The sequence below is a fragment of the Apteryx mantelli genome, chromosome 3, assembly GCF_036417845.1.
Source record: "Apteryx mantelli isolate bAptMan1 chromosome 3, bAptMan1.hap1, whole genome shotgun sequence".
NCBI classification, from domain to species: domain Eukaryota; kingdom Metazoa; phylum Chordata; class Aves; order Apterygiformes; family Apterygidae; genus Apteryx; species Apteryx mantelli.
In genome coordinates, this window is record NC_089980.1 from 29952578 (window position 1) to 30240935 (window position 288358).

A 288358-nucleotide genomic window follows, 5' to 3' on the forward strand; every position below is an offset into this window, starting at 1 on the left:
TGAACTTCAGGAGGTTCCTCTCCGCCCACCTCTCCAGCCTGTCCAGGTCTCTCTGAATGGCAGCACAGCCCTGTGGTGTATCGGCCACTCCTCCCAGTTTTGTATCGTCAGCAAACTTGCTGAGGGTGCACTCTGTCCCTTCATCCAGGTCATTGATGAAGAAGTTGAACAAGACTGGACCCAGGACTGACCCCTGGGGGACACCGCTAGCTACAGGCCTCCAACTAGACTCTGCACCGCTGATCACAACTCTGAGCTCTGCCATTCAGCCAGTTCTCAATCTACCTCACTGTCCACTCATCTAGCCCACGCTTCCTGAGCTTCCCTATGAGGATGCTATGGGAGACAGTGTTGAAAGCCTTGCTGAAGTCAAGGTAGACAACATCCACTGCTCTCCCCTCATCTACCCAGCCAGTCATTCCATCATAGAAGGCTATCAGATTGGTTAAGCATGATTTCCCCTTGGTGAAGCCATGCTGACTACTCCTGATCACCTTCTTGTCCTCCACATGCTTGGAGATGGCCTCCAGGATGAGCTGCTCCATCACCTTTCCAGGGATGGAGGTGAGGCTGACTGGCCTGTAGTTCCCTGGGTCCTCCTTCTTGCCCTTTTTGAAGACTGGGGTGACATTGGCTTTCTTCCAGTCCTCAGGCACCTCTCCTGTTCTCCATGACCTTTCAAAGATGATGGAGAGTGGCTTAGCAATAACGTCTGCCAGCTCCCTCAGCACTCGTGGGTGCATTCCATCAGGTCCCATGGATTTGTGGGTGTCAAGTTTGCTTAAATGATCTCTAACCCACTCCTCCTCCACCAAGGGAAAGTCTTCCTTCATCCAGACTTTGTCTCTTGCCTCCAGGGTCTGGGGTTCCTGAGGGCTGGCCTGAGCAGTAAAGACTGAAGCAAAGAAGGCATTCAGTAACTCAGCCTTCTCTGCATCCTTCGTCACCAGGGCACCCACCCCAGTCAGCAAAGGCCCCACATTTTCCCTAGTCTTCCTCTTGCTACTGATGTATTTGAAGAAGCCCTTCTTGTTGTCCTTGACATCTCTAGCCAGATTGAATTCCAAACGGGCCTTAGCCTTCCTCGTCGCATCCCTGCATACTCTGACAACGTTCCTATATTCCTCCCAAGTGGCCTGTCCCCCTTTCCACTTTCTGTAGACTTCCTTCTTCTGGTTGAGTTTTGCCAGGAGCTCCTTGCTCATCCATGCAGGTCTCCTGCCTCCTTTGCTTGACTTCCTACTCATAGGGATGCACCGCTCTTGAGCCTGGAGGAGGTGATGTTTGAATATTAACCAGCTCTCTTGAACGCCCCTTCCTTCTAGGGCCCTCACCCATGGGATTCCTCCAAGTAGGTCCCTGAAGAGGCCAAAGTTTGCTCTCCTGAAGTTCAGGGTTGTGATCCTACTTAGTGCCCTGCTGCCTCCTCGCAGGATCCTGAACTCCACCATCTCACGGTCACTGCAGCCAAGGCTGCCCCTGACCTTCACATCTTCCACCAGTCCTTCTTTGTTTGTTAGTACGAGGTCCAGCAGCACACCTCTCCTTGTTGGCTCCTCCACCACCTGTGTCAAGAAGTCGTCACCAATGCTCTGCAGGAACCTCCAGGACTGTTTGTGCCTAGCTGTGTTGTCTTTCCAGCAGATATCAGGGTGGTTGAAGTCCCCCATGAGAACCAGGGCCTGTGATCGTGAGGCTACTTCCAGCTGTCTGTAGAAGGCCTCATCGACTTCCTCTTCCTGATCAGATGGCCTGTAGTAAACACCCACAACAGTGTCACCCATGCTAGCCTGCCCTTTGATCCTTACCCATAAGCTCTCGACTCACTCTTCATCCACCCGTAGGCACAGCTCAATACATTCCAGTTGCTCTCTCACATAAAGAGCAACTCCACCACCTCGCTTTCCTGGCCTGTCTTTCCTAAAAAGCACGTAGCCATCCATGACAGCACTCCAGTCATGCGAGCTATCCCACCATGTCTCTGTAATGGCAATGAGATCATGGCCCTGCGACCGCACACACATCTCTAGTTCTTCCTGTTTGTTCCCCATGCTGCGTGCATTGGTGTACAGGCATTTCAGGGAGGTGATTGAGCATGCAGGTTTCCCAGGAGGGGTAAAAGAGGGTCCTCCATACCCACATCCCATGCGCACTTCTCTGGCTGCGTTCACCTGCTGGAGGCATCCTGACTTGAGCAGTCTTTTGCCAACTACCCTGGCACTATAACTCTCCCCTTCCCCTGTCTTTCCTAGTTCCTAGCTCTTCCCAGCTCTGTCCTCAATAGCTCCTGATGCCAGATGTGCTTTCTGGAGCTCTCATTTCCATCAAACTATTCCTTGTAACCTTGACACCGTGCTCCCAAGAGGTTGCAGTAAGTTCAGGACCTTTCATTGTTTAAGTAAAGTTGGGACAATTTTTTCCTCATGTGCTTCACTTTACATTTGTCCACATTTATTCACCCACTTTCCAGATTGTCTGTGCATGTGCTGAACAGCAAAGGGCCTTGGATGGCCCTCAGGGGGGCTTCACCGGTGAACTCCCTTGCTGTGAAAACAGACTATATTTATCTGTCTTTGCTTTCCTATTTTTTAACTAGCTTAAGTAGGTGAGGACTTTCCTTTTATCCCAACACAGCCTCTTTTCATGGAGGCTTTGGTGAGGCACCTTGCTGGCAGCCTTCTGAAAATCAGAGTAGATGACATCAGCCAGATCCCCCTTGTCCATGACCTGCTTGTTAACATCTTCAGAGATCTGTGGAGCCTGACCTCCTGTACAAGCACCCTGCTGCCTCTTCCTCTGTGCGCTTTGTTCATCCATGTTGCCGCTGGTGGCATTCTTATTAAATGTCCTCCCATTGTGGGCGCTGGGCTTGCCTGTCCATGTGTCCTGGCTGCTCCCTGTCAGTGCCTCCTGGCTGGGTTTGCAGGGCGGGTGAGAGGCTGCCCTCCGCAGCAGAGGTTCAGGGCTTTCACCATCGAGGTTCGTGAGGAGGTCCACGAGATCTGGTCACAGTGGTTTCCAAGCACTCATTTCATCTGTTTATGCTACAACCTCTTCTATCTACTCTTTGATTTGAGGCAGATCCTTTGATATGTCGCCTGAAGGGGGGGGGGAAACAAAAAAAGTTCTGGCATCGTAGCCTTGCCAAATTCCTTCTTTGTGAACATGATAGAAAGCTTCATTTAATTTTTCTGCTATGGCGTTATCTTTTTTGATCATTCTTCTAATATGCTGGTTCTTTTTTTGGCCCCATCGGCACTTTAGGAGGCTTCCTGTTTCTGAAGCATTTGAAATAGGTTTGATTGTTAGTCCAGCCTTTTGCGAGTCGCTCCTTTGGCCTGCCTTAGTTGTTATTACATGTAGCCTTCTAGGCTTTGTGATCACTTCTATTTTCCTCATTTGTATACAACTTTAGTTTCTTGAAGGATGACTTACTGATTTTAATGATGTCTTTTACCCTGCTGTTTAGGTATGCTGGCTTTCTTTTGGTCTTTCTGCAGCTCTTAACTCTAAGCATCTAAAATATGTTTGTTTTCATAGTTTCCATAACGCTTGCAACAATTTCACTCTTTTGACTTCCCACTTGGGTGTTTGCTATATATATTCTGTACAGAAAACATCCCTATATATTGCACATAGATACTCTAGAAACATTAAAAACAAGAAGAAAACATGACCTTCTCAAGATTGGGCAATTATAGGTTCAGACATTTCATTCTAGAGTAACGCTAGAAGAATTTAGCCCTCCAGGTGCCTGCGCAACTTTCATTATTGAGACTTCAGAGAGTTTAAAGTGTAAAATGTTACTTCTATCAACTCAGCTTGCAGCCTGTTAAGTTCAAAGGCCTTTTTGTATGCTTGTTCAGGTGTACGGGGATGGCACGTGCCTTTGTGTGGAGTGAGGTTTTCTAGATCAGAACTGCAGAGGTTTTAGGGGGTATCTTTTGGGGAAAAAAATGACTGGTTCATTAAAGCTATGTAACAAAATGAAATGGAGCATGCATTTGAAAGGTGGAAATTTTTAAAGTACTTAGAGTTGGCCTGATGCTACTCTAGCTGGTCCGATAGTCTTCTGTGAGAACAGACTTAGACTGTGCTCTGTGCTGAAAACTGCGCCCTTAACTTGTAAAGCGCTGATCTGAAGGGTGTTGACAATAATGAAAATGCTTCCCCTATTCGAATAGTTATATAGAAATTACAAAAATGTCATATTATCAGAGGATTTGATCCTGGGAATGAGCTGAGATGCAGAGTACTGACTTCCCTTTCTGGACTGCTGGGATTCAGGAGCAGGACATTAAGTTACTTCTGGCTTAAACAAGAACGTGAACAGCAAGAGACGGACATGACACGACTGCATTTACAAACAAAACTAGAAGCTCGTCTATGTCTAGTATTTTGGTCTGCAGAAGCAGACAGTGAGCCCCTGATCTTGGTATCTAGCTACTTTCTGAGACACCAGAGACATTGTCATGTTGGTGTGATACAGCAGTTGCTGTAATATTTGCAGCTTTTTGTACTGAGCAAATACACCCAATTAATGAGAAGCTTTAGAAAGAGAACTAACTCTGAGATCAATCATTTGCTTCAAAAAATTTACTTGTTTTATGTACATAGTCTGAGACTGTGTCAATATGAAATAGAACTGATCTTTTTTTACCCATGCAAAAATGAAAAGGACTGAACTGTTGCATTCTGTCCTTCAAATTTTTTTCTGCAGCTATAATCCAACTCCATTTTATTAAACAGCTCTCTTTCCTCCTAATATACACAGAAATGTTTGCAGTATAAACAACTTAACTAGACATCTGCCTTTACCTAAATATAAAACGCAGTTAACTTTTTGCCCTGTTTCTGTTCACCAGTGCTGATAACTTTTTCTGCTGGCCAGATGAAATAAAATTAGTTTTTATACCAGATGCAGCACAGTTTAGTTTTGTATTACGCAGGTGTTCCCCCAGCTGGGAAGTATGGAAACTTGCCATTTTGCTGAGATGATGGTTAGGTTTAGAAATGTGAGGGCGTTAAAAATAATTCTATGTGTTAACAGTGGGCTTTGTCCCTGGTGGGCTCCATATGCCTAGCATCTGACTAGGGCAGCAGCTGTTCTATATTTTAATAGGAGAGTTGTAAAGTTAGAAACATGTATGATCATTCAAAACATAAGCAACTCTTTGCAGTCATGGAAACAGGATTCAACAATAAACTTGTATTTGTGAGTGTTCCAAACAAAATAATCCCACTGCACTATGTTCAGGTGGTCTAGGAGAAGTGAATGAACTTGGTTTTCTATTTCCTTAAGTTCTGTTTACTCTAAGTTCTTTTTTCCTTTTTTCTGCCTTTTTTTTTTTGTATTTCTGAGAAGGTATTAAACTTTGCATGTGATCTCAATTTAGTTTCTTCTCCAAAAGTGACAACAGAGATTTGTATCAGAATCTCTCCTAAAATGTGTGTTGTTGATATCATTTATATCAGTAAGATACAGTGAAGGTTGAGAGAATGCCTTCCTCTCATCTCACTTCTTTGGCTATTATCATCCTTTTTAACCCAAGCAGCTATTCAAAGTCTTCTAATGTTTTTGGTAGAGCTCCATTTACCTTGCAAAGAATGTATGAAGTCCTGTTTTCCTGAAACCAGGAAGAATCAGATGAACCTGAGAGTTTCATTCCTAACAGAGGGCAGGTTTTTTGGCATGGGAATGCATACGAAAGCTCTCCTTGTTCAGGCTCTGGCTTGTGCTGGAGCTATCTTCTCATTTTGATTATGGACTTCTTTCAGACGTGCATATACTCAGTCAGCTACCACACCCCTATCCAAAACAATACCAACCAGCCCCTGCTTCCCCCACTCAAATTCCTGAACAGCCTTATATTTGTCTTTATTTTGGTCTGTTAGCCTGCCTGTGTTTTGTTTTGGAGGGGCTGCTATTCTTTCAGTTCCCTGCCTCCATAAAAGAAGGCTGTGATTAATGTCTTGGGTGCAGAGTGGTGCCCACGCCCAGCAATTGCATTAGATTTCCACCAACCTGCAACAATATCATGGCAAGTGGCCTAATCTGCACTCATGAGCTGTATGATAACCTCTGTGACTTAGCTAGTTTTGGCCTTAAGGAGTGGTCTTATATATACCTGAATATTGCAAACAGACAGGGGTAGGGGGTGGCTGGCAGTACAATTTGTGCAAAAATAGTGTGTTAAGCCAAGTGTATAAGCACGATGAGATGTGAAGGAACTAGCAAACTGAATATTAGGACATATGTAAGAGCTACAGCTGCCTGTGCTGTTTATGCCATTTGATATATGCAATATGAATCTAAGTGTGGCTAGTTCATATGGTTATTGCAGCACATGCTAACTTCTTCGGATTTGGGGATCTTTGGGGATCCAGCTAACATAAAGCAATTTTGTGTCATTGTCAGATAAGCAGAAAGTTAGATGAAAAATTCAAAATTCAAACATGCAGATACTGGTGGTATTCAAAAGGTATTATGGATACACAGGTGAGAGAAAAGACTGTGTTTGCTGCTGTTTTGTGAAGTTATAAACTCGAGCTGGGTATTGTAGTCTCTGTCCTTCTGGCCAGCGCAAACCTTTGGTTGCACTCTTACCTAAAAGTTCATGTGTTACCCTGCCCAAAGGGTACTTGCTGCTGTAAAACTAGTTAGTTGTAGGATTGCCACAAATATTCCTCTACTTTCCTAATGCCTGAGAGAGTAGAGTGCTGATGATAAAAACTGGTGTAAATAAGGAACCTGTTCGTACTGGGAGACCGTGGCAGGTAGGATTGATGACGGGGGCAGAGACTGACAGCTTAGTATATGTTGGAGTTGATCTGTGGCCATTTATTTCCCAACAGGCACCATACTGGTACTCTGCAAATGCCATGACTGAAGGAGGGCAAAGCCATTTCGGCCATCTGTTGTCTCCTATCAGGATGCGAGGAAAGCCACCCATTTTAACCTCAGGAAGAAGAACAACAACAAAGCCAATGGTTTCTTGGAATGGACTGTGCCAAATTATGCAGTTTAGGAAGTTTAAAGTCAGTGTAAACAAATAGTGATGATGCTGGGGGTAGAAGGGATATTTAGGGGCCAGCACAGTTCATTTTTTGAGGACAGACTGTGGAGAGAGAAGATGTTAGCTGCCGAGTGAAGCAGGAGGGAGAACATGTGCTGCCGACTGCAAGAATGGGGAGGGGCGGCAGGGGGAGAGGGGAGGACCAAGGTGATCGGCTTGGTGCTTGTGTGCGGTAGCGAGTTACCTTGCAGACCGGAAGGATGAGGATCAAGTGGATTCATAGTGATGGTAATGAATGGGGAGGAATCCTTCTGGCAAGAGGAAGGAGGATCCTACCAACCGTACCCAAGGAATGCGTCAAGCTCTGTAAATCGGAGGGCTCAGCAAGCCAGGAGGACTCAGGAGTGCTTCAGCATTTGGGTTTGAGAGGGGTCAGGTCAGGTCATGGGAGGTGAAAGCTCTTCCCAGCATCCTACGGGTTAATGATCGTCAGAGACCCACATTTGCTCAATCGATGGATATGAAAAGTCAAAGGAAGAGAGAGTATGAGCAGAAAATGTTTTTAAGAGCTTGTAATCACCATGGAAAATGCTAATAAGTTCCTCTGTAGAAAGTTACTGGGTTTGTGCTGCTGAACTCCTCTCTCCAGAGAAGGATGGGGATTAGCTGGGGTTTCACCCCAAAGCTCCAGGGCCCTGAACAAACAAAATGCGATACAGGCTGTTCAATGCCTCCACACAGTGCCAGCACTATTTATTTTTTTGGCCTACGCCACAAACGTGTTCTGACCGTTTTGGCAGATGAAGTATTTGCTTAAAGCCACAAATGACTCCCTGAAAGAACGATCATTGGCTAATGGGGTCCTGATCTGCAATTTGTCTGAGCATGGGGGATGTGTCACCCTAAACCAGAGCGACTGTGGCCTGTTCGAAGTTATATCCTGGGTTGAGTTCTGCTGTTTTGCATCGTGGTGACCTGTGGACGCCAAGTACTCTAGTCATGCTCCTTGCTGCTCTTTGGGCTCATCTTTTGAAAGCAATCACTGAGCATGATTAACCTCCTCAATAAATCTGAATCTGTGGGTCTGCGCCACAGGAGGGTTTTTTGTGTATAATGTATATACTATTCACAATTTTTTTTTAATGGAAAATGAATGTTAGAAAGAGGCTCTTTCCTTTAAACTAAGCAACTAACTAGCAACATGTGTGTGTTGGTAAATGTATGTTTCTCCATTTTTATTTATTTATTTTTTAAATCATTGTCAATACAACTCACTGGAGAGCATGCTTATCCTTTTAAAAAAGAATAACAAATTTTAATTATCTGAAGTAATATACGGTATGGATTGAGATATTCTGGGACAGTCTGACTCTACAGAATTCACTGGAGCTTTGCTGACTTCTATAGTAGTTGAGGATTCAGCCTTCTAATACTGCTAATAATAAACTACCTCAAAAAAACCCTAAATACACTGTGATAAGAGATATCTTTCTTTATTAAAAATTTTGTACATCAAAGGATTAACTGTTACATTTTAAACAAGAAATAAAAGATTGTACATATTACAAAAGATGTTATTAGTTCTTGAATTATTATAAATTCTATGAACACTGTACATGACACATCTGAGCTTTAAGAACAGAAATAGGACTGTGTGCCTGAAAATATATGATATAACTTAATAAGCAAATGCACTCAGTTCTTAGTATGCAACATAATATTTCTGGAAAAATAGCATGTTAATTTCTGTTTGAAAATGTTGTACCCCTCTGACCAATAACTACAAACAGGGTTCTTGGAAGAAAGCACTGATATTCATATGCCCAGCATGCTGATTTTCCATTTGGAGTTTCTTTCATTGTTGGGAGAAATTTTCTTACTATGATCTGTTTTTCTTGGAGAAAACACAATGTTATTCCATGGTATGCTTAACATAATCTGCATATAAAAACCCAATGTGAAATATTTCTCACAATGTAAATCTACCCCCAACCCAGATTAGAAAAAACAACTGATAGCACATAAATGTCTAAAGAAATAGGTCTTTATTGACTGTTAACTTTTGTTACAAAGTAGTTAAAAAGAACAAATATACTTTAGTTTATCAGCTAACTGTTACTTTGTATATCATTGATACTATATATTTTTTCCTTTTGAGATTGTCAGTGTAGCTGCATTAGAATTTAAAAAGGAAACAACACAGAAGATCACCTTTTAATTGCATGACCTACCTGGCTAGGAGAAGTGTGTGAAGCTTTACAGGATAGTATGAACATACAGTTCTCATACAAAAGTGTAGTATGTATCTAGTCCAAGTAAGGTAATAAAAAAGATTTAAATCTTTATACAGAAAGTGACAATGCCCACGTTATAATATGGAACACATCTACTAATTTTGAATTTCAGGTGTAATGTGTGGATTACAGATATCAACTTACTAAACAAATCTTTAAAAAAAAAAAGAGCAAAATCTATAAATAAAATAGTAAGTGCTTTCTTTAAGATAATATTCTTTGGCTGCTTTAAGTGCCAGTGAAGGGTTATTGAAAACCATTAAAATGCGTAAGGTCCCACTATTATTGTTAATCTTAACACTGAGCTTGTACGATAATTCAAACTGTTGACTGTTAGCATCTCCAGATCCACAATGTGTTCTCTTGGTCCTGACAGTGATTTCACCAGTACAAGCATAGCACTTACTGCGCTTGTTTGCTGAAAGAAGAAGAAGAATGAAAAATAAAGTTTAATTCAGTGAAATCTAAAATGATTCCCTAGTTGCTTCAAGAGACTGCTTGTGTGTTACTACACTGTAAAAATGCTCTGTCTCCAGCACTCAGAGATAAACAATGCAAGTATTATTTTAACATTTTTAAATGACCATGACTAATCTCACACCTGGCTTTGCTGGAGGGAAAGCTTTACCTGACTAGGGCTCAGAGGAATAACTGCACTGCAAAATCTGTTTCTGGTTACGCTGACTCTCCTAAAGGATGTGAAAAGTGGTAATATATCCAGGATGGTTTTTGTTTTTATTCCCATCTATCAGCTTTTAAAATATATGGGGAATAAGTAAACCAAGAGAAACCTAATGTATTTAGCAGCGGTGACGTAGAGTGTTCAGCAGAGGGAAACTTTAAGTCTGCGTCGTGGCTCATACTGTAGAAGCTTATGGTCCCCCTTGTAAACATTTTGCAACTTGTGTGCCTATTGCGACCCCTTCTCGCACCACTGTGAAGCACCCTTCCTGGGCTTGGGACGTTGGGTCACGTTGCTGGGGGACATCTGCAGGTCATGCCTGTGAAAAATGGCTTGGCATGCTACTCGTTTGCGAAACTGCTTTGTAATTTACAGGTGATACTAGAAGGATAATCTCCATCTCTCCCTTCACCTGTTTTAAATATTTTCTCGTTATGTGAAATGAATAGGCTATACATATGAATCTAAGCCATCTGCTGTATCTGAGCCCTACGCATACCTAGTTCAGGCTTTTATTAGAACAATAGGAATAATTACTAAGTGAGCCCTTGTTTACTGCACTCCTTTGGCAGGAATAAACACAAGCTTCCCTATTTTAAGGCCCAGTGATTTCTTGTTGGGTGGCAACAGAAGATTGGAACAGTAAACCTAATTACAGTATGTAAGAAAGTCAGGTTGAAGACTACATCGGAGTTTAATCCTAACTAGAGTTGGAGTGATCTTGTTCTTAACAGTGGTTGACTTTTTTTTTTAAACAAATAACAGTTGGTATTTTGACAGCTGTCCATAATGTGAGAGTAGTTATGGATTTTTTACATGTGCAATAAATCTAGGGAAGAGCATTGTATCATAAGTTACAGACTCAAATAAGGAGTTCCTTGTTCCCATCTTAGAAAACTTAGCGTAAGTAGGCAACACCATGTATCAATATGCTTGTTTTTGTGATGCACTATCAAAATTGCCCAGCCTTCAGATTTGAAGGAAAAAACAAAGATGAAAACCTTCCAATTAATATCATCTTTCTGACAGAAGTTTTTGTGCTGATTCTCTTTTATTGTGTGTAAAACAATAGATGAAGCAAAAAGGATTTTCCAAGAACTTGCAAATATTACAAAAAAATCAGAAAGCTCTTTCAAAAAATTTTAAGCAGATGATACACACGTGAATGAAAGTGTATCAACTTAAACTGCCTTATACCAACAGGAAATATCACTGTCATAAGTCATTTAAACTTGTATATTTTTCTGAAATAGTTGCAGCGCTGTGTGAAAAGCAAAAGTTTAAATATCCCTCAACACGAAACATTTGTTGCAAGTTGGCCTGAACTTAGCACTCCAGAAATCAGTGCCCCATCCAAACTCTTACTGACTTCTTTTACTTTTTTTATTTTCTCACAAAAGAGAGACATCTGACAGAGATAAAAGTCAAGAGCACAAGGAATCTTTCTATAATCCTCTCCCAAAATACGTAAGGGGCGTTGGTACTGAGAGTGCAAAGCACAGAGGCATCTCATTTGAACCTCTGACATGGCTGGCATGGGCTTGCTAAACCTTCATGATCATTACTAGTGTCGTATTCAGTTGAAAGAAACAGTTTGATTCTCCTTTTATAGAGTTGTCAAGTAGAAGAGAAAAAACTTTTTAACATTTGTAAACCAAGCGCGTTTAGTAAGGAAATATTAAAAAGCTGATAAACTTTGGATGCTCTGACATCACTGTTATCGGAACACATGATGGCTTTGTCAAAAACGGCTAGGCACTATAAGGCCTTTGTAGTACCGGTGGTTCTTATGCCCTGCTCAGGATCTGCCTCCCACCAATACTCACTCTCAGGTAAAATTCTCCATTTTCATTTCCAGACTTGATCCGGAATGTATTAATAGTATTAGGATAAATAGTGGTTGCCTGAATCTGGAAGATATCGGAGGGCACTGTTCTGTCTGAACGGATGCTCATGTATTTGTATACAACAGAGTAAGGCAGCTCTCGGCAAATGGCATTTGATACTGGGCAGACACAGCGGCTGAAAAACAAACAAAAATAGATGAAACCTTTGATGATACTCTCAAACAAATGATACTTGCAATCTGTTGTATTTGAGCATGTTGCCTTTTGAGGATAACCCTAAAAAACTAAGTGGTTTCTCTTACTTCTCAGATGTAAGGACATAGGGTTCTTGACAAGGATTTCTTGGGTAACAACGAAAGCCTCCATGATAATTCCAGCAAATTTCATCCTCTCTGCATTCATTAGTAGTCTCACATTCGTTTATATCTAAGAGGAAGGGAAAGGGGACTGTGTCAATTCCCAACCCAAGGAAAGCAGATGAAATGAAAGTTTGCTACAAAGAAACAGGCACCAGGAATGTCTTAATTAAAACAAACAGAACAAACAAGAAGCCACCTGCTTATCTGTTGAAAGCAAACAGGTTTCAGTCATCTTTGCCTGCTTTTCTGGTGCCTGGATATAAAGGGTTCCTCTATGCAGAAACTGAACACATCTGTTTTCTGAGTGCTAATTAAGTCTGCTGAAGATACTTAGTTGACTGAAGAAACACATTAATGATGCTCGATATAATGCAACTGTAGGAATACTGTAAAGTTTCTAACCAGCAAAGAGATGCCTTGCTGAATCATTTTGTAGCCGAAGGTATCTGGCAGGCAGAGGAAAGATGCCTTGAGAAAGAAATGCAATTTATGTCTTTTGCAGGATCTCATTTTTAATTGCTTGGGCCGCAAGGTCTAGCTAAATTGTTTAGTTAATGGTTACATTTCAACTAATACAAATTAGTCTTCCTTTTTTTTTTTTTTTGCCTGGGAAATAACCTTGAACAGAGATAGGGACTGTCACACTTGTGTTCTATTAATGCTCTATTATCCCTTCAGTGCCAGAACGCAACTATTACCTACCCACATAGTCTCCTGAAACTAACCCAGCCACAGAAAGGGTTTATTCAGTTGTGATCTCTGGGAAGGCACAAACATAGATTTCAGAATGTCAGTCTAACCACCATAAACATTCAGTATCAGCTATTATTCTTGAGAACCTAATGAAAATAATTTGAATTTTCTAGACAAAGCCATTTTTATAAACCATTTGAGTTATTTCCTCATCCCTTCCTGATAATAATTAGTGCATCTATTTATTTCTAAAAATACACCATTAAATCAGGTTCTGTATTACATAAATAATGGTCCTTGTACCTAATACATTGTCCTATAGCGTTTCATAATCAGATGCAAAGAGACATCTAGCCTCAGTGAGAAAAAACACATAGATTTTAAAATTATGATACTGGCATTCTCTGGCACCTAACCAGAACCAAACAACCGAACTGAACACTTATTTTCTAAACACAGTACAAATTTAATATGCTGCTCAACATTCTCACACTTTTTTTCGTGTTATCAGAGAGAACATATGCCTTTCATTTCTGGTGTGGCAGGATTTAGAAAACTCTGTAAAATGAAACAGATGATATAAAGCCATGTTTAGCGTCTATAACAAATGGCCGGACCTTTTTCAGAGATATTTATCTCTGAAACTTAGACTCCCTACCTAGGCATCCAAGACAAGTTTAACTTTATGGTTCCAAAGATTGAATACTTTGTCCTCAGAATCTGAAGGATTTAGAGTTTCAGCTGAAGGATTCAAATAAAAAAGGAATTAATACAAAGTACACAATCAATCATCAAACACATTATCAACATGTCTTTCTGTAGCATAATGATGATGCTGTCATGAAATGTAAACACACAGATGGCAAGCATTCTTAGTCTTGCTTAAAATGTTATTAATGCTGCAATATTTAAACTGTTAAGATGAGGGCACTTACCTTGACATGTTCTGCCTCCTACTACCTGGTATCCTTCAGGGCAGACACATGAGAATTTTCCTGGTTCATTGACACACTGATATTGACATATGTAACTTGAAGTTCTGCATTCATCAGTATCTGCAGAGCAGCAAAATGGCTTCAGGTTATTGTTTTTAGCATCTAGCTTGTTACAGAATGAAATATAATGACTAAATGCTAGTTTTAACAGAAGAAAAATGATTCCAGTCTGAAAGGAACACATTCTCTAAAATCTGAAATGTGCAGCTTAACATTTCAAAGTTTTAAAACATGAGTAGAACTAGCTTTTTTGTTTATTAATAATCTTCAAAAATGAGAACTGCATTTATTTTGAGAAAGCAGAAGTTAAACTTGTAAGACTTCAGAACAGGTTTGTTAAAATAACTGCAGATAGAATCTACATTTTTAGTATTCTGAAATGTGATTCCCTCCAAAAATCACAGATCTGAGATTAACTAGTAAGCCAAAATATTGTCTTTATATTTGTGTGCTAGCCCAATGGAGTAGCTCTTTGGGAAAGAGGATAAGACCTCTCTTTTGTCTTCAAATAATATATGATTCATGTCATTCTCTTTTGCTTTTTGTATCTTTGTGTAACCATCAGTCCTTTGCCAGGGAAGTGTAGCATGAAACTGAATTTAACAAGGTATGTCATTACCCCCAAAATTAAATTAAATGAACAAAAAACTAAGGAGCGACTTGAAAAACAGTATAACATGCTCCTACTCTGAGACTTGAGCCCAGTTCCTGATTTTACAGCAAGAATTTCCTTGGAGGCTGCATACTTATGCTCCCCCTTCTTTTCACTTGCAAGGAGGATTAGCTTAAGAACCTCGGAGAGGAGCATCTGTAATAGCTCTGCTGGCTCGGTTAGGAGTGCAGTGGTAAACCAAAAAGACCTCTTTGGCTCGAAGTCCGGCAGAAAGGATATGGGCTTTAAGGGTGAGATCATCATGTGTCCAAAAGGAGATTAGAGGACCCCTGTAGAGACTCTGGCAGAGGAAATAAAGTGTCGATTGTATAATCATCAGGAGACGTGCTGTTTGTATACACAGGCTTGAAAGCACCTCAAAAGCACAACTGCCATTTCCTTACAATCACAAATTTAAGGTATTATTTTCAGAGGAATCTAGCAACACAGAGAATTGCGCTTGTTTTTGGTTTGCATTCCTTTCCAATTCTTTTCATGGTCATCAGAATGAGACCACACACAACTCAAGTGAGTTTGTGAAGTAAGCATTCAGAAGCCTGGCTCTCCCCAGCTGCGATCTGAACAATAATGTCTGTACTGTTTTGCACTTACCATTAAAGTGAGGATACCCACATCTACACATACCTGAAGGCAGCTGCAACTACTAAGGTGTGTATGTCTGTCAGCAACTACATTTGCAGCATAAGAAATAAGTGTTTTAAGGTTTGTGCTTAGAAATTGCACCTACAAACAGTGTGGCTCCACTTGAATTATACCCCTTAATTCACAGAAAGACTTTTGGGAAAAAAAATAAGAAATGATCATGCTTCCAAAAACAAAAAAACTGTTTACCTTCACAGTTGATTCTGTCACTGCTTAATTCAAATCCCGGATTACACTGACAGATGAAAGAACCAAGTATATTGTAACATTGTTGTGCACATGGATTATTGGCATCACATTCATTTATGTCTGAAAGGAAAAATTACAGATATTTATCTTTTGTAGCTGGTAATTAGGCTGATTAAGTGTCTTAGTTCTTAGTCTGGGTCCATTGTTTAGCAGAAGCTCAGCTGACTATATCAATACAGATCTGCAATCACTGGAACAGTGACAGATCTATGCTTTTCATTCCATGTAGAAAAAGAATATTTTTCCAGGAATGAGAGTTATTCTAATATATAATGAGTTCTTCCAAAAATGTTTAGTGCCGCTATTAAACTCCACATTCCAGTATCTTTTTTTCAGGTATGAAATGCCAAGTCTATAAATAATTGATATAAGGAACACATACTGATAAGACCTCTCAGCATGCAGTAGTTAAGATTTATCTGAACTATTTATTACTCCTAAAATTCATTCTTTTAAATTCCATTACAATTATAACATGAGCCTTTGAGACCAGTGGAGAATTCTGCAATGCTCTAAGGCCTAAACCATTCTGGGGGAAAGTATTTTTCTATGCCAGATTTTTTCCATGATGTGCCCATCTTAAGAACATATGTGAGGACATAGCAATCTGAGAAGAGAAGCAATTTTAATAGAAAGTTTATATAAGCGTAACTACCTCTGGAATCTATAATGCTTATTTTTCATATGCTGTTGACTAACTGTTGCTCGTCTGTCATTTGCTTTGGAGATTTTAGTGTATTTTCCCTTGAATTCCTTCCCTGAATATTTTCTATCCATATTTTTACATGTCTATCAAATATAACCAATAGTAGACAGCTGCATTTTAAATAATTTTTGAATTCATGGCTATTGCAAATGCTTACAAATAATGTCAGCAACACTCAGTCATCTACAGATACAACTAACAAACTGACAACATCTACTAAGATCAGCCATTCACAAACAGTAAAACAATGAGGGGGATGTTAGTTCTCTATACGATGAACCTCCAGTTCTGAACAGGAGGTAACATGCCAGAATTGATTATGAATCTCCTCCCTGCCCCCCCCCCCAATTTTTAATTTGCTTTCAAAAAATATCGACCCACTTTCAATATATGCAAAAGTTGTAATACAAATGTAATCTGTGCAGCTGTAGAGTATCACTTCTGGCAGGTGACTGATGCAAATGTGAAAGTCTGTCCTGAAGTGGCAACCATTCATTTGCAAATTTGCTTGTTGAGATGTATTTTACCTCTCCTTCTGAGAATGTGTTTTGTTACAGTGGGAGGCCAGCAAGGATCAGAGAAGGGATTTCTTGGTAAAGCACCTAGCAAACTCTGAGCTGTCAAACAGATTTATAATTATAACTGAAAGAATACAACTTGTACTTGAGCCATGGAAAGGGTCAAGTCAGTAACAGCTGCATGTCATATGTGCATGTCGAGTCTATGTGCAATTTTTAATCATATCATTTGATGACTAGCAATAAATGGTCCTCAGCGTCACTTCAGAACCATGCAGTGTACCAGTGTACTTGACAAGATGTGGCAATGCTTGGAAGTAATGGTGGCAGCTGGAAGCCCCCATAAATAGTGATTATAGCCATACAGAAGCTCAGTGACTCCTGGCCATTTCTACCACCAATCTCTTGATTTTCATGGCCATTCCCCTTCTTCTCTTCCTAGATGAGATCCCAGTTCTGTTAAATTCAACAGCCAAACTTCTGTTGACTTCCAAGCAGCTGGAATATCAGCTCCAAGAGAGCATGTTTCATGAGAATGAAAGTTTCTCAGAAAATGAAAGTCTGCCTTCCCCTTAATTATTCAGTACTGAGAACAGAGGGGGATTGGCCTACCCTAATGTGTTAACCATTAGGCTACTTACCTTGTTTCTTACTCTTCTTGAATGCCTTCTGCTAGGAATTTTGGAAAAAGGATACTGGGCTAAGTAAAACTTTGTTCAGACTCAATATGCCTATTCTTGTGTCTTGCTTGCCATAGTCAGAGAAAACTGATTTCCTGACTTCCTACTTCTTATTTTTATTCCAAAAATAGCAGGACATGAAATGGAAACATACATTCCGTTCTTTATGAATATTTTAACAATGGTCTTACACGTTTAGTAGTATTACTGAGAAGTTTCTGCAATATGTTAAAATATATGCCTTTTTGAATCCTGGAAAATTATCTTACCAACTTGGCTTAAGAAATAGCATCTTTCTACCAAATATCTATATTTAATATGATTTTTTTCAGTACCTTGAACTTCAGCAGACATAGTCTCTTTTTTACAGTACAGATCTTATGTTCTCAAACTCAGCAGCAGTCTTATAGCTTTACCACGCTTCTGTCAGTGGTTTACTTTTAAAGGCATGAATATGAGTCTTCCATAGTGACCCTCATTTTCATTTTTAACATTATCTCCCAGTGATTCACACTGGAATGCATAGATGTTTTCTTTCATCACTACATTTATCATGTGCTAACAATAATTACACCTAACTGTATAGGAATGGTATTGGCTTCCCCCGGTTTCTACTTCTAAGGCCTTTGTTTTGTATGAACTGGGAATAGTATCATGAAAGCCAACGGTACTCAAAAACAATCCACCATAACCGAAAGAACAATCAAGTCCAAGATTAAATAATGAATATAAATCTGCAGTATTCCAGTTACCAAACTAGATGTTCCTCAGAAACCTGCCATGCCAACAGAGGAGAGTAAGTTTTCAATGAGAGTCTCCAGTATTAGGTCTAATCCTCTTGCACTTCTGAGATCACTTGTAGCAGAGCCTCAAAATACAGCAGCTGGTGTGACTTACTTGCTGGTATGTATTTGCTGTAGTAAGCTGGGATGAAGGCACTTAATTTAGAATGATGGCAATCTAGTCATGTGTCAGTATTTGTCACTACGCCAAGTGAGCTGATGTGTAAGTGCATGCAGAGAAGTTCTTACCTACACAGGTGTGGTTGTTGGATGCTAACTGGAAACCAGCATTGCACTGGCAATAATAGGAACCAGGAGTGTTCACGCATCGATGGTGGCAATACGGAGGCAGGGTGCATTCATCTATGTCTGAGTTATTAAAAAGGAAAAATTAGTTCATATGGAATCATGGAAGTTCATTGCTGCTGTCTGGCATCTAAAGAAACTGTAAAGTTAATTAGGTTTGCTTAAATGGGGGGAAAAAAAGCAGCTTATGTGAGCTAGATTCTGCTAATGGGAACACTGTTGTATCCTTTTTTTTCTTTAAGCAATTTTTGTTAAAGTTTGTCTTATACTGATTGTCTTCTAGCCTCTGAGTTCAATACACATTTCAACCTTATTTTGTATTTAGTTCCACAGTACTCTTGCATATTCTGTACAGGCAAAACCCAGAATGCCTCACTCTGTTTTTCAACCAAGAGTCTTCATGATCAGACATAATGCAGACCAATACAGTGAACGTGGCTCACAGTCCTTCCTTTTTCCAAAAGTGCACACACAGTGCATTTAGCATATGCTAAATCTTTTCAGCTCAATTAGAAAATAGAGTCTGAATTTTCTCTATTGTGAGTACAGGGGAACAGCAAGGATACACGATAAGCAGGTCTAAAAAGGAAATGGACAGTTCTGGTCCCACGGTGATCCTACAGAAACTGGCTGCCTACCCCAAAAGACTGCCCTCACGCCTTCACTGCTCTTTCCTCTGACTTACCTTCCTAGACAGAGCAGCACAACAGTCCCAGCACCTTCTGGCTGTGCTCTCTGGTTCTGAGGACAGCAGTCAGACTGGCTGGAAGTTGGTGCTATCTCAAGCAGTACTAACTTTCCACAGACTCTCCCTGCAGATTAGCCTAAGTTTTGAGGCGGAGCAGGCTGTCTTTCCAAATTTCAGCATTCCTCATGTGCACGGAGCAGGGTTTTCACCTGCAAACCACACAAATGTGCAACAGCCCATTCTTTTACCTCTCCATTTCAGAAGTTTTCCTTGCATTCTGCAGGAGATACTGCCTCTGTTTTTACGTACCTGCAAAACACTTTTTACTATGCCACAATGTTGATCGTGCATGCATATGCAGCAGACGTTAGTTGTGGCCTGCATAAGCTTGGTAAAGAAATCCATGCCGTGTTCTGTACATGTACACAATGTGATATTTCAAAGGCTCAACACTCGGACAAATAAGACCAGTTTTCACTGGAACAAAGAAAGGCACTTCCCATATCCATGCCAGATCTTGAGTTTCCTACCTCCAGCTGTTTCCACCATAGATGTGTTTAAAAAGAGGCCAAGATTTTTTTTTTTTATAATGCAGAAAGTGTTTGTTTTAATATCAAGTGAAAAAAATAATCTTTAGAGGTTAACCCTTTCTCTGTCAACGTTGCAGGCACAGTTCAGGACTTAGCCTTAAAAGGGGTATGTTTTGGATGGTTCTGAATGAAAAGGTCAGACTGGAAAATTCCTGGCTATCTGTACAGTAGCAATTGTTGTCACTGTAACTCTTGCTGCAGAGAGACATTCTGAACTAGAAATGGAATAAATTAGCAGGCCCAGCAGATCTTTTCCATCCTTAATTTTTACAGGACCAAATTCTTACAAACTGCTGTTTAAAGACCTGTTTATACAATACAGGCATATGAGCAATGCTTTGATTTTCAGGAACTACCTTTATGCACATAAGTGCTTCCAGGATCAGACTCTAATTCAATGGGAGTGTTCCCTGAGGGATTAGGCTAAAGCTTTTGTGCACACAGTTCCATGCAGATCTAGGGCTAAGCACAATCTAATCAATACAGCCAAATCTTCTGTTGGAAGTAATGTTGGAAAACGATTCCTTTTATTTGCAGTCCCGTTCAGAAAAGAGTATTTTTGTGATATGCAAACAAGCCAATTTTTACAAAATCTCAAAAAATGAAAAATTAGTGAATTTTTTAGATAAATATCAATTAATTGTTAGAAATAAGTCCTTTTCTCTCTCTGTCTTCAAACCAAGAAAGTCTGAAAAAATTTTGTTCAAATTTGAGAGAAACATTTCCTCCCATATGCAGAATCTCTATCAAGATCTGGCCCCAAGAACATTTTCTGGCTAAGTTGTTATAAAATCCCCAAAGACAGCCTTTATTCTGAAATGCTGACAGTACTAAGTGTAGCGATACACACTGGCCTAAATTATAAGTGTAATATGTAACACAGGTGTTATTCTTGGTTTTGACCTAAATAGGAGAAGGGAAAATCCCTTCCCAGACACCTTCATGTATAGATTTAGATGCACAAGGATATTCACATGTAGCTATGACGGTATTTTGTACTGCCACTTTTATTTTCAGTGTGGTAACATATGTCCTGCAAGACTTTCAGGCAGTACCATGAGTCTTGACTTTAAAAGTGTTACTGCATAGTAGTAATACGTAAAATTCAGATTTTTTTTTTAATATCAACAACCTGTCAAAGCTATTCCTATACCTACATTCCAAACTACTCATCCTACTCCCACACAGAGTACTGAGAAATATCAGACACATCTGTGTTTACACCCATTTGTCAGTTCAGGGCCTGATCCACAGCTCTTGGGAAAGAGATAAGAATTTTTCTGTTGATTGCTATAGCTTTTAGCTCAGAACCCTAAAGAAGAGGTTCAGCCATGCTGAGAAATTTAAGTTATTCTAAATGCGTATTGAAATTGCCCCAGTTTCCTTCCTCTTGTTAGGCAGTGACTGCCTGTAGCCTTGGCAAGGCTTTCTGAAGAGACAAAACAATCTTCTGAGGCCTTCAAATGCAGAATCCCCAACTTGAAGCAAAAGAGGAAACCCCTGAAGTTCTGTTGTTCCTGTTCTGCTGAGGGCAAAAAAATGCTGCTCTTCTCTTAGACCACATAAAACCAGTCCTAGGTCTTATAGAGAGAGGCACACCTGAATGTCACCCCTCGATGTATACATTTGATTCTACTACTTCATAGTTTTCATTATCTCTGCCAAATGTAAGGCTGAAGGCTAGAGTGCCTATAAAAGCAACTCGTCCATTGAAATGATGATTAAAGAGTTGTTAAATAAAAGCTAAAGGAGGACTGAAGGAACAGAATAATGGCACTTTTGTGTAACACACCCAAATGAGGGTGGAATAGGAAAGACATTGTGTTTACACTGCTCATGAATCTAATTTAATCCCAAGCTTGTATAGGTCCTAAGGGTGCTGATAGTTTATATTGGTGTAAAGAATTAAGCACAGCTGTTTATAATTCACAAACATCTTACACCTGCATTCAGAGTTGCCATTTCTTTCATTTTTGTTCATAAACTGGGTACTGAAACAGACTGTGTAAGGGGGCTCTGCAGAGCAGGGATTAGGTCTGTATGTAGGTACAGCTTTGTCCTGCAGATCTGGATTTAAGTCTCACTCAGGTCAGTGGAAAGACATGCTTTAGTTTGCCACTGTATTTAAACTCATGATTATATCTGGAGCATTAGGCAATACCCCAATACAAATAATAAATACAATGGTAACTATTAAAAAAGTTAATCTTGTGAAGCTCAACTCCAAGTGTTGACTAAAAATAGTTGCTAGTTCCATGTTTTAGTGATTAATTATTGTGATAAAGTGATTATTCCATTGCCTTTCAAAATTATATAGTGATTTACACTGTAATATATTACAGTATGATACATAAACACTTTACAATTAGTATAAAATTTGAAACTTTAGATAAAGAAAATGATTTAGTTTAGAGCAAGACTTACCCATGCATTGGTCCCCTCGCTTCTGATAACCTGGAGGACACTGGCAGCTGAAGGACCCTCTTAAATTGACACATACTTGGTCAGCTCTACAATTATGGGTTCCTGTTGCACATTCATCTATATCTTTATAAAAACAGCAAACACAACATTAGTCATGAAGTTTAGTTAAAATACTTAAACTGTTGAAATATGTTTTACCCTTCTTCAGGCTACCTATAAATGAAGGCAGCAAAGTTCAAATATACTCCAAAGATGTAATCACAATATTTATTCCATTTACAGGACATGCAAGGTTGTCAGATTCCTAATAGCTTTTAATTCTGATATGCAGCGTGTGAAAATATTTTCAGATATGATTATTATTTTAAACAAGCAGATACAAATATTTGTTAGATACCATAATTCTGTTGTACTTCTCACTATGGAACTTTTTGTAAACTTCTTGCGACTTTACCACATTTTAACCATTTCATTTTTTTTCCCCATGCTGGTTGTTTGTTGCCTGCTGAATTATTCTGGAAAATTTCAACAAAAGCAATTCAGCATTTTCCAAGAATGAGACAAGTTAGAAATATGTTCTTTTGCTAATGTTAAAAAGATTCTGGTGATCTTCTTTGCAAGGTTCCCGTGCCCCATACTTTGGACAAGGACTTGAAACATAGTATGTGGTGGCCTTTTCATCAGAGATATATCTGTCTCTGGTCATTCCCATGAAAATTTCCTTGATTGAGTCAATCTGTTAAAGTCTTTGGAAACAGTTTACATATGTTCATGTATGGGCAGTATAGTTAAAAATGTAAAGACTAGATCCACACTTTTCTGTGCAATTCAGGCAGCTTTTCATTCATACTGAATGCAGGTTTATACAAGTATAAAAATGACATTTTGATTTTGCCTATTCCTTGTAACTCCTGGAGGTACTTAATTATAATTAAACTGCATGTGCTGACAAATAGGTTGCTTACAATGGAATTACAATTCTCTTTCTCATCTAAACATCCAAAATGTTAGAGAGCTTTTTATTGTAACCTGACACAGTACAGTGAAAGGACTTTGTAATTTTGGCATTCTACACAATTTGGAGACTCTAGGCTGAATAAACAAATTCCTTAAAACTTATGATCTCTAGTTTACAAATCTCAGCTGACCTCTCTATTTGTATAGGCACTTGGGACGTTAGAACATCACCAGTGGCAGATTCTGGGTGGTGCTTTGGAAAAAATGATGGATTCTTTCACATAGCAAATGAAAACAATTTTGACCACAAGATTCAATAAAAAATAAACCATCAACAGTTTGAATTAATTCTCAGTGTTTGCTCTTTCCCCAAATGTCCAAATATTTTACATATATTTCCTCTTTATCTGACAGGAAAAATAAAGTCCTTTTATGTTAACCTTCTCTTTGCATTTCTGCATAGTATCAGTCCTAGAGCTGCTGTGTTGATGCAGAACTTGCTGACCACATTGCTCTGTATTGACAGCTGAAAAGCACATTCTCAGGTGTAAAGATTTTCAGGGACTAGATCTGTCTGCCTCACACCAACCAGACACATCATTAAATGCTAGAGCCAAAGCACTGTGGACTCGATGCAAATCTTTGCAGGGACTTCACTGGGCTTTGCATGTATTTCCAGTCCCTACAAAAGTTGTAGATAAAATTGCCATAACATTCATACGATTATAAATCCTTTTTAAATATACATATTGTTGCAATGTACTGCAATAAAGAAAGCATATTTGGTCTACAGGAACTTCAGATTTGAGGAAACTTAACATGAGTTAGCTTTTAAACCCTTATGTAGCCACTTGCATCCATGACTTGAATTTCATTTAGCTTGTTTCTCTATGGAATAATAAGCTACTTGAGCTAAAATCAAGTAAACTAGACTCGCTTATGAACTCAGGGTCTTTTATTTTCCTGATGGTAAATTTGAAAGAAAAAAAAATATTCAAAAGTACAGTTTGACTGCTAGCCTCCTTTTCACTTGGAAACTCTTGGAGGATTTGACATAATGACCCCAAAGACCTGCGTTCATAATGTCTTTTGAGGCTTGTTTCAAGGAAGCATTTAGAGCTCTTCTAAAGCTAAGCTTACTCAGTTTAGTATCCTGAATTGGGCTGATTCTTAGCTGTGACTCTGTATGTCCTAAGTGTCCTTCAGACAGCATGAGAATACATATCAGCATCTGGCATATTCTCTGTGGATTTGAGATCTTTCTCTGTTAGTGTTGCTATTCTGCAGTGTCATGGTACCTTTTGCTATTTTGGCTGTTTTTCCTGGATGGTTTTTGTTGAGATAGAGTCCCTAGGCAAGTTAGGCAAAAAGATACAAGGAAAGAAGTATTGATGGGAGTCCTTTGAGAACTCCAATCCTCTTTTTGTGGCTTTACTATATCTTCAATAGAAGATGATGTAGTGCCCAAGGTGGGAAGTGAAGGTGATTAGCAGAGGAGCCTCTAATGTTCCCTGAGGACGAGGAGTAGCTGCCATGCTTGGAGCACTTCTGCTCCCATCTATGCACAGAAATCAGTAACGTTAGAGGAAGGCTGATGGTCTGAAGGTCATGTTTCTTAAGTGCTTCAAGGAAAATACTGTGGGAGGAGGACAACAGGCAGCTATGTTAGAAAGGTTTCTGTGCTGGAACATTCAGTTCTGAGATCTCTAGTATTGCAATAATTATAGATCTGTCTGCTGTTGTGACTGATATAAGGGTGAGGAAGTGAGTGGAAGATTTCAACGCTGAAAGCAGTGCCAAATGTGAATTCTATTGGTGTGATACCAGCAGCAGCCCAGCCCTTGTGGAGTAAGGAAGGAAGCACTGGTGAATTTTGCAATGTGATCTTGCTGCACAGAACTCTGCTCTCAGTGACTGAGGCCCAAAGAGAAGTACTAAGCTTTTTGATACCTGACAAATGTGACCTGAATCATCCTCCATTAGGGCAATATTTCTTTTTCTAACTGTCCTGAAAGTTATTGAGGCAACAGAGGAATGGAACTCGTAGGAAAGGAGCAACAAGGATGCTTGAAGTCTGACTTGGGATGAGGCACATCTGCTCCATTTTCCTCAGGTGTGGCAAAGGTAATGTTATGTGGACTTTTACACACACAGGCTTTCTTCCCCATATGAAATAGCATAATGTTAAAATGGCATTGCCAATATTGATCTGGAACTCCCACTTACATGTTTGCTCATGGTTCTTGGATCAATAGACTGACTAACTTCGGTTGTTTAGAGTCTGTCTGAACTGTGATTAGTCTGAAGTTTTCAGATCGTTTTTCCAGTTATGTCCCCACTGTATGAAAATCAGCAACTCTGAGGTCTTCATTCCATTACTCTAAGAACTCGTTTTTTTCCAGTTTAAATCAGGCTTTTTCAATACATTAGGTTCCTAGCTCATGGATCATGACTTGCACAGTGCCCTCTGATTTTTTGACTGATCTGCAAGCTATATCCACTCCTAATTTTACTCAAATTTTACTCAAAAGCAAAAAATACTGGGATGAAACAGCAGTCACACAAAGCATGTGTGTAAAACATACTTTTTCTTAAATCCTACCACTTAATTCAATTTGATCTTTCTCAACAAAATCCCTGGAATTAAATGTGAACAGTAATGAGGGTATTGGGAATCCATACTTTTGGTTTCTGCCTAATGCAGACACCCATGACCAGACTGATCTGACGTCTGTGAAGACATAGCAAGCTGGGGCAAGGCTGTAATAGAAACTCCTACAGGAACATCACAGAGCTCACCAACTTTAATTCTAAGAGCAAGATAGATTTGTTTGACCTTTCCTCTTTAGCATGAATGCTGAATAATGTGTGTACGTGCATGTGTATTTATAATAATTAAAGAAATTAAAACAAGACACTCCACTGCACACACTTGTCTCTCTGGGGAGAGAGTCAGAGAACAAACATGTGACAGATGTTTGTCATGTTGCTTAATGCACTACTGGAAAGCACTCAAGATACCACAGTGATGAGTGCAGTATAAGAAACAGATCTAGAAAGAAAATAATTAGCTTTTACAAGCTCATTCTTGAGCATCTCTCTCCTCCCTCTGCATCCTCTTTTCCAAATTTAGTGTCATCATGACAGAGTTTGTTTCCATGTTTCAGCAGTTGATGCCATAGCTGAAGCTTCTATCTCAGACAAATTTCATGCAAGCTGTACCTGAAAATACCCTCAACTCATTCCTCAGTAACTTCATTGATTAAATTTAATTTCTACGTGTTTTACACAACGTTTGCTCACCCAGGTAGGCTATTTATTTCAAATCATACTGGTAACCCATAATTAAAGTTATCTCCTCTTTTAACATTACCCTTTCTTTATATCTTTATATTTTCTAATCTTAGTTAACTTTTTAAAAGGTCATGCTGTTCACTGCAGACAAACAAAAGCTGTAGGTTTGAATTAAATTGTTAAAGAAATGGTATGGTGTTTGATGATAGATACGTGCAGCCTACAAAACATTTATTAATTTTAAAACTCACTGCATCTCTTTGATCTAAGATGTTGCTCAGAGAAACAAATAACAGACAAGAATTACCCCTGACATCATTTCCTTACCATAAAAGATAATGAAAAATTCCAGATGTAAAAGGCTGATCAATAGCTGAGCCCATAGCAGCAAAGGGCAAGACTGAAAAGCTGAGCCCTCCATTGCTCTCTGACAAACAGTCCCAGAGCAGGCCCCCAGTAGGACCTCTCCACCTGAGTTTACTGGTTGTTGGTCTTCAAGTATAGAAATCTATGGGCCTTTCCTGGAAGCCTTCACAAGAGACAGAGCTGCTGTTACGTGCCTTTGGGTTCTACTACGTGTTTTTGGGTAAACGTCTGTTTTGTGATAGAGAGTTTTAATTCATTCTCTTGTGTGTTAACTCAAGTTCCAAAACAACTCTTAATATTTCCATTAAGCCAGGCCACCTAGCCTGATCCCAGTGGAGTCAATACACTTTCAATTGTGGCTGGAGACATTTTATTCCCAGACACTCTTGGACTTTCTTTGAAATGACTTGGGTCTAACAATCCTTTTGCAGATCTTATCTGAAAACTGAGCTGGGTTAACTTCAATGTATTGATCACTGTAATAATTAAACTCAGATAATTATGTAGTTTTTTAATAGGCTGCTTGAGAGCAAACGGTTATTATGGGATTTGTAGTTATAAATATTTAACGATTTTTTAAACATTTGTATTGGGATTGAGTACTTTAGTTTATATGCTGTTTATAGGTATTATATCCAAAAAACTACCTTTAAAGAAGGTTATAGTTGCAAAGTCAAGTACTCAGAGGACTGGAAATTGCAGAATTCAGTTTCTCTGAACAGGCTTAATTTAGACCCATTATACATAAGCATTATGACACAGTCTTTAATTATATGAATTTCATATTCTGTTTTTCCCGCAGGCTTGTGCTCAGTCAAACCATACTATTCCCAGAATGGGTTAGGTGGTCTCGTTCTCCGTCTCTGTTGAACCCAGAATTTACAATGATTAGTGCTATATAGAAAACTTAAACTGATGTCAATAGAGAAGAGGGGGAGAAACATTACAACTAAGGACAGTGGTGTCTCAATTAAATTACATGTAAGCCACACTGCTCTTTCAGAAATGTTTATGGAAGTCCTCAACTGTGCTATGGTAAGTATGGCCATCAGACCCCAATGACTCATCCTAATATAAATACTGCATTTTGCAATAATGCAATAATCTCCAGCGATCTTTTAAAAAATTCCTTTTAGAAGGTTTTCTTATTGATTACTATCTGTAAGTTAAGAAAATGCTCTGATTTGCATAGGCTACTGTTTAAAGTTTGCAGGGTGCTACAGAAATAACGTGAGAACCACTGAGGGTGGCAGAGCTTGCCCTTGCATTCCTTCAAAATATAAATCAACTTTCATTTCATAGTTTTAATTCCACAAGCCTCACTAATAGCTATACCCAGTGATTCCCTCATTTTCCAAAAATGTACCCACACTCCCTCTTGAAGTGATTTGCACAATTATGTCCTTCCATTGCTGACTTTGGCAGCCTTCTCTGTATTTCAACCACTAGTTGTGTACAAAAATTTTGCTTGACCTGCTTTTAGCAATAGCTTTCTCTAAATCTAGTGTCTGGTTCCTTGTTTTAGAGCTGGTTAGTTTTTCTAGTTCTCTACTGCAACCCACTCTGTCAGGCTCTTATCTACATCCACAAAATTCTTTCCTAGTCTCTTTCTGAGCTACAAACCTGGCTCTGTTCCCTTCATACTGTGACTCATTTTTCCCAAACCCCCTGACTCATGCTGCTTGCTCACTTATGCAACAGTTTAATCTCTGTAATTTTCTTCGTATCATTATGAGAAGTACTCATAAATTCACAAGATGCATTTCACCAGTGCTTCAAAACTTGTAGAAGGAGTTTTAATCCACATCTATCCTCCATGTTCTTTAAGCCACTCAAAAATCTTTTCTCTTCTAGCTCAGAGCTGGAGAACTGTATTCTTAACTAATTCGAGTATATCTTACTCTTGGGACTGATGTGCTAGGCTTCTTGCCGCTCAATGTCTCTCAGCATATTGCAATTTACTACAGCATCTTCGTGCTCTCTTTGTCTGTGTATATATTCATCTATTCGAACCTATCAGGAAATATGTGTGTGGGTCGCTTTCCATATTCTGGTCTGTGTAGCAACCCCATAAACAGAACATTCCACCAGAACAAAAAGGGGGCCCTCAAAATGGCCTTACGGGATCCAAATTCTTGCTTCTGCCAGTGCTGAACAGTGACAACAGACCAGGTTCTGAATGGTTTATGCAAATCTAAACCCAGAAAAATTCCACTGACACCAGTGTTGCACTTGTCATTGACTCCAGTGAAGCCATTCTGGATTTGTATTAAATGTAAATGATAAATGTTTCAGTTAGTTGATTTAAATTCTTCTGGACTTATCTCAGTGTGAGACCAGTAAATGACCCAGCCTATTTTTCTAATAGACACATCTGAACTGAAAGCAGTGCCTCCCATGAAAGCAATGGCATCATGCAAGATTGATATTTGACACACAATGATCTGGTGAGTATTGCAGGTATCACGGACAATTTACTTAACTTCAAGATTCTGTAATACCTTCCACTATCTATCCATAACTGTTCATTAACTCTCCTCTGTCCATTTGCAAGATAACATTTTGTATTAGTATTTCTCAGAAATGACCCGTTCAGGGTAAAAATATCTGAAGAAAGAAATCAGACAAATGCAGTTCTTCCATTAGCATGGCCTGACTTTATTTTACCAAATTAAGTATTCTGTCCCTTATTTATGTTTCTTATATTGTTCTTGCAACTGAAGCCAATCTCACTGCTATGTCGTTTCCTGGATCCTCCCTGATCCTTTCTTACACATAGGAACAACATTAGCAACCTTCCAAATTCCCTGGTTCCCTCCCCAGCCTTAGCAAGCTATCAACAATTTCTGTCAAAGGCTTTTCTATTTCCCTTGCTACTTCCTTCAACATTTGGGATGTTATTCATCTGGGCTGGATGCCCAGACAACTTTTAACTCATTGGCGTTGGGAGCCTGAATTTTGCACTGGTAAATACCAGCAGAAAAACTGTTACATAACATCACATCAGCAGGTACCAAATGACCAATACCTGGAGTTGTTTCTCGCTTCTGCAGTGACAGAACCTGTTAATACTACAGACCTGCACTGTAACATTGCAGTCACTATCTAGTAGTGTCATGAGGTAGTGTCCATAATATTGTATAACACTGTAACAGCCAGTGAACTCCCTTTATTGCTGTTTTTTTCTCTTTCCTTTATAAATTTTCCTTTGGGCCTTTCATGTTAAGTATATTGGACTGAATGCTCTAGTAACAAGTTTTCACAGTTAAGGGAGGAAAACCTGCACAAATGCTTGTTTGCACAGGAAAAACATATGTAAGAGCCAAGATCTACATTTGAGTAAAGAGGTGAGGCAGAATGTTTAAATTAATATGATTTAAATGAAAAATGGCAAGATTTTTTTTGGTATGCCCAAACATTTCCTCTTTCAAATTTGTGAGCACAGCAAAGCGAGCTCCTTGTAGATTTGTCTTTTAGTACTCCTGGGTATCATGGCATAACGGAATAGAAGTAATGCAAAGTATTAATGTAGAAAATGCATAAATAAGCTAAATAATGCCGTGCAACTTCATAGCTTCTTCTGTCCTGTATGTGGCCTACAAGTGTTAGCAGCTACCATGAATTTGGGAAAGTTACCCAACTATGATGACTTCATGAATATGAAGGTATAGGAGAAGTATTCCTTCCTCTATTTATTTACTCAACAGAGTTAACAAAGGATCAAGCTGTAATAATCAAGTCTGGACTGCAGTACTTTGTCACAATTATGTATTGTCTTTGGTATGTCCAAACTGAATTGACTTATCACATAGAATAGCTAAATAAAGGAGTGAGCCATAGCTTTCAGCACTAGAACATCTCCCACATGTTTGTTTGGGAGTGGCAGGCAGCTGAAAAGAAAAAAAATGAATGAAGCTTTGAACTGATGCATTACTTCCTTTCTCCTCTGCTTTGCCTCCATCTGTGATGCTAGCTTCCTTCTTTAAAGAGTATGCCATACAGTTTGTATTTTACACTGGAAAAGGTAAAGTGCTTTTGATTCTGATATTATTTTTATTTGACTTAGAAGAAGACTAAGATATGCCATCTACAACTGAACATGCTTTTTTGCTATCCTGTTTCCTAACACAAGACAATATTTATACTTTTAAAGTTCAGGACAGCACTTCAGGGTGACAAGAGAGGGATGCTTAACCTGAATCAGTGCCCAAACATATATTCTGCTCCTATGCCTTCTGCACAGTAGCTGTCCACGCTGCAAATGCTAAGAGAAGTTGTTAAGAAGCATAATCCTACCTAACAACAACTTACTTTTCTACATTGTGGTCTGTACTTCTCCAGTCTTCTATTAATACAAGCCATGGTTCAACAAAGCATGTCAGAATGTGTTTGACAAGAAGATATACTTGATCACTGGTTCACAACCAGGGTGAATTAGATGAACTCTTCATGAAAAAGTGTTCAAGTAATACAGTAATTAAAATTACTGTTACAATTAAAAGTAATATGGCTAATATGACAACGTTAGTCCAATACAAGGCCATAAAACTATCTCCTAAGGACATTTAACAGTATTTTCTATCTGATGTTACTTCAAGATACATGTTCTTAAAATAAGAACACAGGTGTAATGTCTATGTGTTTATGTGTGTTTAAAACCTCTCAAAGGGAAGAATACTGTTTTTTCCCAATAGAATAACAAAATATTAATGATTAGCTTTCCTGCTTACCAAAAAGACAAATATTCCATGTTTTTGATTAATCTCTATATTCATTTAAAGCTTGTATTTTTGGCTTTCTTATTTCTAATGGGCTCATAAACTGGGCGATATTTACTTTCAAGTTACAATCTAATAATGCGGTGCAATGTATCAGCCAGTCTCAGAGTGCTTCTGAATGTGAGTTGTCATAACGGTAAACTTTCTGATTTATATTGTAATAGCTTATTTTTACTTTCAGTTGAGTATTTCCTGCTGTTGCTTTCTTGTGATTTTGTGCTAGAGGTCTAACAACTTAGGCAGGCATGAACCAAAAGCACAAGCAAGGATCACCCACCCATGATGACCAATACACTTGGACTATACTCAAAAACAACAAGGGTGGATTAAACTATTCCATTATTGCAGATGAAAGAGTTCTCTCCGACATCTGGCATATCATCTTCAAAACTGATATGGAGCATTTCCATAAATTCAGCTTAACATTGTTTTTGTGAGTGTTCCAAAGTATTTTTAACATGAAGAAATAGCATGCAAACTAATTTCCTATTTGAAAAGTAAATGTCTTGTTCTTATTCTCTAATTCACCCAGTTATTAAAAAAAAATTAAAAAGATGTTCTCTTAACTTGAAGCATACTGTTTTGTTTATTTAAGTTAATGGAAAAGCTGGTCAGTGTTTGATGTAAAGCTGCCCCCTTGCTTGAAAGAAACTAAACAACTGGTTATGAATTATGAATATCTCCTAATAGTTTCCAGAATTATCTGAAGGATTTTTTTTTTCTTAATTACATACACTTGAAAGTTCCAAGTTCCCTATTCATTTCCATTTTGTTTATTTCTCTCCTTGGAAACCTCATAAGCATTTTCCTTTAGCTAGGCTTGACTGAACAAAATATTACTGCTACAACCTGTAATATTAGGGAGATAAAGGCCTGAAAGCTTATTGTGGTTTTTAATTAGGAAGTTGAAGAATCACTCATTAAATCTTTGCAAGCTTTTTAACAGCACTTATACTGGCAGTTGCTGTGTCCATGCAAAAGAAAACACAAACGGAAGACAACACAAAAAGTATGCTTCAGAGCACACTTTAAAGTAAAAAAGATCTTTTTTTTATTCTGAGAGAAGAACATAGAGAAAAGAGTTCCTACAAAAATCTTGCCTTTTCTGTGTGTTGGCATTTCTTGAAATACTGTTTTGCAGAGAAACCAACCGTAATTTTTTCAGCATAAGGAACAGTGTGGGGCACATGGCTCAGAGAGCGCTGAGACTGTCCTGCTTGCTGCTGGGTAGCTTACGCCCCTAAAAAGGGATGCTAACGCGACTGTGAGCCCCCTGGTAATACACCTGCCTTAGGTAGCTGCATGCAAGTTTCTCAAGGAGAGAGAGAACAGCAGGTGGGAAATATCTTTCCTAGCAGGGTTTTGCAGCTGGAGGGCTGCTCGGCGGCAATGCGTAGCAGCGCTGGCAGGGGAGCGCCTCTGCAGGCAGGAGGTTTTGGGGGGCAGCACTGCAGGCAGGGGGGCCCTGGCAGGCCGCCAGGGTGGCAGGAGAGGGGCTGTGGGGTGATACGGGGGTTGGGTGCTCCGGGAGGTCGCTACGGACGGCTGGATAGCTCTTCGTTAACTGGTGGAAGGCATAAGGGAATGAATCTCTTTTTGTGGACACCTGAGGCAGGTTTCTGAAAAAGCCCCTAAGGCTAAAACAGAGCAGGAAATTGCCTCCTGTCAGGCAGGAGGTGGCTCTCACCAAAGTTAGTGAAAAACACCACCAGTATTTTACCTGCAAGGCACGATTAAGCTTCTGCGGGAACTAGAGCCCTACTTTTAAGATCTAAAATAAAATTCAGTGTCTACATCAGTTAAGAAGCAGTAGTAGGTATTTCAGGGCTTTTTATATGTTTTTTGTATTAGCCAGTGTCTCTTTCTTACATCCACCAGGCATATTGCAGGTACCTAGAGTGAAATAGCTGTAAACTATGTTAGAAAGATGGATCCTGTATCTTCCTTAATTGCCCATTTTAAAGTTTGAAAATATATTTTTAATTTTACAGGGAGAAATGAATCATCACAAAAATTATTAGTAGCTGACATGAAATATGTAACCAGGTTCCCAGATTACAGTAATGTTTACAATTCTTTTTGAAGTTTCTGATTTGAGACTTTTTTTTTTTCTATGACATGTGTACAATAGATATAATATCTATTATTGTATCAGGGTGTAAAATGGTTTTGCTGGCATTAGGTTACAAGGTACACAGAAAGGAGAATTTGAAGGTAATGTAGAAGGGGCAGAATTTGAGAATACTGCAAAAACAAGTTCGATCGGTGATTGAGTATGAAAAGTACCTAGAGGCAGCCAAATGAAGAAGAATGTTTTAATCTATAAAGAAAATACAGCATTTCAAATATTGTACATTTGAAACTGCTACAAATCCACTCTGACTTGTATTATCATATATTCAAGCACAGGGAGAAATGGTTTGTCTCAAACAACCTGCAGTAGAAATAGACCGCAGAAACTAGGGCTCTTCCTAATCTCATATTGCAGTTAGCAAACAAAGCAGCAAAGACCTGCTAACTTGCTGAGTGAGCTGGCTTGCTGTAGGACACCTATCAAGTATGTGGCAAAGCAATGAACAAACTCCATGTTTCCTAGGTAGTGTTTGGCAAGAAGCTGTTCTCTATCTGAAGGAGTTTTCCGATATGGATAAGAAGCAAAATAAAACAATCTGTTCCTGTGCTGCACTGGGACACCACCAATCTCAAAGGTGTTCACTAAAAACTAGAAAGGCAGACCTCCAATTAACCAATCATCACCCCAAGACCAACATGCTTGTGTATCTAGTATAAAATAGTATATGTAGTTAGTATATTCCATTCAGGTATGGTCAGTTCAAATCTTTATGCATGTTGTTTCAGACAAAGAATCCAAAACTTCATATTCTGCCTCTGAAGTGAGTGCTCTTACTGGCTCTTGGCCATTTGGGTGTATGGCTTTTATTTTTTTCCCCGTAACTCTAGTGAGAAATGCCTTCCCCAACCTGAGAAGCTGTCTGTGGTGAAAAGCTGTTTTGTTGGGAAAAATGTCAGTGGCTCTACTTCTAACTACAAGCCCACAGTGCCTTCTGTAAAGTCATTCTTTCTTGGGTAATTGTATAGACAACTGACAGGTATTCAGATCAACAGCATATGTACTAAAATCAAGCACTGCTACAAAGCAAACATATTTAAAATGTAGTTGGCATTATTCCCACACACTCCTTGTTTTATTAGTTAATGTACCTTTTGTAGTAAAATCTTAATAGTAGCCCTGAAGTCATATATAAGCTATCAAGCCATTTCTAAACATGTATGTTAATTACTCAGGAGGTATATCCAGCAGACCTGGTCAAAAACGGGATCTTTTTCTGCAGAAGTTTTCTGAAAGCACAACAATTCAAAACTGCTATTGTGGTGCCTCTAAGTGGCATTAATTCAATCACTGGTGCTTCCATCTCCCTGACGGGGTGGGCGTCCTCCTCGGACCATTTCTCTTGTGAGGAACCACAGTGTCTCCTTATGGTGAGGGAGGCATGTCCCTGTGTGAGTTGTTGGCAAAGGTACCACACTGGGGCATGTAGTCTGGTGCAAATCTAATCTACCACTATCATGGTAGCTCTGAGAATTGGTAGAGGCAGTTTTTATACACTGAACAAAATTTCATTAACACAGCCAGCAAACAGATGCACTGAGCATAAATTTTGTAACATCTGGCCCTAGTCTGAAATGCAATAGCCTGATTTTTCTATAGTGAAGCACAGCCTGTCAGTGCATATCTGCACTACTAACTTTTTACTAACTTAAGAAACAAAGGACCTGAAGATATAAGGGACTTAAGATAAAAGATAAGGGGCTTAAAATACTAGATATAAGGAACCAATTTGATCAGTAAAATATTAATTTCCTTATGCCTTTGCAGGCTGAACCAAACAGGTACATACACTTAGTAATATTTGTTAAAAGACAGCGTGGCCAGAAGCAATTTAATTAAGAAGCACAGGTCAGAACATCTGAATGTTTCTTCTCTTTTTCTTTTGATATTAGCTTCCTTTGGTGAATGGGCTGTTTTAGGAATTATAACTATAGTTCCCAGGCTGAGAACATTTAAGTTCAAGTTGAGTTCAATAGCAACTATCAGAAGGAGGCTTATCTAAATGATGATATTGTTTTTAGCACTAATCATCCTATCTGTCGGCAGTACCAACAGTCTGCAATCTCCACAACTCCCTACGTAAATAAGCAGATTCCTGATGCCGTTCCAACTTCAGAAATGCCTTTGAAAGCATTATTTAGTTATGAATTTTTCCTACATGATTATGCGATACTTTTAGCATGCTTCTGTATGTACTCACAGACACTTTGTTTTGAAGAAATGTATCCAAAACATATTTACTTCTAAACTATAACTGAAGGGCACTGGCCTGTATTTTACCTTCTCATGGAACCGAAATGGAATGGTTAAAAAAAATTCACTTTCGTGCTTTCTACAACCTACGAGTGATAAAGTAATAAAATCAAATTATGGAAATAATACTTAAAAAAGACATCACTTGATTTGATCCAAAATATTCTCTAGGGATGGGAGGGGAGGAAGAGCTGGGATAGAAAAACATAATGTTCAGGTTGCACAGTTCAAGTAAAGTGAAAGGGATGTGCAGAAGATTCCTGTGGCAATATTAATTTGACTATGCTACAAACAGCCAACATTACATGGTACAGATCTAACAAACCAGCAGAAATGGTATTTAATTTGTCTGTCTGTCTTGCCTTAAGAACCTCACATTCACATTAGCTGGCTCTCAGTTTAAATTCAAGTGGAAAATCCAATTTTCCAAGTAATTTTTAACAAGAATAAGGCTTAAAATCAAGTTTCAAAATGTTTGGTGTGAGAGAGAAGAGGTGTGAGAGACAAAGCCAGGCAGGGTCAAAAGACTATAAAGAGAGGCACAGGCAACAGGGAAAGAGAAATCTATTCTTTGAAGGGTTAAAAAAAAATATATTTTTGAAGGAAGAAAAATGAACATCAGAATTAGAAAGACGGATCATGATATAGGTGTCTAAGTGGAGGCTAAAGAAATGCCTGAGGAAGAGAGAAAGGCATATAAATAAGATCCTTACTAATATAACTACTTTTCAGTTACAGAAATACTGTTTATTAAACACTTTATTAGAATTTAAGACTAGCAGCACGATCTGGTCTGGTCACCAGGGTGTTCTGGATGCTTACTTTTTGCCTGGAAAGCTGCTAAGTAGTTGTCAGAGTTTGTATTTTACTGCCATTTCTCTGATTCAAAGTATATATGAGTTGTCAGAATAATGACTAAATGGTGAGTGCTGAAGTGGCACAATGCATCCTGTGTAGTGCAGGAGAACGTGTCTATGTGACTGGGACACAGCGAGAGCAAGAGGCATGAGCTCAAAGGAGGCTATATGGTGGGCTGTGGGGAAAAGGGAGAGAAAACAATACAGTGAACTGAATGATAGTTGAGGATGTGCAGTCTACTGCAGATTGTAAGTTGGAGTGGTCCTTGAGAAGTATTGTTTTTTTCAGAAAACTGACAAAAAAATCTTAAAACTGACAATTATTTTTGGCCCCAAACTAAGATTTTCTTAGGTTTAGCCACATTTTTTCCATGTTTGGAAACAAAAAAAGACACTGAAAAAATACTTTGTTCTTTCAGTGAACAAATAATAAATAAAAACTAACATTTCCCAAGGAAACTTCTGGTTTTTAAAGAGCGTGCTATTTTTTTCTTCTAAAACTACTTTGCATCAACTCTGTTCTCAGGCTAAAGATCCGACTTCCTAGCTGCCTTTAGACAATCAAATAGAAGTAGCAATCAGGAAAGGTGGAAGGCTTCTCCCCTCCCTGATCTTTGGCTGGGAAATATCATGGGTTTGCCTTGCATATAGACTGCGCTACCATGATCCGGGCATTTTTCACTGGAAGATGAGATTTCTGCAGTGTTTCCTAAAGTAGAATGCTCCTTAAGTCTACTTGCAGGGCTGTCAGGAGGGTGGAATGCAGCAACCTGCTTTTGTTTGCCTGAGCATGTGATTTTATATACCTTGTGATCTTCACAGATTTCTGGCGAAGCTTAAAAGGTTAGTTTGAAAAGGGAGTGGCTATCGTTTGTTTAGAAAATAAATAGAAAAAAGTAGGCCAAATACCAGTAAAGTTCCAGTTTTTAAATATCAAGCTAACACACCACATTGCTGGCCTGAAAAGGTCAGATGAAGTGGGAGAAAAGACGTATTTAGACTGATTGCCAGGCAGGACGTGGGATCTCTCACTGACTTGGCAGTAGATACTTCAGCTCTATTTGCTATTAATGCTGTTTCTAATGCTCCATATTTGCTAAGTTCTTAAGTTTGACAAGATCCATGCTTTATTTTCCAGTATTTACATGGTATTAAGCAAGTGTGTAAATCCACTCGGAGTAACCAGAGCCTACGCAGCCCCTTTTTTTCTGCTTTGTCTTTGGTTAGTAGACAGCATGCTCAGGAAAATGGAAGTTTCAAGGGATTTTCCTTTGGGGGTGTGCTATCAGATAACAGAATTATTTGCAATATGTTTAAACTTGCTAAACAAGGTGGAATAGGGCCCTTTGCCTCTAAATTTGTCAGTAGGAGTGATGGAAGAAATAATTACTTAAACTACAGTAGAGCTGTAATAATTTCTCCCAATGAAATCACAAGATATAATGAAAATGCAAATACTCCTTTGTATGGTCTGATTTTAGGGTACTTGGCTAGTGTAAAGTAGAAAACCTAACACAGCAGCTAAATAATTGCTGCCACATCATCTAAGCACATCATTATCACTGCTGGATGAGATGAAAGGTATTTACAAATGAGAGTCTGCCAGGAGAACAGTCAGTGCAAGCTTGATCCAGTTCCAGATGTAATCAATAGGAGCCTTCAACTAGACTAGAGCTTAAAGGACAAACTAACTTCTTTTCAAAATATAATACACTCTGAATTTTGCAGAATTAAACCTGGAGTTCATCACTAGTTAGTGAGATACACAGAGATTTGGTGCATAACATGAAGTTAGTTGTTTTACTCCACACATTGTTTGAAGGTCTTCAAAATTATACTTTCCACTCTGACAACTCAAGCCCACATTTTTCTTTCTCCCCCTTAAATCTCCCACTTTCGTCCTGTTTTTCTTTCTGTATTCCTTTGGGTTCTACCCTTCTAATTCTTCAAGGCAGAGAATGAGTCTTTGTTTGTGAAGAGCAAAGCAAGTTTATGGCACTCTGTTCATTATATTTATGAATCACATCTAACTGAATTTTTCCCATAGCCCAAAGGTGGCTGTTTGCCCAAAGGCATTGCTCTCAGTGCCTGTATTTTCTATTTATAAGGTGTATTTCAATTTACATCAGAAGCTGAGGGAAAGACTTCTGCTTGATATCATTTCTGCCAAATGAAACCCACAGAAAAGCTGTGGCCAAAGGAACTCTGTACAAAAGTTGTCTGGGCTCTGTAATTTTGTTCACGTGGATGCATGGTAGTATACATTAGTTGCCAATAAAAACAATCTAAAATAGATACAGCACTGTGCAAGTCTCAAGACGATCTTAAAATGTACAGAACTCAGGTAAGTGAGCACTGAAAAACACACTTAGTCAGAACACAGTTCTGTGAGAAAATCAGCTTTTGCAAGATGGTCATGAAAGGACAGGAAGCTCCTCTGACAATCCATTCTGCTCTGTGCAAGATAATGAAATTTCATGAAGAGCAATTTACAACTGAATTAAAGAAAATTGCTGTTTTTGAAACTATTTGTGGTTGTGACAAAGTGTAGTAGGCACTCCCCAGAACATGTTGACATTATATAGGCAGTATAGCTGGTGATAGCTAGGAATTAACCATATAAGTCCTAAAGTGGTACACTAGTATGAGCAATTCCTCAACAACGGCAAGTCTTTCTGACTCTAGGCCACTCTCTGGCATTTAGGAGGGCCAGTAGCATAAGGCCTAGCATGCATGCACAAGGAGATCTACTGTGGGACAATTGTAAATACCGATGCCCATCCAAACTAGATTCTTTGCTTTCAGAGACCTGCAGGAGTAACTAGAAGCCTTCTTTATAGCAAACATGGGGAGGGGAAAGGAGGAAACGGACCCTGACCAACCCACTGGGCAAGCTTTTTAATACTCTGCGGCAAGAGATGTTTCTCTCACTCCTGGCTCCAGGAAGAAAGATGAGTGGGAAGCTTTAGTCATTCTTCCTCAAAAGGTATCAGTGAGGCCCTTTCTTTGCTTCATCTTTTTTCAGAAGGTATTTGGCTTTTTAGTCCACTCCATTCACTCTTTCATAATTGGGGATCATGTACATTTTTTGTTTTCTTGCAAATTAAGTGTATAAGTTAATTGCCAAGGACGTATATAACCTGTCTCAGACAGACCTAATCTAGCCTTTCCATGACCATTGCAGAGGTTAACAAGCCCACAGGGGAACATGAGGGCCTCATATGCTGTTGAATACAGGCTGATATTGGTTGATCAAAATACATTTTGCTTATAACTTCTTGCAGGATAGGAGAAGAGATTTCTCAATTTAAACTTCCATCAAAGCTATTGGAAAAAGCTGTCAATCACTTTCAAGCCTTTCATAGAGGTCTTGCTGCTTCAAATGCCTTCCAGATGGATTTAATTCCAGTGTGATTGATGATTGTCCACTCAACTTTGCAGTTGTGCACTTCAGGGGAAAAGTCCACATCATGTTCATTCATGTCCTGGATGGCAAAAAATGACTAGTGGCTCTTTCTTCGTGAAAGTGATATTTTCCAATAACTGATGAGGCAAGAGATGAGCTGACAGAAGATGAATCTAGAGGAGACTGCTTATATTGAAGTAATTCATGCCAAGAGCAAAGAACAGAATTAAAACATAAAGCAAGGAGATATGTACCTAAATATTAGTGATAAGTTCAATGTATGGTGGAGGAAAAGAGAAGCAAACATCTACAAGCATGTTAGTTTCTGAAAAACAGGAAAATGGGGAGAATTACTTACAATTCTGAAGCTAAAGCATTTAAAAACCCTTATTTTTAGCATTTTCACGAATTCTACTGTGATGCATAGTATTATGATTTTTCTTAATTTGAAAACCTGAACTACTGTTCACAACATTAAGTCCCTTATTCCAGGCTAACCAACTTCAAATTTATTGTCTAAGCTTAAGAGGTCTAACATTGTACTTGTATTTCTCTATGTTGTTAGCATCTAGAAGCCCTGGTCATGAATAAGTATTCCACTGTACTGCTGATATGCAAAATGTGAACCAAAAGACAGTACCACCTTCAAATGATTTACAATTTAAGAGAGGAGAGAGTGGAAGATTACAAAGGACGGCAAGAAGCAGCCTGGTAGGTAAACAATCTTTGTGGCCTGTTAAGTTTTTTAAAAGCTTTTGGAAAAGATGAGTTTTCCAGAGATTGACTATTGAAGGAAGAGAAGGGGATGGTTCTTTACAGACTGTAAATAATGTAGGCTTGAGTCCAGTTTGAAAACTTTTGAATATAGTATCCAACCAATTCCAGTATTTCAGGAAATATTCTAAGTGCCCCCTGCTGATTTAGAAGAAAAGGATAATCGGGAAAGAAAAGTAAATATATTGGACCCAAGGCATAGTCACAGCTGCAATGGTGAAATGTTGAAAAACTCAACTGAAGACACTATTAACAGCTATATCATGACAGGAACTGTGTGTCTCCCTATTCTCATCCTGCCAAAAGACTTTTAATGTGTCTCCCCTGAATTACTAATCCTGCTGGCAGAAATAAAAAGAGGGTTGCAGAGTACCCAAAACTGTGTCATGGAGCAGAGAGAACAGGAAACAGTATTTGGAGGGGTATACAGAGTGTCCCTGGCATGTGTTGGGGATAGCAGATAGAGCACTGCCTGGAAGAGAGATGGACAGCAAGATGTACAGAGGGTCTTTGGGTGGAAGGGTGAGTGGCAGAGATACTATTCTTTGGCTGAAAAAGCTATGAAGCACATGAGCCCTACTTAATTTTCACTTTCAAATTTGAAAGTTTGTGCCAAATGTTGAAGCGTTCAGTCTTCAAACACTGGAAGGTATGGAGGGTTAGAAAGGAAAAAAAAAAAAAGTCTTTGGTCCTGCAAAGACTTATTTTTAGGAAACCTGAGTCTTGGCCAAACTTGACTTCTTTACTTCAGTAAATCACTTCGTGTCCCAGAGAAGACACATGAGGCTTACTGTACTGAACAATTTGTGCAACTCTGCCTGCCTTCTAAGGAGTTTGTGTTCATCATCTTTGAATAAACAGGCCTTGAGCACATGGGTTCAGAGACCTGTGTCACACTCAGGGTGAAACACTGCTACCGAGGAACAGACATGTCAGTAGCTTGTACTGCTAAATATGAAAACAGGGCTGTTGGCAAGTCAGGTAAATCACAACATTCAGATTTGAGGGCTTGAAGTCAGGCACTTCAGTCTGGACTCCTATCTAATTAAAGAGGCCTGATTTCTTAGAGATGCTGAACACCAGTACCACTCCACTCTTGTGGGTGTTCACAGTTACTTTTTTGGCTCCCCATGTTGGTTCTAGGCTGCTAGAGGAGAAATCGTAAGGGCAGTGGTCGTTGCCGCTCACCTTCGTGGCTTGGGGCTGGCGGGCTGACTCCACCAGTGAGAGAATGCCACTCCACTAGCTTCTCCAAGGCATGCGACTTCCCCGAGCGAGGATAGATGAGTGATAAGGAGAAGCAAAGGATATGAGGTGATGAAGAGACTGAGCTGAGTAGGTAGCAGAAAGCATCTGGATATGGACAATAAATTACTTATGTGAAGATTGTGTCTTTTTTTAACAGAAGGCATCGATAGCGGTTAAAGACAGTGGCTCAAGAATTGTTTCTACAACTATAAGAAACTTGAATATTGATTTAGGGGCTGGTTTTAATTAATCACATACTACTGTATCAATAAATATGCAAAACTGCTGGAAGAACAACGACAAGCTTCTAGCAGTTTGTTGAACATCCTCGGTAGCTAGATCTATATCTAAACTTATTTAGGTTATAACATACTATTATTGCTTTTGAAGATTTCATGGACAGGCAAAAAAGTTGATATTAAAGAAAAGACGTACAATGTCTCAGATAAAAGCAAGATAGAATCTTCTGAAATGATTTCAAAGTTTCAAAAACCTCAGAGAAATGAAAACTAAATCATGAAAGCTCTTGTATTCTATTGTTTTCAAAGGGACTGGAAACTGTTCAATGTACTTTAGGATCAAGTCCAAATGATTTTTAAGGAGTTAGGTCTCATTTTCAATGAAAGGAAAACAAAAAGGAAGCAAAGCATAATAGATAAGTAATGGCTGAATAAGTAATAAGAACAAAAATCTTTTCAAAGAAAAGAACAACAATCTGTTAACTACAAAATGTTCAGTGTATAGGTTAAATCTGGATATTTACCTAAACCTCTTGGGCTTGAATTACTCATTTTTTTTTAAAAATCTTTCTTTGTTCAATAATTTATTATTGTTATTTACCTCACAAGACTTCATACCTATTATGTACATGTACTTGCCCAAGGGGTCCAGTAGTTAAGAATAAATCCTCCTGAGCCAAAAAATGAATTGGAGAACTTCAAGAAAAGAACCCTCTGAACACACAGAACAGTTGCCCCACATGAACACTTCTGCCAAAAAACCATTAGTGATTCATGGACAATGTCTATAGCATCATTCTTCATTTCTGCTTCTCATAATGAAGAAAATGCATCTGATTTTCAGATCATAACAATTTTGAAATTCAAATTCTAGAACAGATAAGATTTTACAGAGAGGATACTGAGGAGATGACTATTTTAGTCAGGCCAAGTGTCATACTTCCTAGAGATGTGGCATGCAATATCTAATTAGCAAAAGTGACAGTATTTTTTCCTCTGGCACTGTAAAGTATGTTCACAACCCTACTCAGAGTCACCATAAATCATATACCATAAAGCATATAGTTTCCTAAAGAAGCAGCTTTGTTTCATTAACATTTTGAAACTCAAGTCTCATTATTGCTTATTATATAGTAATTTATCCAGGATCACAATGTGAATTGATGTTTTCAGTTAATTTTTGGCATTTGTTGCCAGTTTAAGTTAAAAAAAGAGGAAGAGACAATAAAGAATTCAGAGGAAATGCAAAAATGACATGAAAAATATTTAAAAGAGAAAGCAATGATGTTAGCTGTGAAATAAACTGGGATGCTCAGCAAAATTCTTCACCCTAAAATTATGTCCCAGAAATCAAATTGCAAGCTGATTAAACAGCAGCATTCCCTCTGATCAAGGCTCTTCTTCTTCCTATACTTTCAAGCATTTCCTACCCACCTGTAAATTGGTCTGCATTTGGTATTGCAGAACTGCTTTGTCAAGTTTTTTAGTGAGGATTTTTCAAGTAAAAGTTCCTAGCAACATGGGGAAGGACTAATTCAGAAAAGCTTTCCTATTCAGGATAGTATTAAGTGATTGTTTAAATTTAAGGATTAGAGGAGGTGTCAGTGAAATTATTGGGACCCAAGTATGTGTTTTAAATTCTGGAATACAATTAAATGTGTAGGATAGGATGCCTCAAAATATAAGCAGCCATTATGTTTATTAAAGTTTATAAAGTTTGGTGTGCAATAATTATCAATAAATCTTTGCATTCATTCGGAGTTTTGCACATTCAGTACAGACACCAACCAGTGAAACTTTATAATTTTTTTTCCTGGTTTGTGAGTAAACATTAATATTCCAATTTTTACAGAGTGAAACTGAAAAAGCTGCAGAGATTCACTTGTAGTAAGAGTTGGGCCATGGGTGGCTGGGAATGACATTCAGCTTCTCACTAAGCTGTTTTCCACTGAAAATATGTTTGTGCTACTCCAGGCTGCCCCAGAATTGTGTTACTTTGCCTTGTGGAAAGCATTTCCTTATCTTCATCCTTTGCAAGAAAACAAACACAGTCTTTCCCACAAATAGAGCACAGTTACAAAAATTTCAGGTTTGAAAATTAGAGTAAGAAATAGTCTTAGTGGTAGGTAAAACCCAAGAAAGTGTATTTTTTTCAATTTTATTGAAGAAAATACAGAGTAAAGAAGGAATGCAAGCCAAACATTTTAAGTACACAGTGTAAGGGCTTCTCAGATGAGCTTATCACTGCATCTGTGTGAAATTTTCTTTTCTCTATCTATCTCCATCAGTAATCTATGGTGAACTGAAACAAAATAGGTTCCAACTCAATATAAGGAAAACCTTTCTCACCATTAAGGTTGTGCAGTCTCCATCCATAGAAGTTTTCAAGACTTGACTGGATAAATCCCTGGTCTGAGGGTCTGAACTCAGAGCTGACCCTGCTTTCAGCAGGCTGGACTAGAGACTTCCTGAGGTCCCTTCCCACCTGAATTAATCTGTGATTCTGTAATATACTCTAAGCTATTAACCATAATGGAAAACTGTATTACCTTTCTTTTCCCCGACTAAATTTAAGATGCAGCTCTCTTACAGATATAGAATGCTGTTTAAGCAGTACTGAAGTCTAGTGAGGTTTTTGATTAAAACGTTTATGAAGGCTGAGTTAGAAATCTTTTTTTTTTTTTTTTTAATGTAAGATAAGCACCAAACTAAATAAATTCAGGACAGCTGTGAGCTGAGAGCAAAAATTTGTAAGGAAGACATTTGGTCATCACTGGGCTAAACTGTGGAATTAGTGCTAAGAATAGTTAACAATGAAACATAAGCATTTAATTTTTCAAATTAAGGACAAATGATAGGCATGGAAAAACCTGCATATTATCATCCAGTTTTAAAGGGCTGTTGTCTATGTAACCCATCCCAATGGGACAGTAATTCTGTCTTGAAGCTGAATTTGTGCGACAAAAACAGTTTCATAACTTTACACCATAAAGCTGGAGTGTGTTTTAGCTGGTGCGTTGTGTGAGCTTCTGCAAAGACAGCCTCTAGCTGATCCAGGCAGAACCCATGGCTGTCCTGCTTGGAACAATACGGCAAAATTCCACATTTTTGTGTCATATTTTTGCCATTTTTCATATTTTTAGACACTGAGGATCGTTCTTTCTGGCTGAACCCCCAGAACTGCCATTCAGTCTGTGAAAATCCCAACCAGCCCCATTGGTCTCTTTAATATTTAGCTTTCAGCCTACTGCTCATAACTGCCATAGGAGTGTGACTCCACCCTGAGGACAAGGCACTGTGAAATGGCTTGTTCGGCCCCGTTTGGTCACAGATGAAGCATGTGTATGGAGCCCAGGAGGCTCACACAGCATCTATGAGCCAGAAGCTGCTGAGGCCCTTTTTGGCTATGGTGGACAGGACAGATATTAGAACAAAGAATCAAATACAAAGAATGATATAAGAAACAGCTACTTTTGTCCTAAATATAACACTAAGCATGGCAATAATCTTGCGTAGAGTATGTGCTTGTTAAGGTATGCAAATGCATGCACCATCAGGATCTTTTCTTGTAAAGCAGGATAGATAGTCCAGAAAAATGGAGCCTAATTAAGGTCCCTGAAAGCTACTGCAGTACAAAATGATGTCACTGAACTTCAGTATTGCATGCTTTTCCTCACAATAACAAACTGTGATTTCTATGACGAAAACATTCTGAAATCAACACCTGACTTATTTGTTTTAAATTGTATTTAATAGCTAATACTCTTTTAGATCAGATTATTAGTACATAAATTTATCAGAATTACAGGTACATTTGTCTGAATTTCCTAATGCTTTCAAATATTCAACAAAATTATACTGGTTTGCTCCCTGTTTAAGAAAAAAAAAGTCTCAACCTTCTGCAGCTCATATGGCAGGAAATGGTTCCATTATGATACTGAAGATCAGATGTCCACCAGATGGATTGAGCAAAACTTTGTGAAGCAGGCTTTATGCCCAGTCCACAGGTAGGAGTCACCAAATGCAGAAATGCAGAAAGATGGGAAATTTAACAGTGGAACGTATTTGCAGTTCTTCTAATCCACTGTGCTTTCCCTAAATTGGGCAGCACTGGAAACCTCAGAGAAGGCTCAGAGAAGGGTAAGAATATTGCCAGTTATATGCAAATTTATCTACCTCCCAACAATTAACCTCATCCTGATATTTGTTAATAATTAAAGATTGCTTTAAACGTATACAACCATTAGATTCTCAGTCCTTTGTTTAAGTAAGTTTGTAAGTTCTTGGCCTCACTCATATCCTATAGCAATAAGTTCTGGAAGCTTTTACTTTTTGGGGGTCCTCCTACCAAACCAACTTTTAGCTTCACAAATGGCATTTTGAATTCTTGTGCTGTAAACTGGGGAACACAATGCTTTTGTCACTTTTCTTATCTCTTTTCTCAGCCTTTAAAACCTCTCCTCATCCCCTAACTGTTGCTTTCTCCTGCTGTTAACTGCTTCTGTTTTGCAATATTCTCCCTGAAATGGGTTGAGCAGTATTGCACACGGCAGCATTCCCTGTGAGCGGTTTGATAGGCAGGGAAATCAAACAAGTGAACTGTTTCTCCACCACGAACAGCCACTAGTATAGCTTAGGCTTCTCTGTTAGCTGGGGAATCCCCCAGGAAGCTTTCACAGGGGTGGAGAGAGCAGAGACAAGATCAAGACAAGTGCTCTAAAACTGCGCTTAGGGGAAGAGGCTGAGCGTGTTCGAGGGTGTTGCTGGGTGGATCTCCTTGGCTAGTATCTGGTTTTGGCTTTATTACATGGCTGTGCTTTCAATTTATTTCAAAGGTGCCTGGAGCCTTATAAATCTGCATACATAGTAAGGAGGAGAATCTCTTAATGGTGCATACTGAAATTTGAGTCTAAATCAAAATGTACTCTCAATTATGATTAAATACATAATGAAGCAACCTTTTCATGTAGCTGTCTTCTAGAAATGGAGTTTTTTGCCTTCTATAGGAGTAGAGAACCACAGTTTCTGACAGAGGAATAGCTTGGAATTAAAACAAAATAAAATTTCCACTCCCCCCATCACCATTTGCACATGCTGAATAACAGACTGAAATTTAGGAATATAGTTTCTGGATTGTTGAAATAATGAAGGTTGGCAGTGTTCAAGATGGAAAAACAGGTGTTTTTTTTCCTGCATCCAACTTTTACAGTACATAAACCATATCAGGAAGATGGTTATAACTCTGTTCCAACTGATGCTCATTTGGGCTGTAACACTCTGCTGCTTCTATATACACCACCAGTCCAAGAGGTACTCACCCAGTACAATATTGCTGACTTGGGCCTGTCATTTTTATCTGCTTGTACAAGGTTCTCTGCACCAGATAAAAGAGAAAGGGATACCGGGCCTACAAGTGCTTGCAGTATCTTTAGTTAGGGTTTTGCGATTACCCTTAACTTCTCGTCTACTCAAGTAATGTACAGGGAGTGAGCTGGAAAGAAAATCTGTCCCAATCATCCAAATTAAGCCACATACAATTGAGGAAAATCAGGACCCAAAGTAAATGCAAGCAGGATGACTTTAGATAAGAATGCTTTTTTTCTTTACCAATGGGAAATGGGAATGACCGTTTTGGATTCTCCACACTTTCCTCATTTACTTTCCAACAGCTTCTGGAAGGAATAAAGTAAGAACTTATCTTCCACAGCCTGTGAAAGAAGATCAGTGGGTGCTCCAAAGCATTGCCAATTTCTGATGTGTCTATGCACTAACTGCAATGGTGTCTATTGAAATATCACTGTTTTTAACTAGTCCTAAGTGTGACAGCCAATACATTGTTTTGTATCATCTATATCATATAAAAACTATGTTGAAAACTTGTTCTTTGTCAGGAAGTCTATTTAGATCAATTTCAGTCTATTTAGACCAAATTCATCTACTGGGAAAGTGTTTTAAGTAAACAAGATATAAAAGTACAAATAAGATCCGGTAATGCAGGTGCTGGCTAAACAAAATGGTTTCAAAATTGTGATGTGTAATTCTATTTCATTATGACATCTGAAAAAGATATCTGTTTCTTAAAATGGTGCTATCTTTATTGACTTAGATGACTTGTTCTCAAATTACCAATATGTATTTATTGCTTCTAAATACATATTTAATTCTAGCTCTTTCCTAATGCATCTCAGACATACTAACTTCTCCATTGGCTATCTAGACAAGAGAAAAAGTGCTTTCTCCATCTTTCTGATCAAGATAGTTTTATGAGCTAAGTCATATGAGCTAAATACTCACTTATGGATCTACTCATTTTACCATGTTTTATTCGTTTTCCTCTACACAAGTCTGTGATTAGATGTTAGTTTATTGGAAACCTCTTTAAAATCACATAGAAAATTATTACCTGTTAAAAGTCCAAACCATTTTCTAGTTCTAACATAAAACTTCTGTCTGAACAGGCAACTGCTACAGTATTTGAAAGGATTGCTTTTTATATCATTAATGCTAAGAAATCTGCAGTAATTGATTGTCCATACTACTCATTGTTTTTCTGGTATCCTGTTATTTTTTCTTCCCATAAGATTTCTTCTATTTTTGATAGATTTCTTCAACTCTTGTGAATTTTAACTAATGAACTTCTAAATCTTCTTTACATAAACACCAGTTTTATATAGCCATATTGCTTATCAAAGTTTTTCTTTTCTGTTAGCGCAAGTTACAGCTGGCAGTGAACTTTATGTATCAATAGTATCAAGGTAGATGAGTTTATCATTTACACAGACAGAAAAGGCCAGCAGTCCTTTTTAAAGATAGTCTTTTTGAAATAAAAGATTCATGGGTGAACAGTCACCAACTACTTTGAAAAGTCAGGCTGAAGATTTTAGTGACAGACAACATACATTCCTGAAGTCATCCAGACTTGTAACTTTGAAATCACCGTACTCTCTATTGCTTTCACTATCTACTGGGACTTGACTGCACACATTATGACCAGTTGCCTGTTAACAGAAATCCCATGCATGCATGCATATAAAAATCCTTGAACAAGTTCTGTTTGTACAAAGAAAACTACACAGAGCAACTGCTCAGACATGGACTAAACACCCTCAAGTGCAATGTCAGATTTGCTTATATCACATCACACAACGTCATGCATTAGAGTAGATATTTACTCCAGACTAAATTCAGCTTACAAAAGAAGGCTCAGCCATGTCTCCTCCACTTCAGAATGGTGTTAAGTAGGCTTAAATGATGCCAAAAGCCTGGGTACGTTTACTTACAGGGCTGAATTTTTTTAATCAGTAGGTAATAAAGATTCAGAACTTCACAAAGTAAACAGGTGTTCCCAGGAGATACACATTTATATACCACATCGTACATCATCCTATTTTAGAATTTTAATTATTTCTATGGGTAGCCATCTACGGTCACCATCACCATCCTTAACCAAACAAGTATCATACTTCCCCCTCCAGAAATACACTGTTTTGATAGTGAAGTGCAATGAAAATAGAAAACGAAAGGAACAATGAAAACAGGAAAGCTGTGTAGAAAAAAACCTTTTAACTGCAGAATGAATTATTAGTCAGAATAGTTAGTTGGCATTTTTCGATTAGGTGAAGTTACTTACTGAGATATTCAGTAATACTGACAGATAAGAGTCTACTGAGTATCTAGTTCTAAAAATGCTTAATTAAAAGACTGGGATACATGATGCCAGAAAAGGTCTAATTAATTTCTATGCCTCAAGAACGTTTTCTAAGCACTGTAATTTACAAAAGCATGTGTAACACATGCTGTTTTCTTAGTATCTTTTTTTCAGCTTCAAAGCTACAGGTTTTACCATATAATTATACATAACAAAAATTAGACATTTCTCCACTATACTTACAACAGAACCAACTTTTAACATGACTTTAGATCAACAAATAAAACAAAAATGTGAATGAACATAAAAGGTATTTTATAATAACTGTATGTGTACTAAACTATTTCATAAATCTGCAATTTGCAAATCCCTCCTGTATTTTAGTGAAGTTAAAATGTAAATGAAAGAAGGTATAAACAGGATTCTTAAGCATTTAACATGTTTTTTCAAGTTAAATTTTGCTGTATTATTGAATTATGGCAAATTGCTTTCTCTCCAAAATAATCGCTTTCTGAGTACTATGGAAATGAAACTTAGCAAGTTACAGATGAAAACAGATATAATCTTTGTGAACTTTCATGCTTTTATCCATGAACCTTACATGGCTGACTATCTATTCCGTATACTCTTGTCACATAACGAGAAAAGAGCTCTTACTAGCCAAATTCAGATCTTTGGACCTTGTGCTTAGAAGCAATTGAACTGTATGAAAGGCACTTGGCAAACTTTCCTTTGACAAAAACCTTCTAGCTGAAAGGATGTTTAAAGTTTCTATGTAGGATTCCAGAAGAAATGTAAATGATAACAGTCCAGAAAAAAACATCTCAAACAACATCACAGAGGGAAAATGAGGATAAATAGTCCTGGAGCGTAATGAAAGGAGATGGCCAAGTTCAACTCGTATGAAAGTGAAACTTCCTACTCAGTAACATGCACAGGACAAAGGGGTTGCCGTGCCATGACAGGCACTGTGTGAAGTGCTATACAAGAACAGTCGACTATACAATGCTTGACGTATAGAATGTTTAAGATGCTATGTAGTAAGGCAAACTCAGAAATGACTGTTTCATCACAGTTACTACAAGACCAAAAAGATCTTGCTAGTATAGTGCTACAGTACTACATTCTCACTGTCCTGGATGGTAGCAAAACAGCATGATAACAACATACTGAATTAGTTCAAATAATAACAGAGACTGGTTCACTTGGCTGTGGTGCAGGAGATATTTTTCCTTAGAAAAGCCTATGCAAAGGAACATATGCCTCTTTAGATGGTATAGTGAAGAATCAAACAGCTCACTTCCTTATTTGTCAGAAGCTTTGTTCTTCCTTTAGGAATATTTTGGCACACACAGAAAGGCAAATACAAACTGTAGCTATCATTTTGCTTTGCCAACATGAAAAAGAAACAAGGAAAATCACTTGGAAAGAGAGTAATATAAGGAAAATAAATAACAGTTTTGAACTGCAGCTCTTGAACTAGTTACCCAGCTTGCTAAATTAGCATTCCATTATTGGAGATCTGCAAGAAGCTTCTTACCTCTGGAATGCATTATCAGTAATGCTGAGAACATGTAGAGATGTTTTATGGTTAGGAAAGGTGACTGGGTAATCAAAACTATTTGGGGTGCTAATATTAAAGCTTCAAAAGCTGGCTATCTTCAGTGCCAGTGGTAAACAGAAAATTAACATGCTGGCAACAAGATGTAGGGAAATAGCTCACTGATAAAATACTCAAGAAGAGAAGATGTATAGCTGCTGATTGATAGACAACTTGGTCAAGGGGAAGTGGTAGCCAAAAAGCAAAATAAGTGATCTGTCAAGCCATTGGAAGGTTTTTCAGTAACTGGTTGTAATGGTAATGGCTCTGCAAGAATGCAACATGAAAGCATTCTCACTGATGCTGAAAAAAATTAAAACACAGATTACATAATATATAATGAAAATGCTGTTATCTGAAACAAGTCTCAGGTTTGAAAATATAGAGAAAAAAAGTGTTAGTTGAGAGAAAATTACCTTGAGCAAACAATTTGGGAAAGGAGGAACACAAAGCCCTTCTCAGCAGGCTAAAGAACTACAGTGCGCTAGTCCAGGATGAAGTAACTGCAGATCTGCTCAAAGCAAACAGAAATTAAGAAAATCACTATACTTCATGGAAGAATAGGAGAAAGAGTCTACCTCAAAGTGGCAATGGTATTACTATAAAATTTTCCAAGAAAGATGACAAAAGCAGCTGCTGGAATGCTCTCACGCTGCTAGGGAAACTGCACCACTGTAACTTTATAGATGACAATTCATTAACAGCAGATTTTGAAATGGTTGGAACAAAAGCCAACCTCTTCTCTCACTGATCATGTTTTATGCTACCCAACATTGTTGAACATAACAGATGGCAGCTATTGTTACTTGTAAGTTTTACTGACTTCTAGGAAACTTTTGACTGAGTGTCTGTGACAAGCACAGGGAATTCCTTGTAGACATATATAAATACTCCATGCATTTTAACAGAGTGCCAAATATACTGTGATACCCAATCAGGATTAGACATAACCATGTTTCTCTCTTTTGCTATCTGGTGTTATTCCTGGTTGCACTATGAAAGAGACCTCCAGCTTAGAGACTGAAATTCTGAAAGAGGATGGGTGTCTGGATTCGATGCCATGCACCTTCTAACTACATTTGCTATACTTTGTCTGCTAAGACATTAGCCTAATTAGAGCTACTAAGCAAATGCGCTTTACAATCAACAAATCAAATCCAAAGGTATAACAGTCAACATGACCCCGTATGATCCCATTTTTCTCAAATAAGAGCCATGAGGACTGCTAACAAGTTTATTTTGTTAAGATAAATTGTAAGTCTAATGACTGCCTGCATAATCACAATCCAGGCAGCTAAGGTAATACAACTTTCTGAAGCTTCCTTGAATCTACAATGTTTAGCATGATTAGCATATGCTATGAATCCTTAGTGGCAATGGCCTGAGCATATTCTCGCAGGAGTCAGGATCATGGAAAAGCAGTAAGTAACTAAAGGAAGTGAAGCAGCTGCTAGTATTTATGCTTGTGATGGATGTTCACAGTAAAATGGTCAGACAGAACAGAGAATATCTATCCAAGGTCTTGACATGACACTCACAGCTGTGCAAATAGCACAGATGGGAAGATGATTTAGAGTAGCCAAATTTTGAAAATGCCCCAAAACAGGCCCTCAAAACAAGATGTTTTCTGGTGACCTCCCTCCCCCCTCCCCAGTTCCCCAAGACAAATTAAAGAGATCCTCCAGCAAGGACTCTTTGCAGTACAAATGCAGCAACTTCACAGATTAACAGCTTGAACAATTGGTTCAGGATGGGCTGATGAAAGATGATCTCTGCATGATGTACCCACACATACACAAATTAATTGGCTTCTACGAACACTTGGTACAAAGAGCCGTGAAAATGTCAGCTTGTATCCTTTTGTGGGTTCCCTTAGAGTGGCAAGATTCTACGGGTTTTCCAAATAATTAGTATTCAAATAGCAAGTGTAACAAGGTCAGTCTCTTCAGAAGACTACTGTAGGTTAAAAAATAAAAGTGTAGCAAATATATATACATATTAACTATGCCTCAATAAGCTGTTTGATGAACTAATGGCAATTAAGAGAGTAATTTACTTTGGGTTGTCTTCCCCAAACAGATAACTAGATCTTACTTTTACTTCCAGAGTCTCTCCCCCAACCCCACCACCAAACTAAAAATGTCTTGCTTTGATTAATACCTCTGAAATTAAACTTGTCAACTCAGGCTCTTTTTAATGTACTTCTAAAAGTACTCATAAAAGTACAAGAAGTGAGAAAACTTGAGATGCTACACTCTTCTAATTACAGGCATGATTTTAAAAAAAGCTCCACAAAATGGTTCTGGGGCTAGCCTAAGAAGCTGTTACACAGCTGTGTTCCTGTTGTGCTGTTCAGGTGATGTATTAAACACAAGTTGTCTGTATTACCAAATAGTGTGGACCAACATGAGCAGATTAGCTGGTGCAGAAGCTCAAGTGTTCCAGTTGCTGCATTTCTGAGTGTCTTTGTACTCTCTAGTCTGCTCCTGAGGCCTGAATGCTCATTAGCGGTTGCAGCATATTAGTGGCACTCCTGCAGCGTGTTTCAGGTTTAGTTTCATCTGAACAGAATCTGTTTCATGTGTGATGTGAATCTAAGCACAGTAAGCAGAGCTCATTAGGCGATGCATTTCAGAAGCGCACTCCGCATCCAAGCGGAAACGTCAACACAGAGTACCCTACTGGAGACACACCCAGGCTCTTAAACCTGAACTGGTTCTGCAAAGAGCCAGACGGAGTGCACCTGCGTTTTTATGATTTTTGCTACCTTTGTATGCTAGCTGCACATCCATGATGTGTATTATACAAAGTGGTTTCTGGGTGGAAAACAAAACATCACCAACTGCTCCCCCTGACCCCTCCACCCTCCAAAACATGGAATCTAGATACACAAGAGTAATTAACTTATTTAACTTCTTGAGGTAAAAGCCTAGATTGAGTGTGGTAAGTTACTTTAAACAGTACCAGATAATTAAACCAAGAAAAACCTCTAACAAATAAGAGATGCCTAAAAACATTTTGCAGGGAAAAATATCCATAGCACCAAGATGAGTTCTGCTCCCCTTTCCTTTCTCCACAAAAGGGAAGAAAAACAAACAAACAAACAACAACCATCCACCAATGCTATGCAGAACTGTCTGGGACATGTATGTCATTCTTTCATCATACAAGAAAGGATTGATATCTCTATTACAATCCCTCTTCCATGTCTTCTACAGTTACAGTGGTACGAAGGGTTACAAGGAGACTGTGTACAGGACTGGAGAAATACAGGAAGCTAAATTAGGGGTTTAGCTGAACAGCAGAAAAGTTTGCTTAGTTTATTTACTTTATTGCTTATTCAACCAGCATGGTAGGAAGGCAAAAATGTTCTTCCCCTTCTCAAGGTTACAGGTTATTTGGTGCCTTTGCTTGGTCTTTTTTTAATTTGTTTAAATGTCATGACATTCTGGGAAAAGCTAGTAGTTGCTTACAGACTAGATCTGACAAAATTGAATTAATTGGGCAGTTTTCCTTTGACTTTGGTAGGAGCAGTTGCAAATCACAGAGTGCCTGAACTACATGGTAGAAACACAATTCAGTCTTCTTGTATGCACTCAATGGAGTGCAGGCATTCATTTTTACTGTGAGGCAAAAAAGTGTCCATCAAAATTAGCTAACTCAACTTGTTTAAAAATATTTCTTACACTTTTTAGCTTTTCCCAATTTGAGAGATACTTTCACATCAACAGGTGAGAACATCTCATCTGAGTGGCCTCCTGAAAAGGCTGGCAGGTGCTATGCACAGGAATCTACTTGGTCACCATTTCAGCAGCACTTTCTGTTAAAGGCAAATGTAAAAGTAACTGAAGCAGGAACCAACTACACAAAAATCAGAAAAAAAAGAAAAATGATAAAGTTAGTCATGACCTTAATTTATCTTAAGTTCTGATTTTAAGTGTTTTAAATCAAAGCACTGAATTTTACTTTGTGCATTTTCTACATAAAAGATCTTTGTCCAGAATACTCTCCCTTCATCTTGTCATCAGTTCTGGGGGTTCCTGGCACCTACCATCCAGAAATAGTACCTTAAGAATTTTCCAGCAAGTTTTTGCTTCCCACAAACTTCTGATAAACACAGTTACACAAAAACCTGTTTCTGATTGATAGTAGTTATAAAAATGACTTTTACGTATGTGATAGGAAACCACAATCATTTTGCTAGAGCTGTCTTCTGCAAGACAGCGGGCTTAGCTATCAGCCCTGCCGTCTGTGTTATTAACGTGTTATGTGGTCTCCATTAAAATAACACCATGCATTGTAGACAAAGCTCTATAAATATCTTAATTTTCACTTGTTTTCTTCAGGTCAGATGTTAAAAAGGTGTTAAATATCTCTTAAGTCAGGCATATAGCAACCCTTTGGTAGCTTATGAAGTGCAGAGAATCACCCACCTCCCTGCATGTTTCTCATTCACATCAATAGAAATAGGATCTGGAAACACTGTATCACGTCTTACCCAAACATTAAGCTCAGCAGATCACTGAAGCCACTTAACGTCAAACATGACTAATGTAATTTGTGCCCACTTACGCCACGTGCAGAAACCAACATGAGTGTGTTTGGCTTATCATACCCTCACTACTCAATGTTTAAGGAGGGAGTGGATGTTTGTATTAAAACAGAAGGCCCCTCATACTCCAGTATGATGTCAGTAATATAGTTCCTCAGAGCATGTTATTGTTTTAAACAGAGGTCTCCACACTTTCACATTGGTTATAAAATACTTAGTGCTGCTGGACTGGAAGGAAAATGTCATACATCTGCAAACAATTAGAAGGAGCTGGACTTCATATTTGATTTACTAAACAATAAAACAAGCTTAAGTGTGACTATATGTGTAAGTTACACTCCCTAGGAGCCTCAAGCAGTTATCACAGCAAAGTCTTTTAACCATAATTAAATAAAACCACAGTGGGACCATTGCTGATCAAGATTATCTTTTATAAGATATTTTCAGCAGTGAAATGCATGAAGATCATGAAGTTGAATGCATACTTTAAGTGCTCCAGAAGTCTTTTATCCCTTCTTTCAAGCACCCTGTCCACTACCCTTTTTCCAGCTGGAATCCATTCAGTGCAACACATTTCAGCTTTTAAACACTAATATTTCCATACTTTCTGCATTTAGAATGAAATTTTGGCACAAGGAAATTAGTAGCAAAACTCTGATTGACTCAGAAACTATGGTGAAATCTTGGGCTTTACTGTGTCTCCTAGTCGAAATTCTGGTACTATAACAACAGTTGGCTGTTGTTGTAATTAACCAAAGATTTGCAAATTGCATACAAATATTCAGCTGCAAGTTTCAGGAAGCTTGGGGGGGGGGGGGAACAGCAGGGGAGGAAGTATCTCTATCAGTCTTCTCAACAAAAACCTAAATCCCCCAACCACTCATCAGCCTTAAAAAGTTAACCCAAACTCACAACCGTTATTCAGAATATGGTAAGGCGTTAGTACTACAAACTGGCAAGTTTTCCTAAGCTTTCACTTATTTGTATATCTGAAAACATTGTAGTAAGAGATGCTCCATTTTTGGAAATCTTCTAGCATTACTTCCAAATATTATAAAATGAAAATATTGTTAGATGCTAAAGTTGAAGCACTTTAATCACAGTTCACCAGTGAAGACGAGTGTCACAGTAATGCAGTATAACGTAACGGGTGGAATGCTAGACTGAACCCAGGAGTCTAGTATTCTGTCCCCGGTTCGGCCACTAATTTGCAAAGTTGAAGCTGGGGAAAATAATTTGCCTCACTCTGCATCGATTTTCTCATGTGAAAGCTTGAGGTTAAGGGGATCAGGGTACTGACCTCCTTTGGTGACTCATTACTTGACATTCTTGAATGAGAGTGACAGAAATGCTGAACATTATTAGATAGGCAAAGTCTCAGAGTTGCATTTCCTGGCTTACAAAAATAACTTATCCAGCCTCCATGATGATTACTGTGCTTCAGAATGACAAGGAATTTACTTACTAGTGATAAATAATGTTCTGTATGCATGAATAGCAGGGAGACTGGAACTACCACTGTGTAATACAGCTTGCCCTGATTATAGCTACTCAAATAGTATATTAATATGATTATACTGTTAAGGGCTGCAAAATGGAAAAGATGAGCAATGGGGTCATATTTTGCCCTCTGATGTTTGCATGGGTATCCTACTAACTTGCTTGGAAGCCAAGTTCATGAACAAGGAGTAGAATACATTTTTATGAAAGAGAAAAACAGTGGACGAAACATTTGTTACTCAGCATGTAAAAGAGTAAACTATTTATAAATGAAACAGTCTTAGTTTACAGTAGTGCTTGCAAGTCTGATTCCTAAATGCATACAATTAACATTGCTAATACCCTGAGAATTTTGGCACTGTGTGGTGTATGTACACTCAAATGAAAGCTTTTCATTGCCATAGTTTTGGTGACTGGCTAAACTAAGACTGGAAGTAAGCTGACAGGGCCTGTGTAGGACTACTTCCATACAGATCAGAAGAGCATGATCTGTAAAGATGTTTGGTTCCTACCACTTGAGAAACATCCCTCATACAAATATGATCTGCATAGGAAAAAACTCCCACTGTTCTAAGTCTAAGTGAAAGTTCATACAGTGGTTATTTTTTGTTCTATTCAGCATTCACTTACTGAAAAAGTGCAGTTTTCAAGTCTTTGGAACTTGTCTATATTGTCCTGCTATGTTGCCTACTTTCTTCAAAGCACTGCCTCTCTTGGACATACTTAATACAGTCCAAAATGCTCAACTGAAATTGCTTGTTCATACTAAGTTTTTCTGAAGATCTACAGACAACTGAATTAATTCTACCTGTTAATCTGAAATAGAAGGAACAGGCGGTAACATGCAAGGAACTGCAAATTCTGTTACCCTGAACAACAACATGCATGTATTTTATACATCTTAGGGAAGTGAGTATTTGTCCAATATAATAGTGCAACAATACATTTCTAATAAATGCAAGAGTTATATGTTGTCATTTTCCAGGCGTGGGTTTGTTATCACATACTCTCCACTTATACTGAAAGTAAAACATACAGCAGCTTGCTTACCTTGGCACACATTGTGATCACTTTGTTCATAACCAGCTGCACACTGTATTTGATGAGTTGGGTTTGGAGGGGCACGGTGAGGATCAGCAGGAGTCCGTCGAATGACATTATTTCGACCACTAGTGGATTCAGCTGCTGCTTCTTCTCGCTCATTTACAATAATTTGGGCTGTTCTAGGTAGACAGAGGTATCCTCCATAGTGGTTAACACATTTCATTCCACCTTTACATGCATCTGGGACTATTTCACATTCATCAATATCTGTGGTTAGCAACAACATAAGTCATGCTTTTAACAGTAGAACCTTCTGCAACAGCCATTAATACAAATAATACAATGACATGCAAGCACACCATTTTATCCAAAACAGGGATGTGTAATGGTAACATTAGAAGAATTCCAATGACAAGTCTTTTTTTGAAAATGATTTACTGTACCTTTGCACCGTTGCCTAATAGGATCCCATTCATAGCCATCTGTGCATTGCTATACAGAAAAGACACAGAGGAAAACAATAAATGACTACTTAAAATGTTATTTTAATCAGGGTTTTATTTTGGAGAGAAAAATAAAGGATGTTTCAATGAACTCAAACTTTGACATTAGAGAAAACGCTGTTTCTATATCTTGGTAAGCTAGAGGTGTGACACTGCTGTGCAGGAAAAATAAAGAGAGTATATATGGATACAGCCTCTGTCTCAGGAAATTCCTAAGCTACAGTTTGTTTAAGTAGGCTTTACTGGGGGTAGGGGACAAGGCAAGAAAAGCATCACTTTTTCCTAGCCTTGTTCCTACACACTTTTTTTTTTAAAAGTATCTGCCATTGATCATTGTCCGAGACAGAATACTGGAATAAATGGACTTTTGGACTGACCCAACTGACCAGTATCAATCTCCTTATGAAAAAAAGTAATTTTTTGTGAATTTTGATCTGGTTCATTGCCACCCAAGAGGTGAACACCTTTCATTCCTGGAACAGGTCTGGCAGAGGGGCCAATGAGCCTCTATCCCCCTCTACTTCTTCCTCTCTCCCATTAGCACTCTAGCAATGGGAGAGATCCTGTGACTGCTGGAAATCCATTCACATGCTTTTTAATCACATGACTCCAGGAACTACAGCCTAGGAAGGACAATTTATATTGCGAGACATACAATAAACTGTTAAAGTTTATAACAGCAGTACTATTCATATAAATAAGACTTCACAAAATTCAAACCAGACTATACTCAGCAACTATTCATATCAATGCAAACTAGCAACTTTAGAAGAATTTTAAAAATTCTGCCCTGCAATTTAGATAGGTATCTTCATATTCCTTCTGCCCAAAAGCATTAATCGCCTAGAACACTATAATTTTCCTCACATGTGACAATTACAGAAACTGATTACCTAAGTGTCACAATGCTACCAAATACAGTAGACATTTAAAATAGCAATGAACTGACAGAGCTGTACTATGTAGGTGCATATGCATGCTATGCTGTTCAGGATATTATTTTAATGGCCCTATAGGAAAAAAAGAATTGAATTAAACTAACCTAATTAGTTGCAGTCAAGCAAACTAAATCTTTTGCAACTCCTCTGCTTCAGAAGTGACAAATTTGCCCTTCTGATGCTGGGATCCACTTGTTCCATGTTCCACTATCCTCAAGTTATTTTGAGAAACTTGTTACTACCAGACACTGACTCAACAGTAGAATAGAAAATATTTTTTCATTTGCAGGTGACACCAGTGATCTGCTAAATGTAGCAGTGAGTTGGAAGTAAAAGCCTTCAATGTTAGCAAGGGGTAAGCGAACAGCTAATTGTATTACAATTCTCAATCTCTAAAGGAATGACTACATGCTGAGTTGACAACACCAAAGTTACTGTAGCTATGAAAACACAAACCCAAACGAAAACAGCAAATTCATGCATTCACTGAATCACCCAATTCCTGTTAATGCACAACAGAAGTTGTATATATTTAAGTCCAACTCTTACTGAAGCTGAAAGGAGTTTTATGATAGAAAAGGATTTGGCCCTAAACAAATACAATGTCCATATGAGAAAAGGTAGCATTCCAAGGGTAAAATTTCCAGAAGTTAAGTTTTATGTTTAAAAGTAATTTTACATAAGTATAATGATCACTTAAGAGCCTAAATGCTAAGACCTATCTGAAAGTGGACAATAGGAACTCAAGTCACCCAGACATGCTAAAAATATAACATTGGTATAAACTAAATAAGCTTATCAGAAAAATGCTACTTAATTTTTTAAAGAGAATATGTAATGAAAGTGGAAAATGATGGGGTCCCTATATTCATCTATATTTCCAAAAGGTATTTAGGTCTTCAGTAATCACTGTTTATATATACAGATTTAAAATCTCACAAGCCTGTAAATATAAGTACACCCAACCTTTAAGTCTATTGCTTCTAAAGCACAGTGTTAAGATATTTTATGATTGACTTCCTGATGCTTGCTTGAGGTTTCTTTGAGCCCTGTCTTCTACGCTAAGGTCCAGTTCTGCAATATTTACTTGCCTGAGCCATCCCGCTGACTTCAGTGGGATTACTCATATAAGACACAATCTCGGTCTTTGGCTGTGGTTCTCTAACTTCTTGCATGTGTGCAGAATTAGTGCAATGCCACACAAGCAGAATGTGTCTGTATGCATATTCAGAGGTACACCCATAATGAAGCAAGTTGCAGGGATTACAACTGTAATCAGATGTGAAAATGCGGGCTTTTCCCCAGCCCAAGTCGATGTAATTGCCACTCCTTCTGTGACATTCATTATGGAAGCCAAAGAGTGAACACTGGCAGGAGAAGAAAAAAAAACAACGGCCTTATAAAAGGCCTTCTAAATCTCTTACCCCATCTCTTGGTTATAAGCAGAATCTATTTCTAGTATTCTAGTAGTTTTTTTCAAGTCATGCAGAGCAATTGCTCAAAAGTAGCTCAGAACTGACATTTGTATGATCACTCCATGACTTAGATGGTTTGTTAAGAATACTGAATTGTGAAGTACTTATATTTTGTTAAAAAACAGCATGAAATATCCAAAAGAAAACACAAAAGAATGTTTGACCTAATTATCTGTCAGGTTGCATATATTTAAAAGGAGGGTTCTAGGAAAATTAAAAAAAAAAAAAAAAAGGACAAAAGATTAACTTTACAATCGTGTCCAGTTCATCAAGCTCATATAGGTAAGCTTTTCAGAACAGGGAGTTAGAGCCGATTTTGTTCAGTCTTGTAAACCTCAACTTTTAAAATAAGGTTTCAGTGTAGAATAAGATTATTTTCTGGTTAACATTTAAAGTCAAACACCTTGGTATTGCATGCTGTATATTGGCAAGAAAGTTGGTTTTTCCTGAGGGTCATTTAGAAAAGAATCCCTGCTAAGCAATAATTATCTCAAGCTCTATTAAACCTTACCGTGTACGTTATGGTTTCCTCAGTTTCCTGCGAATGTACTGTAATAAGAATGAAAGCAGCCAAGAACATAGTTGTCAACATCATGAACCTTGAAAGAAAGAAAAACAAATAAAGCGGGAGTATTTTTAGCGCTTCTTTGCTAGAAAACAGAGCCGCCGCCTCCGGGAACAGGTCTCGCACCCACTGCCGGTGTGAAGCGCCCGCTGAGCTCCTACCTGCGGGAAGAGGCCAGGACGCAGCCCTTGCGGATTGAAGAAGCGGCCGAGGCTTGGCAGCGTTTCCACTCCGCTGTATCTTGTTCAGCTGAAAAAGAAGAAGGAAAAGGAGAAGAAAAAGGCTTCAGAGCGAGGTAAGAGCGCGCAGCACACCAAGCCGAAGGCGCCGCGGCGGGGCAGCTCCGCGGCGCCGCTCACCTCGGCGCGCGGGACAGCACGGCCGCCGCGCCGCTCCCTCGGCCATTGCGGAGGCGCAGCGCGGGGCGCCCCGGCGCGGCGATGCCACCGGCGCCGCCGGACGCCCGCCGTCCCGCCCCGAGCCCCGCCGCGCCCCCCGCAGCCGCCGCGGCGCCCGCCGGGCACCTGCTCGTGCCCCGTCCCCGCGGCGGCGCCGCCGGCCCGGCCCGGCCCGGCCCGCCCTGTCCCCAGCCCCGCGCCGGCCGGCCGCGCCCGCGGGGCGCCCCGCCGGGGCCGGCCGGGCCGCGCCTCCCCGCGCCGGCGGCTCCTACCTGCGGCCGCGGCGCCCGGGGCTCTCCTGGCGGGGCCGCGCCGCGCAGCGCAGCGCAGCACCGACTGGAGCTGCTCCCGGCAGCAGGTCACCGCGGCGGCTCGGCCCCCTCCGCCCCCGCGCCCGCCCGCTGGCTCCGCTGCGGTGCCGGCGCCCGCCCGCCGCCTCGCTCTGCCTCCCCGCTCTGCCTCCCCTCGCGGGCCCTCGGCTGAACAGAAACGGTCCCGGCTGCGCCGGGGCCCCGGGCGCCCCCTACCGGCGCCGCGGCCGCCTGGCCCCTTCCTCGCGGCGGGCGGGGCGCCCGGGCGCGGCCCTCGCCGCTCCCCGCCGCTCCGAGCGCCGCCGCCGCCGCCGCTCCGGGCCCGGGCGAGCAGGTGCGGGGCGCCCCGCCGCCATCTTGGGCGCGCGAGGGCCGGGCCGGCGGCGGGGGGTGGGTGATGGCGGGCGCCGCGGGGAAGCCACCCGACGGTCACCCCGAGAGGGGCAGAGCCGCCCTCGAGGCTCTGCGCTGGTCGCGCCTGGAGGCCTGCTCCCGCCCCGAAGCTGAGGGAGGGATGTCGGAGTCTTCCCCACCGTGTTCCCCGTGGAAGTACTGGAAGTCCACAGGACTGTTGTATTAACGCGCGTGAACCTTCCTGGCCAGGTCCTGTCAGGTGCTTGGCACGGGTGGGTTTCTGCTCTCCATCTCCGGGGGAGCCTGCCCTGGTGCCAGCCGCCATTCGGGCCTTGCTCGGAGCAGAACTGGGGTGCAAGTGAAGATGTAGATACCTTTTCCTTGCTCTTCCTGAGCCCATAACGAAAAAGTTACGAATTTGCTTTATTCCTTTCCTTTCCTTTCCTTTCCTTTCCTTTCCTTTCCTTTCCTTTCCTTTCTTTTCTCTTTTCTTTTCTTTTATTCTGGGAATGGGGTGGCATTTGTTGATTTAGTTTATATGGCTTTGAAAACAGAGCTATGATCCTAGAAGCACTTAGGTTTGATGGTTGTCTCCTTTTGTGATTTTTAAAAATCACAATGCTAATTTTCATGTAATCCAGTTATGCCAGGGGAGTTCATCTTGGCGTGGTAGAATCCACTACCCATATAGGAATAGTTACAGCAATAAGAAGCACCTTTGGATTGGTCTAATGGTAACCAGTGTGAGAAAGTTGTACTGCTGTAATTCTTTCAGGGTAGTTGTGGTATAGCTTCTTTTGTGCAATGAAAACATGTACATAAATTTAAGCAGAAGGCAGGGTGACATCAGTGGTCACTTTTTCGATTTGCAGATAAGTACTTAAAAGATAAATGCACTTACAGTTGTCTTATTAGAGTTTTTGATAAACTTCTTTATGTTGGGCATTGTGCATACTCCTTGGAATTAATTTTTTTAAAAGTGTCTATAAATGTATATTTTTATACATTTAGTATAGTTAGTCAATTAATCATTAGTCAATTTAGTAAATTTAAGCTGAGCTATGATTTTTCAAACAATAATAATGAATATTTATCTGACTGGGCAATCTATGTGAATTTTAAAGTAGTACAGCTAATGTGTTTTTCCGTCCATTCTAAATCCAGTAAATAAAAAATATGAAGTGTCCTTCATACTGGAATGCCTGCCACAATGGCAGTTGCTGTGATCGATAGTAACTATTTGTATGAAAGCAGTTAAAGATTCTAATTAAGATGGGAATGCTGTTGTGGAAAGCAGTTGACAAAGAGGAAATGATTAAAGAGCTGTGGGGGTTCATAATCTAAAGGAGACAAATAGATACAAGGTAAATGAAAAAATCCGTCAGAGTCTGGGAAGATCAGTCTAGGAGCAAAATACAGGAATTCATTTGATTACCAGAGCCTTCAGCTGTAAATACCCATTGCTTCTTTTAGTCCTTCAGTTGTTTAGGATAGGCGTATAATAACTTGTGTGCATATAATACAGCTAAATTATAAAAACACTGAACAAAGTATTTGGTGACCCTGCTTCTCTTCCAGGGAGAGGATGAGATAGCACACATGGGACAAATGAATAACATATAGGGGACAGTCACATTGTACAAATGAATAATTCTCAGATATTTAGTGTTCAGCGGGATAAGATGGACCTTAGTTGTGAATTGCCTTGAGAGTATAGTATGAGTCGGGATATTTGACAGTGCCTACTTTCAAGTTGGATTTTTGCTTCTACTTTGCTTTGGTCATTTGAAATCCTATTCAGGATACTTGTGTTTGGTGAAGAACTGAGGGAGAATCTGTGGAAATGATACAACAAGAATGATGGCAAAGGGAGAGAGACATTAACAGCAGCTATTTAAACAGTTTTGAAGGCTGGGGGAGACAAGTAGAGAAAAGAATAGGCTACAGTATTTAAACTAGGGAAGATATCTCCTTCCAGTATCAAGAAGGAGACTTAGTGAGAAATTTAAAATGTTCCTTCAGACTCCATGCAAGTTCAGTAATCATTACTTGAAGAGCTTCTTCTGCATATAATATGCCATTATTTCTCCACCCACTAGAAAAGTTGATGGATTGAAGGAGGGATCAATAGGTGTTATGGAGATTTAGAAATTTTTGTAGGTGGAATGCTTAAGGTGAGGCGCAAGTAACTGTGCCGAGAATTCTTTCTACATAAAGATAATCTGTGTATTTTTTTAGGCCCCCAATTTTTGTTCCTTGGGTCAAAGTGCTGTGCTGTGGTAGTGCAGCTCTCCCCTATTCTTCTATCTTAGTTGAACCCACGAGGCCCTTAATTTTTTAAGCACTTTTACCTTTTTAATACTGACTGTGAAGGGCCTGGAACCTTTTTCTCCCTCCTAGACAAGCTAATCTCTTTGAGAAATCCTGAAAAATTGTCATACTGAGTTGCAGATCTCTGGCACAGCTGGCCTAGAAAATAACTCTATAATAATCCAGTAAATATGTAAAACATGAGTTCTTTTTTAGATGGTTCTTTAGATGGTTCTTTAGTTCTTTTTTATACATTTACTGAAATATTGTACTCTGCCAAGGATTATATATCCTTTAAATGGAAGTAATAGAATCAGTCTATAATTTTGTAGTTCAGATATTTCCTACTGGAGCAATTGGAAATATGCCTGATGTAGGAATAGCAGGATTTAGACCCTGGGAAATGGTGAGAAATACTTGAGGTATCTGAGTTGCTCAGCGGTAGAAGAACTTATTTTACATATTTAAAATACGTCTGAAGATGTCAGGTAAGAATTGGTCAAATCATCCACTCTTTCTTGCTGACCGTACAATATAGCATAGCTGAGGCCAACCCCTACTAACAGTTGCTCATACCATTTTTCCTATCAGTATTCTGATAGCACTGTATTTCCTGCTCTTAGTGAACCCTTCGTTACGTCTCAGTTTTTGCTTCTTGCAAAAAACACAGTTTTCATACATTCTTTAACTTGCTTGTGTTTGCGACTTAAATGCTCACATTTTTTTCTTCCTGGCAGAACCTGCTGCCACCCTTACTGTCCTCAAAAACCCAAGGATAGGTAGGCTGAAGGAAGACTGTGTGTGGTCAAAATGTCACTGCACTCCGGCTAATTCTGGCTGCTAGAATTGTCCCTGGGGGCAATAGACAGCTGGACATAATTTAGAGCAGGCTGAGATTGATTCTAGTGGCCAGCTTGAAAATAAGGAAAACAAAATTGCAGTTTAATCTCTTCAACTCCCTGATCTGACCCCCTTTTCCTGTTTCAAGCATAGCTCACTAGAAAAGAAAATCAAGCACACAGCAAATTTAAGCAACTTGTATTTGTCAGCTCAGGGAACTATCAATGTCAGTTTAAGATGATTTCTCGTCCTGAGCATGTCATATCAAGTAACACTGGAGTTGTCTAAACTAAGAGCTGGAATGGTGGAGATGTTATTTTCATGTCGGACTCGCAGGAATTTTAGAACATAAATTATTTTGATAACATGGCAAGCTGCCTTTCTGCCACACTGCCTGCAAATGTCAAATTTTTTTCCATGTTTCAGCTTGGAAATGACATGGTGTTAGTGAAGGATAAATTGTGAAGAATTATATGTCTGACTTTATTGCTGATTAAATATGACAGATGTTGATCTTTTAGTTGAGGTAAGATTTTACAAGTTTATTTATCTTCAAGGGAGGTATTGTGAACAGACTGCATAGTATGAGGTGTTACTTTGCTGTAAACTTAATTTGAAAGAAATGTATTAGGAAATTGCTCTCAATATTCATAGAAAGTAATAGTAAGAAGAAAAAATTTGTTGTAACAGTTTCTGATAGTAGATGCTAATATTACAGAAAGTTAGTTAGGACCAAAAGGTTAGTAGCAGAGGACAGAGAACCTATTCTCTCCTCCTCCTTTGGCCTCTCATTAAAATTAAACACATTTTTAGTGTTACTTGTTTGTTCATTTGTATTACATTAGAGTATGTAGGTGAGAGACACAATACAGAGGCATAATCAGAGAAAACTCCTGCCCCACAGTTCTTGCAATTTGGAAAGGAAAAAGGTGTGAGAGCTGGGATAGCAATCAGTAGTTGAAGTAATAGGCCTAGAATTTCAGCCTTTATTTTGCTAATATTATCTACTGTATGGGAGATTTTGCATGTTTTGTTGTGGCTGAGGCCTTTGGATAACCTAGGCTGACTTGTAATTTCATTTCTAAATGTCTAGCGATGCTGTGAGGATATTAAAATACCATATTGTTGCCATTTTTAATTTTAATTTTTGCTAAAGATCAAGCATGCAATTTGCATGCAATTTATCAAGCATGCAATTTGCTTTTCTTCTGTAATTTACAGGAATATGATCATATATTTTGTATGCTTTTGTTAACTGCAGCAGAAATTTGAATGCCCAGAGGATGTGGTATTGTGCTCTCACCAAAGTATCCTTTGACAGCAAAGGAAAATGTGTGTGCGAGATAGCAAGTGAGTGAGAAAGGAATCTCCGCAGAAAGTTGTCCATCCTGTAAACCTTCCTTTTTCTTTGGTCCACTTGTACAGCTATAATGGATTAGCATATTGAGGGGCTTCATGAATGTGAGTAGTTTTCTGATACCACTTAAAACAGCATATGAAACAAGGATGTGCTAGAGTGGGGGAAGAATGAGTCCATTTTACTTTCAACGTCTGATTCAGCACCTCTTGTGTCTTATGTAAGTAGTATTTTCTGTGACTGTAGACCACTGCTGTTGGTGCTCAGATGTGATGTTAATTTCAGGCTTCCCTTTGAAAAATGAGAGACCATCGTTTACAGGTGCATTCTCAACATTTTTAAGGGCATAACTTTGAGGCCTGACTTAACCAAACTTGACTCACAATCCTAGAATGTCTGATTTCATGTATTAATCATGTAGGCAACAACTACCTAATGCGGTAAGAATTTTGGGTATTGCAAACTTGGGCCTTAAATTAAATCACATCACTGTTGCTGTGAAGATTTTATTTTGCTGAGCAATTTTATCAGGACTTTGAATGGTCTTCCTAACCTATTCAGTCATTTTCTTCTGTGTAGCAGCTCTTTCCTATTGCGCTTCCTACCAGTGATTTTTCTTCTCTTGATCTCTTATTCTTTTTCTTATGCTGGGTAAAAGAAACGGCAGACTGGGAAACATGTATCAGTGTAAGTATATGGCTTCTATAGCACTGGAGTCGTCATTACTTCCTTCCTCTTTCTGGAAAACCAGTTTCTGCATACAGAACTTTAAATCTGGTACTGTACTAGGTTTGAAGCAGTTTGGATGAAATAAGAACTATAAAATGTTTTCATAGAACTACAACCCATCTAAGGTACAAACAACATTCTTGATATTCAGAATATTTACTGAAATATGTAGTTTTCTTCTGATTAAACTGTGTCAGTGCAATTCCTTGATCTGGCTAAGAGGCAAAATAGAAATGCCATAATTCAGATCCCAGAATATCTTGGAGACAATTTTCAGCTCTAGCTTTGGCTTCTTGTGAAGCTTTGTGTGAGTCATTTAATTTCTTTCTTGATACACTCTCCATCTGTAAAATGAAGAAAATACATGACACTTGCACAAGGAAGTGGGAGAATACATTCACTTGTGTATCTGAGATTTCCAAAGACAGTTAGCTGAGTTAGATATCCAGATCCCTTTCAAAGTCATTGGAATCTGGATGCTTATCTCTGAGGTTGACTTCAGCTGGCAGGGACAGAGCTGCCCTGGGTGTCTTGTCATTGACTTGGTTGAAAATAGAATCAGGTGGAACTTCATCTACTGAAATGCTCACGTTTCAGAGATAAGAATGAGTGTGGGTGAGTAAAATTTCTCTGTAGCTTCTCATTATTTTCCCTCTGTGTAAGAAATCCATTTCTCCTTGCTCTGAGGAGCAGGTGTCTCTTTTTGCCCTGTTTTTTTTTTTCATTTCTGAGAAAATAAGATATGAGTTGGAATTGGAATAAAATATACAGGTAGGACTAGCATGGCTTTCTAACTGGCAGGTCAGCTATAGCAGACTATTTAAGCTGTTGCTATTCCCTCTTTTTGTTTTGCAGTATTGCTGCATAGCATTTAGCTCCAGACTTTCAGAAGGTATTTTGAGTACTTGGAGTTTTTTGTTCTCAGTCAAGAGCACAGACTGTATTCCTGATTTTCAGTAAGTGCTGAACACCTTCAAGCAGACACCCAATATAATGAGTCCTCTTTGAAAACCTTAACCTAATGCTTTTCTGCAAAACCTTGTGGACCAAGAGCAGGAGTGTGATAGTTTTGTGATCCTTCAGCACAAGAAAAATGAGGTGTGTCAGAAAAGCTGTAGTGGAAAAGGAACTTGGAAAAACAATCTGTGGGGCAAAGCTCTAGCTGCTGACTCTTCTGCCTTTCAGAGTTCATAAACGTTGGGACAGCAGACATTTTAAACACTAATTTGATTTCATAGGCATCTTCTGAATTCTCCATGTTTGGTTTTCTTTCTCTTTAGGGAAAAAGTCAGTAATATCAGCAAAGCAGCAGCATTTCTTATTTATATTGTGTGGGGTGAACTTGGCAAACAACCTGCCCAGTTAACCTGTAATTGTTGTTCAGAGACCCAGCTTTGCTGCTGAATATCTGCATGTTAATAGTAAGGGATGTATGCCAGAGTGTTTTAATTCCTTAGAATATTAAACTAACTTAGTGTTAATCTGTATGCTGTTGTACAGAAAGCAGAAGAAAAATAACAATAGGGATTTTTCTTTTTCTGAGATTCAGTTTATAAAGGGTTATCCTCTCTCCCTTCTTTGCAGATAAATGTGGTTGAAAGGCGTCAAAATTATGGAAAAGGCCAGATGATACAGCTGAAAGCTGACAGAGCAGAGTCCATATCCCTACCTGCTCCCAAAATATGCTCTATAGGAGTCTGACCGTATCAGGGAAGAACTCAGTTCCGGGATTGAGACAGAGTTTCCCAAATCATGAGTGTCCCTCTTAAGTGGCTGCAGAACAAGAGCAGACATTTCCTCTGCGTAATAAACTAACATGTAACTTACAATATATGCTCATTTTAAATGATAGGTACCATGGGAGTTCTTTTATTAATCAGTTCAAGTTCTCTTTCCTTGGAAGCCCAAAGCCACTAGAAATTCATTCCCCCTCATTCACACTTACCATGCTTTAAGGGCTGTTAAAATTTAGAAGACTGTTTGCCCCAAAAGTGATGAAGGCCCCAAATGAACTGACTGATACAAAGAAAAACAACTCCTGCTCTCCACCCCCATCCCAGAGCAGCCCAGTGTAGTTCAGTTACTTACTGATGTCACTCAAAATCCCTCAGAGTTCTGTTTTGCCAACAATAGGCTCAGTGTGTACAGAGTTGTGGGCCTCTTTGGCACCACAGCTGCAGGTCGTAAATACAGTTCTGGAGATTAAGATATTAAATTGTCCCTCTTTGGTGGCTGCAGAACAGCGCCTGAAGTATTGCACCCTGCCTCTGAGGCAGCGTGATAGCTCCCCAGGCTGTCGGGTGACCGCGTGGAGCACACTCAAAGAGCTTCCAACATGTGGATTAGCTCTTCTCAGAAATGACATTTCTGCCATTTCCTGTGTTAGCCAGAGAGCGTTTTGTATGCTGTACTTCCATTTCCTGTAGGAGACTCCCTAAAGTTGGTTAAAGTAGTTTGTTGAGTATGAATTTAGTGTACATAAGGATAGGTATCTGCCTTAAGAAAAGTGCTGGTCATTTTGTGCAGAACAAGTTGCAGTTGGAGCACCAATCTGTGCTCGCATTTTTCTATGGATTTATAAAATAGAGAAGGGGGGCATTTGGAAAAAAACACTTGCATCAGTGCAAAGGATGGGAAATGTATTTTCCTGGGTCCTAGTTAACACCTTGCTAGTACTTACTTTCAGACTCATTATTTATTACATTTTAACTGTTTTTGTGTAGAGAAGTTTTGCTTTCCAGTGCCCTTACTATTGAAAAAATGTGCCTCCCTCACTGTAATGTTTGACAGCATTTTAAAAGTGAACTGTAGTTGCAGAAATTTTTTCACCAGAAGCAATAATTAGAACGTGTCAGAATTTTGGACCTAGGACATTTATGTTCATGTTCATCAATCATTTTTCAAATGTGTATCTCCAAGAGACAGCAGACTTTTACCATATAAATTCAACCTCTGCAAGAGAATGCTAGAGCCAGAAAAGCATAATTGATTGAGCTTGCCTGTGCTTTCTTCAAATGTAAGGATTGCTCTTGGTTCAACATTTTGTCAGCAAATTGTGGCTGAGTAATTAATTGTCTGCCTCAATTACTAAGTATCTGGAATTTATAAATCTGTCAGGAAAGCATTTAATATACAAATCTCTGAATGTTACTAGAGTTCCTTACTGTTATCTCTGTGTAAGCTATGGATGCTAAGAAATGTCATCTTAATGATGAGGGAATTAAACCTGTTAAAGTAGATTGCTTGACTGTAAATTAGCTTGTTTTGGCACTTGGTGCTTTAGGACCAAGGGTCAAATTCTTTCTTACCCTGGAACTGGAAACACACTAACACTCACCTTGCCCAACTGCAGTGGGTTAATTGAGCTGGTCACAATTTTGTGAGCAACTGTGCATAATGACTTTTGGGGACAGGTCTATTAGTTGCTTTTATCCGATAAATTCCTCACTGCTTTAAAGGTAAGGGTCCAAAAACAGTAGAGGGTACTTTGGCTTTAGGAGTATGGCATGCAGTCCATGAAGATTTCCCTATTTTTCCCGTAGATTTCCTCAGTCCCCTTTGTTATGCTGATTCAAAATAAGATTTGCCAAAAGCAAAAAAAATAAAGTGACTACTGAGTTGTGATGTCCTTTAGTGGAATCATTGCTTAAGACTATTTTCAGGAAACTGCAGTAATTGCTAAACTTAGCACTAGTTCAAAATCATCTCTCACCCTTTGTGGAAATAGAATGTAACTGGTGTGTGTATGTATGTGAGTATGTGTGTATATTATGTTCATATTAAAAGATTGGTGAAGGATGAGGATTTCAGACTAACAGGCACAGTACAGGCAGTTGTCATGTAGGTACTCAAGACTACTTTGTCACAGCATCCTAATCTCAGTTACAGGGAACTGTCTAGTTACAAAGAAGGCAGTTTTTCAGGCTTAGTTTAGTCTCTTCATTGAGAAAGTCTGCGAAGATAAGATTTAGTCGTACCTGCTTAAATGGTGGTTTTGTGATGAGAATGCCTATGTTTTATGAGTAGAACTACATGAAAATGAAAAATTTTGTAACAAAAGTTCCTGTAAATGGGAGAAATCTTTCAAATGATTACTTGTAAGGAGAAATCTGTAAAACATGGCATGTGTGCCTGCATGTGTATGTATATGTCATGTAATTCTCTAAAGCTGGATATTACATATCAGCAGTATAAATGGCATGATGCGTATTTGTGTGGTGGCCAGAAAATCACTAGAGATTTTCCTACTTACAGTTCTCGTGAGGTAGCATCAGACATTGATAAAACTGAAAATATAAAGAAAGAAAAATTGATGCAGCTTTCAAGCTTTTAAAAAATATTTTTGGAATTGTGTGGGGCCTCAAAACTTCAAAAGACTGTAAGACAATCTGCAAAGCCTGGTATCATAAAACACTAAATTTATCCTTATGGTCTCAGTTTACGAAAACATGGAAAACCTTCTATTTGGACCTGAATCTTAGTGACAGGAGTGGAATTAAAACTGTTTAAAGTTAGTTGTGTGCTCACAGGGCTTCTCTAAGTAGGAGTGCATGACTAAACAGTGGCCCATGTGGATGGATTGCTAAAAAGTGGCCACTAAACAGTAGTTCATGTTCAAATCAGGGACCTCATCTAAAGCTCATTTCTGCTAATGTGATCATGTTTAGAAATACCTTATGTGTCCTATTGGAACCAGTGATGAGGTACTACTAAACATAGGTAAAATAATAAAATTCTGTCCCTTAGGCAAGCATATGTTCAATGTGTGTCTCGGGATCTTATTAGAGAATGCTACTTGCCTGGCATTTCCAAAGTCTGTGAGACTCCCTCTGCAACATTTGATGAAGAGTTACAGATGTGCCATTCTTGGTTCTTCCATAAGTCTGTTACAGAGAGTTTTCTTTGACTCATGTTTCTTCTTTCACATCCAAAATGCATCCTGTTACAACCTTTTCTTCAGTTCAGTTCACCAGTGTTATTTCATAGTTTATACTCTTTCCACAGACTGAAATTTGGGTCTACCCACAGAAAAAGTATCTGTACAGGAAAAAGCCAGAAGCCTCTTCAGTCTTGCACCATGGTATGCCAGGCTTGTGTTACCTTCCCAAAAGATTGGATGGGAAGTTCCTGTCGCTATATCTCTATTGCACAGGACAGTGGGGCTTCATGTACGTGTACTAACATCCCTAAGATCACGGCCTGTTCTGCCATGGCCACGCACTGGTTTTGAGAAAAACAGTTCCTCAGCATGCTTGGTTATGTGGATGAAAAGAAAAAAAGGCATTGTGGATGTGTCCAGCAATATTATGAAATATGGGATTTTTTTCTCTACCTGTAGTGCTTCCTTCCTTTCTTTGAAGATTCTGTAACACAAAAATCTTCCTTTCTTCTTCAATTACTAGGAAATTTTATAAGAGTATACAATTCTGTTTCTCTAAAGATATGGGGTTGAGTGGTTTTACAACATTCCTTTAGAGCTAATGATGGTTCAAAGTTGTTAGCAGTGACAGAACATTTATTTTAGAACAAGCATATATAAATATTGAATACTTTTATGGAGAAAATCATAGCTTATGGCTGTGGTACAAAGTATTACTTTGGATGGGATTATTCCAGATTCTTGACACACTTCATCCAATTAATTTTCATTTCCAACATAGTTATTGTTATTTAGTAATAATTCTATTAATCAGGAAGTGTATTTGTGATGTAGGCCTGAAGTATAGCAGTTTTGAGATGTTTAAAAGCTCATCCCTGTGGGCTGGGTTTAGATCACTAAAACACACTTTCTTTGTTGTGTAAGTCACGTTTAGCATAGTTAGGCAAAGTGCTAAGGATAGGACCTTCTCTCCACCAGAACAAATATTTACTTGGGGCAAATGAACAATTTCTCAGTTACAGGAGTTTTCTTTAGTGTCCATCTTGTAAAGGTAAATAGGAGCTATTACAATATTTTATTTGGAGTCAGAAGACCTCTCACATCAATGCTACGTTTTCAGAATGATTCCCTGATGTCAGGCAAGGAGTATCATGCAGGGATGGAGGAAAGTGAAATGAATTTATTTGCAATAATCCTTATTAGAGAAAAGCTCTTGACTTTGCCAGGAGGAAGTGAAGATCAAACATATATTTGCTTCACAAAAAAGTAGCTTTGTTTTTTTGCCACCCAGGTGTCTTGAAATCTGAATGAAATCTTCATTCCCAGTTGACAATATGTGACACGGAATATCTTTTGTGACAGAATGTCTGAAGGGCTAATAATCTTGTGAATTTATTATCAGCAATAATAAATTAATTCTGGAACTGTTAGAGATCCTCAGTAATTTTATTAACTTGAATAAAGAGTATTTGAATGGTGTAGATGATTTATGAGATAATACTAAATAGAGTTGTTTGCTCACAGAGTTGTTTCTAGTTCTTAAGGCTATCAGTTGTTTGCTGGTCTGGACCAGTAAAGTGCTAAAAGCTAAATACTGTGAAATGTTAGACTTGATGAAAGATATGAGGAAAGAAACTGTTTCTTTTGCCAACACTGTGGTCAACAGCAGTGCCCTGACCTGATTACTTAAGATGATGTTTTTCCTAAATCTGTCATGAATCAGTAACTATCAAGTTTTGCAATACTCAGTGAGTCTCTGGTGAATAGCAAAAAGATTTGTTATTGTAGGTTGGTATTTTCTAAAAAGAAGTGTTCAGCTTTTGCATCTGCAAGCTCTATACAGTATATTTCTCCTTTTTGCCAGGAGAACTGTAGAAGGCCACAACAAATCTCGTGAAGAGTTTCACAAAGTGTGAGGAAAATTCAGTCTGGCCTAATCTGGATGTGACATGTCTGATGTCTTTTAAAATAAACTTTCATTTCAGTTGTGCTTTTACATTCATCACTGGAAGATATCCAGTTCAAGTATTCACTTGTAGGGCTTGACTTATAGGGCTTCTAATAGGAAGAGGAACTTGTAAAATGTATATTAGCAGAGTGTTCTCATAATATTTTAATAAGGTACTCTGAGAAAAATTTCCCCTTTCAGTTGCACTGAATGCTGTGTACCAGTGTTAGGTGTGCTGTGCAAGGGGTAAGAAGAGGGACTAGGTCCCTGAATGAGGTTGGGAATTCAACCCGTGCTCCCCTTCGGTATGGTGGCATAATATTAACAGCTGGCTTTGGAGCCCAGGTAGTCCTTGCGTTTCATGGCTGAGTTCTCTGAGGAATAAGGGATCAAAATTAGGGGAACTTTTCAATTAAATGGAATGAGAGATGTGGTAACAAAATACATTGTCTTTTAAATCATTAAGAAGAAAGACTTTTCTAGATGGGATAGTAAAACCTCTGTGGGGCTTATCTGAAGGATGCTTTTCATTTATGTCCATGCAGATCCGTGGTCAGAGCCCAGTGGAACCTGACCTTCCTCTGAAGCTGCATGTGAAGTTGCTGTGGAGTCTGCACTACCCCTAAGCTTATAAAAGGTATGCAGCTGAGTACGAGGACAGTGGGACTGCCCTCCCCATGTGGGAGTACTCTTGTGATCTGACTGACAGCAATCATTTGTTGGCTCAGGGTAGGTGAGCCTTAGAGAGGAGAACATACGAAGAGGCAAATGTAAATGCAAATGTTGATTTGAGGGCATAGTCTAACACTGGTGAAGATTTATATGGATGACAGGGATGACTTGATAGCGCAAAAGGGAAAATGGGAACCAGCCAGTTCCTTTCTGGTGAAAATTGCTTAACATAGATCTGTGGTTTTAAGTAAACGTGCACATTAAAAGAATGCTGACCTTTAAAAACATGGTTTTCAATAAATTGCTATTGTTGCTGTTTCAAGCATATGGACTTAAAAGCAGCACAGAATGCTGTAAGCCTAGGAGATAGGGAATGTACTGTGGAAACAAACAGAACCCTGGCAAAATAAAGTGATTTTTCTTGAATGGGGTGCTCTCCATTTAAAGTCAATGCAGCATAGTTCCTTCTGAAGTAAAGGAGTATTCCATACCTCTCAAAAAGAATTGCATGATAACCTGGAGATTTAAACGGAAATCACTGTATTTTGCTTTAAAACAAAAAAGGTTTTTATAAGATTCTTGAACCCAAGTTATATATCATAGATCCAGGATTTAGGAATGTAAGGAAATCAATTCTCCTTTGAGCTAACGAAGAAGATCTGGAAATATAGAGCTGCCCTCTAGTGGCAAAATGGAAGTATGAGGTGTATTTGTCTCTGTTGCTTTACATTGGTTGAAAAGCAGAATGTTTACTGGAATGCAAACAAAAATGTGCAATTTTTTTTAAAGGTATTCTTTAATTACAGTTCAAATATCAGACAAGATGAAATATTAGACTTAGAACACAGGCATAATGTTCTTTGGGTAGACTGTATTTTCACAATTCTCATACCATTTGATATAGAGAAGAGCTCTACAGACTATATCCAGAGCTTGTTCCAAAAATTCTCAATATTTTAAGGAAGTTGGCGTTTGGAGTTTTGTTTCAGCTCATTTTGGGAAGAGGAATCGTCTCTGAAACTGTGTTGTATCTTCAGAGCTGAACTTTCCCTAGTCTGGAATTGTTAAAATTGATGGCTTTGTCCTAGATTGTTCTCTGCTAGGTGGAAAATTTATTTTCTGTATGGCTAGATTAATCCTCTTCACTTCTAGTTTGTGTGGTCTTCTGTTCTAGTTCATGAAGAAGGGAATTGTCACAGATCAAATGAGCCAAGATTATGGATCCTCTGAACAAACTCAGCTTAAAAAGGGAAGACAATGTCTCTGTGGAGAATGCCAGCATATTATAGCGTAATATATGCAATTAAACTAATTTTCCTTTTGTTTAAGCTGGGTTAATAATCTTTTTCCCCATTTAGGTCAGTTTACTTATGTAAAATTGGCATAAATGAGAAAAGAATCAGTGTAAATTATCTAAATGATGTAATAAGCTATTACATACAAACATTGTGTCCTTTGTGAGGCTTTATTTGTTGCTTTGTCAAAGCAATTAACTAACTCTCTTTAATATGGTTATTTGGAAAAGTACATGAGTTTCTGTAATCACCACAAAAGTGTTATTTCATGTGATGTTAGGAAGAGCTAGACTGGTTAGTGAAGATTAAACTTTTCTGTGCTGGTACAGTATTTTCTGAAGCTGCTGCAGTATGTTCATCTCTTGTGCTAAATGTGTTGCAATTTGGTTAAACAGAAGGTTGGGTAGAATGAATGATTCGGGAAAAAATCTGAACACTTCCAGCTTGGCAAGATCATGAATTCTGAATCTAATAATTTGTCTTAAAGTTCAGGTTCTAGGAAGGACAGTCTGTTTCAGGATCCCAACGGGTACACCACAAGGGAATTGGGGAATGGCTGCATTTTTCCTGTGTACTTTTTGAGATGACAATGGATATGTGCATGGGGGATGAGTGAGACAAAAAAGAGAAGGGTTTGAAAGGCACTTGTGAAGAAGTTTCTTTGTGTGTATTAATATCAGTGTGGATAAAAGAAGAAGTAAAGAGAATATTGATTGCACACAGTGTTAATCAATGCTTACTGCCTGTGCCAAATCTTCAAAAGATTAAAATGAGAGGAAAGACGTCTGCCCAGGGAAGTCAATGTAATAAGCAGAGTCTGAGGAATGTTGATGAATCAGGTTTTCCTTTATCCACACTTACCAGGTACATCTCCCTCCTATTTATATTTCTTAATACATCTTTTGTTTTTCTCTTGATAAATGTGATGCTTCTAGAAAGCAAAAATTAATCTCTTGTGGTGCAGAAGTGCTGGAACTATGAACAGAACTATGACATGTTACACATGCTGGAAGACATGTGTACATGTGCATACATACACACACACATGCACAGAGCACATGCAGCTGTGTTAGGGGCTTTACAGTAGCACCTCTATATTTGTCTCCATGGGTTCTGTAGAGGCTTCTCTGTGCTAAGCTAGGCAAAGCAGGTTTGGAGAAAGTTGACAGAATAGGTAGATCAATGGGGCTCTGTTCTGTGTGTACCTCTTCTTACATGATGTGAACCAGAATTACCAAAGATAATGGTGTGCTCCAGTTTATATCTGGGATTAGGAGCTAGAGAGACTCCATTTTAACATCAGTCTAACTTAGCTTTATATCTGGCAAGTCAGAGGTAGGTCATGGAGGGCCACAGAGTCAAAGACCTCTCTCCAGACAATCCTGACCTTCTGTAAATTCCTATAAATGAGGCAAAATCTTCTATTCCTCGGAGAAGATCCAGGGGTAAATACTGTTTTCTTTACTCTTTCCCATCTGTCTCATCACCCATGCCAAGTACCCTCCCCAGGGATCAGCACCTCTCATTGATGAGGGATGAGGGGTTTGTTTGGGGTATCTTACACAAAGGAAAATGGGTGCCAGAGGAGCAAGTAACTGCTTTGAGCTTAGGAACATCTTTACCTTTCATCAAGTCTTCCAGAACTACTCTGAGGCTGGAACACAAAGTATTTGCTTGCTCCTCTGGTGCCAGTTTTCTTTGATGTGGGATACTTGACAGAGATTATAATCTTCACCAGACTACCTGTGGAGGTTAATTTACCTGAGAACAACATTTACAGTATCCTTCAGGCATATGGTAGAAGCTGCAGCTGTGGAAATCTCTAGGGAAGTTCATGTTTTCCCGTAGCTTCACAGCCAAGAATATAACTTGCCTTAGATTCCCAGCAAAGACACGTTCTTGTTCAGGCATTCAGTGGGGAGTGTAACCTCTGCAGTGGACCTCACTATAGTTCCAACAATAAAAAACTGTAAGCATCATGTACTATGATTTGTTTTCTGAAAGGACTTGGCAACTTTTCATGAACACTAGGTATCTGTCTAATTGAAATTGCAAGTTCTTCCAGCTGCCCTGGGGAGCTTGCAAGTTACTTGAACCTCATTCTTGTTCCCATGGAAGTTACAAGATGTAATTGCTTTGCCAGCAGAGCTGGTAAATTCCAAGAACCCCAGATACTGGATTCACAGAAATTACAGCCCTGCTGGCCACACTGGTCAAGCTAGAAATGTTTTTGAGTTTCATGAGCCATAGCTGTTTCTACATGTAATTTACAAGTTCCATTTGTGAATCTACGTAAAGGACCTTGGCACAAACAGCCAGAGTTTTTGGTGGTTACAGTCTCAGCCAGCACAGTGCATATGCAGGACTTGAAGAAGTTACAGATGTTTTTTCAGCAGAGCTTGTAGACCTAGTGTAGACCTAGTGATCTCTGGGCAGAGTCTTTTCAAGGTAGTCCAACCTGTTGATCTACCAGAGGAGATACTACTCTCATGATCCTCAAAATTCAGGGATGAGATACAATCAGTCACATTGTGAAATGACCTTGTACTTTCTGTTGAGTCTAAAATTAATGATTCATGGGAGTAATAAATTCTGCCTCTCAACTGACGAGTTTGGAAGCCTCTCTATAATGTCTTGCTGTGAAGCAGGATTGGAAATACAGAAGTCCCGATCTCACTGAATGAGAATATGAATTCCAGGGGTCTTTAACGGAAAGATTTAGATGACAAAAGCGTCTATCTTTTGTTGGAAAGTTTTCCTCTGGTAAGAGACCAGACATGCTGTGTTCAGATGGCAAGGAGGGAGATTTTTAGTGTTAGAAAGTTAGGGTGAACGGGGTAAAAATTGGACTTTTCAGTGAAAATTTTTTTATTGTCTTACCCTAGTGTTTTGTCTCACAGAACTTAGAAGTTCCTTAAACACTTTCATATCAGTTGTAATACTGCATTTGGAAAGAAATAATACTCCAGTTTTATTACCATATCTGACACTTGAAAATCTCTAGCAAAAAGAAGACAAAAATACTGAGCCTTTCTTATGAACAGCATGCTGTGTATTGCAATGATAGTTTGGATCAGGGAATCCTGTATATACTTGACATCTTTGAATTCTACCATTTCATGACGTTTGGAGTCTGGACTTTGCAACTTTAATATTTTTTCAACGTTATTTTTTGTGTATGTGGTTATAGGTATTCATATATCATATAAACTGATACAAACTAGTAGAATATATCACATGTACAGAAGTAGTACAGCTGCCAGAATAGATTGGAAAATGATAGGAGAAAAAGAGCAGGTACTGAAGATTGAGAGAAGTTTGTAGAAGGAGTAAGAAAAATTAGTCAAAAGAAACATTATTTTATATCTGATAAAAACTTGCAGAGGTCAAAGCTCTCAAGTCAGCCACCATCCCTTTCATGACATAGAATAAAATTCCTCACCCGGTTACTTAAAACAAAAAATGCTGTGAAGTGAGTCTATCCGTTTTTTCAACACCTGCTGTGCCAAAGAAAAATTGATGTCCTATGTTATCAAACATTATATCCTTTATATTACTAAATATTGTAAAGAGAATAAAATTATATATCTGCAGGCTAGTTACATAAAAACTTCAACAACAACAATGGCAAAATCTCTCCTCTAATTGAGAGAGAAGCTGCTTCTCCCCCTTCTCCCCAGTGCTCGCTAGTACAGAGAAAAAGCTGTAGGGGGATATGCTTGCACCCTATCACTGTTCTGTAAAAGATGAGAGGCTTCTGTGGTGGGACAGTAGTCTTGATAACTCTGTCAAAATCAGGCTATAGCTAAATTTATCAGTGTGGGTCCAAGTTTTCTATCTATCAGTTATTAAACTTGCAAAACAGCTTCAATTATAATCCATTGTTTTTGTTTACACCTAGTTCCATGAAAAATCTGCTTTCCTTGGTGAGGTTTTCCAAATTTGGTCACCATTGTCAGTCCAGAACTGGACCCAGCACTCCAGATGCAGCCTCACCAGGGCTGAGTAGAGGGGGAGAATCACCTCCCTTGACCTGCTGGCAATGCTCTTCCTAATGCACCCCAGGATACCATTGGCATTCTTGGTCACAAGGGCACATTGCTGCCTCATGGTCAACTTGCTGTCCACCAGCACTCCCAGGTCCTTCTCGGCAGAGCTGCTTTCCAGCAGGTCAACCCCCAACCTGTCCTGGTGCATGGGGTTATTCCTCCCCAGGTGCAGGATCCTGCACTTCCCTTTGTTGAACTTCATGAGGTTCCTCTCTGCCCACCTCTCCAGCCTGTCAGGATCCCTCTGAATGGCAGCACAGCCCTCTGGCGTATCAGCCACTCCTCCCAGTTTTGTATCATCAGCAAACTTGCTGAGATTACACTCTGTCCCTTCATCCGGGTCACTGGGGAATAATTTGAACAGGATTGGACCCAGTATTGACCCCTGTGGGACACTGCTATCTACAGGCTCCAACTAGACTTTGAGCTACTGATCACAACCCTCTGAGCTCTGCCATATGGCCAGTTCTCAATCCACCGCACTGTTGGGTCATCTAACCCATACTTCCTCAGCTTGCCTGTGAGGATGTTATGGGAGACAGTGTCAAAAACCTTACTGAAGTCAAGGTAGACAACATCCACTGCTCTCTCCTCATCTGCCCGGTCAGTCATTCCATCATAGAAGGCTCCTTTAAACTAGCGGAGGTAGTAAGAGTGTCTTCAGGCTTTGAGAATATTACCTGTTTGTTCCACTCTAAGACGACTTTAGTGTTGGAATCTATCAGATTTCTAACACACGTTTTCAACCTCTTTTTTTTTGCAATAGAAATCTCTGCTGATGCAATGTTTAGCTTTTTACAACTAGGATTTTCATTCTTAACTCAGTTTTCAGCAGCATTTCGTATGTATTATGTATTAAATTGCATATACTTTTTTGTACCCCTATTTGCTGATACATGCTTACTCTGCAAAGGATGCTTTCTGAATAGAGGTAGGTGCCTGAGAAAATACAGTGGCAGAACTGGAGTCTAAATGTACAGTTTTGTATTTATTGTTGATTATATGAAGTGTATGCCACAATGTGTTTATACTTCAAATTGCCAACTGTGTAAAGGTGTTATTGCAGTTACATACTTCTATATAGGCATTTTCATATGTATGATATTACCTAAAGCTGGGTCTTTGTTATCAAGCAAATGATGAGAAAGATAGAAAAGGAGGTTGCTGACTGGATCTGCATTTTTAGTTTCTTCTTTGGTGTTCTTTTTGCAAAAGTAAGAGTATTATTGCTGTGGTGGTTTCACAGTATTGTGGAGAGGTCAAAAAAAAAGATCGGTCTTATAAAATATTCCGTAAATGCTTCCATCATAAAGGTCTGTCCTCTATTAGCTGTCACATAGGTTGCTAATCTTTCCCCTTCTCTAAAAAAGGGGATGCAGTAACATATCTTTATGTCAGAGTTGTTTTTGTGTCAATAGTCTCTCATTCTAGGTCTGTGCATTAGCTTAGTTCAGTTGTGTGCCAATTATGTAATCTGTGGCCATCTTCTGATGTAACTCTTTCTTCAAAATGTTGTGGGCAGTCATTTTCTGGGTGGCTGTTCTGCACATTTTTTCCATTATATTAGTAGTAAAGTCAATTGGCAGTTGTGAATCTTTTTTCTTTGATTGGCAACTCTTCCTCTCTTTCATAATTAGTGATTGAATAGAATTTGCTGGAAAGAGCAAGAGGGCAGATCTCCTGTGATTTTAAAATTGGACTTGATGTGCCTGACACTAAAGTTAATTTTGTCAAAGCTATTGATGAATAAAACTTTCCTCATGTTCTCCCTTTTTGATTAAAGTTAACTCCTACTTTACAAGCTTATTACTCATCTTGTATATATCTCAAGTATAATGGTTGCAACTGTTGAGAGAGTAATTAAACTTCAAAGCTATGTTATTAAAGGCTCAGCAAGAACACCCCAAAGCAGAAGAATTTGCAGTTAAGGCTATACAAATCCATCCTTAACTAGTCCACAGTGAGTAGGGATTATGTAGCACAGTAATAGCATTTGCTGTTCAGAGGACCCCTGCAAAATCTAGACATAATGGAAAACACAGAGTACAGCATCTGGCTGAATATTCCAGGATTATGATCTGGGTTTTCTTTATTTCTTTTAATAGACATGGCTTTGCCTTAAAGGGTGTAGCTGAACTTCATTTTAGATAAGCAAGAATCTTCAGTCCAGGATTTTGCCTTGACAGTCATCTGTAAAAAATGTTAGCTGATGTTTCATTCCAAAATAATGAACAAAAGGTTTGATTCTGCTGTTAGATCTAGGTTTATGAATCAACAAAAAGTGTATTAACCTATTTGTGTGGGTGGCTAACTGCAGTGTGTGCCCCAAGCTGTTGCTCCATCAGGACTGTAGAGTCATCCAGAAGGGTGGACAGCTTTATGAATCTTCCCTGACTGTGTTGAGAAATGGTCCAAGTGGGAGGTGGATTGACTAAAACTAGGGAGATCATAGACCTCCGTGCTAGTTACTCATACCCAACTGTCTGAAATTGGCATCTCTGGAGCACACTTCTCGGGTGTAACTTGTTTCATGAGCTTGATGGAATAAATATGGCATCTAAACATCTCCAAGTATGCAGTCAGGGGAGAGGGGGGGCTGTCATTTAAAACATCTTTCTACTTGCTGAATTACTTGGGCAGAAATTCAAAAGATATGTAAACTTCCCTGAAAGACTTCTTTGTGTCCTTAAAGTAGAAATTACAGATTCCCTTTTTCGATACAATAACCTGTTTCACCATAGATAGTCACCTTCTTTTCTTTTCTCTTTGCTCAGTCCCTTTTTTTTTTTTTTTTAACTTTTTCCTATTTCTTTTTCTTTTTCTTTTTCTTTTTTTTTTCGGTTCTGCTTCCTATATCCAGCTCATGGAAAGCCATGTGCTGTTTGTTAAGGATGTAGACTCCATTCAGGCTTGTTCTGCAAGGGTATTGACACTGTACTGACACTTCTCAGCTCCTTGTCAGTAGAGGGTGTCAGCAGAATGGTGGGACAGTGTGGGTAAAATGTAAACAAGTTTTTAGGAATAACATTCATTTTATGCATTCATACACAGCTGATGGCTTTTCATACAAGGTAAAGCTTGAAGGAAGCTCTACTGAACTGAGGTACAGAAAGAAGTGATTCTTCATACAATGCGTAGTCAAATTGTGGGATTCCTTGCTACAGGTATTATGGATGCTGGAGCTTACATGGGCTCAAGGGGATACTGGACAGGTTCATGAAAAACAAATCCATTAGGGATACTAAATGCATTGGAATTTAGGCCTCAGAGCCTAAGCCATAAGCCGCAACCTGTTGGAGGCAGGAAGAACATTTTGGGAAATACCACTGTTTTTGCCTTCTTCTGGCACCTTTTCTTGGTTACTACCAAGGGTATTAAATGGATCTTTGGTCTGACACCAGTATGATCATTTTTATTGATAGGAATGCCTGCCTCAGATAATTTTTATATGTTTTCCTAGGAAATACCAGTATGTTTTTTATTGTTTCCCAAATCAATGAGAACAAAGTACGAGATTCAACATCTTAGTATTTAATTGAGGGATTATCGAATGTTTCCTGCTTCTTCCCTCCTCATTTTTCTCCCAGGTCATATTCCCTGTCATAAATTGATGTCGGGCTTTGTGGTTAGCAAACCTGGAGCATTGCATTTTCACACTCTCCACTGGCAGAGGCAGGATCAGGGAGTGGGAGAGAGTAATGGAAAAGTTGCTTTCTCTCTGAGATGACAAAGTTTTTCCAGGGCAAGAATTATAGGATGTTCACTTAGCAGCGAGCGAAAGGTAAGTGAGGAGAAAGATAGTTAACACCATTTTTGTGGCTGTCACTGCAGGCTGATTAGACAGTAGCTGAGCTGGGACAGGAGTGTGGAATGGAAGGGGAGAAAAAAAAATTATGGAAGAAGAGTGAAGGGCCCCTTTTTGCTTTCTTACCTGTTTCCAGTGGCTTTAGTGAAGATGCTCAGAAGCTGGCCCTAAGCATTCAGCAAGGAGGAGGGAGGCAAAGAAGTTATGGAAAAACAAAGTGAGAAGAATCTGTAGTTGCCTGCTAGTGAGGAAGCTGAAGAACTTCTGAAACCATCTTCCCTGTGTTTTCACTGTGAAATGCCACATTCAAAGAATGTTTCCAACTATATGTCTTTCTGTTTGGGTATGTTTGTTCCTATCTTTCTGTAAATTATCTCCCAGAGAGTGCATAGACATTATTGGGTTCTGAGAAGCTCAGAGGTTTGTTTTCACTGTAAAGCTGTTCCCCTCCCTCTCTGAATCAGCTGAGTTCCCGTGCGGGGAGGGTCCTTCCTCACCCACGTAGATTAGTTGATGTCTGTAGGTTGCAGATACTCTTTGGCCAATGCTGTGTGCTGCAGCAGCGGCAGCCATGGCTTTTCTCTGCTGCAGCAAATGTTGCCTCTTAATGCTGCCTCCCCTGAGGGATCATTAGCAGGGTGGAGGCTATTTTCTTTCCTAGAAACAGGAAGAAAAGGAGAGGATGAGATGGGAGGCCTAAAACAATCTAGAATTAGATTACAGTGCGAGCTCAGTGACATCCACTCCTTCCAGTCTTCCCACCCACTTGCTCTCTCACAGCATTTCTATTTAGGCTGCATGGGATCTGATGATACCTATGACACCATGCTAATTCCATGGCAGTTAACTGGGTCCAAAGCAAAAGCCCAGGTCCACCACTCCTAATCCCCAGTGCTCTGAAGTTTGGAGTATAGTTAACTGCATGTTGCACTGCACAGGTGACTTGATATATCTAACAGGCCCAAAACCCTTGGATTTCAGAGCACTTCAGAACTAGAATCAAGGGATGTAATCACCTTGAAGTCTACTCAATTAAAATTAAACCTAAAAGTTATAATAAATTTTGCAGCTTTTGTTTTAAGAGCTGCTTGTGCAAATGGCACACTTGCTCTAAAGGGAAAGGAATGAAGTAACAATAGCAATTTTTCTAATCACTTTAACTTTGTAATTTTGAGCATAGGAACAGTCCTACTCTATCAGGCCCCAGGTCCACATATTCATGTCTGATATCTGGTAGTAAACAATGATGCATGCACAGAGGAAAAGAAATAGCAGAGGAGATGTATAGAGTCAGCCTTCTCCACTGAGCAACAGTTTGGGTATTTAAGTGGGAGGTTGAATCTGGACATTCATATCTAATAATCACTGATGGATCTGGCCTTAAATGTGCTTTCGAATGCATTTCTGGTTTTGACCTCCGGTGCACCTTGTAGCAGTGAGTTCTACAGCTGAAATGTGGGTTGTGTGAAAATCCAGGCCACCTGGTATTTGAGCTGAGAGCTGAATCTGCAAACAGTAGCAGGACTGGTGCTTTAGCTGTTAGTTGTAACAACATTTGCAGAAGGAAGCATGATTTTTAAGTTCATGGAGTGCATTAACATTTAGCATAACTTAAAGGTTAATGCTCATTTAAAAAAAAGAAATAGCTTGTTAAAGACAGAACAAAGAAAAGTAAAAGGCAAATGGTTCATGTAGAACTAACCAAATCAGTTGTATGACTGTAATCGTTTCTGAGCAGGATTTATTCTGCTGTTGGTTTGGGCTGACATGGCCTCAATCTAAATGGGAGTCTTGGACTTTGAGAAGGGAGATTTTAACTATATGATGTAAGACCAGAGCACGATTAGTGCCAGTCAGTGCTAATTGCAGACTCTTCCCTTTTAGCTCCTTGAGTAAATCCATGCTTATTGGTGTACAACATGGGGGAGATTGGCTAGAACTGCCACAGCACCTAGACCAATATCTATTATGTACTTTTGCATATGTGCAGTTGTGTAGTGTAGGATCACTCCCTTCAGCTCTCTTGTTCACACATTGCCAGCTGCCTAGCTTGGTATATCTCCTGCATCCAGGCCTCCTGTGCAAATAGCTATAGGCTTATGGAAACAGTGAGCATGATGAATGGGACCCACTTTATCCTCCCCTCCCCCCTCCCCCCTCCCCCCTCCCCTCTCCCCTCTCCCCTCTCCCCTCTCCCCTCCCCCCTCTCCCCTCCCCCCTCCCTCCTCTCTCTCTCCTCTCCCCTCTCCTCTCCTTCGTTTATATATTTGCATATAAAATACTTAAATACCTATATATGTGTATTAATTGTTAATTATTTTATCCTTTTATCAATAGTTCCTTTCTGCCACAGTTATTCATCGCATTTTGTGTATACTTGGCCTGTGAGCTCCTGGAGGTGGGACTATGCCATTAACTTGTCCATGATGTGCTATGTACATTCTTGGCACCAGAGAAGGTCAAAATAAATCAAGTAATAAAAAAAAAATTTGGTGTATTTCCCCTTGAATATGAGTGTTTTTAAAAAATAGTCCATAGGGCAAAAACATCAGCCAGACAAGTGAAAGGCCAAGGTTTCTAAGTCTTGGTAGTACTGAAATAATTTTCCCAGGAAGGGGAAAAAAAGGCTAAGAAGCTCCTTTGGTTTCTTTCAAACTGTCCTCTCAGAATCTTAGTGCTAGTCAGAGGTAGTGTGGAAGGAATCTGAGAGCTGCATGAAGGCAAGAGATTGTAGGTCACAGTTTAGGCTGATTACAGATAGAAACCAACACAGGTGCTGTTGACTCCCCAGAGGGGCTGGAATAAGTTCTGTGTCACTGCAGTTTTGTGAACCTGGCACTTACCTTTCTGACCTTGCAGACAGTATCTGCCTACTCAGAGTTCTTGTCTTATTCCTAAAATTACTCTTGCCACAAGCCATGTTTCCTGCCTCTTAGAAAGTGTTCCCTGTCTCTGCATGTACTGCTGCACCTTTAGACTGTTTTTGTTCCATGCAAATTTCCTTTTCAGTGGAACGGTTCATGCTGAGATTTTAATCTAGTGGACCTGTGCCAGCCTGTCCAATCTCCCAATCCCTGGATTTTGGGTCCAGGATTTGAATATGCACCTTGTTTGCTACCAATGTAATAAGAAAAAACAAATGTTTATAAAAAAGTTTGTTTAAAAAATGCCTACAATTTGTGGGATTGAGATGAGTTCAAGATCCCTGTCCTTATCCAAAGTTTGTGGCCAGGCTAATCTCTGTGTGGAAGAAATGAGTAGAACTCATTTGGAGGCAGCCAGGAGGTTCTGTTTGAAGTGTTTGAGCTTCAGGTCTGAATAATAATAATGAATAAAACAATGTCAGAAGACAACTGTATCATAATTAAGTTCCTAGCCATCGGTTTTCCCCTCAGAGAAGTGTGGGGATGACGTGTTTTCTGTCAGAATGCAGATAAAATTTGCCAGGTTGTTTTCCTGAGAAATTAATCCTAGTATGTTCACTGGTAATTTTTACATCCTACTATACATCTTCCTGCTTCAGTTTGTTGAAAATTCTGCTATGGATTGGTGATCACAGATTCACTTGAGATGAGACATGCTCAGAATAGATACAGCACCTCCAGTGTATCCACAGACATACTGCATGGTCCACATGCTTTCCTCTGAGCCAATTTGCAGCAGAGAAATTGTTGTGCTACTAACAGAAGTTGTGTTGATAAGGGCTGCGTCCTTCAGGTGAGCTCTAAATCAAGGTTCAAATCAATTTTGGAGATACAGGAACCTGAAAGAGCCTGGAAGATCTGTCAAATTCACGGTTGTAAGTGGCCTTTTACTTACCTAGATGTCATGTGCTATTAAAATTGAATATGTGTCATTTAGTTCCTGAGTGAACTGTTGTGTGATAATGTTATATGCTGTATAGTTTGCTGAGTTCCAGCTCAGTGTGGCCTGCATTTCTTCAGCGAAGAAAAGATTCCTTTCTCTGTATATTTTCATTCTGTCTCATAGATATGTGTATATAAATGGATATGCATATTTTTATGTGCATATAATAGAATAATACAAAATAGATTTTAAATAATTTTGTGATACTTTGAAATAAGACACAATGTAAGTGTCTGTTGTCATTTTCAAAGTCTTTATATTTTGGTATGTCTTGCAAATCTTTTATGAAGAGAAATGCACTGTTGAGGTAACCACCTCAGGCAAGAACAGTCTTCTTTTCCTTCAATTTTTTTTCTCCCAGTCCAGGTCTAGTCCACTGCCCTAACACAGTAGGAAGTGAGGTATCCCACTGAACAACACTAATACCTTTAGAATTCCCTCTAAATGTAATACTGTGTTCTTGTGAGAGAGCTGTCAAGTTTTTAGTGGGTAAATATTCAGCAGATATGTAATCATTACAATATTGCAGCTGTTCTTCGTGTTAGAAATTCATAGATGCTTGTTTAGATGCTGAAGGCAATGCATTAGGAACTGATGGTGACTGATTATTATCCAATCAGTTCCTGATGCAGTATCTGCGACATCAAAAACTCTGCAGTGGCTTTGGTTACATCCTAAATCTTTCAATCACAGTGTCCCCATTTAATGTTTTTTGTTTTTTTTTTCTTAATTTTAAACTTTAAATGCTCAGGCTCAGGAAGGCCGGTTACACTAGCAAGAAAAGAAAACTACTTAATTGCACTACTCAGTTCTTCAGAAAAGTTATGCTTTTCTTTGAGCAGAATGATGAATTATCTAAAAATTACCAAGAATAAGTATCAACAACAGTCACTCTAAATAGCACTGCTAGCAAGCCTTATACATCTGCGAGGCTTACATTTTTCAAAACTGTTGTGTGCTAGTTGAATAGTTTAAGACAAGTTAGTGAGCAAGTGTTCTGCCTCTCCAAAATGCAGGAAATGATGTAGGCTTTCAGCAGGGCGAGTCTGCAAATTCAGTAAATGTTCAAGTTGTGAAATTCATGAAATTACAACCTCATGCCAGTGTGTATGGGCCTTTTGTATGCAGCATTTTGGCAATGAGAACTATAGACCTAATGTTACCGTGCTATTCCTCACACATTTTCTGGATTTAGCAAGAATGCCACATTTAAAAGGAATAATCTGGTTTCAGACCTGAGTGCTGGTAGCCAGCCTCTGTATTTCCACTGGATGAGTGTGAGCCAGGTTTGTCTGTCTGCTTGCTGTATAAGAGCTTACTGTACTGAGAGCAAGTAACACACACAACATAAGCAGAATATGGTCATCATAATCCTCATGCATCAAGATTTCTGCTTCCACCCACTGCTGTTTGAAGTAATGCAGTCAATGATTTTAGAGGTAGTTGGATTTTGTATTGCAACAACAGGTCTAAAAAGAAATAATCCAGAATGTGTCTGTCTGCAAATATTTTAATGAAGTCATTGTCCCTGCTGCTCCAAACCAGTCATGAAAAAGTTAATTATTTTAGGGCTTCATCCCACAATTGAAACTAGTCTTAGCATTTTCCATGCCAAACAAAAGACAGTAATGGCAAAGAACTGTGGTTGTCAAGCACAGGGACTGCAGATTGATATGCTAACTGTACAGAAGTGAGTAGTAGTGGGTGTTTAATTTTTCTGGTTCGTGCTTCCATTCAGCATTTTAAAAGCAAAGCATACTCTTTGGGTTCTCTCTGCTTCCCTGTGCCACTCTGTTGAGAGCACTGGCCTCCACAGAAGTGCCCTGGCTGTGTCTAACCAGCAGCCTGAGGTTCAGTGATCGTTCACGTTGTCCAGGTGAGCTGGAGGAGGCAAACTGAGCATGCCTGGGCAGAGCTTTGTTTTAACTATCCTGTGCTAATGTGGAGATTCAGGTTAGAGTTCCCTGTAATGTGCCACACTAGCTTTCAGCGGGGGTTGATACAACATGCCTGTCCTCGTCTCTGTGGTCTGCTGTTCCCACTCTGTCCAATTCAGAGTGGGTCTGATATTTAGTCACACCATGGATTAGATCTGAGATGTATTTAAAAATGAAGTTTTTAATTAAAATCAGTGTCTCCTGAGTTTCAAGGCTGAAAATTAGGCCCGATTGAACAGTATTCAGACATTTGACCAGAGCCTGTGTTTGGTATGCTTGGTGTGTTTGGTAAAAAAATGATTTGTTACTTTTTTCCAATTCTTCCCAATACGTTATTTGTAAGAATTAACAAAATGAACGTGAGAAATAGGCTTCAGACTACAGTCTGTTCATGTCAATTATTAAGATTGTCAATCCATAGCTCTAACTACAGGTGTACGTCTGGAGTCATGAATACAGTACCCTCTGATCTTTAGAAATTCTACATTTTTTACAAGCCGCATATAATCTAATAACTTGTTTTGTTATTGCTTCTGTGGCACAAGTACCATACCATTTATTAGATCTGTCTGTTAAAATATTCTGCAGTCTGTGTCCCACAGTGATCTAGATATTTTCCTTAACTTGATCTTTGGATGTGGAAGAAAAATGCTTACTGTGAACACGGGAATTTAGACAACATTTTCCAGGCAAAAACGAACCATGTCAGGTGACATCTGGTAATTAGGATGATAACGAAGTTCATATAAACATAATGGACAAACTCTACAATTTTATGCCAGGAGTGCTTCTGTTAGCAGCTACTCAGATAGGAATCACATCACTTCACCAAGGCAGTTTCAGACAGTGCACTTTTATCTCAGAATGATTTGCTTATAAAATTTTGTAGGGCTAAAAAGGACTTGTATCATACGTTTTTTGCTCAGCACCAACTTCTGTACATCAGAGTTAGCCATTCTTTATTAGGTTCCTTTGATTTTAATGTGACATAAAGAGTTTTTGGCAGACTACAGATGCTGCATGGAATCTCACGTATAAATAAAACTTAGGTGGCTAAAGATAGACTATCTGAAGCTCACAGCCATAAAACTGTGGTGAAATGGAAGGCCTGAATATAACTATTTTATGTGCATTGACTATGTACAATACTCCTTTCTGCTGGGTATTCAGAGGCTGGTCTAATGCCATCTAAGGTTAATGGGAGACTTGCATTGACTTCTGCATCTTCAGATTGGTCTGTAAGTGCCTACATGATATCTTCTTAAAAAAGTGAGAAGCATTTTGTAACAAGGAATTTTTTTTGCTTCCTACAATACTGAATGTATGCTTCAGCAGAACAGGATTTGTCTTTGATTACCTAATAGCTAACCAACTCTAATAATCATTAATATCGAACTAGTTGATGATGACTTTGTCATTTTATCATAAAACTATGATGATTTCCTAAATTAATGTGGTCAAACTAAAGACAGAAGATATTCTTTTAATTTGCATATTTCTAATGGCCTCTCTAGTTTATCTTAAATTTTAAAGGTAAAGAAGCTGTTCATGATATTTAATTTGCAGCATATAAAGATAAGTTGCACACCTCATTTTCCAAACATTGTATTAATCCTTGATTCTATAAATATGGATACAGATGTGTTTCTTGAAATGGTAGATTATCATTTGTTCCTCTTCAGCATGTTGAACTTCAGTGTTAAAAAAGCTACAAGAATCCTAATTGGTTTGAGATGGGACATCACCACGAAAAATTGATTGCAATTCCTTTGGGTAATGGAAAATTCAAGATTTATGATGGAACACTAATCACTTGTGACAAGAAAGGGATGAAGTAAAAGGTCTGGACACAGAACTTTCTGAATCTTTAAAAACTCAGATATGAAGGATTAAGCCCAGAAAAGCCATCATCAGCCTACAATTTGGTGCTAGGCCAACATTTTCAGATGGCGTTTTTACAATAACATTTTCAGTGGGATTGAAATGAGATGTGATGTCAGAAGAACTTGTTAACCCAGTTAGCACAGAGGTTGTTCTGCTGCGGGATGCTGGGAAGCATAGGACTTATCAGGGCAGGGTCTAGAGTTCAGCGTACTTAATGATTTGAATAAGCCATGGGGTTAATCTTGTGTGCATGGGTTGTTTGGATTTTGTGTACTGCAACAGTATTTCTTGATTCTGTAATTTAGGTGCCATGCAGGTCTATTAATCCATTAGAGCAAAGAAATTGCTGTGTTTAGCATAATCCCAGATACCACTGTGAGAGAATTTATTAACTGCTCACAGTTGCCAGCTGAGATTAAGCCAATTCACAGCCATCCAGGTTAGGCCTGCAAGTAGATTCACGTCTGCTAAGATTCTTCCCTGAATGCCTTACATAGGGAAAAATGGCATCATTCCACAGACAGCACCTGGTTCTGTCATTAAACCATTTAGGGTCTCTGTGCATCTTCTCTGAGAGAAGTATTATGAAGCAACTCCATTTGTTGAACTGAGACCTAGTTCATTTGGTGATATTTGGCATGTCCTAATTTGCATGTCAGTTGATAAAGGATAACTCAAACTTGTTCTTTCTGGTTCAGCTGGTCCTTATTTGGTTTCTTGTATAATAGGGAGTAAAATAAAATACAAATGCAAGGGAACTAATTGCTTGACAAAAAACATTTATGGAAAGTGTCTAAAAATGATGTGCCTGCTTCTTTAGCTCCTTACACTTACCTCTTTTTATGCTCCTGTAACTCTACTGGTCAGTACTTTCACATGGAGGTAGTACAACTGAATGGAGAACTATAACCCAATTCTGCATGTGTATTTGGTCATGGAGTTCTGTTAGTAAATCTGGAGAACACAGTTAGTAACTGGAATCAAACATGTTTAGAAATAAAATGCCAGAACTGCACACAAGAAGAGACAAAGGTAAAAGAATGAATTGGATGTACTTGGAGATATTTGATTAAATTATAAGAAGAAAATTAGATATTAAGAGATTGATCTGAATAAAAGCTGCAAGAAAGTTTTCTGAAGAGTGGAGTAAAATATAAGCTTGTTTCCTAGAGCTGATTACCTACAGCAGATGATAAGCAAGATCATTCACTTCATGCTTCATCGTAGTTTGCTGCAACAGCAAAATATTGTAGCAAGGAGAGCCAAACTGCTTTTTTCTCCTTCAGGTTCTATGGGCAATATTCTGTCCTTAGTGTCTGCAGCTGCCCTACCCCAGACCAGTCACTAGGGTCTGCACTCTGAGGGAGCCCTCTCACCAGCAGCAGGACGTGTGCTTGGACCAGATGTCCTAGTAAGATTGGGCTGCTCTCCGTATCTTGTGTAATAAAACTGGGAAGACCACAGAATACAGTCTGTGTACCGTCACTAGCATACAGCTGTTGATTTTTCTCTGACAGAAATCATGTGTGTGGTGCAGCCTTGGAGCATACTGGCAGGGGAACAACTCAGAAAATCATCAGAAAAACCTGCCTTCTGGAAGAAACCAGAGGCAGGCTTGGCAGGCGGTCTGATTATATTTGCTCAGCTTATTCAACAGGATTTGCTGGACAAAGGAAGGCATCAGGTGATACAGAAAGTCCCAAACAAAGTGCCAGACTAATACAGACATGAGCAGACTTTCTCATCTATTGTGTATCTGTGAAAGTGGAGGAAAACTTGTGGCTAGAGGAGTAGACATGCAAGTCAGAAGCATATCTTGCTTTTTGTATGGGAGGCTACTAAACATCATAATACTGAGAATTTGTATTTCTTGGTGTTTCTTTTGTGTTACTTAAACATGTATTCTGTTGGTGACAAGAAGGTTAAAACCACATGTGGTAAATTCTGGTAATGCCTCTTCTTGCTTGGTCATTTTTGGCATGTACCTTTTGCTTGCTGCCATTTGTGTATGCAGTGCTTGCTACCATGCAAATGTGATTTTTGACATGGTACTGAAATCATAGTCACAGAGCATGATGAAGCGAGTACAGAAGTTAGATTACAATTGTTTTAATTTGAACTGTTTAGGCATCAAAATGTATGCTTAGAGAACTTCTATGGAAAGAAAGGGTCCAAAGGAACAGGAGGAGGCCATTTCTAGGTAGGAATTTAGGCAGGTGTTACCAGGTGGTGTTAATAGATAGGGAAGAATATTACAGAGGTACCTGAATAGGTTAGATGTCTTTCCAAGACATCTGTGCACCTTCCCTTTCTCCCCTCCCACTTGCTATATGAGTGGGAAGGTGTTCCAAGTTTCTGAAAGATTTGGACTACCTTTCTTTTTTTATTGTGCATAAAAATAACCTTATAGTAAAAAAGTGTTAATCTTGCTTTAAAGCATGTAATCCTGTAATTTAAAGACTACCTCACACTGCAGATGCACAAAGGGGACAGACTAATCGCACACAGGCAACCTTAGTTCTGGCACTTCCTAGTTTTTCTTTGTTTGACACTTCAACCTTAATGTTCTTTTGACTTTTTTCATGGATGTAATAAGATTATGAAATGGGTGTAAGGCTGATTAAAAGAGAGTTTAGAACTTCCAGTTGAAAGATCAAACAATCAAGGATTTGCCAACATAGCTTCTGTTTGATGCATTTTTTATGAATCTAAATGGATAGGTAGGCTGCATATTATTTATCAACAGCATTTTAAGAAATGTATGGCACCATACCGATACCTCTGTAGGGCTTATGCTGACTGAATAATTAATGATGGATTTAAAATATTAGACCAGAGTAGTCAGATAAATTAAAAAAAACCCTTACAAGTTAACTGATGTTTTTATTGCACTGCATATTTTACAGCTTATTAAAACAGTCTCTCTCAAGACACAGTAGACAAGAACAAGTTGGCTTTAATAAAAATGAGGATAATTTATATGGGTTTGATGGGGTAAAATGTGTTGGTTCCAATTGCAAGTCTGCCTCCAGTCCCAGATTTCATATTTAAGAGCATGTGCTGAAACAATCATCGTACTGAAATGAATGGGGCTTTGCCATTGTTGTCAGTTATTCTAAGATATCACCACAGTTTTTGTTTGCAAATGCTAACATGCCAATTGCATCTGCATGCATAATTATCAGCTGTAGTCATGGTAGTTGCACATGCATGCCTTCATCATTTGTCAATTAACACTTGACTGAGAAGAACAGATTAAACCATACCTTTATTTCCGTCTTTATTTAAATTTAAACCCAGAGTAAAGATGGTAACTCTACTAGAGAAATACTGCTTTGTTGGGAAGTGCTGGGAACTGGAAAGTACATAACATGGTTTTTGGGCAGAGTCAGTTTATATCTGTTGTGAATAGGGAGGACAGAGGAGATGTAAAATGATGAAGCAATAGAAGAAAAGTGTAAGAATCGTACATTAGAAAAAGACCATAACCAACTGAGCCTTTTCAGTAAAAGGTGGAGGACAGCTGCTGAATTTTGTGGAGTTTTGCAGTAAGAGCTCAAACCATTTTTTTTCTGCCTTGGTATCATGCTCTTGCCTTTTCTTCTTCCTAAATAGTATTCCTTTATCTGCCCTTCTCCTGGAGTAGTGCCTGTGCAGTCAAACAGGCGATGCATTCTCACTGCTCCCTTCTGCTGGAGCAGGTAGTGGAGCAGCAAGAGCAGAGAAAGAGGCAATTTAGCTTCCGAGGTGCCCACAGTAGCTGAGGTGAATCCTAAGGGACAGCCTTACAGCCCAGGGAGATACCTGACTTCTCAGCAGGATTGTGAGTGGATGTGATGGGTCTTCCAAGTGACAAGTATTACAAAAGATACCTCTAAATGTCATTACCAAAGAAGATCAAAGTCTTTAACTTGCAACCCAAATAAAAAATGTGATCCTGCTTGCCTGTATCTTCTTGCATGAACAGCTCTGCATCAGCATTGGTGTCCTTTCCTGCCAACCTGTCCTTCCTAGCCAGCTTTTATGCAAGTTTTGTTCAGGTTGAATGAATTTTCCAGAGGGCTATCTTCTGGAGTCTGTAGGCTCAAATTCTGGCACACAAGCATTGGGCGGTGAACTGGGCCCATTCAGTTCAATGGTATGTTCACTCTGAAGCACAGAAAGGATATGTACGCAGTGAGCTTTTCATAAGGCTATGCCTGCATGATCTGTGCTGTGTTGCTGAAATTGCACATCCTTGCTATTATTATATGTGCACTTTACAGTGCAGGCACCTTTCTGAGAATGGTGGTGAAAGAAAGGCAATATGTAGATGAGGCCTCTTGTACAGATGAGGATTAATGTACAGGAGCAACAGTTTTGCAGAACTGGATCTTATGTTTCTTTTGCGTAGTTTGCTTTTGACAGTCACCAGTAAGATTGCCTTGAAAATTCAAATGTTGTACCCAACTCTTACCCTTTTCCAGGTGAAGTCAAAAGAAGGACTGAAGGATATTAGCCCACTTAGAACTGTCCTGATTCAAGTCTATTTTTGCAGAAGTACCCTACGTTGTCCTAATGGAGGTTCTGAAGTGACCTCAGTACTTTTCTGGCTCTTCCGCAGTGCTTGTGTGAATGGATTGCACTTTTATAGTATAGTCAGAGCTCCAGGACAGTGTCTGAACTAAACAGTATTCAGGGTGGGAGCCCATCTTCGAGTGGTATATCATGAGCTTGTCTTTGGGAGCTTTGCTGACCAGTCTCTGCAGCTCCCCCCATTCAGTTAGTTAAGGATCAGATACTGTAGATACTGCTGGTACTCCAGTCTTGGGGTGGCAGTTTAGCAGCCAGACTCCAACAGCCTGTACTCCACAGCAACATGTTGTGAATCTGGCTGAATAGTTAGTAAGCCCTGGCACCGAGTTTGCAAATGAAACACTGGCATCAAGGGAGTAAATTTGAGCAGGACTCCATTATCAATGATCCAGCAAGTATTTTCCTCCTCCTTTCAAATATAAATTCTCTGTAAGCTGCTAAGAACCAAATAATTTCATTTCTGCAAGCAGCTTGCCACATTTTGGGCATAGGATTATTCCTGCACACACATAGGCTTTTAGGATTACATTTCCAAGTAAGTTGGGTACCTGGATGTTTCAAAAACTTCCGTTCATCTCTTCTTGAGAGTTGCTGCCTTCCTGAGCCCTAATATTTGTCCAACTATGAGTCTATTGAATGTCATTCAGAGAAGATGAGCTAAAACTTCACAAATATCAGACAATTCTATGCACATTTGAAGAGGAAAAAAGTCACTTTTTCCCAATTGCACTGCTAGATATTCTTTTGTCTGAGAAAAAAATGTTTCTTTCGAAGTGGCTTATTCTTGCAGTCATTATTAAAGCTTGATTTTAGAACAGTCATCAACCAAACAGCTCTTTAAAACATCACCATTTAAAGAAAGCTGAACTCACCCAGTGCTGCATAAACTAGTCACACTAAGAAAACCCAGTTGTGATTCAGGTTCACTTAACAGTAAGTGTGGCCTCTTAATGGAATCTTAAGCTCTCATAGTTCAAACATAACCTGTAATAATTTTGTTCATTGATATACAGCTGTAAACAGTACTTTTCTAATATCCAGTGAGTTCATTTATGTAGTTAGGAATGCTTTTGTTTTCAACTTTTGGCTCATAAAAATTATTAAGAAAAAAGCTTACAATGAGCTACATACTACTTAGACAATTTGGACTGAGTTCAGCTCAACTCAGCAGAGGTGCAGAACAAGAAGAACTGTGTACTTTGTAATTACTGTGTATGAAGGTGCCAGATTGTAGAATCTCTACAAGTAATTGTGAGATTGTTATAAAGACATCACATTTGCCTGCAGAGATTTCCCAGTCTGTGACTTATATCCAAGTTGAAGAAGAGAGAAATATTTTCTTTCTAATAGTCCATGTCATATTTAAAAATTGAATTTCTAGTAAGATGTTGAAGCTGAAAGTTAATTTGAAGGTTGAACGATTATTGTTGGAAGACCAAATGTAACTCTTTAGAAGTTTTCCAGAGCACCAGATATCTATATTGATAATAATTAAAGTATTGTTTGGTTCTGACTTACTTCACATTCACAGTCTGTGTGGATTCTTGCTTTCTAGATATTTCATTTTGGATGCCTCACAATCAGCTTAGACTTAATCTGGTCAAAACTGAGAACACTACCTTCCTCTAAATTTCTATGAATAAGCACTTCTTTCCCCTCACCCTGTTACTTTGTTTGTTGCTTGTGGAGGTACTTTAGTTTTCCCCTTTCCTTCTCTGCATACATTCTGGTTGTAATTAAGTTGAAGTGATTTTTTTCCCTGAAAGTTTTAATCTCTTTTTTGTCTGGCTGTTGCAGTTGGGAAAGAAAGGTTTTAGGTTTCCAGTCATCATCACCTCCCCTTTGATTATTGCAGTCACCTGGAGGTTCTTTGGTACTAACCTTCTTTCCCCTTCAGTCAATCTGATTCTCGCCTCTTTTATGACTCGCTCACTTGTTATGTCATGTTGAATTTAAATTGTGCATTCTTTAAGGCACAGATTATGAATAGACTTGTACTGTGTGGGTGCTTAAAAATGAAAAACACAAAAATACAAACAAGTCAGAGGAGATTAATTGTGGACTTTATAGTTTCTAAAATTTATGCTAATTCCAAACAGTAAGCACAAGAAATAAAAAAGAAAAAAAAAACAAAATAGACTAGAAAGTGGATTTGGAGGCAAACCAGGTTTAGCTGAATGACTACAGCATATTTAGGCACATAAGTTAAACAGAACAAATATTATTTTGCTTTGCCTGGGTCTGTAGTCATCATCTACAAGTAAACTTGTAATACGGAATACCAGACCATTCAAATTTCTTCTCTCTGAACAGGGAGACACCAGGACCTCCTCAGGTGTCTTCCAGCTTGAATTTTCCTATGATTCCTATGTGTTGGGTCACCTGACAGGAGAGGAACTGCCATATCAAACCAAAAATGAGGGGGCCATGCCTTTTGGGGGAATCACTTTACATACAAGCCCTGAGAACATGGCATTTGCTTTTTGCAGCCTGGGGCCTGCTTTTCCCAGGGAACTGCTGTGCTGGCTGCAGCTGGCCAGAGGTGCGTGGAGCCGGCAGGCACAGGGAGCTGCTGAGCGGGAGAGGAGCCTGGTGGAGAGCGGCAGGGGTGACCCCATGGCCAAGCAGTGGTGCAGTGTGAGGAGTGAGCCTTGCGTTTCACACACGAGACCCGACAGTTTGAGGTCACTGGCTGGTGTCCCTGGAGCTGGTGACTTACATGTCGGTTGCATGTTACAGAAAGTGAATTTTCAGCTCCTTGGGTAGTTCAGTTCTGAGAGCTAGACCTAGACAGTTATGGAAGGGAGAGACTGCTGTGTGACTGGTATGTATGTGTGGTTAAAAGAATTTAATACAGCTCAAACTTCAAATTCAGCCCTGAGATTTAGGCATTGAAGTTCTCAAGAATAGACTACTGTTCAAATAATAGGGAGAATGTATAAGCTAAACAGATTTGAGTGATGAAAGAATTTAACCTACTTTAAAACTTTTTTGTGAGCAGAAAAGGAGGCTATAAAAACTTCAAATTAAAGCACTTTGAATAATTTACTCAGTTCTGGTGTGGAGCTTTCATTTTAAGAGACTTGTTTTTGCCAATGCTAAGTGATCCAAATAATTTAAAGGATGACGAACAGGTCTTTGGTGCCTTTTGCTGTGAAAATCTTAAAGTGCTTTAGAAGGAGACTAAAGACGATTATGTATTTCCCTTTGTCTTTTGAAAGTGAAAGGATGTTTTGTACCAGATTTTTGAAAAATTCATACAAAAAAGTCTCCATAAGGTGTGACTCACAATGACTTCTTTTACACTATTTTGTAAAAGACATTGAGATTATAGAACAGCTCGGTTTCGCCAAGATCTTTTGCATCTGTATTTGTGTTCACAGCATAATCTCATTGCAACTTTTAATATAACCAGTAATAAGTTTTGTAGAGTAAGTGAATGAAGATAAATGTGTGTGTGTGTATGTATGTGTATATATATGTATGTAAACATAAAGAGAGAAAAGCTCTCCTAAATATCAGAATGAAATAGCCTTCTATGATGGAATGACTGGCTGGGTAGATGAGGGGAGAGCAGTGGATGTTGTCTACCTAGACTTCAGCAAGGCTTTTGACACTGTCTCCCATAGCATCCTCATAGACAAGCTCAGGAAGTGTGGGTTAGATGAGTGGACAGTGAGGTGGATTGAGAACTGGCTGAATGGCAGAGCTCAGAGAGTTGTGCTCAGTGGCACAGAGTCTAGTTGGAGGCCTGTAGCTAGTGGTGTCCCCCAGGGGTCAGTCCTGGGTCCAGTCTTGTTCAACTTCTTCATCAATGACCTGGATGAAGGCACAGAGTGCACCCTCAGCAAGTTTGCTGACGATACAAAACTGGGAGGAGTGGCCGATACGCCAGAGGGCTGTGCTGCCATTCAGAGAGACCTGGACAGGCTGGAGAGGCGGGCGGAGAGGAACCTCATGAAGTTCAACAAAGGCAAGTGCAGGGTCCTGCACCTGGGGAGGAATAACCCCATGCACCAGTACAGGTTGGGGGTTGACCTGCTGGAAAGCAGCTCTGCCGAGAAGGACCTGGGAGTGCTGGTGGACACCAAGTTAAGCATGAGGCAGCAATGTGCCCTTGTGGCCAAGAAGGCCAATGGTATGCTGGGGTGCATCAGGAAGAGTGTTGCCAGCAGGTCGAGGGAGGTGATTCTCCCCCTCTACTCAGCCCTGGTGAGGCCACATCTGGAGTACTGCGTCCAGTTCTGGGCTCCCCAGTACAAGAGGGATGTGGCACTACTGGAGCAAGTCCAGCGAAGGGCCACAAAGATGATTAGGGGACTGGAGCATCTCTCTTATGAGGAAAGGCTGAGAGAGCTGGGCCTGTTTAGACTGGAGAAGAGAAGGCTGAGAGGAGATCTGATCAACGTGTACAAGTATCTGAAGGGAGGGTGTCGAGAGGATGGGGCCAGACTCTTTTCAGTGGTGCCGAGCGACAGGACGCGAGGCAATGGGCACAAACTGAAACACAGACACTTCCATCTTAACGTGAGGAAAAACTTTTTCACTGTGAGGGTGACAGAGCACTGGAACAGGTTGCCCCGAGAGGTGGTGGAGTCTCCTTCTCTGGAGATATTCAAAACGCGCCTGGATGCAATCCTGTGCAATGTGCTCTAGGTGACCCTGCTTGAGCAGGGGGGTTGGACTAGATGATCTCCAGAGGTCCCTTCCAACCTCAGTGATTCTGTGATTCTGTGATTCTGTGATTCTGTGAAATCTTGGTTTCATTGCTGTTATTGAGAGCTCTGCATTGAGTGCCCAGGTTTTGGGATTTGACTCCCCATGTTTAAAACAAACAAAACCCCCCAACTAACTAAACCTGCAACTGTTGTTATAATTGTTATTCAGTCTGTTCCACATACTAATGAATGTAGTCAGCTAAATTCCATTTTAAAGGGAGATAAAAATTTGGAGTGAAAACTGTTATACTGTATTTCAGGACAATGAATCTCTGTTGTGTGAATCTCTGAAAAAGTTATAATGCACCAGCAGAGTGATCTGTTGCTGCATTAACAAGTATTCTTTTGATTTAAGGAAAAAAAAATTGACTTTTTCCACTTACTTATTAGTAAACACAAAGGATAACTTCATTCTCAGGCTCTGAAACTTTCTGGTGTTATAGCTGAATTAATAGTTTTAGTTTGTGCCATCTAGTGACTTGAGAATATTGCAGTAGAAAAATCAGCATCCTAAAATGTAAAAAAAAAATAGATTTGTATGTATTTATGATGAGTCACTATCAATAGGTTTTTTTTAGTATCCTTACTGTTATTCCTTAGCATCAGTTTACATTCTAAGGTGCCTGGTTTTATGTCGTTTCACTCACATGTAGCTCTCATGATGAAGAGAATGTAGGGCCTACGGAGCGCCTGGCTTGTCTGCTGACGGTTATTTCCCGATGATCTACAACAATGGTTATTCAGTAACAGCTGGGCCATGTCTTCTTCAGACAAAGCCACTGTGGGGCTGAAGACCTGCTATTGGTGAACCATAACTGTTTCCCTGGTAACGGCTGACTAGCACGTGTTTTATTGTTTCAGGCTGCTTTCCTAGGGTATTTGCAGGTGGTAGAAGATGCTTTCTTAAAGAGGGGTCACAACCTCATGAACTTTCAGATGTTGCAACAAATTGGGGGACAAAAACATTTTTTTTCTTTCAAATGGATTAAGAAAATCTTATTAGATATCCTTTAAGAGGCAGATGTAACTCACAGTTTGATTTTTAGCATTATATCCAGATGCAGATACAACCACTTCTGCTGTCAAAGTTTTTTTTCAGAATGTGAATTAAGATCATATTCCAATAGGAAGATTTCAAATAAACACAGTGAGAACATGGAGACAGTAAGATCACTGTGACTTTCTTTTGTCTCTGGTTTATTATAGCTGTGGCTTATTTGCTTGTATGTATTTCTTTTGAATTTGATATTTCGGTGATTTATCTCAAAAATGTATTTGGTTCTACCATCATTCTCAGGTTGGTCTGATAGGTCTCAGGATAAACACAAAATATCTGTGACCACATAAATGGTGATGACAATGAAAATATTACTTGCTCAGTATTTTAAGTTGGAAAGTATTAAAGTATACTTGTGATGTACACGTACTTGCAGAGTATGTGCTTTTATGTATGTTAGTAAATAGGGAAACAGACTTTTTAAAATATGAATTATGTCCTCATTTTTTTCCCATACCCAAATTAAAAGAGCCTTGAAAAATGTATTTACTGCATTCATCAAAAAAAAAAAAAAGTTCTGTGGTACACAGGAATGTTTTGTGTTACAATGTTGTTTGTTAAGAGAAAACAGTTCCTGGACAAAAGAATGATAAGAAGTAACATGTGACAGAGAATAAAAATATGGTTAGATTTTAATATATTCAGCAAAATCCATTCATAATCTAGTGGGATGAAGAGAGAGCTCCCTCTCCTGTCTGTTTTATAAAATTTATAGAAGCTATATTTGCATGTTTACTTTGATTAAGGTATAAATAAAAATGACATTCTGTGAAGTTTGTGATAAAATGCTTGTATTCATCTCTTTGAAACGAGTGAGTAGCGGTTAAATCTGCCTATCCTTTTTTGAGACATTCTGAAATTATTCTATTGTGTTGGCAGTTTAAAGTCTATTTTGAAAAAGATAATACATAATAGCAGAATATCTATTTTGTATGGTGTGCTCTACAGTAGGCCTGAAACAAAGCTTCCCAAACTTGTACAAGAAACCATCCTGATTTTAATGAAATTAACCCTCAACCAGTGGGCAGGTTCAGGTCTTTAGGATAGTGGCTAAAAATTCATTTTTCATTTTATTTTTTTGGCATCAGGAGAACAAGAAAGCTTTCAGGGCCTTCATTCATGGAATATATTTAATATCAGAGTTTAAAGTTACTATAGTCGTAGGTGTTCCTAGGCCAGCCCATCTGTTCTTTTTGTTAGAAAGTACATACCTAACTTGTAGCTTAGATACCACAATGATGTGTGCCTTAGCTGTATCTCAGAGAGATGTGTAGATAGTGAGTTTCTGCTGCTTTTAGTTTAGTGATTCTCAAAGATTTAGAGTGGATGCATAGTAATGAAGAATTTGAGACTATTGATGACTGAATCATGTAGTTAGAAGAAAAGGAATGAAGCATATTAATACCTGGCTGAGAACAGTAAGTCATTTACTGAAATGCAAGTGTGAATAGGACTCTGCATTTTCTAAGACTGACTGTGTTTTTGAGTCTTTGTTAAAACACAGATTTTTCAGTTTGTGATGGACGTTTTCAGAGAAATTTCGGCATTCACGTATATATAAACTAGCCAATCCAAGTTCCTTCCTGTATCTGTCCCTGAAAAATGTCTTTGCTTGTCTTCTCTCTGTCCCACATCACATCTTTGCTACGGGTACTAGCTTGTATTTAGGTTGCTCAGTCTCCTTGGCAGACATCTCATGACAGTGAGAATCATTCATCACAATTCATATATATGTCCATTAGATTAAAGTCACAGGCCTTAGGTAAATCTGGTAAATAACCACAAGATCTTGGACAGTGTAATAATTTGTTCCACATTCCTCTTGCAAAATCAAAAAATCGGTCCTGGCAGACTGAGGAGGGGAATTCCACTCCTTTGGCAAGCGCCTCCCTGCCCTGCCCCTAACTCTGTTGAAGTCCCTCTCTGAGACCTGGCCTGGAATGGGGGAAAGGGTAGGAAAACTGCTTCTGGGTCACGGCTCCTCATGGCATGTGGAGCACAGAGAAATTTGACAGAGCCTAAGGGATTTTCACTGAGCTCTTGGAGGAGATTTTGTAGGGAGCCGTGTCTCTTGAGCCTAGGAGACAGAAAGAAAAATGTCTGTTCCCTGAGGTGTCTGTGTAGGTCTTTGGGTTTGTGCTGGATAAGGGGATGGGAATCAACTTCTGCAAGGATATATCATATATGGCCTATAGTGAGGGGTGAGAAAACTGCTCATTTTTTACAGATGCTTCAGAAATGTTTCTTGTGACTTTCTTCACTCAGGCTCATGAATGAACTGCATGAAATCTAAATTGAACTGAGTTTTTGGACAGATATGTTTCCTCTCATGACCTCTACATAATATATTAGCAGAGATTTGAATTGAGGGATGGAATCTGATCTGAAGGGAGACAAGGTAGGAGGAAAAGCAACAGGTTGTAGCACTCAGTCCATCTCCTTCCCCCCCCCCCACCTTTTTGTTTGTGACTTCTTTCACTTAAATTAATTAGACACTTTTCAAACCAGATTTTTTTGCTTTACAGCGAAGAAAAAAAAATACTTGTTGTTCTTTGCCTTACTCAAAGCAAGTTTTAAATATACCAACCAGGTAACAAACATTCTGAAACACAGACTGCCTTGTACAAAATGCCCTGACCTATATTCTTCAGGAATATCACATTAGCTTAACCTTAACGTCAGTGTGATATCAATTAGTAAGTATTAATTATAATGAGAGAATTTTGGACCACACACTTTTTTTCTGGTGGAGGTTATCTGGCAGCAGAGTAACTGTAATTAATAATCTCTGTGTAGTCACACTGCTGTCCATGCCTTTGACTCTGTTTCACTGTAAACCAGGATTGGTTCCTCCTCCCTTTCCCTTTTAGTACCAAACTGGATTTAAGTCTTTTATAAAACAACTTTGAGTCCAGACATAGCAATCAGTCCACATTGCATTAATTATATTCTGTAAACTTCAAAACTCAATTCACTCATTTCATTTTTCACAGTCCTGAATGAAAAAGCAAATGAAGCAATGACAGGCTTGAGTGTTGACAATAAAAAGGTTGTATTTTCTTGTATAATTACTATCTCATTAATTCTAACTGTTGAAGAGCAGCTGCTAACAATTCTAAACCGGTTTACTTTATGACTAAAACAAAGTACTTGTTTAACAGATTAATTGACGTTATTTTCTGGAAGAAAGCTCTAAGAATATTTACAGTGCTATAGCAATGATTAATAACAATGCCTGTCACATATTCACAGTAACACTGCTTCTCCCAGCGAGCAACCCCCAAAGTTAAAAGTCCAGACTTACCAGTAAACATGGGTACAAGCTGTTAACCTTTTATTTGCATTACTCCAGACTTCAACAGTGCTTTCAGGTCTGTTCATTAACATTTGTAGTCACTTTAGATACTTTTGTAATGGCGTAAATGCTGACTGATGTGAGCTTGGAAATGACTTAAAAAAAAAGAAAAGAAAAGAAAAGAAAAACTGGTAAATACTGCTTTATGCTCAGATCTTTCTGTCTTTACTCACATTTTACCGCAGTTACTTTGCTAAAGCAGTCCTCAGACTGGGGCAATAATCTAAGAGCAGATTAATTTTTATAAAGGATTTAAATTTCCCCGACTGCAAAAGAAGAAGAATTGAGAAGGGAATTTCTTCCCTGGCACTTAAATCCCTTCTGAAGTCACCAAACCATAGCGCTGACACTGTCATGAGGGCAGAACTTCCTAGAGTCAGGCCTACTGTGCCTCCTTCTGTTCCTGGCATGTCAGCTTCCAAGTTGTTTCTTAAATAGAAAAACATGCATCTGCTCTTCAGAAGTTTCGGAAGCATCAGAAAGATAGCTAAGAATTACAAGTAAAACACAAGTTTTCTATAGGAAACAGCCTGGCAGTCCACACTTTGTTATTCACTTGATAAGCAGAGTCTTTTTGACAGTCCTAACCTTCTAAACTATAGGTCCTGCTGAGCCCAGCATGAGTTAAACGCTGGGTACCATCTGTCAGAGCTTTAGTGGTTTTTTTTTTTTCCTCTCTACGCTTTTACTACAATCTGCTAAGAGGAGTACGGAATAGAAGTTGCTTTTCTACACTTAAATGAGAAAGCAGAGAAATTCAATAAGAAGCATTAAAGAAATCCTGCTGTTTCCAAAAAGCTTTGTAGACATTGGGCAGGAGAACAAATTATTCCATGTGTTCTTAAAGAATTAAAAAAAAAAGGTATATAACATGCCTCAGGAAATGTGTAAATCAAAATCTGAAACCCAAAGCTGAAAAGATGATTTTGAAAAACTAAGTTATATGAACTGTGATTATACCAGAATTTTTGAAGAGATGGTTCAAGGGTTTCAGCAATTTTCCTAAAGAAAGACTCTTACAGGATAGTTTAAATTTCCCATTGATAGGCATTTAATATGAGGAAGTGGCTGAGAAGAAACGCCCTCCCCCCCTCCCATCCCCTGCTGCTCTATAAAAGAATTGCCAAAAGGACATTTTTGTGTCTCATTAGTTTATATTCAGCCCTAAATTGGCACCTGTTCTAAACTTGGTCAAAGTTTGCTGAAAGTTTGCAGATACAAATGAATGTTTTTCTTTAACATGTTACTAACAGTTCATCAAAACAGAGGGGTTTGCAGGTTATTTGGGACATATGTGCACACATACAAATAAGAATATAGCAAAATAAATGCCCTGATTTTCCAGTGCTGAGGGCCACATTAGAAGATGTATCTGCAATTATCTGTCTGCTATGCAGGTGTGGTTACCATGACTGCATGGGTGCAATCAGGTATTCATACCTGTTACCTACACAAATTGCTATTGTAGTCAAATTTCTAAGAACCATAGTGGTTGCTTATACTTGGGAGGAATTGGTGGAAAATTATTTTGTGTCTTTGATTTTTGAGCTGGTGGTCTAGCAATCTGTATCTTTTAGAGTAGTCTTGGGACTAAGATCATTTTATATTAGACACTGCAGCCCCAGCTATACTAGCTCTATAATAGTAAAGCCACCCGGTATGTTGTAGACATCACAAATGGGGACATGTAGTGGCTTTCTTGTCTTTTTCTCCCACTGTTTTGCCTCCCAGAACCTGGCACTGTGAGTCCAGCGGCCGTTTGTGGCTGCAGTACTCAATTTTCACATGAAGTGATTGTAATTGACCATGGAAAGTGGGTGTATGTTTGCACATGAATCAAGGTCTGGACTGTAGAAGGCAGAAAGTCTTAAATATCTTAAGGACCAGGCTTAGGTCTCCTGTTACTTTATTGCATTGTTCTAGCTCCACTGACCGGCATCACATTATTTCAATTTGTGTTTATTTAGCTGAAGAGAGATGTGAATTACTGTGAATATAGATTGAAAAAGTTCTAATAAAGTTTTACTGTCCTCTTACCGCTTCTTTAGTCACAGCAATCCTATATTGTCATTTTAAAAGGTCAGCAGTGTGATTTCAATGAAGATTTAATTCTGGTCTCATTGCAGTTTTATACGCAGGCAGTTTCACTATGCACTGACAAAGAGTTGTGATTGGCGACACCATCTCTGAGAGGTGAGTGGAGGGATTCACAGCTCAAAGGTTCCCTTTGTCTCTTCTTGTAAGCAGAGTCATGAAAAAGTACCATTCAGGTGCATGAAGGTAGCCTAGATAACACTGTCGTAGTCTGCATCCTATAAAAGTTACATAAAGAAGGGACTTTAAGGACGTATGCATGGGCAATTTTATCTATAGATGTCATCTCTGGTTGCCACCTATTCCATACAACTTGAACAATAGCACGTGGTGAAGTCATGACTTGCCCTAGCAGGACGCTATTGTGGTTGTATATAAAATACATATTTTTACAGTTTCCTTACCACAATTATTATTCCTCCTCCTTGCATATATTTATCGTAATAATACACTAAGACAAACCAGAGATAAATCCCTTTGTCCTTGGTATTAGATGAACACTGAATGGTAGAAGGCCCCTTTCCTGAGTAGTTTCTGGTCTAAGCAGATAGGACACATGAAGAGCAGGAAAGAAGAGGAATGAGAAAGGAGATAATACAGACAGTGAACAATGTGTTACCAACAAATGTCTAGTCAGAGTTGAAGTTTTTAGTTATATATGTTATCGTTATTATATCTCCTTAATTGTTATTTTTCCCAAGTGATATAGTATAAAGCATGTGTTTTCCCATAGTGTTATACTTCTGTGTTAACAATTGGTTATACGGCTTCTTTTTCTGTTCAATCATTTGTTGGGCAACATTTACATATATGTATTTCCTTTTGCCATGAACATCTTTGGTTAACTATACTATATGCTTGATTTTATGTCTAATGAAAAAAGTGCTTTAGGCCATAAATTCCAGAAAGAGCCTTGCTAGTTGTTTAACCATGTGTGAGTATAACATGTGACAATATCAGCTTTTAAAGATGTATTGTGAGAGAAATGAAACATCTCCAGGTAGACAGCTATTTCAGAGAGGGTAAGCAAAAGCAATAGCTTTTTTTTTTTTTCCCCTCCACATGCATCACAGCTGCAATAAGCTGGAGCACCTGTTCTTTGCATATTCCTGCTGGTTTTTGCTGTTTGTGTCTGCTGCCAGTGGGGTCCCAAGAGAGGTACAGAAGCTTTTTAATGGAACAAGAAAAGCTGGGAGTGCATAAGATGTGCACTTGCACAGCAGTCGTCTCTCTCTTCTTACAATGACCACAGTTATGAGGTCAAATCACATTCTTTTGATATAATTAATGAAACTACATGAGAATTAATTACACCTCAGCATGCCAGATTGCATTTGTGGGAAAGAAGAGCTTTTCTAGTTAAGCTAATATAATACGCGAGTATCACATTATTCAACTTTTAAAAATTTGTATTTTGAAACATTGAAACCAATTTAGCAGTTGCTCTGGGATATTTAGTATTTTATGACTATCTAGTAAGTGGCATTTACCTTACTAAACTAACATTTATGTTCCATCAGGAGTACTAGGAGGCGTGTATGAAATACTGTTCATTTTCCTGTCTTGGCAGACCAAAGAGACTTTGATTGAAAATAGTTATTTAGAACAGTGGCTTGTGTTGGTAAAAGAATGACATGCAAAACAGAATATCTTTATTCCAAGTTGTGTCTCAGGTGATGCAAATACTATTGCCTCTGAAGTTGTGTCTGAACTAACTAAAAGTTGGTAATTAGGTGTGATTTTAAAAATCGTGTGTTCTGTTCCTTGTTATTTGAGAATAATTTGCGTTCTGCTGTTGCTCCTTAACATCTTACAAACTTACTGGCTCAAATGATTGGTTTGACGTGGTCAGTTTTGGTTTAATAGACAGTGAGTCAGCCTTCAAATGTTTATAGAATTAAAGCACGTGATTTCAAATGAAAATCTAGACTATTTGAAAACTATGAATTCACAGCAAAATAAAGAAAACAACAGCATCACAATGCTACTACTTTACAGAGATACTAGGATGGTTATGGGGTAGAAACACCTCATTTATATGTTTTTGATGTCACAAAATTATCCTAGTAGACTGTTTCTTCAACAATGGCCTGTTCTTAAATTGCCTTGCCATTTAAGGCAACCTAAAGCAATTTTTTCTTTCTTTGTAGGCCTGGCAGCGTACAATTTTCGTGCTAACCAGAAATCCATGGACCATAACATGGGTGTCTTTACAATAAGAGAAACAGAAGAGCAAAGGTAATTTTGGACTTCACATTCTCCTCTACCCTGGGATGCAGAAGGCAGTGAAGCATAAGGAACTGTAGATTTGCTCTGGAGGGGGATTTTACTGGAAAGCTCTCGTGTCCCATTAACCCCTAGAAACATTGTCAGTTTTGAATTCAGAAGAATGGATGGCATGGGAGATGATGGGTATAGAAAAACTGTGCATCATGGCAGCTTACAAATATCTGTGTTGTAGAAGAACAGGACTGGAAAGTACCTGGATTTCTGCTAAAATGCTAATAAAACCCTGAGGGACTGCCAAAGGGTAGGATGTCCTTTATGTCACTTTGTGCTCTTCATGTATATTGATGTGTTTTCTGAGGATACCAGTTGGTTATTGAAAGATACGGCATCTTCCTACAAAGACTGCCTCACTTATATCTGTAGAGCACTGTCTCCCATAATACTGTTATTCCTATGTGTAGGTTTTCATTTCCACTTGCTCACTCCACATAGCCACTGATCCGCTTCAGTGTGGCTGAATTTTTCTCAAATCGAAAGCTTTGGAAGCTCGTAGGCTTTTTTGACTACATGATCTCATCTTTCAGAATAACTGTTGTATTATCTACATTCAGCAGAACTAGAGCTAGTTATAGGACTTGAAAGCACACTTGCATCTAATGAATAACATTAAAATTTATACCATCTTATGGCTGCTTCCCAGATTATGACCACTTGAGATCAGGAGTATGCTTTTGAAGCAAATCTCATTGTCTCTGCTTATTGTGTCCTGGCTGATATAGCAGAGTGTGCAAACTGGATTCCTGCCAGGTGAAAGTAAACAAGATGCTTTCCAACCACTGAAAAGCATTCAGCCCAGAACACCAGACTAGAGCTGGTACAAAGTAAATCCCCTGAAACATGGGGAGAGGGTTGTCAAGTTTTCAACACTGTTTCTCTTTCTAGACTCACTCTTTTTGTGCTGCACTACATCTAATGTGGGCAATAGCCTTAGTTTGCATTAGTGTATAAGCTAATGTAAAATTTTCTTTCCTCCTCTTCACTTTTTAAAGGGTCAATAGTTTTGCAAATTACCTGGAAACCCTGAACCAAGCTTGGATTTAAATAATAATATCCATTCCCTCCCTTCTTCTCTCAGCTACCCGTGATCATTAAGTTAAATCAGCCATTTTTCTTATACTATGATGGATGAAAGAAAACTGCAGTTTCTAAATACCAAAAAGTATCTATGTCAAAAAATTACCTCTCACAAAAGCCATGACATTTGCAGTTTATGCAACATGCAGCTATGAAGCAGTAAGACACCAAGAGTGTGAACTGTTTAAATTGTTTGTTTCTGTTTCCATAAAAAATAAAATCTAGCAGTTTAAAATGTGTACAGTATAATAGCTGAGTAAAGCAGGTGAAGGAAGGAAGAAATACACCCCAGGGCATTGTTTACCTCTGACTTTGTTTAATTTTATGAACTTGGTTTTATTACATAATTTTATAGTGTATTTCTAATTTGTGTTATTATTTTAAACATATTGTTATTAACAATTGCTGTACTGATTGTTGCCAGATCTCCTTTCCCATGTTGGATAGACCCATTTAGTGATAATTATTATTATTTATTACTTTTATATTAGAATTGTGGAAGTCTCTTTGGCTCCTCTTTAAATATTAAATACTTAAGGAAAAGGAAGACTCATCTAGTTGTGATCCCATAGCCATTAATTTCAATGGCAGAACTTCCATTGATTGAATGAGCCTTGAGGCCTCATGCTGTATACATCAGGTGATGTTTTTAGAAGATACAAAGTGAAAATATCTTTTCTGGAAAAATAAACTAATGTGTCTTTTTCCTTTTAAAGCTAAAATCACTCCTCAAAGTTGACTTGGGACCTGATCAAGTCGATTTTTGTTTAAATATTAAAAACAATTAAAACAAATCCTTTTAGATTGCAGTCTGCATAAATCCCATTAAATACTTCTGAGGTGCACTAGAATCTTCAATTGTAAAATCCTTTAATAAATAGCTCACTGAACCTCTAAAAATTTGTTGACAGATTAAAAAATGTTTTCATGGCACTTATAAAGCCTGCAAAATAGATGTTTGCTCTGCAGTATCATATGCTATACGGTGTTATATGTACCACTTAGTTCAGCATGCTTTCCGGGATTATGCATTTTCTGTGCATTTTTCATGCCAGATGACATAAGGTTCCTGTTAGAGGTATGGGGTGATTAAATTTACATATGACTGGTGGAATTTAAACTGATATTTGACTTTCAGTGGTATGCAAATGACTAGCATCCAATTCGGTACCAGTAAAATTACTGACCTTTCAAATGCTCATTTGGCTTCAAGTATCCAGTGGGACCAATATAGACATTGCTGTCTATATTTTATACCACTACAAAAAGCCTTGGAATAGTTTCAATTCCTTAGACTTCTACCTTCCTATGGATACTGGTAGATATTTTTCAATACATGTTGGGAGTTATTGATCTCTGGTAGACTTTTACATTTTTTTCACAGTTTGCATTCCATGAGTTACTTAGTCTACTTTGGAAAAAATCTATCCATTACTCCAAAACCTCCTTAATTAATATTGTTGAGACAAATTTCCTTGCATATATTTTTTAATCTCGCTTGTAATCTTTTTTGGAAGGGTCTACAAAATAGAACTACTTTTGAGAAGAGTGTTTGTCAGGTCATCTTCTTCTGACTGCCTGAAATTCTCTTTAATATTTTTCTAAAAATAGACTGAAAATAGGAGCCCATTCTACCTCACTGTTAAGCAAGAGCCAGTTTCTGAAACCCAGTCATTCAATAAACAGTTTTGAGTGACATACTTGAAATTTGTCTGCTCCCTGTTGGAATTTTATGAATAAGATGGAAAGGAATTTTTAACAATTAAAAAAAAATCAGTCATCTTTTCTAAAAGAAGTCATGAAATTGGATGAGTGGAGTTTTCATAAGAAAGTCTGTTTCATATGAATTTTATTATACTCCAGCTAATATTATATTGAATGGGGTGGATAAGAGAAAATAGACAGTATCTGCCAAACAAATGTATGAATCCCTGTTTCATATTCAGTATTTTAACTGATGATCCTTCTATCCAGATTTAGTCAATCTTGAATATTAAGTGTACATTTTCAATTCCAAACTTACATTTTGTTGAGTTGACTGTCCAGTATGTAACAGAGAGACATGATTTTCATAGTAAAAGGAAGACTAATTTATAAAGTAGCTCCAGTTATAAAACGCTGTTTGAATGCAGATAGAAATGCTGAACATAATGGTCACAGCATTATCTTCCTAAGAAAGATCACAAAAGACTCTCCCTTATCGTAGACTAACACATATCTGGCAACAATGCTAACTTCTATATCTTGCCTTCCACATATTTTAATTTATTCTGTAGGGCAGACTTTAGGCTAATATAAATTGTCCTAGGTTTGTAACAACAGCTTTGATAGCATAGACCAGCTGAATATCTGCTTCAGCATACTCCTTTTCGTCTAATGTACTGATTTCTTACTATACTTTTAACTTAAATAAAGCATATGTTTTCAAAAGTTACTATATTTAATAAAATTCAAGGCATTAAGAACAAGCTTGACAGGTGAAATTCTGGGGAGAAAGAGAGAGCGAGAGACCGACAGACAGACAGAGAGTATGCTCTATCCAGCAATGACTAATACGATTAGAAATAGTAGTAAGATTGAGCTCTTACCTGTCTTTTATAAACTCACTGTTTTTGCTGATTAATAGAGCTAAATCCTTTCAAAATTGTTTGTTTTAATCATCTTTGATGCCCAGTTTTACTTCTGTGACTGAGTGGACATTAATTTGCTGTTAAGTGCTCTGTTACCTGCTAGAACACATGATGTGCCGGAGCAAAATAATAGGAGCAAGTTATTAACACTTCAAGGTTGACCCGCCCTTTATCCCAGAATTCTTGCTGTACGTCTTCTTATTGATCTGACTCATGCAGCTTTTTGTCACCTGGGAATTAACAATTCAATGTTTTATTTGACCATTTATCTCTTTAACAAAATTGTTGCAATCTCTTTGACCTTTTAAAATGTTTATGAAAAGGTGTTGGCGGTTAATTGCACACATAAAAGACTGAAACCCTAAGATCAGGTCTAAGATCTACAAAGAGCTAATCAAAACTTCCTTACCAGAACATTCTAAGGTATAATGTGAGCATTTTGTTTATTTGCAATATAATGAGAAGAATAAAGATTTCCAATTCCAGGAGGACTGGTACTCGGAAGAGCGACTCTTGTCCTAACATCACAAAATAACACTGCTAGGCGCTGCTTTCCTACTGCTTCTTTTTGGGGGGCTTGTGGGTAGAGGAGCATCAATTGAGGGTAGAAAATATCTAAAAATAGAATTGCTCATTAAAACTACAATTTATAAGTAGATGTGGATATGTTTTTTGTAGCTTATTATTAGTGCCAACTGCATGCATTATCTAAGCAGTAATTTTGCTGTAGCTGTGTGCCATGTGAGTCTTTGTGTAATGGGAAGAGCACAGTATTTTTGCCCGAGATTCGTGGGACAGGACTGCCAGGTTTGTTACTTCTTCTGGCAATGTTTTCTTATAGTAACTATCAATAGGTGTCCTAACCCTCTGTCCAGCTGCTCCATCCTGTACCACCAACCCATGTCCTCAGATATCACAGATCTCCAGCAGTGTTCTGTAACATTCCGACTCAGTTTTCTGAAGTCACCCTGTTTCTGCCTGTTGTAATGCACCAAGGTGATGGCCTGCTGGAGTCTCTTCTGTGCAAAAGGCCCAGTTTCAGGTAGGGAAGAAAGCTGTAAGGCTTTCTCCCAGGGATGCCGATGCCTGATGGTAGAGGGAGCAGCACTGACCGCATAGGTGGTAGGAGAGGTAGAGACCCAGCAGTGAGGAGTTCCCATACAGTACTGCAGATTTTGCAGCCTGGGGATACTATAAACATCTCCTCTCCTAGAGCTGTATGTGTTACACTGACGTCAGCTCAGCCGCTGTATCAACCCATAGTCAGCCTGTAGAAGATCCTATCTTACTCTGGTAGACAGAACCTTTTATGATACTGTTTTAGGCACCCTAATAAGTTGCTTTTCTGGTATAAATATGTATCCTGCCAGTAGAATTAATAGGGTTACCGTTATTTTCTTAGCTGCTGAACTAGATTATGCCTTCTACCTTGTGTATCTGAATATGGGAATCTGCAAATGACTGCACTGCACAAAGCATTAAAATTATGTAGTAAGCAACTGTGAAAAAAGTGAGTTCAGTGGCACAGCTATGTGAAATTTCACAAAGCCAGAAAATGAACTCAGTAATACGGATACTGGGAAAACAAAACCAGTCACTGAAGAATCCTTGAACTGTTTTCTTAACTAGTAAAATATTTTTGCATGGGTTCATGAGTGACTAATTATAGAAGTCTATTTGTGCCATGTATATACTGCTGCTCTCATTTTATCAAAGTAAAATGAAGTTCTGTGACTTCTCCAGCTGTGTGTTTCCCAGAGCTAACCCAGCACATGTTCAGTGTACTTTCCTGTAATTTTCAAGGCCCCACTTTAAATGATAAGGCCTGAGGTTGCTTGGCTTATTCACATCTGCTGCTTTCCTGGAGGTCAATCAAACAGTTCTTCATTCAAGAAGTAATGGGGTCTTACAAAGGAAAACAATTATTTCACTTGAAATCTATTGATCTGGTTTCTGTGGTTCATGTGGTGTTTTGGGTGCAGAACAGTTGCTTGAAACAATTTGAGATCAATTCAAGTGTAACTGAATCAATAGATAACCATAACTGAAATGCACTAGTCTAGTTTTTTGTAAGAATATATTTTATGCTACCAGTAGTAATATGAGAATGCTAAGGGTGATCAAAATAGAAGGTCAAAATTAGAAGCTCTTTTATATTATTGAAAACTCCTACTTCTAGAATCAAATTTCAGCCTAAAGGAAAGCTGAGATGTGAATAGGGTTATGATATATAGTGATTTTGTATTTTAAAAAGCATTTTTAGAAGAGCTTTCCAAAGAGTTGGGTTCATTCCTTTTCAGTTCTGAATATTAAGTTCATCCAAAGCTAAATTTGCCAGATTAATGGCATTATCAAAATGTCGATATCTTTAAATAATTGCTTGGTAAGATGGCAAAATTTACATTTTTTAATTAATTTATTTTCACAATAAACTCTAGTGCTAGAAATTTGCAATTTTATATCCAAATCTCCTTTTTGTATTGCCAGCACAGTCAGTTTTTATTTTACTCATTTTTCTATTTGCCCCAGCTCTGTTTTCTGTTGAAAGTTTGTTCAGGCAGAAAATTCCTGACCATTTAAAAGAAGTTTGAAAACAATGGATGAGGCAAGTCAATCAGGGTATCAGAAGATGTACTCTGACATTAACCCTTCGTCTTCTGCCAGAGTACTAACTAACAATAAAACAAATGGAACAGGAGAAGCTTTTGCTGAAGCAGTTACTAAACATTAGATGTAATCATTTTGGTCTTCACTTAGAAAAATATTGTTTTGAAAATCTTTCCTGTGGTATGCTGAGTCTGGTGGACTCTGAAATAGGCAAGTTTGTTTTCAGCTCTGCAGAATGTTTCTGTAAATTATGTATTCTGAAGGGAGAGGAACTTTGTAGGATCTACAGGATGAGGATCATAACTAATTTTCTGAATCCCCCATGGGAGAGGACAGCTATCAGAAAAAGATGCTTAGTTGCTCATGAAATAATAGTGAAAGGCAAAAAGGTTAAAAGTCCTTTTATCCTTTTGTGGATGTGTTTTGGCTGAGAAACAGTAGTGCTTTTGAATCTTGCTACTTTGCTTTCCTAAATCAATTATTTGGCAAATGATTGGTAATAGATATGGGGAAAAACTTGCCACACTACAAATGTACACTACCATAGATTTTCACAAAAGACCGTTAGATTTTTAGTGATGCTTAGGCAAGTTTTTGAATGCATAATTTCACTTGAAAAGTACATTTTGAATATGTGATGTTCAGATAAATCTGCTTGTTCTGCATGCAGAAATGCCTTTTGTTTGCAGAAATATAGATACCTATAGACAAAAAATATTGCATATGGAGCTGAGATTGATTTAGTCCTGTGAATCTTAGTAGTGTGAACTGCCTTGAGATATTCAGATTCAGGGAAATGCTTCAGATACTCTGTTACAAATTTAGTTAGTCATTAGGTCTTGCTTAAACGTACTGATTTCAGCAAAATACTCCTAACAGCAATATTGCTGACATCAGTTGCTCTCAGCAATGGAAGCACCAAGCGAGCTGTAATGTAGATGGCTGCAACAGCTTCTCTCAGGGCTCTGTGGATTACATTTGTTTCTGGCACATCATTGGGCAGAGTGTAGTCTTCTGACTCTTCAAAATCTTCTCTTGGTTGGCACAATTCCTAAGCTGTCGTCTGCTCTTCTCTGTGCCAGTGGCCAGGGCTGGACTTATCCATGCAGTCGGTGTGTCCCCTGTTTCCTAGTGATCTGCCCTTGTAGATGTGAAAAGGCATAAAGTTATATCTCAGGATCCAGAATATAAAGGGAAATGTTCCCAACTTCATTGCAAGCAACCCTGTTTTTAGCTTCAGTTCATGAAGGTTTGAAGCATCAGTCATGCTAATTACAGCGCGGAAAGGTGAAAATCCTCTGCAGCTAGCTTCCTTACCCACTTTTCCTGGCAAAGAGTAACTAGTCAGTGTTTTTCCAGGAAGCAGTTAGGGTTTCCGCAGTACCTCAGGAGTTAACAGAAGTTTGTAGTTGAGGGAAGAAGAACAAACAGCACCGTTCTCACAAGAAGGTGGGAGGAGAAGGAAGAAGAAGAAAAAGCCTAGCAGCACAGGGGAAGAAGAGTAAAACAGAGCCCCAAAGTACAAACTCATACTTAATACCAGCCAGCTTCCCAGCTGTCTGCAAACCAGGAAAAGTTCAGTCATGTGGTATGTTGAAGATGTTAAAATTAAACTAAAAACACCTCAGTCCAACAACCATTGTAAGATACAAGGAAGGAAAGAAGCCAAAAACCTGTTAAGTTATTCAGCCATGTAGATCAGCTCTAAAGATATTGTCAAGAAGAAAACATTCTAATATAATACTTATTTTAGTGTCTTTTGGATCACCAATATAGACCAGTGACTTTCTGATTATAAAGTGAACTTTATATTTTATAGACAATGTTTCCACTCGGGTTTATCATTAAAGCCTAATTGAGTGGCCTAGTTCAGTTATGTGCTAGTGAGAGGTGTTGGAGAAATGGGAGAGAGATGAACAGCAAGCAGTGATGAGATAGAAATAGGAGGGGAGACACAGAGGGAAGGGAAGGAAGGAAGATTAGAGCAAGAAGACAAGAGAAATACGCTAAAAGGTAAAAAAGAGTGTCGACAGGCATAATTGAAACACAGACAGAAAGGTTTGGTAAAAGAGAGAATGGTAGACAGTTGTGACTGTAAACTGAGCCATGGTTAGAACCAGTGGCTCAATATGCAGCATGGATAGTCAAATGCTGCATAAATACACATTTTAGCTTACCCTAGCTGTTCAAGTTAATCACAGAGTTTGTGCAGTGGATAACTGAGAGTCCCCTACTGTGTTGCTGGATAGACAAACCAAATTAGCCCAAGAGTCTGTCACAAGGCTTGGGCTAGGGCTGCTGTTGCTCATCAAGACTTCTGCCATTCCTGTTTTCTCTGGTGGATTAAGACTGTTGCTGTGATTTTGTTGTTGTTACCTGGTTCACTGGTGTGAGATAATCTAGAGCCAGCTACAGGTTCCTTAATATCGTGTCTGCTACAAAAGTGAAGTGGTGATGAGAAAGATCCCCAACTGCTAGGTTCAAAAAAGCATTATACAAATTAATTAATCCACAAGGGCTACTTCATGCAGAGAAATTACTTCTGGCCCAGGAAGCCTTTGAACCACAAATTGTTGGAGGTTGCAGTATGTGTTTGCCCTGTCATTATTCTTTCCCATAGACATCTGCTATATGCCACTGTCAGAGACAAGATACCAAGCTTGGTCTGACTGGTACTGCTATTCTTATGTACAGCAATGCCTTGTATAGGCTACAAGTACTGGGCAATGGCCAATAAAGGCATCCTACTATTGTAACCTGAAATTAAGTGCAGGAGCCATAAGAGTGCACAAACAGTAAACTGCTACTAATAGTATTTGGACTGTGCCTGGGTTGCATCAGATAATGCAACTTGCATGAGGTTGAATGAACTTTTGAACACAAAAATGGAAAAGAAAAAGTAAAAAGCAAGACCCCAAAATAGGATACACAAAAGTCTTCAGCCAAAACACAACACAACAGATGGAAAAATTTCCAAAGTGTAAGAGAATGAAATGTGAGAACTTCTGTGTTCTTCCATTTGTAAAATTGAATTTAAGTTATTTGCCTGAGGCCCACAATTTCAGAGCTCAAATACAATACTGTGAGCAAAACCCGGACATTTTAGCTGTGGACATCAACATACAACATCCTTGCAGTTGGCAGTATTGGAAAAAATACAAAGGGCACAGTTAATAGAGAATCTCCAATCATAAAGACATATGAAAATACGTAGAGAGAAGGTAGCAATATGTTAGAGAGTGCCCAGAAAGAAAACAATACAAAGTATTTAGACATTAACATCCCCTGCAAATAGCTTAATGTCTGAGTGTCTTGAGTCCCTAATTTCCAAAAGTCATACTCATTTAATGATGCAATAAAATGTACAAACAGATTAAAATTTTGTTTGCTGTTCTTAAAACTGGAAATCTAAAATTAAGCACTGTATTTCTGCTGCACTGGATGAAAATGGAGGTAAATAATATTTATGACTTGTTGCCCAAATTATAGTTGTTAAAAAAATCACCCTCTACAAGGTGTTAGTGCTCCTTTTTCCAGACAGAACAGTGATATATCAACTTCTGGTCTTCAGGCTGAGCTCAAATAAAGTACCTGAAAACATGCTAAATTTCCAATCCATTTAACACTCAAGTGGGCCAACACTCCCATGTGAGTTGGCCAGTTTTGATCATCTCAAGACGTCAGTTTTGCAACACTGTTCACTGACCAGCTCCAGAGATCATCTGTTAGATTATAAGAGTTAATGCTGAACAACTATTGTGATATTAAACAACTGTGGACTTGACTGGGCTTTCAGAAAGCTGCATTACTCAAAAGAAATAACACATTCATTCATCTCCTCCTACAATGGAAACTAACCTTCATAGTCCTGCACTTCATAATTTCATTTGCCTCTGAATGTGACTTTCTCTAAATTTAGGGAGAATCTTCTCTGTGCATCTCTTACCTCGTGGTATGTTCTGCTTGAGTTACTCCAGAGGTGCTGCAGTGCAGAATAGACAGTAATGATCTGCAGTGCAGAACTGAAAGAAGAATTATCCTCATAAACATTGCCATGGAAGTGAGAACTGCACCGAACTGTGCCAACAATTCTTATGTACCTATCTCATGTAGAGATCTTCCATGGTGTCTATATGTGCAGTATTATGAACAGTTCTTCCCAGTTAGGACTCTTACTCTGAGGAATATTTCTGAAAAAAGATTGGAGTTAATATTCAAGCTGGTTTCATTTCCTTTCACCTTTCTTCATTTTAATGATTTCTAGTTCAAGTTAAGTTTCTGGTTCAACATTAAAGTGTGCTGTTCTCAGAACAAAATCCCTTTACTGTGAGGTAAATAATCTTAAGGAAAAATGATGATGTTGGATGCTTTCATTTAACATACCAAATGGTATATCACAATTCATAAAGACTAATTAGGAACTGTGTGAAAATCAGGTATTATAAGGACTAGTGAATCTTCTAATTAGCTGGGATTTCAAACCTGACAGAAAATCAAGATGTTGAGGATTATAGTGGAAAAAGGTGCTTTTCTGTTCACCCACTTCATGGGTGAACAGATAAATGCCATGTAAGGGTATGATGTTTTCCTGTATGCACTTTCCCTGGTCACATTCAAATAAACACACAAATACCGTAGTCCACTTGATGATCTGCCTTTATGGCATAAGGAGTTAAGTGGAAAAGATAGCTTATTAGACTAACATTGATGTCTTTCTCCATTACATGCTGTAAGAGAGAGTTATCAGGTCTGTGACATTTTAGGTCTCATGTTGTTTATGGGATAGAGCTTGAAAGAATGAAGTGGGAATGATGGATGAGCAATATATCTTGTGGTTCTCTGTGTATCGGGCAGGCATCCTAGACCTCTGCGATCTGCACTCGGGTCAAATAAATGCTAGGACAAGTCAAAGTCAGTCTCTACCAGTCCCAGGATAGTTCAGTAACAAATGCCCTTTGATTTAAGCATAAGCTTATGATAGTCAGAAGTCTCAGTAGTCAGTCCCAAGGCAGATTATAAATAGTTACTAGTCTTACTATTGGATGGGAAATTAATTGGTGAAGATTGGGTATTTTGGGGTAATGTGAACTTGTTTGTTAGCTTGTTTTTCTGATTAGGTGGGTTTCTATGAGCTCATTCTAGTTCTTAATAAGAGCAGTTATATGTTGATATAATGAAATATAGTTCTGATGCTTTTTATTGGCTTCTTTTTCCTAGCAATTTTTATGGAAACTTCTATCTGATCATATCCCAGAGAGGGGTGAGTGTGGATGAGTAGATTTATTTATGTGTTTTCTAGGTTTGCTTTTTGGGAAACTGACTTTCCCAGTCCTTTATCATACTTTCTTTAGGTGTCACAGCCTTTCAGCTCCAAGACAGGCTTTTTAGCTGTTTTCTTCACTGTGCTAGCAATGACCATCTGCAAATGGATCTGCATATTTCTAAGTATGAGCTGCAATATACAAAATGCGTGTTTTGCTTTGAGCCCTATTAATCATGCTTTCTCAAAGCCCAAGTTAAATACATCTCTCTACACTACAGTTAGAATATATCATATTATGACTCATACAAAAAGGTTTTTATATAAAATATATTTAACATTTTAGCAGAGGCATATTGTTACTGAGTATGTAGTATGGAAGGTGATCTGAGAGACAGATTAATCTAATGTGAAAGTGATAGTGGTTCACTTCAGGCCCGTACCTGTACATGGCCAGTTGACATTTTGGGTCCAAGTTTAGAGAACCAATCTAAAGCTTGCTTTTTTGTTTTCAGAAAGGCTATTCTGCACTACTCAAAATAAGACATTCTTCCTAAATAACAACTAGTTGATTTTAGAATTTGTTATACAGAGAAGTTTTAAAATCAAATTGAGTTTAAACTCGAGGAGTTTAGGAAGATTTCCTTCAGGAAAAGTCCTTCAGGGAGATTTCGTACCACACAATAGCCCTGAGATGCTGACTGTAGAAAGTGGGGCTATTGTTCTCTAAAACAGAATGTTAGTAAGCAAGATATGAAATTAAAATCCTTAGGCAACGTCGGAGACGCTTCTTGGAAGACAACAGTTCTGAAAGGAACTCTTCCAACACCACTAGGTGCATCTGTACACTGTAAACTGTGCTTCAGCCTGACTCTAAAATGAGATTCACCCATCATCCACACTGTGAAGTTTCAAATCTGCATCCAGAGGCTTTCTCGTCCTGAGCTCTGTCTTGTCCTGAGCTGGAGTCTCAGCAGACTTGTCTCCTCATGCTGGCCTGAGCTTTTGTTCAAGGTCAGAGGACTGGAGACAGACAGGTCAGACCACTGGAGGGCATCCTGTGGCTGGCTCTTTCTAAACACAGTATGTATGGTTTTGAGCTGGAATGACACTGGACTTAACTTGCAGTGTGAGTGAAAAACAGCTAGGAATGTGGTCTGATGTACAGACTCACTTCTGAGCTTGCTCTTCCCCTCACAGTGCAGAAGCGACCAAAACAAAACAGTGAAATATGTTGTGTAGTTAGCTGGCAAAAGAGTTTCAAACTGAAGAATCCTTCAGAAAATAGAAAAACATGTCTGAGGGAACAAATGGAAAAAAGATAGTTTAAGGATAGTCATGGAAATTGCAAGGACCAAGGAAGCACATGAAGATCAAAAAGTCAATGGTTGGTCACACTCATGCCTTATATTATTAGAAGAAGCTTTCAGTTGTTGATTTTTAGTCCTCTCCTTGTATAGTTGCAGCAAGCAACCAACATAGGTCATGTTTAGCAATGATTTCACTGCATCTGCAGCATGGGAAAGGGATTCTATGTGAGGAGTAGCTGACAGAAAAACACACACACACATGCTTTGGCTAGTGTCCCAGTGAGACCTCTTTACTATGTATGTTATGAAAAATCTTTTTTTTTTTCATCAATGATGTTGTGGAAAATACTTTCACACTTTTGCAAAGTTTAGTTTGAGAGGTCTCTATCTGAAGCCTTGAAGAGCTGGAAATCTAATGTGTTCCATCGTGGGAAATATTTGCATTCTGAGACTGAGAGCAGGGGAGCAGGCATTATAGGAAAAGCTGGTGGAATGTGAAAACATTAGGAAATAGCTTTAATGTTTTGGGGAATTCCATTTGTTATTTTCACCTAAAACCTATGTAATTTTGGAGCTATGTGAACCCAAATGTGGAATGACAAAGGGAGGTTGTACTTTGGAGAGGAGTGCATGTTTTGTAAGACTAGGTGGTTTTCAGAGATGCTGCTTTTGAGCCCTTGCTCATTATAAAACAAAAATGGAATCCCAAAAGAAAGGTTTCAAAGCAAACAAATTCCTATGCAGTCAGTCTTCCTCAAGACAGTATCATTATCTGTCATCATGTGTAGACACAAAGTGTATCCACATAACCATTTAGAATTCATTTGTGATTGCGGTATCCTACCGCAGATTTAATAAAGGAAAATACAGCTGAAATTTACATTTTAGTAGTGTTTTTGCCATTTCTGTCTTTCAAATCTATAAAAATGCTTGTAGGTGTATCATTTCAATGTGGTTTTTAATGATTTAATATCTACTGTTGAAAGCTTGTGTTTGGTCATAGGAATGTTCACTGGATAAAATTGGATACAATATATTCTAAGTGAATGATGAAAAAACAGTAAATGCTACTTGGCTCTCTGACCTGCCATTGTCAGCACTTCATGGCCCTTGTCATTGTTTATGAGTCCAAAGGAAGCAGGTTAATCAAGGACAGCTATCTGAATTTGCTTGGGACTACTCCCGATTTTTTAATCTAGCTCTGGGTGTTTATATGTTCTCTTGAAAGTCTAAGTTTTTCAAAACAGATGGAACAGAAGGACTTCTCCTACTACAGGCATTGAAAAGTGCCCAGGACACCTGTGTCTATTTTGTTCTGTATCAACTGTTGTATGCTGATGCCTCCCAGAAGGGTGCAACAGAAAAGGAATAGTTGTCTTAAGTTACTTGAGTAAGACTGAAAATTGGGAACTTCAGAACATATGGATATATAGTTTGAGACAGAAATGACATCTCCTTGATGAAGGAGGGAGGGGTCCTGATGACTTCAAGGAACACACAGCAGAAGATGGAAATTCCTAACCTCCTCACAGAAAAAAGATGCAGTGTCCCTTCCCAGACTGTCTGCTGAGAGGATGGTGACTGATGGGAACAGGAGTGACAGAAGAGGAAGGCATACACCTAATGGAAATCTGGTGATAGTGAAACCTCACCATTCGTAGTCTGATGCCTTTCTACTGTCCCAGACTGACACACTTCCTGGTATAATGATCAGAAGATGGCAAATGCACCCTTCCCATGAATGTGGCATCTTAATTAATTTAATCAAATGTAAGATTACAAATAGGAACAAATCATAACTCTATGGTTGCTATACACTGTCATTTTAGAATGGAAGTAAGGTTGAGTGCCTTTACATAACAGTTTCATAACTTAATGTGTTTGGATTTCTTATATATTACATATGTTATATGTGTAACTTACATATGTCTATAAGATTTATCTGAAACTTTAACTCTTAAATTCCTGTGTTTGAAGCTTTTTCTTGAGGAATAATCCCTATAATACTGTTATCCTTAATTTAATGATATTGTCTGAAACCCTGTTTAACATGATTTTTATTTGGGAGTAAATATTAGCCCCTTTGAAGGTAGCAGTTGCTGTACCTGGGAAGGTGTAACTTCTGAACTAAGAAGGACCTGCTCTTGTTAAAACTGGAGAGAAGAAAGTTTCTGAGTTCCTTTGGCATACTGCCAAAATGCTGTGTGTAGCACAGATGGTTAAACAGTCTTACAAGGCTAAAGTCTGATAATTCTGTTTCATGATCAGCTATTTGTCTGCCACCTCTTTGATGTGAAAGTAGTATAGCAAGTACTCAATAATTTACATACTGTACAATATAGCCAAATATAAATGATGCATTATTCTTCCATTTAGCCCCATTTGAATTGATTGATTACCAAATCTTCCATTTATCATTTATCAGCATTGTGATTATTTATAACTTTTGCTGAGTTTACAAAGTAATGCATCAACCAAGAAGCTGAGATGCATTTTACTGATTTATAAGGGATATTTTGGTGATCACTGCTTGATCCTTGTATTGTTTATTTATTTAACTTTGTGAATATCGAGCTTGAAAGGGGAGCCAGAAGATATGGGGCCAAAGCTAATGCTGAGAAAGATAATCCCTCCCCCTTTTTTTTTTGTTTTGCATTACTGACTTTTACTGTTGTAATTTTTGCTTTAAAAAAAAAGTATCACAAAAAGGAAAGGCAATGCTGATAATTTTACTAATGAGACTGAGAAGGGCTTTTAAATAAGCGAACCAGCAAGGATGCTGCCTCCTTCTCTTTGGGGCTTTCTGTGTTCTGGTGGAAGGGCTATCCACAGTAGATCTTCCACTAAGTTTGACCCCAAATCTAGATAGCACTAGCTTTGTGCCCTCCTGCCTTGCTACTGTAGCTGTGGGAAGAGAGGGTTTTGGCAGATCTGTTGCTGAGGGTCGGGGCCCTCTGGGCTTTCTCCCTAGTTTGGATCAGGAATGCCTGGGAAGCTGGTGGGACAGAGCACCCTGCCTGTCTGTGAACCCTGGTGTGGGTTCTGCAAGCTGGGGCACTCTGATTTTCAAGGGTCTGGGTAGCACTTGAAGCTGGAAACTTTCCAAACACCCTGAAACCCAGACTGCTTGACTCCAATCTTGATGTCTGGCCATTCAACTCGGTAGTGCAGATCCACACCTGTCCAGTACTACTGATGATCATCCATGTGCCAGGGACAGTCTAGTGTGCTGTCACTGGAGCAAAAGACTGGATTGGGGTGTTGGCCAGCACCCCCTGGGCCAAAGCCCTGTGGAGGGAAAGAGCGGGGTACCTTTTTATTCTCCTCCTACCTGTACTGAGCAGTAACAGCTGACCATGGCTGAGGTTTCACTTACTCAGCTCCTGAGATCTTCTTCATGGCCTTGTTGCATTTTCCCTAGGAGTGGGCCTTAGACATTATGACTTTTGGGGACTAGATTTTTCGTTGTGGGCTGTTCTACAATGCAAGCCCATTTCAACCCTTTATGTAGGCTGAGAACCAAATATGTTGCGCTGGAGACACAAGAGTGCAGCCTACCTGCTCTCCTTGCCCCAGATCAGCTTCCTGTCTTTCTTCGCTGGAGCAAGTCAGCCTTTCCCTTCTCCTTCCCCTCCACATTCCTGATCTGACAGTTACTCCACAGGAGGCTAAAGGAAGGAGCCAGGCCTGATACGTTGAACACTGAAGACTTCTCTATTTAAAAACAGTAATCCCAGTTCATTCTTTTGAATGAAGCAAGTTATGTTAGTGATGAATTTGAGGCTAGTAAAACAGAGAAAATGTGGGTGTTGGCTCTACTAAACATTTCTTACTCAAACTGGACTAATTATTAAAATTAATTGAAAGGAAAAATCACAGAACAGGTACTTTTGTGGCTATTGATAGCTTTTATTTTTTAGCACTATGCAACCTTTTGTGGTCTGGACTCAGCAAAATGATTTTTTGTTAAAAATTGCACAAATGGTAGCAAAATGAAAAAGTGTGTTGCTGGAGATATATGTAATGTATAGCTCTCTGGGCTTCTACCGTATCTGCTATCCTTATTAACATTTGCTCTGCTAAAAGAAAAGAAGATTGAACATAAAAAACTGAAGGTCGTCCATACAGTTGTCTCAATAGCAATCTGTGTGACTTTAACCCTGTTGAGGAAAAGTAATTACCCTTTGGCTTCTGATGACCTCAACTAACCTTTGTTGAAGGACCAGAGAAGATAAAGGCTGACCAACAGCCTGCCCTTCCTGCCCTGTGGTTAACCCGCTCTGTGAATGAAGAACACCCTCAACAATAGAATGTGAAAATGTTGCCATGGAAATATCATTGGAAGAAGAAACAAAAATCTATTACAATTAATAGCGTTTTATTAGGTGACTCCTATAGAACTGTTTAATCCATGGAAGTTGCTCTATCTTAAGATCGGGGGTCAGAAAATTCAGGAGGAATAAAAGAGGAAGGGAGAGTGTGCCTCTTTAAAAATTCAAGAGCTGTTGGCAGAGCTAGGGTGGTTTGCATGAGAGAAAATAATCAGTTGTATCTTGCAAACTATAAGTATGGGAAACGATAGAGAAGAATAAATGCAATTACAGTAATTGCAAATGATAAACGCTAGCTATCCAACTGGTCAGGAAGTGTATTAATACACAAACATTGTGCTTTTGTTATTTGGCAGATTACATTGGTCATTTATCTTTTCGTATTTTTCACACTACCCAGTTCTTGCCTAGAGAATATCAGGTTATTTACAGAGCATAGGCAGTATTTGTTTATCTGGCATTTTTGAAATTGGGTCCTATAATGCTTTTATTGTGATTTTTTGCTCTTTTTCCTATTAATTAAATTTAACATCTTACATTACATAATGTTACAGTTCTGTTAAATTCACAGGTCTAGTTTGGTTTGTTTTAGGCAGAATCTTGTGCTATTCTTTTCCTTCAGTAACTGGTGACTTCATTTGGAGCTGACAGTGCTGCACATTTTCAGAAGTAGTTTAGCAGATTCTAACAAATGTTAATATTTCTTTGACTACACAAATAGACAAAAATTGTGTAGACATTAAAAATCTACATGTTGATGACCTACAATATTCCAGTTTCTAGTGCATGATAAAGCATTTCAATTAAGAAAATTCTGTGACATTTCCTTATTAATGCACAAATTACAATACATTAATTAATGTAAGAAAAAGTTTTAAATGCATGTTTTTATACATATGTACCTAAGCAATCTTAAATTATCTTATTGCTGTTAAAAGAAATGAGAAATCTTATGAGGTTCAGATTAAGACATATTAATACACAATTGTATGTGTATGTTTTCTAGTAGAAAATGAATTCAAAGTAACGCATTTGTTATCTTTTAAAAATGATGCATAAAGGGATGCATCAGCTTCCTTTCTTTCAGTCTGGTTTCCAAAATACAGATATTTAAGATGCTAAAAAGATTCAACCGAAATACCTTCTTTAGTATTTTTGATAATCTTGCATAAATGGGAGCAGGACTCTGCCCTACCTGTATGTTTCCTCTAATAAAAACTGAAAGTGTGAGAAGAGTAGCTCTAGCAGTAAGCATTGTATTACAACCTTTTCGTTCTTTTGAAATGGTGAATATGAATATTTTTCTTCAATACTTTCTGTTTTGTGTCCCAGTAATACAGTTGTGGATTTTCACCATGAGAATACCCTTCAGCTTAAGTATATTTTGAAATGGTAGTTTGAATAGGGACAGAGTATGCTGGATAGAAACAAACTTTTATTTGTGAATGAAAAAGACCTGTACTGCGAATGTGGCCGTTTTCTTAACCGTTTCCTAATTATAACAAGATTATTCAGTTTTTAAAGTTTGTTTACTGTTCCAAATTTTTGAACACACAGTGCACTATGTCTAGATATAGAATTGCACTAGTGATAATACACCCTGCCTTTTGTTTATAAAATGTAAACTTAAAACTAACTGTCTGTTGCTATATTTATTTATAGTTGTGTGAACATTTAAAGTGGCTTTGGTCAGATTTCTTCCACTATATGAGCCTGTATTTCAAGTTATCAAAACAATCTAGGTCCTGGATCAAAGCAATGTGTTTTCATTAATTTTCAACAATTATTTCCACGTCACTGGCTACAAATGATTGTTTGCTCATATGACTCACCTAGTTATGGTGCTGTGGAGAACTATTACCTGTTTCATTGACTGTTTCACTTTTTCCCTTGGGTTAGTGCCAAGGTTTTCATGTTAATCCCTTTCCATTTCCAAATGCTCTAGGTCCATGGCATTCTGGCTGAAGCTCAGAACGAAAGTCAGGAAAGTCCATCATGACATGTGGAGTTGCTGTTGCTGTGTTTATTGGAGAGAGAGAGAGAAAAACAGAAGGAGAAGAATTACAATGTGTTACTCAAAGGTATGCATATTGATAGCCTGCTGTGTTCTCCATACTTTGAGGAGTTTGAGAAATCCCTTTAAAATATCATATCATTTTATCATAATATCATATTACTTTTAGATTAGAAGTTGTCATGAAGTGTTTTCATCTTCACCTGTGGATTGTGTTCTGTCATCTTTTAGTTGGTATGGGGACTACATCTTTTTCCATTTTAGCCTGACATAATTCTAAGGCCTTAGAAATGTTTGAATTCATCAAGATTTAAATTTGGGAGATCTATAAAGACAGAAGACTAAGGGAGCTAAGAAACATTAGTTGTAACTGTTATTGAACGTTTGCACAAGAATAATTTTCTGACTGAATTACTAATGAGCTGTAGATACTTATTCTGCTTTATAATGTGTTTCTTATATTCATTCTCTAAAATATATTGTTGTCTGTCATCGTCAACTTATTGGGAAATTAAATACAAGCTCTGTAATTGAAGTATTTTTTCACTACAGCACTTTTATTTTGATATGACCATAAAGGTGTATGTTATGTTATGCTAGGCATAGTATAACTTATATAAAAGAAGTAGGTAGGTAATATCAAAGCAAAATAATATCAGAAATGTTCTTAATTGAGCTTCAAAGTCTGATCACATGCAATCACATTTTTTAAAAACCTAAAACATATTTTTACTTAAATTACATTTTGTTCATATGTTCATTGATATTTTCACCATAAAACAGAAGAATGTAGTTTAGTAACTAATGATGAATCTTGCTAGCCTATTTTCATACATATGTGGTGGAAAGTCAGGAATGAAATTATTTCTGTATTATTCTGACCTGATAAATTCATAGACATATATAAAATACAAGGCTTTTAAATACAGTACAATTCTTAAAGCTTTAATTGATCTAACATTGCATAACTGGTGTATTTAACTAGTGGTCTCCTATTGTTCTGTAGCATTATCTAAAAATATTATGCCTTTTAAGAGCAAGACTAACAATACTAAGATTTAAATATTATATGAATGTTATAGGGAGAAAAGAGACGTAATTCAGTTATTAATGCTAATTGTGGCAGAAATATTAATTATCACAAGCTTACTTCATGGCAAACTATAATATTGAAAGTACTGAAGGAACATCTGATTCTCAAAAATCTAAATACAATCTGAATATCCAAGGCATTGCAAAAATGTTTAGGGTTTATTTTAGCAATTTACACAAGCTACAGAGGAGGTATTTTTTATAAAATAGTATGGCATTTGTGTAGCAAATTACTGTCACTTTAAAGTCATCTACTAGATATTTATTAATAACACAGCAATAAAGCATTGAATATAGTTTGGATAAGTGTTTATTGGTAGACTGCATCACAAAAACAGATAAGTAAATCTTTATCTTGGATGGTTTTGTTTTTAAATAAACAGCAGTATTAGATATCCTAAAAGTTACCATAGTCATTAAATACCTTATAGTGCTGTATCCCTGGTAATCCAATTTACAAAACTATATTCTCAGCAGAAAGTCCTGGGGTATATAGTAGTTCTCTTCAGTAAGCGCTTTCTGCTTTTTCTTGTCATGAAGCAGTGATGGTACATTTTTATCCTGTTGATAATTTGACTCTCTTTAAACTATTTCTTGTTGACCCACTGGATTGGTCTTTATTAGGGTGGAGGTAGCTGGAAGATTGAAGGACTGCAGACCATATATCATTCTTCCTTTTTTACTGTGCCTTAATATTCAACATAGCATCATTATTCTGAGGCAAAAAGAGAAAAGCTGGTCCATCATATATTCCACACATTGCTAGTCTTTCCTTTATGTCCTGCAGTGCTAGAGAGGGGGATTATTGCTGCAGAAAAAAAAATCTGGCCATAGTGTAGGAATAATCACTGCAGTCCAGCTCACCCCCACACCTCTCTTTCTCTCTCTCTCTCTCTCTCTCTTTCTCTCTCTCTCCCTCTGTTTGAGGCCCCAGCTGATTCAGTCTGCATCCATCCATACATAAATCATTGCCCTTATTCTATTGGTTACATGGTACATGGCAAGTATTGATTTTTTCCGTTGCCTCATCGCTGGAGAACCCATGGTTTTTGTGAGACTGAAAATGCAAAATTTTTTGCTGGAGATCTTGTCAAGGTACAAAAATGACAAGCAAGGAGGGTGCTATTTTAAGGTTTGTATGACTTAAAATTTTTCACCTTCTCTGTTCTACTCTACAATTGCCTGTGTCCCAAAAAGTCGTGGCTTGTTTAATCACTACTGCTGTAGGTAGGCTTAGTGGCTAAGCAGCCGGAGAATAAGTAAACAGAAACAGGGCCTGATCATTCTGAGAAAGGCATTGCTTATTTGTTAAAAGTTTAATTATCTTCTGAAATATTAACAGAAAGATAAAAAAGGATACAAAAATAATGACATTTTAAGGGAAGAAATGAATCATCAGCACAATAGGATAATATGGTGTAGAAATGGACATTTTTTTCTACCTGCATAATACAAAAATATGATACTGGACTTAACTGTTGAGATAGATCTTCATAGCATTTTGAAACATATTTGCTAAGCCTTTATCAGTATGATTGCTGTATTGAGTTAGTTTTTCTCAGCATTTAAAATTGCCTGAAAATGCCTCACAAAGATGGCACCTGGCTTCCTCAAAAAGTGTATCTGAGGAACAGGAAGACTGGATTATGAGATCAGATTATGCGATGTTCTAGTTCAGTAAAACAAAATTCCTTGTTATAAGACTCGCTCTTACGAGGAGCCTGATCCAAAATCTATTGGAGTCAACAAGAATGTTTTCACTGACTCAGTAGGTGCTGGATCAGCTTCAGATTATACAGAGGCCAATATTTTCCTGTGTCGGATACCATCATTTTCCCCCGTTTTGAAGAAGAGGTAAAATGGGATAGGATGGGTGGATTACATATAGATGTAGAATTTTATTATATTTCTTCTCATTACATATTTTAACTCATTTCAATGAAATGTATGCAAATGTGTAGTGTACATATTTGCTTTGATGCCTGTAATGTAAAATGACCAATGCCAACCCCACCCCCCCACCTCTCAATTACTGTATTTTGCTTTTATGTTTTTTTTTTAAGGCCACTGCCCCTTCTCGTCTGTATTGCACCACTTTTAGACCCCAGTCTTCCACCAAACTATGTGTAGATTCCATTTAAGTCATTGTACCCAATTGCACATCCTGAGCAGCCCATATTTTCTATATTTTGTGGGGGTTCAAAGCAAATACCTTAAATCATAATACAGCTTTAGAGCTCTTGTGCTGCTGGGGCTGTAGAAATGAATGATAAAGCTAAAATTATCAACAGAGAATCTCCAGCCAGAGATCCTCACTTACTATACAGGACATACAGAGGCTGGAAATGTAGTGTGCCACTGCTGCTCTGAGAACCAGGGCTGAACTGTTCAATTTGCCCATTCCTCTAGCTGGCACCATTCCTATGTGAAACAATCTGTGCTGACCAAAACCTTGGGTCATGCTGGCACGTGGGCCATCTCCCTCAGACAAGATCAGGGTAATTGCCTCCCTACTAAAGTTCTTCTTTTTCTGAATATAAGTTGCAACTGTTTTAATTAAATGAATAAATAAGAATATATAAAGGTGTTTAAAAAAAAAAAAAGACTGTGGGAAGCATGAATTTTAGATTCAAAATATTATGTATTCCTTTTGCTCAGGAAAAACGACAGGGCATTGCCTTCAGCAAATGTGGTACTCGCTTTGCCAGAAATGTAGTATTAGTGAAAAATGTGCCTTTTGTCCCACTGAAAAGTGTAAATTTTTCTACTGTTTGTTTTATACACACAGGTCAGACCCCCATTATATGCAACAGTAATTTTTGTAGTAATTCAAATGAGGACTGTTCTGTTATCTTTGTGAAAGTGATTGCATAAAAAGGGTTTGTTACATGTCTGGATATTAATCATTGGTACCAATTCTCTGGTTTAAGTTCACTCCTTTAACCTTTATTACAAAAAAAAGGAGGGTTATTCAGCTAGCTGGGGTATACTTTATCAGCCTAGTACCAGTAGTTCAGTGATTAAAACACAAAGAAAAGATATTAAATAAATAGTAGTCTAAAATTGAATAATACCAATGGGTTTTCATCAGTTTCTTACAGAGTAACAGGATACAACATGCTTTCAGAGTTTGTTGTGAAGTTTCCCAAGCTTTTAGGACTGTTCTTCTATATGGATATATTCACTTATATATATTCTCTTGGAGCCACCCAATCTGAAGTTTAAGCATTCTCAAGATGACTGGCCTATGTTAAAATATTTTTCCCATAGTCTATGCTACTCCTTAACCAAGGTGTATTTGTCTCACGGCTCTGGGGAATTTTGGTTCAAAATTTGGCATACATTGTACAAATACAACACAGAAATACTTCATATGGATGCTCCGTGACATGACCATTCTTTCTTTGTTTGTTTTTTGTTCCCCTTTGAAATCATGCATTGTGTTTTCTGTTAGTCTTTTGTGTAGTAGGATGGATGCTCTGCTCGCTATGGTCAGTATGTGTACATCATACTCACCAGGCTCTGTGATACTGACTGTAGTACTGACTGAGGTAGCTTTTTAGTATGCCCTGAGGAGTTCAGTTGTTACCAGTCACGGGAATAAGACAAGTATGAACTTGCTAAATTCACCGACAGGGAGACAAGAATTGGTCTTATTCACTGGGCTTCTGTAGTAGAACTGGCTGCACAAATCCTTCCTGAGAGTTCCTCTGCCTGATGTTGGATTGTTAGCTCTTGAAAGCTTAATGATCCTGAATCACAGGCTATTGTGCTTGGATTTTACCAAGGAAACATCTTAGATTTTCTCCTCCCTTGAAATGAACATAAATCACTCTGAGTCCTGCAAGAGTCCTTCCAGTGTGTTTAGAAAATTGTCTTAATGTTGCCAGTTGTTTTCAGAAAGAAAATGGAATATAGACAGTGTGATTCCAGAGCATGGGCCAACACATAATCTTCCTTCAGATCTTATGGGAGAGACCATACCCGTTGCTCTCCAGGAACGTGGGCAGTTATATGAAGCGTGGTGGGATTTTCTTCATACCACTCAGAGACTGCTAGAAAGGGGAGTCAGCTACTCCGCTGGGCCAATACTGCTGCTTTTGACTGGTCAGTTATGCTTGTCGAGGATACGCCTAGCTCTGTAGATGGCTGCACAGATCTTGTGGTCAGCTATGCTATGCTACTACCCTCAAGCCCATGTTGAATCTTTGTTGTGCACTCATCAGCCAAATCCTTATAACTCTTTTCCGTCCTGGTTTGTGATACCAAGATATATCTAGTGCAGCCAGTTCAGCCAATTTCTTTTTGCATATCTCTCTTGGAGAAGGACAAGTATTGGCCCTTGAAGATAGACATGAGAATTAATAAATAACAATGACAAAAGGTGAAAGGGATTTTGCCAGTAACAGCCAACAATAATATCTTTGTTGAAAACATAAATGGAAAGAACAGACTGTCCTATCTGTTATCTAATAATATGAACTGAAAACCATGTTTGTGTAAGATATAAGTGAAACAATCAGGGAGGGTTAACCAGTGGCATTGCCTGAGCACAGAGGGCAGAGAGGACTGGCCCTTTTCTCCAGTGATGGAAAGCCATCCAGCCAGCCCAGGGTGCCAGCACACCACTGCTCCGCGTGGTGTTATGCTAGATCCACAGTTAGGATGAGCTGCAGACTCAGCCTGCACCAGGCTAACCCAATCTCTCTTTCACCCGTCTTTACTGACTTCACATCCGCACTGTGCACAGCAGTATTTCTGCTAATGAAACATCAGAAAATTAGGAGTCTGTTGGGCAATAGCAGACTTTCATCCTCCAAGGCCTTCATAAATAGTGCTTGTGATATAGAAAAATAAGTCTTACTAGTATCTCCATTTCATAGGTGAAGAAATTAAGTGACACCAAGCGCTGGTATTGAAGCTGAGGATATGTTTTAGAGCTCCTGCTTGTGACATACGTGTGGGAAAAACTGCTAAAAGAACAGTTCATACATGTGGAAGTTTGACCCCTATAGTGCTGTCAAGGGCAGTGAGTTCTGTGATTTGCTTAGCAAGCATTAGTCACAAAAGCATCTGGCTCAGCTCAAACTTGTACATTGCATTTTCTCAAATATCAAAAAAAAAAAAAAAGATAACAGAGAAGGAAATAGGAACACAGAGTCTTTTCTGGAGGAGGGCCTGCCTCTTTTTCTGTTTTTCTCAGCCTCTTGTTGTGTAAATCACTCTTTTATACCTGGCAAATTAACTACACGCTCTGAAACATACTGTAGGAAGTCTGTTGCAGATATATCCATTTAAATAGGAGTGTAATATAGTGCCACTTCATTTAACCCGTGCTAAATGGTGCATAAGATCCCAGAAAAGTTATTCAGCAATAATGTTAAATTCCATCCCTGTGAAGAAAAAAATATCTGTGGACTATACAGTTGAAGCCTGTAGTTGCAATAAAATCCAGGAAAAGGTTATTTTACCTGAATTTATCACTTAGCAACCAAGAATCTACCTCCAGAGAATGCTGTTCAGTGGGTTACCAAGTAACTGCCTGTGACAATTACCAAACAGCTGGCCCAGTAATCTACATACCCTTTAACCTCAGTCAGCTGAAAGATGGGCTGATGACAGCTAACAAACAATAGAAACACACCCTAATATTTTATTTAAGAGCTGAGGGAAGCCACAGCTGTATGGATCGTTCAGCCAGCTGGATTTAACTGTTTCAAACTGTGTGTCATGTCTTCAAGAAACTGTTATACAGCAATATTGTGTGTTTAAAGACATATTCGTGTCTTTATCTTCCAAACTTTGCATACAATACTGAAATCCAACTAGCAAAATAGATACTGCTATTTTGCAAGAATGGTAAACAGCTAATTATGAAGTGTTTGCTTTATATATGCAACCAAAGATTTACTTCGTTTTCCATGAATTTATGAAGTTCATGTTGTGTTTTACTGAAGATAACTATTCCACTGATTATCAGTGAAAGGAGGAATCTTAAGGTAATAAAGGAGTAATTTAGAATGAAGAAGAAAAGCATAATTAAGACTGATAAGAAAAAATTTAGAAAAAGAATACTGAACTTAGATAGTGAGAAGAGCTTCCTGATAATGAGATGGATTATGTCTGGGGGGTGGTTTACTGAAGAAAATAGTGAAAGTACAATCATTTCCAATATGTGAAAGTAAGCTGGAAAGAGTAAAACACTGGAAACATTAGAGATTCTAATACAGGTATCAGTCCTGCATTGGTGAGAAGTTGTGAAAATTGCTTTTTTTTTTCATTTTTACTTTCTGTGATGTTGTAGCATTACAAATAGCAGTCAGCAAATTTGCAACAAATTGCAAAATCTAACATTTTCTGATGGCAGATGCCCTGAGCCTGTAAAGATTTATGGACTTGCCTCATCCTGCAAGTTCTGAGTGATTCCTTTTAGTTTAATTTAGAAACAGGAAAAAGGGTTTTGGAAGTTTAGGGCACCACTTACATTTACAAATCCCAGGCATGCAAGCTGTGGCTAAAATGGCAGTGAACTCAGTTTCTCCCTGCAGGCTCAGTGCAGGTATGAAGGAGGAGAGCATTTGGACATCAGTTGTGTCTTGCTATTGCTAGTCTTTCTCTAGGATATTCTAGCTGAGATCTCATAATCTGCTTTGCTGCGCTCTTTCTTTCCCTGGCGTGTTCCATATACTGCAATAGTAAAGAACTGGCTCAGAAATTGTCTTCACCAGATTTCCACTGCCAGAGAGTTCAAAAAGGGAATTTTTTCCTGGCTGTTTGTGGCTAGAATCCTGCCTCTTTGCACTGGAGGATTCTTTAACTTCCTGGTCAGATTAGGCTAGAGAATTTAGCCAGCTCTGTGTTTTACCTCACTTTTAAAGCATGGCTGTAAAATTGATAACATTTACCTTTCACTGCAGACAGTTACACTAACTTTTCAGGTACTCAGGCTGAAAAGGAATTTTTTGTTTCCTCAAACAGATTCAAAAAAAATTATAGCCACATCATCATCATTTCTCCTGACATAACAACACCTCTCATGGCAAAGAGGGGTCCCACTGCACATACAGACAGCTTTTCAGGGTGAGTCCATACTTACCTGGAAGAAGAAGATGTTGAGGACTGTTACATACCTCCTTCAGGTATCAGTCTAGGCAACCTTGTTTCTCCTTGGTGCTGATATAGCCCCAAGCCAGCTCCAGTGTTGGGGCAATTTAGACCTAAACAATATCTTGTCTATTTTATTTGCTTTTTTGATTTGTATGTTGAGCAGAAATGTGTTTGATTTGTATGTTGAACACTTCTGCTCAACATACAAATGAACTCCAAGCAATGAGCTGTAAGCAATGACACCTTTTTCCTCAGATGTTAGATTTCATCTACAATGAAGCAATATATTTAGGCAGTTTAACTTATTTTATCCCATACCTGTTAGTTTACATTTTCAACACAGAATTTCACTGAGATCTTATGGCCTATAGGTCCAATTCTATGATGTCCACCTGAAGTTCCTCATTGATTTTGCTATTCATCTTGTCTCAGCTCTTTTGTAGCCAAAATTTCTGCCAGAATCTTTGCTCACTTAATTTTTGGAATATCATTAAGCAGCACAGATTATTGTGATACCTTCCTGTTAACATTGTATGATGGGGAAAAGTGACTGCCTATTGTTAGATTTTGTTGTCTGAAGCCAGTTTTCCAGTTCATCACGTGAATGTGTTTTCTAATACATGCGTTTATTAAAGACACTCAAAGAATGCTAGGGCTGCTACTTCAAATACTCAAAAGATTGAATAAGCTGCAAATAAAGTAGTCTGGGGAGATGGAAATCCTTCTCCTATGCTTGCCTTGTGACCATGCATTAAGAGACCATCTTAAAGTAGATGTTCATATACTGCTTCCTACATGAGACTCTTTGCATGGTTTGGAGGATGTGCAGCACATGAGCAGCTTTTCAAAGTGTTGTTTCATGCCCTTTGACCTGTGAGTGGTCCTAAGCTTTATTTACTTTGCCCTATTCAAATGCACTCTGAATATAAAATTACTAATTTCTGTCATATTCCTCAGTGCAGCATTTAAGTACTTCACAAATATTAACAGATGTCAATTCCCTAGCCCATGCAGGTGTGAATTCAAATTGTCAGTCCTGCTTTATAGCTACAGAACTGCAGCACAGAGAAACTGAGATCAGAAACATCCACTAATTTTGAATGCCCAATTTGAGGCGCCTGGGGGCTGATTTTTCTGTGTACTTAGCATTACAGAATAGTTCAATCATTGTGAACACAGGCTCTGTTGACTCCATTTGCCACTCCAAATGCTCCACTTCTGCAAATCAGACTGCAGGGTCTCCAGGGAGAGGAAAGCACACCCGTGGCAGGCTGAGTACCTTGTCTACCATTAGAGGAACAAAAGTCAGTTATGTAGACTAGCATTAAGACCTCTTACCTACAGACTGTGCTTTGCTTCAGTCCCCTGCTCCTTTGGCATACACATTCTGAATGCTGCAACAGATGAAACAGTGCTCTGCAGACAAAGATGCCAAGGCATTGTCCTTTCGGTGCACCAAATGGGCCACAGGTCTGAGATTAAAGATGGCTTGTAGTTGGACACTGTGGTCCGAATGTATATTCTCAGGCCCTTTAGCATATATATGTACACCTCCTTCCTTACCTTCCGCTGCATGGCGGGCTCTGCCACCTGAGTGGTGACGATCACTGACAGATGTCATAGGTGAGGAGATGACCTTTCTGTCAGTGTTTAACACGCATTTGCTGAGAATTGAAGACCTTAGGTTCCCCAGTCTGGCTCTTATCCTTTCCATCACATCTCTGTCTCACTCCTGTCTTTTCCTTCTTATGTGCTTCACTGTGCTGGTCTGTCCAATTCCTGTTTCCCTCTGTAAGGCCAAGTAGCCTCTGTCACTTTCCCCAGTATTTCTCTGTACTCACTTGATTAGTCCTGTAGCCCTTTATTAAAAAATGTTCGAAGTAGAGCAAAGATTTTAAATTCACTGAAAATCCAGAAACTTTTTATTTTCAGGTTCATTCAAAGTGATTTTTTTTCCACTTTGGTCATGACTGAAGAATTGATGATTTGCCCTAGTCACAGCTCACATCTAACATGACTATTCAGGTTAAGAATGTGCCTATGCTTAGAAAGTGAGCAAAGACCTTGGAAATATTTATAAAAAGCAAATTGAAATACAGCTTCTTGTTGATATTAATGACTTCTGATTGCCATCATTACAAGACATCTACGTATTTTTGGCGACATTCAGCCAGGCTTGTAAACTCTGTTAACCTGATGAAATGCCTGAAGGGAAACAACACCAGGGTCATGAGCAACTCAGTGCATCTTTGGGGAAGTCAGAACCATGGCAGCATCTGTGGAACTATTCTAAAACTTGTCACTGCCTGGAGGGTGAGACCTTTACTCACTGCTTTAGTGTATCGCTTAAGCTCAGTACCAGAGGTGCTTTCACTCCTAAGCTGATTATTGGCTTATTTGGGTATATAGGGAAGTGTATGAGATCACCGTGATTTCTTGCTTGCACCCTGTCCAGCTATTTGTTTGTCTCCATGGTGGAATTTGGATATAGGAAGACTTTGCTAGGATATTCTTTTTGTCTTTTGATGAAAATCATGAGTGTCCTATTTTTTGGCTGGTAGTTGGTTGGTTACGTTGACAGATGTTGCAATGATTCTTTTGGCAATATTCTGTTGTACTGACTATTCAAACAGGAAATTCATCTTTTAGTATTTGCACATGTTAAATGTTTGTTTTAGTAGGAGTCAGCTCTGACAGCAGACTGGTCAAATAGAGTATTTTTGGAGCAGAAAACTCTGGAATTCTCAGAGTGTGAATTTTCATTGTCCCAGAGGTCTACTGGTGCTTGGTGTTGGAGCCTTGTATCCTGAAATACCATCTAACCGGCTTCTGAGGAGAGGAGATGTGAGCTTGAGTGTGAGCTTGAGCTTCAGGTTGCTGCTGTTTCACTTTTTCTTAGTGGCATGTGTTCCTGTGTGTGCTTGATGGCACTCTGTTCAAATGAGACCACGTCATCGTACTTCTTGAGATTTACTGAAGTTTGCTGTGTAACAGAGTTCATGCTGTCTTGTCTCCACTTCAGTTTCTGAAGAGTTGGTTATGTTTTGGTTTACAGAGCTGGCCTTTTGTCTAATACTTAGGGAACTGAAGAGTAAGGAGGCTGTGGCTTGTGCTATGCATTAGAAAGCGAGGACATACTCAGAAAGTGAGGAAAGAAGAGCTTTTCTCCTGTGAAGGACTAGCTGAAGTACATAAGTACAGACTTATGCTGCAAATTTGGGGAGGCAAGGTATAATCTGGCCAAGACCTCTCCAGATCATTTCGCTGCCACTTAGTGGGTGAGAAACAAGTGGCTGCAACTTGCATGTGAAAGCTGCTCTGTGTCTTGCCAGCCTTTTGGCAATACTTCAGAGCTACAGCTATTTTGAGTAATGGAGCTTTGAAGTGGAAAAAGGCTTTGTGGCAAGCCTAGCACATGTATTTCTGAGAAACACATTCAGTTCATATATGGCTATTTTTGTGTAATTTGACAGGAAAAATCTGAAGTTGATGAGATGCTCAGGTGAATCAGATTACAACATTCACATACGTATTTGCAATGTCTGTATTTGCACCCAAAAGTTATGCAATTGCATGTAAGAATAACTGTGTATATATATAGCAAAAACATTTTCTGATTTCTGCTTACAACAGTTCAGGTACAGAATACATGCCCTTCATAAATTTATAAGGAAAATAGAAAAGTTTGTTAGCTAGTGAGTCTTTGAAAATTTTATATCTGCAAGTTGGTAGAAGAATCCTTGAGAATCCAGTGCTGATTAACACTGGTGAAATGTGAGAAATATAATGAAATCTATCCTTTCAAAAACTGATATTTGTCTATTCTAGCATTTGGAGTGTTATTGTCAGTTTGGAAATTCAATTGATTGTTCACCTATTAGTTGAAGTTTGATATATGCAGTTTCTGGAGCTATAATGTCTCACATGCTTTGACAATTTTACTGATTGCCAGAATTTTAGACTTTATTTATCTTTCTATCGTGATTTCTTAATTTCTTAATTTTCTTCTCAAATTTACTCATCCTAATCTCCATTTGACTAACAGTATTGGTTCTGGAAGGGGCACACTCTTTCCAAATGAAACTCAGAAGTGTTTTCTTTTATACTGAGTGAAAGTGTTTTGTATGCATTACAGCAAAGGGTAATGTCTTTTAACAAAGCTTGTTTTAAGCACAAAATAATCAAGATTTGAGTGTTATTAAACTAACACTTTTTGTGAAAAGGAACTGGATTTATAAAAACAAACCAACTCTTCAGCCAGACCCTTTATGAATTGCAAAAGAAGCTGAGAGATTTGGCTTGAAAATCAAGGTTGCTTTTTAATTCATCAGAGTTTGTAAGAGATTTGAAGGGACATAACATTTATTTCTTATTTCTCTAAGTTTCAGTCCAGGCCTTGGAAAAAAACATCTGACAGTGAGTTTGTTTGTATATTTTAAATGTTTGCCTAAGTATACTAGGCTCATTAGTAAGCCTTGGAAAAGGCTTGCTTTGTTAAAGTTACTATGGAAAACAAGATACTAAAGGCTCAAATCTGTCTCCAGAATATAAATAAGCATAGCTTCCTTTGGACCAGAGCTTGACCACAGTTATACTGGAATCCTTGTTTCAGGGAGAGTTACAAATGTGTGTCTGCTAAGAAATGCTGTTCCTTTAACAGATTTCCTAACAGTGGTCACCAAGTCTGTGCCTGCAAGATACATACACATCTACATACAGAAGGACTGCAGTGAATCCAAAATAGCTGTATAGAGACCCATGTCACATGAACAGGACATCTCTTATTGCTGTGTAGGAGATACTTGCCTAGCAGATAGAGTGCAAGAGGAGTGTGGACACCAGGACCTTCCCGAATCTTCTTCTGTGCTGGGAAATGGAACCTGTGCTCCATTTCCTTTCTGACCCCTAGTATCAGCCAGCAGCTTTGAGCAGGCACAGAGAGGGAATATTCTGCTGCTGGCTGCACAATCTTTCCTCCCTGGAAAAGTTTCCTATGTCTTTGGATCAGGGGAAAAACACAATGTTTTTCCTTACTTTACATGGAACAGCTTGTATGGTTATGGTTTAACCTCTAAAGAAGAGCACAGATTACTGTACCCCTACACATAACCAAGACATGGCAAGCTTAAAACTGGATGAAGTAAAACAGTCCAGTTAATAATCAATATGTGACACAGTATAAATACTGTAGAGTTCCCTGTAGTGTGATGACCAAGAAAGAAGACACTGCTAAAAATTATCCCTCAAAGACTTAAATGAAATAATATAACAATCTCTCTGGCATTGCCTGAAGCAGTCATTTTTTTTGAGCATCTTTATTTTATGATAATTTTTTAATTAAAAGATCAGATTTGAGAATTTCCTATGTATTAAACATCTGTCTAAGCACCACTTATCCACTTGGCACAAGGTGGCTGTGTCCTCATTAGGCAGAATTTATATTTCCCTGTTAAGCCGAAGTCATTTCTGTTCACTGTCATTATACTAAGCTGGGTCCTTTGGTGATCTCCTAATTCAAAAAGCACAGTAGCCAAATAAGCCCTGATAAAGTGATCACTGTGTTTAAGCCAAGCATATGGTAACCTTAGAGGATGTAAAGAGAGTGGAACTGCAGCAGTACTGGAGAACTTCAGATATTTTGAATTGCTACCTGAGAAAAGTACAATTCCTTGGTGCAAGGTGTAAAATTTTTCATCTGAAGTGCGGTCTGGAGCTCAAGTCTTATCAAACTATGACAATTATTTGGTTCTTGAGCTAATAGTCAGAAGAACGCTTACATGAATCTTAGCTTGACCTTGTATTGTCCAGGTGCCACCTTTTTTGATTGCTGAAATCTTTAAGACTCTGTGATGACATGTGCAAAACTACATAAAATCATTTTCATTGTACACAATTATAGTTGTATTATTTTCTGTACTTTTCTATCTATCATAGTAGAAACATTTTCATCTTCACAGAATGTTCATCAGCTTTCCCCGTTATTCTTTATCTGAAATCACCTTTTGTAGCATCATTTAGCTGCTGTGCTATTTTGTGCAGCAAAACTACATTTAGCTCAGTATAGCTGTGTATCAACTTTTTAACCTTCATAAGCATATGCATTTTAATATAGTTTTCACTTGCAAGATTAAATGTTGTGTCTTACATAGTACTATAGTGCAGCAGTGCAGAAGTGCACAATTTTATCATTTGGAAGTATTTACTAGAATCCTCTTTGAACTGTATGAGGTTGGTAGGAGAAAACTATTTTCCTACACACATATTTGCTGTGCAGTTCTGAAGTTGCATAAGAGCAGTCTTTTTATTGTGCAATTTAATGGACATGCAGGAGGAGGGACTTCCTAGAGCTTTGGGACCAGCAGAATTTGCCTTCCACTTTCCTCTCATATCCTCTTTGGCTGGAGCTACAGAAAAGTGGACTGTTTTAAAAGGAGCATACATTTTAAAGTGTGCAGATAGTAAAAGGAATGGTCTACTTAAGTATCTGCTCAAACATTTTGGGAACCCTCTGTGTATTTGATTAAACCTTTCAGTAGCCAGCAAAGCTTGTCGTGAATGCATGTACAGCAAATCATTCATTACTTCTGGGCTTTGCAGTCACAGTGAAAAGTCTACTTCACTGGCCTCATATGTAGTATTATGGATTTAACTTGGTTAAATCAAGACCAACTTTTCTGGAATAAGCAAATTTCTAAGTTAACTGTCAGCTCTTAGTCTTCAACTATCTGTTCGTGACTTACACAGTTTCTAATCTCTAAGGCACTTCTGTCCTTAACTGTGTAATATCTTTATGCGATAATGAAGTGTCATTCTTCCTATTTTTGATTATGGAATTTGGATTCAGGGAAATGATATGACTCTCCAAAGAAGCAGAGGTGTTTTTTTTTTTCCAGTCCATATCTTCAAAGACTAGTCTTTTCCTCATTTCATTTGCTCCAGGAAGGGTTTAAAACTTTTTTATTTTTGGAAATATACCTTGTACTTACTAGAGGCTGAACTATTTTATTCTAACTTGGTGTTTGTCTGAAGATGTTTTGTTGTTTTCTTGAGAATTTTGGAGTGTCAGATGAGGTAGAATGTTAGAATGGAAACTGCTGTTAAAATTAACTATTGCAGTCATTGCTATTCCTTGTACAACAGTTCTGAAAAAAACATCTCCCATAATTGCCTCATAACTAAATCATAATTTTCCAAGATTAGCAAACTGGTTTCTTCATGTGTGAGAGATGAAAAGCTATGCAGTATTTTTCTTTTCTGATGTTGGCTTTCATTTAAATAGTATGTAATTATGCTATTTGCCCAGAATATCACTTCTCCAGTAATCATTATCACTTATTTGTCATGATGGTTACTTTGATTCTCTTGCTTGTTTTTATTCCTTTTGTCTTTATTTTTCTGTCTGTGGGAATGGTCCCATAACTATTATAGCACTGTGAGAGACAGAGTGAGCTATAAACAGCATATAATTAAGTAATATACCTGTAATAGCAAAAAAAAAAAAATTGTCGTCTCCTCTCTACTGTTAGCTGGAAGGATATTGTTTGCTCCTGAATATTTCAATTGTATGTTAGCATCCAGTTAAAAGATCATAACAGACATCCCAGTTAACTCAAGTGAGTCTGGACAGGGTAATTTCTCATTTTCTCAGTATAGTCTATAGTTATTTACAGTTAGAGAACAAGAGGATTTAAGATTGCTTGGCAGCTCCTGGGACCATAAATATGTCTCCTCAGGGCCGTGCAGTTATGCATCCTGAGCTCATCTGCAGCCAGGGAATAAATGGCGTGTTTTTGTTTATTTTATCTCAGGAATCGAACCTTCCGTGTTCACCTGTATTAGGAATCTTCATTTGCATCCTCAAACTCTGTAAGTTTGCTCATCTTCTCTTCTACTCATCCTGATAATGAATGGTTACCAAACCTGTTCAATTTGAAAATTTCTAGGCAGTTGAGGTTTGAGTGGTAGTAGCAGAGAGTGGTAAATTATACTGATTCCTATAGCACTTTGACTATTTCCTATAGTTGATTGCGATATACAAACAGTTTGGATTTAAAACACAGTAAAAAATAAGGTTTTTTTGAAACTAGTTTTAACATGCAGTGAAGTTAATGTATAATTGCAGAAGAATCTAGATCAAATACTTCAGTTTTGTATGCCTGGACTAAATATCTATGTCCCTATTTTGTAGCTTTTGTCCTAATTATCAGAGATACTGAGCCCACTGCTCCCATTTACTCCAGTAGATATTCAAAGCTTCTGAAAAATATTAATCTAAACTATATGCCCAAATTACCACTGAATACTTTACTTTGAGCATTCAGTTTGGAAACATCAGCCTTTGTTGTTATTTCTGTTAACTTATTTTGCTAGGTTTGCCATTTGACCTGAAGAGAAAAAGCTGTATTTGCAGGGTTGGTGAGACAGGTGAATCATCACAATGTGGAGCCATAAACCACACAACAGAGGGGTAAACTGTGAAGGGAAAAAAAAGTCATCTAGTTCTTCCTGACTTTCTCCAGCTCCTCTTTTATCAACACTGTCTCTTACTTGGTGGAGGAAGGAGGAAGGAGAAATGCATTATACCTTTGCCTCATGCCTTTGCAGAAACCCGTATGCGATAATTATCACTTAAATGCTCTGATTGCTTCTCTAATTCATATTTAATGCACTCACTGCAGTTAGAATGGAAGTCTGCCCAAGCTCTGTGTTTACTGTACTTGAAAATTCCTGATGCCTAGATTATCACCCTGTATTCAAAGAATACAGGGTTTGTCTTGGTGTTATTGGTCCTTTTCAGATTAGGAACTGCTGTTTGGTCACTTCAGTCTCTGGTTCAGTGAGATTGTATTGCATAATTAAGTCCAAACAGCTTTGATATCTAATGAGGGAACTTATCCATCTGCCTTCCAGGATGATCGCATAGCCAGTTCTGCAGTGAGGCCTGAGTGAAATAATGAAAGATACTCTGTCTTGAGTAGAGCAACTTCAGAGTCGTAAATGGAAAAGCAGTGGATATGTAGGGGTGAATGATCATCAGCAGACATGGAAGACTTTTGTCTGTATGCAAACATAATTCAGTTGATATCTAGGCAATGGTAGTGCTCCACAACAATAGAGAGTGGAAGAGGAAACTAAATGGTGGCACCAGAGACCAGAAAAAATATCAGCGGCTTGATGGCCAAAGAATGAAACCTAGTGTATTATGTGAGAGCACTAGAGTAGCGGACATGCTGAGGTAAGACATGGAAGGAAGCTGTATTGCAAGTGGTGTTTCTCAGGAAGCAGAGCTATATGGTGCATATGCATAACGGACCAGATCTGTGTTGGTCTGTGATGAGCGAGTGACAGCGTGACAGCCTGTGTAAGGTGTCCTACTGCAGAGATGTTGAAGAATGAATGAATCCCATAGCATTGGCTTTAAGCTGAGCAAGACCAGTTCAGGCCACATCAGTGGTGTATAACCAGTCTAGTTGCATCAGAATCACTCACTGATGGGGATGACGCTGGGATCTCCCATTCTTTTTTCATGTCATTGAGGTCTGCTAAAGAGATCTCTAAGAAGAACCTTTAGATGAATTTCCTGATTCTGTGCTGATGAATGATATACTAGTTTTATTTTCTTCTCTTTGTCTTGTATCACTAATCAAGAAATAATTGAGTTACCTTAAAAGAAGGATAAGATAAATTATCTAGGAAGAAGAATGAACTGTAGGCACCTGAAGTCAGGAAGCTCCTAGAAATTTCAAGCTGAGAATTGGCTGAACTGTGAATAAAACTTAACAAAATGACCAGGTACTCTGGAAAGTCTAGATAAAGAAATACATATTACAAATTAACAAAGAAAATCCAGAGGAATCTGAAAATCTTTGGGCAACTCCTTTCTGTTCTAGAATGTTTCAAAAGATTGCTCTCACATTCTTTCCGACTGCTTTATTTGATGAAGGGAATTTCCCTAAAATTTAACATTTCGCTCTTGTATGAATAGGTTTTGGCAGAAGGATATTTTTCCTTCTGTGTTGATATTAAGGTAGTAAATTGTCTATCCCTGTGTTCACTTGCTAGCTTTCATTTTTTCCTGGTTGCTCTGTAATTTAAGTTCATCTTTCATGAAAACCATATGTTGGATTAAAGACAGGGTATTATTTTCATTCATTGTAATATTCTCTGTTACTTCCTCCATTATAGTGCTATGTAAAAGTAATTATTATTCCATGTGTCACTGTGAATACATTTAAGATTCTTTAGGTCTTCTCTAGCAAGAGTTGATTTCCCTTCATGATTAACCATTCTCATTCTTCTTCGTATGTCAGAATTAGCCAAGTATAAACATCTTTATAATATAAAGACTTTTAAAAATATGAAAAATGCATATTACAAAACTGAATTAGGAAAGGAACTAGGTTACAATTCAGTAGAATATTAAATTAGTGACAGCAATTTATTTTAGACATGAAGAAACCTAAATAAACTAAGCAGCAATTTAAAGAAAATAAATTCCAGTCTTAAACATTAATGCCTTAAAACTGACAAAAGAAGCAGTTTATACAGTCGCATTAACTTTGATGACATTTGTATTTGGTCTGATGAATAAAGGTTGAACCTAGATGGCTTTTAAGAGTTTATGAATTTAAATTTTTGCAGCAATGTTAAACAGATTATACTAACCCCATAGAAAGACATTTCAGTTGGTAAGTTTACTTTATTGTTAATATTCTATTCCCACCAAACCTCAGCTGTAACTGTATTACATAAAAGTACAGAAAATTGTATAGTAACCTCACCGTCTGCTGTACAGCTTTTTTTTTGTTCTGGAGTTCAAGTTGAAATACATTACTTGAAATCATGGGTTAGGTCACTGAAATTAGATGGGACCCCTGCAGTCTAATCCATAGAAACCAGCCAATTCTTTTGAGTTTTCTTTGTTTGATTAGTTGTACTGTAATTAAAGAAATTACCAATAGTCTTCTGTCTGGATGTGATTAACTCACCAAGTGCTCATACCTATATTCTCTAAGCATCTTCAATACTACAAGGCTTCATTTATGTTTCTTAATAAGGAAACAAAATTGTCTACAGCCTTAATACTATGGCTTATGTATTACAAGCTGTTATATCTTGTTCCTCAGTGATGTCTATTTAATTGTTTCTGATTATGCCTGAATTTTAATTAAAGAAATGAAATGCTGTTGTATAAATAGGAACATGCTTCTCAGTAGAGTCATTAAATGTGGACAGAAAGAAATCAGATAACATTAAGAGCCATCTAAGGAAACAGAATCTGGTATGTTGGTCCTCCATATTCATGGAGATGTGGATATGATTGCTTGAATTATGGCTGTCACCCAGATTTCTCCTACATGCTCAAGAATCTGAGTTTACATTCATTCTGGTGCAAAAAGAAACAAAACCTAAAAAAAATCCAACCCGACTGTTTGATTATGATAATGACCTTGGTTACAAAAATTGATGCAAATTGAACTGTTTTGTTGAATTTGCAAATGGAAGGAGCAGCAAACTATAAATTCATCCTTATGGGAGGTTTCATTGATTGGAAGGAACAAATTCATAGACTGATAAAAAAAAAAAAAAAAAAAGAAGATGGTATGCCTGGTGCAAATTGCTCACTAGGTAGGGGTCTGATCTCTGTAGATTCAGTGGGGAAGAGTCCTCATGGGTTTAGTGACACTGGACTCGACTCCTGTGCCTGGACTACGAGATACAGACACTTGTCTCTGGCCATTTGCCAGGGTCATGCACGGCTCTGTGCTGCAGGTGTAGCATGTTCCTGACACGCAGGTAGGGTCTGTGTCTGGGTCAGTGTGCGCTGCACTACCTACCAGATGCCAAAGTTGAGACACAAGATTTCTGCTGCCTTCCCACTCCTTTGGGCTGTGAACTGCCCTCCAGGTTGCATGGTTTCTAACCGTGAGCAGTGGAGGGGGCTGGAGAGAAAAACAAGTGAATTTTCCCTCCTCGACCTCTGCAGCACTGGGAGGAGTAATGCCCCAGCGCAGCTGCAGCACTGTGGCAGCTCTGCTTGGTCCCACTGAGTGCACACTTTCACTGGCCGCCTGCTCCCTGCTGAGATAACACAACAGTAACCTCTCGACACATTGTATTAAAAATAATCTAATTTCCTCCCAAACAAAGCAGAGCAGGGCTCATGGAAAGGGGCAAAGGAGGAAGGACTGATACAGTGTTTTTATTTTGTTCTGGGAATATGTATGTTTTCAAGGTAAATGAATTTCTGTTTAGGCGTTGATCATGCACATTAGTGAAGGAGACTTAGGTCTCTACTGTGATCCTGACATTTCTACAGCCTGTCATTTAACTGTTTCTACCCATAAAAAGAGGATAAAAAGAAGTTTATCCTTTAGAACATGCATGTAAATGCAATTCACTTAAAAAAAGCAGTATAATGTGTCATGTGTCTATATAGAAGGGACAGATCACATAAGAAATTTCATGGGGTTCTGAAAAGTGTTCTGCACTCTTTTGTAGGAGGCTGCAAAGTAAAATCTACCATACAAAAATCCTAAATTAAAAAATCTATAATTGGACCTTTTCCCTTTTAATTCCCTGTAAATCATATTGTTCTCATGGGAGCTTTTCGGTGGTTTCCTAAAAGTGATTATTCTCATGGAATCTTTATTTGGCTTAAAAGTCCCTCTCAAGTGTTCAACCATCTTTTTAAAAAACAACAAAATTGACACAATTAACAAAACCTGAAAGTCAGTGCCAAACTGAGTGCATATAATTAGCTTCTATAGATCTGTAATGAATCTTACATGAAACAAATGTATATTAAATATGGAGACTGCAGCTATATCAATGTTCATATTGACGTTTCAATTGGATGTCACAGGAGGGAAACCGCAAAAGTGAAAGCTCAGAAGAGAACCATTTGCTTAGCCAAGGAATTCTATCTGCTGTGTTTTACTGAAAAAAAAAAAATCAGTGTAGAATATTTGTTTATCCTGAGAAACAGGAATATAAATGCTTTGGCAGATTTGTACTTTTGACAAACAGAAAGTGCTGTTGATGTTAAAGAAGAGCCCAGAGATGAAGTGGGTCCCAGTTCATCTGTGATAGGAACTTAGGCTCAAATCCAAACCCTGCTTTTATCAACTGAAGCAGTCCTTTGATTTTCTTGGATTTTGAATGGAGATCGTGGTGGGCGAGAGCTCTTGCCTTGAAAAGACTGCATTAAAAAATTCAAGTAACTCCACTGAAATGGAGCACGTGAGCAGCGTGGGTGAGTTAGTGTTGACATTGCAATCTTCTTAACTTTTGCGTTTTCTGGTTTCTGGCTGTATATGCAGACTTTGGTACCTGGCTGTACCTTCTCCACATGTAGATATTAGTGTGATAATCTTCCCCGGATAGTCATCAGAGAGGAGGACAGAGGCGTATTAGTGCCTCTAGCTGCAAGATGGATCTGAGAAGCCTGAGAGAAAGTGAGCCATTGCCATGTCACTGGCCAGTGGAATAAAGTAGGAAACTAGGCAAAGTGAACTTTCTTAAAACATAGTGTAATACCATATCACCCTAAATACTTGATTTTTCACAGGTTCACTCAGACAACAAATCACATCCAGGGAGAGATGAGCTGGATAAAAAGCCCAAAGAAGGAACATTTGGGAAAGCTAAGATTTCATGAAAAAGATGGCAAAAATGGAAAATGTTTAAAAATTGAAATAGGCTTCTTGCATCTTGTTGTTGGCATGATTACTGTAGTAGAGAACAGAATCACAGAATCACAGAATCACAGAATCGCTGAGGTTGGAAGGGACCTCTGGAGATCATCTAGTCCAACCCCCCTGCCCAAGCAGGGTCACCTAGAGCATATTGCACAGGATTGCATCCAGGCGCGTTTTGAATATCTCCAGAGAAGGAGACTCCACCACCTCTCTGGGCAACCTGTTCCAGTGCTCTGTCACCCTCACAGTGAAAAAGTATTTCCTCATGTTCAGATGGAATTGTCTGTGTTTCAGTTTGTGCCTGTTGCCTCGCGTCCTGTCACTGGGCACCACTGAAAAGAGTCTGGCTCCATCCTCTTGACACCCTCCCTTCAGATACTTGTACACATTGATCAGATCTCCTCTCAGCCTTCTCTTCTCCAAGCTAAACAGGCCCAGCTCTCTCAGCCTTTCCTCATAAGAGAGATGCTCCAGTCCCCTAATCATCTTTGTGGCCCTTCGCTGGACTTGCTCCAGTAGTGCCACATCCCTCTTGTACTGGGGAGCCCAGAACTGGACGCAGTACTCCAGATGTGGCCTCACCAGGGCTGAGTAGAGGGGGAGAATCACCTCCCTCGACCTGCTGGCAACGCTCTTCCTGATGCACCCCAGGATACCATTGGCCTTCTTGGCCACAAGGGCACATTGCTGCCTCATGGTTAACTTGGTGTCCACCAGCACTCCCAGGTCCTTCTCGGCAGAGCTGCTTTCCAGCAGGTCAACCCCCAACCTGTACTGGTGCATGGGGTTATTCCTCCCCAGGTGCAGGACCCTGCACTTGCCTTTGTTGAACTTCAGGAGGTTCCTCTCCGCCCACCTCTCCAGCCTGTCCAGGTCTCTCTGAATGGCAGCACAGCCCTCTGGTGTATCAGCCACTCCTCCCAGTTTTGTATCGTCAGCAAACTTGCTGAGGGTGCACTCTGTCCCTTCATCCAGGTCATTGATGAAGAAGTTGAACAAGACTGGACCCAGGACTGACCCCTGGGGGACACCGCTAGCTACAGGCCTCCAGCTAGACTCTGCACCGCTGATCACAACCCTCGGAGCTCTGCCATTCAGCCAGTTCTCAATCCACCTCCCTGTCCACTCATCTAACCCACACTTCCTGAGCTTGCCTATGAGGATGTTATGGGAGACAGTGTCAAAAGCCTTGCTGAAGTCAAGGTAGACAACATCCACTGCTCTCCCCTCATCTACCCAGCCAGTCATCCCATCGTAGAAGGCTATCAGATTGGTTAAGCATGATTTTCCCTTGGTGAAGCCATGCTGACTACTCCTGATCACCTTCTTGTCCTCCACATGCTTGGAGATGGCCTCCAGGATGAGCTGCTCCATCACCTTTCCAGGGATGCAGGTGAGGCTGACTGGCCTGTAGTTCCCTGGGTCCTCCTTCTTGCCCTTTTTGAAGACTGGGGTGACATTGGCTTTCTTCCAGTCTTCAGGCCCCTCTCCTGTTCTCCATGACCTTTCAAAGATGATGGAGAGTGGCTTAGCAATGACATCTGCCAGCTCCCTCAGCACTCGTGGGTGCATCCCATCAGGTCCCATGGATTTGTGGGTGCCAAGTTTGCTTAAATGATCTCTAACCCACTCCTCCTCCACCAAGGGAAAGTCTTCCTCTCTCCAGACTTTGTCTCTTGCCTCCAGGGTCTGGGGTTCCTGAGGGCTGGCCTGAGCAGTAAAGACTGAAGCAAAGAAGGCATTCAGTAACTCAGCCTTCTCTGCATCCTTCGTCACCAGGGCACCCACCCCAGTCAGCAAAGGCCCCACATTTTCCCTAGTCTTCCTCTTGCTACTGATGTATTTGAAGAAGCCCTTCTTGCTGTCCTTGACATCTCTAGCCAGATTGAATTCCAAACGGGCCTTAGCCTTCCTCGTCACATCCCTGCATACTCTGACAATGTTTCTATAATCCTCCCAAGTGGCCTGTCCCAGGTAGAAAACCAACAGGGATAAATGAAAGTGCTCGTGTACCAATTCTGGAAAGTATTTCAGAAATAAATGAATGCCTTATAAATAGGTTTGGATTATGTTTACTTAATATCTATTAAAATAGTTACTGAAGTATTTGAAGGAGCTTTTATATTTGATTTCAGAATTTTTCGATGTGCAAGCCCTGTTCTGTCTCACTAAAATCTAACTGGTAAGAAAATTACCCATCCATGAACAGCAGCAGCATTTTTGGGATATTTAATATATCACACTGTCCACATTTCCACAGCTCCTCTGCAACCATTTTGATGCAATGCATTTTATTTACATGCACCAGAATTTGTATTATTCTAGAATATGATATATAGTAATGGGCTTTTACAGTAAACAGAATTTATGGCTTCATTTACTGTGGCATGCAAATTGAAGTTCCCTGTGTAGTTTCATCCAGGAAAAAGCTGCTTACACAGCATTTGTCATTGGCTGTTGATTGTCCTCAGGCGGTAGAAATAAGTAAGAGATTAGTTAATAAGTCAAGTAAATTCGTCTGGGAACTATCAATACATTGTGCAAAATACCATATTATCTATCTGCCCTTAGCATTCCAATAATTAAAGGTAAGATAGCATTCTGATAGCAAATCTGTGTTTTGGGGTCCTGTAAGGAGGTCATAAATATTTGCTATTTGTTGTGTTTTGGAACAGCTTGTATCAGCTGAGAGAAGCAAATACAGTAGAGATGCTATGGAAATAACATGAATTTTGGCTGGCTCTGAAGTCACAGGGAAGTCAATGGAAATGTGATGGTCTCATTTGTACCACTGAGCCTCTTCTATGACCTCCCAATGCTGCCTAATACCCTAAGCTACTGGAAAGTAAAAAAGGAGAATTCAGGGGTAGAAGGGAGTTGCCTAATGTGGCCCTTGCAACAGCTGCAGTTGAGTGCCTTTGCCATAAACTCTCATCTCTTAGCAGGGCAGTCAAGGCACAAGATTCTTGGGACTGAAGGGAGAGCAAAGTCTGGATCTCCCTGTTCCAGACCTGCCTCCTAACTGCTGACAAGTCCTCCTACACTGCTGGTAGAGGGGAGGCCCTGGGCAGAAGGATGACTTTCTCTTGAGTGGTTAGGAGGACTTTGCAGTGTCAAGCACAAATATATGGTTTTCCTTCTCTGCTGGGTCTGTTTTCCTGATGAGTAGAGTGCTTTAAGTGGAGGGTGTGGTTGGGCTGTGGAATATCATTCTCCACAGAATGCACTCGTGTTTTTGCAGAGCAATAACAGCTGAAAATTGTTACCATCCAAATGTTGATTAAGCATGAAAGTCACAGTTATGTTTAAAGCAGATGGCTATTCTGTTCGTGGAGCTCTGTCAAAAATGGACTGACAGTTTGGGTTCTGTACTGAGGAGAAGGGAGGTGAAGTCCAGAAAAACTGATGACTTGACCAATCTCATACAGAACTCTGTGGCAAAACTAGAAGCCGAAGAAGATCCTTTGCCTGCAAAATAGAATAATAGACTTATCATCATCGTGTTTTCTTTGTTTTGTCTGCTTTGATTGTAAATTCTTAGGAAACAGAAGCTGTCTTTTACTCTAAGATGTACAGTGCTTAGAACAGCATGTCTTCCTCATGGATGGTACTTCTAGGAATTATATATTTTTTCCAAATGAATATGCATCATGGAGAAATAATAACACGCATCTTTATTGAATGTCCTATCCAACATCACAAGGCTTAAATGGAAATAGAGAATAAAACTACTTTTCTGATTCTAAAAATAATTTTCCTGGGTCATGTGGAAAATCATTGCAGAGGTTATTTGTGGGAGTTCAAATGTTCAGTTGTTCTGCTATACTTTTTCTAGGAATTACTGCATGGCTGAGTGTCAGCCTCCAAAATTCTGAAAAGCTCATGAAAAGAACTGCTGTGTTTCCTTTGGAAAAACTGGATGGCAGCATAAGAAAAAAAAAGTGTTAGAATGTGTTACAGATTTACTGGGATTTGGAAATATAATGTATAGTTTAAGAAGGATGTATCTATTGGTGTCACAATTCAAAATGGACACAGAATTCATTTGGGAATAGAATTTATTTTTCTTAATGTATTGTTACCGACCATGAGGACAGTTGTACTGCTCGCCAATGGAAACATGTCAGTGGAAAATCATGAAGTTTCCTTTGAGAAACTGTGAAATTTCTCAAAGGTTAGTAGTATGTGATAAAGAAGGTCGATGAGATGACTGTTTGGATCATCTTCAAAGTTACAGAAAGACTATTTGATGTGCTTAGCAGAGGCGCACTGCCATGAGCGAGTGCTTGCCTGGGCTCTGATGACAATAGTAACCTGTAAAGTTTGACCAGAAAAAGTGGCTTTCCTGAAAGCAGCTGGCAAAGTCAGGATACTGAAACAGCAAGAATGCTGATCAGCAATTCCTGCATTAATAACTGTTTGCCAAAATGTAATAAAATTTTTTTTATAGTCAAAGGCTGAAAATAGGAAAAAATAAAACAAAACAGTGCTGGCCTAGTGTACAGTAAATCGTTTCCTGATATTAAAACTGTTGTCAAACCACAGGTCGTAAGCATTGCAGCTAGCAATTCTTTCTTTTAAATAAAAGAAAGTCAGAACTGATTAAACACCAGATAGGTTACTTTAAGTAGACCCAGACTTTAAGAGACTACTTGCTCTTTTTAGTTGCTTGTTGGTGTATGTGTGTTTAATAAATATCAAGACAGGAGCTTCCATCTCTTTGTGGTCTTTCATCTTTTTCAGCACAAAGTGTCTTTTTGGATCAAAGGAAATAGTTATATCGTATCTGGGAATTTCTGTGTCCTGGTAACAAGAAAGTGGGGGGCGAGGTGGGGAGGGACAAACTTAGGAAGAAAGCAGATGGTGGGAAGCTGTATAGACATTTTTCATTTTCTCCAGCTCCGTCCTGTTTGCTGTCACTGACACACATTAAATGAAATAGGGCAAAAATTGGTTTTGTAATCTATAATATACATTGCATTGTTTGCAATCTGTATGCATGGGAGAAAAAACTCTGATCTTCATGTAAAACATCTTTATGTCAAATGAGGTAAGAAATCAGCTCATTCCTGCCAATGCTCATCTTGTTTCAACAGCTGACATTTTATTTCATGTTCTGCTATCTGGTATGTAAGGGTGGGGAAGCAAAACACCCCAAGACTGTTCATTTGTGTAGGAATCTGCTCTACAAAAAAGGAGTCATCTTGGTTTGCATTTTTAAAATTTATTTCGTAGTATCTGTAAACTGCAGGAGCACAGCATTAATATTTCTCCTTCTCCTGTGTTATGTCAGCAGACTGAGAAGATGCTGAAATATGAGATGCTTGTTGCCTCCTTGAGAGAGGCACAATCAACCAGTATCTGAAACACAGAGAAACCTAAACAACTGAAAGCTGTCCCTTCAGCCTTAATTTATTTACTTGTCTTTAATTTGTAGTCTGCCTTAGTAGGTTTAGCAGCAAGGTTCACAAAGATGAAGAATGTTCACACTTTGAAACATAACTTTCTACTGTGATACCAAAACCTGATAATAACACCCTGGGAAGTGGAGGTCTGTGTCAGAGGAGAGATGACTTAGTTATAAGCAGAACTAAACGCCAAAGGGAATTTGGCACAGGCAGCAGAAAATCAGGATTTTATTCTACCAGAGAAATCAGACAAAAAGTTTTAATACTGACTTTTAACCTTCTTTGCTTCTGAAATGTATATAGGAAGCAGAGAATAATTACTGAATAATTTGTAGTGAGAACTGTCTGCTTTCTCTCTCATTAGATATATGTGCTGCATTTGCTTCAGTATCTTCAGCCAAAACTTCCCTTCCTACTGCTGCTGCTGTTCAGGATGCTGAGTTCCAGTTGACTACTGTTCATCATTGCAGAGATGGCCATTTGTAAGTGGTATTCTCTGAATTAGGCTCAGTCCTGCTAGATGAACTCTGGAAACTCAGGCAACCTCACATACAAACTAATCAGGGCCTTGGGCTGGATGCTGGAAATTCTTATTTCCATAAGCAGTTTAAATCCTGTGGAAAACTCCCACTGACTTTACTGGTATTATCCATTTGCGGAAAGTTATTTTGGGGGAAATGCATTCCTTTGTAAAATGGCTGGCAAGAAGTCTGTGCAACACTTAGGTCTCAGTTCTGGCATATTATTTTTGTTGGTCGGAATTTGTTCTGTGCATAGCACAATGTACTCCATGACTGGAGCCTGCACTTCCCATTTTAGTCTAATAAGAAGTAATATTAAAAAAGAAAGCAAGGCTTTAGTGCATAAATGTTTGCAGATATTGGACCCATGGGCTATATCATGTTTGTGTCTTTAAGCAATTCTCTATGGAGATCAGAATGCAATTCTGCTTAAAAATGTAGATCCAGCATAACCTATCTTTTGTCAGGGGCTTTGGACTCTTAAATGAGGAAGGTTATATAGTAAGTGAGAAATAAAATTAGGTACAGTGTTTTTCATTTGTCTTCTGAATGTTGCTATTATGTATACTCTTTTTATACTTTAATACCTTTCATTTCTGTATTTATAGTTGTTTTGTGATCTCACTCATCTATGTATTTTCACAAATATACTGATTTTTAATTGCAAGTTAAAGCAAAAAAGTCCCTGAACTAGCTTGTTTAAAGAACGTTATCTACTGTCTGGTCAACATATTTGCTGTGATGCTTCAAGACAGAGAACCATGCACTGTATTTGAATTCAAGAGTTTGCTAGTAAAAATGCCCATCTTCCTAAGGTTATTTAAAATGAGATCCTACATTTCACAAATACTACTGCTGTCTGAAACACAAAATCCCATCCTATATTGCCATGCCAGAAAATGTTAGTGGATAAAGTGCAGAGCAGGTCACAGTATTTCTAATTCAGATTAATGACCCCATTCAGCTTGTCTCCTTAGCAGGAAATTAGAAAGTGCTGGGAAGGAGAAAATAGTGATTCATAATGCGTGACTCTTTGTATTGGCAGTTGCACTCATTAAAAGCTAAGATATTGTTTTGATATAAAATAATTGAGTCTGACTTATTTATGGGGTATGGCTGTCCCAGCTTGTACAGATTCCTTGAGAAGACTGCTGGATCTATGCCCAGATTAAGGAAGAAGAGGAGACAGAAGCCTGTCATCAAACCCTGGCCAGGTTAAGTACACAACTGTTTTTTCATACTGCAGAAACGACCAGTGCTGCTTATCTCAAAAAGCCTAAAAGGACAACCATTTTGTTCTTCAGGAAGGTTTTGAGCAGTCAAGGAAAAAGCAATGAGAATCCACCTAGGAAAGCAGCTTATATTTGTTGCATAATTTGATACGTGCATTCATATTTAAGCGCAGCGGTTGAATCTTGAGGTTTGTAGAAGAGTATGTCAGCAGTCAGCCTGTGTCCCAGACAATTTGGGATAGATTGTGTCCACAGAGGCTTGGTGCAAAAGAAGCCTTATGTTCTGTGCACCTCTTTCAGCCAGAGTCCAGAATAAGACTGCAGCACCCAACCTTACTCACCTGCTAGCCTTCCTTTAGTAAGGATTTCTCACTCATGCAAAATGAATTTCTATGCAAAAGAATGTCAAAACATTGCCTAGAGAAACAATCCCTGTTCAAGAACATTTGAGACCAGGCTAATAGGGAAATGTGGGATGTATCTTCAAAGAGAGTAGAACTTATGCATGTTACATGGGACTGGAGTAGAAAGAAGCTCTCTGTGTGTAGAGCAGTACATAGGATTTGCAGCTCCTTCATTCTCCCTCTCTAACCTATGTGAAGGGAAGTAATGGGGCTGCAGTGCATTTTTCTTTTGCAGCCAGTTGACTGGTGGATGACAGGCTGTTGCAAACTGCACGGTACCAGTGAATTTCATGTCAGTTTTTGAGGTTTCTGCTGCACAAGTCCATGTAAGAGCCTGCATAAGAAAGGAGGCAATGCTTCTCCAGCGAGTTTCCAACATTCTTGTCTGCACCGCTGGTATTAGGTTGCAGTTTTAGAGTCCTTCAACTATATTCAAATACTTCTTCCCTCCCTCACATAATAGTAGTGCTGCAGTGGGGCTCTAGGAGCAGAGAGGACCTTACTTGAGTCCTCCGCTCAGATGTGAAATTCCTTGGTAAAGGCAACCTCCTGCCCCCAAGAACCTGACTCAGTATTTCATAATTGGTCTGCCAGAATTTCCGTAACCTCTTTGTTTTATCTGTGTTACAGTTTGGAGCTAGCATCTGGAGTTCAATAACTCTGTAGTGACTGCAGCAACTTCCAGCCTCAGTATCCCAGTCAGTTGGATTGCTCTCCTTTTTAGACAGTTTTTGATAAATGAGCTTCCTTTTATGCCCGCTCTTTCTGTTTTGTTTTGTCTCAAGCAGCAATTAAGCAATCAAGGAAGATCTCTGCCTGTGCTGTTAAAACTTTGCTGTTGTATTAGGCTAGCAGGAGAACAGAGCAGAAGTAGGGTTCTTGCTGGTCACAGGAAATGCTGAATTGATCCAGAGAAGCGAGGACCAAACCCAGGATTTGGCTCCACTGGAGAGTGCCATAGCTGCTGGCTATTAGCATTCTGCTCCTGTTGGTTCCCATGAATTTGAGTTCTTTTTTCCTTCCCAGTGGCATAGCACTAGTTCCTGGAAGATACTGGTTTGAAAGCCAGCAAAAATGAGAAATGATTGTAGCAGGGTCTCCGACGTACTAGGTAAATCCTTAACCAGCAGGCTGTTTATACGGTGGCACTACCTCTGGCCATGGTCTAAAGAAAAGGGGCTATCACTACTGTTATTTTGTGAGAAGTCCAGTTCAGTTTGTGCCTGTTAGTTTGAAAATGTGCAGTGGATTGACTCAATATGCAGAAGGAGAACTTTGGGGTCAAAGGGGACTATAGGGTCTGAAATATTAGTGCATAGTAGGCTAGGCTTTTCAAAGGTTAGGGATTTTCAGATTTTCAGCATTGGATTTAGTAATCTATATTCTGCTGAAATCCTATATTAGGTGTCTTTCCTTATTCTGGGTTTGGCTTGTAATCTTTAAGAACTGTAGTTACCAGATACTAAAAGGTGGCACCAGCATTGCTCACTGCACAGCTTAGTGTTGTCTTGATTGAAACACTGAGGTCAAAGGCCAGCAGAAGTCAAAGGTCTCTGCAAACTAACCATATGCACGGGCTCTCTGAGCTCTTCTCCCTCTGTGTCATGAAGACAAATGGCATTTTTTAAAATTCTCCCAATGAAGTAGCATTCATTTTCTGGCGTCTCTTCCTTCTTTATTGCTTCCTAATGAGCTTCATTCCCATCACCTCTAGCCTCCCTGCCTTCAAACCTGCATTTACACCCGTGCATAGAAAAGAAGCAAATTGAACAAATTAATTAAGCTGGCCTGTCTAATGAAATGGGCTTTGGTGACTTCTGTTTTTTTTCCTCTCGCTTTTTAAAGAAGTCTTCTATATATCTTTGATGGCCACAACTGCCGGGCTTTTTCTGTGAGCAGAGTTGACCAGAACACCAAATTCTCTTTGTGTGGTGTCTCAGGTCTCAAGTTTAACTCAGAACATTTCCTGCTCTTTATGTATTTTTACATGCATGCGCACACACACACACATACATATATATGTACGTTTTTACTCTTTATTTGTGTACTTTTCATGGTCATTTTGCTTGCTTGTTTATTTTTTTAGCAGTGGAATTTTCATGAAGGTGCTTTTTAAGGAGCTATTTGGAATATTGGCTGTTACTTAGGGTAAGGAATCAATACTATTACAGTCCAAAAAACTTTCTTTAAGCCCTGGACTGGACAAGGCTATATTTTCTTTCCTATTCTTCCCAGGTTGCTTTGTTTATAGTGTGAGGTCTCTGTGACAGATCAGCAGATTCAAACTAAAGTGTTAGCTATGTTTTTTACCTGTTAAAAAAAAAAAAGCTAGTGTGTGAGCTGGCACCTGACATTGCCCCCTGTAATGTTCCTGTTGAAATCTGCTTCTAGATATAATCCTGCTTACACCGCTTTTTTCAACAGTGTCACTGCTTTGCACTGGAGTAAGTCAGCTTAAACTGTAAAACTCTGCTAATTTCAGTGGTGTGCTGATAAAGTGAGGATCTGGCCTCACATGTATTTTTGTTCCTCATTATCACTGCTTTGCTCTTGACCTCAGGTGAGGATCTTGACCTTTGTGCTTCAGACTGCCCAGCTATAAAATGCATACAGCACCCTCTGTGTGCAAATTATTATCTGTACAGTGCTTTGAGAAATTCTGTAGAAGGGGGAAGGAGCATGATGAAATTGCTGAACTTTCAAAGGTTAAGTGTGGATCTAAGAATGGATTCTTCAGCTCCTGACCGTTTCCTAGTATCTGCTGTTTTCTGTAAACACCCGCTGCATATAAAGCAGGCGGTGTGATGAACCTGTTCTTTTGTATGATACCATGCATTACCATCAGGCAGTCCAAGCTTACCATTGGAGAAGACAAATAATGATAATCACATTTTTATTCTATATCAGTAATCTTTGTCATTCCTCCTAACGTGTCTCCTTTGCTGCATGTCAGTGCTTTCTTATGAGGGTTTTAAAAATGGTTATAGATGGATAGGGCTAATAGCCTCCACCTGATTTTTACAAGATAGCTATAGTCCAAAATTTCTATGTGCTGTTTCCTAACACAATACCACTATTACCAGATGAAAGTGCTATGGATTCTTTCTAAGGAATGTGAATAATTTTAAATCGCTCTGTTGAAACTACCATCACTGAACCTTTCTCCCTTCCTGTCTGCTCTGTGTTTTCACTTTGAAGTAATAAATACACATAGTCTTTTGGTATCTAGATAGTTACCTTGACCATTTTCTTCCTTTTTATTCCACAGCTCTTCACTTCGTTATACCTGAAAAACAGTGATGGTCCAGTGAAATGAAGGTTATATAAAACACAGAGATATCATTTTGTACTGGTAAGAGATTGTACCTGAAACTTCAGTAGTGATAACAGAAGATCTAAAATGTCATATATTGAAATATCAGTGAGAATCTGAGTCTGATTCAGCTTTCACTGTTGGTTACTTTGGAAGTTAACTCCGATTACTTCAGTAGAATTATTACATAGTGAGAAATAATAGCCAGACTTTTTAACTCATCCTTCAACACCTCTGTGATTCACTGCACATAAGTGTGTCCAAGAGCAATGCTATGAGATTTTGTTACTGCTTCTTCCTTCATACAGTTTATCATGCAATGTTTTACCGTACTGAAACTAGAATGTTTGGAAATGGATGACAAATATGCTTTATTTTATATATTTACTACAGTATAATCTGGATGGTGTGTTTATTTCAGTCTGTATATGTGAAATTGATAGTGTAAACTCAGAAGAAATGAGGGAGATTGAGAATGAAGCAAAGCCAGCAATTGGGAGCAGAACAGAGAGAGGTTCTCAAAATTTTTTTCAGCGACATCCTCTTTTTCTTTTTGTGTTTTTTATATGCTCTTGTTGTCTTTATGTGTTCCTACTACCCCAATGATAGAAGGGTCATAAATGGCTCTCTGTGAGAGACTTATAATCCATAAGGAAGTGCTGTTGAAAACATAAACTGTATCTATATTCCTGACAATATCAGCCTTTGGAATTAGGAGTGGAATGGAAGTGGAAATGAGTGTAAGCAATGAAAAGGCTTGAATGAAAATTCTTTCGGCTTGGTACTTGAAACGCTGCATATCAGTGGCATTTGTATTTGTATTTTTTCCTTTTAGTAGAGATATCAGAAATATATTATCTATGATGAGAAGAACAGCAAGGGTGATCTAACCTCTAGTTGAGGTTTTGGACAGTTTCATTAGTCTTCTGTGTTCAGGTCAACTGGCTTGACCATTCATAGTTTTAGGACACTTCTTCCCAGCTGGAATTTTCTGCAGTCAAGGCAGTAAGAATTCAGCTTATTTTAGAGAGCCAAAGTTGTTTGTGAATAAACAGGATCTGCATGCCTCAGGTTGTTTTCAGTCTTGATAGAAGAGCTGTCACTACAGATGGGGAGGGCTAAAATGGACAGGTTCTAAAAGTACAATTTCCCCTCAGAACCAGAACATGAAATGACACATTAAAATGGCCATAGGGTTTTTTCTTTAATGCCCTCACACCATTTACTGTAAGTTACAGTTCCTACAAAGATTTCACTGCCTTGAAATGGGTCAGAAACTTGTGTAAGACTTTGACAGAGCTGTTGCCATTTATGCTTAAGGGAGGTCTGGCTTGAAATTTTGTCAGAAGTAGCAGTACAGTGGTATCAGTACAAGCCCACTCATACTGCCTCACCAGTGTACCTCAGCTCCACCACATGGGCACCACTGTTGGAAATCCTATGGACAATTTTCACATGAACTCAAAAACTGATAGGCATTTATAATTCTCGATTGTGAGAGGTATTTCTAGTTTTCACTCTCAGTTGGATTTTACTCTTGGTTGGCACCGATGACTATCAACATTAACCATTCTCAATATCAAGATGCCTCGAGAAATATTGATTTCCATTCCCCATTGACAGGGATTGATACCTCTCGATGTCAACTTTGGGTCTCAGGGTGATTTTGCTATCAATCACCATCGATAGCTATTGAACTTGATACCTCTTGATGTGGAGAGGCAAAGATGCCTGTCCATTTCCAAACCTATGGATAGGGATCAATATCAATAGGGATTGATATCTGTTGATTGCTGTTGATATTGATCTCTATTGATAGGCATTGATACCTCTTGATCTCAAGGGGCATCTCTAGCTTTTGCTCTCGGACTGATTTTGCTCTCAGACTGATTTTGCTTTTGGTAGGCACAGTTGACTATCAATATTGACCGTTCTCAATATCGAGATGCCTCAAGGGATATTGATTTGTGTACATATTGCTTTGGAACAACATCTATGGATATCCATCCCCATCGATAGGCATAGATAGCTCTCTCAATATCGATCCCCATCAATAGGGATCAATATCTCTTGATGTCGAAACGCATCTATCGCTTTGGGTCTCAGGCCACTTTTGTTCTCGGTTGGCATTGGCTGCTGTTGACCTCAATGCCTCTTGATATGGAGAGGCAATGATGCCTGTCCATTTCCAAACCTATTGATAGGGATCGATACCAATAGGGATCAATAATTGTCAATCTCTATCGATATTGATCCCTATTGATAGGCATCAGTACCTCTTGGTCTTGAGGGGCATCTCTAGCTTTCGGTCTGGGACCACTTTTGCTCTTGGTAGGCATCAGTGTTTATCAACCTTGACTGTTCTTAATATTGAGAGGCCTCGATAATTATGGATTTCCATACATGTTGCTGTGGAATGACCTCTGTCAATATCAATCTCTATTGACAGGCATCGATACCTGTCCATCTCTAGAGGCATCTGTAGCTTTTAGTCTTTGGCTGATTTTGCTTTTGGTAGGCATCGATACTGATACCTCTTGAGATCAAGAGACATCCATGTCTGACCATTTCCACACCTAGCGATAGGGATCGATATCATCAGGTATTGATAACTATTGATACCTATCAATGTTGATCCATACCTATAGGCATCGATACTTCTGTATGTCAAGTTGAATCAGTAGGTTTTGGTCTCAGCCTTATGAACACTGATACCTCTCTAGACTGAGAGACATCCATGCCTGTATATTTCCACACCTATTGATAGGGATGGATGTCGATAGGTATCAAAACCTCTCAGTGTCGAGAACCATCTGTAGCATTCAGTCTCTGGCCAGTTTTGCTATTGGCAGGCATAGACACATATTGACGTTGATACCTCTCAAGATCGAAAGGCATCTATGTCTATCAATTTCTATACCTATCTATATGGCCCTGCATCGTGGCATACTGTTGCCTCTGTTGGCTGCCTATTAGTTACACTCCCATACCTACAAATGGATAACTGGATTTCAATACCTGGCTAGCCTATAAAAATGCCTATCAATACATATGGAAATCGATGATATTGATGTCAAGAGATATCAATGCCTACCATTATCAAAATTGGACTTGAAACTGAAAAATATGTATCAGTAAGTATGAATCCCTATCAATGGGCATTGCTATCTTTCAGTCTTGATAGGCAGCTATACCTATTGGTCTTGAGACTGATTTCAGCATCAGTATCGAGCGGCATCGATGCTTATCCATTTCCGTACGTATTGATAGGTAATGATATCAATAGGTATCACATGCAACAGCAGCAGCGGGTAGTAGTCAGAGGGCCTGACCAGGCTTGAAAGCCTCTCCACAGCACCCTGAAAGCAAGGCCCTGGCAAGCAGCAGACCTCCTTAGACAGCAAGTGAGGTCAGTAGATAGGGGCCTGTGTCCCCTGCAGCAAGGAGTCTACCACTACTAACCCTCACCGTTTCCTCCTGGGCTCCTCTGTGGAGGAGGCTCTGCTGGCACAGATGTTCCTTTTGACAGTGTTCCCAGCAATTTGTTAGCTGTCCTGAAGGTGTAAGTCTTCTGGTGGAGCAAGAGCCCTTCTCCAGGTGCCAGAAGTCAGCAGCTTCCAGCCGTCATCGTCGTGGGAGTTTCCACCTTCTGACCCAATGGGCACTGACTCTGCCTGCCCCTCCACTACCTGATCATCCCAAGTTAGTGCTGACTGTGGCACTGCAGGGTTAAGGGAGTTTTGTAACACTTGTCAGGATTTAAAATCCCTTTAAAACAGCAGAGAAATGTTGGCCTTAAATGTTACAGCCTAATACAATTTTTTAATGGATGTATTTCATACATTCTAATCTCTAAAAAGTGTAAAAGAGGACTGTTCAGTGCAGCTTTGGAGAACACACCCATATACTGTTTCTTCCCTGGCTGATTTCCTTTTTCTCTTCAATTGAGTTATCTTAGGCAGGAGATGGATGGCAGAACAACACAGGCAAATGCATCCTCTTCTTTTTGAAAATACCATTTTTTTCCCCTTGCAGGTTCCTGAAGCATTGCAGAGCGTAAGTTTGGTCCATTTAAGAGCATATTATTACCTTTTGGGCCAAAATCTCTATTGCGTTAAATATGCGCAGACTTTTTAGTGTAATTGTGCTCCTCTGTGTCAAGGAAGCAGGATTCAGACCTTTGAAGAAGGCCACTTGAAGTTAGTGAATCATGTGACAGTCATCTTTGCCTTGTAGATTTGAGTGCATCTTAAATAGCCCACAGGTGAATTGGAAGCTATGAACATAAGAGCCCCAGAAATCCTGCTTCTGCCTTTTAAATTAAGGGGGGGGGGGTACGTGTATAGGCTGGGGGAGAACATGTTTCTCAGCTGGCAAAGGCCACTACCTCATATTTTGATTCATGAGGACTATGACTGTCTCTCATTTTAACTTTGCTAGTGAACTAGATGAAGATGTTTGTATTACTGTCTGGGCCTTGGTTTAAGGAACATATTAAACTCTGTGTCTCATCTGTATACTCTGGCAGGCAGAAGGTTAACATGCACATTTTAAACTGGTGTTTTTCAGGTATCACCAGCTGTCTCCCATTTCTTGCATCAGAGTAAGAAGGGAGATGAATTATTTAACTGAAAAATTTCTCTAGATTGGTTACTTACCTGAGATTATTGATGCCATGACCCCACAGGGAGGGAAAGCTGTATAGTAGTGGCTGATAAAGCAGACATCTCTCTCCTTTTTCCCTGTCACTTTCTCCTTTTCTCTTTCTCCACTAGTATATACTGACAGTTTTTTGAAACATTCATTGTTACCTATGTGACAAGAGCATCTAGAGGCACTAGCTAAGTTTCGGTCTTTTTTGTGCTGGGTGCACGCTGAGAACCCAAAGAGCTGAACAGAACATAGACGTAATGGTCCAAGATAGGGAAAAAGAGAGCATTATTTTTCTGATTTTATAAATAAAACACTTGAAAAGTGTGGACATTTTTTAATGGGCCATCCTAGTTGATGTAGGATGTTAATGTAATTGCTGCTATTATCTATCATATATATATTCTGGCAATCTAAAATAGTAATTAGGGAAATGTATCTATAGTAAGATCAAAATTGCACATCAGAAGCTATAGAGATATCAGGGAAAACAAAAGTTTTATGTGATATCTTGTCATACAGTTTCTCCAAGGGTTTAATAAAATTCATAGTTGTAGCTTTGCATGTTGAGGTACAGTCACCAAACTCTAGAAACAGGAATCATGGCTCCTGAGAAAAGGCTGGTTTCCTGCTCACATTTAGCAGCGTTCATCTCTAGTAGTGAAGCTGATCAGGGGTTACAAATGGCAAGATTTTTCTTTTGCAATTCCAAGGGACAAGGAATAAAGCATTCTGCTTGCAGTGTTCTCTTAGCCAAACAAAAGATTCAAAATAACAGAAGCTTTTGAACTGCCTTCATTCATATTCTCTTTAATCCGGTTATGTTTCTTCCTAGGCTTGGAAGGCTGTTAATTTGGAATGCTGGCAGATATCCTTAGAAAAATGCAGTGCTATTGGTATCCACAGTATATTGGACTCTCTTTCTTCTTCCTTTTATTTGAAAGAGCTAGGGGTGCTATCAAAGACGGAAGTATTTTCAAATATTCCAAGTCTGAGTAAGTTTAGATGCTTTTGTTCTGATTTTTCCTGGGTCAAACCCCTTAGAGGAGAAAAAAAGGAACTTAGAAGAATATAGTTTCATAGTTTTCCTAATGTTTCAGCACTGCTGTTTTCAGTACCACATAGCACCTATAAATTCAGATTTTCCTTAAAAATGAAAAATGGGAAGGAGAAAATGGTCTTCCTGTAGGAATTTCATTACAGCTTGGAGGAAATGTGACTGCAGTTCAGGGCTGATTCTCAGAGGGTTCTTAGCTTTTCAGACATGTTCTCCCAGGTCTCTCTCCTGGCTACATAGCTCAGAATTGCAGTGGGAGGTCAAAATCCTGCGCTTCTAACCACAGAACTGCATGTGTATTAGAAATGGACAGTGAGTTAGAGCGAGGGATAGAGGTCAAGCAAAGAAGAGAATTTCTGTATGGATTTCTTCATGTTATTGACTATACTTAGAAATGCAGTGCTCCCCACACATCCTGTTGGCTGCAAGTGCCAGTGTGAACCCCAACGTTAGAAGCTCCTCATCTCATTCCCTAAAAGGCCAAAAAGAGCCTACAAGAGCAACGTTATCTTATTTCTCCCCCTCCAAAAAATATCAACCCAGAGCTCACCTCCAGAGGGCACTATAAACTTGCTTTGCCGGTGGTTACAAAATGTGCGATACACAAGAGGGAGCTGTTTGATAGCATTTTATTTCAGTTAGGGGACATTAAAAATTTAACTCTAATATTTTTACTGTCACTGTAATTGCAAAGCAAGTGCTTTTAGATACATCTTGTATACATGTTGAATTAAAAATCCCCTGGGGCAGCTGTCTTTTGTTAACAAGAGATTGATGTGCTTATAGAGTGATATGTGAAAAACATACACAAACAGCAAAGGAAAAGCTATAAGTCATTCATGAAAAAGTCATTTAATATAATTCTTGGGTCTTCTTTCCCCTAGCTAATTTGCAGCTGAACAGTTGCTCTACAGTATATATATAAATATGCTAAATATGAATATATTCATATTATAAAAATATACAAAAACAGAGTCCTGAGGATTGACACAGTAGTGCTTACAGACATTGTGATAAACTACTTCCTAACATTACTGAAAGATACTCCTTGCCTTCCCTAATTAGTGTCCAGATGAGACAGAAACATACAGAGGGGGAACTGAGGCATGGAGAGGAGGATGAGAAATCCAAGTACTGGGAAGGATGTATGTAATTTTTTTTGCAGTCCTTATAACACTGGAAAAGTGCTGCTTCTTAACATTGCTGGTAAGGCCATGTAGGAAGCCTGTGGCAGAGATGCTAATCTTTCAGAACTGCATGTTCAAAATGCCACATCTTTCATGAATATCCCTGGGTATTTTTGACCTATCCAGGTTAAAATGGCTGCAGAAGAGGGCAGCAGCCTGAGGAACCGCAGCAGCCTCGAGGCATGAAGTTGTCTATTGTTCTGCTGCTGTGTGTGTTCCTCGGCACTTGGGTGGCAGGAATCCTTTTGGGCTTCACAACCACTTGGTGTTGGTGTCTTCTGCTTGGCTGAGATGAGCTTGGGAGGGTTGCCAGTCTAACACAGGATTACTGGCTCTTTGCCGGAATTACTGCACTCCACATGCTGGAGTATGCCATACTGGCTGCTGGCTGCCCATGTTTGTCGGTGAAGGAACTGGCAAGCAGAACTGGCCTTTTCTCTTAGGATGTACCCCCTCTGAATAAGCTAGCTAGTTCAGGTACTGGAAGCAGTGTCAGCATAGCACTCTGCCTGCCTAATTTGCCACACTGAGAATATAGTAGCCCCAGATGTAGCATTGTGCTCATGCAGGTATATTGCTTCAAGCATGCAACCTGGTGCAGGTACCTCTGTGCAGGGATACATTATGTCATCTAGACAGACTTTGTGAGACTGAGCTTGCAAGAGAGCTCTGAGGAAGTCCCATCCCAGGCTGCTGGCATATTTTTGGCACTAAAGGCTGATTTTGCTGTGAACAGCTGAACTGTGCCAAAGTGGGAATGGGGAATTTGCTTTAGGCTGTCTTGTTGGTGGGGACACAAAAGCAGCGGTCAGAGAGGCTTGCAGCCTGGGCAGAGATCGCACGTTGCCACTGGCTCCGAAACAAAAGCAACCTATGGCAGATCAGCTGTGGCAGTAGGCAGGGGAGAGAACATTGCAGCCAGCCAGGGCAAGCCATGGGGAAGCAACCAAGAGGTCTCTAGCTGGCATGGTGACTGGGATGGAGTCATGCAGTTTTTTTATGGACTGGAATTTCAGTCCTTTGGGAAATGGACATTTCAGTAGCAGGTTTTAGTCTAATGATTGGACAAAGAATGAAAATACTAAAATTGATCACAAATTTATCAGATGTTCCAAACTGTTTTCATTCTGAAAGCCAAAGCATTTTGTTTCAGCTCATTTTGACCACATCCGCTAGATCAATTGTAGTGCCTTAGGCCTCCCTTCTAATCTGTGGCTGGATACATCATGCTGGTACACAGCAGCAGCTCAACTAGGGAGGATATCTCATGGCATCTCAGATGAAATCCAACCAGGGAACGCAGAAGAAGGAAAGGGAAAAAATGGAAGAAAGGAAGAACATGAGACATCACTCCTCTGAGACAGTGTGGTAGCTGAGGCAGACAGAGATTAATGAAAAATTGACCTAAGAGGAGTATTTTCAACTGGGTCAGCTGAAGTGTTTCAACTGGGTCAACAAGACCTGGAACAAAATTTTTCATTTTGATTTTCCTATTTAAAGTAAAATATAAATGACTGCATTTTCCTTCAAAAGGCATTAGAAGAAAATTCTCAAGCAGCTCTATTGGTGGCACAGAAGAGAAGTTTCTTTCTCTGAGCTGATAAGAAGTTATGATTTTCAATTCTTGGTCATCTAGATAAGACCCTCCCTTTTAATTTCAGGCTTAATTTTGCCTTCTCAATGGAACCAATGGCTTGGGTCTTTTGAGGGGCAAATACAGTGGGATCTTGAGACAATTTAGCCATCCAGAGTGCCCATCCATGCCATCTGGACTCAATCCCTTATTCCTTTATTCAGCAGAAAATACACATTTACCCCCACCTCTGCAACAACTCTGCTTTTTGCATTCTGGTCCAATTTGTTGTTTCTAGCCTAGAGAGATCTTCCTTTGAATTAGAGGTCCCATCTGTTGTCATCATGAGCAGCACAGAAATAGAAAATCCTGCAGGTGAATGGAGCACTGCTTTGCAGGACCAGACTGAGCTCTGCATCCTATTTAATGCTCAGTTTAAATTCTGTTGAGTATGTGCCTTAGATCTTGGGGTTTTGGGGGCAATGTGCCAAGTAAATGAAAATTCATATTTGACAATGTTTGGGTTCCTTAAAATGAAGCACTCTACAAATAAGGAAACTGGTGGCGGGGGGAGCGGGCAGGTTTGCTGAGAGACAGGGATGGTGCTGAACACACAGACGCACATGCTTGTCAGTGCATCTTTTTCTTCTGCCATTTGATACTTTGTATTCTCTCTCTCTCTCTCCCTCTCTTTTTTTTTTTTTTTTTTTTTTACAAAAATGGACCCCCGAGGAGACAGTGTTTGTGGACAGAGCTGTGTCGGGCCAGTCATTGAGCTATCCTGGGGCATAAAACCCATCTGCAAACATTTGGCCTCTGTTCAGTTTCAAGGCTTCTTTGAACAAATCTATGTATCCGAACTGCTGTGTAAGCAGTTCCTGGACACGGTAAATAAGAATGGCAGAGCTTAGTGCCTATTTGGCAGCACATTCTGTGTAGATATCTAACTTGTAAAACAAGAAGACATCCATTAACCCAAACATGCAACCCAGCTATTAGGCAGAGGCAATTCCTGAAAATTTTCAAACCAGGACCTATTCAAAATCTCAATGTCGATCTGAATTTCATAGCCTCCCCATCTTCTGCGATATCAGCAGAAGAAAGACTCTTGGTGTGGCTACTGTCCATATCATCCTTTTACTACACCCCGGTGGGATGTTCATTCTATCAACGGTAACACTGGTCAGTTCAGTCCATTGCTAAATGAATGGGGGCTGGGAAAGGCAGCTGACTGGTCTGGGAGACTGAAAGGCTCATGATGGAGGAGCAATGGTTTCATATTCCTTCTTGTCTACCCAAAATTATCTCCGGTTCAAAGGGTCTATTTATTTCATATATCCCAATACCAGAACCTACGAGAATATTCCTTACCCTATTGCACATCAGTGTCACTACTGAGCAGTACAATATGCTTTGAGCATTCTGATTTTCAAAATTAGTTCTGATAAAAGGTGGATCTTGATAGGGAAATCAGAAATAATTCCTGACCTAAACCCTCCACAGTCTCAGGTATTCAAACCCATGCCATGGATTTATGCCACTGTGAGAGACAAGAGCTAGCTGCAAAGTTTCGATCAGGAGCCTGGTTCTGAATTTCAATGAGTTAGAGGTATTGTCCAGGCAAATGGTGGGTACGGTACTGCTGAATTCAAATGGAATAATTCTTTAGAGAAAGAGAAAGCAACAGAAAGCTTTTCACTTACTATATTTCTTTCGAGTTGGGATGAAACTTTTCAAACTTCAAAATAAATCTGTGAAAAATTACATAATCAGAAAATTTTATGTAGGCTTTGCACCATGTAAAAGTTCACAAGAAAGCAAAGAACAGAGATTTATCACTAGAATCTGAATCAGATTAATTTTATGGATTTGGCCCTGGCTCAAATCTGAGTCTCGTTTTAGATATAAAATCCACAAAGTCTGTAAATTTGGATCTTGTGTCACCCTTGGGTACTACCAGTTTGTGGTAGAGTGGATTGCACCAACAGTATGAAAAAGGTGAAACAGGAATTTATTTTGCTATTTTTATGACTATTCATTATGAAGTTAGGTTTTGTAAAACCCTATGATATCACTGGCAGAAACATGTCATCCTGGTGGTAAAAATTATCATTTATTGTGTTCTCCCTTTTGGGTTCCTCTCTATCTTTATTGGATCATAAACAGTCCAGGATGCGAGGAAATCCTGGTCATCTACATTGTGATTCTTCTTGTGGCATCCTGATGCATGCAGTGCTGAGCTCAAGGCTCCAAGCTTGTATCCATCTTACAACAGGAGGAAGGACCAGATAGAGGAGAATGTGCTTTTTTGATATATTTGATATACATGTGCAACCACAGTACAAGCATGATGACATCTGTTTGCTAACATTTGATCCCATTCTTCACTACAGCTCAGAGATGAAAACTGTAGCTGGAACTCTGTGTTTTTTTAGGACCATAACATGTGTAGCTATGCAGACCAAGGAAGGGAGAACCAGATCTCATTTTTCAGGTGTAAGATGTCCCTCTGAAATGGAGGAGGAGAAATTTCTTTCCCACTGTGTGCAGCACGACACAGTGTGGCTTTTGTCTTCTTCCACTGTACAGGGTGTGAGTGGTGCCTGCAGGATGGATTACAGAGGTGTTAGATAGGTAGAACTGTCACATCTTCTCAATCCTGTATTCTTAAAGCATAGAAATGGCCCAGCTGTCTTGGAATGGCAGCTCTGTGAAGGTCAGAGCATGTCGTATTGGAATGAGGCATCCTTCCCTCTGCGCTGGTAGAAGCCTGATAGAAATCCCAGGGAGAGTTTTAAGCAAGGGTTTATTTGAAAGCAGATGAAAGCCAGCGAATTAATCAGCAAGCAGAAGGAAATTGACATCCTGAAAGACTTAAGCTGTCTGAATCATGTGCCAGACCTGGAGCTAAAGGCAGTTGCAGGCTTGCCAGCACAAGTGCCAGAGAAAAATGTGGAGCAGGACACTCATGTCAGTGAACAAGACGCTGCAGCAGCCTGCTGCTCTTGTTTTGTGTTGGCAATCTGTAGTGGAAGGGAAGTTAAGATGGACATGCTGCACTTGGTGTTCTGCAAATGCTTTCTGGGCAGTTATCATCCATCTGAGAAAGAAGATGAAAAACAAAAAAGAAAGCCCTTTTCTTATTAAAAGCATTCCTCCTCCTCACTAGACCACCCATTTGACAGCACTTTCAGAAAGAAATTTTTAAAAATCCAGTTTGGGATTGCTGAGTGCCTCCATTTTTAGTCTTGTGCTTTAGAGTGCCTGTTCATCCTAAAGGAGCTGCACTGTTATGCTCAGTGTTGGAAGCACCAGCATTTCACTAACAGGGTCAGTACTATCTGGCAATAAAAACCTTTACTTTACCATTGAGTTGTAAGGTTCAGGCTGTCTTTGCTGTCTAGTTAATTTTTGTACTGGTAATTTATGAGGGCTGGAAGATCCAGCCAAGAGTGGATAAATCAATATGTTCACTTGGGAGGGAGTACTGTAATATTTTGGCTTTTTCTGATAGAAATAAACAAATCTCTGATCTTACAGTGTTGCCGTTGAGAGGAGATTCCATGTTGATTGGTCTTGGAAATGAGTAAATGGGAAAAATAGATATGAAGATACGTTAAAGAAGCCTTAGAAATAAGAGCACATTTCTTCATATTAATTTTTCTTTTTTGGCTAACTCAAGCATGTTCAATAGCTCCTCCCATCAACTGGGAGAAACAAAGGAAAACCTACGAATGTTCATTTACATTTTTTAATGAATTTACTTAGACTCCATTTATTTTCATTTTGAGTTACTTTTCATTAGTAGCCTCCTGGTAGTAAAGTCTGCTGGAAAGAAGCATTTGAACTTAATGTAGGAGCTGATCCACAACAAATTAATTTTAAACTTGTAATACTGTGATCTTGCTGATTTTTCACGGACTGCAACTTGCATCCAGCTGCAGACCTCAGCCAGGAGGTTGAAATCAATCAGCATCAAGGGCCAGATGGTGAACTCCTTATTGATCACTAACGTATTTTCATTGATGGCTGTGGGTTCACTTGTGGGAGCCACTGTTCTGCAGTGCCAGAGTCACAGTTTAGCCCTGAGGAATCTTGTTATTTTGTTTATTTACAAATGACTTTGCATTTCACTGGAACCTCTTCCTTGCTGATTGTCTCTAGCACTGTTTTTTCCCATGAGGGGTTAACCATGCCCTTGAAGGACCAGAAAATTGCAGTTCATGGGTTCAGAAGTAGCCACTGGGCAAACAGCTGCTTCCCTTAAAAGGTTATGAGCATGTATTGTTCATTAACACACCATTCTCCTGAATATACTGTGAGAGAACATCCGTTCCCTCCCCATCCAAGCCTTTGTTGGACATGATCCTTCTTCTACCCATCTGTTAATAAGCAAGTGATGTCACCCTGTTCCTCCTTTCTTCCTCCAAGCAAAATCTAATGACAATGAGCAAATAATAGGTGAGATTTGGAGAGGGGATGCTGATAGCGTTGGAATGCAGGGTGACACCAGGAACGGGCACTGTAACTGAGTCAGAAGATGACATCAACACTCCCACTCCGCTGACAGGTTTGCTATCTGAATAAAAAATGGGCTTAGGCCTGTGCTCCTATTGTGTTACAGTTAATGCTGGCATTCACTGGCAAACGGAGGCCACTGTTAGTTAATCTGATCAAATGTAGTTTAATGGAATGGATAACAGCAATGTAAATTCTAAAGGGGTGATGCCATGCACTGGTCTAGAAATGAAAGTGGGCGTGGGTCACTCTGGGTGGGGAGTCAATCTGTCACTTCACTGCTTATCTGGGTGTGTGTCCTGGTTGAGGCAGGACATCACTGCAGGTGCTGTACGCATCCCTTCTGGAGCAGAAGCAGTATCTTGGCTTGGAATTAAAATCAAAACTGAGGTTTTCCTCCCCCATTCTCCTGCCAGCCTGTTAGTCAAGTCTTGGAACACCTTTGAGATGAGGGTTGTTTAGCTGGGACAAGCCAGGGCAAATTACCAGATGATGGGGGCTACTGAAAGCCCTTGTCTGCGTGAAGGTCGGCTTTCCATAGTTAGTCTCCAGCTTTGCCTTTCCCCCAGACTTCAAGAGAGCTGCTCAAAGCATCAGGAGTTGGTGCAATGAAATGGTCTGAGGAGAAGATGGAAGTACTTGTGTATCTTCCCTGCTGTGGCCCATCAGAGAGTCTGCAGGATAGAGAGTACCATCCCATTGGGAATATTCTTTCCATGTGCCAATAAGATACTGAGGATGGCTGCCAGGTGAGGAGCATTTCCTGTGGAGCTTCCAGATCCCTTTGCAGCTAGCTCTGGAACATGCAGCTTTTGAGTTCCAGCCCTCTTCTCCACTCACACTTCCCAGTAACACAGGTTTTCATGTAGTCCTTTTCTCCTGAGTTGCAAATACTGCACTTCCCTTACAGTATTATGAAAGAAAACTAATATACTTCTGCTGAGCCAAAGCAGTGGCTGGACTTTGAAGACCTAGGAGTATACCTCCTCTCAAAACTACTGTGGGAATGCATCTGCCTGAAGGATGATCCTTGTGGAGATTCCTTTTTCTCTGATCTTACCCACAAGCCTTTCTGCTGGATCCCCAGGTCCCTTAGCTGTCTTCAGTGGGTGTGTGGAATTAAATGGCTGCATGTCACTAGGTACATAGGAACAGAGAGGGTGATCTCAGCAGGTGCAGGTTGTTGATAATCTGCAAAGTACTCTGGCAGCCTTTTGCAACAGATCACTACAAAAACGTTTGCAGTGAGTGTTCTAGTGGAAACAGGCTTTATGTTAGATTTTTCCCTGTCTGTGTTTGTGGTCCAAGACTTACAAACTTCTTCCTCAGATGATGTTGAGTATGAAACAGAGATAAGCATGAGGCTTGTCTCTTTCCTGATACAAGTTAGGAGAAAGAAAGTCAAGAACTAAGGATTATTGGGCTATTAAGATTTTCCTGGATTATTAAATCTTCCATTACCAATCAATATATCGCTGTATAATTGCACGAGTCAGAGACAGACATTCTACTCTGCGCCATCCAACAATCTCCCATAAATCCCAGGTCAGGGTAACTGCAATCTGCTTTATTTTCTTTATACCCAGCTAGGACTCCAGTAGCTTTAGTAGCTAGTATAAATCAGAATGGCTGTGAGGAGGCTGCCATGTTTATACAAGGCTGAGCTGGCACTATAATGCCCTTTTTCTTTGTCTCTTTCATGTCTTGCTTTGGGGGCTGCAGAGGAAGAGAAAGTTTCAGTGCCACTGTTCATTTGGCATCACACATTGCAATAGTGCAATACCAATCTGTTTAGATTTACAGCATGTCTACTGGGAACTGCTTGAATCCCAAAGAAATCTGAAAGCCATTCCCTGAAAACACATACATTGATACTGGGTTTTATGTAACTGTCTTTTAGACACTATCTAAATCTGGGGCTACCACTCTTTCAAAAGAAATGCTCTCTCCCTAGAAAAAAAATCAAAACCCTTTTCCAGACAATTATTTCCAGGCCATGTAGCAGAAGTGAATGATATGAAATAATATTTCAGTAGCAGCCTTGAGTAGAAGGCTTGCATAACCAGGAACTGTCCTGTGTCAAATCTGAATGGATGTTACTGGGAAGACAGGAGATTTTTACAACCAGCTAATGTAGGTAGTATATATTTTGTGTTGGTTACTCATGCAGTTCACTTCATTGTGACGTGAGTACTTTCCTCTATGCTAAGTGGCTACACACACAGCTGTAAGCCAGTAAGTACCTTGTTTATAGCGGTAAGCCAATGACTAGAACAGCTTACTTTGAGTTAGGAGACCTCAGTTTAGCTGGGCTATGCCACCAACTCAGTTTGTGACACAAGGTAATACATTAATTTTCATGCAACTGATTGTCCTGCCTTTAATTTAGAAATAGTGACACCAGTCTTTATAAAGCCCTTGGTCATCTTTGACTCACTGTTGTGGTAGGAGGTTAATCCAAACACCATTGCTACAAAAATGAGGGTTTCTGCTACAGTGATTTAAGAGTTCAAGGGAAAAGAATTAGTTTTGATTAGGTTATTGAATTTGATAATCATGGTCAAACTTTGATAGCCTCCAGTTTAGCAGCATAATCTGCAAAACGTTCTTCTTGCCAGGTGCCCAAATGGCCTCATTTGGTATCATGACTGTGAACCACAGAAAAAGCAAGACGACTTTATGTGCCAGTTTCTCTGTTTTCAGGTTTATTTAAAAGAATCAGAAGATGGGTCAAAATTCACATCTGCACCCACATTTTAGCTTCTTCTCCCTTCCCTCAGTGATGAAGTTCAGTTGAGTGCAAAGTGAATTGATCCAGATCTGTAGTGAAAATCCATATTTGGAACTCTAAAAGTCGAGGGTGTTCGGTTGGTACTTAGATTTAGTTTGGACTTGTGAATAATTAGCCTAAGTGTGATAAACAACCAGGCCAAGTAGGGCAGAGAGACCTAGCATATACAACATTTCACTGTTCTTCTTAATTTTTTACTGAAGTGTTCATAATGTCTGGCCATATGCCAGGTATACATATGAACAAAATGTTCCCGTACTAAGGAGATCAGTTTTAGAACAGCTAGGAAAGGATGGGAAGAAATATGTATAAATCCAAAACAACTAGATTCACTGAGGAAGTCTGGCAAAAGTGAGGTTTCAAGGGAAGTTTGAAAATGGGAAGTGTCCCTGTGCTGTGGATGAGCTCAGAGGTGAGGAACAAGGCACAATCACATGAAACAATGCATGGCGGCTCTCTTATTGAAGATGCCAGTAAAGAAACAGAGAAGTGTGAGAACATTTTTGATTTCACAGCGAAGATTGACTGAGAGAGAATACATTGTTACTTCAAGCTGCAGCCTCAAAATCAGCATCTGTGATACTGAGGGGTTCAAACCATCCCTCTGTCCAGGCAAACCCATTCCTGCAGACTGCTTGTGACATGCCTTTTGCATTGTTATATGTGAAGTTACTACTTCAATAGGCAGGTTAAAAAATACTACCTTGAATGATATGTGAAGAGACATGCAGAAAGTCAGCCCTGCTTTTATTTTATGCACATGAAATCGAACAAAATGGCTTCCTCAGTCAGTAGCACCTTAACTTTCACCCCGCTCCTCTAGCTGTCATCTTCCATCACTGAACTGCTCTTCTCTTTGATCTGCTTTTTTGTTTTCAAACAGCTTATTTTTTCATCAAGAAAGATCAGCTTCTCCTGTGGGCAGGACATCAATAAACACACTAGAAAAAAATAGAAGAGATATTAATATGGATTTATTTTCTGAATAAGTCCTTGTGCCAGAAAACTAAGCAACATCTCTTCCTCCCCAGTGACATTCCTATAATAACCATTTCGTAGTAACAAGGCTATGAACAAAAGAATCTTAATAACTCTAGGATCTAGTACTATTCAGTCAGAGTTACTGTTCAAGGTGGAAGGATTTAGTCAATAAAGTTTTCAGCTACTCCTGGTATTTTTAGCAGGAGCTACAATGGTTAAATGACAATATTTTAATATGATTGTTCCTTGCATTTCATTACAATATAATCAATTTCTTTATTAGGAACTGATACAAAGCAGCTTGAAGTCTATGGGATTCTTTCCATTAAATTTAAAAAGCCTTCTACCAAGCCTTTAAGTCAAGGACCAAACTGGAGTTATTCCCTTAATCTGTTCTCCAGTGAGACAGATTAATAAGAGGGTATTATATCCCTTTTACATATGGAAAAACCAAGAAAGTTGCAGTTTAACCAGTTTGACTAAGGTCAGTTGGTTAGTCATAGGTCTGAGAGCAGAGCTCCCTCCATTGGACTGACCAGTCTCTTCCTACTGATTGTACAGTGGCTGAATCCTGAAGGATCCATATAAAGCTGCAAGTTCCACCAAGTCATAAATGAGATCACATTTTAATTAAAACATCGGTATTATAAAATATACATGACACAGTAACACATAATATTTAGAAAACTCTAGTAGGAATTACATAAGAGTTTGTTCCATGCAATATTTAAAAGCTGTCAGATTTCACCTAGTTTGCTGTCAGTGTTGCTGGAGATACTCTTCTCCAGAGCCCTTCCCTGCACTACATCCTACTTTCTGTGGCTATTTTCATGGCTAAGCTCTGCAAACATCTCACCTCAGAGCTTATCTTTGTTGCCATCAATGAGTGAGTCAAACACCTCACATTGTGGACTCCCTTGCTTCATGAATAGCCCTGTTAAACTCTCCTAGGTGCTTGTGGAGTTGGTCATCCTGTGGATGGGAGCCAAGGTTCACTTTCTGACTTGAAATTCATCATTCCTACTTGCAAGCAGTATCCTTCTGTTTAGCTTTTATTTATCACTCTGAATAAATGTATTATGGTGGAAGGAATTGTCATGACAGTTCTGGATAAAAGTGTCCTTGATGTATACCCATTATCATCTCTTCTTATCATGTGACAAAGGTGACAAAGTGCAGCTGGTTAATTTGTGATTCATCCCATACAGAGAACTTGCATTCTATACTAGAACTATATGCAGAACTATACATTTTCTAGAAATGTTTGTGATTTTTCACCTAGCTATAGACATACGTAGGAACTGACCATGGGTTGGTCAGTGTGCCCATTAACAATGATCTCCAAGGGGATGTCCTGACTGGGAGTAGCTGGGGTGCATTCCCTCTAATTGCCTCTGCTCTCTTCCTTCCTTCACCATCACACCTGTGATGGGAGCTTTGAAAACAGGACCTGGAAATCAGCCTGTCTTTCCTGCTTGTTAGGGATTTGCACTTCTAATACGTCCTGGAAAGAGGGTAAGGCTTAATAGGGTGGGGTTTTTTTTGTCTCCAAAACGATGATCCTCTGATTATTCCCGTTTATCTATTAAAGGATGATGCTTCTGTGTACAAACCCAGCAAATCCAAGTCTTCTTTTCAGGGAACACACTGTTAATGTCTTTCTGTATGAGCCCCAAATACTTTGTTTTCATTTTTCAGGCTCTTACTGACTGTGGGAGGATCAGTATCTGGTTGATAGTGGCTATCGTTGTTATCACTTAGTGGCAGGTGGTATAGTAGTAGACTGCACTGAGTGTGTTCTCCCTTTACTTTGGAAGCACAGTATAACCATAAAACTAGCAGTTGCTTCACATTCAATTTGTAACCTTTGCCCTTAGGAGAAAAATAGAAGTCTATGTGTAAATACACTCCGGTGTGAAATACGTTCCTTGTTCACTGCAGCAAAAGCTGATGAGTAACTCTGGGGATGGAAGAAGGGAAAGATGTGGTTTCCAGTCAGTAAGGGCTGCTGGAGGCAGAAGCAGAGGAGGGTAGCAAGGAGTTCCAGGTACAGGGACTAGCTGGGTTGTCACTGAGTTTTTCTCTTTGGTGCTGTTCTGTGGTTAGTGTTGCCCTCCCAGGTTTAAGCCCCCATGTGGGTGCCTCTGTAGGTATGTAGCTGCCACCAGCCACTTCATGGGGGTGTGAAGCTGCACTCGTTCCCTTTCATGCTAAGCTTTTCAGGCTGTAGTGTTCACCCTAGCAAATCTGTGTTTCATTTCACTTGCTGTCCCACTATAATGGAGGTCTAATGTCACAGGCAATCACTGACCAGCCAGATCTCCTAAATAACACTATCATTTATTGCAATAGGTTGAGCATCATCCTTTGGATAATATGTCTCCTTTAAGGTGCCTAACACTGAGCTCTCAGAATTGCCAGTTCCTTTGGAAATTTTGGCTTTAGCCATGTGAATAGAAAACTTCCCCCCTCTCCCTGCCTTCTCTAGGGAAATGGAACTATGTTGTCTTACTCAATGCGGCTTTTATCCATCTGGCACTGCAGCCATTTAAACCCAATTAAGGAAGCTACAAAAACAAAAAGAACAGAGAAAGCTGGTTTTCTGAAATTGTATTCTCTTTTGTTATCAGTCTGTAATCAATGCTGTGGTAATTGGTGACAACAGCTGAGGAATTGCTGATTATTACAGGAGGTGAATGTCCAAATCTGTCAGCTGAGTCCAACTTGCTGATCTTCAAATCAGAGCATGGGGTCGTTAAAGCAACACAGTATTGTTACATTGATGGAACAGGCAGTCTGCTAAGTTCTTGGATACCAGATGGTAAATGCAGCTTGAGCTGGCAAATTGTTGCTCTTCTTCCTGCCGTGCAAAAGATTTTGTCTAGAAGCATAATAAAAACAGAACAGAAAACCAAGGAGATGTATTTTTAATCAAGTATAGGAGATTTGAAAGAAAATAATAGCAATTAAAAAAAGTCTTGATACCAAGGAAAAACAAATAAGAACAGATTCTGCTTCAGTGCTTTCTGATTTATTCCCCCTGCATGAAAGCTCTGAGGGCCAAAGCCTGATGATTTTACTCTACAGATAACCCTAATGACCTCAATAGGAATTATAAATAAACCAAGGTACCACTGAGCTTAAGTCTGTCCAGCTTTAGCATAGTGGCTTAATACAGAGACGTGGGGTTCTTTTGCAATTCTACAGTTTTTCCAGAATCATGGAAAGCAGCAAAAGTTTTGAAAAACATAGAATTAAAAAAACATTAGCTGATGATATGACCAGTCATATGTTGGGGTTGATCTATAAAAGTGAAACTTCTTAAATTAAGGAGTTTTCCCTGCAGACAAGCCATGCCACTTCAAACTAGACAACACAAGGCCTTGAAAATATGCTTTAGTAAGCCATCCTGTCCTGGTGAGGGATTCATCAGATGATAAGATAAATCTTTCCTTCTCTAATTTCGATAAATGTAGGAATCCTTGTGGTGCCTCACAAAAATGAAGAAATTAGTCTGCCTTTTCAAAGCACATAATGTGCCTTGAAATGCAATCATAAAAACCTCTGCAAATATAAATCCCAAAGGCAATCAACATGTTTTGGTGTAAATCTTGAGAGACCTAAGTTGCCTAGTCTTCACTATACAAACAAATAATACCATTTGCCCTGTAATTTTCATCATGGGATAAAAATGTCTTCACTTTTAAATGTTCTCAAAGATGAGAGCTCTGATTTCTATGAGTCCAGCATTTGTTTTTGGTGGTATCATTCATGCTTATATTCTGTAATGCATTTACGCATTGTGGGGAGTTATTTGCTCCATGAATGATATCAGGGCAGTCTCCAACTTCGTCACATTCAGATCTAAATGTAGAATCCAATCTTTTTGAATTGCTTTTTCAGTAACAAGTTTTCCCAACATATCAACATATTCCTTCCTGCATGGATGGGGACATAAATAAATGAAGTAATTCGTGGTAATTTTGATACAAAGGATTCTGTGAGGGAAGGTGAGGGTATTTGGCTGAACTGCCCTCTGCCTTTTGCTCTGTAGTGCACGCTGTCCCCTGCTTGTAGACCCTTTGTGCTGTACCTAAGAACTCAAGAACGGTGGTATGGGGTAAGGCCAGAAGCCCACCTAGCCCCATGTCTCTTCTCTGACAATGGGCAAAGCAGATGCCTAAGGAAGAGTAAAGAATAGGGCAAGAACCTAATGAAACTTTTCCTACCCTCTAATGATTTGCAAGTTAGGACTTCCTGAGCTAGAAAACATTTCATTAACTTTGAAAAGTGGGCCATTTGGCCTAAACAATTGGTTTGTGATGTGATTGTCTCATTCGTTTATCTGGAACCATTTAGAGAGCATTTTGATCAACCCAGAATCTTGTCTTAGTGCTCATTTGAGTCCTGATTATTTACCCTTGTTGTGAATTTTCCTGTTTGTGGCCTTCTCATTTGATGATGAGTGCTGCAGATGGCTTATAAATTGAGACATATTTTAAACTAAGTATGAAGCTGGTTGTGTAACCTCAGCTGCCTTGGGATTTGTACTGGAAAAAAAAAAAAAAGAATTTCCCTGCAAGTACTTAACAGACAATCAGTGTGCAGTGAATGAAGGCATGGATGTCATTTTACATCAGCTATACTTGCTTACATTCCTTGTGGCTGGAGGCAGAATTTAAAAAGCCATTGGATGTGGCTGATAGAGGGAGGTAATAAAACAGCACAGAAGGAACAAAGAAATGCAAACTTACAAAAGATAACAGCATCACTCTAAAATGAGCACTTCCTAAGGTCTATGCTTTTAGGGAAAAGGAGTTTTTTGCCTTCTGTGTTGTATTTGCTGCTGCAAAAACAGAAAAAAGAAAAAGAAAAATATAACAGTATAGTTGTAGGGAGGTTTTAATACTCAAAAATCAGAGGAAAGTTTAAACTGTGAGATTCTCAGGATGTGATCCCGTGGTGCACTTCCCCTGCTCTGTAGCTTCTTTCGTGACAGAGGGGACAGTGCTGGGCAGAGGAAAAAATTTTTAAGAGCTCCTATGCACCTCCCAACCTCCTCCATTGTAAAGACCCCCTACCCCCCAATTTGCTCATCTGAGTGTTCAGATAGCAGCATCTGTGATAAGGCTTTTTACCATCTGCAGATGAGCAGGTGATCTGCACCATCCTGACAAATGATGACCTGACTTCATGTCATGACCTTATCACATCGTGGCCTTATAGTGTGGTGCAGGAAGCTGGGCACAATACCTGCAATGCTAAGAAATCACAGTCTGATGTGAAATAATACAGACCACCTCCTCAGTGACCCAGCAGCTCCTGCAAATGTGTTTCCCTTGTTGAGCTGGCTTTCCACGGAATGTTGAACAAGATCATGTTGTAACCCTGTAGCTGCCTTGGGCCTAAGCTAAATATCAGACTGCTAGGAGGAAGGCAGTTCTCAGGGCTGCTCCCCTGGCATGGGTCAGATGAATGGTGTGCTGGGAATGTTTTCTTCCAAAATCTTTCCAAGATGTGGGTTGAAATTCTGGGCAAACTCCCATGAACTATCATGCATCTTCCACTGCCGGGGCAGGATGAATTCCTTTGACCTTTGATCTCTATAACAAAAACCCTGACTAATGTGTGCATTCAAAAAAACTCTCAAAGGCTTTTCAGAAAAAAATTTGCCCATTATAGTGAGACAGTCAAGTTTATTTAGCACTATATCTTTTAGTGTCATTTGAGATGCCGTAGGGTACCACCTGGTCTCTAGCTGCTGCTCCAGGGGGTGAGGATCTTTCATGGGTCCTATGTCATATCTACTAGGCCTGTATGGAAATCTCAGATGCTCCAGGACACCCCAGCACAGCTAAATTGGGGCAAGTGAAAATAGCCCTCAGCTGCATTGACTTGTCTTGAGGTTGGACACATATGTGCCCATGCTTTGTGCATAGTGGAAGGGGGTCAGACCCAGCAGTGGTGCATGCAGTGTGAGAACCTACACAGCGGGAAGCACAAAGCTATCCTCTGCCTAGTTCTCTGGCCTGGTAGCAGTAAGCCTGCAGAAACCAGGTACAGGGCAGCTAGCAGGCCATACCTAAATATGACTCCAGTAAAAATTTTACCTAAATAAGAACTGAACTCTAAAAAATATACTTTCTGGCTGGCTTTTGCTGTTTTGGCAGTGCAGAGCTGCCGCAGCCAAGCACAAGCAGCTGTACTAGGATACAAATACTTTTAGGTTGTTGAAAGAGGCAGAGAGTGCTTGGGAATCAGGCCTGTTCAGTGCTGTGTTTTAATTCTCACGGGTGCAAAGTGGGTGTAAAACACTACCTGGTCAATCTTGTTCTGTCCCTTGCAGACAGAGGGGTAATGCTCTGGGAAAGTTGGGTGTGCGTACTTTAACGGAGTTACTTACAGAGATCAGATTGGATCTCACAAGGTCTTTATAGACTGGCCGTCATGTTCTCTTTCACAGGGCATGTGCTGTGAAGGATGGCGGAGCCTTATATCCAGCCTGTACTGAGAGTGCAGTTTACAAAAGCATTTCTAAATAGGTGACAAAAACTAGACCTCCAAAACCCAACCATCAAATGCCATCTGAGCAGAAAGAGGCATTACAGCATGGGCTGGTTCATTTGCATGTAGAGAACACAATGCTTGTGGCAGCTGCTTTCTCATCCCGGGAACCAATTTAGCATCCTGTTCCCCATATGACTAAGACAATAAATTACACTTTAATCTAAATCTTGTACATTATTCCTACTACAATGGCTGGGCAATTTCCCCATTTCTTTTTTCAGCATCTCCCTTGGATCCTCTTTATCAGCTATATTGTTTCATATTAAATAAGTTATTGGGTTTACCTGGTAAGGCATTTATGCTCAGCATGAAAATGAGCAGTACACATATTCTCCTTAACATTATTCCCCTTCAACAAACAGAGCAGATAGTCTAAGCTGCAGTTTTACCTAAAGGAAAGAAACAGAGATGATGTGAGGAAGTATCTTATTTGGATGGGGTCATTTCCTGAAGATTCTGCCCATTTTTCACTCATCTACTTTTAGTCAGGCAAACATGCCCTTGAAGTCCCTGTGAAAAAGCATGCCAGAGAGAGGGCTTGGGGAAAGGGAGAGAGAATTTTTATCACCCACTGAGTTTCAAAGTTTTCAAAGCTTGAATGAAGCAAAATGAGATAAACACAAATAAAAAGAAATAAGAGACCATTCACTGCCTGCCTTGGACCACCGACTGATAGGAGGTGCCACAGAACGTTATAAATAGTCTATGTATGATCACAGCAACTGAAATTGGCAAGAAACAATCCTGCTTTTCACACTTGGATTGAACCACATAGCAAGGTAGATTTTTCGATGTAAATCATTCAGATTATTCCTGGATAATTTATTGCCATTACAATATTAATCTTAATTGAGTTAGACAAGAACATATATTTGTTCTTAGTGCTTTTCAGACTGCTGTGTATGTTTTTGACTTTCAACTCAAGAGACAAATGTTGATTTGTATGACCATTGTAGCACAGATTTTTTTTCTAGTGCTTTCCATGCAAATGTTATATTTATGTTGCAAAAGAGTGAGCACGGACTGTGGCCTGTAGGGGTTAAAGACAGAAATAGCAAGCCATAGATTTTTTTCTCTTACTTGAATTCTTGCATATTTATGTATGAGTTTCAGTAGAGATAGTCTGGGTAATCACCTCTAAAAAGGAAGGTGAAGCCTAACATGCCAAATTTCTCTGTGAAACTTGGACTGTCCTTTGTTTGTTTTTCATTTCTCTTTTTCTGGATGATCTTATGCACTCCCAGGGCCTCTCCTATCTTCTTTATGGGTCACTAGTGGATTCTTCTCTCTGGTATCTGCCTCCCTTCACCCTGTCCTATATTTTAGACTGGTTTCTCTGATACACTTCCAGTTTTGAATGTGTGTCCAAGCCTTCCTCCCTCCCTGCTTTCTGTGGGCAGGTTTGCTAATGTATTGCTCTGAGCTGCTGTGTGAATCAGCCTGCTCTGGTACAGGAAGCAATCTAGTTGCAATCTAGCAATTGCAGCCTGACAGTGCCCCATAGCTTGGTGCAAATGAGTAAGAGGCACTTCTGAGATGGACTGATTTGTTTATTTGTGTCCTACGTTTTTTAAATCAGTTTGAATCCGGCTAGAGATTCTATGCCACAGTTACCTTCTTCCTCCTTACTGCTTATATGTCACACCTGCTTTTTATATTAAATTGTAAAGCCTTGAGGGAGACAAGTTCTTTTTTTTACTCGCTGTTTGTACAGTGTCTAGTACGACTGGGGTTCTTTCATGGGGATTTTGGCTGCTACTGATATATAATGATTAAATAACAATGAAATGAGTCTCTGGGGCTGTCTAATGCATCTGCCTAAAATCTGGATTTTTGCTTGGAATTACATTCCTTTGTGTCTAAACTATGTTTTTGCTGTGCTTGCATAATATCATTTTATAACAAGAAAACTGTATGGCAGCAAGCCAGGGGTATTGATCAGGAAATTAGGAGAAAAAGCAGCAAAATTAGAAGCAACATAATTAAATTGTTTTTCCCCAGCAATGAGTGCAAAATGCTGAGTGAATAGTATGGGGGGAGCTTTGAAGGCATAACATGAGTCAAAAAGCATGGTGTCTCAGACTCTCCATATTAATATTGGATATGAAAATCACTGGGTCTAGTGAAAATAAGTTTCTGCCTGCCTGCCAGTCTGGATGGACAATGCTCATTTGGTCAGATAGCCTATCTTTTATAGCTAGAAAAGGGAAAAAGATAGGTGTCACCCAGTTTCATAGCTGAAGTGTTGAACTTTACTCAGTAATATGGACACACATAACTGATCTTATTTCTCTAGAAGTGGAAAGCTTAAACACATCTTTGTGGAATGCAGAAGTCTCAGCTTCCTTTGCCTTTGACCAGCTGGGTGACATTTTGCATTTTGCAGCCTTTGCCTTTACTGCAACAACAGTAAAGTTGTTTTTTCTAGAGTTGTTTCTGCTTGTGCATGAGCAAATTATACTTTATTTCAGGCAAAGCTTCATGCTAGTTACACATGTAAATTCATTGTTTCTTTCCATGGTAAATGCTAGATGATTTTGAGTTTCTAGGTAAATTTTATTTTTCTCCTGCCACCTCTCTTTCTCCATTTCTTGAGAGTTAAGACAAGGAGGAAGACCTGAAAACACCTCAGTTTCAATTTATTGTTCTAAATGGTCAAGGTCCTAGGTCTAATTCTTGTGGGCTTCTCTCCCAGCCATCACAATAACATCCAGTGTGAACACACCAACTACCAGACTTACTCAGGACTGTACCTCAGTAGCAAAATTTTTGGGGCTGATCATGGGAAGGAGGATGATAATTTTCTAGTGCTTTGATGCCTGTTTTTCAAATGATCTCCTGTGTACATGAGTAATGATAATTGAACAATGACCCATTAAGAGGAGGGATATAGAGAGGAGTCACTCTTAGGGGTGATACTGGGAAGTACTAGAACTGCATCGACCATGTACTCCATTTACAAAGCAGGTATCACACAGTCAGAACAGGAGCACCAGTTAGCATAAAGAGGCTGCATTATTTAATACACGCCACTGAAAAACTGACATGAAATAGAGACAAAAGTTCATTGATATTTATTGTAACCAGCTTTGGGAGTGGCTTCTCTTCTCTCTGAGAAGATGATATGCCCCAGTGAGCAGGTGTCAGGGCTCAGTCACATGTAAACTCCCTTGAGCCTGTAGTGGGCTTGGATTATTTTTAGTTTATTGAGCACTCTCTGTTTAGCAACTAAATGGAAGAAGATGTCAGACATCACACAGTTTCACAGTTAATGGGCTGCACTTGTTTCCAAGGTGAATATTGGACAGCTTCAAGCTCTGGGTAATTTTCCATCTCTCTCCCTATCTCTTTCTCCATCTCTTCAATATTAAATCAACTGGGAGGGTCTGTGAACTCCTTAACTTCAACATGCTATGCTCTGAGCCACTTGCCTGAAGCCAAAAGGCTGAGGTGGGGCTGGGTGTATGAATGAACAGTCACCTTTAGTCCTAGATTCTTGCAGTACCTCCCTACATTGACTGCCTCATTTAAAATAGTCTATGAGTTGGTCAGGATACAAGATTTTATGAAGGGACTTAATGGAATCTGGGGATTGTTTTCCATCTTCTGTTACACTGTGATTTTGAACAGACACTTACTGCCTTCCACCTTTTCTTTTTTGAGTATTTCAGTGTTATCAGTAACACATCTGTGCCAGCTGCAATAGCTTGTAATAATTCTAGATGCAGTGTTTTCAGACCTGTTCCATTTATTTTCCCAGTTACCTGGCTCCACAGCTTTGAAGGAGCATTGCTGAAACTTTTTCACACCATTTCAGCATAAAAGGTCCAGCTCAAATGGGTTCTGCAGAGAGCCACTATTTCTGGAGCACTGAGGTAATGATCCGTGCTTTCTGTCATAGTCTCTGAGGACTTGGTTCTGTTCTAAGGCATTATCAGCTTCAGTAGAGTTAGAGCAGAACAATGTGGTGGAGGATTTCACACCAAGTATTTTATGTCTTTCCTTCTCCTATGATACAAACAACAAACATTTAAAAAAAACAATAGGAAATAAACATGCTCCATCCCACTAACAGTTCATCGTGAGAGCATTAACTCTGAACTTCTGGAGAGTGTGTTTAGATAAATACAAAGGGTAAAGGACAGCTTTGAAATTTATATCTTAGGTGAGATTCCTGATACAGTCCAGACTTCAGTGAGTTACTTCGCAGTCAAAATCTTTCTTTGATTAGTAGCTTGTATGAAGTTGTCCCCTCTCCTTCTGTCTGCATCTCTCTCTCTGGATTCTTGTTTACTGATAAATGTTTAATTTCTTTAAATGAGGCATAGTCAGTGCACAGGACCCCAGAGTTCTTTTGCCAGCTTTGACACCAGTTCTTTCTGTGGTTGTGCACAAGTCACACATCCTTTCCCTCCAGGTTTCCTCTCAGAGTAACAAGAATCATTGCATCTTTTCTATCTACATCTTTTGAATCTTGTGATAATTAATTTAGTGGCTTACCAGACAAAGTTGTGGACTGTAGCTCCATTAGTGGCAATTGCAAAGCATAGTCCAGGTGTTATCTGAATTACAGGCACTATTTCTGGCTAAGCCAGTCCTGAACCACTGATAGCCAGAAGCTAAGAGGATATGCCAAGAAAAGGGTATGCACTCTGACAGCACTTGCTTGTTACTCTTCTCTAGACAGTTACAACTGACATATTTTTATAGGAGAGAAAATAAGAATGAGAATGCTCTGTGGGTGGGGAGAAAGGTTGGAGGTGTGAAAGGAAAGGTGGAAAAAGAAGCAAAGAATGGTAGAAGGAAGACTGCATGTTGTGTCCCTTCTTTCAGAGCTGCATGCTGAGCTGAGCTGCTGATCATTGAAGATCCCAAGGCAGCGAGTAGTAGTAGTATGTAGTAGTAGTAGTAGACGACCAGTAATAGTATATGGTTGAGGAAGGTTTTGCCCATAGTCCAATGTCTGTCTTGTGCCAGGAAGGTGTCTGTAACAGATCATCCAAAAGCTATTCAAATTTACCTAAGCTGACAATTGCTCAGCTGGGCCAGTATGGCAAAAGAAGTCCTGCCATGCATTTATGGAAAGTATATTTGAACTTATATGAAAGGTTCTAGAGGTTAAGTGCAGAGCAGACACCTCAGATAACCTCTTATGCTTGTGTTAGCAAAGAAAGTTCCTGTGAGCAGCAGCACACACCCACGTGAGCAGTGTTGCGCTGCACGGTGGTGCATCCTTGCTTTCATTGGTCCTGCTGGAATAAGTAATACAAGGCACTCCATTAGGAAGCAAGATAAGTTTGGTGACAGTGTTTGTGAATAAAGCCTTACTTCTGAGCAGCTGAGAAAAAGCACATCAGCAAGAGTTGCTTTGAATGAATAGTGTGATTTTATAAAATGGTTGAGTGACTTTGTTCTCTTTCATTGAAATGAAACAATAAATTTTCATTCCAGCTTTTTGTCCTTTAACAGTATATTTTTTAATACTTTGAGTTGGGATAAATTTTGTTTAATTCCACGGCACAGATGATAAGAGAGAGAATTAAAAAAACCCAAAGTCTTGTACTTATAAGACTCAGGTGAATTAAAAAAGAAATAGAGCTTAAATCAGCTGAATCAAATTACCTTTTTGTTGTGAAATTATCTCTGAGTTGTGAATCAGAGGATTTGGCTCCTGCTTCTCATGAACATTTATTTGTGTTTCTCAGCCATAATGAGTACTTTGCACTTACTAATACTGTGGTTTCATCTAAGCTTTGCAGATGTGCTTGTCTCCTTGTGAGGCATGTGCATACTGTCTTCAATTTACTGATGATTAAGCTAAGGCACAGAAGACTGCTGACTAGCTGAAGGTCACACAGAGGGTGAGTGGGGGCAAATCCTGGCCCAGGATTCTACACCTTGTCTAACCTCTAACAACTTGACAAGCTAGTGAGCTCATTTCCACAGGGTCCTAACTGTGGCTTGTGACCTGTCCTACAAAATAGGTTTGTGTAATTTTTTAAAAATATATAATAGTAAATGTGGGTACAGTATGAGTGCATTCCTGGATATTAACTCATTTTTTGATTCCAGCCAGCTTTTAGGTTTCAAAAGCAGCATCCAGAGAGACAGAATGTATTTTTATTTGCCTTAAAAAGATCAGCCGGCATGACATCATCCCCTTCTATTAGGCAGGCACTGATCTTTGCAGTGGTGAGGGAGGGAACATACTGCCCCTAAATCAGTTGCTCTAGAGCAGGCTCATGTGAATAAAATAAGTGATCAAAAGGCAAGGATCTTCAGCAGAAAAAGAAGAGTAGGGTTGCAGAATGAGAGTCTCTTGCTTTTGCTTTGTGGAGAAGAAAGAAGGAAAAGCTGCAGGAGTCACGAGAAACCAAAGCATGAAATTCTCACAGGGAACAAATGGTGGATAGTTTTAACAACCATTTGAACAGGGTCAGAGAAGAATAAAAGGACTTACTGAGTTCACTTGCTGGAACAGAGTTCACACAATGCTCATTTGGCTGGCAGAATGGAAAATGGTAGCAATCCTGGGAGTTAAAGAACAACCCTTGGGCTGCAGACACATGATTATATGCCAATGAAGAATACAGTTAATTAGGAACAGCCGAACAGAAGCAGCTCTACTTTGGTGTCATGCTTTATGTTGTTCTTTGTTCTGAACATTCTAGTTGTTTTTGGAAACATCTAAAACTTGCTATAAAAATGTGCTAGTTTCATCTCCATTACCAAACCCCACTTCTGCAGGAACTGCCATACCTCTATTACATGAAAGCATGTTGAAGGATAGTAACAAGATATTGAGGGAAACTGAGGTTCTGGTCATACGTATTTCCAAGGCTACTGAAATGTCTCCAAAGCAAGAGGCTGTTTTAGATCAAAGTTATCTAGCATTTTCTCATTCTTGCTGCTGTTACTGCACCTAAGCAACTGCCATGATGACTTTTACTAAGAGCAGAAAATATCCTGGCATCACAGGGGCTGTGCAGTAATAGTGTCCTGTCTTAATGCCTGCTATGTCTGCTACTCAAGATCGTCTTCACATGACAGTACTCCTGGCTTCTGCTCTATGGAGGAGCCATAGATCTGAGACCCTGTTTCTTCAGTGAACACAAGGATTCAAAAAACACTGCCAGCAATCAACAAAACTTTCCACTAAGCTTCTTGTGGTAGATGATTGTAGCACAACACCACTTGCCCCAAGCACTGTGATCCTCTTAATCTGGGGACTGTGTCTTGTTCAGCTTTACTCAGGGAACCTGAATCCTTCTCTAAGTCAGGGATGTGGAGCTGGAGCTCCTGCTGGTGCAGACCAGCATGGCAGTGTGTGGGAGCACTGTCCTTTTCTGTCTCTGGTGAATGGCCTTGGGATGGAGGCTTACCAATAAGCATTGTCTTGAGGACCACAAATGTTTGTTGGGGTGTGAGGGCAGTCTTTGGGAGGCTTTACTGTGCCTCCTTGTGAGCAGCTTCAGTGCAAGTAACAGGATCCTGCCTTACTGTGTTTAGACTTGTTAGATCTGACTGGAACAAAATCTAGCTAGCACTAGCCCTGTCCCCTGTGGGAAGCTGTAGTCCTGCCATCTTTGCGGCCCTAAAAGTGGCCAGGGAATTGTGGGATAATCAGAACTTCGTGTTGGCAAGACACTGCATGTTGGCAAGAACAGTTTGCAGGGGAATATATTTAATAAGCACCTTAAAACCTGGACTGTCTGGATCAAACCTGATTTTCTAGTGAGAATAATTCCTTTTTGCATAAGATAGGATATTTTCCTCTCCTCTGTTGTGAACTGACCCTGCTTCCAGCTCTGTGGAGGCTGTCTGTAAGGACAAGTGTTTGAAACTTGCTGGACTTCAGTTCCTGTGTCTTTAAAAAGGTAAAAATACCCCAAATCTCAATTATCCGAATCCTCTGAGTTGGACCCACTTAAACCTCACTTGGAACGAAAGGCTGAGATAATGGGGAGACTATCCAGGGTCCCCAAGCAAGAAGAGAAGAGGGCTGAAGAATAATGGGGTAATATACATATAAAGGCACATTCTGAGCCATGTTAGAGCAGAGGCTAAAGATGTCCAGTTACTTAAGCCAGTGATTATCAGCAGATTTCAGGTGCCTCAAATGTCTTGAATAACCAAGGCTGTGTTCCGTTGTCATACCCAAGATAGGGAAATGGAGGCAACTGAGAAACTTGCTCTAGACAAAATAATAATCTTCCAGAGGGGAGAAGACCTGGTTGACAGGCCTTAGTTCTGCCTGCTGGCATATATTTGTGACCTTGCATAACTGTATGTTGCGGGTGTCAGCTGTGTTCAGGCCAACTCATGCCAACCTTAAAAATGCAAGTTCATATGGGTAAGTGCATACAGTGTAGTTACCAGCCAGGTTCTAGGACTTGGTAGCTGAGCACTCCTTGCTTCACTTTCATTTTAAAAGAAGACCTGTTTTACTGAATCAGATGGCTTGGCCTTTTTTGTAATAAGCAACTGCGGTAAACAGGCTGCCTTTTGTAATTCAAACTCAGATTATATTCTCCTTGTACTATTGTGTGGCATTATAGCAAAGTCAATGAGGGCTTTCATTGCTAACAATGAAGCCAAACAAAGTTTATATCTGTCTTTAATAAGAGCATGATAAGGTCAGTGTTGGGGGCATAATCAAAGCCTCCATAGGATCTGACATATCATACTGAACGTTTCCAGCATCTGCTAGCCTTAATTGATTTGCACACGGGACAACAGATTGACTGGGATGTTCTGAGATGCTGCATTGTCAAGCCCCACCAGTTTTCTGGCCATTGCACTAGAAATGTCTCTTCTTGTTTGCACATCTTTCATTATGAAAGACCAAGCTGTGTAGAAACAAGCCAGCCAAGTTCAAGCTGTGATCTCTTCTGTAGACTAGTGCCCAGCAGTTTTATTAATTATGTCAATTTTGGCTAGGAAAAAAAAAAGGGCCAAACAAATGGAGCTAAAAAAAACATGGGGAGGGACTAATTGTACAGTCGTTTCTTTAGTGCAGAGCCATTCAGCTCCCTGACAGTAGTGTGTTAACACATGTGCTTTTGTTGCCATGTGAAATGTCTAGTTACAGAGCAGAGGCAAGACACTTTTTAAAGTGTTTTAACAGCATTTCCCACAGCAAGTGTAGTTCCATAGCAAACACATTTCCATATAGAATGGCTTGTGTAGGAGCAGACAGAAAGACTGAGACCAAAAAGAGGGTCTGTGGTGTTCTTCCTTGAGTGGCAGGCTTTCTGGTACTCCTAATCACCCACCTTTGGAGAATTTCATCCCCCACACCACCTTCAGAAGATCTATCCCAGTTCTTTTCCTTTTTCCAGCAGTGATCTTGCCTTCTAATTGTCCTTACCTGTCTGTGAGATGAGAGCATGTTCTGACCAAATGCAACTCTGAGGAAGCCAATAACATTGTATGGCCACCATTTTTTCGTATAAGCGATACTGTTGGCAATGAGAGACTTTAACATCAATTTTTTCTGAATAGCTTTTTTTCAAAGTGATGAAAGAATCTTGAAAGGTTTACAAACTCCATATATGATGTCTGAAACTGTCACTTTTTTTACTTTTTTTTTCTGTTTTCCAGAAGAAAATCACCAGCCAAACCAATTTGTAGATGAAATGTTATGTCAAATTCAAATTTACCTGAGTTTTAGGTTAGATTCTTTGTTAGGCTTATGGCAAAGGGCTGTGAGGCTTAGAATGAGTTACTGTAATATGGCTTTGTCCATCCATGGAATAAAAATCATTTTAAAAAACTGCCATCCCCAATTACAAATGAAGAAGTGGAGGCATTAAGAAACTTGTGAAAGAGTGACAAAACTAGTCACCAGGAAGAGCTGGAAACATGGTCTGCACTCATGAGTCTACCCCACAGTTCAAAAGTGAAATCCTACCTGCTCTGAAGTTGTGGACAGCTGACTTCAGTGAAGCCAAAATATAATCCGTATCATTATTCTGCCTTTGTTCAAATTATCCAAACCTCTTGATCCAGTTGATCTGTCTGGACTCTTTAAATGTCACAGAGGCTTTGGTCTTGCCTCTGTGCTTGGACATACTTCCTTCAGAAAAAAGCGTAGGTTGGGCACCATAGTACACTCTAACTTGTATGTGGTGTGGCCTGTAGAATATACCTGCTCCATAGTCTAAATGGGAGCTGATTTGCTTAACTGGAGCATTATGCATACTGTGGAAAAAAGCTTATTAAATAAACTTTACAGAATCACAGAATTGATGAGGTTGGAAGGGGCCTCTGGAGATCATCTAGTCCAACCCCCCTGCTCAAGCAGGGTCACCTAGAGCACGTTGCACAGGATTAATGCACAAACTTAATGGAGATGTGTATATTTTTAAAGACATTAACTGCTTGCTTTGTTCTCTTGTTTGTTTGTTGTTTTTTGTTTTTCTCGAAAATAGGAAATAAAAAGAGGTGGCAATGAAATTAAGGAAAGTTTCCATTGCTATATTCTGTAGATCAATGAAGTATTACAGCAAATATGAATTCCGAGGATTCACAAACTCACAAACATAGCTGAGGTTGCAAATAAGCTGCTGTTAACTGGAGCTCCAAAGATCAGAGCAGTCTGTATTTCTTGGACTATGCTCTGCTCATTTATTCCTCGAGGATTATAATTTAAAGTATCAAAAGAATTGAAGATCTGGAAGCAACTATCTTCTCATTTGTTTATTCAGTGCAGGAATATGTTTGCATTAGGCACCTAGCCAAAAGCGGCTTCTTCTATTAAAAAGGAATGGGTCACAGCAGGACATTTAGAAATGGATTTCTTCAGTAGCAGGCTGCAAACATTCATTATTTCCAGTTGTTTTGTAAATGAACGAGCTTTTTACTTTCTCATGTATTACTTAAGAGAAATAAAAGACAAGCTAAAGAAGTCTTAAATGTGTTTGAAAGTCACAGACATGAAAAGATACATGTTTTCATTAAAGTACTTCAGGTATTAAGTATTAATTAGTATTAGACAAAGTGGTAGTGCCAAGTGACCACAGAAACTAAACAAGCTTTCTCCCTTATTTAAAGAGAAATGAGAAAGCAAGTTAGTAAAATAAGACAAAAAGTAGTATTTCATACTTCAGTGGCTCAAAGAGAAGAATGATTTTTCCAGATCATACAGAGCTGAAGGCCACCAACCTTATTCATTATGAATGGTAACTTGCTCTTCAATGAGTGCTTTTGAACTCTGTGGAACTAGTTGTAAAGTGACATGTCCAAAATTTCATGGAGAAGTGTAATAAGTTTCTCATCAAGTCCATCTCTGAAGAACACTTTAAATCTGGCTTTTGTGACTGGTTAATTGACAGAGCTACAGCCTATATTAAAGGAATAGGAACTGAGATTTTTAGGTTTTAGGTTGCCCAATGCACACGCTGGCCCAGGATTTACCCGGGTTACTTCTCATTTCTTGCAGGTTAAAGCCAACACACAGGCAGTTAGCATGAGTCAGCTGATGGGCAGTACTGTGTAAAGTCATGATAACTTGATTGCAGGTCAGAGTTTGAAGGATTGGGGTTTTGGTACAAGAATAAGCAGCATCAGGATTTTGCAAAATTCTTTTTGAGATGTTTTCCCCCTTAAATTCATTTTGGCAAGTTTGTGTAATGCATAATACAGGATTCTGATTCTGCAGAATTGAAAACAAGAGTGATAATCTAGAAGGTAACTGATTTTTTTTTTTTCCAAAAGGATGCTTAAATCAAGCAATTGTTTTCTAAGCAGAACTTTACTATGGTATTTCCCACACAGGTCAAAAATGCTGCAGAGAGGATGTCATTCTTTATTATATTCTGTGCAGGTAGGGATTGGTGGAAACTGAAACAGTAAGAAAAGGGCATTAGGAAAGTTTCAAATTTAAATTCTATTTTAAGTGTTGTTAGAATATTAGGTCAGTTCTTATTTCCCTTATTCCACATAGGCTTGCCTAACCAGAGTGAAATCTTCAGTTCCTTGAGTATTATACATACCCTTCCCTAATTTGCTGTTTCGGAAAGATGTGGAATTCTTATATGAATAACAGATAAGTAAGACCATATGTGGTATAATAGGTTATATTCCTATTATATTGCTCTTGGCACCTCTTATATCCTCTGAGTAAGTATAAATCTTTTCCCTCTTCTCCCTCCTTACAAGAGCATAGGCTGAGTTTGGCATTTGCCATTGTGCTGACTTCTAATACACCAAAAATATAGTTACAAGCCTATCCTCAAGACTGTGCGTTTACTTCTTAAATGTGATTAATTTTAACATGGCTCGCTAGGATGTTTAGAGAAAGAGAGATCATGGTGTCTGGCCCTTTTGCTTGTTGGAAAGGCGAGGCATAAAATGCATTTGGAAAAAGAAATACGAGCACATAAATCCAAAGCTGTTTATATTTTTAACAGCCTGCATTTCAGAAGAATGCTGAGAAGCTAGTGGGATGGTTTTGGAAATCTTTATCTGAAAGACTGTTGAGGATTCCAGTTTCATTGATGAAGAATGAGTACATTTAAGTACAAATTCATGGTAGTACAGATAATATGGGCAAATTCCCATGAAATTGGAAGCATGAAACTGATGCATTGCATTGTGGGCAAAACTTTGAAGCAGCTTGCATGTAACCAGAACTAGGAGTGGACTTTGAAGGTTGCAACTGGAAGTAACAGTTATTCTTTTCTCTTTCTCGATGAATCAAACAACAGTACCTTCTAATGGAACTGAAAAGAACTGAAAAAAAACCAAGCCACAGGGTATAGGGTGCAATCTTAAGTATTGCATTTAATCCACAGCCACTGAAAAACTTTTTGATCTTCAGAAGAACTTACTGAAAAATGATATTTGTTCTTCTCATACATAATTTTTACTGGGAAGGGGAAAGTGGGCAGGGTAGAAAGGAAGGGAGAAAATCTGGTTTCCATTGGAAATATTTTTAAGTGAAAATTTCCAACCACCTCTATAGTTAACAAGGAAATAGAACATTTTGTTGCAAAGATTTCATTGGGAAACAATTTCCGTTTTTCATCAAAAAAACTTTCCAGCCCAGTTTTTCCAAACAGCTCTAGTTGTTTCACACAGTGACTGCTTGAAAGCTGATGGAACAGATGGGAAAGAGCACAACTCTGCCATCCTCAAGAGCGAAGCATCCTGTAACAGGAGAATTTCCCCAAGCACAGGGTAGTGTGGGATTAAGTGATATTCAGAACAGTTCTGATTCCGCTCATTGGAGGGCAGTGATGCACACGCACGTTGACCAGCTCTGTGCAATATCAAAGGGCTGCACAACTTACTATACATGGCAGAAGGATCATTTCATGCACCAGTGAAATACAGTCTGTTGTGGGTTGGAAAATAGCAGTAGCTGGACCTCAAAAAAGGCTTAGATTCAGCTTGGGATACCAGAGAAAAATCAACATTTGCTAACAGTTACCAGCCTGTTGGTATCTGAGACACCACATTTTCCATTTATACTCAGAGCAAGAAGTAACTGTGGTCTTTTCATATACCACAGTGTGGTAATTTATCTGGCAAATGTTCAGTTTTTAATGATGACCACTATATTTTCCATTGTTTGTGCTAGAGGTCTGCTTACAGTTTGAGGCAGTTCTGATGCTCTGTGTTAATCATTCAGCCATATGAAAATACATATAACATATTTCTTCATATGCTTAGCAGAATACTCACATAGATCATGCACAGAGTGACTAGAGAAAATTCTCCCCTCCCACTCTCCCTGCAGTGCTTGACTTCACTGCATCTTCCATCCTCCAAGTTTGCTGATATGTATTTCTTCCTAAATCATCCTCACAGCTCTGATAAGATCAGACGAAGTCAAGATAAAACTATCAGATAGCTGTTCCCTTTCTTGCAAGTCAGATCTTTCTTCCTTGAAAAGAACACACCTGTGCTGTCCCGTGTTTCGGAGATCAGCTGCATCCACATGTGAAAAACCCTGACTCCGGCCAGCAGAGCTGAGATTCAAAGAATGCAGCAGAGCAATGCTGCAGGCCACTGCTGCTGATGAGTCACTGCACCAGCTCTGCAGACGTCCACTCGGAGGTCATGGCTCTGTCCATTTGTTCGCTTACGAGGGGTTTATGTCAAAAGCTTTGCGTACAGCAACATGGCAAGGCGAATTACTTGACCTTGGACATCTATATTTGACATAATTTCTAAACACTTTTAGAAACACAGTGAATAGGATCGGGGAGGATTTAGTTATAGCTATTTTCCTTTTTTGCCTGGACTACAGATTCTGTGATAAGCTTAGCTGGGGCAAAGAACCCTGCTAGTGAGCAGCTGATTGCAACCAGAGATGTCTTTCTACTGCTCAACAGAATACAACTGTTTCCTTTTCTGCGGATGAATTAAGGTCAGATTTTACCAATCCTCTGGCAAAGAAGGGAGCAGAAATGTGTCCCCACTTTGGGATGAAGGGGCTCTCAAAGGAGGGGCTATGTTCTCTTCACTTGACTTCTACATTGGTGTGTTATTTAGGGAGAAGCGATCTGCATTTCCAGAGCAACTTGAACTCTCCCTGCCTGGAGGGAGAGGCTTTCTTCCTCTGTGAGACCAAACACAGAATGTGACTGCTTCTTAATGCAGACACAGTGATGGCTTTTAACCACTTCCCCCAGTGGAGAAGTATTCCCAGCAAAATCGTAAGTACTTCCTTTGCCTCAGTCTTTACTGGCAAAGTCTGCTCTCAGGCCTCCCAGGTCTCTGCTTAGCAGCTCACTGCCTAGAGACCTCCAGCACAGTGCCCCTGACGCTCATGAGATGGAGCCCTGGAGAGGAGCCTTACTTGAGCTGCTCATGGGCTACATGTATCTCAAGACCCAACAGTGGCCAGACCTGCCACAAGGACGGACAGAACACAAATAATTTTGGGTTATTTCCTTGTCCAGTGAAAGGGAAGCTCTTTTATCCTCCCAGCAAACAGGAGGAGTTTGCTGCTTCGGAGAGTAACAGATTTATCTCCAGGTGGTGGCTAGATGATCACAGCCCAGCAGCTGTCTCTCACTAGGCAGGTTTACAAGGACTACTCTCCCTTCTAGGCAAGTACACAAGGCCCAGATTCCACCTGGCTGCATATTTTGCAGTTACAGGGAAAGCAGCAGGGAGCTTGTATAACACACTTAGGAGGCAGGCAGGACTGCATCCTAGGGCACTTTTAAGTTCAGGGTAGCTGTACTGAAGTTGCATTTATTTTATGACACTTGAAGGATCTGACCTGTTATATTTATTTTACAGATGGCCTCTTTGAACTGCTGCTGTTTCTATTTTTTTAATGAGGTTCTCAAGAAACATTTATCTATTAAATCAGGTCATTAAAAAAATTACATTTCCTTCCTGAAGCCCACTGTGGTTTGTCTGTCTAAGAAAACTGGGACACACAACTATCATTTTTTGTGTGCATGACCACAGAACAGTCTCAGCAGAGAGCAGGGTCCTTTTTATAGAGTGAACATTGTCCCCCCATCTTCAAGGTGCTAAATAAACAGTAGGGTTCCATAACCAGAGAACAAGCCAAAGTATTTCTTGTGGGGTTAAACAAAGTGTATCAAACAAACAAAAAAAACCCTGAATATTCTTTTTTTTTTTCAATGTTCATTTTCTTCAGCTTTCCCAAATTGTCTGTTATTTGTCTGACTCTAATTATATTTGGAACGCAAATTTAGGTCAAAAGAGGAAATGTGCTTGTCTGCGTGAGCTCAGAGTTAAGGTGCCAGCTTTTCCAATAGATTACTCTGGAAGATTTGCAGAAGACTCAGAGGCCTTGCAACACACTAGTAAACTGAACACATCCAGGAGCAGCACTGGCTGTTGAGGCTGCTACTACAGAAAGGCCCATGCCTGTACTGTAAATGCTGTTAGCCTCAGGACAGGGAGGCAGCATACAGGCTGCCCTTTGGGCATGGTCCCAGAACCGTTCTGATTCAGAAGTCAGAAACTGTTTGGGAGAGAGCTAGTTGTATAGGCTGAAAGCATAACAGAGAATATTTTAACAGCCTGACTGATCACGCTCCATTTCTCAAGACCGTTTCTAGGTGCTGATCAGCTTACTAGTGTACACTTTGTCATGTTTGTTGCGTGCGACACCTAAGCATTAAGGAATGACCCTGTCTGAATATGCTCAAATTCCATTGCACTACCCTCACTAGGAAAGGTGAGTCTTTAATATCTTTTGGGGTCCAGAGCTAAGATGTTCTGAAATGAAAATGCTGGGTCTAGATACTCTTTGAACTTGGGGAATCATTGTGGTTTTTAAGTCCTACTCTGTGGGACTGTTGAGACCATACCAGGATAGCACTGGTACTGGGTTGGGTTGTGGTAGTGGAAGTCCCATTACCCTACTATTCTTAGAGCTATGCTTCTCTCTCCCCTTCAGAAATAGGTGAATAAATGTGATCCTTTCACAAGGGAGTCTGCTAAAAGCCCTGATGGAAGTTTTGAGCACACAAAAAGGGTGATCCTTACATGGACTAAATGAAATTTTGGGATTAAGTTCTCAGTCTTCCCCTTTCACAGACCCAAGAGTCAGTGGATTTATCTCAAGTATTGTGAGCATGTGTCTGGAATGGCAAAAGGATTGAAGGCAGCTTTCAGGGCGGTCTAACAAGTATAAGCTCAAAATTTCCCCTGAAACCATCATATTTAAACGTGAGTTAGCTAAACAGTTCTTGTTGAAGCAGAGTCAGTGCCAGAATGATTGGTTTTTGCACACCTTACAGAGAGCTTTACCTGATGGCGTAGGGCACACTTTATATTCCACCGCCGTCCTCTGTTTCCCGCTAAGAGGTTACTGTGATCTGAATCTCTGATGACACTTAACAGGCTGAATTGCCACTACCCTGTGGCTATTATTATTATTGCTAGAAGCGTAGAAACAGATGTTCAGGACCTTCCTGGCTCTGTTTCTCTGATGCTTCCAGCAAACTTCACAGGAGATATCTTAGCATCATCCACCATGCTGGTGAGATCTCCATTGGTGACTGTTTTCACAGACAAGTGCAGTCACAGATCCAATATAAAATGACTGGCAAAAGGAAGCACATACCACAATCCTGTTTAACTTAATAACGTTCTTGCACATGGCAGCAGGTTTTGAGGGGGAGCCAGTGCCTCTGTGACTTTGCACTTCCACATTTTCCCTTTGGTGTGTTTACAAGAGACAAATCAATAGAGAATTTGCAAAACTGTGAGGAGGCTGTACAATTTTACAGTCATGATTGCAATACATATGAGTGGCAGAAGCACAGGTGAATTATGCTGGTTATGCCAAACAAGTGGTGATAAACCTTTTATAGCCCCATCCCATATTTTGTATCTGTCACATCTTTGGCTGTTTTTATCAGGTTTGTTTTTTTAACTTTCCGTTGAAACTAATTTGTTGCTTTGGAAACAACTGTGTCATCAAACTGGGGGGAACTTAGTGACATTCTTTGAGGTTGTCTAAAATCAGTTCATCATTTAATTTTAAAACTACATTATAGCAGTTGCTACAGCAGTGCTCATTTCATTGTTGTTTCATCCTTCCATCCCATCTCCATTCAACCAATGCCCCTCTTCTTTTGCCCCCCTATTAGGGTATGGACATAATGAGTTCTCTAGGATAGGAGGCTTCTTCATTTACTCCATCTTTAAAAAGCCTGCTTGACATCGTGCAGTTGAATTAATCCTGAAAGATAGAAAAGTTGTAAGGAAGCTTCATTTTCCCTATTTTCCATGGTCAAAGAGAGGCACAGAAAGGTTAGATGATTTCTTTGTAGTCATGCAGTGAAGCAACAGTAGAGATGGATTTTACACTGAGAGAGATACAGGTAGATAGAGAGATAGGTAGTTTTATATACATATATATTCCCTCTACCTCCCCTCCCCCTGCCCCCAGCAAGCTCTTATGATGTGACATTTACAGATTTTCTAATTGTAGAGGAAAGCAAGTTTGCCCTACGGTTACTTTCATTTCCATTTTGGTGTAAAAGCTCTTCTGATACTAAGGTCTGGAGCATCCTCTAAAAGATAAGCTGAGAGTCAACTCAAGGTTAAATTGCAATTTTTAAGACTGCTACCATGTGATTTGGACCTGAATTTCTTAGTACTACTGCAGCCAGGCTGAATGTGGATTTTGGAAGGACAGATATATTCCTTTTGAGGATTGTACTGGAGTCAATTCCTTGTTTGCCAAAGATAAGTCTGAAATGATGGCAAACACTGAGTCTCACTCTTTAAACATCTGAGAGTGTGTGCTATACATAGAAACTGGGGGTTGAGGGAGAGGGATTACTTTAAAATGCGGTGAGCTGTCATTGCCAATACAATCCAATGTCTATATTCTAGAGGGATAAAATGAAACGCAAGTTATTTTCTCCCCTGTTTAGAGGTGATCATTTTGGGGGTGGAACATAATGACTGTTTAACAGCATTCAGCAATATAAATCCATGTCCTCCCAGATGATTTTTTTGAACTGTGAATAGTTCCATTAAAGTCAACAGTATTTTTTGCTGCATATAAAGAAAAGCACACAGATATGTTTTTGTATTTGCACTGAATTCATTGACTTTAATTTAAGGCTGAGAGCTGTCAGGTTTAAGATACAACATCTTCTTTGTAATTCTCTTTCATTCTTCATTGCTATTTAAAGTCATAATTTGGAAAAACATAATGTGAATGACTAATTTAGGAATAGCTTCCACTGTTACTGTTATCATTTGTGTTGCTGTGGGTCCAAGGACCCCACCTACAGCCTTCACAGAGCATTGATTTAGTGAGCTCTGGGCCAAGTATCTGGCATTGATGAATCATCTTCTATCCCAACATGTGCTTTCTACCCTCTGGGTACTATCCAGACTGCATTCAATGCCGTCAGTGTAGCAGGATGGTAAGGGCAGTCAGGTGGGGCAGCACTACCTACCTTCATGAATGAGAGATGGAAAGTAGAAAAAATAATGTGTTAGTGCAGTAATGTGAGTCTCTAGATGAAGAGAAGTGGTACATTTCCTGCCCACACAATGCTGGGTTTTATCCAGACCCTTCCTTCCCGCCAAGTTAATCACTCTATGTACAGCTTGTAAATGTTTTGGAATTGTGATTAATATGGTTTTGAATAATTGTGCACATTTTTACACATAGTTCTTTAAGATTTCTACAGATAGTTTAGAGGTTGGGTTGTGATAGTTTAGAAGTTGGGTTGTGATTTATCAAATATTTGAACTTTTATGGATTCTTTTCATACATAGAAAATTAGAATATTGTTTCCTTTATGAAATACATTTTCCTGTTCTGGATGAGGGAACAGAGTGCACCCTCAGCAAGCTTGCTGTTGATATAAAACTGGGAGGAGTGGCCGATACACCAGAGGGCTGTGCTGCCATTCAGAGAGACCTGGACAGGCTGGAGAGGTGGGCGGAGAGGAACCTCCTGAAGTTCAACAAAGGCAAGTGCAGGGTCCTGCACCTGGGAAAGAATAACCCCCGGCACCAGTACAGGTTGGGGGGTGATCTGCTGGAAAGCAGCTCTGTGGAGAAGGACTTAGGAGTGCTGGTGGACACCAAGTTGACCATGAGACAGCACTGTGCCCTTGTGGCCAAGAAGGCCAATGGTATCCTGGGGTGCATCAGGAGGAGTGTTGCCAGCAGGTGGAGGGAGGTGATCCTCCCCCTCTACTCAGCCCTGGTGTGGCCACATCTGGAGTGCTGTGTCCAGTTCTGGGCTCCCCAGTACAAGAGAGACACGGCACTACTGGAGCAAGTCCAGTGGAGGCTGACTAAGATGATTAGGGGACTGGAGCATCTCTCTTATGAGGAAAGGCTGAAAGAGCTGGGCCTGTTTAGCTTGGAGAAGAGAAGACTGAGGGGGGATCTTATCAATGTGTATAAGTGTCTGAAGGGAGGGTGTCAAGAGGATGGAGCCAGACTCTTTTCAGTGGTGCCCAACGACAGGACGCGAGGCAACGGGCACAAACTGAAACACAGGCAGTTCCATCTGAATATAAGGAAAAACTTCTTTCCTGTGAGGGTGAGTGAGCACTAGAACAGGTTGTCCAGAGAGGTTGTGGAGTCTCCTTCCTTGGAGATATTCAAAGGCCATCTGGATAGGGTCCTGGGCAACGTGCCCTAGGTGACCCTGCTTGAGCAGGGGGGTTGGACTAGATGATCTCCAGAGATCCCTTCCAACCTCAACTGTTCTGTGATTCTGTGAAGTGTACTTACACACTTGAGTTCACTCCAGAGTTTTGTGCTCCAGAGTTTCTCATTTATTTATTTGGAAATAAAAATCCAGAAGAGAAAAACTGAATCAACAGGTTTCTTGAGTCTCTTTTAAACATGATCTGCTTATCCAAAGCATTGTTGCATGTAAACAGATTCTGGGTCTCCTCTTTCAATATCTGACTTGTCAGGGTGACATCTGGTAAATAACAGAACTAAGCTGTCTGGTCAGGGAAAAGAAAGGAAGAAAAGGAAAGAAAATAACCTAAACTCCTCAAAGCCATTTAAGTTTTTTCTTTATGAAATACATTGGTAAATATAGTTCAGCTAGCACCCGGCTGGTGTTATCATGTCTGAGAGCTATGGCACTCTTTCAAACAAAGCCAGCAAAACCTATACTTAGAAGCAACCTTCAGATTTTCATGCAAAGCACAGAAATGGGAGTGATAACAAAAGGGGGAAGATGGTGGCTCGCCTACGTTTGTCTGTCAACCCAGCTGCTGTGTCAGACTTTTCTGTGAAAACCCTTCAAATTGTGATTTCCAGGAATGCAGCTGTTTCTGTGCCTCCCTGTGCACCATCACGGGCATGCCATCATGTGTCTGACCTTTTCAGAAGTGTGTTGACACGTTCAGAAATAAGCTTTGCGATGTAAAGATAACATATTGGGTTGGGAGGGAATGGGGATAAACGAATCAGCCCAGGGAGAACAGGCCCTTTAAAAGCCATGGCAAGCTCTTGCAGGGGTCTGGACTATGTGGTCAGGTCTGGCAGCTGCAGTCTCCATCCTGCTTTTCTCCTGTCTGTGGTGCTTGTCACTGCAGGATCTGGGCACCCCACACTCATTCGTCAGCTTATCCTAACATCACCTTCTGCAGAGTGGGTGGGGGGAAAACTTACAGAGGGGGAAATGAGCTCACCTCCCACTCTCTGTGCTCACATCCCACTCACCTTGTCTGAGCTGAACCTCTGCACAGAGAGACCGAGTGATTTGCCCAGCCTGAGAGGTCTGTGTCATAGCTGGGATAACACTGTAACTGCTGAGCCCCAGCCTGGTGCTTCAAGCCTCAAACCACCTTCCTCGTCAAGTCTTTGCGAGTGGTGCGGCATTTAACGCCTCAGAAGCTGCTGTTTTCCCCTTCGCTTTCCCTGTCAAAAGTAAAGATAGCACAAGGCCTTTTCTAAAGGCTGGCACGTGTCGCAGGAGCTGTATTGCTTTTAAGCAGTCTGGCATTGTGAGAAGAGATAAGCTTCTGTATCAGTTCACAATAGCAGAAGGCATCAGGACAAATAAAAATCTTTCACCGTGAAATTGAGTTTGTTATTTCCCTGGACAGCTTGGGTCAAACCAGCCTGGAGGAGCCTGCCAGGCCCTGCGGGGAATGCTGTGCAGGTGCCTTAGAGCTGGTCACAGGCGCTCCTGGGACCGTGACTGGTGGTGTGAGTGCTCTGCCCTTCTGTGCGTATCACCATTGATTACATGTCAGCAGGTGCTGATAGCATATGTAGTTTTACCTGTAAGGTCGCATGTCTACTGTACTGTCCTCTGGCTTCATCAAGCAGGGAGGTGAGGTTGCAAAGAGGTTAGCGTGCAGGGTGAGTGCTCAGAGGTTAAATTCCTGCTTTGCCACTGATTCTGGTGTTACTTTGGAAAAAACGTGGAAAACAAGATCTCACAAACTTTTTAATCACACAAATCATGTTTACTTCAAAAACATTTCTTAAGATATAAATGGGAGCAGTTATATTTAGTACTTGCAAAGTTGAGCAGTCTTTATTTTATTCCAGAGATACACTTATACACTTACACATCTAAGTCCATGATGAGGTGCATTTAAGCTCTGGCTGGGTTTGTATGTGGAGGGGTGTTTTTTTTTTTTTTTTTAATCAACAGTATTGCAGATTCACTTGCATATGCCAAACTGGTATGACCAGCACTGCTTCTGTAAAATAAATAAAACTTCGCATGATCAGGTCTTGTTCGTCTTGAGCAACTGCAGAAATGGGTAATTCTTGTCATGGACATTCTTATCTGTTCAGTCATTTGCAGAAAAACTTTGCTTTTGCCAATTAGGCAACTGGGAACCCATTGATCTGAGCCAGTAGTTGTGTGGATTTCTCACAGAACAGCGAATTTTTTATTTAATTTGTAACTCATTAAAGAGCAAGTTCCTCTAGCAAAGCCCTAAATGATACACCCAAGCAATGTTTAGTAAATATGCTTTCTCCTGATTTTCTTAGTATCTTCACTCCTTTTGGAGCAAATGTAATTTGGTTCTTACTGCTATTTTGAGAGAGATTCTCAGTGCTCTTTAATCACGAGCAAGAAAATGGAAAAGTGCTGGAGAGGTATATGAAGATTAGGAGAAACTGGACAGAGCAAAGTATAAATGCAATCCCATTTTCAGAATTACCATTGACCACAAAGCAGCTGATGACCATTTTCTAATGGTATTGGTAATTTTCTAATGTAAGCTCCACTATTATACCTTTATTGAGGATTTACCCAGAACTGTGACTTTTTACATAGTTTTCTGACCTGGCTCACCAAAGGCTAAGCTGTGAATACCACACCTTGCCTACTGCTTTCCTTAACATTTCCTGCTGTCTTGGCTAGCTGCTGTTATTTCTGTCACTCGTCATTCATTGATCATTGAGTCAGAGAATGATTCAAATGTTATTTAAACAATGATATTTGAAGACTGTTTATCAATGACTCTGACTCTGTGGGAGAAGTGTTTTGCAATATGTACTTCACATTTTTTCCCTCTGACAATCTGGAGACCTGGTGGTGTTACAGGTCTGCTGGCTCACCTCCCCCTGTGTGACTCAGCTCCCCCAGGGCTCCCACTCTCTTCTGTACTCCCCCAGCAAGAAGCACCAGCAGAGCGTTAAAGTTGCTGAACTCTGGAAGCAGTGTGCTTGCCTTTGCTTAAACGTTTGGGCGAACATGATCCCTGCCTTCAGGAGCTGGTAGATGAGACAGATCCTATCTGTTTGCAGAAAGGGGGAAGGGTTGCAGGACAGGTGAGAGCAGCTATTGTGAGACCACGGGGATAGCAGTGGTTAGGGCAGGATATTTTTGGTTGTCCATGTTCAGTTCTGAAATGGTCCTGGTAGGCATCAGCCTTGCAGAAGCAGCTCCCAGTTGCTTTCCTCCTGTTCCTGGGACATTTGCCAACTTCTGGCTTAGCTGAGCCAGGACTCGGGGTGTTGATTGCTCTCTTAGGAGGGTGAAGGACTGTGTTCACCTTTTCAGTGAAGGGCATTGCCAGAGGTATTTTCTGTGCACTGTCACTGGAAAGCCACACCATCAATCAGGCTTTGCTTTGCAAGGTCTACAAAAGAAGATCCTGGTGCGTACAGCTCTCTTCACTCCCCAACGGAGAGGCTGGGTCATGCCAGTCCACGTAACCCAATAGTTATCCCATGTTTAAGCAGTATCAATCTCATATTCCATAGAAGAATGATCTGACCTTTCTTGTTTATATGATAAGCGTGTCCAGGAGGCTTCTTTGTCAGCTGGGTAGTCCCAGCTGCCTGCTCACAGTGCATCTTGTCAGCTCCAAAGCTCTCAGCAGGGCTTTGAAGTTAATAAGGAGTTATTTGGCCTGGCACAGAGCATCTTGTAGCATTACAGTTTTTTATTTCATAGTGAACCCCTGTACATGGCTGGAATAAAAAAGTTCTTCTGAGTCAGAGCCTGCACATTCAGCAGTGCTGGAATGGCAGTGGACTATAACAGCACATGGTCAAAGCAGGTCAGTTTGTCTGTATCTCCAGAACCTGATGAAGATGAGCTAGTTTGGATATTTAAGGACTGGTTATGGGAGTTTGCTGCTGGAAAAATCAGAAATAGCTAAGAATGGTTTATTTTAGTTCTTGCTCAGCTGTGGAGTGTGAGGGCAAAACCAGTATATGGCTCCAACCCTTACATCCAGCTGAGATAGTAGGGTCTTCAGTTGAGTTAAATGCTGGCAAAAATTTTCAATGATATCAATTATTCTCTGAACAGAGGTTTAGTTGGTTCAGTTTTTTTTATATTGCCCCGAAGTCCCTGTGGTTCACTTTGCTAGGTAAGCAAACTAAAAGTGAGTAACTTAAGTTCTTAAAAAAGACTTTCTCAGTCCATCTCTGCTGAGTTCATGTATGTGGGTACCCATCCGATAGATCTTTCCAGTTCCCAGTATTCTAACATTGTATTTTTATCCATAAAATATCAAAGAAAAAACATCTCACTTAATGTTACACAAGCGAGTGTGTTTATGAGACAGAAAAAAAGAAAATCCATCTCCTGAAGCAACATTTTTTTCTTACAATTACAGAAGCATCTCAAATCCCTAACCTTGTTTAGGTGCCTGTGTGCTGTCTGTTAGGTGCCTGCACATTGTCAGAGACTCTTCTCTAAACTGATAAGAGTAACAAAGAGAAGGGAGAATCCCTATTGTACAGGGGACAAATGAAGTGATTCACTCCAAGTCACAAATGAGGTCTGTGGTAAAGCTGGGAACAGAAGTCTAATCCTCCCCAAGTCTCAGGCCCTTCCCTGCAAGTACTCCCTTGCTTTATTATGCTTTATTTCATTCATAACACTGAAAATAAAAATGCTGACAGTGTTAAGGGAGTCCTTTCATGCTTTTGGTGCTGCTGGCCAAGGAGATGAGAATGTATCCAAACAATAATTGCAACTGATCAATTACAGCTTCAGTATACAGTACCTGACATCGTGTCTGTTAGGGTCCACCACTCTCTCTGCAATCGCATGAGTGTGGGTCCATGTTACCTACAAAGCAAAGCAAAACGGAGGCCTCTCTGCAAGCAGCAAAACCACGATCTCGCGGACTGTTATGGGCCAGGCTGTCCCAGGTTCTGTGTAACTGTACTGATTCCTTTCTGTGGGTGCCCTGCTGGGGGGGTCAGGCAGGGCTGGGCTGTGGGAAGGGAGAGAAGAAAGAGAGGCATAGCTTTATCCTTGTCTGCCCTGGCTATCCAAACTGCCTGGCTGGTGGGGGGCAGGGGGCAGCATATGAGCCAACTTTAAAGGATACCACAAGCGCGTTGTTTCTGCTTCCTGATCACTTGGCTCCTCCAGCTAGTCCTCTATCTTACCTAGGACTGTACAGGAAATGGTTCTCCATCTCATAGCAATATTCAGGCTTATAATACCCATTTTGGTTCAGGACTAACCTAAGACCTTTTGATTTTTTTCCCCCATGAAGCATATGTGAGGCCAGCCTTAACTTGCCCACCACCCAGTGGTGCTGACAGTTGCTTGGGGTGACGAAGAGAGAGGCCAAAGTCCATGCCCTCAGGAGCCCAAACTGAGCATCGGACTTGGGTTTCTCAGGACCAGCCGAGTGTTACTCACCAGGCTTTTGGCTATTCTAGGGAGAGACCATCCTTGTTCTTTTTTATTTGTCAGAAACTTGCTGACTCAATCCAATCCCAGATGAGTTTTCCAGTGAGTTTTCTTACAGAGGTCTTTACTGGTTCTCCAGGCAATGTTGTAAGGGAGAAGAGTTACCACTGAATTACCACTGAAACAAGATTTAATTAGTGAGTGTGAGAAGTGAGTCAGACTCTCTCTATGAAACCTTTCTTGATACAATTAGATAAAGGTAGTAGCACTCAGCTTTCAAGATTTCTTTATCTTTGATAGTTCTCACAGTCCTCCTCCAAGGCCTAGACTTCAGGCATGAAACTGAGCAGTTTTATTTGACAGATACAGATAGTACTAACAGATACACAATGGGGTGGGTTGATGTATAGCTATTATTGGCATTCATTTGCAGTGATTGGAGCACTCGCTTTTGTCTTTGCAAGCCTTCCCCAAAGAGTGCCAACAGAATCTGCATATTTTACTCTCCCTGGGCATCATGTGTTGCTTAGAAATTAAATTACACCCACCAACAGAACTCAGCAATGGAGGGCAGGTGGAGGGGAGTGTCATATCCACTCAAAAGGATAGGGGGGAATTTTGAGAAGATGCTCACATTTAGGATTAAGTTTTCAAGGGTTTGGGCTTCAGCTAAAAAACCTTGTGGAAATAGTCCCATTTTAAAAAGACCTGCATGTCCATTGAAACCAGTGAGTGATGGTTTTTAAGCACATCTGGAATCCTGGTCTTTCATTCAGGTCACACTTTCTGTTTGGCTAAGAAAAATAGATCGCATGCTCTTATTTATCTCTCCTCCTTAAACACACCAAGAGATTTGAAAGCTGCAAATGTAGAAGTAGCAAAAGGAAATATTTTCTTCCACACAAAGCATAATTCCCCTGTGCAACTCGCTACCAGTTGGGGAGTTATCAAGAATTCATCAGGATTCAGGAAGGGAGTGGAATTTTATGGTTGGACCTTAGAGAACTTATGCAGCCAACTGTAAAGGAAAGTCACAGGTCTGACATATAAGCTCCTCAGTACTTTTTAAAATCCCATGCTATCTGGAGAACAAGACCATCCATGTATATTTTAGATGTTTTATTTGTTATTTTTGTTTTAGTGATGGAATAGGAACATAATCCAATTTCTGAAGAACAGTGCCCAGAAGGAAACTTCTGCAGTAGGCACATCATTATATTGTTTTCTCTTTGGGCAGAAAGAAGTGGAGCCATGGTATTGCAAGAGAGGGGTCACATCTCTAGGTACAGTTGTCTCTCCGATTATGGCTATGTTCATTTTACCTGCAGATAGACTTTGAGTGCCCTGGGGCCCCTATGTCATGTTAAACGCAGTGCCAGATCAAGGCTGCTGAAAATTATGTCAGAAATGGATGTTTCGTAATTTCTGGGTGAAATACCATCTTATCATACCTCAGGATTTTGTTCTCAGAGGGGATAATGCATACTGTACTCATCTAATGCATACTGTGCTCATCTAATATGTACTTCCTTTTTTTTTCCTAGAGACAGTGAATGTCTCTTGTAAGTGCCAGCAATTTTCTTTCTGTGGTGTGAAGTACCTTTTGTCTTAAGGAACCTCGGCTAGCTCACCATAGTGAGTCATTTCAATTAATCACAGATAATACTCACAAAAAAAGATCATACTTATTAAATATCACTTTCAAACAAGGCTGAGACAACACACTAATTTTGTCCATGACTCCAGTAGAGTTGGCGTGTCAGATTACTGTCAGATTACTGCTTTACTACCCATGTCTATATGGTGTATATGTATTAGGTAGTACATCTGTTCCACAAGAGATGTTCAGTGGTTCCACACAAGAAGGCCTGATTCAGTTCTCAGAAGTCTTTCATCTGTTGATCAGATATGGAGATGACACAAGCTTCCCCACATGATCATCCACAGCACCTCAACCCTTACCTGGTAGGGCTGGCTTAAGGAACACTTGTACTTTATTGCTTCTTCATGCTCATTTTAATTTCTCTGTTGGGACTCCTTGGGGACTGGCCCAGACCTTTGCATTAATTTGAATAGGCCTTGTTTCATGCCTTATGTGACTTCTCAAGCATATCAAATAAATATCTGTGTTTTGCATATCAGCCCACACCTCCTATGTCAAAAGATTCCAAATTATTGTACATAGTTCACTCATTTATCTTTATAAAAATATAGCTTCTAGAACAGAACCTGGCAGCCTGGTAGAAAATTAGCCTACAAAGCACAACACAAGAGAATCTGCAAAGAGATTTTCACCAAGGAGTCTGAGCAAATCTGTCCTCTGTTTTTCAAGCCTATATGTAATGCCATGAAATCATTAATGTTCATGCAGAGTAGATATGTATTCCCAAGATCTAATCCAATGTGGTAGACTGCCTAACATTCAATTTGTTTACTTCTTTGCTTTGACAAGTCAGAGTCAATGAGCTCATTAATTACCTCATTGCATGAGAAACAAATCTAGAAGAAATGTCAAATGGGTTATACAGATGTAACTGAGAGCAGAACTTGGCCCTGCATTTTTGAGAAAAGTCACTGAGTTAAGTTTTGAGAGATGTTCCCATATATCTGAAGAGTTTCCTTGCTCTCATCATTGCATTTGCCACTGTGACAAACAGCCAGAAAAGCAAAAAACATATTCGATGAGCAAAATGATTCATTTTGCATTGTCTGGTCCAGATTTTCCTAGATGATAGATGTTTCCACTGCTGAGCAAGTCTGTGGGGCAGCCCTGAGCTCCCAAGGATCCCCCATGGCAAACCGCTCTCCTGCAGCGCATGTGCAGAGCCAGTGAAACTTGCAGTTATACCTCCTCATGGTAAGTGTTCTCCATTTTTAACTTGCTGCTTATCTCTACCTTAGTCTTCCTTCCCTGTCTGTCCCTAGGGTGGACATGTTTAACTTCAAGGCCCTGAGCTTCAAGGTTCATTTCAGAAACCCAGTAGATTCGATTCAGCCTAGGTGGGCAAAGATGACCATACTGGTTAAGAAACTCTTTGATCAGGCTAAAGACAGATCACTGTCAGGGCTAGTATGTTGAACGAAACTGGCTGTGACTTGTGTAAGCCATTTGTGCAGAACTGCAGCACTGAGTTTGGTGTGTGTGGGCAAAGTGCTCCTCAAGGGTACAAAGAGTGAATGGCAGATTCAGGTGGACATAAAAATTTATCCTGAATTTGACTAGCCTGAGCTTCTTCAGTAAAACCAGTGTCTACAATAAAGGGAACCAAACATTTTTACCTAAAACTTCTTTCATTCTGCTCATGGAGAGAAGGAGAGAAGTTGGAGTATGGGACAGCAATTGATTTGACTCTTTGTGCTGATAAGAGCCATATTTGGAGCAACAGGCTATGAGTCATTACATTTCTAAGCTGTCTGCATGAAAGATACTTAAAGAGATCTTGTAGCAAAGGAAATAAAGCTGTAAGTGGCTTAAATGTCAGGGAGGTTCCCAAACAAAATGGAGGGTTCCCATTCCAGGTGAAGGTCCTGTCCCCTTTCTATTATTATCCCCTTTCGTAAATGATAGTGAGTGGAGTGTGGCGATGAAAGGCAGCAGACAGTCCAGAGTGGTTTTCATCAGTTACCACTGAGCTCAGAGATTGCAGTGCTCCTTTTTCCCCAGGTAATTCATTGTTTGCCCTTCCTATTGCTATCATAATTATTTGTAAGGAGTTTCTGCTTAGCTGTGAATGTGGCAACAGAAATGGGTGTTTAAAACCATACCTTCTGCATTTGTAGGCCCTTTGTGGCTCATGCGCACCACTGTCAGATTAGCTGATGGTATATCGCCACTACTCCAGTTTAATACTAGCACAGATTTTGAACTGCAAAGGATAGTGGTCTGGTCTTAAATGAAATAAAAATTATTTATAGATATTTGTTCAGCTATTCGGTAGGGAGTTTCAAAAAAATACCACCACTAGAGATTTTTCTGTTCCCTCTGATTTAAACTGAAATGTACTCAGGTATTCTAGTAATGAATAACAGTATAAATTCTTAAGGCAGGCAGATAATTACTCTTAAAGACAAGGAAGCTTTGGACTTTTATTGCTGTGTCTATGGACTGTAAACTCTTCAGCACTGAGACTTTCTTCATGTCTATAAAACATCCAGCCCACGGTTAGCTCCACAGAACAGTACCCAGTTACCATCTGGCACTGACTATAACATATAGGCATGTACGGTACTGTACTGGTAGTTTTATGCAGGGTTGGGTCTTAGTGCCGACATGGTCTGTTGCAGCAGGATCCTGTATGCCTTACAAGTTACTTTTCACACCGGAGGAATATGTTGCAGGTCATTATTTAAACTGATACCATCTCCTGATATGGTACCAAGCATCTGAAATAAGTAGCTATTGAACCATGGAACTCTAAGGATGGAGAGTTTTCGTGTTTCAAGTGTTCATATTTCAAAATTAAGTGCCCTCAATAATGAGTGAGTCTCTGTGTGTGCTTTGTCCTCGGATCTGTCGGCAATGTGGAGTAGCTGTCATGGAGCACCAGCCCCCCTTTGGCTTTAGCACAGCATCCCAGAAAACAACTGTACATGTTCAGGAAGGAAATCAGCGTGAAGTTCTTGCAGGGATAGACACTCACTGTGGCTGAAAATGAGGGAACGAGAAATGTGAATAGACATACAGCAGAAAATCACTAAAACTATTACAAACATGCAGTGCTGATTTCAGAACTGGAAGCCAGGTTAAAATCTTTTGATTTCTTTCTTTCTTTCTTTCCCCTCTCTAGTTAGTCCTAATGTCAAAGTTTTTTATATTTCAAAGGTAGGGAGAACCATCACAAATATAATAATTTACCCCAAATATCTTTTTCTCCTCTGGTTAAGTTCAAATTATTTCAAGTTCTAATGGGGAAAATACAATATTTTAGCAATATAAACTGTGAGAGAAAGATGAGAAAATGGACAATGAGAAAATTGTTTCTAAACAAAGCTTCCCAAATAGGGTGTGAAAATTCATTAGAAATTTCAGTGACTAAATACACCTTTTTGTGTCTTTAGAATGACGTTTCTTTCCCATCAGCTCATCATTATGAAAACAGGGAAGAAAAAAGGATCTTTTTCTGGCCAAACATCACACACGCATTTTTAACCAAAGTGTTCCTTTCTAAGAGATTTTGAGGGGACTCACAAGTAGCTTTTGTCCTTACTGTCTTTATTTATGTGAGTGTAAACATGACGTTACTGCATAAAAGTGAGCAACTTCGTGTAAATGTTGCTGTGTATCTACTAATCCCATTTGCCTTCCCCTTTTTATCTGTGTATGATTTTGTATTTGGTTTGTTAATGGAATTCTGTGGGAATGATGTTTTCCATTTTCTCCAAAGACAGGAGTGAACATATTAGTTTAAGTTTAATGTGAAAGCTAAATATTAATCAGAACATTTCCTTTTGGATTTATTTTTACATCCATTCCTACAAGAAATAAGACAAAGAGTCATTACAAAAGGGAAAATCAAAATGTTACATTTGGCTGACACATTTCACTTCCAATGAAAATGGTGTTTCCTGGTGTTGCACTAGAAAATTCTAACCTATACTGACTGGGAGGCTGAGTTTGCATGCATATGAGTGCTGGATACTGGCTTCACTGGGTGATATCATTGACCTGTGTTTTACTAGAAGTCAGACTTGATCACAATGATCCTTCCTGGTTTTGAAGTCCATAAAATATCTGTTTGTTTTGATTCAGCAGTAATTTCTTTTTTAAATCTAAGAATTGATATTTGACAAATTGCTTTCAGTCTTAACAAAGAGATGAACATTTCATAGTCATTTTCTGCTGTCTGTCCTTGTCTGGAATCACCTGGCTCTGGAAGGCATACTTCTTGAAATGAGATATAAGCCACTCTGGCTCCCTTGCAAAGAGGTGAAGATGTCAAGGACATGATCACTGTGAACATCACATGTATATCTGGAAAGAGACGGGTTGCCATGCTGGGCACTCACAGCCGTAATCTCTACCTAATCTGGCCAAATGTTACAGCTGCTAAGCAGACAGAATTACTTTTGCATCCTAAACTGATCAGCTAAAGGTCTCCAATGATAACAACAGTGGAAAAGACTGTTAATTTTTTTCTTTGAGACTCCACTTAAAACTAGCTCATGTTTATAAAATAGTGAAAGAAATGGTCTAAAGTATTGTTCCTTTGCACTGCCTTGCCTGTTTACAGAGCAGTGTGTGGGTGCAGCAAGCACTAAAAGAGCTGCGGTGCTGTGCAAGGGGTTGGGAGATAATTCACTGCTGAACTGACGCAGAGGCCTGAGCAGAAAATGAGCAGAGAGAAGGTCTGTGCTCTTAGCCTGGGAACAGTGAATATGTCTTCTCCCTTCTTGTTAGAAGAGCCGTCTTCTGCAACCTCTATAGCCAGGCCAGGAGGATATGCTGTTGTGTTTGTAAGATATGCATGCAGCCTCCCTTTTTCTAGAGTCCCTAGGCTTTAATGTTATTATTCTCACAGTAATTCCTGCATGCAGGGAAAGAGTATTAGCCCTGTTTCACAAAAAGGTGACTAAACTCAGACTAAGCACCAGATCTGTGAAGATGCAGAGTACCTAACTCCTATTGAAATCAGATGGAGTGGTCACCTTCAGGTGGGGTAATACAGGAGGCGGGCAATAAGCAACGTGTCTACAGGTAATCTGAGATAGAGAAGGGTCCTGAGCTAACATATCCTCAGCCTCATCTTCACTCTTTACATTGTCTCCTTTCATACCACTAAGGAAATGGCCTTTCCCAATCCATCCCTGGACTTCAGTGCTGACTGAACATTTATCTGCTTGAACTTCTCAGACAGGTTGAACAAATGTATTCATGCAAATAGGTCTTTTGGCTGTTAAGGAAGGAGCAGGAGCTCTGTAGGGTGCTCCCTCAGGTGCCCTGCATGCCCAACACCATAGCAGAGTCACCATGCTAAGCTGGGGACACTCTGTGAGCAGAAATGTGGGGTAGATAATTCTAACAATCCACATTTCCATTTTACTGGGAAATTTGGCCTTCACACTTCTGTTGTCATCTAGAACCATTTCTTTCTTTTCATGCTTTAGCTTGAGGCTAGGTTCCCAGCACAATCCAGAGAAGGGAAACAGCTGTTGGCTTAAGTCCTTTGGAAAGCACTCCGTTGAGCTCAGAATTGGACCATTCTTGGCACGAGCTCCTGCAGACAACAGGTGACTCATTCTGCTTTGGAAAGGGCAGCCGTATCCTCTGCTGTCTCCTTGAGGGCTATAGGCAGTTCATACAGCAATTTCAGCTTTGCCTTTTCTTCTGCTAATTGAAGAAAAGCTCTGTGCTTACTCTTTGCAGCAAAGCCAAACTAATCCAGAATACACATTTGCTCTAGATTATCCCTTTACTCTTTGGTTAAAGTAACACGCAAATAGAGCAAATGGATAAAACCTGTCTCCCTGCCAAGAGATTTATTGTGCAAACCACAGCAACTTTAAACAAATACTGATGACTACTGTAAATGAGTTGGTATTAGCAAAGAGGCGAATACCTCCACTAAATTTTACTGCTATTGAGTGACTGTTGAAATGCTCAGCAGATTTACGGTCCAGAGGTACCTGAAACACTAAGGAATTAGAAAATAAAGAGTTTGGTTTTATGTGTATCCCAGGTTGCCCTAACTCCCACACTAGCAATGACTGACATGGGAGGCAAACAGAACAAGGTTTTATTTATCCTGATTTATAACAGCATTTTCTGTAGTGGCTTATAGAAATTGTAAACAAAATGTTCACACAGTAAGAGAGGGAGGAAATGCCAATATATTAAAATCAATGGACCAAACTGTGCACTATACTGTGAGTACTTTTGGCCAGGGAATGGAAGTGACCTGTGTTTGGCTGAATTGATTCTTCCATCTCTTGATATTTACACCAACACGAATGTGCTCCTGTGATGTCAGTTAGCAAAGGACAGGCATGAATACAAGGGCAATCAGGCCAGGAAAATTTCCATCTGATCACTACCTCAGGAGAGGGGGAGCTGTACCTGTGAAATGCATGGAGGGGGTTTACCTCTTAAAATGGACCATCTGTGGAGACGTTGGGTCTCTGTGTGGAGGCTTTGCCTCCCACGACAACACGGCTACTGAAGGGAGGGAGGAGAGAACAAGGAAATTTGGCTCAGATCCATCTTGAATAAAAGTCATCATTGCAGATGAGCTGAGATCGTCCCCCCAGAAGTTATATTTTTAATATCTTTTGAAAAATATTTCCTCTAGGAACACTTCCCAGTTTGGAAAAGGAGTCTGTAAAACCACTGCAGAAGTGACATGTCTTTTGCTGCCACTGTAAAACTGCTCTCAAATCTGGCTGATTTCCCTGTATCCAAAAATCCCCATTTATGTATGTGGTAAACGTTCTTAGGACCCTTCTGCTAAAATTGCTGAGCACATGCTCCATATTGGCCAAGCTCCAGCTGTTTCTGCTTATGGATGGCACTCAGTGTGCTTTCACCCTTCAGAGCATCCCATAGTGTAGGTATGAATGTAGAGTTCAAACCAGACTACCAGGGATAAAGGGAATGTTAATTGAAAATAGCCCAGAAATTGTAGTTCTCCACTGTTTCGCATAACTCTGCATGTCACTGCTTTTGTTGCTAGGAAAGCACCAATTACCCTGCTTGAAAACGACAGCCCCTTCTGAACCCATGGCACTGAGAAACCGCACAAAGTTGCAGCTTGTGGAAGAGACTCTGCACTCTAGCATGGCAGGCTTTGTAGACAGTGTACACTGAAGCTAAATAGCCTATGCGTGTGTGGACACCTATGTTTTTCCATAATTACTAGGTGCTACTTGCCTCCAAACCCAGAAATAGAAGCCAGGCTCTTCATTACCTGCCACAGTATAGCCCCAGTCCACATGGGCTCCAGTATGTATCTCTCTCCGAACCCTAACACTAACCCTGACCCTAATTCACAAATTAATCTCAGGTGGGGCCTAAAACTGAACCCACCAGGCCCATTGCTGGCCTAAAGGAAAAAGTTGTCCTGATAGCAATATAGGTGCAGCCGCTCATTACCTTTGGCATGCCCTTTGCAGCCCTGCTCCAGGTTGGGCTCTAGGCTTTATCTCCCTCCTAACCCTAACCCTTACCCTAATGTCCGGCATGGCCTGAAGCTGAGCCCACCAGGCCCATTCCTGGCCTAAAGGAAAAATTGTCCTGGGAGCCATCCTGGTGCAACCCCACATTGTCTTTGGCATGGCCTTTACAGCCCCACTCCAAGTGGGGCTCTAGGCTTTATCTCCCTCCTAACTTTAAACCTAACCCTAATCCTAACCCTAACCCTACTCTTAACACTAATGTCTGGCATGGCATGAAACTGAGCCCACCAGGCCCATTGCTGGCCTAAAGGGAAAAATTTTCCTGGAGTGATCTTGGGGTAGCCCTGCATTTCCTTTGACATGCCGTTTACAGCCCCACTCCACATTGGGCTCTAGGCTTTATTTCTCTCCTAATCCTAACCCTAACCCTGACTATTAGTCTTTTATTTTGTGCAGTGGGAAATACAATATCAGTTTTGGATATGAGATAACGGAGGAGCTGTGATATATGTCCTGGGTAGGTAGCACGCAGTGAGATTGCCAACGCCTGGGCTGTATGTCTCAGCCTGTCTGGACTCCTGTTGCTGTGGGGCTCTGGCCCACTTTGGTTCAGTTGATCTCTCCTTGATGAGAGGGAGGGAAATAGCAAAAAAGAATAGCAAAGCCTTGTGTGAGGGAATAGCACAGTGGCAGTAATAGGTATTGAAATGTTAAAAGATGCAATGGTATTTATGCCCATATAAGCATTTGTTGTCACTATAGCACAGGGAAAAGTGAGCTCAAGGCTTCTGCTCTGTCAGGTATCTTGCCTCAATCAGTGCTGGGGTGGAGAGCAATCAAGGGTAGTTAATAACTTCTTGTGGTGGAAGTGAGGACTGGTGCTGAGAATGGGGTTCCTCTCCCAGCTTTGTTTTGACTTCTCTCTAATGTATGCTGGAGCACCTTGTAGTATACAGACACCAGCCAAGGGCTGATTTCTCCATGGGGTTTCTGTGTAGTGGCACGCATAAATTCCAGGCTGACTCAATATTTTGCAACATGTGGGTCTTACAGTGGCTACTCTGGCTTGTGGTCAGTGTAACCCTCATCTGGCCCAAGCTGGTGATATGGTGATATTTCTACCAATCCACCATGGGTTACTCAGAGCTATGTTGAGAGTTTTCAGTGTCCATCAGAACCCCAGTGGCACTTTAAAGGAAGGAGGAAATAGCGGCTAGTTTGTGGTTGTCCCATGTAAGCAGGAAAGAGGGATGAGGGCACCCCCTTCTCCACTAAGTCCTTAGTGGATATAAAACCTCTTGCTCGGTGCAAGTCTCACTGCAGGTGAAACACGCACATTGTTTCTGTTTGTCTGACTACATGTATTTCTGAAGACTAAAATTATGAGCCCAAGTACCTCTTGGGAAAGACTTACGCTCTTAAATTGGATGATGTGAAATGCTGCTCCAAGAATTCACTGGTTCGGGAACTCAGCTGCGCAGATCCTCCCTCAGCCATCTGTCTCAATGGCAATTTCACAGGCGGGCTAAGCTACAGCATTGACCCTACTGATTTACTAGACAAGCTTGCAGTAGTTCCTGGTTCCTCTCCCTTTAGATGTCTTTTTTCCTCCATTTTTTGCTTGAGGTGGTAGTAAAATGCCAATTTTGTTTTGCTGCAGTACTCTGGGAAACTTGTAGCGCGGACCATATCAGTATGATCAGTACCTTTATAGCATGGGCCTTGCTATCAACTGGCCTCCTGTGGGTGGTGACAATGCAAATAAATAACAATACTCAGATGGAAAATTCCACAGATGAACTGAAATGGTCTCTGAAATTTTTTTTGAAGTGAGAAAACAACTGTATATCAGCAGAGAGCCTGCACTGAGTGGATCCATCATACATACAAGAAGAGTGAGCAAAGGGAACATCTGTGAGTGCTTAATTCAAATGCTGAGGGTCCGGAAAATGTGGTGAGCAAGACTGTATTTCATGTGAAGAGTAATGGAACTCCGTAGGAAGCAAAAGATAGGTAGTATAGGGCTACTTACCCCTTATGGCACCTGAATTTCCTGGGTAGCTCAACTCATCGTCATGAAATGTCAGCAACAGAAATGGCATACAGTCAGGTACAAATTCTGGTTTATGCTCTTTCTGCCAAATGTTATGTGTATGCTGCAGATGAGGAGAAAAATCTACTTTCCATACACAGAAATATTCATGATGATTTAAATGAGTTTGTTTTTTGAAACATGATTAGCAATCCACCAGAGCTTTTTTTATTTTTGTGTCCATCTGGGGATTGCCACCTACATCCTTGCTCTTTCATTACATGACGAAATAATAGATTTCGTATGTGGAGAGAATGAAATTACCTCATAGGCCTACTCTCTGACACATGTGGCAGATCATACCTTCTCCCTCAGTGACTGAGTCATTTTGAAGTAAACTTGGCTGGTTTGTAGTGAAATGAGTAGGGAATATTTTTTGAAGCAGTCTGAAAATGGGCTCAAATAAAGAATGAATTCAGCTGTTTGCATCATGACTTGCTGCTATTCCATGACTGTTTGAGCAAGTTCAGCTGGCTTCTCACAGGCTCTCTCACACTGACTGGTGCTCTACGTCACCCCTGCTCCTGTGGGACCCAGTGCTGTATTATACAGAGCAAGGGATTGGTCACTATATTTGAGAGGGTTGTGATCAAGGCCTGACTGTAAATCTGTGCTCACCCTATGAAACTTCTCCTAAAAGTTACAGTCAAACTATCAGGGAACTGAACCAAATGCACGCGAACTATGCCACAGACCTTCAAAATGTTTAAACACCAAACTTGGACTGATTTCAGTTAACTTGTTTTTCCACACATGTTTATTTTCGAATAGCTAAATCAAGGAACTCGCAAAACAGATTACTGAGCTGAAAACAGTCATAAAGATCATGGGCACTGTGTTACAATTTCTTCCCTCATGCCCATAGTCCCAGACTGTACTCAAGTGAGACAGGTAACTGCAGTAAGACCCTCAGGGCCCCATTTTCAAGTCCTGGGCTCCTACTGAAGCCCTTGGACATGGTCCAAGTGCTCCAAAACACCCCCTACCCAGCACATCTCCACTGTGATGCTTGGTGAGGGTTTGGAGCCTTCTATGCATGCTTGTGTGAGATCTCCAGAAAACTTAATCATAAATTTAGGTGCCCAGAGCTCAACTCTCTTTATTTTCTAGACTAGCTTTGGTTGTAGAATCCTCTAAAGATCCTCAGCCACAAAGACTTCTGGTATATAGATTTGAAGTCTGTCTCCCTGATCTCCACTGGCACTTTTAACACTATCAAATTAAAAAAAAAGGAAGAATTTCATAAAGTCCTTGTATACTGTAGGGTAAAGACTTTTGAGCAGTGAAGACTAATGCTTTTTAACATGGGATAGACTAGGTGCTAAGGCCCACTTTGCTTTTGCTAGCTGATGTTGGGCAAATCACTTCCATATAACTGGGCCTCCATTTCTCATTTCCTCCTCCTGTAAAAGAGAGGGATGCTGAATATTAAGTACAGTGAGGCATTCAGATGTCATGGCAGTCAAAGCCCTAAGAATGTTTTTTGGGGAGGACAGGGTAAAGGGAGCAGATTTAGTAATGCTCAAATGTTTGTATTTGTTTTTTAAGTTTGTTGGGTATTTTATTAGGAAAAACTGTCAAGTTTCAAAAAAAAGTTTGGATTCTTTATTTGGAAATGTCTTGTTTTGAAATGTCCTTCATTGTTACTTAGACAGTAAAAATATTTTTAAATGGCTAGAATGAAAACTTTTGCTTCCATAAAAAGCAAACGTTTTGTTTGATCTGAAACATGGTTCATTTAAACTTCTTCAGCAGCTTTTAAAATGCAGCTACATTATTTTTTCTAGTTGGAGCTCAAATGCTATTTTCTCACATCTTTCGTAAACTAAGAAACCTGTTACTGCTACAGCTCTGTCGATAAACTCTCACTAGAAATACACACTTGCTGTACAAAAGCAATATTAAATTTACTCTAGATATCGGTCACTTTGACTTTTCTGGTCATTGGTATATAAAGTGTGTATAAAACCAAAATCAGATACTTTACCTTCTGGACATCTTGTAAGATTGATCTGTGCAATCTACAGTTTAAAAGGCGAGGAAAACCTAAGATTGTGTCTGTGATTACCTCTCACTTAAAATATTACGCTTTGTTGTGAATGATTTATGACCAAGAATCTCTTGCCACCTCTGTTTGTAGAGCTAGGTTTGGCTTTCATGTCTCTCAATAGGACTGAGCTCTGGACAAAGTTGTTTTTGATAAACCCTGAAATTCCCAAGCTGCTGTCTTTTCTGCAGAGTGATGCTATCATGATTTATGAAAAAAACAGCCTCTAGAGTTTGTTTTGCTTGGCATGTGGACAAAACACTCCAAACACATTTTTTAATAGCAAAAGGTTATGTGGGAAGCTTTACACTGAGCTCCTTGAGTGGAAAACTTTGCAGCTAAATTGAGAATAATATTTTTCCATCTAAACTGACCTTTATGCTGATATATCCTCTGTCATCTTGGGCTCTTTTAAACTGTGTGTAACTTCTACAGGCTTACAGTTGTCCTTTATCACTGGCAAAGGAGACAAAACTACTCAGGACCTTGTCAAAGAGAGACGCCTTCATTCCCCTTTGAAATAAAATGGTTCTGTGCTTTGGTCTGACTTCCAGCACCACCTGTGTCACTGCCACATCACCACGTTGCACCTTTGCCAGCGCAGACGTGGTCAGGCGTGCTGTGTCCACCTGCTTTGTGTTTCCTGAAGGCCCTCAAAGCAGCATTCTCCACATCGCCGTCTCTGCCATGTTTAGCTTGGCTCATTCCTCAGTTTTGGTGAACTGGGATGTTTAGCTTCATGTTCAGGGGTAGGAAGTTGTGGGAATAAGTGAATTTGTGATGGTGTGAAAGGGAAGACACTTTGTGTGGGTTTGAGGAACAGACATTTTGAAAATAATGTAGTTCATAAAATTAATGGAAACAGCAGTAAAATAGTGAAAGGAGTTCAAAAGAAAACTAATAATGAGACTCATTGATGAAGCAGATTTTTTTTAAGTAGCCTGGATCTTTCTCCTCAGTCTGAGCTCTTGGTAATCTGACAGCAAGCATGTGACAGCAAATAGCAAGTATTTCTGACTATGCAATGGGAAAGACACATTGCTCCAACTGTTCTGCAATATCCCCATACAAACTACGGGAGGTATCCTTCATGCTGCAGCCAGGTGGGCTATCAGTAGGTTTGGTCTGCGATGGAGATCCTGACTATTCAAAGGCACAGAGAGGTTGAACCTTGCAATTTCTTTTGTTACTGGAGTTGTTTCAGAATCTCCTCACACAATGTTTGCTTCTCCCCCCCCCAACCATGTGAAAATCATAAACAGAAATGTATTGAATTAATTGAAATCAAAACTTTCTTCAAAATGATCCTTTCTCAGAAGGCAGTTGTGCAAAAACCAAGCAGGTGTCTCCCATCCCATCCCATCCCATCCCATCCCATCCCAGCTCAGGGGCAGGTGGCTGCAGGCTAGCAGATTGCAGTTCCCCTGGCATGGAAGGTTGCACCCTGGGAGCTCACCATGTGCTAGCTCCCTGGGCCAGAGGCAAGTAGTCCCCAGAGCCATGGGCTCTAAAGCAGCAAGTCAAATAGACAACTCTAGGACCAGGGTTTTCCCTTTGACTGGAAATTTCAATGTGCTGGGAGTTGGGTTTTTTTTTTTTAGTGGCTATTTTTAACCAGAGTGAAAACAAATTTCAAAAACACCTGAAACTTCTGCAAACTGCAATTACTACAAAATTCTGAAAAATGTTGGAAGGAAATTGCTTCATTTCTAAGGTTAGTATCTGTCCCTGTGACCCCGTGACAAAATTATCATTCTGTGTGTATGGGGGTTTCAGTTCAGTGTCTGAAATAGTGTGTGTCACAGTCTCCAGAGTGGTGTGCTTAGACCAAGAACCTGGGGTTGAATGTAGCATAAGGGTCCATGGGAGGTCTGGGAGCTCCAGACTTTCTGAGAGTGTTTCAATGTACAGTGTAAGAAAGAAGATGACTGCACTGGTGTCATCTCATCCCTCTTGCTTTCTGGGACCAGCCTTTGGAGTGAACCATCTCATGAAAAATGCCCAAGGATTGCATTAAAGCAGTCTGGTGAAAGTCCAAGGAAGCTAGCTATCAATTAAATGATGTGGGTAATTGGGATCCAGTCCTCAAGCATTGTTTTAGCAGTGAAAAAAACCCACAAAACACTTTACTGACAGTGCTTAGCCCTGGATTGTATGTTTGACTGCAGCCATAAGCAGAGCTGTTCATCAGCTGAATTCACAGTTGTGCATTGGTTTGGAGGAGCTGGGAAGCTAATCTCTCACTTGCCACTGCATTGGTTTGGTTCTCAGAGGAGTTTTGGTGTGCGCAAGCAAGATTCCTTTGGGAGGAAAACACAAGTGGAAGCTCTGCTTTATACCTCCTAGCATCAATTTCCCCCATCTCTTTCATCCAACCTTTTGAAAATAATTCAAAAATGTTAACTGATGCAGTCTGCATTTCATGGCAAATCACATTCTGTTATTCTGAATTCTGCAATCCCTGCACTTTCTTTTACTAGCACCAAAACACTAGGTAAAAATCTGCCTCTTCCTGTGGTGTTTTAAGACTAAGCGGAAGAAAGAAATGATGGCAATCATATGGGCTAAGCTGTAGATACAGAAAGTGTTTCTGGTTCTAGAAGTGTACATATGTGATAAAAATGGCTGGGGAATTCCAAGGAGCAGAAGGCATTCCTGCCCAAACCTGGATTAGTTTCATGAAACTCAAGTGGCTAATTTCCTTTAGATTCCTTTGAAAATCCCTGCCATCCATAATAGTGATGATACTTATGGTCATATAACAACTTTATAAACCCTATAAAGCATCACTGAAACAATAATTAGTTTGCAGATCATCGCTGGGCCAAAATTCTTTATCACTCTCCATTTTTCGGTTGCTTCTGAACAGCTTTTTACTTCTTATTTTCCTAGCTCAACTCATGGTTATGAAAACTTCTCTAGAGCCTCTGACTTACAGGCCAGAAAGAGAAAGAAATATATGAAGAACGGCTCCCATTTGAATCATACATCAGCAGGCAGTTTGGTTCTATAAGGTTAATCTGACCTGAGTTGTTCCTGTGAAATGTTTTTTCGTGAAAGGTTGTTCATCAAATTGACTCTACTTTTTAGATTAAAAACTGACTTCCAGCCTTCTGCAATGTATAGCTCACAGATATAGGGCTTGATTCTTTTATCTTTTGTATCTGACCAGCTGTTATTTACATCCACGTAAATTCGGAGTGATTTGAATTAAACTAATGTAGTTTCAATGGCAATGCATAGTGGTTTAAAATAAGAGGAGGCTGAGGTGTACAACTTATTGGAGATTCACATAATGTTTGGAAATCACTTTAGTTTCTTAAAGTTACAACATGCATCTGCTAAAAGAGACCTTCAGCCTTTTAGAGTTAATTTACACCTCCCTTTTCAAAATGTTTCTTCTAGCTGTTGATCAAAATGTTTGCACTGTTGTTGTAAATACTCCAGTAGGGCCAATTTTTTCCCCAGTGTATCCTCACTGGATCCTTTGGAAGAGCATCTGGCATGAACTTGTTTCATTGTTTCCAGTTATTTCTGGGATCATGAATACAATCCCCACAGAGCCTTTCTTAATTTTTTCTCATAGGTAAAATCCTTTTCTTTCTTGCTATTACACAATGTGCTATTTGCTTCACTTTTATTGAAATGATTTTGCTGGCATTCACACATTTTATACAGCTGTTACCCTGTTATTAGAGCTTACATGGTTTAACAAAGCAAACAGCTTGCAAAGCATTCTGTAAAGATGTACAGGCATCCAATATAGCACTGTTAAACTTTCCTAACAATTCTTTCACTGATGAGCTTCACTGTTTATCTTTGTGCCCTTCAGATTAATGTTCTTGTGGTCTTTATAATGGTGGCCAATGGCCCACTTAGCTTTTAAAGTTGTCTCCTTGTTTCTCTTGGTCTTGTAGATGTATTCTACCAGTTTGTATAGCTATATATATACATATATATATGCAATATATATGCATTTCCATACTTTCCACTGAGATATCAGGAGGACTGTTTTTCTTCACCTGGCTATATAAAAAAATATACTCTATTCTTGGTTCCCAGTGCCCTTCCTTAAGCCTCTTATACTACGGACTTTTGCTTGCCTGCCCTCCTGCCTCTGTTCTCATCCATTTTTCTCCTCCTAGCTTCTAAGGACTGTGGCATTTTGGGATGCATGTGTGCTTGGGTCCAGTGGGCAGCTGGATTAGCATTGTTTTCAGTCTTCCCTTTTCTTTTCTCTTGGCTCCTGGCAGACTTGTGATCAGTTTAAGTGAAGCTTCAAGACAGGCAGCTAAATGGCCGCACAATTCCCTGATGCCTAGTGATGACCCATTTTTTACCAGCCTCATTCCTACTTTTCTGCACTGGTTGTTGCCACAGACATGAACTGAAACTTGTTAGGATCACAAACAGCAGAGCCAGGTGCTATAGAAACTTTTTTGTAGAGATTTTATGTTTCAGCAGAAATTGCTGGAGCTCTGAAGATGACTGTTGGGATAGGATGGGGGCCAGGAGGGAGGTGCAGCACTGGAGCCCACTACCCTAAGAGGGTGTGGAAAACCTCCAGGGAGGCTTTCACTGCTTGCCTGGACAAAGTCATGAGTGACCGAGTCTAGTGCTGGAGATAGTCCTGCTTCAAGTGGGAGGCTGGACTACATGCCACAAAAGTCCCTTCCAACCATTTTTGTGAATCTATGATATCTGTTTTGCTGGAAAACCAAACAGGCAATTAATTAGTGTAGCAAATAAATAAATAAAAAGAACAGAAAAGCTATACCACAAAGTAAAAGTAAAACAGAACATGAGGGAAAAATGACATGAAGGAATGTCCAAATATTTTGCAATAATTTCTAGTGATGGATTTAAGGAGAAAAGATAGCTACCAAAGCCAGGCCTTTCTTTGAGCATTTTAAGGGAAATAAGTTATTTACTGAAGTTAATGTTGAATTTAATGGGACTTTACAGCAAGAAGATTACAACATCCTCTGCAGAAAGCTGAAATGACAAGACATGAGTAGTAAGATGATAACTAGAGAGGTGGAGGAGAAACAGAAGTATATTACAGCTGGGGCACTTGTAGGATGAAATAGGTGAAACATAATGAAAGGGTTGTAATGCTTATTTTTTTTTTTACAGCTGTTCTCCAAGAGTGATGTCTCGCCTTCAAAGACACAGAGTCATTTGGGGTAAGGAGTCCTGGAAACAATCCTTTATAATTGACGTAAAGGCAAGCCCCTGTTGTTATGCCTTCTGTATGTGCTATGTAGACCACCACCAGGCAGGTGGCATCCCCACTCTGCAGCAGACAGTGGCAGCCCAAGAGGCATGCCGGCTTGCTAGTGCCAGCATTCAGTGCTGTAGGAGTCAATGCCCATGGGGACAGATCATCCTCTGAAGACAGAAAACCTCCTGTGCAGAGAACTCTTACAAGTGAGCTACAGCCAGGAAAAGCAGAGAGTGCGTACAACAATTAAGGGTAACGGGGAGAGAGAGTACAGCTCTTCCTCTTTCACTTGTGGGCAGAGGGTGGAGTCATTCAAGACACATTCTTGATGTTATTTTGAACCTTGAGAAAGCCGGGTTTCTTTTTGCTTCCCCTTTTATTTTTTTACTTGTTTTTGGTCGCCACTTAGGAACCCCATGAGGGCAGGCTTCTTGCAACCCAACCCCTTGCAACCCCTTGGAGTTGTTCAGTGAAATTTATGTAAATCCTGAGAACATTGTATCTGTGACAGAAGCCGTTCAACAATGATCTTCCTCTGGTACGACAAGGATTCATTAAATGTAACTGCTTGGGGTCCAAGAAGGGCAAAACAACAGGTGTAAGCACTTCAAAAAGCAGCTGGAATGTGGTAGCCAATGTCACCCGAGCCTCATTTGCTCCAATAATGAGGCGCACAGTGATACAAAACCAACACGGCATTTACAGTTACGGCATGATAAATGTTCTCTTGTGCTTGACAGTACATCACAGTTTTTATTCCTTTATGTGGAGATTAAAATAATTTGATCCAGGACCTCAGTTTTGCTCACCCCAGTAATGGCCAGGAAGTGTTCATAATTTGGTCAAATGCTTGAGCGAACTGGCCATTTGACAAAGCCCCTGAAATTGCTGTCACTTGCTCAGCTGCGTAGTGTGATAAAATGACTGGGTGTAACTATGGACACAGCATGGCAGAATCAGGATTCATGTACAATGTGGAAAGCATGGTACTTTCTGTTTTCTTTAAGCAGAGAAACAATCTTCTCCTGGCCAGCTGCCAAGAGTAGGAAACTATATGGGTTTCACGTCCTCCAGTGGCCATGGCAGGTGTATCACTTCCAAGACATGGCCTTTATTATTCCAAGAACAGCAAAATGAGTGATTCAAAAGCATTGTATCTGTGAGCCAGGGAGCAATGGCTGGGTAGCAGTCCTATAACAAGTGTCATCGAAAGCTAATATTTGGGCCTGCTGAAGGGTGTCCCATCTGTGACTTAAGATACTAATTCAGCTTTTCCAGGATTATTTCCATAAAAAGTTTGTCTCTAGTCCATTTCTCTATAAAGATATATTCAGAAAAGTAAATGGATTTAAACTTATCATAAGTTTCAGAAGGAAAAGGCATCTGGCCTTCACAGAGGAGTAAGAAAAGACCTAAAGATGCTGGTTATACATCGTATTATATGTGACCTAAGATAAGTCAGTTTAATTCAGTGCCTGGCTGACTTTTAAACCAGGCATATGTAAGGTACTATGATTATGGTGAAAATAAGCTCTTCAGTTGAAAGTACAAGGAGAGCAGATTGTTTCAAAGGTTGCCCCAAAATGTTAACATTTGCTTTTGCTGTACCTGAATGTGAAATGGTAAGTTTCTGTGCACCAGAGAAGAGTGGTACAAAAGGAATTAAAAAATCACAATAGGTATTATCTGCAATACTGTCTGGCTAGCAATGTAACAGTTATGTGTAGAAGTAAGGCTTTCAATTTTCAGCAGTTAAGAAAGCACCTTTTTTATTAAAAGCAAAAAAAGAATTCACATATCTGGAGGTAATAATCTGTCAGACTAATCCACAAATTCTTCCAGTGCCAGTGGGTCTGTTTGCCCCAGTATTTATTGCATCTAAGCTTTCAGGACACTATGATTGGGGCCACAAATGGAATGGAAGAGAAATATGTCTGTGGGGATTTCAGAGTTGGGGAAAAAAGCAAGTTAGCACAGAACAGCTGTAGTTTGACATAGCAAAGGACATGCTTTGCTCGGGGATACTGAAGTTGAGCCTATTGATTTCTGAAGCAATTAACACATGGTTCTTCATGATCCATTTACCCTTTCTCCCAATATACGCTTAGGCAATGACAGTCCAAAATCAGGACTGCTCTTGCTTTTTCTGTGGAAAGATTCCAGAGAGAATAAAAACTGTCAGACTAATTTCAGACAGTGTAGCTAAATTCATTCTCTATAGGATGTTTTTTAATGTATCCCTTGAAAGGAGAGCTGCAATTTAAGGAAAATATGTTGAATTTAAGTGTGAAGCTGAGCTTTGGCCAGGGAGCGCAACAGGTGTATGAAACAAATTCTTCTACTAATTTGAACAGACCTGATCAAGAGCATCAATTAGAGGAGTTTTATCCTTAGAACTTAAAATTTTCTTTAGTATGGCACAGGTTTAGAACCCCATGAGAAAAGGGCAATAAACAATTTATCCTAAAATATAGATATGGGGCCACATACTGTTGTGACTACAGAGTCAGTGGTCTATAGTAATACTGTAAAAATGTATTTTTATTGGCCAGGCCTAATCCAACATCCACGGAAGTAAATGGGATGCTTTGCCTTGACGGGCCCTCTTAGATACTTCAGCTAGAGTTATCTTATTTGTAGAAGAACAAAGCAACAGAAAGTAAGACTAAACAATTTAGAGGTCTTAGGTCTGTTATAGAGTATCTATGTGTGTACAGGTTGTCTTTGTAGCATGCTCTGATGCAAACAAAATGGCAGATGCAATTTAGGCAAGAAAGGAGATCTAGCATCTGTAAAAGGCTCTGTACCCAGAAAACAAGTTGTAAGAGAAATATGCTGCACACTTTGAAACTATACTTGTAATTGCTTTTCCCTGTGGCATGGGAGAAAGCAGACTTTGAAGGTACAAGGTCATCCTCCTTGTTTCATGTGTACATCGGCACTCTCCTTCCAGCAAAGAGATTTTATGATTTAACTGGATCCTGCCTTCCAGCCAGACTTGCATTCAACCTTCTCTCAGTCCTTAGCTTTGATTTTTACTTAGGCAGATATGATTGCAATGAAGGAAGATAAACAGGAGCAAATTGTCGTATTTTCCATGACTTTCCTCCTTTCAACCAGCTATAGATTGTGAGTAACTTAGTATATGAAACAAGAAAAGGAAGAGAGAAGGGGTTAGAGAAGGAGGAGAAATAGAATAGTGAGTCACCCTGTCCAGTATCTGCCTGAAGATCTATATTCTGCTCCCTTCTTAAATATAGAAATGATTTCATTCAATTATTAACTCTTGCCAACTAAACATTTGGTATGAAAGGGGCTCTTGGATGCTGATTCATAGTGATGGTTCTCTAAAGGAAAACTGGAGCAATCATGTATACTCTCTGCAATAAATCTTGACTAAAGGAGAAGATATGTATTTAAAAATGCTTTTATTCAGTGCCTGTCGCTTCTGTCTCCTGTAAATGGTGAGCGACTCTAATGACAACTGATAGGTTCTTTTCTACAGAGATTTTCTGGTGGGTTCCAGATCCCACTCAAGCGATCAGTTTTAAAGGATAACAGAACTTTTCTCCAGCCTGTGGAAGCTTCCTACCATCCACATAATTTCATGGTGATTAATGTTCCACATTTGGAGGCTCACACACTATGCCAATTGCTCCTGGTAGACCTCTATACCCACACAGAGTACCTTTGATTTCAAATGGTGTCCCATACAAAGTAGTAATAACCCCTCTTTGAATTTGGATATAGAGTCAGACAATAGAGGCATAACTCAAAGGGACCTAAAACCAGATTTTTATTGCAATGTGGGACACAAGCCCATCTCTGGAAGTCAGTAACTGGAAGCACATACTCACTGGATCCATTGTGCAAGGATCAGGGCCATGGACTGGCACACTGGCAATTGCTTCATTATCTGTGTGCTGAGATGTTGGGGAAGCCACTGTTGCAGGATGGTGTAAGGAAGTCGGTGACATTCTGCTTGTAATGTTTTATTCTTCTCCACCATGAGATATTTTGACAGGAACAGCTTTGGGATTGCACTGGAAACTTTAAGATGGGAAAAGGTGGTGATGAAGGCACTGTCATCTTGTGAGACAATGCAGAGAGTCACAAATTTGAAACAATAGGTAGATTAGCAAGTTAAAGAAGAATTTCAACTATTTGGGCTGAACTAAATTGTCATGGGAAGTGTTTTGAAACTCTGGAACATTTCCCTACTTATTTTAGGATCTGAAAGCTAAATGGGAATCAATAGCAGAATATATTTTATTTTCACATGGGAAAGATGACTTGGCATCTCTCCATCTTGTATCTGTGACGGTGGTCGCTCTTCCAGACTGATCAAGTGCTTGGTTGCAGAGGGACTTAGGTGCTGAAATCTGAAATCAAAGAATACTTATTACACACAAAACCACTGTAGAAAAATACAGTTGCACTTCAAAAAAAGTGTCTTACTGTATTACCTTTCACCTTGGACAGGTCAATGATTTGTGTTTCATCTTGGTTTTCAAAAGTTATTAGCATTTGTTTCACCTTGCTTGCAATGCTTCACTGACAAACGTAGCATTTTCCTGTTGCAGCAAAATAGCTTCGTATTTCCAGGATCAAGTTTTTCATCATCGTTTTAGGAGCTGTAATGCCATGAAAAGGGAGAGGGATTTAGTAGCTCTGGCCCACCTCAAGGAGGAGTTGTGTGAGTTTCTGCCATGCAGGTTGTCAACTTTATCCAGGCTCTTGTTTCAAAATCTGCTGTAGTCCTTTGAGTCTAGTGATAATATCTGGTTTGTGTTTGTTACTGCTGTGCTGGAGTAGTGATGCAGGAGATGATAGCCCAGAGGAAATCCCCAAACTCCTTTCTTTTGGTGGCTCATCATTTTCTGCAGTCTGTGCTAGGTCTGAGCAAAAGCCATAGTAACATTTGAATTCTCAGATCAAAAAAGGGGGTTTGCCTCATATTCAGAGACAAAGTAAATCTTTGTCCATCCCTTGAACCAAGTGCAACAAGAAACAGGCATTGCAGGAGCCTTGGATGTCATGACTGCCCCGCTCATGTTCCTGGCTATTGACCTATTCTCATTCATTGAGCTTTTTCTGCCTGTGGAAAAATCTGCCATCAGCAACTGTGACTGAAAGCAGGGAAGCTGCTTGGCTGTCAGATCCTTTCAATCCAATTAATTCCTGTTGTGGGAGAAGAAGAGGGCCCAAAACCTTAAGGAAGTTGGATATGAAAACACAGCTTCTGGATGAAGTGGTACGGTGCCTGCAGTTGTCTTACCTTTGACTCCCTGGATGAAGGGGCTGGGAAGGAAAAGACCTAGCTTTCTCCCTCTAATACCATTCTGATTAAAGTAGGGAAATCCCCGCTGGGATGCAGGGGAGAAAAAAGACAGCTCATGCAAATAGGTATACCCAGAAACTCACAGAACTCAGATGAACAGCTAAACCAAACTTATGTGCGCAAGACTATAGTCAGCAAAAGGGCTGAGGGTGGTGGGAATGGAGGGAAAACAGGCACCAGAAGGAAGGACACAGCACCTTAGGAGGAGGCTTTAAACACAGAGGCAAATTTGTTCTGCCAAACTCGGGTAGAAAAGCAAGAGAGGACTGGTGTTTATTTGCCTTCTTAGCTATTTTGAGGACAAGACCTTACCTCGTAAATCCATTCTTTCCAGGAAATGCAACAGAATCTAATCTATTTCATAACAAAGCCATTTGGAGTGAGCGTATAAGAGAAGGGAGTTTATTGCCATTCATACTGTTACTTACTTAAATGCAAATTCCGCTAGTGAGGCAATTATGTATTGATTAGATTTCTCATTGTTGTGCAAAGTGAGCATTTCCTTGCCTTACTAGTAGCATTAACTTTGCAAGTATGTCCATAGGCAACAACTGGCATTTGTGCTGCAACTGCCTATTATAAAATGGTACAAAGAAGAGTATTCTCAGGCAGAGAGATGAAGCCAAAAGTAGTTTGATCTTTGCAGACATCTGTTTTGGACAATTACTGCTGATAACATTTATTAACAACCACTGGAGAGCACACAACTCACATTTAGGATTTACCTTCTGTGGGAAGGAATACTTAGGCAAAGCAGTGTCTGAATTTGAAACAGGAAAATTAAAAGATGTAAATATTGAATACCATTTGTTTCTCAGGATTCATGAAGAGTCTGCAGCAAACCTTGGAAGCACTGAGGCTTTTTTTAGCAAGGGAGGCAAAGAAAACAGTTTCAGCTTGGAAGGTTCATGGCCAGCACTTGATTTTTATAACATGTTGTGGTTGTACACAGGGAGAAACTGAGGACAGGAAAAGTACTGGCCCTGAAGAGGGTAATCATGAATTGTGAATGATCAATGTAGTCTGTTTCATCTATAGCATTTATGCCAATCTACAGAAAGATCTAAGGACATCAAATGCTACACTCACCCAGTAATGCCAATTATTTGTTAAGGGTGGGATTCGTCACCATCATTATTATTAACACTATATTACAAAAGTAATGCCCTAGATGACATAAGGGTCTTTTGCCTCAGTCTGGTACAAATGCACAATAAATCCTTGCCTGGTCAGACAAGTTTGATCAGCTCTAGTTATACATGTGTGCTTGTAAAGACCAGCTGTATGCTTATCTCTTGCTGGGAATCCTCTCCCAGTCCTGGCTGACACAGGAAAAGTTACTGCCACAGGTCTCCAATTATGCAATGCCAGTTACATGTAAATAATTCATACTTCATGTAGAAACCCTTTCTTTGATGACTAATTCCGGAGAGGAAGACCTAAGGCTACAGAACTCGCGGTTGAACATATCAAACACACGAAGGCAAGGCGGTGGATGAAGACATGAAAAATGTTTTCCTTCAGGCTGTGCAGCAGTTGTGGGCTGCAGTGGAGTCCTTCTGAGGACCCCGTGCCCTGGGACACATGACCTCTCATTCACAAACAAGTGCAGTTTCTTCCTCTGGTGGTGTGGGGATGGGCTGCTCCCAGGCTGCTATGGTGGCACTGGGCTGTCCGCAAGGACTGGACAAGGACAAGGAGCCCAGGGCCTGCTGTCGTACTGGAGGCATCACAAGCACACCTGGCACTCAGCAGACACTTGACATGTTCCAGTCGCTGTATGAACATAAAGGGAATATTCTGGGCTGTGCTATAGTGAAATAAGCAGGATAGTAGCATTAATATAGCTGATACCTATTCCCTATATTCTCCTTTATGTTTGGCCTTTATTGACAGTGGAATCATTCTCAAGAATGTTTTGGTTTGTCTTTAATTTCCCCATCTGTTAAATAAAACAAGGTTGCCTGCTGTTTGTGGCATGCTCTGTTCTTTTTTTTTCTTTACTTTTTAGGTCTATTTGGTGTTCAGCTTTGGGTGATGCCAGTGCTCCCCTGGGTTGCTTGGTGGAAGCTTGGAGATGTTCCTTGCTGTTAGACTGCCTGCCAGTATCACCTTAGGTTGTGTAATTGCCCTGTGCCTCAGTTTCAAAATTACATGCTGGGGTCTCTGAAATATTCGGAATGTTTGCAAAATAAAAACAAATTGAATATCCCATACTCTAAACTGGCTTATCTCAGTGCTCAGGCAATATGAGTATGAACACTTTTATTACCTCATCCCTTATTAAAAGTAGCTGACCCAAGGAGAGATCGCATGGATCTGCTGTTTTGAGTTCAGCCTCAGGCAGTCCCACGTCTACCATCTGGAGCTGGCACCAGGGCCAGCTGACTCCCATGGGAGGGCAGAACTCATTTTCCTCTCTGCCAAAGGCTCATCAGAAAGCCTGGGGTACTCAGAGCTGTAGCGTGCACACACCAGCCCTTCGCCATAGCATCTTGGGCCAAAAGGTGTCTTTAGTAATACCATGACAATGAATGGGACCAGCAGCTCTACATTCCCGTCTGCATTTTGGTACAAGCGATTGACTAATACTTAGTACTGCTATAGAGAGTGGAAAATGCTCACCAGATAAACTGATGAATTAAGGGCCAAAACCTTCCTTTCCCTGTGCAGTTGTAATTTCTAGTGCATGTAGGATAGAGGAAGGGAAGGGCTTGAAGACTGATTTTGTAAGAGGGGCAGGGATATTCCCTAGCTGCCCTGAGACACAACTCACCTGGAGCTGTGCCTCTCCTGTTGTCTTTTCTTCTATTTGGTGGCTTCAGCCTGAGTGTCCCCCACCAGAGAAACTGGTATATTTGTACTGCATACTAAGGAAAGTGAAATTCCCTCTCTGTAGGTAATCTCATGCTGTAAAAGATGGTATAATTTGGTTTAAATGTTTTTTTCTGCTCTGTAGTAAATGGTTTACAGTCAGTTTCCACAATGAAGGCATTGCTAACCTTGCAGAGCTATTACTGATGTTAGCAAGCATGAAGCCAAGCTATTCTCCGTACGTATGTGCTCAGCTAGCATGTCCCCTAATTTATTATCTGCTAGGGTAAGCTTGTCAAATTACAAGGACATCACTACGAAAGCAGCAACATCATCAACTAGGTTATGTGTCCTTGTTCCTGCAACAAAGTTGAAGTTAACAAGGAGCTTGAATGTTACATTATTAGGATTGGGGTTCCGTGTGTGGCTTATTTTACTATTTAATAACCAAGACATTGTTTTCTGTGTGTTGCATTTCTGTGTGCTGCTGTCAAATATAGTGCTGTGTGAGGACAGCCAGCCATTCTCTGCTCATTTCAACACTATCTGTGTAGGCATTTTCTTGGAGACCTGCTTTTGTACTTTCATTTTTTTGACCTCAGAATCTAAAATAAATGCCATTCTGAAGAAAAGAATGTGTTCATTTGTTTGCTTTCTTTGTTTTTCCATAGACCAACCATTCTCTTTTCCAGCCCCCCCAAATCCTCTTCTAAACTCCCTCTTTCCAAACTACAGGAAGAACGAACAGCCTCTGGATTCAGAATTAGTTTGAGTTGGGAGACTGGGTTCGCCCATTAAAAACATGCAAGAATCCCAAAATTGAAGTTTGAATGAGGCTTCTGTTTCTTCAGTGTGACTAAAGTTCAGGTCTGGAGTTTTATCGTAAGTCTGTTCCCTACCCCAGGTGGTATTGACCTGGTGAGTGTGAATGTGCCTTCTCACCCTTTGTCTGGAGCACTCAGTTTGTATCAGAGGGAAAGGGAAAGTGTACGTTGCTTACATCCCACAGATTTGCAGGGAGGTTGTACATCTAATGCAGGAGCGCCTATATCCTATCACTCTTGCAGACATGAGCCCAGGTGGCTGTGATGAAACCTGTGAAGATGTAGATGGTAAAAGATTTGTTAAAGTATCACATTGCAAGTGCATATTATGTGTCTCACTGTTCTGCTGGTGAAGGAGCCAGAAGATGAAGTCCTGAAGGATCAGTTACTGTATGTGTAACCCTTCTGCCAAGGTCTGACTGGCAGCAACAGAAGCCACATTCATATTTTACCCTGTAGAGAAATCCTGTGCTCAGTGGACTTTTTTTCCTGGCATGAATCAGTTGGCTTAAGAAGCAGCATTTTGTAAATGCAGCGGAAACAGCAGGGTGTCCAAATATACAGTACCTTGTTCCTTTTTTCCTAAAGAAAACCTATCTTAATTTAAAAATTTAAAAAAAAAGTCTCCTCCTTCTCCTTTTCCCCCTCCCACAGGCTATAACTTTTGCACTCTAGTTCTGGAAGCAACTGGACCTCCTTCTTTCCCTGCACCTCAGAGGAGCTGGACGGATGAAATAGAGTTGGTTGACTCAGACCTCCATACATTACCATGACTGTAAACTGCTCTCTACTTCCTGACATGCCTCTTTGTAAAAAGCTCCCAAATGTGACAGGAAAATATATGCAAAATAAACATGTCTCAGGAGCTTTTATTTATTTCCCTCTTTTCTAAACCCTAGGGGTGCTCTTTTTTTTTGGTCTCAGCCACCAGGCCCACTTACGTAGGTTGGGTTGAATCTTTTGACCATGGTGGTATAGCTTCTGCACTGTGTTGAAGATAGTTGCAGGTACTCATGCAATCTCTTTGTAGCAGTAGGCAGCCGATGGAGGCCACCAAGCAAAAAGTTGCACAGGATGCTGCCAAAAACAAAAACAAGGACGATGCCCTTCAGAAAGAAGGCTTTGCTAGATTTTGTTTTGGGGTGTGTTTGAAGGAGAAGTGAGAACAGAAACATGTGGAAGAGGAACAAAAACAGCTGTGAAACACTTGACTGCAAGAACCTGAGAAAAAAGCCTAAAAAGAGCTTTTTGCAGCAGATTCCCCTTGGTGTACAGGGAAGCAGGACACTGCATATTCTCAAGTTCTTCAACAATTTTATTGCTGCCAGTTTCTCTTCCTACCTGGGACAACCTGCCTAATGTTTGGATGCAGATGGGTAATGTGTTCTTCTGATGTTCAAAAGAATCACGTACTTATGATATGTAATACTGAAGTGTGAGTAAAATACATGCCTATGATCAAAGGCAAGGGCTGTCTGAGGTACTGTAGCTAACTAAGGCAGAAGCATTGCTCTGCCATATGCTGTGCTGGGCCTGTCCTAGGGCTGCATGAGACTGAACTGTGGGAGTGGGCAACCAGTGACATGGTCAGAGGTGCAGCCACATGGAGATTTGAGGTTTATACACACAGCAATGGAGCTAAGAGCTGGTCCAGGACCCTCCTTTGCTCTTTCCACTGGGAAAGGGCAGAAGCAGGAAGTTCATGTCTTCTGCTCCTTCTCCTGCCTGGGCTGTTCCCTCTGTCTCACTCCAAGAGGGGAGGAGAGTGAAGGAAGGAGGTGTATGGGGATGGTGGTCCTTGGAAACTCTCTCTTCCTTTGCAGAGCAGAGCAGTCCTCCCTCGGGACTCACCTCCTGAAGGGTAGAGCAGTCAGCATGGGCGCTCAAAGCACATCCCTTTGGCATCACACCCTCAGGACTGATTCTTGAGCTGGAGATTATATCCACAGTGTCCTTAACATACCAGCTACAAACAAACAGGAAAGAAACAGTGAAAGAGGGAGATGGAGCAAGCTGCATATCTCCCAGCTGATGGCTAACAGAAGCTGACTATCTGTGTAAAGCTGCTGCAGGACAGTTACATTTCAGACCTGACTTTACAGGGCCGAATAACTTTACATGGTGCAGTGGAGGGCTCATGTGTACGGAGCATGAGTGAGCATGACAAGGAGAGAGAAAAAATGTTTGTGAAAGACAGAGTGAGACGGGACCTAGGGTAAGAGGGGACAGAGATTTGGGGAAGCAGAAGGGAGGGACTAAGACAAGGTCATTAGAAAAGAAGTCAACTGCAGCTGAGGTGAATCAAAGGGAAAAGGCAAATTGGGTAGTGAGGGGCAAGAAGACACAGGGGCCAGGAAAAAAGCAGAGAGATGTAACACTGAGGGTAGAAAGTGTCGGCTATTTTGGTTCCCCCCAGATCCATCCCTGTGAACCAGTCCAGTGGGGTGAGGTGGGCTCAGGGTTGACAACAAGCACAGAGTCAGGCCCTGGCTTCCATTTTATTTGTGACAATGACCTTTTGTGGCTGTTTTAAAGGCAAACAGTCCTTTAATTCATACATTTTATTGCTGTCCTTTTTCTGCTTTTGGAGATTGTCTGGGAAATGAGCATACCTAAAATCAGCCTGTAATTGCCTGCATGTGACTGGGCTGCATAAGTTCCCTGCATCGAGCACTCTGTGATACTTCCTAACTGCATGAGATAAAGTTTTGGTGGCAATGTTTTGGCTTGGTCAGGGATGTAGCCCTCAGGGCATTTAACATCCTGGAAGCTTGATTAACACTGAAGGGAACACTGAGGACCTTTAGCTCACTACAGTTTTCAGTTCTCATGAATCAAATGCATGGAAACATGGCATGAATGCACAAAGAGGAATATTTAATATCAATGATGTAATAATGTGGTATTGGTTCAGTGGCTCTCGAGCATTATTCAACAGATCTTTCTCATCAGAATGATCTTGGTGAAATGAGATTTTAATAAAAGCAAGCAGTACAGCGTATTGTTAAGCATTCAGAGCAACATCTACATTTCCTTTCTAGTGCTGTGGTGCTGAAAACACATCCCATTTCAAAAGCGAATGTTTAACTACAAATGTAATTTGCAAGAAAATAAATTTTTTTTGAAATCTGCTGAAAGCATACATATTAGCAGAGCAGCCTTTCTTGCAAGGTTTTAATTTTCCTTTTTTCAAAGGAGCTGCATAAGAAAGTTGTTCAAGTGATTTCTCCCTAGCTATTCTGCTGAGTGATTCCTAATTACCCTCAGCATTTGAAAGGTGAACGGTACTCTTATATAATCAACATTAATAATTCAGCTTAGTCCAAGAAAGCTTATTGCAGCTAGTTCTTTGATGCCAGAAAACCTCTACTGAAGTATTCATTCTCAATTTAATTCATAAGCTCCTAATAAAGCCAGGCCAGCCAAAGTATTTTAACTTGGCTCCTACAGTTAAAAATGTTGCTGAAATTATTTCAGGTAGGCAGTGGTAAAAGGGTATTGTAAATTTTGGAAGAAATTTACTTTTCCATTCTCTTTCTGATTCTCGGGGTTGTCATCTTTGGGCTTACGGAAGGTTTCCTAGAAATTTTGCGTATGTACGCATACTTTCTCTTTCCTTTCTTTCTGTATGCCTTCTTTCTCTCTGAATGCCCTCACTGGCAGAAATGCTACTGTATCAAAAGTGATCAGCATAAATGGAGGTGAACAGTGCTGTTCTTTGCAACACAAGCTTGCAAGGTCACTTCCCATCACATTTGAGCCACCACAATCTACTATTACAAAATCAACACAGTTACTGGAAGATAATGATCTTGTGCTCTTTTATTAATGGAAATAACAGGAAGAATGCCCTGACAGACTGATTCCATCAAAATTAGAGCATGAAGAAACTCCAACGAAACAAAAGTATTTTACTAGTCTCCCTCATTTTATGTTGGAAAAGACTTTCCATAAGAAGGGGTTTTATGAGGTCTAATAGTAATATGCAGAAATATAGACATTTGTCTCAACACAGTCTGTGTGATCTGATATGAACACAGATCCTCTGAAGGCAGTTATTTCTTTGGCATCACTGTTCTTTCTAAGAGCCACTACTGAGATGGATGGATGGATTTCTGTCAATCACCAGTTGAAGTTTTCATGTTTTAACTTACTTCCTTTTTTAACTTATTTTCTCATTCTATTGTTTTTAATTATTACTGAGATATTCAGTTGAGAAAATGAGTCAAGGGCAATATTTGCTGTTTGAGGACCTGAAAAACTAGTCACTCTGACTCCAACATGAGCAATGAAAAAACATCTCAGGGAACATTTTTTCAAGAAAAATAAAAAGCTACCTCTATTTAAAATGCCTAACGTTGCAAATGTGTTCTGTAGAAGTGCCATCATTTCTTAAAGGTATCATAGAACTCATCTGTTTGAAGTATTTTTGATTTACCCAAGGAAAATGTTCTAGTGAATGCTTCTTCACACTGTCCATTTCAAGACTCAACATATCCACTCATGGTGGCTGAAAGAAGTCATTCCTAATAGGCAGAAACATACTCTTTGTATTTCTCACTTTTTCCATCTCTCAAATGGGATAATATTTGTAACCCCTGCAGGTGTATTGAGAAGATCACTGGGTTGTAAAATTCTTTGATATGTTGGGATGCAAGATGCTGCAGAAGAACAAAGTACTGCAGATGAGACAATGAAACTCCTCACCTGGCCCAAATACTTTTTTTCTTTTTAGTTCAAGAATTGTTATTAAGTTTTTGAGGGTTTATTAATTATGATGTAAAAGTTCAGGTATTAAAATATTACTATGAATTTTTGGCTTTTAAAGAGTCTAGAAAACTTGTTTGGAACAAAATGTTTATTATAGGCTATTTAATGGAGTTCATTTCATGTTCACCAGTTCAGCAGTACGCTTTACTAGCTGTAGGCTTGTCATATGACAATGTGTAATAAATCAGTTATGTACCATTTGTGGTTATTCTGCACATCAAGCCAGATTTATTTGTTTCAGTGTCCAAACTGGGATGCATTTTTGTTGTGCTTTTCCAATGCTGAACTGTGGATGAGACTCCTTGTTAGTCTCTGAAATATCTGTCTGCTCAGGAAATTGTGCCAAGAAAACAAACTGCCTCCTCAATTAGAAGGGCATGTCTGCTCCTGATTTGAATGACTAAAAGTCCTTTTTCCCTCAAATTAATGTGTTACTACTCGCACAAGAACTGAGATTGTTGTCAGTGGGGTTTATTGGTTAGTGCTGTGAGAGAGGACCCAGCAGAAAATCTTGTGATCATCCCTGGTTATCTTTGTGAAGGAGTAATCTTTATGAAGGTTCAGCGACCTTGAGGGCTACCAACATGGAAAAGGCAAACTGTGGTTTGGAGCCATGTTTATGGTACTGGTGAAGTCTTTTGAAGTGATAGCACTGTAAGCCCCTTTTTAAAGAAGAAACAGTCGTTCTCTATAACTATTCTCATGAATGATTTTTAAAAGTTATGGCTATTGGGGAAAGAACTGTGCAGTACGGATTTCAGGAGGAAAGAAAGAGGAATGGTAAGGTTACATGCAGAAAAGATGTAAATGAGGAAAATTGCTGTTAGTCAAAGAAGTCCCTCTGACCCATGAAAGATGTGATAGTTCTACCTACTCCTTTGCACTGTGAATTTATTTCTCTGGGAGCATGACATCTTTAAGGGTTGGAAAATATGAGTGTGGATTGGGAAGGAAGCTGTGGAATTCATTGCGACAGTCAAAACCAAAGGTAATTATTAGCTGCATGTGAACGTGAGCTAATCTGGAACCTGTGCTTCATACCATTTCTTACTGGCCAGAAGCAGCTGTGAATAGACTGAAAATGGTACAGTGCTGCAGCCAGTGATCTCGTTATATGGGTAGATTAATCATCAGTTTACAGAGAGCTGCTCTTCTTCCATGTGGTTTCATTCTTAGCACTGTGCTTTCCAATCTTGTGACTTTCTCCTTGTGCTGAATAACAGTTAATTATTTTGTTAAGTCCAAGTGGAGATATATTGATTCCTCACTACTCAAGAGTCATATGATGCTTAGCAAAATGCTAACATTTTTGCATCTAGAGAATGGGGCTGTGAAATACAGCATTATCATCTCAGGCAAATAGACCCACTGGTTTTTATTTGTGTCTATGTACACATGACCTCTGCTGACTTTAAAGTGTAGCAGGAAAGTGAAATTCATTTGCTATTTGAGTTTCTGTAGTGCCCACAGAGAGAAAAGAGTCCCTTTGAGATGAACCTGTAATAAAAAAAGCAGACACTCTGCCTAAAAAATAAAATAAATGTAATGGTGAAGTTAAATGGGAACAGGTGAATAAATGGAATTGCTCAAGGTCATAGAAAAGAGATGAGATAAGCAAGGCCTCCTGAGTTATGCTTGGTAGACCATCATGCTTGCTATTCCATCGTGCTTTCGTAACATTAGAGTCATCCTCTTCTGCAGCCAAGTCATAGATTCTCTCTTAGTCTGTGAAGACAAGTTTCTGCTCCAAATCCAAAGGAAAACATTTGAACAGTCATCTCTTGCATGCAAGGGAAGCATCACATGCAGCAGTCTCTGGGACACACTCATTCTCTTATCCTTGATTCCTTTAGTCAAGATGCATCCAGTTTAGCCATGCTCCAGCCATTTGGCAGGTTTGAACCATGCTGGTGAGCATGATACAGAAATATCTCATCTGAGAATCTTACTTTGGGGCAGGGGGAGGGGGGACATGGGACTTTGATTCAAACTACAATTCAGGGTGCCAGGTTGCTTTCTCTTAAACTCTGGTATGGTATTTACACCTGTGGGCTGGTGGAAGTGGCAGCTCTTCTAGGGTTAAGCAGCAGCTGTCTGCTAGTTTTGATAAATCATTGGTGTCTACAGCAGTAGATAGGTATATAAACAATCCTAGCATTAGTATTCATTGGCTATCCATCTGAATAAGGGAAATACTCCATTTTATTTATAGATATGTTGTTTACAGAGGAACTCAGTTGTTCAAAGAGCAGCCATTGCCCCATCTGTGTGAACAAAAAACTGTCCGGGCAAATGTTATCTTCAGTGGAAAATGAGTAGTAGTGTGGGCACGGTCAGGAGACCAGAAGCTGTAAGTTAGGATGAATGGACATCTCTGTGTGCTCACACAGATGCATGCTCACACACCATTTTCTCCAGCGTTTGACCAACTCTAATAATGTGAGCTGACCACAAGTGAATGTGACAAAATTTTTGGCTCTCCCTGTGTACATTTTGCTCAGCTCCACTGGAGTGGCTTCTAAGAGCAATTTTTTGCTAAACATCTCAAGTAATGAATGAATGGAAAAGTATCTAATTAGAATGATTTACTGTTCATCGTGCATAATAAATGAATAGAGTTATTCACTGGCAGTCACACATCTCTGGCTAATACTTTTGAAGGTCATTCGTACCAGTCACCAGTCTCTCACCACATCTTCGCAATAGGGAGCCACGTGCTGAAGATAGTTGTTTAAAAAAGTAGGATCAGGTCAGTCCTTTGGTCTGGGTTTTTTCTTCACCCTGGTTCTTACACAGCACATGACCAATGGCTAGAAAAGGGAAGATCAAAAACAGATGGAAATGTAATAAGTGTGTTTAAATTATTAAATCATCTCAGCCCAAAAGAGAAGAGCTGTCAGTGTTCATTGGTCTCTTGGGGAAGTCAGAGCAGAACAGTTTGTTCTGGGGTGTCCTCTCGTGCCCAGATATTACATTACCTAGGTTGCATGGCATCTGCAACAGTTTCCTCTTGGTGCAAAACCATCTGACTGGAGGAGAACTGGATTGCAACATATTATTAACATTTTTATTATGTGCTACTTCAAGTTCTTCAAAAAATCCCCCAATTTGGGTTTTGTGTTGTAATTTCCTTCCTTAGTTCCAGAGTCAGACAACGCTAGAGAGGAATAGCAATGCGCCATGTGACCTCTCCAACAAGAAACATCCAAGGGAATTAGACTATTGTAATGATCTGGAAGCTATACTTGTGTGCTGCTCACTCCCTGGGACTGGAAGAGACTTTAACTGTACATCACTCGTCCAGCACAGCTACGGAAGAGTCTGCTGGTGACTCTGTTCCCTGCCTGTGTGGGTCTGAGCACCATGGGAAGTGCTAAATGAGTACAGATCATTTGAAATGTGCTAAAAATGTGCTTTGTGTTTCTCTGAAGGGAACACAGACTGTATCACCCAAAGGCATACCGCATGCAAAGGAGTCACTGAGGTCCTCAAACACAGGGATTTCAAGAGCTGTGGGTAGGAGCACAAGTGGGTAACATGTTGCCCCAGATTGAGAAGATTTTCCCCTGGCAAGGGGTCTGTGGGTCATCTGATGTAGACAGGTAGAGACCTGATGTAAAAGGCAATATTTCTTACTCGTTTCCCATAGGCATGAGATGACTATAGCACCTGGAAGGCAGCAAGTGGTTAGAGAGCAACAGAAGAAAACTGCTTTCCAGTGCTGCTTTCTCTCCTCTTCCATCACTTTAGGAAATTGCTCCTTTTTGGTTCATTGCACCTGGCCCTGGTCTGGCTTCTTTGATGTCCTTGCAAAGGCCACAGTTTTGAATGACTGTGTTGCTGCCATGGTTAGGGATCTGTCTTCTGCCTTCTCCCAGCAGCTGAGCCAGGTATTGATTCATTATTCTGAAGGACGCTGATCTTAATTAGAGATACCCAATATTCCCGCCTGACAGCAAACAGTCATGAGGAGAGCTGAGTAAATAGCACCTTTTTGCAGCATACCATGCCCCAGTCTTTATGAGGTTCGTTGATAGTGGTCCTGTTACCTGTAGGGCCAGAAACTCAGCTTATTCATAAGGATGAATCTAAAGCCATGCAACTCCATGACTGTTTGTAATAATCCATTTCTGTTTTTACTGTGGATTCAGAGCAAATCCAGATGAGTGCAGATTGCTGTTATGACCTTGATCAATTTCAGGAGCCTTGATATACCTTCATTCTATACTTTGGAAAGTAAACTACATAGGTGTTGACTGATCTACCTTAGGGAGGATGACTGAGTGAATCTGCTTTGATAGAAATAAAAAAAAAATGTGCATGCAAGGAACATAGCTTTTTTGGAGGCCATACTTAATCCACTAAATGTCTCTCTCCTGGGGGTTAAAGTCAGCCTTCACAGCATCATATTGAAATCCTTTCCTTGAAAAGTTTCCTGAAATATCTCCCGTGGAGATTCCAGGTTTGGGCCACACCACAGTGGTTATTTGCCCACCTCCTGTCCTGTCTGTTGAGATTGTGTTTGTGTCTCAGGTGCTGCAGTGGTAAGTGCAAAAGACAGGAAAATTTCAGAGGCCTCATGCTGCTGCTCTGCATCAAAACCAGCTGAGGATTTATTTTTGGCAGCTTGTTAATAAATAAAAGGACATTGAAAATACAGATCATCGCAGAGTACAGCAGTATCCTTTCCTGCTCTTCTGCACTGGGCTCAATGGAGTGATAATAATCCAGCCTCTTTCTCCTTTCTCTGCAGCCTTCCACTTCTTCAAAAACAGTTCAACATGAATGCAGACTGCAGTGAAAATGTGGGAGTTCAGTTTGCTCTCTTTGACAGCTCTTCAACCAGAGCCCCTTTCAGAACCAAAACCAGAACTGGAACCGAAACCTCCTTCTGTGTTTCCTCCCAAGGATTCCTGTTTTCGGTTGTGGGAAACAAACCCATATATACATTTTAATTTTTTGGTTTTCACTCACAAAACCCTCTATGCCCTGAAAGCCCCAGTGATACCAAAATCAACGATGGAGGCCAATGCTACGAGTCCTGCTGCATAAACAGATCTTGAGTACAAAGTCAGCACCTGGGCAAAGCTGATGACTGCAGCTGTCTGTCAGAGGCTTAGCTTGTTGTTTTCAGGGTCCAGCAGGCAAACTGCACCCCTGACTTGGCTGCTGCTCAGCTCCAGCTCTAAAATCCTCCTTCTCACCTCCCTCTGGAAAAACACAGAGCTAAAACAGTACAAGCTACAAGTTAGTTAGGAGTGCAAGCAGGTCTAACTCACATATGGAGGAGGCATGGAGTCTGGAAGTACTTTAGGTCATCCCTTCTTACAAGGCTTAACTGCCTTTTGGAAGTGCCCTCCTCATGTTAAGTCATATCACTGTTGCTCAGCTTTCTCATTGCACCCGCCTCGTCCTACTGCATCACTGGCACTGCTCTTCCTTCCTCTCCCCTTGGCAAATTATATTATTGGTACTTCATTTCCTGTCACAAATTCATCTAGTGTTGCCGCTGGTGGGTTTCCCTTGCTGAGTCAAGCCAGCTGAGCTTTCCTAATATGTCCTTCATTACCTGAGTTACTCTGTTGGGGCTTGCTTTCATTTTATACTTTTGGCCAGTCGGTGTCTTTGTTATGCTCTGACAGAAAAGGACATTATGTAAATAGAAATGGGGCTGCTTTGCCCACCTTTCCTGACTTCATTTCTGACTACAGCTGTTTGACTCTGAGTGGGCAATGTAGGTTTAGTCTCTGTTGTGCACACATGTACAAATAGAGGAGCAGCTCTCCATCTTTTCTGCAGCCGACCTTGCAGCTTGGGGAAGCCCGCGATTTTCCATGCCTCTGCAGGCCCAGCTCTTTCCCTTTCCCTTCTTCCCCACATCTGCTCAGCCTCCTTGTCCTGCCAGACAGGCCCAGAGGATGTAACCCTTCTTCTGGCCATCGCCTCACCTTCTTAATCCCACCCCAGGAGAGCTACTGCCTCTCTTCTTCCTCCCCAGCAGCTCTGAGGCCAAGTTAATTAAGGTGAGCCAGACCCATCAAACTTTCCAGAGTCACTCCAGAGCTCTGGGTTTCCAGACACTGAACTGAGACCCCTGGGCAGCCCAGGCTGCTGCCCAGGTGCTCCTCGTCGACTGGAAATCAATGACAGACAGAGCTCAGCTGTGTGGGGTGTAACTTAGATAATTTTTAGTTGCTAATTTTCAACTCTGTAAATCACACAAGTCTTCAGATGGGGATGAATCTCTTGAAGAGGACAAATGAAAGGGATGTTTCTGTCAACTGTTGGATGAGGAGGAAATACCACTGGAGTAGCTGTGGGGTGTTATGATTTTCATGCTACACCAGGACAAACCTTGGCAAGGGCTGTCACACTGAATAGTGATGGAGAAAAGTGAGATGACCTTTTCAGACTGTCTTGCCCATTTAGCATGAAAGTTTTTAATGACGTTCCTAGAGGAGGATCTTTATTGGATCAAAACTGGTTCATCTCTTTATCACATGATATTTTATCATATGATACAATAACAGAGAGGAGAAGAGTCAAAGGGGAAGTGAACGTTGTCAGCTCCTCTCAGTCTTTATACCAAACTTTGGTAGAAAGGGATCATGGCAGGAGGCCAAGTGGAGGGAAAACTTCAGGACAAAAGGACAGGGAGAGAGAGGAAGTAATTGTAACCTGCCATAGCAGCAAAAGGTAACAAATTCAAGTAGAGTCAGGCTTCCATTGCAGCCAGTTATTCTGCCATAAAGATATGAAAGCAACTATTATCTTCCTTTGCCCCAGGGTTTATTTCTCCTTGTTTATAACACCATAACTGAGAGAGACACGACATTTCAGGACAACTGCTTGTTTCATTTCAGAAACAAGAAATAGTGGGGTGCTCTGTCTGTCCTGAGAGGGATGGGTAGAATAATTTCAGCTGAGGAGGAATGATCCTGAAGTGGGATATGAAAAAACTGTATTTTAGCTTGATTGGAGGAAAATCATAATCAAAAGAGTCTGAGGTGGATATAATAACTAATTCAAGGTAATGATGTTGAAAGAAGCAGTGTTTCTTCTTGTGATTTCTGTAATGATGGAAGTGAATCCATGTCCAGGCCTGGAATTTGTCAGTCGTAAATGTTCCAAATCATGAATTGCTGATAATATTCTCATTTTCTCTTATTTTAATGAGGAATTACCCACCCACTGAGTGGTTTGAGTTTTGTTTGTTTCCCTCTTTCTGTTCACTGCAGAGTGGTCTAGATTTTCCATACATTAAATTTTCAGTGATAGAATTATTTTTTACTTAAGTCCACTAAATAATTCCACTGCAAATTTCAGGGCTACAACTTCTATTTCGAACAGTGAGGAGTCAAGAATATTCCAAATATTTGTCCACCTCCAGGAAGGATCAAACTCCAGATTAACAGTATACTGTGGATTTTAATGGAGAAGCCTGAGAGTGAAGAAAAACCTTGTGTTCATTTCTAATACTGTTTGGGCATTTAAAAACCACTTTGCACAAATTTAAGTTCCTCTAGGATGTTGTATCCATTGTTGTTTTTATGAAAGACTGGGTCTGTTGATCAAATGAGGCCACTGGGCAGCTAGACCACCCACGACTGTGTCATTTTCAATCTTTTTATTATTTACCAGAGGGTAAATTTTACCATACTAGCATTCAGAAAGTTCATTCTTTTCCAGACAATATTACAGCTGGCTCTTTACAGAAATGATACTTGCTCTCAAGTCAGTTGTTCATGATGTGAAGTGGTCTGTAAGAGAAGGAATTTCATCAGCTCAACTGTGCAGTGGCTGATAAACCCCTCGAAGTCAGAACAAATCCATTTATTTGTAAATTAGTATGGGCTATATAAAAAAATAAGAGCAATAATGAATTAAAATTAAGTTCTACTAGATGTCTCCTGTGTTGAGGAGATGATGCCTGCCAATCCCAAATTTTGTGTGTCCAATTTGGTGTGTCCAATTTGGGACTCTGAGCCTCAGAAGCTCTCATAGACTTCTAATGGACTCCAAGACCAGGCAAAGTATGCTGGGAAATTATGTACTCTTCTTCTCAATAGTTTTCAAAGTTCTGACATCTGGTTTTAACACTCAAACTTTAAAAATACTTTTCATGAAAGAGCGCAAGAGACCACCCAGAAATGCCACCAGCCCAGAGGTTAGGAAACTCATCTGTTTTTTCTGGTGTGATTCTTTTTCTCTGTTTCTAGTTTTGAGAAGAAATTCAGCCTGAAGCTGGAAGAATTTTGTGAAATCCTATTGTGATGAGCAGCATATCTAATATTAACATGAGAAGAGGCACCTCAGGTAGTAATGATGGTGATGAGGTCAATACCTTGCTTTTTTTGCAGGGATAACGACAGTCTTACTTTGTTAGCTGAAGCATCATAACTCTTCCTTGAGACACAGCATGTAAATGTTCTTGCAGCCATATTATGGATCAATAAACTATTGCTTCCAGATGTTAGGGACCTAGTTTTTGAGATGGCTGGTGATCAGATCCTGGAAATCAAGCCATACACAAGATGGCCAGATTTGTACAATGATTCAGCAGTGAAGAGAGATTGACAAAGTTAATCCCTGTATTCTGAGATTTTACTGCATGGCTACAGTTCTTTGCTGTATGTATGCCACTACTTGTTGGAGAGATGGTAAGAGGAATAAATCATTAATACTGCACTTGAGTGCAGCTTTTTAACCTATAGTCTCCTATAGTAGGAGAAATCAAACGGTTTCCAGAACCATAAGAAACAACTGTACATAGTGATGGAGACAATCTAGCTCGATCGCTCCATTGTTCTTTCCTTTCTCTAATTTCCCTAACTGTAAATCACTCCTGCACACTCTTTATGTCTACCCAACACATGCGGAAATAATTAAACAGCTTTTGGAGGGAAGCATTTCCCATGATAAACCAATTCTCTCCTGGTACTTAAACACTGTGGAAGATTGACAACAAATTGACTCTTGACAGGATTAAAGGTCCGTAGCGAGTGATTTTCTGGAAGCTTGGGAGACACCTGCTGTCTTTGTAATGCTCCCCCAGTGCATCGGCCTCTCTCCATGCAACTGCTTGGGTGCGTTGCCCGAGCACTGGCTTTCTCCTCTTAAGCAGCAGGAAACCAGATTTGCAAAATAGAATAATTACTGTATGAGGCTAGAAGGAACACCATGGCCAGTTGCCAAGCAGAGTTCAGCAGCCAAATTGCTGGCTATGCCATTGCAGTGTGAGATATCGGACAGGAAATGCAGTGCATTGTAACTGAAAAAATGCTACTGAGTTGTGCTTTCTACACCAGTGGTGCTGACAGGCCTCCCCCCTTCCTCCCCCCTAGCTTTCGAGGTCAAAGTGTTAGGAACCTGGAGGTAACCTTACATGAAAACCAGTGAGACTGTGTGAATGGAGAACAACTAACTTCTTCATAGTACTAATCTTTAATCACTGGTTTATGCACTCATGCTTCAGGCTTCTCTAACTAGCAGTGCTAGATTTTTTTTTTAATCTTTTTTTTTTTTTCTCCTCTCTTCAAAGAATGAGCTACTGTAGAGCAGATCCCCACTGCTTGTATTGAGTGCTTACCATTATGCACTCACCAGCAAGACTGGCTGTAACAAACTTCATTAGACTGCATTATGGAGTGCTTCATTCCCTTGGTAATTTTGAGTTCATATAACCAAGCAAGAGCTGGGATAGAGCGGCAATATCTACAGTTTAACAGCTGCCACCTGAACCCACTAATCTCTAGCCACATGGGTTTGATAAAGAAATAAAGGCAAGTCTCTAATTCATGTCACAGCTGTGTTGAGCCAAGGTGTTTTAAGTCAGTATTTCTGGAAAAGCTGCTTGCTAGTTCCTGGTGGTAAAAATGCTGGGTTGCTTTGCTGTGTTTGAGGTATCTCACTATTGTTGCTCATAACAAGGGGCAATGAGCAGTCTGAACCATCTAAAGCTTATGGCTAGCATCAGGTAAGTCTCTGGATGTTGTAGATTTGTCATGCTCCTCAAGTTTGCAAACCTGCTGGTGTGTCCAGGCTGTTTTACACTAGGAGAGAAAAAATGATGAAATGCTTCTGTTTTCTGGGGTGGTTATCTGCAATCGAGCTCTACCAATTTTGGCTGAGTTTTACATCCACGTTTGTAGACATGTGAATTCAGGTACATTGTTCTGTCACAGCTGCTATGGTGTCTGTGCAAGTGTGGGAGAGTAGTTGTGGGATTTATGCAAGGGTGGTTCAGTGAGGTATTTTCTTTCCTGAAGTCAGACTGGGCCTGGTGAGTGAAACTGGGACTGGCAGCAGGATGCAGAAGCAGTTATTACATGGGATGGCTTTGAGAGATGGGGGCCTTTTACAAATCATTTTCTGTTTGTGTTACCATTTTGTTAAACAATTCATTAAGGCCTGTTATTCTAATGCTTAACTGGACACATGACTAATGTCTTATAATGATGGGACACAAAAATACAAGTGTAGAGACTCTACCTGCTTTAGCCTGTATTTTGGGCATCCCTATGTAAAGTACTGGGGTATGTGCAGACAAATCTAGACCTTCATTTTTTCTCAACAGTGTGCCAAACTAATGTATTCAAGTGTATTATGTATGAGCCATAGTTTTGTTTTTTTTTTCCTGCCAAACAGATTTTGTTTTTCTTTACTTGCTCTGTAATGCTACTGTCTGGATTAGCAAACCAAAACCATCCTGGGTGTAGAGAACCCAGAATGTGTAGAATTGGAGTAGACAAACCTGCCAGATTTTCCTGGGATTGATTATCACTTGGTTTTAAAGTTTATGGCAAAGAGAGAGATGCAAAAAAAGGAAAGCTCTCCTCATTAACCAGAGGCTTTTGTTTCATTCAGCCTCTAAGAGCTGGAGAAGCCTTGATGGCAGCAGAGACTGTTCCTGAGGCTCCTAAAGTTGTAGTTCCTCCATGAGCCAACTTTTTTTAATTAAATAAAACACCTGCAAATTATCAGTGGAATGGATGAAAGCTGGTGTCTGGGTCATGTGGCTCTGTCTCCTGGAGTCTCCCCTGGGTGTGGGTACTAAATGAGGCATTTCTCCTGACTGGGACTCTGTCTTATCACAGGTGGATTTTCAGCTAAGGTTTAAGTTTGCTCTGTGACCTCTTCTCAGTGAAGGCTAAATATGACTTCCCTGCTTCCCTTCCTCCCACATAGCTTTTTCTATGGAAGCTGCAGGGGCTTAGTATTTCTGAAAGTACCTGATTTCATTACAGATATTTAATGGATTCAAGACTGACTACAGGAAACATGAAATGGGTTCAAGACTTGATTCACAAAAATATACAATGTTGACAATGTGGGAAATGACAAAGATAAAAATGATATTAGGGACATACTGAATGCTAATGGGAGGTGATATTTTAGGGCCATTTGTGCCTTTGGAATCTCACTCCACTGCTTAGGACCTAGCAAAAATAGCCTGGGCTCTTCAGTGAGCATCTGGAACTGCTGGTGTCAACCCTGACACATTTGTATGAAGAGGAGAGGTGGAGAAGAGGAGGGAGGCTCTACCAAAGAAACCAGCTTTAAGTTAATTGTGTTATATGGTAAGGTGTCTTGAAGCTCTTGTCTAGACTTGCATTCCTTGGTGAAGAGTGATCTGAGGAAGCCTTAGTGAAAGGGAGGGATCCTGCTCTATCTTGAAAAGAGCATTTCAGATATGGCTAGATCTTTGGGAATGAAGTGGTGCTTGCATCCTTCCCTCCAGCCATCTCCTTGATGCTATCTGTGAATGGGATTCTGGGACAGAAGCCTATTATAGGAAGGGGGAAAACTGCTAATATCATCCCTGTGTATGTAAGGGGGAGCACTAGCGAGCTGAAATGAATAGAAGACATCACAAGCATGCAATACATTGGTGAGAGTATTATTAGTTTTGTGTGCAATATAACAAAAAATTTGACAAGAATTCAGACAGGAGCCACAAAGCCAGAGTCTGGGTTAGAGAGAATGTCTTCTGGTGGCAGACCTCAGGAGCTCAACCTGCATGAGAGTTTTGGGAAGATGGAGGGGAAGCTGGGGGAGGGGGGCAGTTCCTTGGGAGAAAGTGCTGAGGAGAAGGTCAACAAGAATCAGTACCTGGAAGCCAAATTCAACTAGCTTGAAGTGGGCACTGGGCACAAAGATGTACCATGGCGATCTAGCACTGGAGCGAGCTGCTATGGAAATTGCGGATACTTTATCTCATTTTTAAATCATGAGTACCTACCTAGCCTGAGGATGAATTTTAGCCTAATTTGTCTTTGGAGATCAAAAGCAGTGGAACTGTCAGTGGAGTTTGAGGATTTGTTGTTGGCCTGAGGTAAATGCTATGAACTGATTGCACAGCTGGATTATTTCATGATAGTGTGTAACATTCATTCACACTATCAGGTTGTTTATGGGCCATAGCGTATGATGCCTTTGATAAAAGAAAGGAAAATGCTGCTGCATTTTTACATCTGCCCTTTGTTTCTGAAGGATAACAGCATTTGTACTGACAGCAAATGAAGCTTCAGTAAGTTCAAAAGGTTATGCCAAAAATCCGTTATTAGGAGTTCAAAGCTTGTGACATTCTGACCAAATTTCCAATTAGAACAAGGCAAAGATTTGAGTGTTTTGCATCTTAAAATCCTTGTGTTTGGAGGCAAGGAAGAGAAGGATGTGGAGTAGGACAGCCTGAGTATTCAGGTCATTCTTGTCTATGACTTTTGCTTCTCTTCCCAAAAAAGAAATTGGAAAATTGAAAACATTAACATTTGCAAAGTCTTTCCTTTTTTTGCTTTGGAATGAAATGTTTAATACAATTTAAAAGTGTTGACTTGTCTTCAATGAAACCTTTCTCAAAAATTTGGATTTTGAGAAACCTTTCATTTAGCTGGAGATGATGACTTTAATTGGTTTATCTGAGAAAACTATTAGATTATTGATTGTGGGGTATTTGCTTCTTGAGAATGGAGAAACCAAAATTTTTTAATTGCTTTATTTCTAGTTGTCATTTTAATTGCTGTCAATTTGTAATTTCTTTCATGGCTTTTTAAAAAGTAAAACTAATAAGAAGGAAATTTGTCTTGACATATACTACTTCTGACTCTGTAGTGAAGAAAAGTAATTTTGCAGAACTTTGCATTTCTCACAAAACTGGAATGAAATGTGGTCAAAGCACAAATACTTTTTGCTCTTAGAATGAGGTTACCTGAATTCTAATTTCTTTTCTTCCTCATTTCATCAAAAAAGAGATAATAAAGAACAACCCAGAGTACATCAAAAACTGTCACTTTGCATGGTCTGGCAAAAGCATAAACAAGAAGGCAATTAGTCTGCTAGCCCTGGCTCTTTAAAAGTAGCTTGGCAGGAAAGCTTATTCAGATAGAGAATACAGGGTTCGTGGTAGTGAATTCAAATGACTTCAGTGCCACTTGTAATGATTCAGTTTCAGTAAGCTGCTCTTCTCTGTAAGAGTAATAACTCTGGGCAATGCCCTTTGCCTGTGTCCCTCAGGATGGTAGCTGCAGAGTTGATCAGGGTCATAAAGAGGCTGTGGTTGGATTTGAACACCGTGCATCCCATGGCCTTTTGTAAAGCTGGCTGCTTTTCCCATGGGACTTCAAGAAAAGGCAGGGCCTGTAGCTAGGGAATAGCTCTGGAGAAAGAGTGTGTGTGTGTCAAGCTCTGGGTTTAGATAAAGTATCATCATCCTTTTGTTGAAAATCCCTTGGTCAGAGCGGGCTTTCATCAGCAAGGAATATGCTCACTATAAATCTCACGTAATCCAAATTCCGGATGTAAGGCAGGCAACAAAATAAATCATGGTGTTAACAGAGATCACCATTAGAAATAGCCATCCTGCCACTTGGAATGGCTTGTTGGTGGTGTAGTTAGCCCTTAGTCAACAGGAAGCAAACTGGATTGTAAAACACGATGCAAATAAACTGATCTTACAGAGCCTTTCACTGAAATGATCTGTCTTGCTTATTACAGTGTTGTTGCTCCCTCCCATCTACCTGCCTAGGAGCCCCATTCTCTCGAGCTGGCCTGGCCTGGCCCACAGCACACTGAGAGAGATCGATGTGGGGGTCCGTCAGCAGTTGATTATTTTTTCACAGATCATTAGCTGCTGAGAAACTCTCTGCCTTAAGTTGTCCTTCTCAGTACGGGAAAGACTAGCCGTAAGCACAGCATGACTTTAAATCACAACTAAAAAACATGAAAGTTTACAATTGTCAATAAGGTGAAAGGGCTGGGTGATAGACCTTCCCTACAGCACAAAGCTGATGCTGGGCTTTGTCTTTTGCACTTCAATTAGTATCTCAGTGTGTATTGGATAATAAGCACGTGTGACACTAATGCACTACTAGAAATTACAAGAGTGTGGTAGCTCTGCTGGATGGAAAAACGTTATTAAAAAAAGCTGACAGCAGACAGTGAAAAACCACAGCAGGCAGTGTATTTAGCAACCTGGGCTCCCTGCAGTGTGAAGAGGTTAAAAGGAGGGAGAGAGACCATTCATAAAAGAGCAAGGAGATATCACTTGCTGGCAAGTCATTTCTGTCATGTTGTTTCACACGGAGCGCTAGGGAGCAAACCAAAACGAAATAATAAATGAATGTGTGAGACTCTGCGTAGACCGTGTAATAATTTCTCTCTTCTCAGCTGTATTTCTGCAGAACATGCACATCTAGTGTAATTTAATTTGATTAATAAAGCTAACTAGTAAAAATAAGGCTATTAAATACCCAAGAGGTACAGTGAATGAGTGTTTTCTGCTACCTCCTTCACTTACCTGAATGGGAATTTTTTGGTGGCAAAGCTGTGATTATCAACTGTATTTGAAATCACAGGGTAAGCCCAGGAAAAAGGTCTTCAGTCACATTGCTGTACCTGCATTATCTCTCCCAACAAAGTTTGTCTCCTAAACCACAACCTTTGTCTCTTAATGTATGAGCTACTTGAAAGCTATCTGTTTATGGTTATGCTTATTCATATCATGTACTTGAAATAAGATGAGTATCCCAGATGCAGAGTGACTAGGAGCTGACAAAAGCTCTAAGCTTACTGAAGCAGCTCTGTTGATGATGATTTCATTTGAGACTTGAAGTGATAATTGTCATGGTTAGAGCTCAACTTTCTAGAGTACCCTGTGCAGCTAGGGAAATAAATGTCTCTCTCAGCATGTGTGTTATGACTCTGTCTTGTACCACCTGCTAAATGGTATTCCAGAGATGAGTCAGTGCCATGTACTGAATGAGTTTGCTTTATGGGTCCCTGCATTGTTTGTTGCAGAATGATTGAGTTGTGGAGTGAATGAGGCAGGACATGGCAGTACAAAAAAACCCCTACAACACCCACAAGAAGACTCTTGAAAATACCTTAAAGAGCAAGTTAGGAACTGGTAGATTTCTTAGCAACAATTTGAAAATATCACAGAATAGTTGAGGTTGGAAGGGACTTCTGGAGATCTAGTTCAACTTGCCTGCTCAAGCAGGGTCACCTAAGGCACACTGCCCAGGATAGTGTCCGGACGGCTTTTGAATATCTCCAAGGAAGGAGACTCCACAACCTCTCTGGACAACCTGTTCTAGTGCTCACTCACCCTCAGTGAAGTGTTTTATGTTCAGATGGAATTTCCTGTGTTCCAATTTGTGCCCATTGCTTCTTGTCCTGTCACTGGGCACCACTGAAAAGAGTCTGACCCCATCCTTTTGACACCCTCCCTTCAGATACTTATACACATTGATAAGATCCCCCCTCAGTCTTCTCTTCTCCAGGCTAAATAGTCCCAGCTCTCTCAGCCTCTCCTTGTATGAGAGGTGCTCCAGCACCTAATCATCTTTGTGGCCCTTCACTGGATCTGCACCAGTATGTCCACAACTCTTATACTAGGGAGCTCAGATTTGGACATGGCACTCCAGCTGTGACTTCATCAGTGCTGAGTTGAAGGGAAAGATCCCTTCCCTTGACCTACTGGCACTGTTATTCTCAATGCTGCCCAAGAGGCTGTTGGCCTTCTTTGCCCCAAGTGCTCATTGCTGGCCCATGTTCTACCTGTCTGCCAGGATCCCCAGGTCCTCCTCTGCAAAGCTGCTTTCCAGCAGGTCTGATATGAGACGCTTCAGTCACTTAATTGTCTTAGTGGCCCTTCGTTGGACTCGCTCTAGTAGCTCCATGTCTTTCTTGTACTGGGGAGCCCAGAACTGGACACAGCACTCCAGATGTGGCCTCACCAGGCCTCTCAGTAGAGAGGGAGGATCACCTCCCTCAACCTGCTGGCAACACTCTTCCTAATGCACTCCAGGATACCATTGGCCTTCTTAGCCACAAGGGCACATTGCTGCCTCATGGTCAACTTGTCCACCAGGACTCCTAGGTCCTTCTCCGCAGAGCTGCTGTCCAGCAGGTCAGCCTCCAACCTGTCCTGGTGCATGGGGTTATTCCTCCCCAGGTGCAGGACTCTGCACTTGCCTTTGTTGAACTTCGAGGTTCCTCCCTGCCCATCTCTCCAGCCTGTTGAGGTCCCTCTGAATGGCAGCACAGCCGTCTGGTGTATCAGCCACTCTTCCCAGTCTTGTGTCATTAGCAAACTTGCAGAAGGTACACTGTCCCATCATATAGATCATTAATTGACCCTTGGGGGATATCACTAATGACTGACCTCCAGCTGGACCTTGTGTTGCTGATTACAATCCTGTGAGCCTGGCAGTTCAGCCCATAAATCCATCATGGTCTGGTTATCTAGCCCGTACTTCATCAAATTGTCTATGAGGATGTTATGGGAGACAGTGTCAAAAGCCTTACGAAAGTCAAGATAAACAACATCCACTGCTCTTCCCTCATTCAAGCCACTCATCTCATCATAGAAAGCTATCACACTTGTTAAGCATGATTTTCCCCTTTGTGAATCCATGCTGACTGTGCCTGATCACCACCTTGTCCTTCATCTGCTGGAAATGGTATTCAGGATTAGCTCCTCCATCACCTTTTGAGGGATCAAGGTGAGACTGGGTTCTCCTTCTTGCCCTTCTTGAAGATAGGGGTGATGCTGGCTTTCTTTCAGCCTTCAATAACCTCCTTTGATCACCATGGCCTTTTAATGATAATGAAGAGTGGCCTTGCAGTGACATCAGCCAGCTCCCTCAGCACTTGTGGGTGCATTGCATCAGGTCCCATGGATTTGTGTATATCCAGTTTGTCTAAATGTTCCCTAACCTGATCTTCCTCCACTGAGGACAAGTTTTCCTTGCTCCAGGCTTTCCCACTGCTCTCAGGTGCCTGGATTGCTGAAGGCCAGACTTACCGTTAAAGACTGAGCTGAAGAAGGCATTGAGTACCTCTGCCTTTTCTGTGTCCTTTGTAACCAGGGCCCTGGCCCATTCAGCAGCAGGCCCACATTTTTTCTAGTCATCTTTTTGCTGCTGATACACCTGTAAAAGCCTTTCTTGTTGCCCTTCATGCCTCTTGCCAGATTCAACTTCAGGTGAACTTTATCATTTCTAACCCCATCCCTGCACGCTCGGACAGTGTGTCTCTATTCCTCCTGAACAACCTGACCCTGCTTCAACCCCTTGTATGCTTTCCTCTTAAGTTTGAGATTAGTCAAAAGCTCCTTGTTCATCCATGTAGGCCTCCTGCTGCTTTTGTTTGATTTTTCTGCTTGTTGAGATCAACCCTTCCTGAACTTGGAGGGGGTGATCCTTCAATATCAAGCAGCTCTCTTGGACCCCTCTTTTCTCTATAATGCTTACATTTGAGTAACCAAAATGTCATCCTGGTTGTAAAGAAAGAGGCTGGCATTGAATGCCTGCAGTTTTGCCCTCTGAACTTGTGCTAGTTGGCTGAAGTAGCTCCTTGCCACTTTTGGAAATCTTCAGGGAGGCAGGAGGCAGCCCCAATGGAGGTGTTTCTCCGCAGTGTGGATGTATTTGCCTGTATTTGTGGTTCAGGCTTCCACTGTGTTAGCCTAATTCTCAGTCTTCATGCCACAGTCAGCATCTGTACTTCTGCTTCCAGTGCTTGTTTTTCAGGTGTGTTTTCCTCCTTCCCCCCATTCCCTTGGTCACTTACATTCCTTTGGTCCTGTTGTTCTAAGTTAGCCTCCATTTAAGTAGCGATTTGTCCTTGCATATTGCTTGACCTGCTTTGTCAAGGTGTTTATCTTCTGCAATGCAGATACTGAACTTCTCAGCTGACAAGCTGCCTCAGGAAACATTCAACTGAGGCAGTGCTTGGGGATGTTCCATGGGGAAGCGTGTTTGCCTTCTCTGACCCCTCCAGAGATTTGGAAGAAAGTCAGGGGGTGCAGAAAATCTCACTGGGAGGTGTGCGGAGAGGGGAGAGATGGACACAAGTTCTGCACTAGCAACAGGCACTGTGGGTGCCTGCTCCTTCATGAGATTTGACATGAATTTAGGTGGATATTTACTGAGGGTGGCTTGTTCAGTTGCCCCCCCCCCCCCAAATCAGCTCTCAGGTTGAAAAATCCTATAGTGACTTAGAAGAAATTGAATCATTTGCATCTAGTGGTGACTTTGAAGTGGAAGCGGAGCCTCTTATTTTATGGGTTATGGCTGTGAAGGGTCTTGTAGCCAGCATTTTGTTTCTTGCAGTAGTTTTTAGCTGTATACCAGAGATGCAGCCCGCTGCTCCACAATATCATTCCTCCTTATGGAAAAAGGTTACAATGAAATGATAGCAGATGATATGGCACTTCTGCAAATTATTGATCCGAAGGGCAGTTGTTTCAATTCCAGTTGCTGCTCCATCACTCAGCACTCCCTTTACATAATTCTTGTTTCATTTACTGCTGTTTATGATAGGGGATCTCAGACCAGCAGCTAATGCCAGTGCCAAGAACACCTAATCAAGTCTAGTCATGCAGATTTTAGTCCCCTGTCTGTGGGCTGAGTGTTTCAGGGCTGAAGCAAAACTGGACTCACTGTCCTCTTGCTGGCTTTAATAGCAGCTAGAGGAAATAGACCCTCAAATGCATTGCTTCTGCTGGTAACCCACCTCCCCTTTTCTCACAGGACATTAATACTGATGGCCCAAGCAGATCCACCTATGTAGCGAGGCGGTTTCTTCATTTATTCCCACTCCTGACTCGAAGTGGTCATCAGGCTGAAATGGAGGAGTTTGGCATAAAGAAGAATGGGGTAGTAAACCTTAACTCTTCCCACCTTGCTGTGTGTGTTAGTGACTGAGTGCTTAAGGATTTCTGCCAGGCTTGGAAGCGGATGTGTGAAAATATTAAATGTATATTTCCAAACTGTCAGAAAGCAACAGGATCTTGAGACTTCCTGGCCTGAGGAGACTCAGCTGGGTTGAATTCATCCAGTGAGTGCTGGGTACATCTACCATGAGACCCCTGGTCTTTTGTATATGCAGAGTGAGGAGCAGAAGTGCTAGCTCCTGTGGCCAGGGACTCCATGCCTGGGCAAGGTACTGCAGGGATGGCTTTCTCAGAAGTGCCTATCAAGAGGCATGAAAGGGGTGCCACTTGCCCTTTCCAAATCTTGTGGGGTTTTGGTGAAAAGGGCAAGTCGAATATACAGTTCTGGGTTTATCTCACTGCTTCAAAGCATGTAGTTGTATTGTCCTAAAGGTGCTTTCTGGGGTGAGGAAGGGTGGCTGTGTGTTTACTGCTTAGGAGACCTGAGTTATATTCTCTCTAAAATTTTTAGAGAGAATGAATATGTCTCTTATCCAGTCAATACTCCATTTCTCTGTAGAGTGTTACAAAAACCAGATTTCTTCGTGCATCTAAGCCACTAAAGTGCAGCAGTGATGAGCAGCAAGCAGAAGCCTACACAAAGCTGTAACTTTCTTTTTCTTTGTACACTTTGCTCTCTGGGTGAAAGCCAGCTCCTTGGGGCTCCATGGAATTTGTAAATCCCCTTCATATCAGAGCTCTAGCTCACAGTCATTTGGAGACTTGATGCTCCTTGAAATTTCACCTTATATCAAACTTCCACACAAAGGAACTGATCTGCACTAAATACTTTGTGCTGCTGAGCAGGATAACGTGTGACACAGACTTGAGGAGATAAAAAGGGATGCTGCCTAGCCCTCAATGTGCTTGTGACACATCTTGCCTAACCATGACTGCTTCATACTCCAGGCTGCTGTTGCAATTTTAACCCAGGCTTTTCAGGGCCTCTTCTGCCAAAGTTTTCTTCTGAGCACTGTTGGCCATGCCTTGCCCCAGCCTCATCTCCTTTGCACCCTTCTCCCTTGCTCTCCGCATATTGGCAACAAGGTAATTTGCTGGTGAGAGGGGCACCGGTCCAGTGCTAGGAGCTACAGAGTTGTATGTGACAAGGACACTGTGTGTGTGTGTGTGCTCACATGTGCGTGTGTAAAAACCTGCTGTCATAGCTGGGTGGCTCCTGGAGACGGATTTAAAAGTGAAGAGTAGAGCAACAAACTTGTTGGTCTCATTTTGTTGCACAAATTACTAGATGTTGGAGCTGTGGTGTGGATATGGTATCTTGCCTCCAACACAAACTACACCTGATGCCTGGAGCAAGGCATTAAAGGTGTAACAGCCAGGCATGCTACTTGTAGCAAATATGGTAATTGCATATATGATGCTCCTTAAAGATATCCCTATACATAAAGCGTGCATGATCTCATGCCTGCAGAGCTATTTTTATGCTCCAAGGCATATTTATGTTAAAGATATTTTCTTTTAGAGAAAGAACTTGGCATACATTTTAAAGCCATAAACATAAGAGTTCTTAGACAAGATATATGAGGCTGTGCTGTCTGTCTAGGCATTCAGATCACCTTCATCTGCCTCGCATTGCCAAATTCATTTGTTGCTTTTTGCTTTCAGTGGAATAAACGCATGTTAACTTGATCCACAATATTTTTTTCAGTCTAGCACTGTGGAGCCAAATGCTCTGCTCTGATAAATCAGCACCCACTTTAGTCATTGGCCAAGGCAGCCATGGAATAAGCTGGCTGCTTCTGTGTGGGGGGAGTTATGGCTGTCCTGCACCAATGCCACATTTGGCCTGTGAAATTAAAGTGAGGCATGAAATTAGCAGCTGCTACAATTGTTGCTCATCCTGCTGACAACAATGTTGTATGAAATTAGTGTAGGTGTTTCCTGCAGCCCAGTGTGAGAACTTGTAGATCAGTTTCCATTCTGGTCTAACATTTAGGGTTAGAATTACACAGAACTGTGCAGAAGCACGGCAGCAAGATGTGACCTCATGTCTGGGTTCCTGCACAGCCCTGGAGAAAACTAAGATGCCTTTAAATATGTACCTCCCCATCCCCTTTTCTGTCACTCCACTATAGGAGCAAGGCATAGATTTAGTTAACTACACAATCTGATTGGAAGAAAAAAAAAAAGCCTTTTTTCCCCCCCTCCAATAAGAAATTTCTTTGCTGGGGAAAAATATCTCAGTCAAGCCGCTTTTTGTTTTGTTTTCTCAGCTGCGTAAGTATGGCCAAGGAACACCCTGAAGAGGCAGAGAATAACTTCCATCCCACTTACTGAGATAGGGAAACTGAAGTTTGGGGGAGATGTTACTGGTTTTTCTCCAATGTTACACAGCAGACAAGGCTACAGTTGGGAAATAGATCTAAACCTCTTGAATTCTGTTTTTTTTTCTCTGTTTTACCATTTTCTGTCACTTCTCTGATAGTTATCACCCAACCCTGCCATTTCAACGGAGCTAAAGTTTTCAAAGCAAGAGAAAAAAGGAAATGGAAAAGGCGTCAAAGATGCCAAGTATAGTTATCAGCATTCTCTTTCAGATGCAGTTCATGTGTTGGGTAGGAAGAAATATTTCTCCTTCCTCCAATTTTGAGCCATTGGTCTAGGCAGTATTTTGCCCGTAGGTATAAAGGTCTGGCTGAGGCCAGGGCTTGGGCTGTGCTGAGCGCAGTCAGGCTGGGGAGGAGGAGGAGTTTGTCTCATGACCAGTTATGAATGTTTTTACTTTCAAGAGCCTGCGCTGTGCGGCCACCACGGTTTCCTGCTCAAAACACGCCCGGCTTGCTAATTCTCCTTTCAGTGCAGCTGAAATAGAATTTTTACTTTGTACTGTCAGGAATGAGCGTCAACTCTGAGGCATTTTGTGTCCGAAAGGTTTCAGCAGTGAGCATGTGAATTTGGATTAGGTTCCCAGTACCGGGATTTCCCCAAGTACGGAAACACACATATAGTTCCCATATGTTCCCCTGCACCAGCTGTTGCTGGCATCCTGGCATAGTGGGCATTCCAGTGCGGGGAATGTCAGGGGAGGGAAGGGGCACCGAAATATGGCTGGGGAGGGGGGTGTGTGTGTGTGTGCGAGACTGACTTTATTTAAAAAAAAAAAAAAAAAAGTGTGTGTGCAGGGGTGCAGAAAGCTGTTTCAGGTCAAACAGAAGCCTTTGCTAGTCAAATGTGGCCAGCTGTTTGAATTAAACTTTTCTTGGGAAAGTTCAAACACTTTATTTCAACCTTTTAAGCAAAGCTCTGTTTTTCAATGGCTTTTGCGCAGGAGTTGAGCTAACTGCAATTACAAATGTAAAAAGGAGTGTGTGGGGGGGAATTCCAAGAGTGAAAGAAAATGTTGAATTTCAAACCAAGTGAATGTGAAGGGTTTGAGAGGGAGATGGTATTTTGGGTCAGGAATGATGCAAACTAGGTTTTCCCTTCAAGGTTGGGTGTGGGGGTGTGTGTGTGTGCGTGTGTTTCCCCCCTTCCCCCCTCCCCAGTTCTTCCACCAAAAAATCCATTTTCTAGGAGTATAAACAGTAGCAATGTTGGTTCAGAGATGACTTGTATGGGCCTGTATTTGTCAGAGAAAATGAGAAAAGCCCTATGATTTTCCTGACTTATGCTAGGGCTTTGCCTGACTTCCATCATGGAAGATAATGAATGTTTTTTTTCTTGTAGTTTTTAGAGATGATTTTTCTGCCGCCTGATTCTAATATGTGGTGAGGTCTCTGTGGTATAAGAGTATAGCTTATTCAGGCTTTTAATTAAATGCTCAGGCTGGGCAAATATTGCAGATGAGCAGCTAATTTTAATTTTTCCCCTTCCAGGCATGGGAAAAAGTATTACTCTTGCATCTGGCTCATTTTGAATGGACGGCAGAGATATCCAGGTGATACTGGGGTGGTTACTGCTCAGATCAATAAACAGATACATGGCTGATGTCTGTTTTGCCTTCATATTTTCCAGACTGGCTTGCAAAATTCCACTTTCCAATCTGCCCCCTTAATCCAAGCTCATTTTATTTCAGACTGGCTCCTGATTCTTTGAATGATCAAGTAGGGGCTTCCTCTCCTTGTTACCCCTCTATAAATACAAGCCATTCAACAAAGCTGCAATTAATATTTTCCTTTTATTGTGTCCTTTTCTTTATCAAGCTCTTGGATCAAAAGTGGGTGTTTAGATCTGAGGAAGGCACTGCCTCATTATTTTACCCTTTCTGCTTGGTGGCAGCTGGGCAGAAAAAAATAATGTCCCCCAAAAGGAAAAAAACTGATAGGACATTATATTAGCAAGCCTCTTAATTTGATAATGTTATATTTTTAATAAGAAATCTGAACTACTGGAGGCTTTTATTTCTGAGGAAGATGAGAATTAGCCCTCTGGGAAAAAATTCCTTCATAGATTCCTTCTTTAACTTTTCTATCTGAGCTGGTTAATAATGTTACTGTGTTCTAATTGGGAGTCGCTTCTAGGCAGACTAGGTTTTGGTTGTGACTGATTTAACACATCCTTATTGTAGCTGGCCTTGAGGAACCTTTCCTGCCATGGAATAAAGTTATTAATAAGCTCTGCTATATTTTTGTTTCTTGCCTAGTGCAGAGCTACAGTTTTCACACTCTGATTTGGCCCTACTGTATCTTGTGGTGATATATTCTGCAAATTGGGTGCTGTCATTGAGAAAACAGCAGCAGGTACTTCTGTTGTAGAGGACAACCATAGTGTGGTGGTTGTTGTTGTTGTTTGGCCCCCCCCCCCCCGTGTATCCAGATAGGCTAATTCTCCAAAATTAAACATTCAGTTCAATGTAGCAATTTCCAGGGTGGCTGATGTATTTGACACATCTGCATTTTTGTCCCTGTCTGGTCTCCGGCAATTTGCAATTAGGTTTCCCTCTTTTCTGTGAAAGAAGCTAAGCCTATGAAACTCTCCATGCAGTTTTCTCTTGAAGACTTTTCCCTCTCCTGGTGGGAAAGGGTGGGTGGGTGGGAAAGGGTGGGTGGGTGTGTGTGTGTGTGGGGTGACTCCTGCACCACCTGTGCTTTCCCTCTTGCCTGGCTGGCAAGTGTCCTGCTGCTGGCTGGCCTGCCTGGACCTGCTCAGCAGGAGGGACCTGGAAGGCAATATTTCTGTGGGACATCCCTGCCAGGAGCAGCAGCTCCTCTACCCATAGCTTGCTGTCACAGAAGAGCTCCAAAGAGAGAGGAAGCCTGGAGGGCTACAGCCTGCTGTAGCCTACTTCCCTCACTGGAGAAGAGTTTGTTTAACTGCAGTGGACCCAATTATAATAATGCTGGTATGTGATGCAGCTGGGACCCTCTGAAAGTACCCTTCCAGATATGCTTAGCTAATATTCCTTCCCTCTGCTCCTCTTTGCACTCTTTGTGCCCATACTGACTTCGCTGGAACTGGTTCCACCAAAGGCAATGGAGTTAATTAAAAATCAGGGTAAAAAGGTCAGAACTTAGTCGTCCCTATAAAAATTACGTAAGAGTTATTCAGCTTCCCATTCTTCACATCCTACTGGAGCACAAGCCATTCCAGCTTATCAGATCAGTTAAGATATTTTCTAATGCTGAATTGCCTTAATTTTAGTTGATAACTGAAGTCTAAATACCAGCTACTGCCATAGCAAACTTTCTCTGACTAGCCCACATTTTAAAGTTCAAGACTAAGGAATTTTTTCAACAAACCCATTATCGATTCAAGAGCAATAGAGATTAATGTCAGTCAGTTTCTTTTAATTATGTCTGTAGCAATCTGGGAGAGCTGCTGATTTCATTACGAGGATGCTATGACTTTTTGACAGAGTAGAAAGAACCCTGGGCTACTGAAACACCTGATCTGCAAATGAACCAAGCTGAGGGCAGATCCATTGGAATAAAACTGACTTTTTAACCCCTTTAGTTTATTGGTCCTGGCCCAGAAGAGGAGTAGTAATTTAGGTAGAAGCATCTGTTGATGTCACCTGAAAACACAGTCTCATAATAAAAACTTGTGCTAACCTTTCATTGTGAGAGATGTGCTGCGCAGTGATGGGTCCAGCCCATTTCACCTCTGCTCAAGGTGACTGTGTGTGCTGTTTGACTTCAGCCAGCTCCTGTCGCTGCTGATAAATGTAGGCTGTGCAGGCAGGCAGCTCCGCACTTATGTGGATGCCACCTGGCCGGCTCTGCAGATCAGCTCTGACCCAGGGCACAGGATCTGGTTGCCTCTATTCTCCCTTGCAGTATTGAATATGGAAAACAGCCATTCAACAACTTCTGCATAACTGTCAGCCAGCATGTACTATAGCTTGCCAATTTAAGATTGCATGGAGGACTTGCTTTACATTGTTTTATTTGAGGGGAAGGCTGGGTGTGTAGCAAAGACCTCTGGCTTTGATTGTGAAAATCTGGGTTCTCTTGCTCTTCCCATGTAACACTGGACAAGTCATTGCAATACTGTAAAATGCTGTCTGACCTCAGGAAAGTGTGGTGTTCATTAGCTAGTTGCTTTAACACCTTGCCGAAACTTTTATTTTATTTTCCAAGCAAGTGAGCTTTGGTTTCCTCACTGTGTAAGACAGCAAACAAATTGTACTGAGATCCTGTCTCTTATGTAAAGAAAGTGTTAGAAATGCATCCTCATAATTCATGGGGATCTCACTATTGACTTCAGTGGGTTTAAGATTCAGCTCTGTGTCTAAGCTCTGATGCACCTTGGGCTGGCAGATGCAGACAGATTTTGCTTGCACACATGATGAATTTGCACTGCTTGGCTACACATCATTTATACTCCTTCCTATTCCAGCTGTTACAAGGCTCTTGTGCTGTGCCAGTTGTGCCAGCTATTTAGCATGCTTTTCCATCATCCCTATTGAGGGACTCGCATCTGTCTCCCTCCCCTTTTGCATTGGCTTTTGTCTCATTTGTAATGGCAGTAAATGAAAAACATGAGGAAGTGCTGAGTCATGCGGTAACAATAACAAAAACGCCATTCTTGCTGGACAAATTAATTTTGTGTTGCCTGTAGCATGATGACCGACCTCCTGTTCAAAGGTCTGTCAAAGATGGTGAATATTCTGCGTGCTGATGTCGTCTCCCCCTCTGCAAGTGTGTGCTGCAGCATCAGCTTACTGTGCTCGTACCTGAGGTCTTTTTAACCAGCTGGTTCAGGCTCTGATAGCAGGGGAGCTGTGGCACTGCAAAGCTCGCTCTGGTTCAGTGCTGTGGTGTTTGCTCAGCCTCACTGATGGGTCCTGTGACCTCTGCCACATCTGTGCTGCCCTCATCTGCCTCTGTGTCTGGGGAGGCATCTCACAGCCTCTGTTGAACTAGAGTTGAGCTGCATGGTGAAATGTGGGACTTTGTGCTTGTTGTTCTGGGTAGATGCAGGGGAATGGTGGAAAGATGGTGTAAGACTACCAGCATTTAAGTGACATAGCTTATGTTCTCTGTGAAAACAGTAGCTGATTTCAGATGCTTACCACCAACTTGTTGCAGATGTAAAGTATCTCAAAGCACAGAGGATACTGATCTGTGTCCTGGGGGCTCACCTATAGTTCAGCTCCTCAAACCCTGATACTCAATAGCTAGATGACTTCAGTGATGGAGAACTGATTTTACAGAGGGCCAGGACAGCTCAGAAGAGGACCATCCTACGCTTTCACAGTTACAGCATAGACCCAACCACTTGCATGGAGCCATTTGGGCTCTGTCAGTGTGTACTGATGGTGCAGCAGAGTCAGCTGCCTGGTCACCACCATGTGACCCATCCCAGCATGCAGGTTTCCAAGAGGACAGATTGGCCGGGGGGAGGGAGGGGTAAAGGGTAAGGGCAGGGGAATTTGTCTGGAAGCGGGGAAGGTTGGGACATAAGTGCTGGGTGTTTCCTGTAAGGGTGGGGGGAAGCAGGGTGCCAATGTGAGGTGGTCAGGATCAGGGAGACATGAAGACATTTGTGCCAGTGCTGAGAGGAGCCTGACCTCAGCTGCAGTTTGGGGGTTAATGCAGCATGGAGCTGGAGCTGACAGACCTTGCCTAACCAGAGAAGACCCAGCTTGGGCATAGCTTGTTAGATCTGGTGAAATGGGGGTGGATGAAACTGTAGTGCCCCCAAGGATGGGAGCCAGGTGAACATTATTCTGTGGTGTGGTACAAGAGCCAAGCTCTGTCCCACCTCTCATAGTCCCAGTGCACCCAGCTCAGGTGCAGGTGCTGTGGCAGACCTGCTGGCTGTTTTAGACTCAGACTGGCTCCTACAATTGTGATCAATTGTGTTCCCTGGGCTCTGGGTTCCCACCACAGCATCAGACAAGAACAGACTGTGCACACTGCATGGTACAAAGCACTGGTAATGAGGCCTGGCCAGGTTTCTGATGCAGCTCCCTGTGGGCTTGGACAAGGCTTGGCTCTCACACCAGGGAGGCAAGACAGACTGCGCACCTACCTTGGTGCCTGGCCTCGTTCACAGGACCTGACAACATCCAGCCTCCCTGGCCTTGGGGCAGCACTCCTCTCCTGCAATACTCCAACTGGCTTGGTCTCCTATCTTGCCCCATATGTGTGCTGATGGGCTTCCTGGACAGCTTTTCCAGGGAAAGGAGGACAAGAGATTCAATGGCTGTGGAAGCTGGCTTTGGCTCTCAGACTACCTACTGGTTGTCTCTGGAATAAATCAATACCCACCTCTTGCTGAGAGGCAAATCCTGAATGCAACAACAGTGCAGGGTGGACAGCCAGGTGAATGGCATGACTGTCCATAACATCTAAGGAGTCAGGCTGGACATGGAGAGCTTTCAGGGTGAGCTCTGCAGCAAAGCTGAGGGTGAATCAGCTGGGTGTGCTGTGAATTCTCATAGTTTCTTGTTCCTTTCTGTGGGTCTTCATTATGCTTGTTTAGCTGGTCAGTTTGGAAAGTCTCCTCCTGGGCTGGGACATGGCCTGGTGACAGAGCTATTCCTGAGGTCACTTGCCTTCGTCAAAGTAGACTGCCTATTCAATCACCTTCAGTGTATTCAGGTGCAGGAGAACTATGTGGGGGATTCCCTTGTTTCACCTGAGCTAGGAAACCAAACTTGTGTTTCATGCTCACACAAACAGTAAACTGGAAACACCTCATGTGGGTATTCAGGTAAAGGAAAAACAACATTAGCAAGAAGCTTTTATGAAAGTATGACAGCGCCAAAATGTTCAAATTGCGCATGTGAACTGGGAGAGATTTAAGTCAAATATTGAGCTCTGATTTCAGTCTTTGAGGACTTAGTCATGGTATTGATCACAATTCAAACAATTGTAGAGGTCCCAGGAAAAGTACACTGCTTAAAACTTTTTTTTTTCCTGGCCTGCCTCCCAGCTCCATGTTTTCCTCATGTGAAATATCCCTGGCAGCCTGCTTTCTCCTTCTGTTTGGCAATGAGAGAGGTTGTTATGTTGCCCCAGAAGTTGCTGTTTTTCAATGGAGGATGGAAGGATTTCTGATGTTTGGCTCACCTGTACTTTGAGGAAACATTTGGGAGGAAAAAAACCCAAGGGTTAGGGCTATAGCTTTCTTTTCCTATGTTGGTGAATTGGCAATGGTTTATTTCCCTTGTACTTGCCTGACCTTGAAACAATTCTCTAAATCTAACAAGAGAGCCTTTATATTGTATTTTTGTCAGCAATAAAAACAAAAAAAAACCCCTCTAGTTTCTTCTGGTTAAACAAAAATCTATCAAAGGATGGAGTCAAAAATCTATCTGATCTTCCAAACTTTAACCTTCTTTTCCAGAGACACCCTTCACATGCTGGTTTACCTCCATGTGCTGTGTAAGCACCTGAGTTTTGGAAACATCCTGTGTTCCCAGAAGCCTTAAAGCTGTGAAATCAGTGAAGGTCTTTTGGTCAAACCTACCTTTTTTTTTTGTTTGTTTTTGTTTTGTTTTAAACAGGCTTACTTAGCAATTATGTGCTGTGACTTCCAGTGTAGCTGTGCCCTGGATTGCCCAGTGCTGGGGGGAGGTTTTCTACATGAATTGTTCTGTATAAATAAATCCATGACAACAGTGATGAAAAATGCAGGCTTTTGCTATGAAAGTGCATCGTCTACTTCTTATTCTTAAAGAATTCTTCCACCAAATCATCACAAATCATCATTCCTTCCTCATTGCTGTGTTATCTGACAGCAATATTTTTTTAGGAACAAAAAGATGCATATAGAAAAAGCAATAACTGCATAGTATTCTAAAAGTCTGAGCAATTACCCCCGGAAAGAACAGCTTTATGGCATATGCACATGACTTAACTTTTAGCTATTGTTTAAACCAAGTTAGCTTATCTAGAATCATTCTGGCTTCTTTGCCTTGTTCTAAGATGCTGAAGATCTGCTTTTATTTACCTGTAGAGTACATAAGCACAAGCTGTTTCATTATGCTGAAGTGCCCTGGAGTAGGAGGGTAATGCTGAGAATGGGGGAGTGTTAAGCTGAGGCTAGAAACTGAAATTATATTGGTAGCGCTGCTCAGCTAAGAGTGGTAGGCATGGAGCAGGATTCTGGTGCTAAGTAAAAACTCTGCGCACCCAAAGGTGGTCTCTACCTGAGATGTTTAGTAAATGTTAATTGCCCGTGCCCCCTAATGCAACAGCCCAGAAGGGCATGACGTGCTGTACCAGTGACTTCTCTCAGAGCCCTTAAGCCTCAGTGTTGTGTTTGGTTTGAGGGAATAATGCTGCACTTCCCCAAGCACCTTTCAAGTAGATTGGGTGTCAGGGGGAGGGATTAGTGACCTCGGTCTGGGTGAGGGGGGACAGTAGCAGGTGAGCACATCAACAGCGGCAAGTAGCAGGACGAGGATCTGGTATTGCCCATGACTATCTGTGCATATAGCATGCAGCTATTTTTCCACTGCTGAGGACCTGAGATTACTCTCTGGGCACTTGGCAAGAGGTGTTTACGCCTTGCTTTCTGGCCTCGCCTCCATTCAGCATTCTTTTAGTCCTGTCTCAGCACCCAGAGGATGCTATCACACCATGCAGTTTCTCCAGTCAAGCTGCTGCAAGGTTTACTAACCCTCCAGCTGCTGTTAATAATGATGTATTTGTCATGTGCTGTTTAATTAGTATGGGGCATGAGTCGGTAAAGGAGAGAAAGAGAGATGAGGTAAATGTCAGCTGATATATTAACAACATTGCTGTAAACATAAAATACCTCCATGTACTAGCCACACAATACCAGGATCCCTATTAACATAATGTATGGCTGAATAAGCATGGAGAGAGCAAGGCTGCACTGACACTGCCATTTCCCTGCAGGCATGAAGAGCAAGAGATTAACCTGACCTTGAAGGGAAATCTTTTTCTCCAGACTTGACACCCGCATGGCATTTGATACCTGTTATCGCAAAAGAGCAAATAAAGAGCACGTTGCCTGTCTTGCAAAAGCCAAGCCAAGAGTTAAGCCTGCTGTCATCTTCAGTGATGTGCGTTGGCAGTGTTTGAAACTGTCTGGATTAGCTTGTTTAATTTGCTTGCTGTGTGGCTTTTGAAGTGATAACTGCATTGAAATGACCAGGGTTTGGCTAATACTGACGTGCTTGTTATTCTTAGGTATTGGTTTGGAATACAGTCACTCTGAGAGGTGCAGATCAAGCTTGTGTTAGCAGCTGGGCTTGCTGCTGGCCAAATACGCAGTCAGAGGAGGTCCCTGCCTGCTGCTTTTCAGGCAAGGACAAACAAATATTATACCCCTACATTTCGGAGATGAAGGGATGAAGCCAAATGCCCTAATGCCACATGGCTGATCCATGGCAGCCACCTTCTGAGTCCCCTTTGATACAAGGTCATACTTTCTTTCCCTTGGCAGTATAAGGAAGCTGAGGTGGGAGAGGGCGGAAAAGGTGGATTTTCCCCCATCAGGACTCCTCCTGGGGTAGATCCTTTTGTAAGCAAATCCAAGCCTGTCTGCTCAGGCCCGGTGGATAGGTTGCTGAAAAGCTGCTGCTTGATCCACCCAAATGCTCTTGCAGTGCAGAGGTCAGGAGGGCTGGAAAGACTGCAGTGATGTGGGTCTGATTTGCCAGGGAAAAGGCCTTGGGCTGCTGGGGGCCTTTAGGCTGGACTGCATTCAAGTGCCTTTAGCCTTTATCACCCACAGGACCTACGCCTTCGCCAGCCTCCCAGGCTCTCCGAGACCAGCCCTGCAGCTGTTGTGCCTTGCAGGCGCCTGCTCATAGGGCAAGTCTGGGCCCAGGGCTCCTGGTGGGGATCCACCCCCGAGGCACTAGTGGATCATCAGCTGGGCACTAGCGCATGTGGCTAGGGCTGCCGTGCCAGCTGCCTCCCTTGGAGGAGACTCTGGGGACCTGGCCTCCACCCTGCCAAGGGCAGGGTGATCCAGTTGCCCTTTAATAAGAGGAAGCACAAGTCTGGGTGATGCACTGTCTCATTGCACCACACTGAATATCCACTGTGATAGCAGGGAGGGTTTGCATTTAGCTAGGGAGAGACTGGGATAGTGCTTTGTGTGCCACGGAAAAGGGGGAGAGGCTGGTATGCTGGCTATCTGGTGTGCTAGTGTTGCCCTAGAGTGGGCTGGGCTCCTCTTGCCCGGTGGCAATCCAGAGCCTGCTGAAGGCTGTGGGAGTCCTGCCATTGACTTCTTGGAGCTGGGAGCAGGCGCTGGGTGGCTGGAGGATGAGCAAGCTGAGGCAGGCAACGGGAAAAGATCAGGCAGGGGTGGCAAGAGGAAGCAGGACGAAATCAGGGATAGCAGCATTTGTGGCTGGCCAGGGCAGGGGTGGAGAAACAAGGGGGCAAGGCATGAGGGAAGGCTGGAAAAGAAAACCCCTCAACTCAGCAGCTGAAGAGCTAAGTGCCCATTGATCTTTGTGCTGGGATGTGTCAAATTTATACTAAAAAATAGACATCAAAAAAATGTTCTTGTAAGAGCTTCATTGATTAGATTTTTTCACAGTAGCATCAACCTGCATGTTAAGTGTCTGCCTACTGTTTTGCTTGCATATGCAAATCTTAATATTGCAGAGATGCTGGATTTGCATACAAAGAAAGAGTAACAACGCTGTTGCCTAGCTTCGTGTTTTAAAGGACACTAGAAAACATTGCCTCTTAAAATGATAGACAAATACTCTTCTGTAGCAGGGTAAGTAAACTAGCAATATTTCAAAAAGGAGTCTGAGTAAATGAGATCTAAATATTTTCAGAATAACTGTCTGACTGCTGATCTTTGCTGAGTAGTGCAGTATTGTATTTACAGTGTGTTAGTAAATTCGTGGAGGCTTGATCTCGCCTTTTCTAAGAGTTAGTATGCCAAATCTTGCCCTTCTGGCTTAGCTGTAATACTACAGCCATTTCCTTCAGTAAATTATTCCCTGCTTCAGCTTTGTACTGCATGGTTTAAGGCTTTTCTTACCAAGGTGCTGGCACATCAGAGGTTAGGAGTGACTCCACTGGATAACCACAGTATTCTACACATGCTACCCTCTTTGGCAGTCTGTATCTACTACCCATTAAATAGATCAGTGCTTTTTTTCTGGCCCCCTAAGCAAAATGATAGCATATTTGAGTTATTTTCCTCATCGTTTAGCCTGGGTTAAGACCTTAAGCTTATGTTGGTGGAAATTTGAATTAGTTTGAGAGATATTTGCATTATGACAATGCAGAAGTTAGAGTAGATATAACAACTTGACGTGTTTATGGTTTTAGCAAGTCTTCCTGTGAGCAGCAGAATGAATGAGGTCTGGTTTCCTCTGTGCCTGGACTCCTCTGGAGACCAGGGCGCTCCCCAGCCGGGTCCCAACCACAGGAAGAGTGTGAGAGACTGGGTGTGAATTCTTTGCCTACTACAATGTGAGCATGACTACAGCCTTCCCCTCAGTTGGGAGCTCTCAGACAGCAGCTACAGGGTCTTTCTCCTCCCATATGCCACCTGTTCTCATGAAACATGTAGGAACATAATTCTCTTGAAGGCACCTACTTCCTCTGTGAAAATCTGGCTGAAGTCAGCCAATTTAGCGAGCTGAAGGAAAGCAACGTGAATGTATTGCCTGTACATGCTCAGTGCAACTGCCCAACCCTTGCATCTTAGCAAACCAGGTAACAAAGCATGAGAAGGAAAGTAGCATTGCCAACCCCGGTGAAGTCACTGTGCATCTAGCTCCCTTATCGACATGCAGAAACCTGTCCTGATTCAGCTAATCATGACAAAATGGCATTAGTTTCAAAGGAAATGACATTAAGTAGCTGCAAGTCAAGTTCCCACTGCGCTGCTACACCTGTACAGAGGCAGAGAGTCCTTGCCCAAGGCCCTCTAAAATCAGGAGTACACATAACCATGGGGCTTTGCTTGCAGACTACTTGGGGAAGCAGAACTGCATGTCCTGCAGTAGTCTGCATGAAGAACATGATGGGTCATTTTCTTCTTTTGGGGACTTGATGTCCTGCCAGCTGTGATTAGGGAGCTCAGCAGGTAGTTCTGGGATGGTTCTCCTGGTACAGCTCCTACTCTGCAAGAGGATGTTTTGCCTTTTTGTTGCAGTGCCAACTGGACACCCAATTCCTTGAGACAATGTTCTCCATGGGTTGTGCTGGTGGTAAACACTGAACCCAGCCTGAATAGTTCAAATACTGTAGCATGCTGCAGAGCACTTGAAAAATGACATCATATGAAAAACAGCTGCCAAACTGGGAAAGTTAGACTTTGCTTTTGGCAGGCAAACAGGGCAATGAGACAAAGTGCAGAAATGAACTTTTAAAGAATTTTCTAAGCAGGACTGGCTAGGCAGCCAGTTTTGCAGGAGGAATTAGCTATAGCATTGGGTGCCAGGGAAGACCCTTTGTGCTTCTACTTGAAGTATTAAACAAACTGATTTTATGAATAAAATTATAGTTTGCTTTTCTGGATCACATTGTTTTCTGTTCTTTTAATGCCATCAGTAGTGGGAGAGAAAACTAAAACTGCTCCGTCATAAGTTCCTCATTTAGGCTGTGTCTGGTACAGCAGCCCTCTGAGGGTCTCCTCAGCGGGCTCTGCAGGGGCACGCTGGCACTGTCCTGCTTGCTGATCTGTGCTCGCCTAGTGACTTGCTGAAGGATGGCACAAGCAAGCCCTGTTACAGCTACCCTTGGGCTGCTAAATCCTACCCATGAGGGCCCCCAGCTAGAGTCAGAATTACAGGCAAGTAGGTGTTTTCATAGCCTCCTCTTGCCTTCATTTTTCTAGGCAGCACTCAACAGCAAGGCAGAACCTGTCCCTCTCTTCTAAGAGAAATATTATTTCTATTATTTATGCTGGATTTCTATTATTTATGCTGCATTTTTCATGCTTTGTTTCTCATGCAGAAGAAGTTTGGATGTATTCATCAAAAAAGCTTTCTAAGCCTTTGTGGTATCACAGAATCACAGAATCACTGAGGTTGGAAGGGACCTCTGGAGATCATCTAGTCCAACCCCCCTGCTCAAGCAGGGTCACCTAGAGCATATTGCACAGTATCGATCTGGTACAAAGAAAAAACTTGCAAAGAAAAGGAATGAAAAGTGAGGTTGGGAGGTATTTCTAGAGGGTATGTCTGGGTGATGTGTTTTCCTGTTTTACCCTGGACTGGCATGCCTTCATTACTGGCTATCAAGGTACTGGCTGCCTTGATAACCGTGTGTGAAGCATTAAATCTCTTTGCCTCTGGTTCCTTATTTTCAAAAGAAGACTAGTGATAATTTGGTGGCATGTTTCTTGCTTGGCAGTTATGATTTGCAAGTGTTTTCTTTTCCTGCATACCTCCGGTTAGTTATCATTACTCATATATATAACATGTGCACATACAAGCTACTTAATATATTTGGTTGAATTATGCCAGGCATATGGCTAAATAGTCATATTCTGTCATTGCCATAACCCTTTCTTCCCTCAAATTGCTTCACCTCAGTTTTCTTTCTAATAGGTGAGAAGATTGGGGGAGGTAGCGTATGTATTTCTTCTGCTTCAGGAGGCACCTAACACATTAGTGGATGCTGAGAAAAGGTAAATGTCAAGCAATATGTAACGAGGATTGCTGAGGCCCTGGGGATCACAGAAGTATTTGGCATCATCTTTATTTGGGAGCAGTAATTTGCAACAGAGCTTTCTGGGAATGAGACCCTTCCCTAGCAGAGAGACGGCTTCAATGCTATGAGCATCTGGCATGTGGCTCGGGAGCTCCCAGGGAGGAGGGCTGAGCTGCAGGTAGCCGCAACGCGGCAGCACGCTTGCGAGGTGCATGCCTGTGTGCGCGGGAAGGCAGGGCCTTGCTCCCCTCGTGGCGAGCTGGTGACAGGCTGGGTTGGTAATAGGACTGGTAGCTCTGCTGGGGTTTTGCATGAGGGAGGTGAGGCTCCTTCAGCAGCTCAGCTGCTCCAGGTGTGACACATCAGTTACTAGAGGCAGAATTTCTCGGGGCAGCATGTGTTTTGTTTTTCAAAACGAGTGGCTTGGTTAGGTTTGTGCTGCAGAAGCAAAGGTAACCAGTCTCTGGAGTCGGAAAGGAATTAGCAATCCTTAACTTCAAATTTCCCAGCTGAAGCTAAGCAGAAACATGTTTTTAAGGCACTAATCCCCACAGAGGCCTTCTATGATTCCTGGAACTCACATGTCAGTTCTGATTTTTGAGATCAGTTTTGACTGAGCTACAGCACAGCATATAGCAATTCCCAATTCATTGTTCACTAGTCACAAAGGCATTTTTACACATTTTCTGGTATGAACAGAACTCTGCTGATTCAAAATATGACTACACCTAGGTGAAATGACAAGAGAGGGCAGCCATATGGAAGAGGAATGGGAGTCTTTTTTTTTTTTTAATTATTTCTCTTGCACATGGAGTCTGTCAGTGTCCAGCTGCCTCTCAGTTTCCTTAGGTGCTTTAAAGCCCACCAAAATCTATCCCGGGAGCCACTCTCCATTAAGTATCACACTCTCCTGATTCACTTTCCTGCTGCTAGGCATTAATGTCTTTAATTAAACATGGAGCAAAGTCTGCCATGTTTGCTGTGAATTTTTGAGGTTCTGGGCTCAGCTGCTCGGGTGCTGTGCAAGCCGGTGAAGTTTGGCCAGCTCTGAAAGCCCAGCTGAGTGAGTTGATTTCTTTGAAGAGTAAGGGTTTGCAGGATTTGGTAAACTCAGTTTCTGAAAAGCCCTTACAATAGTTAATGCTTTACCAGGTGGATGTTGATGCTGGGGATTGTAACTGGGATCTGTTAGTATTTAAAACAAAACAACACAAAACAGAAAAACCCAAACATCCATCCCCAAAATAGATAACATCAGAAGCAAAAAAAAAAAAAAAAAAAACCCTTCTTTATTATCAAAAATAATTTCTCCTCTTTACTGTCTTTTGTTTTGCCCTGCCAAGAACTGCTCTGTGACTCATTCCCTGTCCTGTTGGGAAAGGCATAACTGAATATGTGATCTGACAAAGTCACCATGAGAAGGCAAGTACTGGTGGCACTGTGATAAGCGGTGCAAAGATCTCTGATCTTTTTATTAGTCCTAGTTTGTCACTTGATGTTGAAGGCTAGTTCCAGATTTTGCTTGACTTCATGGGAGTCATTCTGGAATGAGAGTCTGGCCATAAATCCCCCAGGATATTTTAGTGCTTGTGGATGGATTAGGGGGAAAGGAGGAAGTCAGACAAAAATATTCATTACTGTGGGAAAAGTTACAGGACAAAATTTGCACTACAGTAAAGCATCTCAGGGTTTCAGAAATTCGGATGACTGCCTTCCCGCTCTGCAGATTCTCTTTAGCTTATGAGCACAGACACGGTAAATGAGAAATGCTGTATTTACAGCCCACTCCGAGGTCTTTGATGCTACAATTAAGGCCATGTGACTCTCTGACATATCTCACAAGTGGCATGTCTGTTGAGAGATTCCTGTTCTTATGCTGAAAATATAAATACTTTAATGGAAGGGATGTAAAGAGAAGTACAGAGAAGCTGACTGGGTTGAGCACCCACCCTGCCACGGAGCCCTTGCCCAGAGCAGGGCTGTTCCCTGCCCCTCCATGACAAGAACAGCAGGACCTGATTCACTCCAGACCTTTCACTCTCGTTTGCAGTGCTTGTCACAGATGTCAAAAGTGGGAAAGCCCTTGCAAAAGCACCATATTTGCTTCCCCTGCTGGATGTTTCTTGTTAATACAAAAAAAAACAAAGCTTGGCTGAGTGGTGCAAAGGATGGGCAATGAGGGAGCCTGAGTTTTGTGGTTCTGCTATTGAAACAGTGCATGCTTACGGCTGGCATGGTCATTGTCTCGTTTTTTGTGGAGCTCCGTAGTGGGCAATGTAATGCCACCATCCAAGACTTGAGTAAGATCTTTTATGTGATCATTTAATTGTAACTTGTTTGCTGGGGCTTTGCATCAAGTAGGCAATCCTGAGTTTAAAAGCTGCTGAAATAACTAATGTTTCCCATATTCTTTCTCTCCCAGGCTCTCTTTTCAAGCTGTTATCTTCATCCCAGGGACAAAATAAAATAGATGTTCAGAAGATAAAGAAGGTGCTTAAAAATTCCCACTCTGCTGGGGATGTAACTGCAACAGGCAGCCTCAGAGGGAGACTTTGGGCAACTCATCTGGGACATGCAGCCAATTTTCTGCCCAGTGAGGCAAGGGGGGGAAATACAGCCCTGACAGAGCTGCTGTTCCCTTGTGAAGCGACAGCCTTAGGATGGCTGGAGTCCCTGTAAATAATCCAAGCTTGCTGCAGGGAAGGCAGTTTCGGGACTGCTAGTAGCTCTGCCAGCAAGGCACAGGGCTGCTGTCTGGCATGGTCTCTTGCGCCGTGCCGTTACAGAGAGGTCGTCCGAAGGGCCGGCCAGCCGGTGGCCCTGTGCTGTTCACCTGCAGCCCCATGGCCGCTGTCCTGTGCGCAGGGCTCCCTGCACGGCTCACCTGGGCGAGGAGGGAGCGTGAGGCACCGTGAGCGGAGGGACGGGTGGTAAGGGAAGGGGACAGACTGCTCCTCCCCACCATGGTTGATGGTGATCCAGAGAAAAAGCTTCTCTTAGATTTCACTTTCTACCATCTTCCCAGCAGCATTGCCTACCAGTTCTGTTTTTAAGAATACACTCTGAAACAGTTGCTAGTCTATCTAGAAAAGACACAAGGGAAATAATGTGAATTTAGGGGCCTTGATCATATGTTTCCATGGATCTATGAATGTACCCATGAAAGTGACCACCCTACAGTGAGTCAAAGATCATTCTCTCTTCCTGAAAGGTTTTTACAGCACTGGCAATAGTATAACATGATTTCACTTGGAGGTGTTGTCTTGGGGACAGCTAAGTTCCTCTTATAAGGTCTTCTCAGACAGAACTCTTCTCAGAAACAAACAAACAAAAAACCCATTGTTTTCCTCCATGTTATAAGGAGGAAAGGGTATCACTTGCAAATTTGGGAGTGGTGGAACCATATGAAAGCTAGTTTTCATGTTTCCTTAAATCTTACTCCAGTGCTAGCCTTATATAAACATGACTAGTCCTGAAGATAGCAGATCTCATTTTTATGGCAATGCTGTCATATTTAAAAATAATAGTATAAAACTGTGTATTGAACTTAAGAACTTGGGCTTATTTCATTTTATATAGCTCTTTGCTTTTTATGATTTTATGGACCATATAGCAAATTCAGTTTGACTATCTACTAAATATAAGAAGGCCTATAGGAATTGTATTATTTGATTATTTGGTACAAATATTTCAGGGAGACTTTTCAAAAGTAATCTGCTCTGGCCTGACTTGGTTCCTGCTGATGACACCAACAGAAACCCCCTCTGGATTTCAGCAGCAGAGGGGAAGGGGTACTTCAGTGCTTTCTGAATCCTGTCCTTAAAACAATGACAAAGACTGAATATGCACAAATGTCCTTGTAACTAAGGCTTTCTAAATGTTTGAGTTGTGACTACAATGCAGCTCATTTGCAAGAACTCACTGTAAAGTGCTCCCATTCTCCAGACTGCTCATCCTAAGTTTCACAGAACCTTTTTTTTCCTCCTCCGTCTTAAGTCATATCTTGTGGTCTCTTAAGTCAAACACTGTTTTCTCCAAACCATGAGGCTGCAATACTGATCTGGTGACTTTATTTTCTTTCATATCTTCTCCTTTGATTTCACTGAGAGGTTGAATAGCTGACACTTAATACATGGCACTACTCTGTCAGATATTGCATAATCAATACAAATATGGCTTAGAGGTCAAAGCTGAAGTTAAGTTGTAGAGACTTAAATCAATAGACATTAGGAGATAAGCAGCATGTATTATAACTACCCAGGACCCTTTATTTCTACTTCATGAATTTACACACAATAATGGTAAAAATCATTTTAGAAGTTTCCTCTCCCTTCCCAAGTTAGGTTAATATTATTTCAGATAGAACATTGCAGATCTGGATTTTAGAAGGAAGCAGGTGCAGATTTGGGAGATATTTCTGAGTTAGGACAAAGGTCCTCTTTTATCCCACAGAAATGTTTGTACCAGCCTTTAGAAGGACCCTTCTCCTTACTCACAGTTTACACGTAGAAAACCAGGCTAAGTTCCTTACGTAAATGGTCTGGAAGGCATGGTGCAGATGGTGCCTCTCAGGTGTGAGTGGTCTCCCCCCGTTCAGCCCAGCATACTCACTAACTCAGAGCCATCCTCCCAGAGCATGCTGCAAAGCCATGCTGTGTGTAGGGAGAAAGTGCAGCCATGGGGATGGCATTATGTAAGCCTGGCCTTTTAAAGAGTCCAGAACCAACTTCATAATGTTTGTTTTTGATGTGTTTGAGATAAGGTTACCTTCAACTCCAAGCTGTTTTCCCTGGGTGGAAGCCAGTGCTGGTCAACCTGAGAGAATACACACTTAAGGTACCCTGAAGGTGGACAGTTCCATGGTGTTACATGGTCTGTCCTGTTGTGTGAACATGGAGCTTCTGCTCATGCTTGGACACACACTTGCTGGAGTTGGGAGTCCTAGACAGGCAGACTGAGGGCATGTTGGGTGGATGGGAACCAGCTCCATTCCTCCTGATAGTGTGGCTTGCAAGTGAACACAGGAGCCGCTCTGCTGGCTCGGACCATCTTGCCCAGTGTTTGGTTTCCAGCAGTGGCAATAGGGGTGGCTATTTAGGGAAGCCACAAGAGCCACTATTTGCATTCGCACTCATTGTACTCTCCCAGTGTGCACAGTTGCTGGATTAGAGCTGTTGAATCTATTGATCCCTTTAAGATCTAATATCAGTCTCTTTCCTCTGTAAACCAGATCTTGGTCACCTTGGGCAATACAGACATAGCTCTGCACAGTCATGCCTTATGCAACTGGTCTTGAGCTCTCTTGATGTGGGAGCCATGTATTTGCATTCCAGGCTTGCATCTTATGTTAGGTGTATCCTCACAGCAAATGTTATCTAGTGCTAACAATCCACTTCTCTCTCTCCTATAGTAAATTGCCAACAAGTTCTCCTGCTGGTCTTTCAAGAGAAATAGAAGAGATTAAACTAAGTATTTTAGAAAACAGTCCTAAAAAGTATGAGAGGTGGCAGCATGACTGCAGAACATGGATTCAACTGATGTGAAAGTGTTACATGTAGGCTCTTTTATTTACTATCTTTGCGGGTCTGGGAGGTGGCAAGGGGTGAGAAGAGTGTTATTTGCAAGCAGTTGTGAAGATGGAACTGGCATAGCTCCTGCTTTTTCATTTCTCATGGGTAATGAATGAAAATGCTCACAGATATTTGTCTCTTTTCTGTCACATTCTCACCTCCCGCATGCACCCACTTCTGTGGCTTTCGCCTTCTCTAGCAGGGCAGCTGCCCTTACTGTCTCAGGGGGCTGCAGCTGCAGTAGTCCACCATGCACAGAGCTTGGGGCAGCCTCTGGGAGTGATCCTGGAGTGACATCACATAAAACATTGGCCAAGGTATATAGGCAAGCAGGGAGGTTCATAGTGCAGTTTTCTCTACGTGTTCAGCATCCAGGACTGAGTTTTACTTAATACATACAAAAGAAGCACTCGCTCAAGACTTGAGTCTTGGCTATTGTTTTATGGACTCTGGGCTGAGCACTGGTTCAGGGCTCCCAGAGGGGCAGAATTTAGATGTATGTCTGAGGCTTTAAGCAGTTTAGAGACTTATCTATGACTATAGGTTGTGTTAAGGACTTTTGGGGGTTTGAACACCAGGTTCACGTAGATACAGCCTTTCTGTTTATTTTCTTATCACATCAGCAGGGACAAGAAATGGGTAGCATGTGCTTTTTGTCATTCTTGCATATTTGTTTCTTTAATCTTGCTCATATCTCAGGTCTGACTGAAAGGACTGTTAGGGGCTGTCTTTGACTTTGGCCAGCTTTGGATCACCCTTAATCCTGCTTCTGCACTATGATGACCAGGGAGTGCATGGAAGCCATAAATGTGCTGGAGGCCCTACTGTGTGCATGCGGATAAAAATGTAGTGTGGGACCATCAGAAGCTCCAAAAGCTGATAATTGAAACAGACAACATGGAGAAGGCTGTTACCTTTCCCTGGCTGAGAGCAAGCAACTAACCCAGCATACGTGTGTGGCAAAGCTGTGGCTTTGCTATAGTTATTCTGAGCATCATCTTTGGAGAGGAAGGTTGATTTTGCAAGTTAGCAATCTTCCTGCCTGTGACAATTAACCCCATGGGCTCTCTGTTTAGACATTCACATCCTGAACAGCAACCACCTAACAGGCTCTGCTCAGATTAGTCTGTCAAAAGGGAATAGAGGAGTGTTTCTCATCTGTATTCGTTAAACAGGGTTGATGTATACTGCTCAAGGGTGACCTGCTGTGCTGAACAAGCGTGGGGAGAGTGAGAGAGTATATGCTAAAGAGAGGAGGAGTGGAGAAAGAAAGGGAGAAGAAAGAGTTCTAAAACATCTCCTTTAAAAAAAAAAAAATTACAAAATGAGTTTGTCTTCCCTACAGAATGCAATTCCACTGGAAGTATTGATAGAATAATTATTCATGGCCTCATCCAATCCTCATTGCATCTGCTACATGGTAGAGTTACGTATCTCAAAATCTATGCCTGCTTTGCTTCTATGCCTATGTTCAAAACAGAGGAACTTAGAACCACTCTGAACAGCCTTCTCTTTGAAAAGAAGTCAGGTACTGTCAATAATTCTGGTTTCTTCCCTGAAGCTCAAGATATCAGTATAAATTGACAAGCCCCCACCCTTGACCAAAATACTAATTTATATTGGTGTAGAATATTACTCTAAGCATTATCATAGTGAGTATCATACTGAGTACTGAGTTCCACTATTAGGATTATTAACAAGGAGACACAGATAGAAGGATAAATAGAAACAAGCAGTGTAGGATTTCCCAATCTGGAAACTGTGGACCATCAGCAAGTGATGACTCCTGAGTTGGCATAGTTTCTTGAGTTGGCTCAACTCCTTGTCTTTGGCTGCTAAATTACATTCAAAACAGATTAAAAATATATTAGAGATGTTCCTTGTCCTACTCTTCATCTAAACAATGGCTGTTTTCCAGTGAGAAGCTGCTGACAACAAAAAGATTGGTATAGGAGCAAGTGATGGAGCTGTGGAGAAAGGTAATTCTCTTTCATGTAGGGCTCTGAGACTTCAAAACCAGGTCTCTTTGCAGTTTGGAGGAGTTGGAACTTTCCAGTTTGGAATGACATCTCATAATTTTTTACATTTTCCAAGCAGGATAATGGAGGTGAAGACCCCTGGTAGCCTTATGGCTCTATCTCTGAGGTACTGTGCCTAGTTTCTATTACAGCATGTTGAAACCAAATTGTTTTCCCAAAACATTTTGCTTAAGGAAGTTCCAAGGGGGAAAAGCATTGAACTGGAACTTTCCTGAGTAGCTCTAGCAAATTACACTGAGGGTTTTTCAGCTATGCTGAACAATGAGAATTGCCTATTTAGTTTGCCCCAACCAAACAAAACATGTTTTACAGCCATATGCAAAGTAATGGGGGTGGGGGGGGGGGAGAGGAAGTGCAGATAAGCCTTATGAAGTTAATAACAATACTGTGGAAAGTAGCAACCTTTAAAAGGATTTAGGGGTGAGTGACTGAACAGGAGCCCCAGTGTGATGATGTGTCAGAAAGCCTAATGGGGCTCTTCGGTGTATAAACAGGGAGGTTAAAAAGCAGAGAGTGGCAACTTGCAATGCAACAGTGAACAACACTGAAACAGTCTATCCAGTTCTGTTCTTCTCATGGAAAGAAAATATGTGGAAAAATGGAAGGAAAAAAAAGCTGAAAATACCTCGGAAATGATTCTTGCATTTGGAGGAAAATACTGTCCAAGGAGAGAAATCAAGAACTAGGCACACCTAACTCATTGAAAATAAGATTAAGAGGTGCCTTGGTTACAATGTATAAACCCAATAGTCAGTGAATGTAGCAGGTACTAAACAGCTCTTGAATTCAGTGGAAAAATCTATAACAGAAAGCGCTGTTTGGGAGCTGAGGAGAGTTCATTTAAGCTAAAAGTTCAGAAAATGTTTTTACCGGTGTGTATTGGTCAGTCATTAGGCAAACTGATAACTGTTGCAATGGATTCTCATCTCTTGAAGACTTCATATCAAGACAGTCTCTCTCTTGGGGGGGGGGGGGGGGGGACAAAGGAAAAAACACCAGTTGTTCTTTAGCCAGATAGAGATTAGTGGCTTCAGCAGAATAAACACGAATCTGAAGGAGCTGTGATATATAGGAAGCTGGTTTAAGTGATCAGATTGTTTCATTAGTCTTAAATTCTAAGAATTATGAGATGGGATCACGAGCTGTACAGGATATGCCTGAGGCGATATTCTTCTAAGATTTGTCATGATCATATCTAACAGCCATCGCACTGGAGAATAAAACAATAGAAAAATGACATAAAATGTCTGCCTAAGTGTGAAGGTCAGGGAACATTTTCCAAAGGATTGCCTGACTTTGGAGACATATTCCCTTTGAAGACTGGTGGAAAGTGGGGTCCGAAGCTCTGGCCTGCCTAAAGGATGGCATGTGGGCCCTGAGGGCTTGCAGGTCTGTCCCT

At 40.3% G+C, this 288358-nt stretch overlaps 1 protein-coding gene and 1 long non-coding RNA gene across 3 annotated transcripts; one reads left to right on the forward strand and one right to left on the reverse strand.

The window, feature by feature from the left end:
* Positions 1-9042: 9042 nt before the first annotated feature.
* EFEMP1 (EGF containing fibulin extracellular matrix protein 1) lies at positions 9043-63058 on the reverse strand. Its single transcript, XM_067293031.1, has 12 exons — positions 62943-63058; positions 62434-62521; positions 62219-62306; positions 59235-59283; positions 58798-59058; positions 22145-22267; positions 18386-18505; positions 15391-15510; positions 13827-13946; positions 12142-12265; positions 11819-12014; positions 9043-9728 (listed from the first exon to the last, which is right to left on the reverse strand). Exons 3-12 carry the CDS (start codon positions 62300-62302, stop codon positions 9570-9572), a joined length of 1356 nt encoding a protein of 451 aa, XP_067149132.1. The 5' UTR covers positions 62303-62306; positions 62434-62521; positions 62943-63058; the 3' UTR covers positions 9043-9569.
* Positions 63059-75952: 12894 nt separating this feature from the next.
* Positions 75953-130203, forward strand: LOC106490392 (uncharacterized). 2 transcript variants are annotated; one of them, XR_010883867.1, is made up of 3 exons: positions 75953-76035; positions 110857-110944; positions 130153-130203. It is a non-coding gene; the product is annotated as an uncharacterized lncRNA (long non-coding RNA). The 2 variants fall into 2 exon arrangements; XR_001293597.1 differs by lacking the exon at positions 75953-76035 and adding an exon at positions 108754-108805.
* The last annotated feature ends 158155 nt before the right edge of the window (positions 130204-288358 follow it).

Bases quoted from the DNA above. Each gene is read 5' to 3' on its own strand.
- EFEMP1 (XM_067293031.1), bottom strand. From the start codon at position 62,302: ATGATGTTGACAACTATGTTCTTGGCTGCTTTCATTCTTATTACAGTA. The intron at 59,059-59,234 runs GTACAGTAAATC...TGCTAACCACAG, and splicing joins TATTAGGCAACGGTGCAAAG to ATATTGATGAATGTGAAATA. The intron at 12,266-13,826 runs GTAAGTGCCCTC...CCTTCCTCTTAG, and splicing joins AGGAGGCAGAACATGTCAAG to ATATAAACGAATGTGAGACT.